The 215,104-nt window shown below is 38.7% G+C and overlaps 1 protein-coding gene and 1 long non-coding RNA gene across 11 annotated transcripts; one reads left to right on the forward strand and one right to left on the reverse strand.

Moving 5' to 3' along the window:
* Window positions 1–45,790: 45,790 nt before the first annotated feature.
* On the reverse strand, window positions 45,791–66,238 carry LOC104569616 (uncharacterized). Of its 2 annotated transcripts, none has more exons than XR_015913086.1 (3): window positions 65,969–66,238; window positions 65,506–65,567; window positions 45,791–45,960 (listed from the first exon to the last, which is right to left on the reverse strand). It is a non-coding gene; the product is annotated as an uncharacterized LOC104569616 (long non-coding RNA). The 2 variants fall into 2 exon arrangements; XR_015913087.1 differs by lacking the exon at window positions 45,791–45,960 and adding an exon at window positions 54,409–54,507.
* Window positions 66,239–79,867: 13,629 nt separating this feature from the next.
* Window positions 79,868–196,616, forward strand: LOC104577015 (myocyte-specific enhancer factor 2C). 9 transcript variants are annotated; one of them, XM_088519744.1, is made up of 12 exons: window positions 79,871–80,385; window positions 125,201–125,398; window positions 136,788–136,991; window positions 162,993–163,052; window positions 163,197–163,334; window positions 169,907–170,093; window positions 171,236–171,283; window positions 185,026–185,198; window positions 186,503–186,526; window positions 187,433–187,562; window positions 188,461–188,596; window positions 194,934–196,616. In XM_088519744.1, the coding sequence occupies exons 2-12, from the start codon at window positions 125,345–125,347 to the stop codon at window positions 195,253–195,255; spliced, it is 1,476 nt and encodes a 491-aa protein (XP_088375870.1). In that variant the 5' UTR covers window positions 79,871–80,385; window positions 125,201–125,344; the 3' UTR covers window positions 195,256–196,616. The 9 variants fall into 9 exon arrangements, with proteins under 9 accessions (XP_088375866.1, XP_088375870.1, XP_088375869.1 ...); XM_088519740.1 differs by lacking the exon at window positions 163,197–163,334 and having other exon boundaries at window positions 79,868–80,385; window positions 125,204–125,398; window positions 162,993–163,136; XM_010224439.2 differs by lacking the exon at window positions 163,197–163,334 and having other exon boundaries at window positions 79,875–80,385; window positions 162,993–163,136.
* Window positions 196,617–215,104: the final 18,488 nt, after the last annotated feature.

Here is a 215,104-nt window from a genome sequence, read left to right on the forward strand (position 1 = left end):
GTTGCTATCTGATTTAAATTGACCACTTAAAAGCGATGTTTAGGATGTGCTTTTCTAGAGGACTCATGAGAGCTCTGGGAAGAGAGGGGCAGATGCAAAGCAAAAACAAGCCTCTAGAAATATCTGTTGAACTAAAATCTTGCAGTCCAAATAAAATAGGATAATAGAAGGCTTGTTGGAAAAAAATGTATGTTATTTTGATCACCTCACAATCATACATCCCTTTTTAAGTACCCTCTCAAACTGGAAGAAAAGAAGCCATGATTCTTTATGCAGGATATTTTGTTCTCAACAGAGTTATGTTCTCATAAATTGACCTAATGCATCAATACCAAATCATATTGTTAAAAAGAAGTATTTTGATACAGCTTTTAGAAGTTTTCAAAAGCTAGTCAGATCAAAGTAAGTGTTTGGTCTGCTCCAGGAATTTGTTTTCATTGGGTGGATGTTTTTAGTCCTACTTACTATCTACAGTCATTGTTTGTTCTTTTCACTGTTCATTCTGAACTGTACCTGACCAATGCCCTGAAATTCCAAATGATTCTGTGAATGCTGCAGTAGGTCAAACTGCACAAAAAGGCGCTGGCAGGAAGCACATAATGCAGCACTGCAACTTCCCAAACTGCTCCTAATTGCTCAGTAGATAGACTGAAGCTATCTTTCAGTGCACACAAACGTATTTGAGCTCTAGCACATCTGATTTCTTCTTGCCTCTAGCCTCTGTCAGGGAGATTTGCTAACTATATCCCACGGGAAAAGTCACGTGGGTTTGACTCAACGCCAGCTCTGACAATTGGGATTCCCTGCAGTTGCAATTGCTGTCGCTCAAGTCCAGCACCATGTCTGCCCTTAAGAAAAGATTCACATCTTGAGGCAGAAGTAGGAAAAGTGCTGACTGATTAAGTCTGAACCTTAAATGGTATCCAGAGAGCTGGTTAGCAATGCAAAGTGAGTGATAATGCATACATCAGTTGCATATTTTAAGATGTACAACTAAAAGTAGAATGGAATCATACTTTCTCAGCACCAGAGAACCTGTAACTCCACATCTTAATTACCTTTTCTAGACAACTTTTTATTCTGGTACTTGTTTAGAATCCTTAATAAGACAGTTGTGTTGGGGAAACACGAGTAAAATCTGCTGAATTAAGACTAAAGGTTGGCATTCATCATGAAATTGTGCATTGGTCTAGTGTTGCACTTTGAGTGAAATGTAGGACTTAGGGGGTACAGTCCAGCTGGGGAGTATTGCTGGCTGTTCTCCATGGCCAGCATCCTCCACATAGCTGATGTCCCTCCATGCCCTTCATACTGGCGCATACGGCGCTAGCACAGAGATTGCCTGGTGCCTAATCAGTCCAAAAACAAGTCAGATACTGTTCCTATCACTGGAGTTTACGTGATGAAGAAAACTATATGCTAACAAGAATTGTATTGCCTGTGCTTCCTTCAGGTCCAGTAGTTACCATGATTTTCCTAACCTTTAAGTTTGTAAGCTTAATGATTTTTTTCATACATATTTTTGATAAGTCTTTTTCAAGTAACCAGGTAATGATATATGGCAAACAAGGCTTTTTTATTATATCTGATAGAACAATAGGTGGATACTAGTCTTCTGCCCTGGCTATAGCTTGATGCTTCTATTAACTGTGTTCCAAGTACTGATTCATGTAATACTTAGGGTTTCAGACCTTTTCAGGTTTCAGTTGTGTAACATCAGTCCTTAAATGACTCTACAGTAGTATGTCTGGTGCAGCTGTTAGGATCTTTGGGATTTCAAATATCTTTCCATATTAAAGTAAGGAAAAGATTTAAAGGAGAAAAAAATCCTTGGCCTAATTAAGAAGAGTGAACTAGATTTAACGATGAACAATTTATTGGCAGTTAATAGAGCTCAGACATGGTAGCCAGGAGCTAGATAATTTATCATTAAAAAGAATCTCCATTACATGTAAAATCCCTTTTCTCTTGATACAGTTAGCAAATGCATTTCACAATTATCATTTTTATAAGCCCCATTCACTGGCAAATGAAGCCATATTTTACAGAGTAACAGCAAAACCTGTAGATGCAGTAAATATTTAAACACTCAGGCTTTAAGTTTTTTGTCAATCCGTTTATGTACTGCTCTTTGCTTGACGCTTCTGTGTAATCATGACCTTCATTCTTAGGGTTTCATAGTTCAGCCTACAGTAACATTTTTATCCATCTCTCTTTAAAATGCTTTTGGTTAATAGAGTCAATAAAATACACAGTAGGAAAGAACTGTGTGAACACCCAAGTATGCCCCAGCTGTTTCAGCGTGCTGTGCTTTGCACAAGAGGCGAGCTTCTGCTCCCGGGATCAAAGTGTCAACCTCCAGTAAGTCAGTGGGAACAGAGCCTGTGTGATTCAGGGTTGGTTATGATAGAATTAATGTGATTTCTTAGGTTGCCTTTGTGAGTCAGGATTGGAGAAACTTGTTCTCCACGTGTTTTTTGTCAAGATACATGAATGCAGATGTGCCTGTGTAGGTCAGTCCTAACCTGCAAGGGTGCCTGCTGGCAACCATGCAGATCCAGACCTGCGTCATTCTTTTGGCAAGCAAGACCTAGGAATGTGATTTCAAGTCACCGCAGAGGACAGAGTCATGAAGACTTTTTGGTGATTCATTAGATGGCACTTTTCCCAGGGATCTCTACTTAGCTAATGCCCCAGCATGGTGTTTTGGCTGAATTCCAGTTCAAATGATTGTATTCATTTTAGTATACCTCCATAGTCTAGCTTCACCCTGTGCTTTTCTCCCACCCCAGTGGCTGCCTTTCAGTTGTCAAAAGGTTTTGATGAGTTTCGTGGAATGTTTTCAGTGTCAGAGAAATTATATATGTAAGAGCACAGGGGAGATTTCCCACTGAAAAGTCTACTACCACCGTGGAAACTGGTGGCAAAACCCTCACTGACAGCCCCCTGCCACCCAAAGGACAAGGACTGGATCATAAGCTGTGGCTTATGTGTTCATTTTCTCTTGTGAATTGAAGGCAAAGATTGTTGAAACTGGAAGACTGAAGCATTAGCTCACTGTGCTGTGCGTCTCATGCCGTACAAATGGAAAATGAGAATGTAAACAGTGAAGTTTCTCTTGGGAAAGAGAGTAGTTTTCTTGTCCTTCCTTAGAAGAGCAAGAGAAAACTGAAGTAATTCCCAACTGTCCTGTGTTCTGTCCCAGTGTCAGCCGTGGGGGATGAGAAAAAACTGACGAGGTTTCCTCTCACTTGGGAAAGATCTCTCGCAGAGGAAAGGAGTTGGCATCAGGTCACACTCGGTACTTGTGTTTTCCTCTTGGTGAGCTGTGTCCTTGGCAGAGGAGGAAAGATGGGAGATGAGTAGGGAATTATCTCCTGTATCTGCCAAACCTTTGCAGGGGATTGATGAGGCCAGAATTCATATCTCCCTTTGTGAAAACTCAAAGCTCCATTTCATTTTCCAGTGTGGATTCTGCACACTCTATTCTCCTCTGAGTGAGGAGCAGGACAGTTTCCCTCTGTGATCTATGTGAAACTCTACTGAGAGCATCAGGTCTATCTTATTTGGCCCTTGAGAGGCACTGCTGAGGATAGCGGTGTAGCCTTGAGCTGTTAGTGGCATTTTCTTATGCTCACAAAGAACTGGAGAAGTTACGATTTCCTCAAAGCTGCCAGTGCTAGTAAAGGCAGTCCAACTTCTGTTAGACTTTCTTCCAACCTGGGAGAGGTTTTCTAAAAGTATCCTTTTAAAATATTAAATCTTAGAGACAATGTCTGAAAAGGCAGCTTGATGGCAACTTGGCAAGAGCGGATTATCTGGTAGGACACACAAGATCTGTTCTCAGCTCTTTAAGCCATTTCTATGCATGGCTTTCTCCTAGGGCTTTCTTTCAACGAGGCCTTAAGTGCGCATGTGCAATGCCACTCTTCAGCACTCCTGCCCAATGGCATGAGAGGTGTAAAAGGACCTGAGATTCTAAAATCTAGAGTCAGATCAGAGTGGCGAGCTTTGTGACCCATTTTTAAGAGAGCTACAAAAATGAATCATAAGATCATGTGAAAATTTACCTGCTGCTAACTGCTAGACTGGAGAAGCCTGTCAGCTTCAGTCAAGCCTCAGTCAGTTCCAAGTTCCTTCAGCAAAGGCAGCCTTAATTTATGTTAATAATTTATGTTAATGTTTAATTAATGTTAATAAGACAATGGGAACATCTGCAGAAGTACATCAAGAAGTCTGACAGAAAGCAGAGAGGAAGATCTGGCTTCAAGAAGCAACCATGTTCTCCTCCACGGAGTTCTCCCAGGGCCATCTGCATTCCCTTTTTTTTTTTCTTTTTTTTCTTTTTTTTTAAATTAGGTAAGGACAAGAAGGCCTGAAGCTCCGTGGGCCATTTAAGTTTATAGGGAAACTCACAAAGTAGCACATTCTTCATGGTTTGTACAAACTCTACGTTAGTATCCACATAATGAAATTGTTCAACTGTTAAAGCTTAGAATGATGTTGTCTCTCTAAAGGACTATATCTCTGAGTTAAGGTCACATAGCTGCTGTCTGCATGCAGTAACAAATGTGAACCAGTGTTGCTATTTTTATAGAGTCCCAGTGTAGACATAGTCCTAGAATCGCTTTGCTGTTTGCTATCTCAGTTACAGAAGTGGCGTGGCTGTCATGGGCCTAATAGCCAGAATGAAATGAGGTCCTTCAGCCTGTCTTTATGGTCCAGCTCGGAAGCTCTTCTGACTCATAACTCGTCTCACAACTGCAGTACAAATAATAGATTTCTGAGATGAGAGCTTAGGTGTTTAGATTCCAAAGGTTTTGTAATGTCACTTTTTTACCACATCTATCAAGAGGATTGCAAGATTGAATTATGTATTAAAGCATGTTTTCCATAACATATACCTTGTTGAAGAAAGAAAAAAAAAACTTCTCTGCAGCTAAAAAATCTCATTTTTATTCATTTAAGGCTTATTCTTAAGACATGAGTATCTGTCAAGAGGCCTGTTTTCAATGAGTAACAATATCAGCTTCCTCTGTTTATACAACACTGGCAGAATATTCATTTTTAAACCATGATCATGAGATCATTAATCTCATCAAGGTAATCATGAGACAGACGGTTGCACTGATCTGTTCAGAAATGACTGAGATAACAAATGTGTCATGTGTCCATCACAAAAACAATCACCAACAGCAGTAGCCCATGAAAATCCAGATCTCAAAACATTTTTGGAATCTAAATTCCCTAACAGACTGAATTTTTTCCTTTCCTCTGCATTTAAGGATCCTACTCTTTTAATATATAATTTTACAATAATTTATGAAAATGGAAAGCAGTGTAGAATGCAATCAATCATTCATACTTCTGAATGAAAACCCAGAAATAGCAATGCTGTTCTGCAACTCTCTCAAGAACGGCTGCTGACATCAAGTTCGCCCCGCCATCCTGATGAACTTTTTGCCTCATCAGCAACTAAAATAAGCTTTTACTTCACAAAGTCTTTACATTTAATTGCAGGTTTCAGCCATTTATAGAAAGGGAGGGAGGAAATATGATTTGTAAAAATGTGACAAGTCTGTGTTAATTTTTCCCTTTGATCTAGCTCAACTTTCACTTCCCTGCTGCCAGGACGAGTCTAAAAAATGTAATAGTAATAAAAATATTAATTGACAAATAAAGAAAAATTGCCTCAAAATGTAGGTGTCCCTGTCAATAAAGAGATAAGATTAAAAATTAAACTTAAAAAAATATATAATTTTCAAAATGGAAAGATACTATTTGAAAAGGTTCCGAATATTTTATTCTGACATTTTTAAACAGGATAACCTACTGGGCTCATATTTAAATAATTCAAAGAGGTCTAAAAAGACTTATACGTAAAAATATTTCACTTTAAAATGAACTACCAATGAAGATAACTCATTTTTTTTTCAAAATTTTCACTGGAAAAAAAATCTCTCTTTTGACTCAGATTGTTCTTTGGTTTGTTGTGGGGTTTTTTAAATTGTTTTTATGACCATATGTTTTTATGAAATAGACAATTTATCTGCTTTTGTAATGAGTGGAGCAAGATAGCTGCCTTAATCCAACTGAATTCCCTAGCAAAAGGCATCTCTCTCTGAAAGAAATCCCAACAAATAAAAGGTTAGGAGCATCTTTAGTATCTACAGGAAGACATGCAGCTGTAGGAGTAAAGAAAACAAGAAATGCAAAAGGTACATTAATTCTATATAATATGATGATAAGATATAAGCTCATAATTGGCACCAAGAGGTTACAGCTACACTGCCTTTTGTGCATGGCAATGAAGCATATGCTTAAGAACAAACTTGCCATATGTTCACATTTCTTCATCAAATGTGTGACAAGTGTCTGTGGTAAGAGTGAGGTGAACCTCAAGCAGCAGCATAAAGGAGAAGGTGCTGTAGTGAAATCCTGCATATGTAAAACCTTTCCGAAACATAGGGTTACGAACCATCCAATGAAACATCACAAGGATAACAGGCCTTCATCTGGTCAACATCAAGAAGACAAGTCAAACCAGGGCATTTCCCGGGGCATGACACTTGCAAGGACTGTTGTATCTGCAGATAGTCTGGATTTAAATAGTGTGAATTTAAGTTCCCTTTCGTTCCTTTGGGCGAACTAGTAAAGCTAGAGATGCGTCTATCTGGTGTGAACAAATAGACCACATCTCAAAATAAAGCAACTTACTCTTTCCTTTTAAGACAGTTTTTGAGTCTGATCCTAATGAAGATAGAACATTGACAGTGAGGTATTTTGAGTCAGGGGCTGTGTGTGAGAGAGAAATTGAGGCAAAAGCAATCTGTCTGAAAAGTTGTGTGTGCACGTGGTGAGAAATCCTTTAATTCTTTCACAGTTTACTGGGATTCAAGCCATTTCATTTCGCTTAAGGAAATCTACCACTGGATAGAGGCACTATTATAAACAAAAGATTTTTGTTTTGTTTTCCTGCATATTAGTATTGATCTTTCTCATTCACAATTTTCAAATCCTTTTAGTCAAGTAAATTGCTTTGAACAGTCTAAATTTTCCTGATAACTCTTCTACTCTACAGAGATTTGGCAGATCAATGCTTCATAAGATCAACGTCGTGCTCTAACTGATTTCCAACTCTATATATTAGGTTAGTGAAAGACAGAAACTGTTTTGTTGGTGGTGTTGTTTTAGAAAGTTGATAGAATGAAGATCTGCTACAAACTTCCAATCTTATTCTATCCAAGTAAAGAATTGTATCTGCTTTTGATAAATGGTTTGATGATATGATTGCAAAGCAAATGTGATCTACATGAGAAAATGATTACGTAAATGGAGTCTTGTCTTATTGCAGATAAGGAAAATATGGCATTTTTGTAAAAGCATATTCAGTGTTAGCTAATAATTGTACCTGAAATACTGAGCCTAGGTACAGAAGACTTAGATTTTTTTTTCAATTAAAGATTCTATGACTGCTCAGTTTTCAAAGCTTTGATACATCTAAACATATGTGAAGTCAATAACAGAGTGAAGAAGTAAACAGTTGTATGGCCATGTCATTGGCAAATTATATTAAGGGAAATACTTATTTTGCCTGAGTTTGACAGGATTTTTTTTCTTACTAGACAAAAATGTGGTAATTTTCAGTTTTCCAAGGGAGGGAAATAACCTCCTGACCATTTCTAACTACTATAATATCTTGATGTTTATAGCTCCTGATCTCATGAGATAGGGAAGAACTAAAATGACTTGGAGGTGGGAGGGTATATTCACTTTCTTTTTTTAGAACAGGGTAACTGAAAAGGTTTTTCTGCTAGAGGCTTGAGCAACTGAAGCTGGGACAAAGTGCTAGTCATGTTTTCTTCTCTAGTGCTGATATTGATACTAGATATGTTACACGTGACACACTGGCCCCGGAGAAAATATATTTTGCAACTCTCCATGATCATGGATAAAGTCATGCTCTAAACTCGGAAAATCTATGAAGTCGATAGCTGTGAATATTCACCCCCAGATAAAAGTTATATTGGAGTTAGGGAGATACCAAAGCTGTCATATCCGAATGAGCATATGGTCTGCTTCCTTGAACCTCTTTGTGAGACTCTGGAAAATAAAACATACTGAGACAATAAACCCCTCAGCTTCTCTTAACTTCTGTATAGGAAAGCTGAAACCTTTCAGCATAAAGGAGAAGACTGAGCGGATCAAAGGGCGGCCTGTTAGGAACAGGATGGAAATACATGGCACATATCACACAGATGAATTCTCACTAAGTAAACTTTCACTGTACTTCAGTGTTGTGAACTGGTCTGCTGCGTAGAAGGAGTTGCGGAGGAAGCTTTCGATCTGAATCACTTCTCTGAGACTTAGGTACTCTGTCCGTCTGTAAGTAAAAGGAATTACGCTCCTTCATGCACATAGATCAAGAATCCCCCAAACTTTTGCTCAGCAAGCACCTATTCCTGTGTTCACCCAAATTGCTATGAGTAGGTTAGCAGACAGCTGCCTAAATCTTTTGCTGCTCATCGTTTTTTTCATGGGTAAGCCCTACCAGGATTCTCAAGCATCCTGTTTCGCATAAACCCTTAATTAATACTTTCAGTATTAGCTTATTGCACATTATTTTGCACAGAAAATGGCCAGGGTGAAACATCTATCTGGTCTGTATGAAGGTCATAACAAAGGAAGAATGGGCAACTGTGTTTGTTATCCAGCGATTGGATCATTCCTCAGAGGTGACACATAGTGTCACCAAGTTCTGCTCTCAGAGTCTTCAGCAGCACCTCATGTTAGTCTTATCAATGACTGAACATAAAGAATCATATATCTTGCTCAGTAGCCAAAAGGAGTCAATAAACCAATAGAACAAGTGTTGTCTTGCACTGCATTCTGTATAAGGAATGGATGTGAATAGTGCAGATGATACCCAACAAACTTTTCTCAAAGTTCTTTGTTAAGAAATAACTCAAAATAAGAGCCACAGAACCTTGAAGCACGAAGAAAGTATTTCTTGTGCAGGTTACTAGTAATCACTTCCTTTATGGAAGCCATTATCATATTCTGACAGGATATTTTAATGCCTAAAGAAGGCATTAAAATTCACTCTCAGTAATGACACCCACTTTCCTTTGTACGGATGGGACTAGCAGCTCGTAATTCATGACTCCCCCAGTCTTCCAGGGGTACCACAGGCAACACCACCTAACACTCATTTCTAGAAGCCTGCAGGAATAGCTCAGCTAGTGTGGAGGTGGACAGCTCCAAATGTTCATTCCCTGTGTATCTCAGAAACTCAAGGGAAGCAACATTATTAACTGTACTATTGTCTGTTTGTCTGTCTATTTATTCTATATTGATCCAGCTAGAGGAAAATGATCCATAGGGAATGTTCTTTTATGTGGTGTTAATAGCAGTTTTAGTGTCTTACCAGGAGCACCGCTGAAGTGTAGTGCAGCTTCGTCCCGCTCTCCCTCTGACTGCTGCCAGGACTGCTGAAACTCGTGGTGCTGTCAGAAGGCTGACCTTGAATTATTGGCGCCACTGAAAACTTTCACCAGATTTCTGCGGATCCCGGGGAAGTTTCTTTTGCCTGACATTCATTCAAATAGTGAATAACAAAGATATAATGTTTGCCTTGCTTTGTATCCTGTGGATACTCAAGATGTTCAGGTCATGATTGAATGAGATTGTACAGCTTCTTCCCCGTAACTCAGTAAGCCATCCTTCCAACAGAGACAAAACATACCACATCATAGCCATGACTCTTCATTTCAGCCGCATAGCCATATTGCTCCATTCTGCTTCTTATTTTTAATATAAATTGTGTGTTAGAAGAGGAGGAGAATATGTTCCTGAACTAACTCAGCTCTTGATTTGCAGTTTGGGCCTCTAACGCCTGACTGCTTTACTCTTTCTGAAGTTATCCATAAAAACATGCAAAATAACTCGAACTCCGACACTGCAATCCACATCTGCTTCCGCTAGAATGAAAACCTCTCTAGGAATCAATGAGGCACACATAGAGGGGCTAATTAAATCCCTATGCCATTTCCTTTGAAACTGTCAAACTGCAGTTCTTATCTCGTATTCATTCCCCCTGCGTGCTGGGGTGGTAATTTTAGCAGGGGTGTACTTAAGCAATAAGACAGGACAGCATGACAGTCATGCTGAGATTGCAGTGTACATTGAATTGTTAGTTTGAAAACTGAAGACCAGGGACATCAGACCGTCAATAAGTTCTCTTGCATATTTAAGAAATACTGAAGTGTCTAATGGAGATTATAAATTAATCCTGTTTGTCAATGATCTGGCAAAGAAGCTGCAGTCACAGAGAAGAACAAACTTGATCATGGTTAGAGTTTCCCTGAATGTTCCTTCAGTGTCCAACAGGTTGTGATCCAAAGATCTCCTGACTCAGAGATAATGTTCTGGCAATTATAGGTCTAGTCCTAACCCTCTGTGCAATACATGAATATAATATAAATGATTATAAACATCCATTTGTGATAAAAGATATCAACATTTTAAGATAATTCAGATATATTTTTACTTTTAATCTAGATAAAGCATTAGAATCATATATCCCCTTCTGTATTTGGCTTTTGGGGAACATAACTGTGTTCATTGCATTCCATGCCTTTGCCACCAATTTATATTCATTTTTTTTCTTTTTCATAAGGATTATGTATAGTTTTCCTGTGCAATATAAACACTAAGCCTGTGTCTTCTACTGTCTTCCACAAGTAAGCAGGCATGGATATAACTAATTTTTGATGCATTAGAAGCACATATGTGCCTGCTCTTTTACTTGTTTCTCATAAATCCATGCGCTTCTTCAGGACAGCCTGCTAATATTAATTGTCAGGTTCTGCATTGTTTGTTCTACAGTTTCAGCAAGGACTTTTGCAACATATACCTGTCTACATATACCTGTGAACTGGTTTCTTACAAGATCAAGAGGCCGTGAAACTGAAATGAAATGCTGTTCAAAGCCTCTTGTCAGCTACTGAGAATGTTCTTAGAGTACCATATAGAGTAACCAGTAAATTATCTAACCATTTGTGTGACCTGTAAAGGAATATATCATGGATTTTAAATTTTATTTTTGCCTGTTTTACTGACACAACAAAAACTAGGAACTTAGAGAGACACCCTATACTACAGAATTCCTGGGAATGGCAAGCCTGGACTTTTCTGTTCTGCTGTGCTTGTTCAGGTCATTTCATAATTTCTGCCTCAAATTCCTGCTGTGTAAAATGATGTCCACGTTACTTTTTACTTTTTACCAACCTTAAAAGAATGTTGTATGGATTCCTTATTGTATATATGATGCTTAGAAAGCCTGATTTAAAACTAAACAAATACTATTTAGCTAATATACAGATACAGCTAATACAGCAAAATAGATTTGTCTTAAAAAAACATAAGTAGATGTCCTGCAAAGTTCTGACAGAATAAAGAAAAGGAGGAAAAATGCCCCACTGTTTAGACAGAGAAACACAGTTTGTGTATGTATATACAGGCTTTTTAGAAGCATTAGACCATGAGGGTTGGAAGTTTTCAAAGTTTCATTCTGCTTCAGCTGTTTGAGTCACTAACTGATTTCAATGTGAACATAATACTGAGGATGTTTTTGGAGTTCAGCTTTGAAAAAATAGAAACTAATTAAAATCCTGATAAGGAGAAAATAATAAATCTGCAATTGTACAGTAATCTCACATAAAGATCAGAGTATAGTTCACTGCATCACGTGGAATCCCACTGCAAAGGGGCATTTACTAACAGATTCCACAGCGTAATGGCCCTTTTGGGGGTATTTTGCATTCCTGCCTTTACTCCCAAAGATTGCTGTATAAATGTGGAAACAAACTCACCTTCCACTGCTTTGCACTATTCCAAGGACTTAGCAGTCTGACTGCTGGCAAAGAGAGTATTAGTGATGTCTTAAAAATCAATGCCTTAAAAATCAATGTCTTAAAAATAATTAGTTATGCCGTTACTTTCTGCTTGCTTGAAATGCGTGTAAACTTTACACAGATCTCTTTTAGATTAGGTAACACCTGAATTATCTAGCATGAGAAAAAAAATAATGCCAAACTTGTTAAGAGCTCTGTTCTTTTCTTGAGAATGTGGTTGAGTCCTTAAATATTCTTGGTGTGCTACTTCTGGCAGAAAAATACAGTGTCTTGGCTGAATTCCCAAATATTAGGTTAGAAAACACTTGACATTGTGTGTGACTGGGCTCAATTACAGCACGTATAAAAGCATTCAAATACTTATTTTTAGATTTGCAGTATTAATAAAGTAGCAACTTTTCTCAGCATAGGCAGCAAATACCTGTGCAGTCTAGGACTTCTGTAGGAGTACCTAGACTTCCTGCAGAAAGCACAATTCCTTCTGATAAAGTGACAGTTCCAGTAAATAAAGTGAGTAATTACTAATTAAACTGTTTGGCACAGTTTCAAAAGGCCAAATACTGAGTTATGAGCATCCACGAGTGGATTTGATCTTCAGAATAATTATAAGCATTCCCAATATCCATTCAGTTAAAAATAAATTAAAGAAATATTCTACAAAAAAAGAGAACAGGAGCAACCAGTAATTACTGTGATGATTTTGTTATAGTTGATATCTCGTTCTTTAAGACGCCACCCTTTAACTTCAGTCACTGAATAACTTTACAAAGCAGCATCAAATACATTGCTATTTCGGATGTATGGCAAGGTGCAAAGCAAAGAGAAGCGAACACTGGTTCAGTTAAAGGCACTAAATTTAATTGCAGATGCTGCTGAAATTTCTCTTCAGTCTTTTCGCTCCTGGTGTCATAAGGGGCTGGAAACCTTGTGGAAGCAGCTGCCTAAGACCTGGAAGTTAGAAAGAGCTTCATGACATTCAACAGCAACATCTTGGGACAATTTAACAAAATTATGTTTAGTGTCCCTTCACTGAGAGTCAGTACCTATGCAAGACTGGGATGGAAGCAGTTTTCCTGTCTATGTGAGTCTTAAACTCTGTGAGCCAGAAGATGTGCTCAGGTCCCAGGGATGATGCCTAGAGTGAAAAAGTGTGCCTTGCCATAGAGTTTAGCACCATCTTTTCAAGTCAATTGTCACTATTTTCACTGTGTGTTGATTTAAAGTATAAATGTCTGTAAGGTCTGACCTCTTAGTCTGTAAGTGAATCAGTGTCTTGGAGAGTACAGGCTTCTTTCTTTCCGTATATACTGCCTTCTGTTACCTCACTTTGAATGGGTATAATGACCACAGGGCAAAGCATGAAATATTGAGCCATAGACACTTAAAGTATAGCTGTCTCTTCTCTCACAGGATAAGAAATATTTACCTCAGCTATACTGCCACACACCTGCCTGTTTTATGTCATCACTTCCAAATAACTCCTTTCAAACAAAATCAATTTCTAATCTGTGCCGCTGTTTACCAGTTACCTCCAGCTCTAACTATAGCAGTACTTGTGATGCTGAACATCCTACGGACGCTTTTTAGTTTTCACATCAAGCGATAACAACTCTTTAAAGGGAGGACTACGTAGGCTGTTCCTAAAAAGTAAATGATATATGTGACGGTGGTGGGGGGGACGCTGGTCTTGCTTTTAGATTTCTGTGGCCACTCACTTAGAATTCTTCTGCTTGTCAGTGAGAGTGTAGTATAAGAAAAGGAAACACATGTGCACACCTTGGAGAGAAAAATCTAGCCTGTGTGTCTGCTTACTGTGAGTACCTGGCAGTAGGGACCCTGAGAAGCCATTTCGTCTACTCATGCTTGGCCTGGCCAGCCATGAAGTCTGAATCGTGCTGCTTCGTGTGCGTCTTTACCCTGGTGTGAAGGATTTATGGACATGTCCTATTGTTTTCTTTGCTTCAGAAACATACTGAAAGAACAATGATGCTGCTTTTCAGATGTTTGGAGGAAATACTGCATGCTGGGCATCCGATTCCCCCGAGGATCGGATGTGCGTTTGGTTTAATGCTGCTAGTGTGTTCCTCATTATCTTAGATGCTCTCCACTGAAAGGAAAGGCTTGTTCCATGTCTTTCAGGGAAAGCATAAATCTTGCATCTCCAGGGAACATCATCCATTTAAAAGATGACGTTGAAGGGAGGAGAAAACAGCAGAATGGACAGGATGTGGAGGAGCAAACGTACCCCACTGCAAACCCATCTTGGGTTTGCATCCCCTTTGCTCACACAACTTCCAGAGAAAAAGCCCGTAGCTTGCACTTCTGCAAAGCAAGAACATGAAAACTTTCCCTTCCCCTTCTTCCTCAGTCTAGAAATGAGTCATTCTAAAATTTTTGAGGTGTTTGTCTGCTGGAAAAAAAAAAAAAAAGAAAAAAAAAGCCCTGCATCCCCAGCAGCAGCTCGCGGTCAGACGTCCTTGGCTGGAGGCCTGGAGTCTTGCCACGAGCTGACACATAAGGTTGCACGTGGAGCACAAAAGCCACTACTGCGTGCGGCAGCAGCTGGGCTGTAACATCCGCCTCTCATTGTAATAACACTTCATTAAAAAATGTAGAAAATGCTCAAAATATTTCCATGCCTCACATCCTGTATCTGGTAAACTGATTAGGAAATTAAATGTTCTATTTTCTTCATTTTTATTGGATTAAATTTTCATCATAAAGTGTGCAAGAGTCACTTGAGTGACATTCAGGTCTCAAATTCAGCGCATGAAACATAATTAAGTGTGATAGTTACGAGCAGCGACACTGCTGCATGCTGCAACCTATATTTGAACAGATAGGAAATAAAAAGAAAAATAAAGCCATATATTTTCTTTCTTTTAAAGACAAGTACCACACCAGATTGCATACTGCACAGCAACAGAAACTATGTGAGAGCCTTAAATCCCAGTCATTACTCAAGTCCACAGGATAAATATGCTCTTCTAATGAGCTGAAACTTATCTCCCCACCAGCTAAGAACACAGGGTAAAATATCAGTGTACTGTTACTTCATGTTACTGGCTGAAACCTTAACGTGGCTGAAGTTGGTGGCAAAGGTCTCCCTGATGCTGATGAAGCCCCCCTACTTTCTAATAAGCATTTTGCTGCAGATGAGGGGCCTCTGCCCTATATTCTCCCACCGCAGATGCTCTTAGAGCCTCGCAAGATACGGTCTAATACGGCAGATTGAACTGCCTAAATTAATTCCTTCAGCTCATTTTCTCCAACTGTTTAAAAGGTGGTTTAGACAAGAACGTTAGGAAATATTTTCAGTTGCTGTTTTTCCTAAGATGTAAAAAAACAAGCACATCTTTAACCCTCTGACAAAGACTAAAGAAAACGGTTGTGATAGGGGCAGATCTCTTAAAACGACTAAATCAAAAGTGACTCTAATGTACAGTACAGGTTGCCAAACAGAGTATAGCTGATCTTTCTAATTTAAATCAGAATCTTAGTTATTGCTGAGACCTGCACATAAAAGACATGCCATTTTCAGAGGGGAGGAAGAGACATGTACCTAAATATGTTGAAATAATGATAGTCTTGAAAGATAGAATCTTCTGTTTCTAATGATAGGCGGTTCCAGTTTGGGCCCGTGCTATCCTGTTTCTTGGGGGATGGCAGTCCCTGGGATGAGCAGCAATGCAAGCCCTGCACCAGCTCGCCACGCGCAGGATGAGGATGGCTCGCTTCCCGCTCGAGGAGCCTCCTTGCTCGCCAAGTGGGCAGGGGAGAAGCCTACAGCTTCTCCAGCTCCAAAGACGCTTGTGTAGTTGTCCATAATCACACTTCTGTTTGCTATCTGGGGTTGATTTAATATTATTCTAGTTGTAGGAATAGCAGTTGTTTAGATTAAAACAGAGTGCCCGGGACGTATTTTTCATTTTTCTCACAAAACGTGATGCAGTGTTGCAGGAGGAGAACACCAAAGCGCGCCCGCGCAGCAGCTCATCCGGCCCGTCCTGAGGCAGCGTCCAGCTGCAGGCTGCTCTCCCGTGGCAGAGGTTCCTCCGCCACACGCATGTCCCCACAGAGACACAGTGGAGACACAGGCAACTGACCTGAAGTCTGGTTGCTTTGGAGCCAGAGCTGCTTAGTGACCCCGGAGCCTTAACTGCCTACTGGAGATCCCCTTTTATCTGGGTTATTCTGGGGCACCTGTGTCACCCTTTGCATTCTGTCAAGTGGATTCCTATGCAAGGGCTTAGCCTCGTTAATTCAAAAATGCTTTAGAAAGAATTTTTGGATATTTCCATTTTTGAGCTTCATGAGTTCTATATAAGCAGAGCCCATAAGGTATACATTACAGTACCAGCTCTTTCTACAACCACACTGACTTCTTTTTAAGCATCATAGACAGAATATGACCAAAATACAGTGGGACTAACTGCAAGCTCCCTTGAAAAAGTTGTGTGCTATCAAGGTGTTACATCTGATTGATAGAGGGGGTAAACAAGTTCAGGATAGATCCCAGATCCTACATTCTATTTATGATAAATCTGTGTTGCATACAAATTGACGTAAGTACGAGGAAATATGAATATCTCAGCATCCTTCCGTGCCAAATGCAGACATGATGCAACATAGTCATTTTCTCAATTCAACGTAACATACAATATGCCACTCTCCATTATGCTACAGCAACTGAAGTGTGCTGCAGGCCAATGGAAAATATCCCTAAAAATAGCTATGCTGTTTCTGGGCAAAAGGAGAAGTATTCGACATTTCCTTGAAAATGTTCCCACCTGGGTTTGCTGGAACAGCAACACGATCGGTCGGGTGACAGGAAGCTCTCTGGTAAGGAGGTTCTCCTCAGCATTACCCTGCTTTCCTGAGAGCGCTGCAAACATGGTTTGTAGGGATTCTTTAAAATACTGTATTAAACTGGTTAAGTGCTCCATTGTGAAGCCCTGTATTAAGAGCTTTCTGCTGCTCAAGCAACTTTATATTGTAATGTATTATAGTAGTGTGCTATTCTCATAGAGATCGTTTTACAAATACAACACAAAAGATTGTCACATGAGAATCTTCTAAATCATATCAAGGAAAATAAACGCCCACTGCAGAAGGACTTGCTTATTTTGCTAAGACATTTCATAGTATATTAGCATAAAAATACTACTCCTTCCTTTCAGGTTCACCCACAGCACTGCTTAAGAGCATTAGATGTGTTTCAAATACAAATGACTTTGGCAGCATGGTAATTTGTTAATGCATATTTGCAAACTTTGTCTGCTGTTATTCAGCCCTGACATACGACCTGTATAACTTAAGGAATTTTGCATAATCGATTGAGGGAGGTGTGGGGGGGAAAGTCCCAATAGCTCTTCGCTTTGCATCCATGACACTGGCACACAGGCCCCAGACACACTTAATAGCAAAGCGTACCCTGCTTGGCCTGCCTCTCTCAGCACCAGCTGAGAGCCATATTTTACTGATGGATCTGCATAGGACTGCAGGGCTGATGATATCTGCATGCTCCAGCAACCCTGTTATCTGTCCTGGGACAGCCCTAACCCACACTCCTTCCTTCCTTTTCTTGTAATCACCCTTGCAGCCGTTCTGCTGAGAGCCAGTCTCCCCATTTCCCAGCCAGCAGTCTGAGATACAGAGGAAGGGATGTGCCCAGAGTTTCTCCAGAAACTGGCAGTAGGAGGTTGTAGGAAATACAACCTAGATTGCTTGAATTTTGATCTGCTGTCTTAAACCGTTGAGCTTTTCTTCCTGTCAGGCTCCTCTGTGCTGTTCACCCTCTGTCCTTTCCTTCAGTGTAAGGTCACCCTGTCCTGAACGCCTCTGCAGACTTTTTGGTAGGTCCTTGGATGGGGCAAAGTCTCCTGACAGGGACTAGGACCCAAGGCTGCAGCCTGCTCTGATGTGACAAACCGCAAGTGACAGCAGAGAGTCTTGGTTTTCAGGTGGATTCTCTTATAGGTTCAAATAGTTTGACTACAGAAAGTAAAAGACTTACATGAGATTAACGCAGAAAAATTCCATTTTTATGATATTTTTAGAGTATATTTCATTTTCCAGGCTGCAGTTGGCTTGAACCAGAGCCACAATGCTGATGACGCTCTAAACACAAAAAGGAATTGCAAAATGTGACAAGTCCTAAAATGTGTTTCTTGTTGTATAACAAATTCCCAGTGTTGTAGATTAAACTAGAGAGAACAGGAGCCGTAACATGGGGATTATGCAGAATTTCACTTTGTTCTTTGACAAAAAGTTAATGTATGCCTTGTTCCAGTCAGTAAGAATCAAAGATACTTTTTAATAGTGTAATGCATAGCTTAGCTGATTGGCGATTGCAGGCATATATTAATCAAAGATTTTATTACTCAGTTTAGCAAAAGCCAATTACCAAAAGCGTGAGGCACTCCCTTCCCTCATCTACTCCACAGAATTTAGTGCAGAATACCCTGCAGTTTTAGTAACTTCTTTCTTTTCTATTCAGCATCCCTCCAGCTAATTTATCCCAAGAAAGCTACTTACACACCTCAAAAAACACAATGGAAGCGCTTGATCATAAGCACATTTTCTGTGCCAGTTCCTTAAAACTACACCTTGCCTAAGTTCCTATGTGTGTTTTATATTCAAAAATCTGTTAACAAGAAATTGGGTAAAGAACTGGAAATCACACATTTTCTTATTACAAAACCAGCCATTTCTGTTTAATTGACAGAAGCATAAATAGGTAGGAAAGCTCCCATATAAAAGCACTCAGTGAAAGGAAGGAGACAAGGTACACTTAGGCTTTTGAAATCTTAGTGGAATTCACTTTAAAGCACTGGCTGCAATTGGACAATAGCTGGAAGGCTAGAACAGTGCCCTGTCCTGCTGTTTCTTTAAAAACATATCAGTTAAGAAACAGGAATCTGCGCTTGTTGTGTCCACGGTGCAAAATGTCATGAAACAATTTGTGCTGCGTGTGGTAATTTAATGCCCACCTGCTACTACCAACACAGAGCCCCTTTTTCTGGCTGCCACTCACCGCGTGGCTCAGAGCTGTCCTGCAGACTCAGTAAGTGCCTCTGTGCGGGAGAGCACACGGGTGGCCCTTCTGCCCGTTGAGACAGGCAGGAGATGCCCCATAAAACAGTCTGCTGAGTCTCAATCTATGCAGTCAAACCATTGAAATTTGTTTTAAGAGAATCTGAGTGCATCGTCTTTTGTCTTTGGCTTCAAGATCTTCAGGGCTAGGCCTGTCTTTTTTGTGCTTAGCAGTCGTATTGGCTCAAACTAATCTCCAGCTTGTGAATGTTTGCTTTCATAATAATCATATAGCTCACTACCTGCCAAAAGTACCTGGATTCTTAAGCTTATACCTGTGAAATGAAAGAAGGAAAAACAGAATGTGGTTGCAGTAGACAAATGTCAAAGACTAATGTTTTAGGTGCTTTTAATGTCCACTGAATGGTCAAGGACTCAATTAATAGAATACCAAATTGGCCAGTTTAGATAAGACGACAAACTGTTATGAACATTTTTAAACTTTTTCTCTTCGAGTCCAAAAAAACTCAGGCCGACGTGAAATGAGATGGAAGGCTTATTCCTGTTTTCCCATGGTAATTCAATCAAGAACATAGGTTTGATTTTAAAACATAGGTTGGATTTTCTTTTTCTTTTTTTTTTAAAGCCTTTAATTAGGTGACATATGTGTGCATTTTTGCTAGCAGATTGACTTCTCTGTCTGTATTTAAAGGCAATCCTCACCGAGGAAATTCCTTAAGCAGAAATATCTGGCTTCTCAGTGAATGCCACAGGACAGTATGAGCAATGCCGGAGTTGGTCTGACCTGTGGTTAGGCTGTTGATGGACTGTCTGGGATAAAGCTGGCCACCCATCTAGTTTTGGAGCTGAGTACTAGTTTTGCGGGTACCTCACTGCCCTTGTGTTTTTGAAGGTTTGTTTGATTTCCACTGCCCTCCTATCGTGCTGATCTCTGAAGTTAAAAGGCAGCTCCACCTCGCATGTGCAGCATGTGGTGATAGAAAAGTAAAGCAAGTAGAGGGAGGGAAGGGAAAAGCTGAAGCCTTTGAGGTGTCAGTGTAAACTGACCTAAGGGCAAAAAAGGAGATGCAGCCTCACAGGGACACAGAAATCTTAAAGCCTCCAAGGCAGGCACTCACCCTCAGTGCTCTCTTGCCGTCTAAGAAATTGCATCCAAAGTGTTTGTTTTTGCAAAAGGCACCCATGCAGTTTTCCCAAACGGAGAGCTGTATTGTATTTTCCTACAGACAGAATTGATCTATGTGGCCACTACAAAATAAAGAGATTTTAATTCGTTTATTCTTCAGAATCTCAAAACTGCGCTCTTTAAATATAGTCATGTATGTAGTGTATTATTTTAATAATACAGCCTATGATGCAAGTCATTGCATCTGAATAATATTTATGTAAGGTAAGAAGTAACACCTATTTGATAGAATTTTTACTTTTATATATTTATATATTTATATAAGATTGTATATATTGATGGTTTTGTTATTGTTCCCACTCTTAGTCTTCTACTTAGTCATCTACTCTCTTATTTTCCAACAAGACTAAAACAGCCCCAAAGCCAAATTTGGCCATATTTTTGAAAATAATTAAGGGTCTTAAGTCTGTCTGGTGTAAGTTACTGAGTTACCTCAGATATGTCTCAGCATATTGAAGAAGTGGCCCTGTAGGTGCGGTATCTGTCAACAATAGTAAGATTCGCCTGTGGTTCCTGTATGATGCCATCTGCATTTCTTCACTGCTAATTTTATTCGCTATCCCAAAATTTCACACACGGGAAAACAGGAGAACAGTCATGTTCTGCAGGATTTCTGGGAGGCCGAGATGTGAGGACGTGTGTGAGGGTGACGGCCCAGGCTGCCCTGTCGGGCAACTTGTGCTCTGCGTGCGGAGGGAATGAGGTCCCTGCTGGAGCGGATTTATTGCACCTGCACAAAGCATCTGCACAGAAACACATGCAGCAAAGTCTTCCTCTTCACAGCCCAGGCCTCTGTGTGCATTTACATTGTTTGTCATAGAGATACAGCCAAGCTTGCCTGTGTGCTTAGGTTTTATATATACCAAAAAAAAAGAGTAATTTCGACAGAGGACAAAACACCTAAATATTTTTCTCTCTGTCTTAGTTGGAGGGAAAGAAAAAGATTCCTGGTCCTTGATACAGGATTGTCACATGTGGCCCAAGAACAGCTATAATGGTCTGTAACATCAATTTTCAGGCATCCTGAAATGTCCCTTTGCTCTCGGAAGAGCTTCATGTATTTGTAGTTCAGAGTTAAGGGATGCTTGAACTTGGCCCAGAGATCAAATCTGGAGGTAAAATGCAACCTGGAAACAGAGTGAGACCATATTTTTACACTATTCGTTCTATAATCTCAAGAATATACATTTGTTTTACTTAAAATGGGCTTTATAATTGTGCATTGAATTGGTTACATATCTTTCTGCAGGTATTTCACTTGCCCGGATAGAGCAATTTCAGTTTCTAAAAGTTTAGTTAGTCTACAAAGCAAACTCAGGAAACCAGAGAATATGACATAAAGGAATTAAATTTGTGTTATACAGTTGTAGGATAACACAGATTATGCTATCCATGCGGGCACGTACTAGTACCTTGGTTTTTGAGTGACTTCAGTGCATTTTACAGTAAAGTTTCCAGAATGTTTTCCTAAATAGATGTAAAAATATCGAAAGTTTTAAGCAGATTTGACCAGGAAGTATTATTCATGTATGTCTATTCCACTTTGGCTAAAGTCTAGACTACTTTTTGCATTGCGTAATGAGAAGATATTTCTTCCAGAGAAAGACAAGTTCTTGTTTTATATTAGTTGGTTTTCCATTGCAGGATTTTTATGAATAATTACCATGCATGTAAAAGTCCTGGATAACAAAGTAGACTACCTTGCATTAGTAAAGTGTAGACCAGAACATGCTGACACTATCTTGTGATTTGTGTAGCACCTCCAGCCCCTAGCTGATTTACAGAATTCAAACAAGAACTACAGAAAATCATCCTTCCTCAGACAACCCAAGAGCTGCATAAATTCACCACTGTAGTGGCCAACACCGTGTAAATAATTTAGTTATTGGAATTGAGTCTACCAAAGCAAACCTAGTAAAAACACAATCAACCCAATGTTAAAGTAAATACTATTCCCTCACCTTAATGCCTTCAAACTTAACCGTCAGTGAGCTTCAGAGCAGCAGCTTCGTGTGCTAAATGCCTGCCAGCGTTCCTGGAGAAATCCATCCCCAAAATTAGTCCCTGTGACAAAAAAACAATTGTCCTTTTGTGGTTATTCTGTGGCCTGGTAGTGGAGGGCTACATTTTGTAAAAGTAGCCTGTACAATATGTTAGATGATTAGTTTTTAAAAGCTTGTGTTTTTCTGATCTGATTCTTGATAAAGGCTTTTGTAGAACTCTTTAAGAAAGGCATTTATCTGTTGTTATTTCTTAAATGAAATTGCCAAAGACCACCTAATTAAGTCCCTTTGCTTTTAACTAGATCTGTTAGGCTACCATCAGGTTCTCATTGAAATCAACTGAATTTAAGAGTTGTAAAAGCTAAGGGTTTAGATAATGAATCTCAGTGGACTGTCTTTAATATAGAATAACTTGATGTGTCATGTAGATCATTATGTTTTTCTCCATGAGATCTCCAGTCTGCTAATGTCTCCCTTGTCTTAAAGTTTGCTTTTGTTTGTGTTTGCTGATCTTTGGCTGGTCATTTGTTTTCAGGTTGCTTTTTATATTGCTCTTTGAGATGTATTGTTTTTTTCCTACTGTACTGTGTGCCGAGAGAGCTGGGATGAGAACAACAACAAGGGTGACTGTGCTGGAGTCGCTGAGCCTGTTCTGTTAACCTTAGTGCTCTTTGTGCTTGATATTTCTGATGGAAAACATGGGCATAATGCAAATCTGCAAAGCCCTGGATCCTGTAATTCACTAGAGTTTTAAATGGATCAGACCAATTTTCAGCTGTTTTCCAGTTTTTGAAGACGGAACACAAAAGCATCACTATTTCTTGTACCACAGACTGAGGAGAAAATATCATAAAAACACTGTTCATGTTACATAGGAACTCCACCATTGGACAGGGTCTCTTATTTGTACAAAATGGCCTGAAACTGAAAACTGATATATATATATATATCTTTAATGAAATACCGAGCTCTCTGGTGGAAATTTTCCTCACTAGTGTTTTGGAAAATCCTTGAATCTTGCCCAGTAACTTCTCACCGCCAGGCCTCCAGATCCAGTGGCTGTGCTGAGAGGACAGTGGCTTCTGTGTGGTCTTGTCCCACCTAGCCTGTGGTATCTAGACATTATTCAGAAAGGCAGCTGTCTATGATTACAGATCTTTCTAATGTCATGGGTCACATCAGCAGGAAAGTGGGAAGGTTCAGGATGACAAACTAAAAGTAGTCTGTCACTGTCAACCCCATAGGATCAAAGGGAAAAAAAACTTCTATCTGTTTTGGCAAATGGTGAAAGAAAGAGGAAAAGCACAGGCTGTTAGGTTAACATAGAAAGACAGGAGTGACCTCCACAATCTAGATTAGTTTATTTTGCTGTGGCATTTTGCATGCTGAAATCACTTTTGTCAGGGAGCCTCAAAGCACTCTACGAACTAAGTAATTACAAGTTGTAACACCTTGGTAAGATACAGGCATCCTGTAGCAGGGTGACTCACAGAAAGACGTTGGGTCGCTCAGGTGAGGCAGTGCTGCGTAGCTCGGAGTGCCGTGACTTTGGTGAGCACTACATGTACAGTCACAGCGGTGTGAGCAGCTCATGGTCACCGCGACAGCGCTGCCGACAGGAAGGGCTTGAGACCCAGGCCAGGGGATCCAAGTGCATGAGTCATAGAAAAAAGTCTGAAAATAAGAAAATTTAATACTGGTAAAGAAGTCTGGAATATGATGATCTCTGTCTAAGGCTTGAAAATATTTTCAGTTAGGGTGAGGTACTCCTGGAATTAGTTTTCAAGCAACTGAGAGAGTTTTAAAGTGGTGTTTGTGGCACTCTTGAAGAAATTAAATTGAATACTGAAGCAAATGTTTTCTTTTCTCTTCTAACCTGCACTAGCAATGTGCACACTACATCTGCTTCAGCAATCGCCAGCGTGCGATCACCACTGACTGCTGTGGCCCAGTGTTAATCAAGAGCAGGGAATTTAGCTTTCACAATACAATCAGTTCTTGTTCTCAACTTCTGAGAGTTCATAATTCAGTCTTACTGTCATTCCTTTCTTCTTCCATGCTCTTTCATGAAAGGTAAACCTGAAGGAAAGCAACCAGAGTCATTAACTGTTGGAAACTTTAATGTGCTACAAAACCAGAATTAGAAGTGATAATGAAATTTCCACTGCTGAAAGCAGACTCTGCTAACTGATGTATGTAGTGAGAAAGGTGGCCATATAACCAATAAAAATAAGAACCATGTTCATTTTTAATATGCCTCATTCATCTTTGCTTGAATTGGCAGAACACCAAATTAGAGTTTAAGTTAAGATGTTCCTTTTAATTTTCAGTAATTAAAATAAATATATGTTTAACCATTTCCATTAGACTCTGTTAAAATCAGTATTTTTGATGAAATATCTTCCAAGAAAAATCTGCCAAACTGAATAACATTTGTAAAACACTCTGGAGAAAATAAAATGAAAAAACAGGGTTCAATTTGTCAAAAGCAACTCCATGGTAAATAACTTTACTTCCATGAATAGACCCAGTTGTTACTAAATGAGCTTTTTCCCTAGGAGCTAAGTAATGATGAGCAGGGACAACCTAAGTTGGGAAGCTGATAAGATTAGCATTCCTGGCTCTCTCCCTTATCCCTGCTGTGCATAATCATCGGGGCTAGAAATCAAGTGGCTTTGGAAGTTCGCAAAGCGGTCTCAGTTCGCAGGCCAGCGACGCGGATTCTTGCAGCCGTGAACTCTTGCCATTCGTAAAAGGCTTAAGAGACCCCTGTACTGTTTCCCAGCTGTTTCCCAGGTCCTTCACAGTAGGCCCAACACTGCTTAATCAATGAGAGGTCAATAGTTGAATTGAGGGAAAACAGGAGTGAGCCCAGAAGGATTATTGCCACAGAGGTCTTCAGCTTAGCAACAAATGGTCTGTCATAACTTACCTTCTGACAAAGAAGAAGATTCTCTGTTTTGGTCCAATTTTTTTTTCATTGATAAAAAACTGTAGCTGAAAAAAAAAAAGTTTCATTTTGCTGAAGAAAACAGAATGGGCAGTATTGTTGTCTTTTCCAATTTCATTAGCAATTTGGGAAGTGCTTTCTAAAGCTGTAAGATGAGCAAGCACTTGAATAAATTTCATTTCAACATGGTTACCTGATGAAATCAAATGTTACAATGAAATTTTTTATGAAACATAAATTCTGCGTTTTGACCAAGTTGTGAACTTCAGTCACTTATGGCAGGCAGATGCTTGAAATATAAAAGTAAAGAGTAGTAATTGTAGCAGAAGAGTGTTTTTCTTAACAAACAAAATGTAGAATTGATCGAGGAGGAAAGGAAAATATCGAGGAGGAAAGGAAAAAAAACAAAAAAACAAAAAGAGAGTTTCATGTGAAGGATGAAAGCTTTCCAAAGAGCTGATATAGAAGCAAGGAATGACATTGTGAAAGGGAAGAAAAAAAAAAAAAAAGGAATTGAGGAAAGAGGAAGGAAAGCAGAACAAAGCGAAATAGATGGTAATAAAGCAGACTCATATTCTGAAGATGGTAAACTGAGAAAATGACTGGACTGTATAGAAATGAAGATATTTAATAGTCAAGTATATTAAGTATCTTGAAAAGGGAAAGGAACTGGCAAATAACACAAAAACTAGCAGATAAACGTAAATAGTGATATGAAATCAAAGAAATGAGGCATACACACAATTCTAGAAGAAAGAAAGCCAAACCACAGAGCTTTGCCAGGGGATCAAACCCTGGAATATTCATCTAGCCAAGAATTGTGAGGGCTTGTTTTATTTTTGCTTTCTTATTCCTGCCAGAAGATACAAACTATATCTATTTACTTAGGGAAAAAAAAAAAAAAAAAGTATTGCAATACAGCCAATTTCTCCTGGGGAAAAAAGAATGCTATAAAAAAAAAGTCATAACATTTTTTCACAGTATATCTAGAGATGCTGAAAGTGTTTGGTAAAATGATGAAGTCTACAAGGTCTCCCAAGGCTGATTGAAAGAGAAAGGATGGAATCATTATGGGCCATAATCTGATATGTTTAGTCCCACTGAAATGAATGAAACTGTTGTCAGTAATCAATTTGAGTCAGGAAGTAAAGATCTGGACCCAGGATAGACAAGCATACTGATAATGAAGTGCTTGCTTTTTCATAACTTTGTGAATAATGCCATTATCCAAACCCTCACAAAGAGGCACAAGAATGCACTTCCCAGTTTGGGGAGAAAAACATTGGGGGTTAAGGAAGTTGCATGTATGGTGATTGCATGCCAGCACCTAACCATGCACCATGAATCACTTTGTATAGTTGCTAGCTTTTACCAGATGCTGCAGAAATTCATCTATCTTTATAATTAAAAAAAATCTCCCCATATTTGCACACTGTTCTATACAAATAGGGGCTGTATCTGATCTGAGCTTTAAGTGCACAGAGTTTGGCAGGTCCAGCTGTCAGCTGTGCCGAATTTAGGCCAAATGGCACACGGAGCACAGCTCCTCTTTGAGCTCTGATTCCTCTGCAAGGTTCTGTCTGACAAGGTTTTCTCCTGCCCACACTTTCCCTTATATCCTCAAAGTGAAAGAGGAAGCGGGAGGTATTACACCAAATAAATTTCATACAAGCGAAGCTAAACATTGGCAGGTTACGGACTCTGTGCGTCAGTGCTTGGAGCGCAGTGGAAGTTTTTAAAACAGTCTCTTACTCTTTCCTCCTGTTTTGCCTTTTAAATGTTCAATGATCTTTGACTGGCCACAAGTCCTTTGAAACTGGCACAGGGCTTTTGCTTATGCCTTTATTTTGACTACTCAAATTTGTGAATACATCATTCCACTTAATCTACATGCATCAGAAAATAACTCCATTGGCAGAACTAAACCCTTCATTTGAGGTGGCTGTAGGTTTTCCAACAGCAAGAAATATTGTGTGTATCTCATTTCCCCTCTTTTCCTATCACTACAAAACATAGATGTGAGTTTTAGCTTTGGATCCTGCCATACAATACTGCCTGGTGCATGGAGATGGTCTCTCTCTAGGGTAGTGCTCTAATCGAGCTATATTTTTTTCAGTTATTCAGTGAATGATATTATTATTGTATTACTAATGGATCTTGACTAAAATAATGCCAAAGTATCTGGAACTACAGGCATTTGATGCCCCACCTGTAGGTAGACTATCTAGAAGTAAAAGCAAAATCTAAATATTTTCAAACTGCTTTTGTGAGCAGTTTTGTCAGAGAAATTGCTACATTATGATGAATAACTTCTTTTATCCACTTTAAAGGGATGAAAGGCCAAAGGAGATTGACCTTGACAGAGCACAGGCAGCTGAGAGGAGCAGGATGTTCTTAAATAAAAGCTGTCACTTAACCTTTGCATAGTCTCCTTTGCGCAGTAGAAGAGCTGCTCTTAGGGAAAGCAGAGGATCAGCTGCAGGTGAAGTTTGACCAGGAGTGATATGAGGTACCATATCAAGCACTATGCATATACTTACTGTATATAGATACATGTGTTGCCTGTTGCTTCTTTTAAGTGCACAAAGAGAGCATCACAATTTTACAGATATGGAAAACACGAAACTCTACCACACTGGTGGATTTCCTGAAGTCTCAAAGATAAATATGCACCCGAAGGTTATCCCTGGATTTTCATCCCTGCCACTCTCCAGCTTAATGTCGAGCATGACACTATAATTGCATGGGCATTTGATCAAACAGCAGCTCTGAGATTTGAATATCTCATGTCCATAGCTGTGCTATACGTGTCAGAGCTAATGCAGGAGGATACAGGAAAGGTAAATTCAGATGTAAAGGAGGCAGGTAAGAGAACAGTCTGTTCCTTTCTCAGACCTGGGAAACCAGCTCCTAGGAGAAATTAAAATTCATGTAAATTAAAGCTCTGCCAACATATGTTGGCATGTCAGAAATCAAGGACTGGGAAGTACCTGCACGATGGTGGCTTTAGGTAAGGAGCAAAATGGGGAGGAATGCAGTTGCTGCGTGCATGTGGACAGATATATGAGAGCTGTGAGCTGAATCTATTTCTGTGATCTATGCAATGGTTAAAGATTTCTGCCCCTGATAAGACCAGCCTTCATTGGCTCAGAAGCTTTGGATACACCCCAGTAATCCTGTAATCCCTGTAATTTTAAGGGGGAGGTATATGAGATTACTCACACAAGGTGAGAATGGATAAACCCCTTCATTTAGCAGAGCAGGGCTGATCCCTCATTTTCACTGTCATAGCACATCTTGTCTTTTATTTCGAGTTTGTAAAATGAATCAAATTATATCAGAGCAAGATGTTTTTTTCTCACAACAGCAAGTTGCCGGCTCAGTGAGGTTACAGCACAATATTACGTTACACAACACGTGTTTCTGTGGAATCCTAAGGGAAAACACAGTTATATCATCTGCTAGCAGTCAGCAGGCACATGTGGCACATAAGTCACTCTAATTGTATTAAGTAAGGACTGCAGGAGTGGCAAGAGTTGTGATTAACACATATGTGCAGCCCATGCAACTTGTATCCTTTTCCATGTAAAAGGTAGCCGTGAAGTACCTGGTGATACACAGGGGTCGGTTATGGTAGATTGACTGTAGAAGCTCGGTGCCTTGTAGGACCCTTGTTTAAACCTCCTCGGGTGTGAATGCTTCGTGTGACATGAGTGCCCTGCTTGGGGAGGCCCCGCTCCACTGCCAGTCCTGTGGCGCGCGCCAAAGGCCGCGCTAGCGCCCGGTGGCTGAGGGCAGGCGGGATGAGGGCTCCAGGGCTCCAGGGGAGGAGGGCAGGCAGTTGGGGCCCTCTCTGCAGTGGGCACCTTGGCGCCACTAAGTCTGGGCAGGTCTGACTGCTGGGCAAAGGGCTGTTGCTCTCCTGGGAGCTTTTGTGCGCGAAGGACAGAGATTCGGAGATCTCCAAAAGGAGAAGAGATGAGGCAGAATTCTAGAAGCATTTTGCCTTATTTAAAGAAGTTCACTTTTTTGTTTTTTTTTTTCCTCTAACTAAAGAAGGAAGTCAGTCTAAATTAGGGCATAGTTAACTTTAATATAAGATTGAGAGGCCAACTGTCATGTAACTAGTCATTCTTCCTGCAAAGGCAAAAGATAAAGGAGTAGCATATACAAACTACCTCCTTTAGCAAAGAGAGAGTGTTATACCCCAAGCCTGGTCACAGCATGGGAAGTCTCTAAAATTCTTCCTCAGGACACGTCATGTAATACATTCAGAAACACTGGGGCTTTGTCATCATCAGAAGGTTTGTGGGCTGTGTTTGTCCTACTGTCATGCTAATGATATCTGCTAACGACAATTACATCTGGTATTCCCCTCTGGGGTTCACTTTACTCATATTAGTCACATTGTAATAATGTAGAAGTAGTGTGAGAGATGAATCCATCCCATTCTCTTTAAAAATATATGAAAAGTAAAATCATAAAAGCATTTATCTTCCCCAAATTAGGCAACTGCTTCTCCAGAGCCATTACAGAGCCTCTGTTCAGGCCCACATCTCTGTGCCAGTGCTAAAGCTGCTAAGCGAGTCCTAGCAAACAAGAGCATAACCTGCTTCTGAATGCGTATGCCAAGATTCCCCCAAGTTGGGCTGGCACCGCATGAAAGAGGAACCCCATTTTACCTCATGACAAAACTATGAGGAAACATGCCTATCTTGTTCACAACAGGCCTCAGAAATGCCCAAAGACTCATTTCTCCCAGCATGATGAAATGTAGATGCAATACCAGTGAAAACTGACTGTGCATCAGCCCTGAAATATTCACACCTCATTGAAGAGCTAAATGGGGACAGCAAGCTAATCACTGTGACATGGCCTAGCTCGGTTTGGGGGGAAACTCTATGAAAAATAATAAGACAGGGTGGGGTCTCAAGGTTCACTTGCAGCTCGTGGCAAGCTTCATGTATGTCCCCTGGATGTATATATTTGCGGAGCTTTCTTTTCACATGTGACGTTTAATATGATTACAACTCAACACCTTTATTTAGAAGTCATTCGATAGATTCTACCCCCTAGCCATTTATACCACCCTTGTTCTGAGTGACGAGACATGTGCTGTGCAGTCCCATCAGACATGCAGCTGTGCAGTCACATTGGCTGCCCATGCAGCTCTGAGAAGTCTCTTGCTTTTTTGACCATTCCTTGGTTTACCTCACACAACACGTGTTCATTTGTGTATCTTTGTGCATCATCTGTGCATCTTTTTCTTTTGCAAAACAGAAAGAGCACATGACACTTTTCCCAGTGTTTGAGGACCTGAGGGTCTACCTCATCTACCTCATAAACAATTTCAGAGTAGAAATCCTGGCAGAACACCTGCCTGTAGGTGAGAATATAACCATTTCATAATGGTAAAAAAAGACTCAAACACCTGAAAACAATGACATGGTATTGAGAGACTCCAGGCAGCAGTGTTCAACTTAAGAAGAGATCTGCTGAATACAAATAAAAGAACATTTGACTAGAGCCTGGTGAGAAACCTGCCCCCCTCACTCAAAGACCGCTCAGCTTGCTCTGGGTGTACCTCTGCCCAGGACCATCTGCTCGAAACTTCCTTTTTCTCATAGGAATGCTGGGCCATAGCTGACTACTGCCAAACTTCCATATAATGATGAAGCCACGCTGAATTTTATGCTCTGTAGGCTTGCATCATGAAGACAGTCAATGTTGGCTTTTCCTTTCAAGACATTTTAAAACTGTGGGATGAGTTGGCAAATTGGCCCATTCCCATTCTCATTGGCACTAATGTTATTCATACTTCTAACCTAGAAAATGGGTGGAAAATTTCCTCTTTTTTTTCCAGAAAGCAAGGAAGAGTGCTTGTGTGGTTGCCACTCCCTTTGACTGATTCAGACATTTTCTCTGTCTGCTTAACAATGATGATTTTGTGGTGGCAGTGCTGACATCGTACTGTCATTGGTGAGGTTTATGCTGCCCAGAACTTACTAATTGCCTATGTACCACTCTGTAAAGTTGCACAGAGTACTTCATTGTATTTACTGAAGATTTGTCTCAAAAGCGCATTACTTAACCACCTCTCTAAGCTCATGTGAGGTCCTACAACACAGTATAGGGGACTGAAAATGGAACTAAGAGCAGTGAACAGTGACTTCATATTTCATTTTCCTCATATGGAACTTTTTTGTTTGACAGAAAGGGCTTCATTGTATCGCATCATTGTTATTTTGCTACAGAAATAACTATGCCATGGATCTTATTTGATTCAGCATTATATTTTATAAGACCAGGTATGGGAGGGGGCATAGTACCACACAGTACTGCAAATATTTTTTCTAGTAATATAGTCAGTCCCAGAGATTCCAGCACTTACTTTCTTGTCCCCAAAACATCTCTACGTTGTACTTCCCTTTCCCTACCCCAGCCCATGCTGATAGAAGTGTTACTTAAGCTATCCTGGAAATTATATAGGCTAAAAACACCTGGCTTGGTAAGGCCCATTGCCTTTACAAGGAGCCAGAGCCTGGCCACTTTACACAGCAGCAAGTCTGAAATGCATCCAGCTCTAGGATCTCTCAGGCTATACTGTTAAACCACGGCCTCAGGCCAGGGAGGGACATGGGCATTTTACATGCAGATACAGAGTCTGAAGCTAGTGATACTTTTAGTAACAAATGCATTTGGATTTCTTTGGGTTCGCTGCTCACCACTGGAAAATCCCACATTCTGTATTTCTCATTTCTTATTTCTCAGGTTGCTGTGCCCTCTTCTTAGCAGAGCTTTCTCCATACTGAGCTTCTGTGCCTTTGGTTACTCCAGTGCCAAGCTCCTACTAAAACACACTTCTTCAAAGACACTGTATTTAGTTCTCCTTCTAGATAGAACAGTTTAAAATGGTGAAGCAAAGACGAATTCTGAGAAAAATAAGAATCTGCCCTGAGAAGTGCCAGTGCTGCCTGTTAATTTGTATGTTCTTGATGGGACGTTTCTTATGCTAGGACACCTTGCATGCTATGTTTCTAAAATAGCAGCCTCAGAGCAGTACGCAGTCTGAGATGTGTGAAATCATTACCAAGCACCCATGTGCAACTTGTCTTTGTTAGTATTCAGCCTGGACTAAGTATCATGATTGTAGCACCTTGAAAGACTTCATCATAAAGCCAACAAAGCCTCTGAGTTAATGTTTTAGTTCCATAAAATATTTTTCCAGCACAGTTGAGCTCAGGTGTAGTGGTGCTAGCTACCAGAAATGCTATTCAGTGTGAGCTGTTTCCTAAAGGAAAAGTGCATGTGAGAATTTAGATTATTTTGTCTCGCACAGCTGCTGCTTGTTCTGCAAAATGAGAGCTACAGCTGATGACAAGGTAGTACGGAACTTGACACCTCCGCTGGCGCTCGGCCAAGCACACCGAATGTTTTAGCCGCTCTGTGGCATGTGATACATTTCTTAATTGTTGATAACATATAATTAGGGCAATCTAAGCCCAGTTTAATGAATGCAGTTAGTTAAACTGGAGCGCTCGCCTTCTCTTGGATATACTTTGTTAGTCTTGGAGCTTGTATCTGCAGAATAACATTTTATAAACAGTGCAAAATGGAATCTTCCCTTTACAAACCATCTGGCCAGAGTTATGGCTGACACCCTAAGCCACAGCATAAATTCTGCGTGCTGTATAAACGTCAGCTCATCTTCAGGGCATGGCACCGAAAATAAACTTCTATCCTTAAAGATTGTGAAGACAACTTTTATTTAGAGATTTCTGGCATGCAGGATGATTGTCTAATACATCTCTTTAACGTGTTTTATTTATTTTCATAACCTTCTGTCATTTTTTCTGGAAGGTAAATAATACAATTCCACTTCGCTTGCTGAACCTCGGCAATACATACTTGAGGTTACAAAGAAAATGTAAATCAGATGGATTTATTCAAATTACAAATGATTAGTAAAGATCTTCCTATCTTCATTATGTGACCTTTTCACATTCTATGCCGGTAAATGTTGTAAATACTTGCCATGCTCCGTAATTTAAATATTTGTGTATGACAGTTATCCTCAGAGCAAATGATCTCAGCCTTAGTTTTACAAAATCTACTGAAAGAATAAAAAGGTGCTAATATTTCCAACCCCAAAGTATTTGTTTACAGCACAATAAAGAAGAAAAAGAAGTGAAAAAGATTACACAGGGAATAAAGATCTATGTATTTATTCATCACATACTTTCTAGGGCTTTTTGCTCTTTAAATTTGTTCTAATATTATCAGAATTGATTTTTAGTCTCTCTGATCCCAGAGGAAATGTCTTCAGAGAAGCTCTCAGTGGATAACTGTAATGAAGAATCAGCTTGCAGAGCTGTTACTATGGTGCTCTTAAGTGTAGAGCTTCGAAAAAAAATTAACTGATAAGAAAATTCCAATGCACTATATTTAGAAGTATTTCATTTCCTAGCTTTTGACATAAAATAATGTAACAATTGAAAATGTACATGGAAATTATTTATTTTTTATTGCAGAATGGTATCATCTAAAATGTGTTTTATTGGCTTTTAAGTAAACCCTAAATTTAGAAAAAAATCTTAGTTGCAAAATTCCCCCAAATAATACTGGCAACCAGAATTGTACTGTTTCTTTTCTTCATTTTTGTCATTGTGAGAACTAAATCTCCTAGATTCTACTAGAAAATATTTACGTACAGAGGGCTCTACTTGAATGTTTACCTTTACTTTATATTCTAGAAAGGCATTTTAACAGGGGTGCTACTTTTTGACTCTCTTGGAAACAGCCCAGGTCTATTTTTAGATTTCAGCGTCCTAAATTGTGTACTATATCACACAGGGCAATGCATGCAAAAATGGCAAATTCAGCTTCCTATTATTTTTGAGAGAGAGCCAACATTGGCCCATTTCTGTAGGAGAGCCCAGCTTTAAGCTCTACATAACCACCAGTGAAATCATTATAAGGAATATGAAATGATTGCAGGCACAACTGTATTTTTACATATACAGTTTATACCACATGAAGAAGAGTGAGTTCAAAATAACTGAAAATAACATCAATATACACACGCACACACGTATACAGAAATTTCTGTACTGTTATTGCAAGTCAGTTTATACTAACACCTTCATTTGAATCACTTCTATTAAAAAAAAACCACCCCATTTCACACTCCTTGTAATGAATTGCCTGCCAGTGTACGATTCATTTCCTGGAAATCTGCTCAGTGGTGCTTCCCCTTCGCACCCCCTGCTCCCACCAGCAGCCCCCGCAGCCCTTGCACCTCTTCGAGGCAGCAAGGGCTGGAGTATTCGCTGCTTGAAGGGCTTTCTTGTACCACTTATAAATAAGGTAAATGCTTGATAATGACACTTTTTTGGTGTTGACCACCTGCACTTGTCTACAACCACTTGAAACTCTACTCACAGCTTTGACAACCAAATTCCAATTCCATCCTACAGATGTTTCCTAAATGACGGGTGCCAAGTCGTAGCTGTGGCCTGCATGCGGTACGAGGGGGCAAATAGAAAAGGAGCCACTTTTGATAGCAGAACATCAAAGATAATTTGAAAAATCCTGTCATCCAAGCGATGACACTCTTTGTAGCTTTGCAATACATGTGGCAGTAATTTTACCTGTGCTGGTTTCACAAAGAGGAAGGCTTGTAATAAATGATAATAAAATAAAAGCAATAAGCTTTTGCACTTCTGCAAAGGCTTTCTATTTTCCAAGTTCAAAGAAACAAAAATTAACTAACCTTCTTAACATCCAAGTGAGATAACACTAGCTCTGAGATAGGAACCTCCTGTAACTAACTCCTGAAAGGCATCTGATTATGAGGCTAATATAATATTACTTAGCTTCCTTGTACAGATCTAGAAAACTACTAATGAAAAGTCCTATATAGAAAATTGTTATCAATTTGCTATGTTATCATCACCATTATAATCTTACAGCAGGATAGCGATTAGTATAATAAAGTAGTAAAATCTTGCTATGAATTATTTTATTATATTGTTCCAGCACTAACTTTCCAACAGTACTGGCTGTGCTGCCGTTAGTTGCTGTGTTTGAGTAAAATTCAGCTGTTCTCCCCAACCAGAGACTCCCGGCCCTGGGGGTGAGGAACGGGGCTCACAAGCAGGGACACGTGGCCACGGGCCTATGTGTGTGAGTGTGTGTATGTGTGTGTGTGTGTGTGTGTGTGTACGCCCCGCTGTACTGCCTGCCGTGTTGGACATCTTCGGGCCTTATGTAAAGATCATACGACGCGTTACTCAAGTGCGCCTCCCACATCTACTCACAACCCGAAAATCTGGGGTCTTTGAAATAATAAGTTTGAGCAGGATTTTTTTTTTTTTTGCTTGCCTCCTTGCTTTTAGTCCTGTTTTGTTCCTGTCACTTTTATATAAAGAGAAGTAATTTGCAATAGTAATTTAAATATGGAGATTAGAGTGGGATCTTGGGGTGGTTGATACAGCTTCTTCCAAATTTACTCGCCTTTGCTTACATTGGATAATCCAACTGCGTTTTGTAGATCAACTTAAAATAAATAGCATTAAGACTGTGAGAAGAGCAGTCCTAGAAGTTAGAGGATGTTGCTGAGGGGCAAGAGTGCTGAACGCTGTTGCTGATTTCTTCCCTCAATTCTAAGTAAAGAGTTATGTCCTTCCATCTTTTGTGTGTCCCTATTTTCACATTTAAGAAAAAAGGACTATCAACGAAATTCTTTCAGAGGGATGTTGTGAAAACTGCAGGTCTAAGTTTTGGAATGTCTACAGAAGGGGAGAGGCATGCGATTGCTAAATGATTTTTATGAGTCTTACTGTAACTTGCAAGAAGCATGAAAATCCTCAATAAGGATTTTTTCTTCATTATTCTTCCACACTGTTTATTTATGGTAGAGAGTGCTGAGAGGTGGCTTTCTACACTGAGTTTGGAGATGGTGCTCTGAGCTGAGAGGAAAGCTGTAAGAAGTCATTTAGGTGACAAAGAAAAAGTAATTTTTCATTAGCCCAAGTTTTGTCTTTATTAAGCATAACTTTTGTCCCTTTAAATCTAAAGTGTGCTGTGCAGCATATATGCATATTGGCCATTCGCTCTTCTGTTAGCAGTGAAGAACTGGGACACTGAAAGCAAATGTACAGCTCGTAATATCTATTTTTATGAAGACTTTTTTTTTATTTATCCACCCAACGCATACTTACTCCATTACAAAAAAAGCTTGAAAGTTCTTTCTCTTAGAAAGCTCCTGCTGGGAACTGGAGGATGGTTTGCTCCTGCTGGTTTTGAGAAATAAAGATTTTGTGAAAGTCATTTTTGGATTAGTCCTGTGTTCAGAGTCAGAGCAAGAGACATTTTCCTTCCTTTTTTTTCTTTTTTTCTTTTTTTTTAATTTTTTTTTGGCTTTTTTGTTTTTTGGGGTGCACTTTTTTTCCCTCCGAGACCAACACCAGATCTGCAGGCCTGCAGGTGGGCAGTGGGTTGTACTGTCTAATTTTCCTCTGCCCAAGGAGCACAGTGATCCTGAAACTTATATCGTGCTGTCCCTCCTGCAGGTGTTTGTGTTCCTGCTAAGCTGGACGAAGGTATCTCAGGCCGCCGGCCGTTTCTGAGGCGTCTCTGCCATGTAAAGGCAGCTGCGCCCGCTCTGCTTCGCGGCGCTCGCTCCCTCGGCAGCGGCATCGCAGCTCCCATTGGCACTAATAGAAGCGCTGCACATTTAGAGAGAGAATAGACTCCCAAGTGTATAAATTCATTGTCTGCTTCCTTCTCTTTGAAATATTACATTTTTAGAACCTTGGGTTTAAACATGCACTATAAATCTGACAGCGAGCGTTACTGAAGTCTCAACTCTAAATAAATAGTTTTAAATAAAAGTTGTATAAATACCCTTCTGTGCCAACAATACAGTTTGAAAGCGAGCGCTGTAAACACAAAGTAAATTAAATGGGACCCACTTTTGTGGGTGAAACGGCTACTTAAACTGGTTATTATAGAGAAGATTTTGTTGTGTGGTGCGACAGCACGTACCCATGCGGCTAACCAAGAACTGGCTGGAGAACCAAACCCCACCCGTACCTAGGAGCAGTGCCATGACCAGACCACAATTCCTGTGAGGCACAAACTTAATTTGCTGCAAATGAAGCACAGGCACTGTCGCAGCTCATTAGCCAGCAACAGACATATTGCAAGAGAAGAAAGTGGAATTCGCTGGATGGTCCAACTTCTACATATGCTGCGAATAAAGCAGACTATTGTTTTTTGATAAAGGAGTATTGTTTTGAATGTGCCGGGTAACTAAGTAAAGCCAGCAGAATTTTTTGGCCAAATATAGTCTCTCGCTCTCTGCTAAAAATCCTAGGTTTTAAATTAGGAGCTGAAGTCATTGAAAAAAAAGTTTACATTCCTGCAGCCGGCTGCAGCAAAGCCAAACAAATGTTTGGCTTAATATTCATCTCTTTCATGAGCCTTTCTTAAACATCTAAGTCAAAAAATACCATTTCTATTATTTAGTAATTTGATGCTCAAAGCATTGGGTTTTTCTCTTTTTTTTTCATTTTTTTTTTCAAACTTGTTCAGAAAAGACACAGTAGGGTCACTGCCGTGGTATTAGACTATGTGAAGCATTTCGTAACTTAAAGAAATCATGGTTTCAACTTCTGGCATCAGCTCCAGTTGTAGGTCACAGTTACTAGCAGTGTGTTTTTTGTTATATTTATATACCAAACCGCTGAAAAAGAGGAAAAGAAGGCGTTGTTTTTCACAGTAGTTAGTTGCAGTTGTGACATGGGTCTAGAAAACGAGTAGCGTATTTAGCTTTGGGAGATCTGGCTGTAAAAACCAACTGGAAATGCCACATTTCTACAAGGCAATACTATATGAACAGCATGCCATAAAAATATTAAAATGAATACAGTAACCGCTGGAAGCCTGAATTGTCTTCCAAATCCTTTGATGTATCTGGTGCTTGCTGCTCTTAGCCCCTCCGGCAGGCCAGCGAGCTTTTCCAGTTCCACGGCTGGGGTTTGCAGCGCCGGGACGCAGAGCCAGCCCCTTCCTACGTGCGCCCGGTGCCAGCGCCGGCGCAGGGAGGCACCTCGCGCCTCCAGGAGTCACTGGAGCAGCTGGCCCCGGGCCCAGAGCTGCCGCAAGCGCTGCCCTGCGCTTCCCCCTTCCTTCCGTCCCTGTGAGGGTGTTGCCTAGGGGAAGTGAATTCCCCAGGCCGAGCTCAGCAGGCAGGTAATGGCTACATCCGCAGCCTAGTAAGAAAGCAAGCAAGGTCACGAGGGGACTGTTTCTTCTGGCAGTTTCCTCCAGAAACCTGCTTGGTTGGCAGGTACGGGTCTACCCAGCTGGGCTCATCAGGAAAAGCATGATGGCAAAAGGGAGCCAGTTCAGGGGGCATCCGCGTGGATGCCAGTGCATGGCTTCCCTCAACCGCCTGGGGTTGGACTGTAGTGCGAGGAAAGAAGTACTCTGACTTTGCTCCTTTTCAGTATTCTTGGAAGTACTATTAAGTCTAACACGTAATGTCCAAAAGCAGGACATTATGGAATATGAAGTGTGTCTTTGGAGGTCAGTTTTATTTCTGTGCATGCCCATTCTTACTTCTTGTCTGTGCTTAAAAGGTTTCATTTTCCAGCAGTGGGTATCTCTGAGCACAGAAATGGAGGAGGAAGGTGGGTGCGCACGAGCTGAGCTTTTCAACAGATGTCAGAGCCCAGCGCAGGGGGTCCAGCGGCATTGCCCATGGAGGATCAGCTCACAGCAGCCAGGCTTGTTTCCTAAGAATGACCAGGCAGGAGCGAGCGGAGCAGAGCGGTGTCCGCCTGGCCTACGGCCGCGCGCAGCGCTGCGGCCGCGAGCACCCCGGGCGAGCATCGAAAGGGTGTTTGCAGCCTCCTGCGAGCCAGGCAGAGCTCTCTGCATCCCAGCACGCTCACGTTGCAAGCTTTGAAACCACTCGTGTCTTCTCATGCTTCTCATCTACTAATTTGTTGATGGAATTGAATAAAATGTGCAAGAAGTATGAAGAGTTGTTACAGTGTTAATAATATGAGGCCTTCTTTGAACATGTGTTTTTGCCACATGTTTTGCCAGCTAGGAGATGTCCTCTCTAGGCAGGCATTTTATGTAGGGAAATCCTTGAAGAGGGTAAAGTTGGGACATCAACTGTCAGAACAAGCAATATTTAAACATGAATTTCCAAAGGCTGTACATTTGAATCACCTTTGTGTCCCTTCCTCCCACTTCATTTCCATTTTCAAGATGTAAGAAGCTAGGGACAAAAATAGCTGTCTGAAAATGTTTTTTTAAAGCCCATATTTTTAAACTTATGTCTTCCAAAGCAGTTTCAACCTCAATATTTGCATATATGCTGTGATTATAAATCTTGCCTTTCCTCATGTTCTTGATGGCCTGGTTTGAGGTCTTGAACCTCTTGTTTATAGCAGGACATACCTCAACATATTAATATTTATTTGGGTTTAATTTAAGATAAAAAAATAAGCATGCACATAAGACATTGCAAAATTGTAACTTTTACGCAGATGCAACATAAGAGATATCACACATGCTGAATAGTTTAATACCATTCTGCTGCAGAGAATGCAACTTTTTATTTTCTGTCTCCTTCACTACATCTCTAGAAAGTAAGATACATTTTTGCACTTAATCTTTCCTTAACCTTTCTTTTTCTTCAGTACTTGAATGCTACAAGAAGTTGCTAACAATTTTGGCTGAGATCCATGATGGGGAAGAAAAAATAGAATCATACAAAATACTATTCAAAGAAAACAGAACAGTATTTTTTTTTGAATTGTTTTTATTGAGATAATATAATAATAAGTTGATCCTAATAAGTATTGCCAGAATTTGCAATTTATCACCAGTCATGGGATATTTGGTGGTTTCCATAAAATCCACACTCCTTTTTTTAGGGAATTATACACAGTATTTTTAAAAGTTTCAGCCTTTTATAACTCTTTTTTTTAAAAAAAGCTCAAATTCATTGAATCTTAACAACTGAAAAGCCAGAAAGTAAATTAAAAAATTATGACCGTGTTGAATGCAGTACTGATATTTCTGTCTTTGATGAGCAAATGATACAAATTTTCTCCTTTCCCCTCCTCCCCCCCTTTTTTAAAAAAATTTGTTTAGGATGTTTTTGATTCTTAAGCCAATCTCAGGTTTGGCGACCTGGTTCTTGGTTTCATAAAAGAAATGGGGTTTCCATTACTGATAGTATTCCAAGCATTTGATGTATTATCCCTGGGTTCCAGGCATCTTTTCTTTTTCCTTTTTCTTTTTTTTTCCTTCCTCCCTCCTTCCCCCGCCTTCCCAGGAGCAGTGCTGCCGCTTCTGTGCTATTCGCGGAATGCCCAAGCGAAGCCCAAATGAAAGGCACCAGCATCTTAGGAGCTGAAGTCTTCTCAGATTTCAAGTAACACTAGGGTAACACCAAATGCTGGCTGTGCCACCCACGACCACTGTCATCTACAGCAAACTTTCACTGACAACAGCTGATCTCGAACAGACAATGGAAAATTTTGACAATTCAGAAATGTTAAAAAGAACGAACAAGTTGCTGGTGACACGCATCGCTCCTGCTGACTTAATAGAATGCCCTGATTCTTCACCCTGAGTGAATTTATAGCTGCTCTTAGCCCAGCATAACTATTACTGGTCATCTTGCTGTGCCAGCAGTGATGTTTGGAGAAAAGTAGTACTTTAGAAGGAAGTGTAGTGGAAATTTCCAAAATATAGGTAGCCTGTTTGGATAAAGACAGGCTTTTTAAATTTAATTGCTAGGCCTGGGAAGCTTGGCTGCCGTGATCACTGGGCCCTGTCTGGGTACCCTTGGATGCATTTCTCTCGGTGGACTCCTCAGTGAATGGGGAGCTCCCTTCCCCCAGGACCAATTACTTTCTTCTTCTGGCTGTGGAAGGATATGAAGGAGGCTTAGACCATTAAATAGGAAGACGATGGCCAGCAGCTTTGCTGTTAACATCTATACTTACTCTTGGTTTTCATAGAGCTGGGAGAGGAGTGCTCTTGCTGTGTTTGGTAAGGCTAGAACAAAAGAGACTATTTTCATTATTATTATTTTCTTATTAAGAAATGCTAGTATCAGTGGGAACATATGCTGTTGTACTAGTGCTGCAGTTTTTCAACATGACATGGCAACATGTGAATTAACTCTGGTGTCAATGGAAAGATTGCTATTAGCATCAACAGACATTGGATCTTGAACCCATGTGACATCTGAGAGGTTTCATCTTCAGCCATCTAACCGCTTGGATTCAGCCTGCTCTATTCCTGCAGTCACTAGGCTATTTAAGAGTGCTCATCTTCAGATACATGTCCGAGGCAGGTATAACAAATGGCCTGCTGCAAAGACCTCCCTCTCCCTCTTCCTTGACCGTATGGATAGCCTGGATAAGTAGTTTAAACTGGATGTCTGACTTTCACAGGGCTAATGCTCACAAAGATGCCTTCTACTTTCATGGTATTTTTGTATAATGTAGAGAGGATACCGAACTCAAAGCAGTTCCAACTGTCCCCAGATCAATATTTCTCCTGCTAGCTAAAATGAGCTATAGATACTCTTCAGTGTGGTCTGAAAAAATCGTTTCTGTGGTTTATAGAGGCTTTGTCTTAAAGGTTCTGCAAAGACAAAGGAACCTTCTTCCATTAGCAATTGGGCAGAGCAGGCAGACTCTTGAAGGCTGTGGGATATTTACATTTACAGCAGGTTTCCAAACCGTATTAAAATTAATTGTATATTTTCAAACATACCTGGCCTTTTTCATGATGACAACAGGGTAGTTAGCCTGGTTACAAGGTTCCAACATATAAGAACTCTAGGATATCTAAAGATAGACCATCAGCCTATTCTTAGAAATGCTGATATAAAGCTGGAGATACCCCAGTAACTTCAGAGTAGGTACCTTGGATTTACAGTAATTTAGAAGTAAAGATGTCAGATCACTCCCTAGCTTATTGCAGAACATTGCTAAATACAAATCTCAGGTTCTGTAAACAAAAGCTATACTAATGCACACAACTGGAAATGTCCATGTTAATTCTGTGTAGCAGTTACCAAGGGAGAGTTAATATTCTCAAGTAGAAAAAGGCTGTGAGTAGATTTTACTAGCAGTCTGTTTTAATACCAGCCTGTGGATTGGGACAGCTGAAACAGCAGTGGCTCAGAATGTTTTTAAACCATGATTTTTGGTTACCTCACTTATCACCATGTCAGAATATTTTCTTCAGCAAATTAGAAACTGACTTTTTCCTTATGTACGTTTCAGGGATTCCAAAGTTTCATTCACAATGCCAAGCTGCAATAAAATCCACCAGAATGTAAATCACTTTCTGATACAACTTCTCCTTTCCTTGGATAGAGTTATAAATGCAATGAAAAATAAATTATTTTGAATGGCAACAATAGAGAAATTGGTATCACTCATTCAGTTTAGAAGTCAGATCATCTTTCTAATAGCTAAAGAATATATTTCCTACCTTGGATTTTGGCTACGCATATTTCAATGTTTGAACATTTTTTATTTTAATAAGGAGAGAGTTTTAAAGTGCTGAAGCTGGGGATAATGTAATAGTATCTTCTTGGCACATTTAATAATATGTACTAATGCAGTCCTTATTTCTAGCCTCTTTTCCTTGTCTAGCTTTAAGGCTGCAAATTAATGTATTTTTCTGAGCAGCACATCCAAGCAGTAATGTGGTCATGGGAAACTGGAACAAATGACCACTTGCTCTGGAAAGCAGCACACTGCAAGTTTGAAGTCCTTCTTGTTTACATAGTGGCTTGACTCTCAGCAACAGGTCACAGCCACAGAAACAAGAGCTGCCTGAAATACCATGCAGGGCCTGTAAACCCAGGAATGTGCTGCGTGCTGCCAGCAGTGCCCTATATGATCTCCAGCAGCCTGTCTTCCTGAAACCTGGAGGATTTGAGATATTTCTGAGCAGACCTGTTGGGCTAAGGTGACTTTCACCAAGTCAACTGAATAAGCTAACTGTGAAGCTTGGCTTGAAGTGCTTCAACTGTTAAATTTTGTAATAACTTCAAGATAAACATGTTGCTCACTATAGTTATGCCTGAGAGTGCTTCCAGTATAAGAAGTAATTTGAAGTACATGCATTTTGCTTTGATGTCTTTTCTAGGAGGAAACAAAAAATCAAAATTGGTCTTTAAGCAACATGAGATAACCAGATCATCTTTTCTCTCCAAACATAAAGTCAAAAATCCACTGAGATTTTATGTAATGAGGTATTGTTTGCATACCTGATTCAATGACGGTAGCTTTTTCTCAGTAGCTTATACCCTAGGAATGAGTGTCCATGGCCCTTCTTTCCTGTTTAGAAAGCCAAAGAACAAGAGGCAACTCAGTACTGTCCTGGAAAGTCCTCCCTTGTGATAACTGGAGCCCCAATGCTGTAGGGCACATTTAGCTGTAGATTTAGCTGAATCCCTGCTGCTGCTGCTGCTGCTCTCCGAAAGCCCTACCAGAAACCTGTCAAAGGCCTTAAAACCAGGTTTGGATTGATTTTGAAAGCATCCTTTCTCATTCTGTACATGTTCTTCGGCATCTCAGTAGATCCAGTTTGCTTTTGATGGATGTTTCTACCTTCTTAACTCACACATAACTGTGAATTGTTATGGTTAGCTATCAACTGGCATTTCCAAAAGCACCCATCTCCACCCACCCACCAAGTAGTCCAGGATAGAAGAGCACCTATTACACAAGCCAAACTAGTCAATCTGTTCAAGGGTGTGAAATTCTGAGCTGGCACTGAGTAGTAGCAAAGAATTATTCAGAGGCACCACAGTATACACATTTTAAAATACATTTAACTTCTCAGTTCTTAGACTGCCTGTAAACTTCTTGATTTCCAGAGGCTACATTGGGATGTAATTAAATATAAAAGCTGCTGTCTAAAATCATAATGACTCGTTTAAAAGTTTTCTTTTAAAGATGTAAAGGTGGTGGCCTTAAAACAACTGGCAGTAGTTTGCCTTGATTTCAAATTCTATACTTACATGATCAGGGATCAGTAGAAATAAGGAGTATTACTATTCTTCTTGTGCTAGATGAAGACCATCCAATCTCATTTTCATAATTAAAATCAAAAAGGCACATTCCTTATTTCCCTTGTTTGGGATTGCAAGAACAAATTAAGTGCCATGGGCCAATCCCGAACCTGCTTATCTTCTATGGTAACCTAATTGAAGCAAGTAGAGCCCTGTAACCTACTTTTGCTTATATGAATGAAGAGTAAAGAAGTGGGCCATTAGGTTGTTCTTGCCTTTCCAAACTGTCCTTCATCCTTACAGAAAAAAGATTTTAACAAAGTACTTCCAAGTGGTTGATTATAGACCAGTTTTCTACCAAAGAACTGTTTGCTTTAAATGAAAATAAATAGCATTACCATGCAAAGTATATAGCTTTTATTATTGCTGCAGAATTTTTCCTTTCAAGTACCTACCACAGTTCAAGATATATTTTTTTAGACATAATGATAGACATGCTAAATTGTACTGTCATTAACAAAAATACATTAGGTACAGACTAATAAAACACCTTGCTTTAGATCAGCAAAGCTTCTATTAAAACTAAAGGATATTTGTTTTGTGGAGACATAAAATATCTACACAGGATTCCTTCAAACCAGTCTAGTGAAATGCATAGACATATTTCTAAAGGCTTTAGTAACTTTTATATCCAGCACTAAGATAGTGCCTGCATTACATCTTGTTGATGGAGATGTGCAGGGAGAGAAAATACAGATTTGTTATATACGAAGATGTTCTTAAAGGCTTTTTTTTACCTATGCTAAAAAAAAAACAGTGAGTGGAAAGTAGATTGTATATGACAAGTCTTTCTTTACCTTATCCAGATCAGCAGTTTAAGTCTGATTCTCTTTACTTTTGTTGAAAGCTCCTGAGGATTTCAGACCTTAACTGATGGTGCAAGGTCTTGAATTGCCAACAAAGGCGTATATGTAACACATAGATATATGTGTAACAATAGGTATTTTGCTCTAAAGCACTTCAAACAGTTAAAATGAAAATCATTTCCATCCTGATTAGTAATATACCACTTCTTTGTAATGTCGTATTTCATACTGCAAGTAGTTCATACTGTCTTTTGAAGGCAAGTTTCTAAGTGACCCTAGCATGTTAAGTTTCCCTCACAAAACTAGGGATACTGGAATTCACAATTCCTCTTGAGGGTCTGTGTATGATGGATCACACTACCAGCAGAATTGAGCAGAGAGCACATTCTCCTTTTCCATTCTTGTCCTCATCTGCTGTGCAGAAGTGTAACACTTCAGATAGGGCTTGCTGCATCTGAAAATGCCCTTTCCAACTTTTCCTCGGGGGAAAACAAGGGCTTAAACACATGTATAATAGCCCTTTTTAAGATCACAGGCAAATGACTTAAGCTTAGTGCTCCACTGTAATCCTTCTGGTACTTATTATCCACTCATCTATTAACTCATAAAAACACTGAGTTGGTGTTACTACTTCAGGCATGTGTAGGGCACCTCGCTGTTGGTGCGACAGATCAATTTACATAGTACCAAATGGCTCTGCATGAAGGGCAAAACAAGTGCTCTGTGACTACTGACCTCGGCTCAGTTTCCTTCGGAGGGGGCCGGTATCAGATGTAGCAATGACTCAAGAGATTCAGCGCAGGTCAACAGATTCAGTATTGCTTTTTCCTTCATCTTCCATCAGCTGGAAGTGAGCTAAATGACCTGCCTCAGGCCCTAAAATGGGCTGAATTCCGGCCTAGAAGTGTTTCCCTGAAACAAAGTATCCAAGCCAAGACAGTGTCATTAAAGTTATCCTCCACACCATCATTATGAGTAGCATTCCTGGGGCTGAAGCATTTTTTCCTAACAAAGCTGATACAGCAGGGCATAAGTGGTAGACAGCCTCTGAAAAAAGAGCTCAGGGGGATCAGATTGTGGTTGGGCTTGTGAGCTATAAATGCAGCCTCCTGTTGCTGCCAGCCTAAGGTCTGAGGGGAGTCACAACTTCCATGCAATCCCTGCTCAGGGATTAGCCACATTCAAAGAGGGCGGAAGGCTGGGGAGAGAAGAGCAAGTAACATTGCTCCATGTACATCAGCCAGCAGAACTGGGATGGTGCTGTGATAAATAGACTTCTTTCCCCCAAAGTGACAGGAACTGTTGTATGTTATACCCCTATAATTGAAACAGATGGCTATAAGTGTCCCTATATGGAATACAAAGTTACCCCAGCACTGATAAATGCCAGCATCATTAGGCATAATTAGGCAGCATTTTGTGTTGTGCAGCTCTGCCCTGAAAATGTCCTCCAATTACTCCCACCAGTTTGGAGGCTCTGTGCATCCTCGCTTTCCACTAAGACCAAGCCGCTCTCACAGAGAGAGACGGTCTCACATAACGACATGGTTTTGCCACCTCCCAGGAGATGCTTTGTAGATTAAAGCATAGTTAGCTTCAGTTCCAGTGCTCTCCCTCATTGCCTAATTGAAGCCAAGAGGTATCGTCTTTTTCTGAGTACAGTCAGGATATTTAGAGAACCTGGCACCAGCAAAGCCTACCCATTGTATTAGACGATGTAATAGGTTTGGAATCGCTTTATAAATCTGGAGAGTAGCATGTGAAAATGAGGATACTTGAGGAAGAAAGCTTCTAAAGACGTTCTTGTGAATAAGCTCCTGACTATTTCAAGCGCAATTAGATTCTGAGGCAGCACAGAGCCAATTAATTATGCAACCACATAAATAAACAGAGAGAAAATAAATATGCCCAAATTCACGCACACAAACACATGCACACGCACACGCACATATACTCACTCAGAGTTTTCTTAGGAATACTTAACATTTTACTTCTTCATCTCTGATTTCTAATTAATATATTTTTGCTTAATCCTAGCCACACATCTCCATGTGGACAGCACATACACTTTTTAAGGACTGAAATGGTGCTTTTCATAGTCAATCATTTTCAGACGTGAATCACAGTTGTCTCATTTCAAGATTGAAAGGATTCAATACAGAGAAATAAAATGTTGCATTTTTGCCTAAAACTCAAGGCAACATACAAGCTTCTAAAGTATTTAGAAAAAAAGAGGCTCACAATCAGCTTCCTCTTAAAAGACAAAAAAAAGTATTTTTTAACAGTTCTTACTCTTCCTTATATCCACTACCAGCACATGCACTGTCATGCTATTGTTTTGCAAACAGCATTTTGTCATTCCCTACCAAACAATACCCGGCAAGTACATCTGCCGTATCATCTGGTCCTCCAGAATTATTCTGAAAAGCTAATGTTTTGGTTTATTTTTTTCTGATAATTTTGAGAAAGAATAATGAGTACAGGGCTCATTTTATATATATATATATATATAATATGTATATATTTTATATATATTTTATATATATATATATGATATAACAGGTCTTCAAGACACTGATGTAGTGAACCCAAAATTCATTAATTTTTGACACTTAACAGGACTCTTTCTCACCAGTGTTCTAAACAGTTCTTGAATGTATTTCAGTGTACAAAAGAATATCCTCTCTTTTTTTTTCACTTTTTTAATCCAATTGGCAGTTGCAAAGTCTAAAAATGATCTTTCTCCATCATATTATTTTGTTTAATAGTCCTCAATGTTTATATTAGAGAAATTGGTACTTTATTAAGTGTATATTTTTCAGATATATGTGTGTAGATGGTTCTGTTCTGTAGAAGATGCTTATTCTGGCCTCTTTTGTTTAAACACGTTATCTTGGATGAGTACCAGTAAATAGAAACAGTCTTTTCCTGAGAATAGATTTACAAACATATCTAGATTAAGCCATATTGAATAACAGACAGATCTATATCTAATAAAAGATCCAAAACTGGTTGCCTATACATTTGTAGTAGGTAAAATAGTCATGTTGCAAGTTTTGAGACCAAGAGACTTCTCTGCTGGGTGTCTCATCATCTAGGTGAGCTATCTAGATGGCACCTGTGGAGCAGGATTCCTCCGTTCAAGCCGGCGTGGTGAAGAGACATGTCTGTGTCTTGCCACTGTCTGCAAGAGGAACTTAAAAGGATAACCTAGACTCAATTTTGTTAGATGGATTCATTGGGCTCAAAATGCCAGCAGCAGCTCGGGGCGCCTTTCTCACTAGCTTTCTCTCTCAGTGGGAATGAGCAGCAGAGGTGGAAGATCCGAACAAGCCTTGTGTAGTCAGTGCTGGGGACCTCTGCTTGCTGCCTACTGCAGCTATGGAAATGCAGTAAGAAAGAGCTTTGTCCTGAACTAAGAAAACCCAGTTTAGCCAATAAACAGAAAGTAGAAAATCAAAGGAAAGTTGGGCTTTTTTATTTATCTGCTGTGGATAAAAATTCTTGAATGTTTTGTCTTCCCCTATTTTCACACATAGCAAGAAAATAAATATTTCTTCTTCTTTGCACACTGTTTGCCCATTATCAAGTGCTATCAATATTATGTCTCCTAGCCACTTGGCCTTGAATATTTAGAATGTTAAATCTCTACTGAAATTGAAGAAAAAAGAACATAGACTCACTGTTGTAGAGCTCACTGGAGCTGTGCCTGGACAAGGCTGCTTCCAGGATCAGGGCCATATTTATTTTAATGCGTGTTTGTATCTACAGTTGCTATGTGTTGGTCTTCGGGGCTCACCTTCTCTGTGCTGTATAGGTGCCACATTTGTGAGAAGCCTTTGACCAGAGAACAAAACCAGCTCCTGAGCCAAAGCTAGTTTACCCACGTGGACTTCATGTCTCCTGAGCTGAGGCTATTTTCCCCCCTATCTTCTTGAGAGAATTCTGGCTCCAGCAAAAATTTTGTTTAGCGCTTCAGTTCTTTAACATGTTTAACTGACAATAGAAGGGAAACAATACATTTAAAGGTTATTGTAATTACATCTACTTACATTTTTGTTCCATAAACAACATTTTGTTAACTTTCCAAATTATGCAGTGTTGCTTTGACCTATGGTTTTTAGATGCCTGAAAGGATAATAAAGGATCTGAAAAGCAGTAATTTTGGACTTAAAGTTTGAATTTTGATTGCTTTTATTTTTAGTTCATAATGTGAAAAAAACTCGAAGGGGAAAAAAAGTAAAGGTAGGTCAGGAGTGAAAAAGTATTGTTTTGGGAAAGACAACAAGCTCTTTTGTTTTATTTTATTGCTTATCTTTTATTTTTCGTGCTACATTATTGCTTTTTTAAATGAACGATCATGCAATATCATTTACGGTCTGACCAACAAAAGCTGTCATTAGTGCTAGAATTAGTGGGATTTCATATTCACTTCAGATCTTGTGAATGTTTTAAGTGTAGCAATGAAAGTACATATGTAAAGATACCAAACTAACATAAAATGAAGTAATTACTTTTCTTACTTTCAGAGCCAATTTTCTTCTTGAAGCTTGTATTACAATTCTAAAGATTATCGGGATATTCTTTTGCTAGTCTCTTCAGAAATATTTGGGATTCAGGAGACACAAGACATGCTAAAGTTCTTGGAAACTATGTGTCAGCCTCTGTGGCTCGAAATGGAAAAAAGGGCTACAGAGAAATCTGACCAACATGAAGCAACTGCTCGAAAGAATGCAGCTTAAGATTTTCAAAGTGAAGTCAGCCTGCTAATGCTCGCAGCTGTATGACAAGAACACAAAAGGCAGAGTAACAGAGAGTATAGCAAGACTCACACATTTCTTTTTAATCAAATCTGCACGAGAGATTTGCTTTCGTAATACATTGAAATTGAAATGCTCTCGCGTCTAATTGACCTTAAAGAGTAATCACTGATGCAAAGATTTACTAGCTGATAATGACAGCCCTTCGTTTGGGAGATTCAGATCTTCAAACAGAGTCTGAGAATGAAAGAATGTGAATCAAATGACTGCTCTCTGAGTGCAGAGCATCTGGGAAGAAACCTCATGATCACTTGGAGGGAGGAAGAACGGTGTTGTTGCCTTGAGTTTCACACATAAATGATCATGGCCTCCACAATGTAGCTTTTATTATAGCAACTAATTTTACCCGACTGACGCAAAATGCAAAACTAATACTGGTTTCTGATGGGTTAAGAGCAAAGCCCTATTTGTTACACTTGCTATAAGTTTTATTTTAAACTTGGTAATTATAGGAGGCACAGGTGGTGCTGCCCACTGCTAAGGCTGTCCAGGATTTCCCGTAACAAGATTATTTTTTTCAATTGCTTGTAATTTCGCAAAAGTTCAGCTCCTGGCATTGAAATTCTCAGTGTCTGCCTAGAGTGGATGTAAGAGCGAACATAAAAACATGTTGTTGTTTTCCCTATTTCTTTTTTTTTCTTCAGGAAGAAATTTTATCCCATTTCTCTGAATAAGAAAATAATATTAATTTAATTAAATATTTAATTTATATCAAAAAGTAATCACAATGGTTTAGTTATGCACATTTCCACATGTGGAATCCAGTATGAAGGGGGAAACTTTTATATAGTTTACTAGAAAAAAGATTACAAAATTTAGCCAAATAATTAATCCTTTCTGGAATCACAGGTTGTGCACATTCTTGAGAGTATTTGTTTGGCAGGTAAGTATGCTGCAGAGAGTATGTTTATAGTCTTGACTGTAAATGCATTATCCTTATAGAATGACCATCGTGTTTCACCACAGGCCTCCAGAGGCAGTGGAACTGGATTTTGCAGCAGTCACTTTTCTTGGCATGGAGAAGTCTCTGATGTTAATCTAAAATTCTGACACTGCTGATGGATGTTATCAACATCGTAAGTGTTGGAATGAAAAAAAAATCACAAATAGAATTATTGTATAAATATGCCTAAATTACAGCATCAAGCCTTAAAACATAGGGAAATGCCAGAATGAAGGGTGATGGTGCATCTTTACATTTTCTACTTTCCCCTTTGTTTGCATGTGCTAAGTTATGCTCTTCAGTTACTTTGTAATTAAGCATCTTTTTCTGTGAGCCCCTTGTGTTATTCAGTGCCCAGACCGGATTATTTTCTGGGTTTGAAGTGGTTATTTAGCAAAAAAAGACTGTTGTTTGAAACATTTGTTACAGAGTTTGTTGGAACACGTCAGTGGATTGTAAGAAGAGAAAGGAGGGTTTCAGAATTAAAGGCTGAGTGTTGCCCTTAAGACTTCTTGTATATGTCACTGCATTCCCTTATAATGCTAACATGTTATTTTGACCAAGCTTGTCAGAAAGCCATTGATAAATAGCTTCAATTTAGCCTATTTTTTAAACTACATAATCTTTTAGAAGCACACACCTATGGTGTCCCAAGATGGGCAGCATCACACAGAAGCTTTCGGGCTATGTGAAGCTGCTCACTCTAAGCCAACCTGAAATCTCCCATCGGCCTCTTGTTACAAACCCGAGCTTTTCAAAGGAGTTTTTAGTAGACACAAAGTGGAAATCTACTGTATTTAAACTAATGAAGTCTATGCTAATTTATATGAGAAAATCCCTGTGAGTTTGTTTTAAGATTATGTTGTTGAAATTGGCTTCTTCCCACAATTTCCACACCCAGACATGACAACAAATCTGCTGGGTCCCATGGCTTTGACATCTTACACAAAGAATTCAGGGTCAATGGGATGGAGGATATGACTGTGTTAACTCAGATCCGTTTCCCTCGACAAAGTTTTGGCAAAAGAACGGAGTTTTCCACTCCTTTCATTTACTTGATAGAGAAAAAAAAAAAAGATGATTGATGTTCTAAGTAGGGTACAACCATTGATTTACAAATAAGAAATAATATCAGAAGACAATATAGATTGCTTGCATGAATTAAATTCAATGAAAGGTGGACATAAATTGTAGCAGTAAGTGGACTAGAGGAACAGTGATAATTCACTCCTGTACCACGTAACAAAAGTACATTCTCTGCTAGACTGCTGTCTAGATAAATCTCTTCTTAAGAAGATACTTGGTAATATCCTCTGAAGTGCATCATCTAAATTGAGTAATATCAATGTGAGTTACAAATATGAGTTGCTCCTATCTAGAACTTAAGGTCAGTAGCAGATGTTACAAATTCCTATAGAATGCATGCTCAGAGAGAAGGATTTTTTTTTTCTAATGGCAGAAATCTGCTAGCTATTCTTGCCTTATCTGCAACAGCTGAGCAATCTTTCAGTGCCATGAGGAGATTGAAAACTTGGCTCATATCTAGCATGGACAAGCTTGCCTTAATCACATTGCTCTTTTACATGTGCACAAGGACATCAACGTTGACAGTGCTACAGTAAAGCAGCCATTTGCTGAAAACAACTGTCAACATTGTCAAGTTTTTGGAACCTTTTATAATGTGATTTGTGTGACAAAGCTTGTATAATTCTGTTTATCATCTGTAGTAACAAATTTTCATAAAGGGGAGTGTATGGAGAAATACACCGGAACTGGATTTCCTGTTACCTGCTCCTACCTGACACTCCAAAGTGAATAATTTTTTAAAAAAAGAAAAAAAAAAGAATGAAGATAAATGCACTGCAACAGCCCAGTTTCCCATCACATTTAAAGAGTTTTCTCATAAGAGTTGCAAAAAAATGAATCAAAAGATTTCTTCCATTTAAAACACAGATTTTTTAAAAAGTTTTTATACATTTTTCTTCCTATGATAATCTTGCTATTGTGTAAATGGATACTCTTGGAAAATGAATCAGAATTAAATTATGTGTGATGCTAATTGATATATAGGAATTTTTACAGCCAACATGGAAGACTATACAAATATGATGTCAGTAAATGACATAGAGTACATGGTAAAATGCTGCAGAACAGAAACCTAGTTTTAGGATTAGATAAATTTAGACTAGGGATTATTACCTAACCCATGTGTGTAGCAGCGAGTGGTAATTCTCAGCTTCACAGACTCTGTGAGCTCCCCTCAAACACAGCCTTTCCCATCTCCCGCTATTCAAATCACAGTGCCACTAGTTTCCAGTTTATTACATTCTGATTCATCCTTTCCTAGGTGTAAGTATTTAGAAATCACAAAGTCTCCCAAGTAGGGCATACTCTAACTGTATTAAACGGTCAGTATTTTGTTAATAGCTAGGTAGCAGTGTATCTGGTGATCTCCAACTGAGTTTCATCTCACAGCTTTAGCACTGTTTGTGATTATCTGAATTCCCTCTCCCTGAAGCTTGTCTTACAAAAGTGTTTGATTGAAATGAAGAAAAACATTTTTATTAAACATCTATAAAATAAATTGTTGAGAAGAATTGGGATAGAAGAAGATATTGGGAGGAAAGTTTTTGATTTACTTCTGCAACTCTCTTCAATCTGTAAATTAATGTTATAAATGTTGCAGGAATTACCAGACACGTAAACTTCTGTAGTGTTTCAGTGGTTTACTAATGAGACAAGACTGGTGCTCTAAATGATGTATTTAAAAACAAACTTTCCCTATACCATCTTAATCAACAAACAATTAATCAAATCAAACAATTTCTAAAGATCCATTCTATATATCAGCTGTAGCCCTGTTGACTGCCTCAACTATTTCCATTGATTTTTCTAACACATCCTTGGAGTGACTGCGAGATATCTAGCACAACCTGTCCAATTACTGGTATTTATCTTGAATTAAAGAGGGAGAAGGGGAGGGAGGGAACAAGGGAGAGAAGGAATTGTGTGTAGTACATTTTGGGCCCAGTGAGTTTCATAACCCCCAAGAGAATCTAGCACCCATGGTCAAACTGAACAGTGTCTTACAGTAAATTTGGACAGGGGCAGCAAAAGATTCTCCTGTCAGTAGCCAAGGTTACTTAGCTCTAAAATAAGGAAGAAGCTCTTAACTTCTACAAAGACTCAGAATAATGGGCATAGTTTTGCCATGGATAACAGGAAAAGTATAACTGATATAGGATTGTATGGGTGCTGCTACGAGCTTACAATGCACTGAGTTTCTAAAGTTTAGGAAGAATGAAATGGTTAATCTTCATGATGACAAAAGGAAGCAGGAAAATAAAGTGACACACTTGAATGAACTGTGAGGAAATAAAGTGCACAACATGTGATAATGCCATGACTCTGTGTTATTGCACATTTCTGGGCTGAAAAGATACAGCTTGATGGGTAATTTGTCATGCTGTGCAATAGAGAACAACAGTAAAGAGACTTCAGACAGAAGAAAATTACACAAATAGTAGGGTGGAAAGGTATAATTGAAGATGGCAAAAGACTGAAAGAAAGACATTTAAAATTACTGTACTGACCTACTAAATGCACTTGGGCGTGGAATCGTGGCCTCACAAGCAGCAGCATTAAACGACTGCAGGCTGTGACACTACTGCAGGATAATGCCAATCTTACAGAGCTCTTAGAGGATGAAAAAATACCCATGGTAAGCTAAAAAAAAATCAGACCCTGTTTTTTTGCACACATACATAGTCTGAACAACTAATGAATTTACAGTAAGGGAAAGTTTACCTATCACCACACTGGTATTCTTCTTTACAGTACAACCCTCTTAGAGTAGCGGGACTTCCTATGGAGCACAGGGGAAGTGTCAGAATCTATTTTACAAATAATATCTTGATTTCACATTTTTTAATAATCCAAAACTTTGGCACATGTTCAGCAAGCCAAATACCTAGTATCTGGATTCATGGAATTTGAAACCTGGCTTTCTTTTTCATGAACTGCACAAGGCGTCATTCTCTGCTGTCGGGCTATGTGCTGCACAGTAAGTCTGCAGTTTGCACAGCGAGCTCCCTTTTTTTGCGGGGGGCATGTTGCTTAAGTTGATTTGGTCACTTGCCACTGAAGAGACAAACATACAAAGGTGTCATAAGATCTTTGTTCAGTTCAGAGAAGCTCGCACAGGCAGGGGCACCACGAAGGTGCCTTTCTCTGTTCAAGGTGCCCAGCGTTGCTCAAGCTCTTGGTTCTTTAGCAAAGGCTCTTGGCAAGGCACATTCTGACTTGCTGTGGTACTACTCTCAGACATGTACCCTCATGATATAGAGAGAAAACCAGGTGACTTCTGCAATATATTTGTCTTTCTTGTGCCTCTTGCATGCTCTCTTAGCACTTTAGTGAAAGTTGGCCAAAGGAAGTAGAAGGGAGGTATTATTTTTTCTGATTGCTTTACTATGTATTTACTAACATTAGAAAGATACTGTGAATTCATTAAAAAGATCTCAGTCCGTCATAAACATTATGGTGAGGATGGATACCGAAGATTGAGATATGATCTATTACTACCCCAAATCTTCATGAATATGAAATAACACTAACTTTTCCACAAACTCGTTGGTGCAGAGAAGAACATCATCAGTACATTAATAACTGTGTCCTTTTTCAGTTTTGGAGGTTTCTGATTTGGACCTTCATGTCTGTGGGCATATCTGTATTCAAGAGAACTTAAAGTTCATGTCTCTCTCTCCCCTCAGGGCTACCTAAACCATCAGAGAATGCAACAATGAGTTTCCAAAGTGTTTTTGTGATGGGTGCAATAAACTGGCACAACCAGGAAGGCAGTTCTGACTAGCACAAGATGATTTAACAGTTTGCCAGGTTCCTGAAGCACTCATTCTGCATGGAGCCTGAACTACAGAAAGCCAGAGCAGCTGCAAAATGAGGCACTATTCCATTGCACAGATACACCAAGCCATTTTGCTACTGTACAAGCATTCTGACCATAAAAATAAATGATCTAAATTGTGAAACTGTAGCTAGCCCGCTGTCAAGCTAAACAACGAAGCAATCCAGAGCCTCCAACAGCAATTGTTGTTTCATGACCTAAGCCTTTCAAAAAGCCACTTCTAGTGCATTTGAGTACTAAATGAAGAGAATATTTTAATAAAATAAGTTTCTGTGTTTGTTTATCACACACCATTTGGTTATAGTCAGGGCCCTGTCTGATTCTGTGGCAGTTAAATTGCCAGAGAATCCACCCACTGCTACAGACACACACTGCAGGATACAGACTCTCATTTTTAAAACTAGAATAGTGTTTTAGCCTTTAGTGGCAAAGAAAATCTTCCAGATGTGAACTGAATATGAAGTCAAGCTGAGACACATGCCCAAGTTTGCAGGCAGGCTAGCACAATGGCACTGATAGGCATGAGCTGCCCCCCTTGATTTTTATTGTAAATGAAACCAGAAAAGTTGATAGCTGTCATTTAAACGGTCAGTGATGCTCAGTGTTTCACTGAGCTGCTTTATATCTTAATCCCTGCATCGCAGACTATTTTCCTCTTCCTCATATGTTCAGTAAATTTCATTTTCCCTGTGTCTTCTCCCTAAAAATTCTGTTTTTCATGCTGAGAAGTCTTGGTGCCAATATTCATCCTGCAACTCACTCACAAATGAAAATCTAAGGCTGGCATAAAATCACGAAGGTGCAATATAAGGTCAAATGGCATGCAATCCTGATTTCATTGTAACATTTTAAGATTGCAACATTTTGGTAAAGAATTACTTATCTACCTGCTGCAATGCCTTAATTCTCCCTGCTGCAGAATTTAGGTCAAATGAGCCAATGCAAGTCCATATGCAAAAGAGTTTTTATATTGTGCTGTTGTGATCTTATCCCATTCAACGCTTTACTGACATATCACAGACTATAGTACGCAAGTACAAAGGTAGTGTAAGATCCAGGACCTCAGCTGGTGTAAATTAGTGCCTCCTCAGTGGGAGTGATGCCAGCTGGGTTGGCTGAGGATTGGTGCCTGGAAAATGACTGGGAAAATATAGATGTAATTGTGTATAATGTTTCCTATTAGTAATCTGACGTTCAAACATTCTTGAAAAGATGAGAGACTGTCTCCTTGTCCTCACAACAGACAAAAGAGAGAGAAGAACAAAAAGGGGTCCTTGAGTTTCATCAGTCAGCTATGAAAATCACGACTGTCCCATCAGGGGCACTGTCCTGTTCGTAGAAATTACTACCAACCATGCACAAGAAGTGAGGAAGGAGGAGAGGAGCTGATCTTTGCCAAGGTGCTGTCCTTCCCTTGGCAAGGGGAAGTTCCTGCACTATTTCCCTGGCACAGCTGTGTAAACAGGTATGCCTTAGTTCTGATTTATGCTGCCGTAGCTTTAGGAAGAAGTTTGGGAATGAAACGTTGGACCACTCTCAAAAGAAAAACTTCAGCTTAAAAAATGGTTTTAGCACTTAAGAGTAAAAACTTTATTCACTGTAAAGTAGTTCTTCGTGCTGGCTTTACTATCATAAAACAGATACAAATCATTGACACAAGTGTTAAAAACAATACTCTTCATAGAACACTATGAATATATCAGGAGCAGTGCTGGTTTCTGTTGAGAAATTTCAGCTTTTTTGCAGTTTTTTTTTTTTTTTTCAGAAGCACCATAACTTATGGTTACACAAATCATGCTATTAAAAAGAAAGAAATTAAGAAATTTTTTTTATATGTATTTAGCAAAACCTCATTCAAGGCAATCTAGAGAAAATACAGAACTTGGGCTTTTGCACACAGTTTTGAGTACATGTATGGGCTAAATGGTGTTACTTTATTACAATGGGGGAATTTTCAAGACTGTCAGTTTTCATTTGGAAATGGACAACAGATACACATGACTAGAAAGTTATAAATTGATCTCATGTTTTTATTGCACAAAGTAAGCTCACTTAAACTGGCAGCATGACCTAGAAAAGAACCGCTTTAAAAAAAGAATATTCACTGCATCAGAGAAAATCAGCCCTTTTTTACACTCCATCAAGCCAGTTTTCTTTTCCAAACGCAAAAGGGAACAGCAGCAGTCAATCTCCCAATATGCACTGTAGACCTGCCCTTCTGCCTTGGAAAACTTACCTACACCTTAACCAGTTCTTCAAATGCAGGACTAATTGTGTTAATAACTCCTCCAGATTCAGAGGATCCAGAAGATTCAGAGGAAAAAAAAAATCCTCCAAAATCAATCCCGGGCTCCTGTGCGGAGAATCCATGGTGGTGTGGTACATGCTGGCTGTGCTCTGCACGTCTCAATTTTTCATTCTGCCAGTGCCTCCGTCTTGTTGAAGAAGCTCTGTCTGGCCTATTGGAGATATGCAGCTAGAAGATCCCCACACATGTTGTTTTCTCTTGACTTTTATAATTTCAAAGTGAACCCATCAAAAAAGATGTTTTTCTCTGGAAAAACTCTCTTTCACTAGCAAAGATGATCTAAGCAAATGGATTTTAACTTGTATGACTGCCAGCATTGATAAGGGAAAGAGAAGGGAAGTCACAGTCCTTAATGGCCCTGAACAGCCTCACCTGGGGCATCCACACGTGCCCAGGCACATGCTGACTTGGGCCATGCTGTAAATGCTGCAGCCTGAGGTTCTGTCTCTGCCTTTTGAGTGGCCTCCTAGGCCTATGCTGTGAATAAGTCTTCTCCTGCATGTTGGTTGTAGTCTTGTTGTAGTCTCTTGTCTCTGGCCTTATCTCCTGAGGCTAGATCCATGTTGCAGCTTTGTCTCTACTCCTGTCTCTGGCCCCATCTCCTGCTACTTCTGACTGGGCTGCCTGGATGGGCTGCTGCTGTCCTAGACTTGACTGTTTTCAGTGGGCCCTGCTACCAGCCCCCTGCTCTGGCTGCTGTGCTTGGATGCTGTGAGGCTGTGCCCTGGTTGGTGAAGGTGCTGTCTGCACTGTGGTCATCCTTGGCTCCTGGCTTGTCCCCTGCCTTGTGGAGCAGCCATGCTGTGCTGCTCCCTGACAGAAGTGAATGTGCATGTGATAAAAACATTAACTGCTGTATAGTTCCTCTTCTGTCTTACAACTGGTTGCCAGGCTGAGAGTACAAAGATACATGAACTAGAGAAATGCCTCCCTAAGGAGATAGGAGCTGGTGTACCAAACATGCAGAATGCTAACCCTCTCTGCAGTGAAGCTGCCACTCCTAATGCTAACCTCAGGCTAAATTCATACGACCTATTACTAGAGATGCCCAGTAGTGATTACACTTTTCTCAAAAAATTCAGCTCCTTTCCTATCCAGTTTGGGATAACGCCTGGAGTAGCTGCTATATGTATGTATTGCTGTGTGCCTGTATCCCCCACTTGCAATGATTTCTGCTTCTCACAAGGTGCGCAAAGGAGCATTGTGAAATAGTTTACAAATATTATTAATTGTTAAATCATTCTGTGAGAGCAGAACTATTTAGAGTTACAAATTACAATTGTAAGGGGCTAAAAACCGGAACAGTCTTTGATTATGGGAGAAAAGGAGAAGGGCAGGCTTCCTTCTTTCATAACTAGTCATCTTATGACACATCTCAGCTGAAGTCCTCAGGCAGCTTCCTCCTAAGCGTTTTGTATGAAGTAAGAATCCATACAATTATAAAAGAATGTGCACCTTTAGATTTGTTTTTAACTTCTGCCTTTAAAAAACAAAAATATGCTAGTACTGCTTTACCAGACTAGAACAATGATAGTGAGCTAAGTAAAATGGAAAACCAACCATGTAATCCAAAAAATACGTACTGAGTTGCAGGGGAAAGGGAGGGAAAGGAACCAGGTCTCTTTCTAGCTAATAACAGTCTTCAACCTGGAGCATATGACATTCCTGTAAAGGCTAATTAGAGCAGATCATTATATACTTACTTCCTCGGAAGGCTGGAAGTGTTAATGACCGAGCAACACTAAAAATGCTTTTGCCCAAAGTAAAGACATCCAGTGACCATATAGGATGATCCTAATAAGCACTCCAAGTTTGCATTTTACACATGTCCTATTTAATACATTTAAACTGTTGTAAATAGTATTATAATCATTCCAGCTTCATGGCAGCTGATGTGCTATACATGTTTGAGAGGATGGTATCAATTAACTATGTTATCTATAATGCCATGCCTGCAATTACTACTACTTCACAGCTTGTCATTAATGCATTTGATGGGGCTTTTCCAAAGTAACATTTATTTAGAGGTTAATCAAAATCCCTAAGACTACCATTTATTATAATCTGATTTTGAATAATTGTCCAAATCAGTGGCTCTTAGAAACAGCAGTTTTGTCTCAGTTTCAGTGAATATATATTAATGCCAAAAAAATAGAGTTACATTTTGTGTACATACAAGTGGCTGTTGCACAACTCGGTTCTTCAGGATGCAGGAATTCTCTCAGAAATGTTTCTGTTACTTTGAAGATGGAGCAAGGCTTGCAGCAGCATTGAGAGTTGGGGCAAAGAGAAAGTCAGTGAGGGTTGTTCCCTCTAACATCCCAAGAAGCAGATTAAAAAAAAAAAAAAAAGTGAGAGGAGGAGAGGGGAGGAGTGAATAGAGAAAGAACCACCTGTACATTTATCTTTTTGTGTTAGAAATTGAGTAAGTATTGAGTAAGTATTGAGTAATTGAGTAAGGGAAGGAGCAGCAGTTGACCCATCTGTTCTCTATAGAGGGCAGAATATATGCAGTGCAGCATATGCCTTACTAAACCCTCAGATTCTATGAGAAAAGAATGCCCAGTGCTTAAAATACCAGGGATATCAAAATTAGTTCCCATGCAGCTATAATTTGGGTCTTGCAGACAGTCATGCCAACAGTTCTTAATCACTTCCTCCTTCTCTGTGGTGCCAGATTCCCAGCTGAAGTCTCAAACAAGCACACATGACCTGGTGTTTTCTGGGTGAATTTCTTTGGTAGACATGTTGCTTGGACAGACTTATGCCAGATACCGCCTAAGATCATCCCTGCTAAACCTTCTTCATTATTCCAAAATCTATAGATGGTAGAAATTATCAGCAAAACTATTATAATTTTTAGCTATAATAGGACTATTTCTCCTACTGTTAATTTCAAGTGATCAAGTGAACCATTCTACAAAATTTGGGATAAGACACTTATCTCAAAAGGAACACTTTCCAGCTTAGTGATTAAAGTGTGGCAACCTACAATTAAAAAAAAACTCAGTGAGTATCAGGCAACCTTATGCATAGCTGTGGTACCAGTCCACCTAAAATATATACTTCAAAATGACTGTTTATATAATACGAAAGGACATACTTAAAACAAGCAGGACATCTATTTATTTGTTTACTAATAAGTACCTTTTGTTGGAACACTAGGACAAAGGTAAAACAGATCTCATATTTAACAGAACATATTTATGAAAGTGGAACCTACAGAAGTTTGGGAGGCAATAGCAAAAGATGAAAAATGGTTTGCAAGTACAGGAGCTTAACATTCTCACATTCATGCAAAAAACAATTTAAGTGAAACCTTTTATTCCACTGAGCCTTTCCAATGTTTATTCTAAATATTTCTTTTAAAATAATTAATTTGACAATATACCATATTGCTGATTTGCACTATGCTGTAGTTTTAAAAACTTGTAACATTTTGATTTTTTTTCCTTTTAGACATACTATTTATGACTCACCCACTGTCATATTTATATTTTAATTCTTGGGCAACTCTACTGGCAACTAATATGTAAAACAGTTATAGAAAACAGCAGATCAGTTTGCAATAAATCATACTTTGGAATAGAAGGTCACTATTAATTTATTATTACTTTTAAATATCTTATTATTAGTGCAACTGTTCTGCTCTAAACATTATTGGCAGTTACCACCACTATCCTGGAGAGCATTTAAAATAAAGGCACATATATACCTGATTTCCCACAGAGCCACTTTTTAATATTACTTTATGTGTCTGTAGTCCCTGGAACAGACCGTGTCATTGAGTGGGTCTGTCCTCTGATGTTTGTGTGTGAAGTTCATGTGACAGAGGCCATGCTGGCTACGGCAGCGCGCTGCACAGAAGCTGCCGCGCGCGCAGGGTTGAGTGTGGGCCCTGCCCTGGCACTTCTTCCCTCCCTGCTTTTATGCTGCGCACATTGCACGCGCGTGCTGCCTACCTGATGTTATTGTGCATGTCAAAATTATTTCCTCTGCTCTGATTAGTAACTGCTTCACATAGCTCTCTTTAAAGAAAAACAAGAAATAGGAAGATTTAATATGCATGTATACATGCATTTTTAGGCACAGCCTTTCAGTAGCACTGGCAATTCACTGCAAGGTCTTTTTTTTTTCCTGTGTATCTGTGTACTTTCCCTGTCACTAGTTTAAACGCTCTTTTTTGAAAAGTCCTTTCTTTTTAGGACAATCAAAGTAGAAAAGTAGAGAAGTGCATCCCAAATGCCTATCTTTTCCCCATTCAGAGAAATCATCTCCTTCCATCCCTTCAGCTGCTTTTATCCCAAATGTGACTCTCTCCATTTTTCTAGCATTGCATGTACCTCCCTTTGGCTACCAGCCAGTGCCTCAAACAAAATTCTTCCCACATAAGCACTCTTTTCCTTCTCAATCCTCCCCTACCTCCTTCCTCCATCTGTATTAACTACTCCATTCTCTTTCCTCACTTACAGTCTCTCTAATCTCTTGATTTTTTTTATTTTATTTTCTTTCTCTCTTCACAAACACAATTCCAGCTCTTAGGAAAACCTGCCTAATGCTTGCCAAATGTAGGTTTACATTACTCCTGCTTTAAGATGGTATACAGGAAGAGAGGAAGGGACATATGCAACTTCGAACACGCATGTTGAGTGTGGGGATTGAAGTTAGTCACATACATGAGTGACTCTCTGAACCAAGGGTCTCATATTCCATTAAATTGCCACTGTAAGTGTCTTTCCTTGCAGGCATTTGTCCACTCCTGCTAAAGGAGGCAGGTTCCCAACTCTGCTTTCTCACTTCTACCTTTAGCTCTCTTCAAGCTCCATTCACAAATATGAGACATCATGATTGTACACAAGTTCCTCAAGTGCAGCTACTTTTCAGTCAGGTGGGCTTCTCATCTTGTCCTTCTCAGCTATGTTTGTCTCAAGCGGCAAAATTTTGGGCCCATTTTCTCCCTGATTGCTCAAAAATAGCAGGAGGTGCTACATGGAGAAGTCTTTGCCCACATTTTTGTATGCTTCTGATTCTTAAGAACATTCAAACAATCCAGCTCAGTTTTCTCTCCTATTCTTAAATATTCTTAATTATTCTAAAAATTAAAGATAAAAATAGGAAAAAAAAAGTATTTTCCACCTTCCCCCCCACAGTTATTTGTACTACCAAATTTGAATTGTAAATACAATAAGAATTCAATGAACCTTTATGCTTGTAAAGTGCTGTTTAAGTTGACAGTGCTATAAAATTGGTCTACAGCAAACTAAACTGGTAATAATAAGTTGGGCATATGAGGATGATCTGGAGTTGTATAATATGCCCATTATCATACGATCTGTGCAGTTTTGTCATAGCTTTTTAGCACCTGAAAAACTGAATTTAGGCCAAATGTTGTATCTCTATTTTACGTGATGGAGAAGGGAGACAGATTTTATCTGCAATATGCTCAGGCTGACTTTCTAGCATTTTGGAAGTGATTCTTTAACAAATGCTAGAAAAAAGACATCTTGGATAAAAAGCTAAAAATTATAAAGCTGAGAATATATTACTTAGATGAAGATTTATGTGCCCAAATGATACAATTATCTTTTTTCCTTATCCCCTCTTTTCACAAGATCTGTGGCTCAGACGACTGAGATGTTTTGCCCACTACATAGTGACAAAGGGGGCAAACTTTTCCCCTGATTTCAGTGTGGCAAGATCAAGCCCCGCATGTGTCCAGTGCATTTTTTGCAGCACACCTGAGCAACCTAACTGAAAGTTTATTTGTTCAGGATGATGGACAAGGTGAGAGCACCTTGTCTGTGTCAATGTGAACTCAGAGGGCTGAGCTGGAGCTAGAGTCTCTCAGGAACCTGGGCTACTTCCCAGCAACCTTGACCTTGCAGCAAGGATAACCACATGATGGAAGGGAACCGTACAAAATGATCATGCATTCTGCATCCTTCCCTGGAGGCTGGAAGCTTCACCTCTCTGTTATGCTCACTTGGCTCAGAGTACAAGTTCTTTAGAGCAATCCCAATCCCAGGTCTCACGTGGCAATCACCAGCAGCATTTGCAGGACGAATGCACCAGCCCCCAGGCAGATCACCCACCAGTGCTTTCACAGAAAGTTATACAGGTTCAGCCCACACCAAAATCACAGGACTTAAAGCCTTGGCACATTTGTATACGCAAACACAAACAGATGCATAGGACTGATGTGGAGAACCTAGCATGTGAAAAGGTAACAATTTTCATTAGGGAAGTTTTACATGCAGTGTCTGCAAATGCTGTTCCAGTCTAATCCGTGGAGAGATCATTTGTGCCATCTGCACTCAGCAGGGACTGGGTTGTTGAGACAAGGTAGCACATAAAAACAATAACAGGCGTAAATGAAAATAATATGCAGAGATATAAACCTAGCAAACCAAGACTCTAAACCAGTTGGATTTCAATGACAACTACTGGATTTTTCTAGACAGAAATGTGTTTTTCTGATAACAGCTGCAATTAAGAAGATATTTTAGCGCTACAACCTGGCCCAGGTGGAGAAAATGCATTTTCCATCAATAAAACTATGGTAGTACTAAATATATATATATTTTTAACTAAAGATAATGAATGGTGATCACTTATATTCATACTTAGTAATCAAACTATGTTAAATGAGCATTATTTATACCAGATAAAAGGCTAAATTCTTAAACAGTTTTGAAATTGAGCCAAGGCAACTTTCAAGTAACTACATTTGTTCCTCAGTAAATCTTCAGGATTATAACTTTGTGGGGCGAAAGTAGTAGTTTGTGTCTATGCTCCTTCCTCTGCATGGGAATATGGAGTAATAAAATCCCTTATTTCTGCCAGTTCTTTGGCTTGACTTTTAACTAAGCACTGAGGCAGGCATAGGAAAATTAAGGCAGGCATTAATAGGAAAAGCATTGTTTTCCATTTGAATTACTATTTCTGTGATAAACCATCTTTATTTTCACTCTTGGGTCAGGTTTCAAGCTGACTGTTAAACTGTTAACTTCTGTAACCTACTAAAAAGCCAGGTGGCTATACCTATTTCCAAAGGAAAATAGTCTCTTTTCTTACTAATTTTTTTTTCCTTTTTTATGTTCAAAAACAGTCCAGTTTATTGCAGTTAGAGCGGTAGTAAGTCTGAAGGGAACATGAACTATGATCATTATTTTCAGACCGCATGGATAATCAAAAGTTCAAAGTTCTCATTCATTAGGACTTGAAATGTTGTTTTTTCTCTAAGAATGAGAGCTGGCTGGACACTTGAAACATGCGATTTTATCAAATATGATGAAACCACAAGAGCTTTATTATGGCAGATACAAAACCCAAGAACCTGTTCCTCTTACCAAGCTTCCACAAAGTACCTCCCATATAATTATTAAATAAAAACACTTACTTATTCAGTACTCAGCTTTTAAATCCTGAATAAGAGAAGTACATGTTGAGAGAGGTACTTAACAAGGTTTCCATGGATACAGGATGATGCCAATCAGGTCCATGTTTTTATCTGAAAGGGTGCCCCTGCGGAGACATACAGCTTGGTGAGTGGTTGTTTATACATAGTAAGTAAATAGGAACCTTGTTTATTTTACAAAGCACTCCTGACCCAGACTTTTTCTCATCACTCTTTTTAAAATGAACGTTTTGCTCCCTTTAAGCAGCACACTCTACTAAAGGACATACTTTTGATTATTTTTTTTCTCCATAGATTTGTCTGGGTTTATGGCATACTTTCCGAGCAGAAATGGAGTATCTAGGTATGCTGCGCCTAAACCTGGCAAAGCTCTGTTGACAACTTTTTTTTTTAACTCTGTGATAGACATACTGATGCAAATTAGGTCTATTTCAATCACCAGAAGCCACTTCCAGGAAGAAGGTGGCAGGGGAAAGGCTGGGTGGGTATAAATGATAAATGCCCTTACCTGAATCCAGGAAGGACAAGAACACCCGGTTGAGTTTGTTTCCCTCCAAGAACGCTTTCCATTTATTTTAGCTTCCATTTTAAAAGTGATTGGTTCCTACATTCCCGGGGCATAAGTGCTATGAACATGTAATTTTGACATCCAGTCTCTCAACACTGCATGCTTTCTAATTTTGGGAATGAGATTAATACCTCCTATTTGAGAGGTTTTAGTCTTCTAATATTTCTTAGGATAAAAAAGCACAATGAGTTAGTGAAAAGAAAGGCAATCAACTTTAATACTTAACTCAGTTTAATAACCTGAATTGAAATATGTGTGTGCTGTATTTCCATTAAAAAAGTTTCCTTCCAGCCACAATTAATAGAACAAAAACTTGTCTTGTTCGGAGATTATTCTTGGAATGTAATTTTAGCGTCTACCTAAAGGAGGAAACTTTTCTCGCCATATGAAAGCAATTTTGCCCCTTCCCCTGCCGAAGAAGCGATTTTGGGATAAGGCAGCCAGCTCGCTGTTTTCCATGGGCACCCGGGGAGGGGGCCGGGACGCCTGTGTTCGCCTGCCAGCGCTGACAAAGGTCTGCCTGTCAGCGATACCTTTCACAGCTAAATTTACTCGGAGCGACGGTGGCAGGTGCTGCCCGGCCTGCCAGACACTTGCGCGGCCGCATCACGCAGGCCGTGGGTCAGCGGCCAAGGCAGAAAAAGCCTGGGGCTGCCGAGTCCGGGGTGAGTGAGGCAAACACAACCCAAACTGGGGGCTCCTCTTCAAAGCCAGCTGGTCTGGCTTTATTCTACAGGAATTTTTTTACCTGTCGGTTTGATCAACGAAGCCCTCAGCAGGTGCTGACGGGTACAACTTCCTGGAGAAGAAGGGCGCTGGTGAGTTTTGATAGAGAAAATGATTTTAAAAATGATTTAAGTCTTTAGAGTTGTTCTGCTCACCACAGCACTGGAGGATTCGGCTACAGCTCGCGGTGACAGTCATCGAGCTTTCTTCAGGAGAAAGCGGATAAGCTTTGTGACATGCTTTGCATTTATTTGCTATGGTGCTTTATTTTAGCTTCTGTAACCAAGAAAAGTTTCTTAAAAGTGAATTGATATTTATAGGCAGTTTCTTTCAAACTGTCTGAATCTGGATGGGAGGAACATCCAGGATTATGTATGAGGAAAGCAGCAGCTGCTAATATTGCTGTTGGATTCTTCGCTTCTTTCCCCTCAGTCTGCCTCCCTTCAAATAAATCCGTTATCCTGGTAATTTCCAAATAAAAAGAATGGATTTCTTGCCTGGAGAACGCTGCCTCTTTTGGGGACTTTAGCTGATGCTCCAGAGCCTTAGCAGCTCCTTTTGAACATTAGTGTGAGATGACTTTGTAACAAAAAAAAAAGGACCAAAATTAAAAATCTTTAGATCATCTTTTAAAACCCCGTTAGTAATCAAAAGGAGAATCATATGTTGCTATTTCATGAAAGAGAGAGGTAAATTATGAAACATAGGCTATGTGAGAGTACTTCTTGGCATGATGCTTCTTAAAGACACAGCTAATTTACACAATTTTACTTATTTTAAAACCGCAAACTATGGCTGTATTTGTGCTATTTCATTTGCGTAAGAGCTGGGAAATTAGAGGAAGGGAAAGAAATTTATTTTTTTCTAGAACAATAAGATTTCAATTAATGTGAAAATGTAAGAAACTGTGCCCATATGTTAAAATAAATATACTGGAGGGGAAAAAGGCATTTTTATTATGACTTCTATTTCAAGAAGTCATTTTTTAACTTTCATTACAAATTGTTTTATTAAACTAAAAACATTTACTTAAGCAAGTAAATAGAAAACTTGACCATATGAATCTTTAAAAAAAAAAAAAAAAAGATTCCATATTCCTATGCACATTATAGAACATGCTATTGGGAGAAAGAAAGGAATTATATGTCAAGTGCAGTTAGTGCAGTTCTGTAGTGGAAATTTCCCCATATATCAATAAATCATTTATCAGTAACAGACAGCCTAACCTCAGACTGAATGAGAATATCTAAGGCCTTTTTTAACAGACTTGTGAGTTTTTTAAGCTATGCTGCCTGGCATGGTACTAGTAAAGTTGACAGGAAACTCTGCCCTCTGTGGAGGTAGATCAGGCTTTTAGTTTGTGCCTATTTTGTTCATTTGGAGAGACAGGAAGAGAACAGCAAAGATTAGGTAGGTTTCTGGGATGTGCTATATGAAGATAATAACGATTTTGCTTGTTACAAAAATTTCCTGCTATATGCTAGAATAACAGACCAGTAGAATAAAAAATTGTTAGTCCAAAAAGTGTAGAGTAAATCTCTACATGTCAAGCTATTTTCTCAAAGTATGAAACAACAACAAAAAGTCCTGAAAGCAAAATTCTGGGGCTGCCTTTGAACTCCACAAAGTCTGTAAAGCATTGCTGTTTCATGCATAACATTTTAACGTATGGGAATCAAGTCTCCTAAACGTTCATTAAAACCAAGCTGTTAAATCAAAAGACAGTAAGTACTAAAAGCAATTCCCAGGATTAACTAGACTGTATATATCACAATAACCAAGAAATACATACAGCACTTGCTTTAGAGACATTATTTCATTAAGGTGTGATTTTGTAGGCATTTCACTGTATTCATTGCAGAGGCTGGGTAACAGCAATTAGGTGACAAAATCCTGGATAATTTTAAGAAATTCCTCTTAAAGTTAGTCTGTACCTTGCTTTATTTGGAGGAAGGATATTTTGTAAGACACAGCTTCAGTATAGACTGTTTTATTTTTATAGAAAAGAATTACTTAACATGGCCCAATGTGGAGACTTCACATTTAGGTAAATTATACAATCACATTTAAACTGGGGTTGTTCACTGGTCTTTCTGCTGCTTATTTTTCCAATTATCAGGCTTAAGCACATAAAATAGAATTTTTAAATAGGTTTTTTATTAATATAAAATGCTGAGAAATTTTAAAAAAATAGAGAACCTTATTTAATTCACTGAAGCTTTATCATTATTTCAGACAGGCATAGAATCATCCCCAAAATACCAGGTATAGTCACTTATTTATATACCAACTATTCCCTCTTATTTAAGAGATCAACATCCCTGCTGTTCCCTGGGTCTGCTTTCTTGTCTGTTTTGTAAACTACAGTGGTTTATTTTACAACTATCTTCTTTCTTTTTTCATTTTGAAAAGCTGTAGTCTAGCTCAGCTTTCAACCACATGTTTGTCTTTTCCAATAAATCCCAAACTTTAGTGTCAGGAAGACATCTATATTAGTTATTCCATAGTGCGTGTAAATATAAATGGGATCTAACCACAAAGCTTTGGCAAAAATTATAGTTTTGTAGCTATATATTATGTTCTTCAAAAGCTAATTTAAGGCTATTCATACAGTGTCGGGTTATATTTTTCAAAGTATTTTGTGCCTTGTTCTCTTTTCACTTAAACTGGTGAAAACTGGATACTTTCCACTGAAGACAATAAGGTTGGTTTTAAAATTTAATTTAAAAAAATAAATAATTAAAAATTGGGGGAGGCGGAAGTATAGTTGCCTGTATTCCTTATGTGCTTCATAAGCGAACATTTGAAACATGGAAATTCGCAAAATTTTAAGTATATTCTTTATTATATTGTGTATATATTTTGTGTATATATATGCATATATAAAAAATTGAAGTTTGTGTTTTTTTGGTACAGTAAACAACTCTACAATGCATTTTTTTTTCACGGGCCTTCAGGATTTTTTACTCCATAAATCATTTGTTTATTGGGCTGAAATCTTTCTCCCTTAAAGTCAAAGGACTAGCACGTGTTAGGAAGTGGTGGAGAAGGGAACTGCCTTCCTTGCCTGTCTGGTAGCAGTAACTGTAGCCCCTGCTTTGCCTGGCTGCTTCAGCCCCTCTAAACCACCCTGCAACTGATCTCCATACCACTGCAGCCCTGTCGTGGCTTTGGAGGATACCCCTACCTCTCTATACCACTGCCCAGGACTGCTCACAGCTCCTCCCTGCTGTCCCATTCTGAACTTGCTATCATGCTCTAGTTCACTATGTACAAGATGGTAACTCTTTGGATTTTCCTTGAAACATAACCCTTATCACAAGGAACCTGTAAAGGGACTGGTTTTACTTAACTGAATTGCCTTCCTATACCACAGTTAAATCAGGTTATTCCCCATAAAAGCAGCTACCATTATGAGGCAAGTCTTGAAAGTGGTATGTAAAAAAAAAAAAAAAAATCAAGAAAGATAAAAGCTCTGTGCATTCTATGCCTAACTGTAAATGCACTGGATTATAAATTCAATAGATGAACATTACAAAGGATAATCATATAGATTTAAGGTAGAGTATCCAATGAATTTGCAGGAATCATGTAAAGGAACTGTACAGAATGAATGAAATGGCCCTTACTGCTTTGTTCATACACACATAGTAATGCTAATTTTGCATTTATATTGCAAGTTATGCTGTTAATTTATGAAGCTTTATCTAATATTAATGTGCCTGATATACTGTACTCTAGATTGTGACAGCAAGGCAAAAGAAGTTGACCAATATGATACAAGCAGCTAAAAATTCAGTAAAACCTTTCTGTATCTGTTCTTTTTTAAAAAATAAGAAAGGTTCTCCCCAGTATTTTTTTTCTTCCTGCTCATTTTTCTAATGGTGAGCTGACAATGATATGAAAGTATACAAATCACAACATCCCATAGCTTTTTCTATAGCTGGCATGACATCTGCATTACTCATTATTTTTCCCTCTGCTGTCTGAAGTGGTGGCAGGACTGCGTGCTACCGCCTGTACTCCCACTCTGCAGCCCTAGCCATGTGTGCGAGTCACAGACACCTCGCAGCGCACTTCTTCAGCCGGCTGAGACTGCAAAGGGCAAGGGTGAAAAGCTGCTCTGCTATCAACTCGCTTTTTGCTGCCACATGGGAAGTACTTAGCACTACCAAGAGTTTAAGAATGCAGATGGCCATGACTTTGTTGATGGGTCAGCCTGAGAAGTTTCAGTTTTTGAGAACTTGACTTAAAAAGGAAGGTCCTTACCTGCCCAAATAAGATAAATACCCCTCAAAGTCCAAACCTTAGGTTCTCCATGTCACTAGCAGGGTTTCTCCTCAAACTGCCTTGCTATAGCTATCCAGAAAGACATCACTGAAATCAGATATTGCAAGCCTGATACTTTTTTTTTTTTTCTTGTAAATGGTGCAGACTTGCAGAAAGTAACAGTCCAGGAATGGGAACTTCAACCTGTCCATATCATAGAGGAGCTGTGCAAAGGTGCTCAAACTAGATCGTACGACAGCAACAATAACTTCAGATGAAATACATCTAAACCAAAGTACGTATCCAAACGTGACCTCTGAGGCTCAGTTTCCTTTTAACCTCAGTAATATCAACTTTTTAAAGTGCTTCCATGGGAAGAGTTATAACCAATGACATCACAGCTGGAAGCTCATGGAAGTTTTAATATAGACTAACATAAGTGGCACAAGCACATCTAAAAGCTGACCCAACTATTGTACAATTACGTTTTATGGCCGCAGAGGTTACAAGTTCTTCTTCACATATCAACAAGAGCTGTCAGCCTTCAAAGGGCTCCTCTAAAACAGCTAATAAAAGTTTTATATTAATTATTGTTTGTGATATCAGAATTATTACTGCAACACTCAGAAACGAAAGTTATGTAGTGCTTAGAGTTGCTGGAATGAAAAACAAAAACATGAACCTAGCACTGAAGAGTCTGCAGATTAAAATTAAGAACAGTTAATTTTTTTAAAAAAAAGACTAATCTATTGCCTCTGTGTATTATGGTGTACATAGTGTGCAAGCAGTACCTTTATTCCCTCCTTCCACAAACTAATCTATTGCTGTTGAATTCCATATGCAATTTTTGCTGCAAATCTCATATGGCATTTCCCATTATTACAGGAAGGATGATTGACCTTTTAAATTTGCATATCGTTTACTCCAACTTTACAGAAGTGGTAAGCAGCTTGAAATAGATGCAAATTGTCAGGAACATCCAAAGCTCTGAATGCTTCTCTGAAATATAATTCAAAGTCTGGCCAGGAAAATCCCTGTGAATTGGGTTTCTCAAAAGAAAAAAAGAAAAAAAAAAAAAAAGGAAGAAAAAGTAATTTCCTCTTTCAGCTAGGAATATGGTAGCAACAGCCTTTCTTGTGATGTGCTGGAATCTGTATCTGCAGCCAGGACAGGGAACCATAGTGGCCTTCAGAAATAGCAGAATGAGTTGACCAACGTTTTTCTGCCCCTAGAGCAGGTTTGATTTGAATTCTATTTGAACTGTGGCTAAGGGTCCATCCAAAACAAATTCTCACTTTGCTTGGCCCTCAGAATTATCATGAATTTCATTGTATACACAGATGCAGATGCTGATGTAATTCATAGCAGCTGCAGAATACTTAATTAAGCATTTTCTGGCCATCTATGGCTGTCTGCTTCTGTGTCACATCATCATGCAATGTAAGACAGACAAATGCTTCAGCTGACAATTGACAAGGAGGTTCAAGCATACTCTTTGGTTTTGGCAAAATATCTGAGAATTTCACAATACCTTAGTCCATTATTCCTTTTGGGAAGTGTGAGAGAATGCACACATAGAAAAAATTTCCCCATCTTTCCCAAAATTGAATAGTTATCAATTGGTTAGTCCATTTATTCAACTGGGGACAACTGCACAGACAACCAAATGTGGTGGCAGAAGTGAGAAAGATTGACATTTTTAACTGATTATACAACTATATAATATAATAACTAATATAATATAACTATAAACTGATAACATTATTTATTACAGATTAGTTATAACATTTCTTATAATGCTAATTCTGAAACTTTTTGGAAGCCTTTCTTTCAGTGGGACTTTTTTTGAAATGACTAGCTAACAGTGAAAAGACTTAAACCTTCTAAAATTGCCTAAATTTGAAAATGAATGAAAGATAGTTAGATGTTGTGCAAGATCCCAAAAGATAAATGAAGATGTATAAAGACAGGCATTCTCAGTGCTGTACATTGCAGTTGCCAGGAACCCACCTGATCCCTTCTGTAAATTCAAGCTGCGCTAATTTAGTCTCTGCTTAATCATAATCCATGTAGAACAAAGGGCCACCAAAGCACAGCACGTCCTGCAGTATCTTTGCTTGCCTTTCCTCTCATCCGGCAGGCCCTTCTTCACTAGTCACTGAGAAGAAAAGTAAAGGCACTGTGTTTCAGATGAACGCTGCTTACTAATCTAGATAGACTTCACTCACAATTCTATTAAAACTTATATTAGTGTGCTACTAAATATCTTGTTAAAAAAAATGCTTTGGAGGCATACTAAGATGCCGAATAATCAGATTGGTGAGCAGCAGTTGAAGAAAAATCATATTTCCGAAATTATTCTACAAATCCATTGCTGTAGTTAAACCCTATTAAGATGGGGAGATGATTCCAAGCCTCCACTCTAAGATCATATTTGATCTTTTTTTTTTTTGCATAGGAAAAAAGAAGACCCATTTAGTTTGAAATTACACCTAATTAACTTTATGCCACAAAAGATTTTTGAAGAAAAATTGGAAAACAGTTGCTGAAGTTTTCAATTTGTGAGACAAAAGATTTACTTCTCAGTTTCTGTCTGACACTGAAGGACTTCAGAACTGTCCGTACATTTCTTCCATACAGGTCTACACTCAACAAACATGAAGAGGGGAAGGATTAGTAGGTTAAATTCTTCCTTTAGTTGTACTTAAGTAAGCTCATTGACTACAAGTGTTGTCCCCTGAAAATATATGTGTCTGTATATATATACATATATATATAACTTCATACATTTGGTGGAATGTTGTCATAGAATGATGAGGACATTTAAATACCGTAGGGAGAGACAGTGCCTGGTACAGAAACTGGAGTTCCAGCATGCTCCAAGATTAAGTCTGGAGCAGGAATAGGATCTGGGAGACCACTCGGGTAGGCCTCGGCTTCCATTTTAGGGTCTGCACTAAAACGTAGGGAAGTGCATTAGATTTCAGCAGACTTCAGCAGGCTTTGGATTTGGTGCCTGATCTCCCCAGCACCCCTGTTTCACACCAGCCATTTAATTCAGCATTTCTGTAGATGTTGACTCCTTCAAAGGCAAATTAAGCCTCATTTTCAGTAACAGGGCAGACCTTAAGCATTAGTTTATTTCTAAAAAAGCACATGTGCAGCAAACAAAAAAGGGTTATCACTAGCTCCAGGATCTGACTCTAATATTAGTCTGTGTTGTGATTCACAAAATAATAAATACTATTTTTACACTTGGAGGACAACTTCACTAATATCTAATCTTTTTGCTGGAAAAAAACATATTTGTCTATGAAAAAAGGTTCCTTCTATCTCTTGTTTTAAAATACCATTGAAAAAGAAACAAAACAAAACCATGGGAAAGAAATTCTTAGACAAGAATGTCTTGGACAACTTTTTATAAGATATTTAAAGGACAATAGCAACTTGAAAACTATATTTTCAGAAATTGCCTTTTGTAACAATGAAAAACTTGGTATTACTAGAACTGGAAAGATACAGCAAAACAAACCAACCTCCTTTTTCTTGTTGACCATGTGCATTGCGCAGAGGCCCTTGAAAATAACTGTAGAGAAGGAGGAAAAAAAAATAAAGGACCATTAAAAAAGCAACCTTTTGAAGGTTTGAAAAGTAAGGGATAATGCCCCAGATCAGTCTACTTTCAAGATCCCCATCTAGAGCAGCAGATGTAGATAGACCACTGTCTACACAAGCACTGCCAAGGACAGGCTCCTGCCACGGTTGCGTGCTGCCTGCGAGCCCCTGCACACATCTCCACAGCCCCTCTCCCAGACGAGGCTGGTGGCCACGCTCTGCTGCCCCGGCGATGGGCACTGGGCATCCCCGGCCCGCTCACTAACCCGCGTTTTGGTGTCACGCGCCTCCCCGCTGTCGCTCCCGCCCTGTGCGAGCCCGCGTGCCCCGCAGGCAGCAGCACACTCGTGCCATGGCGGCCGCAGCTGCCCACGCCGCAGTGCCCCGCTCGCACTGATGGAGCCAGGGCCGTGCTCCAGCCACCCAAATGGCCTCATTCATCTCAAAGGTCAGGGAAGAACAGGCTAGAACCTCCGAGAGGCTCCAAGGGGCCCCGCCACGGGCAGCGTGTGGGTGAGCGAGCCAGCAATGCGGCACCACGCGGGGCTAAGGTTGCAGATCGCTTCCAGATCTTCAGGGCCAATCTTCAGCCGGGACTTCCTCCCCTTGTCTATTCCTGTCCTGGCCGTTTTAAATAGCAGCAGTGAGGCTCCAGGAGGCTTTTCCAGAAGCGCTGCCTGCGCCTCACAACAGAGCTTCTCTTTCGGGGGTCCACCTCGGCTGGGGCTTATAGCCAGCCCAGGCAGCCGACGGCTCCTAACACGAAAAATAATAATAGTAATCGTAGCAGTAATAGTAATAACGGTGATGATGATGATGATGATGATGATGACGGGCTGCTGAGAGGCACCCGTTTTTCCCCGCACGACGCCGGTAACTGCGAAGCGCCCGGTGCCGCCAACGGGGATTTAGGGGGAGGGGCGCCGCTGTGTTCCCCCCCGCCGCCCCAGGCGGCTTCTGTTGGTGCCGAGCGGCGGGCAGTGGCGGCCGCTCCGGGCTCGTCTCGCCCCGCCGGCCGCGCACACACGTGGCACCCACCTCGCTGCCTGCCCCGCCGCCGCCGCCGCTCGCCCACTCTCCTCCCTGCCGGGCCCCGCCGCCGCCTCCCTCCCCACCCCAGGGCCGCGCGGGCGGGGCGCGGCGGGGGGCGCGCGGCGACCGTTGGGGCCGTTTGCGCCGTTAGGGCGGCGGCGGGTGAGGGCGTTTGGGGGGAGCTCTGCGCGCCGAGACCGCGGCCGGTGACTTGGCGGCGCCTTTGCCCGGTCGCCCCCAGAGGCAGTGCTGCTGCAGGCTGTTTTCCCAGAATTAAAAAAAAAAAAAAAAAAAAGGATAGCGGATGACCAGGTTTTCGGGCTCAAGGCAGAAACTGCGCGGGTCGCTCCTTTAAGCGACTGCGGTCAGTGCTGGGTCTCGTTCGCTTGGGCACCCTTGTCACCAACATCACTGTGAAGGGAGGAAAAGTGGGCATTTCAATCAAAAAAAAAAAAAATCCCCCAGCGGTGCTGGGTGCTGTGTGCCTCAAAGCCCCATGGGAGCCTTCCCCGAGTGGCTGCGGTGTGGACACGAGTTTTTAAATGAAGGAAGGAATTAATATGCCAAGCTCTGACAACCTCGTGTTTGGCCCAGTCCTTTAAATTGACATCTGTTAAAAAAAATAAGCAACAACTTTTTTTTTAAGCCCATAAAAGCAGAAATAATTTTCTGAGTTCTTGTTGGAGAATTAGCACCATCCAAAAATCAGTAGTTTCATATTTTTACTGATAGTGCAGCATCCCTCAAGTCAGTTTATTACAGCTCTGGAAAACTTGAAGCTACTTACAAGCAATATTTTTTCGAGGCCTAAGTGCATACCAGTAAGGAGTCATTTTCTTTTTATAGAAATTGTTCCATAAATCTCTTTAAATATATTTAAGTACTATAGGTTTGCATTTAAATAATATGCTACTTTTGTGCTTTTAAACATCTAAGGTGCCGAACAAGAATTGTAAACTGTGAAGTAACTACTATGGAAAGGATAAAGTAAAGCATTGGAGGCGGATGATTTTGACAATAAAGAGGGTGTATGTGGTGAGTGTTTAATATTTATTGTATTTAATATTACAAAGTACTATTTATTGTTTTCAGATTTAATGCTAAAAGCAAAGCCTGGAGAGCAAACTCTACTGTATTATGTGCTTACAGGTACACCTGTGACAAAGGCTTTCTATAATCATTGCTTGATATATATAATACCGTTTTAGTAATGGCATGCCATTTTATTTAAAGTTCATGTGTCAGCTGTGCCTATCTTGCAAATTTTTTTTTTGCAATTAAATGATTTTGCAAGGAATCTTGTACATTTGAGATCTCTGCCGTAGTTTACAAAACATTTAAACTGTGTTCTTGGAATATACATACTCTTTGAAATTACTTGAATGTATAGCTTTTGTTCATTATAAAAGCCTATGGATTGGGGGAATATTCTGAATGAATGAAGAACAAATACAGTACTGTTGAATAATCTTCTGGGGTAGATTAATCTATAGCCTCGATTTCTCTCAGGGTGGGTTGCTGTGGCAACCGCCCCAGCTCACTTTAAAATAATTTTGTAAAGCTCACTTCAAGCGCTGCACCCAGCGTGGGCCAAGTTTAAAAGCAGCCAGACATGGAAAGAAGTGTTATACTGTGTTGCTCTTGCAAGATAGGGAGGTGGTGGAAGGGAGCGAGGCGTGGAGTGGGGTTGAGCAGAACTTTAAACAGAAAATAGAAACTAAGCCCCCTGGGTTAAGATGCAAAGGAGGTTGGTCATTGCATAGTACCCCAAGTGCTTTTCGGTTTAAATGTCACTAAATGATATAAGCTGGCAATATCATTAGTCCTAAGGAAAAGGTATGTTCAGCATGTGCCAAGGAATAAAACTGGACTTTATCATCTTTGAAGGAATGGTCTAGAAACCCACCTTGTGGTAAATTGCACTTGTAAGGGAAAGAGGTAGTTGGACACTCTTCAGTCATCAATAAACCTTTGGGGAACTGTTTTTGTAACTATTACATTGTCATTTTCATTGTTTAATACAGTGGATGCATTAGGTGGTGAATTAATAATAAAAAAAAAATGTTAGCACAGGACCTGCACAGGACCTGGAAATAGGGAAAGAAGCAGAGCATGACTGTCTTGCAAGAAAATCAGAAAGGGTCCATTTGTGGAGCGTTAGTCTAAGTTCGGATACTGGAATGAAGCTGTTTGAAATTATTCCAGGTTTTAAAATTAAATGCAGCAAAAGATAAAAATCCTAAATCCTTCCAAAGATACTGCACATTTTCAAGTCTTATCTAACAACCCTCAGATGCACGAGGAAGCATGATTCCTCCCCTCACATCTGCCTGTCTATCTAGTATCCGAACCTTGTTTTAAAAACTGAGGTGTCCTTTACATGGATTTGATGAATCATGCTCATGACAAAAAGTTGGCATGGTTTGAAGATACTCTCATATGTGAAGGTCACGACTATTTAAAGATTAGGCCACAAGAGCCTACACGGAGATGTAGTAGATGTGTTAAGCTGCAGTGTATGTTATTTTCTGAGATATTTGCCTACTTTACTAATTGCTTTTAAGCTAAAATTGCTCTCAAGTTCTGTCTTGTCCATTGAAGGGCTGTGTTATCAGCTAGCCAGACAGTCATTTTCAAGAGGAGCACAAAAGTGCAAAGGGTTAACACAGTTTTCTATTTATTACTTCTCAGAAAATATTACTGGAAAGTGGAAGACAAAATTGTCTGCATCAGAGGCATAGCGAGGGCAGGGCCTGTGTAGCTGCTCTGCATCCCTGTCCTGCTGTGCTTCACACGAAGCCTGGACCCGAGCAAGTGCTGGTGCTGCCGAGCGCAGGCATCTCTCGCCACCCTTTGCAGCGTGCTTGGCTCCTGGTGACCCTGGGCATGTCAACGTGGCCGGTGTTGCAGGCATATTTTACAGAATGAGGCACTCTGTCCATTAGGGGTTGTCTCTTCTCTGCTCTTCATGGAGCAGTGCGGGGCGTGAGGGGACTCAGGGCTGGTGAAAGGTGTTTTCCGAGGCTTGGAGGCAGGAGCTGTGTTGTGCAACTCCATTAGCTGCTTTCTGCTCTGGCTGTGCTTGGAGTGCCCGTGTTTTGCGGCGCACCGTAGAACTTAGCGGCACTTGCTCATTGACAACCCTGGAGCTTCAGAAGTAGGTCAACGGCCCAGCGGGATGCGTATGGGGGAAAGGAGTGCAGGGCCAAGAGCTTATATTAAAATCAACCAAATATATATTTATCCCTGCTGTTTGAATTCAGGCTTTGGGTCTCATCACATGTGCGCTTCCCATTCCCAGTAGCTTAACCTATCACAAAACCAACGCTTTGCGCCTCAGTGAAGTCTCCTGCTGCTCTCAGGGGATTATAAAAGTTGGTTATCTGCATACAAATTAAAACTAGTATCTGCGAGGTCCAGTTTCACTCACGAATTACCACACGTGCGTAATTTGGACTCGAGCCCCCAGGCAGCATGCTCCTCTCGCTCTGGGTATGAAAGCATGTGAGCAGGCATGGAAGGCACTTTGCGTTTCGGCTGCCGGGAGAGCGGCCCCGACTTCGCCGGTCGCTGCTCGGCGGCGGAGCCGGGGCCGCCGGCCCGCAGGAAATGCGAGGGCGCGGGCTGAAACCGCGGCGCTCGGGAAGCGCTTCCGAAGCGGGGAGGAGGCTGCGGGCCTGGGCGAGGGGTCGCGGGCGCCGCCGGGCGCAGCGCCCCCGCCCGCGGAGCTCGTGTAGCGCAGCCGCCCCCGCGCTCCCGGGAGCCGCGCGGCGGCGCTTGCGGCGGCGGCGCGGGAGGACGCGGAGCCCCGCGGCCCCGGGCTGCTCCGCGCGCCGCCTCCTCCCGCGCTCTCTGCGCGCCGCGCCAAGAGGGACTGTCGTGGGGTCTGCGTGTGACATGTGCCATTGCCCCCACCGTAAAACTAAAATTAGCGAAATGTCAGGAATGGAGAGATTGATTCGCCCAAGATGCAATTATCATTTAAAAAGTGCTTGATTGAGGTGCTGATGTTCAGTGATTTATTCTGCATACCATATACATAATTAAAGTAGTGTAGTGGAGTAATTTATCAATCTAGTTTAGACGAGAGGGGCAAGGAAAGGAGCTGCTGCCGCGGCTCTATGTTTGTTTTATTAAAACGCTTTCGGGCTCTGATCCCGCCCCCTTTTTGCAAGAGTGAAACTGATTATTTCTCCAGCTCGGGAGGAGAGAGTCACTCGTTTGGGATTGTGGGAGCGAGAGAAAGAGAGACGCAGAGAAGGAGAAGGGAAGGGAGGAAGAGAGAGAGGAGCAGAAAAGGACACCTCATCAGGCGTGTAGTTCGAATCCCTTCCTTGCCTCCCCCTTTCCCTCCGCGATGTTACAAAGGCTCTGAGCTGCTCTCCTTTTCCCATTCGCCTGCTGTCACTTCCTTCCTGGACGCTCTCAGGACGAGTCCGGTTACTTTTAATCCGACGAGCAGCTCCGGCACTTTCTCCTCCTCCGCGCTGCACACACCCGCACAGCACGCACACCCGCACACACACCCCAGGCATCTCCCGGCTGCTTATTGGATTGACTTTGAAGCTTGTGCGTGTGCTTCAAGGAGGCTGCATGGTGAACCAGGTGGTGAATATTTAAAGGCTGCAAGAAGTAAAGGGATTTTTGCTTTTTCCTGAGAAAGGAAAATATCTCAAGGACTAGCCTGATCATCTAAACAGCTAAATGTTTATAATGTAAGTACACGTGGAATTTAGCGTTGCAATGAAATATCGTGGGCATTGTACAGAAGCCCCATATATGTTTTCTGTTACATTTGGAGAATATATCAGTTGATGTATGTGGACTGGGATGGAGGCTGCTTGCAGACTTTTGAAGTGGTTGACTGCACTGTCAATTGCTTTAAAGTAACTTTTCAGACAAATAACATTGTTAAATCACTGTCTAGTCAAATTACTGCAGGCTTGCCCCTATCGGTGTCATAAGTTTAAACTTTGAAGAAGTTAGTTCATGTCATTTGTATGCTTGATATTGCAAAGTGCTTGGGGCTTATTTGGTTTTAATAGTTCACCAAATGCTATGACCTTGTAGTGCTTGCACCCTGATTTCTCTGACTACGCAAACAGTTCAGTTTGAGTGAAACGCTCTTAAACTTAATTATATCATAGCTCTTCAGTTCTTGAGCTTAGGGAATGCATGCTCCTAAGTGTTTAACTTTGTGCATCTCTCACTTGAATGCTTAAGGTTGGGATGGGGAGACTGCTTATATTGTTGTCGAGATTTAAGATATGCTTCATACCTCTATGGAAATAGTATGCTTTGGTCTTTACATAGTACAGTAAGTAATCTGTACTTTTTTAGCGTGCAGAAGTAGGACTATTCAGCCTAATAGAACTGTTTAGTTTGAATTGCAGTACAGATGCTTCGGGTGTAAGATAAAGTTTAATATAAATGAGGCACTTATAAGACTATTGGTGCAATATGTAACTGTAATATGTGTATGTTGCATAAAACTTTTGTCAGCTTGAAAAACAAATATAAAGATAAAATAATAAATCATTTTCTCCAAAAATATATATAAAATAATAATAAAAAAGCATAGTGCAAATCAAACTCAGTGAATCACCGTAGGAACTTAAACATTATCTTTTGTAGAAGAGTTCTATTTTCTTTTATTGTATACAGCAACTATTATTAGCAAAACCTGTATCCTAAAATCAAATACTGTAATTCAGAGCTTCAGACTAAAGATTTAAGGGAATTAAGCAGAGAAAGGCACTTTGCCAATATTTCACTGGTGATCAGAAGAAAATTGTCTTGACACAAAATCAATTTTCTTAGCACATATTTAATGATGAGCTTAATGGCACATGTCCTTGTTTCATATCTTTACTTTAAAAGTACTGCAAGATGAATGGTAAACCAATTAGATGAAAATATGACTAGTTTGCTTTTTACTGGCACTTTCCAGGGTATTGTGGTTGAAGAGTAAAGATGTTTATATGGAGCATAATAACTCTAATCCCTGGAGGCTTGGCAGGGCATGGAAATATAACCACCTGTGAACCAATTTTAACCTCTGTATTACATCTGATTCCCAATTCAAACATTTCAGGCATTTAATCACTTTGGGGATTTGTTCTTTTGTATGTTTTTTTTTTTTTTAATGTGATGCTAGGAGCCTAATAAGAAATTAAAAAAAGAAAAAAAAAGAGGTTTCTTATTTTATCAGTTTTATTAAAATACATGTGTTATTTACGTTTTTTATGTATTACTCTGTCTACATTCATGAACTCGTAATTCGTATGGAGTCTGATAGCAAAGTGTCTGCTCACTCTTAAGAACTTAAGGAACTGGCCCTTAGTTCCGTGCATCTGCATTCCTCAAGGTACAAATCCTTTTATTTTTAAATCTTGATATGTTTTCTTTTTTAACTAATATAACTTACATAAATAGATAGATAGTATCAGAAGAAAATTCTAGGGCTTGAATGCGAAGACCCTCTTTCACACAACGCAGGACTTACACAGCTGATGCTACTTGTGTGAAGAGGGACAGGTCACATGAATAGTGGGCTGCTGGATCAGGCTCATAGAAGACCTAGACATAATGCTTTGTCCCACAGTTTTCTTAGGATAGAGATGGAATGAATATCGCTTTTGATTTCCTTATGAATGAAGGTAGGAGTCAGATATTCTTGTATACTGTTAAGATTACTTGAACAAGGAAAAAGGAAACAGGCTTAAAAAAAAGTCTTGTGAGACTTGGTACTAAATGATGAATAATGCGTCTTTAGAAACACGTTCCTGAGATGCTAATTTCAGAGGGTCATATGGATTATCATTCTCATACTTACTCTCAATGAAGTTTCTTTCATTATAGCAGTCAGGTATTTTTTTTAAAAAAACTTTATATATAGATATTTTCCTAAACTCCCTTTATTTGTGACCCTGAAACGTATGTATTCAAAATAGAGAGACACCTATATTAAACAATGCTGTTTTTAAAAATATCTAATACATGTAAGACAAAGAGAATGAACCTTTCTGACACTTTTTTGAAAAGTTTATCTCTGAAAGATTTTGCTACTGAGTTGAGTAACTCCCTGTTTAGTAAGTAAATATAACTGCATAGAAACTTGGGAACTAAGTAGGAGTTGTGGACTGAATACTTTTGTCAGTTTTGTTTCTTTTTATTTTACTTTTCTTTGTAGTAGGTAATTTACTGTAATAGGTTGATTTACTCTTCAGCAAAATAGTTCAGCTCATCTTCACAGAGAGCTAAGGAGTATTTCTATGACTGATTAGGCAAGAAGTCATGAAGTGATATTAGATGCTTGAAACAAGATCACTTGTTTTATGATACGTTGAGTCCAGTTTACCTGTTGGGCATAGTTATTCTAAATTACATGATAATATAATAAATCAAAAAAAATCAGACAATATATAATGAAATTCTTTTGAAAACTGATTCTGAAGATGAACATAAATAAGGTGCTGTGTAATTTCAAAAAGTTTTTAGTCTCTGCTCCAGCATTTTGACATATAAGCGTAGTGGTTAGTTTTGGGACGTAATTTAAGCTTTTTAAGTTTAGCTGAATAATATTAACAGAGTTTTTTTTTTTACATCCTCATTCAGACTCTGTAGTAAAAACATTTGAAAAAAATACATAATTTAAAACAGCTATGACACTTCAGGTTTAGGAATAGGGTTTGTATTCTGGTATATTGAAAGGTTGGAAATACGTTTTTTTGCACCTTATTTCAAAAGCAAAATGGGCATAGAAGAACTCCGGTTAGAAAGCACCACTGGTGGTGCAAGTGAAAAATTGTGGGTGGGAGAGGGAGAGAAAAGAATTTCTTAATTTTCTAGTATTTAAAATAGTTGAATTGCCTGACTCTTCTGACAGCTTTAAGGTAATTTTCTCAGGCCAATTTTACATTTGGACAGGTGATTTAAAGCTGGTGTCTTCAGTCCTCTATGTTAATCTCACTGTCTCAGTGACTGCAGAGCTTATCTGTTCAGTGGGATCTGTCATCTTTAGGAAATCAGACCAGCTTGTAGAGGCGATTCACAAAACCAACAGTGACAACAAAGTCTTATGTGCCTTACAAAAGAAGGATTAGGCAGTTCACATGTCATTTTGATTGGGGAGAGATAAAAGCTGATTGCTGCAGCATGGCAAGGCACACTTCAATTTCAATTGATTATTTTATAAGGCAACTATAACTCCATTGCTTAGTCAGTATTAAATGCAATTTAAACAATGAGGATTCAATTTTGCAATTGCTAGGTCTGTATGACTTGATACTAAAAGGAAGAGCCACTTGTAGCATTGGATACAGTTTTTCAAAAGCACTGTTTATTCACCATTCTGGAAAATTTAGTGGGTGATTATCCTGCGATTTTTAAGAATGTTTTTGGTTAGATGATATACTGCAATAGCAATTAAAAATTCGTGAAAGACTGTGCTAAATTCACCGTGCTTACCCTATTAAGATGATACGTGCAGAAAAGAGTGCATAAATGCATAAATGGAATTCATTTTTTTTTCTGGAATTCTATCAAAAAGTATTATACTGAGGAGTAAGTTGTCTTAGTTTAGAACTATTCTCTTATATTTAAAAATATTTAAAAATATAAGAGAATATACTTTGTGTTGCATCTGTGAACGTGGAACTCTGACCTGAAAATAGTTAGCAAATTAAATATTGCCCTTTATTTTTGTTGATGAGAATATAAATTTTTAGCTAATTGTATAATTTAGTTATAAGACATACCCTTTAAGTTTTGGGAGTATTAAACTTCCATGATGATTACTTACCCTTACATACTAATTTCTTACCTCTTTTTTTAAAAAAAAAAAAAAAAAAAACTTTTTTTTTACCCAACTGATGCCTCCTAGTGTTTCACATAATAAAACACTAATGAGTCACCCATAAATGTAGACATTGTTTTTTCATTGCCTTCATCTTATATGATACATAAAATTAATATTTATGTATTTAATTTTGTGTGCATTACTATAATTAGAAAGGAAACTTATAAATTGAGATATTTCATCTTAAAGGACACTATAAAGCACATTTCACTTTTCCTTGCTTCTAGGTTTGTCTAGCTGTACTTGGAAAAGTCGGTATCATGCATAGCGTACATTCTCCTCTTCTTTTTCCCTTTTGTTTCCCTTGTTCATTAGACTAACTTTTCAACAACGTATTGTGGGTCTCAAATGGGAATTTAGGAAGTTTCAGTAGGATAGTGTTTCCAAAAGCTAGCTCTTGAAAGTAGGCAATAAATTCAGCCATACAAGTGTTTGAAATAACTTGAAGTACCTCACAGCCAAGTAAAATGAAAAAGACCATTCTGAGACACGCTTGCTTACTATAGTCCTTAAATAATAGTTAAATTGTTATATTCTGTAAATATTCTTGGTTATTTAAAGGCCATATAAACAAAAAATAACTGTATTAGACAAGTTTTCAATTGTGCAAAACATGCACCTTGCCATTTTGACGCTAGAGGTGGAGGTCCAGTACCTCTGAAAATGAATCTGTATGTGTAAATTATTGAAGGAGAGCTTGGGGTGCTAAAGATTGAAATATAGTGTCCTTTTCTTAAAAGTTCACTTTGGCCATAGAACTCATCAATACCTGAAAAAGCATTCATTTTTTTTAGATTTATATCATGTAACATGTAGCAGATTTTTTTTTTTTTTTTTTTTTAGGAGTAAACGTAATTGTCAAAAAGTTATCAGGCATCAGTGTGACAAAATATAACTTACGGGCCTGGGCTGTGTATTTGAGCTGTCTGTACAGTCCTACTGAGATGAAGAAGCACGAAGGCTGAGAAGGCTTTTGCACAGTTCAATTTCACACATTAATGACATATAACCTATTATTCTAAGACTTTCAAGAAAAGCAATAGATTTCCTAGATACTTGCTCCATTGAGCAAGTTTTGAAGAGAAATTAAGTGATTTTACACTCAGAAAATGGTAAGATTACCAGTTAATATAAGTGATGGAATTTTTCAGCTTCTTCCCAAAGAATATATGGTAAATTTAAATGCTTACACTTAGATACATACAAATTTTTTTTTTTTCTTTTCCGCACTGAATACAGAGAGGTCAATCTACACATTCAGATCTCGATTGTGAATTGATGCACGGTTATAAATAGATAAAAAACTGAAGGTTTTAGGATTGTGCCATCACTCGTGCTTGTAACACATTTTTCCCCCATTAATTTTAAACAGCTTGGGGATGTGCCACTTATTTAAGCCACTAAGTATCAGTTTGTATCCTAGCCTGTAAACTTTCTTGCATCTTGAGAGCATTTCAGAGTATGCAAATGGCCTTCATTGTTCAGCCAGGAACGCTAACAGGCACAAGCAATAGGATTTTCTCATGACTTAGTTACATTGCTTCTTCTCTTGAAAGAGAAAGTAGAAGAATCTTTAAGGCAATTCACATATAGGGTCATTAGTTAAACAGACCTCTGCTAAACTTTTTTTTTTTTCTTTCCAAACACATTTAGACTGTAGAAAAAATATCCTTAGAACCTCCTCCAGTATATTGTCTGACTGAGGTCTGAAACAAGTATTTGAGAACTGTTTATTGGAATATTGTCTGGAATAATTTTTTTTTTTGTAAAATGGATTCAGTAATCCAACCTTACAGGCCACTAGCCTGGGTCCCTCTGTAATTCCCCAAGCAGGTGAGCTAACAGTCCACTGCTTCAGCAGGGTGGACGCGCTTATCTCTGCCTTCTTCACCTTCCCTGGCATTAGAAGGCTCTGAGAGTTTCAGCAGAGAGATTCTGGATCTCTGAATCTCTGGAGAGATTTCATACATGCTCTGGAGAGCTCTGCCAAGGAGAAGTCAAAAGCTACTGCCTTAAATTAACCGTAGGGGAGTCTGCAGATTAGGGATAGAATTGAACAGATGGTGCAAAAATCCTGTTTCCCGTTCCCAGGTTGTAAAGCACTACTCATCTGAAACTTAGAATTCAACCCAATAGGTCTTTTCTGACTCTTGTTTTTTCAACCGTATAATTGATTAAATAAAGTATATCATGAAAATTATTATTAACCACATACATGCGTTTCTGTAAGGAACTCATGTAGGGCATTACTGCCTTTATTTATCATTCCATAATCACAAGAGGCACAGTTAAGCAAACACAATTAGAAATAACATAATTTATTTTTGCTTTTATAGATACAGCACTCATGTCATTTTATGGAACCCATGCTCAGTTAAATAGCAGTATTTACTTTTAAGCAGTCAATCAATAGCCGCTAGCAAAATATGTACAAAGGACAAGAAGAGAAGATTGTGAAATTGTTTATAAAACACATCTGCAAAAGCAAACATAATGCAGAGCAGTGTCCACGTGAAGTGTTACTTTAGCAAGAGAAATAACAAGTAACATAGTAGCACATGCTATTTAATTTCTAATAAATTCTTCCTCCTCAGACAAGGGCATTATAGTGTGTCATTTCCATTTGGAATAACGGTGCATTATTTTAATCCAAATAACTCTCACTTGTTGAATGATCAGCTTAGAAATGACGCTTGAGGAGGGCACTTCTCATTTAAATAATTCATATGGAATTCCCAGGGAAAATTATTTTATATCATTCCATTGGGTTCAAAAGCTGTCCCGAATGGGATCTCTGGGAAACGGCAGGAAACGGGTTCTGGCAGTACTGGCCGTGCGACCCTTATGCGCTGGCAGCTCGGCCTTGGGCACGTGCTGCCAGGAGCTCCCCTCTGTTTGCAGAAAGGTTGGCACCCTTTAAGGAGAAACTCCCAGGAGAAGGCATATTCCATTGTCTCATGCTCGGGCCTGTTTTTGTCTCCATCCACCTGTGATTCAAGTGCTGCTCCTGCCTGTACCATGTTTGAGGAGCGGGAGGATGAATGAAGGAGGAAAGCCCTAAGGAAGATGGGAACAGATGTGGCTTTGCAGTGGTTGTAAAGGCAGTATCCAAATGGAGGACAAGGGGCAATAAACTGTGGTTAAACATGAAATCTTAAATCTTGCAGACTTTCTTTAAACATACTTCCTATTGAAGTGTATAGAGTTTGGCTTGCTAGGAATAAGCCTTAAATATAGCGGATGTAGGGCATCAGTTTTAACAAAATAATAACAATGATTATTTAAGTGTGTTTTGTACATATAAGGAACTGATCTTCGAAGCTATGTATGATGAAATCCCGTTTTGCCCACAGACTGCTGGAAAAGCGGCCAGTTTTTCTTTTATCATGTGCATAAGATGTGATAAAGGACTGGTCAAGCAGTATAATGGAGAAAAGCCAGTTTGTTACCCTGCCGCAATATATGGAAAAATGTGTGAAACCGCACACTTATCTAAACCTCCACACAACATATTTTATATGCTAGAGTACTGAGCCGGAGACTGCTTGCTTGCAGTGGCACACAAAAAGTACAGCTTTATGCAAAAAATACATGCATAAATTTTAGAGATCAGAAATACAACCCCAAATATTAGTAAGAGTCTACAGACTGGTAGACACATTTGAAACTAAATAGAATGAAACAGAATTTCATTCTGTTCTTAGAATAAGCACTAAAAAATGTAACCTAGGACAGATGAATTACTAGTGCTTTTGTTTACACATGGCACGTTGTTAGCAATTGTAAATGATTCAAAATTGTATTTCAAAATTAATTAGAAAATAATATTCCAGGTTTTTCTTAAAAGGAAGCATGATAGAATGATTGGCAAGCTACTTAATTAAAGCAGAACTGCCTGTGATTTTATATACAGACAGGGAGAATGCCTACCTTTATCCTTGGTAGGCAGAAATCTGCATATCTTTACTTATTCCAGCTATGTATCTGGTGCTTCTCTTGTGCTTTTATGCTATGATTAAAAAAAAAAATTACAGGACAGAAAAAGAAGAATATTTCTCTGTAATCTTTTTAATATTTCTGGGTATACACGTTGAAAAGTGTGGTAAAATTCTTGTGCTTTTTGTTTTCTGAAACTTGATATTGACATGGTAAAATAAAAATCTAGATTCAGTGCAAGTTCCAGTACTTAAATCCTCATCCCCCAAAAAAAAATATATGGTTAGTTCAGTTATGCTTCTAGTAGTTATTTGTCATGGGCTTAATATACATTGTTTGATGATGAGCAGAATAGTCCATCGTGATTGACTGGCTTACTGAGTGTTACCTTTCTCAAAATTTCATATTGGAAAAAAATGTAAAAATGTATCAGGAATAAGATAGAGTGGCAATAGTTGTAATGTGATTCCTCACAACAGAAGCAGAAACTGTAATAGAAGAAATGGTCTTTTTGCATGGAGTTTTTTTACTGTGAGGCCTTTTTCCTTCTTCTAGTCCTGCAGAAGAATACTTCTCTGAGTCCACCTGGATGTCTCAATGGAGCCAGAGTGTTTTCTCTGTTTATTTTTCTGTCACATAATAACAATATGAAACAATTCACAATGCAGCAAAGACGCGTGACACAAAGTAAAGATATTCTGGTCTGTTTTGATGAGCAGAACTTGTCATGTATCTGGACAAGTGGTGATTTTCTGGTGCTGCCGTCTGTTACAAAGTCACTAAATGTTGTCTGTAAAGCAGTAGCGTTATGTTCTACCACGTTTTTTCTGTATAAGATTAAAGACAAACCTGTCATGAGACCATCAGTTCTTTGACTACCACAGACAGGACATGGTATAGCAGTTCTCCAGATTTCTGATTAAAAGTAATTTTGAGAATGGTCAGGAAGAAAGTGTTTGTTCTCTCCTTTCACTCTGCTGTTTTCCAGATGTGATTGGAAAGAGGAAGCTGTTCCACTAATGCATCAGAAGATTGCTGTATAATTTAAATATCATCCTAAAAATAGTTTCCATGTTTGGTAGATATTAGTTCAAAATACAATGTAGATATTTCAGAGATCTCTTTAAAATCACAAAGAAAAGTGTAGCAGAATGGTTTTGTAATGATTTCTCTGAAGATACTTGCAAAAAAGAGACTTGCAGCAACATTCCGTTTTTATATGTTGATCTAAATCCTAATCTTAAATGCAGAATGATTAAACAAGAATCTACTACCAGGCATGCACACAGGGTGTGTTTTAAATATACAGTGATCTCAGCTAGATATCTGAGATTAAAATACGGCTTTTTATTGACAAAGTAAAGATTCTGTAAATTCTGTTCTGAAAATGTACTCCAAATTTTAACCAATGTTCTTAAATGTGATAGTACTCTTTGCCACATGCAACTCATCAGTGATGATAATTTCCAGAAAGGCTTGGAAGAGGCATCCTTTAATATGAGTTACCAAACTTAATAGTAAAAGGCAATTTATTTTATGTATCTTGAACTGAATTCGCTGTCATCCCTGAAAAGATTCATCTTCTAAATTTGAGGCAGTAGAAACAAGCTGAAAAAATGTGCAAATAAAATGCAGAAGATGCACAATAGTCCAAAGCATTGCAAGACCAAGACTCAAGAACTTTACATTTAATTTTAAATTTAGCTACAAGCTTATTTTATCCAAGTCTGTTATGCAGTGAAGCTCAGTTCTGCACAGCCAAAACAGGGATGAGAGCTAGCAGCTTCACTGAGGTACTGTAGGAGCTAAAATCCACTAAGCATTCTAGGATGTACCTACACAGTTTAGAAAGGACTTAGGGCTAGATGAAAAAATAATTGAATTTAGGTTTTACTTTTCTGCCTGTTCTCTTATCTGCTGGAATCCATGTCTGCAGACTAAGTGCATAAATTCTTATTAACAACTCATTTAGCTTCTACAAAACAAATCCAGGATTAGAGGAACCTGATGTGAAACCCTTCCTACTCTCAATTTGGAGTAGTTCACAGAAAATAGAATTCTCTCTTTCTGGAATCTTAACCCTTTGGCTATAGCAAGTTCTGGAAGAAAGCTACTCTTCCCTTCCCATTTTGAGACCATCTCATTTTCACACAGCTAATTAAGTACTCAGCAAATGGAGTGCAGTAATTGGATCATGTTCCACTGGAATGCCATAGCTCCTTAACTAGCAAGTTAGCCTCTTGTCATCTTTTCTCTCTCATGCTCAAAAAATACTAATCCTTCTGTCTTTCTAGTCTGTAATATAGCTTTAAAAAAGTTTAAACAGCTGATTTCCATGCAATAATTCCTGTTACATTATCTGAAAAGTCTGATTTTTCTTTGTAAAACACAATGCATAAAGAAGAATGTGCCTTTTGTTTTATCTTTACATTTAGGCATGTACTCATCTAAATATATGAAACTACTACTTTTACATATGAGCGTGCTGTAAATGACTGAAAGATTGATTATAGGTTTTTTGAGACAGCAGCACATCTTCAAGGTGAGATAAATTTCTCAGAGTACCCAAGAATGTTAAATAAATCTTTATGAGCACATACAGTTCAAAAATAGCTGTTACATGGCTGATTTCGGTCATCTGCAGTGAAGCTTGGGTGGTCCTTTAGGAAAGACCTTGTGGTCCAGCACACGTGGCTCTTCAGCCATTTTCTTGGATAGTTAATGTTACAGTATTGAATATATGTGTATGAATCCAAACCTGACTTCCTGACTGCGTTATTTAGCTTGAATAAGTAAAGAAGAATAACAACTCTGGTTAAAAAGTTGTGCAGATATTCATTCTTGCCTACTATTTATGTAAGAGCTACACGATCTTGAAATAGCTTGCTGGAGGTAAAATTGTGCTGCCTTTCCTTTTTCTTTCCGCTATAACAGTGCAATTCTGGTTTCACAGGTACAAAGAGAACTTAAATACACACATATCGATATGTTTATTTAACAGTATTCCAGATGTAATTGAATACATGAAACTACATCCTTTGCTCATATATTCTGATTTGATGTGATGACCTACTAAAAACTGCTTTTTACACAGAATTATCATTTGTTCTGTTAATTAATATCCACCTCTCTCTCTCGGTTTCACTCCGACTCCATTTCCAAACTCATTAGCAATAGAAGTACCACTTGAATAGAACTTTTCAAAAGAAGATCTCTTTATCTATCTTCTCTTCCAGACCACACTTATGGTACTGAAGAGAATATGCAGAGGCCTACTTTTTCTTTGATCAAGAGCATTATAAGGAGACTTAGGAAGTTTATAAAGTTCACATTTGGGGATTGTAGCCTGGACATGTGTGGTTGCCATTCACACATCCCGAAACAAGCTGGAACCTCAAGGTGCTGCTCCTCTCTCAGGCTAGAGACGTATAGACTGCTCTTACCTGGATGGTAATTTTACTATATAATATCAAATCATTCTATTTTGCTAATGTGATTCTGAAATACCTTGAGAATATTAGGCAATCACTGCATATGGAATACATAACAGTCTGAAACTGTCAGCCTCATGAGGCATCCAGATGCTCTGAATAGATGATTTTTGCTGTTCAGACTGTTAGGTGCTATACTAATCTTCACTCAGCTGACAGTCACATTTTATTGCAGCTATGGAAGGCGAAAGTGGGTATCAGTGTACAATCAGAAATGTTCATGTGTCCTTGTAATTAGAACACAATTTTCTTTTTTTTTAAAAAAAAAAAAAAAAAAAAACTTCTGTGCTGTTTTATTCTATCTTCAAAGGCCTTACCAAAGGGAAATGACTTGCCCATAACACCTAGAATAAAAGATTTGTTTTGGAAATTCAGCAGAATTCCTACATTCATCCCTGAGTATAAGCCATTCTGCTGACGTGATGAGTCAATATCTGGAATTGGTTTTTAACCATTACCATTCACTTTAACCATTCACTTCATTAGTGAAGAGCAGATTCTGCTTTTATGTGAGCTTATGCAGTTATTGTTATTTGTAATGGAAGTTCTGCACTGAAGACTGTAACTCATTGATCCATTTTAGCACCATCTCAGGCTCTCAATCCATATATTCAAAAGTAAAATTTGAGAAGCTATAAGCAGGAACAGCAAAGCTGACTCAGTCAGCATTTGCGTTAATTTAATTTGATTTGTCAGACTCACTAGTTCTTTAATGCTAGAGTACTAGGAGGGAATTTGTTTAATGTCAGTTTTAACTATAACAACATTTTTGGCTGAAAGCATAACCAAGCGCAGGAAGGATATTCTAGCATGTAGGATGGCAGCCTGGTTTTGGGCAGTGTGGATTTAACTCCTTCTCCCAGCACATATTTTACATGACTATGAGGAGCTCACTTTGTGCATGCGTCAGTCTCTTGCCTGTTAAATGAGGGTGATACTTCTCTGAAGCAAATTCCACGGCACCCAGACAGTATGGGATGGTGGCCATATGAGTACTGCAGGGAGTAAACAAGGCAATGTAGAGTATAAATATGTAGTTCCTTTTGCAAAGTTACACTACAAACTAAAGCCTGCAGCCTGCAACAGACTCTTAGATAACTTCACTCTTGTTAGAGAGACTATTTTAATTGAAGTGTAGCACTTTCTGCCTCTTTCTGTCCATTTTTCTTCTTCTTTAGTTGTTGTGCCAAGGTATCCACGTGTATTTCTTCCACTGTCATCTGGCTCCTTCCCAGCAGATGCACACAATCTGTTTTGCTGTCACTGACAGGGCTCAGTTTATGGAAAGAATGTGACAGAACATGCTGCTGTAGTCACTTGTACAGGATTCTCTTTTAGAAAAAGTAATCGAGAATAAATGCATTCTTTTTTTATTTTTTACATATGTTACAGTCATAGGGTTTTATCCAGGCTACTCTGCATCGAGTTAAGCTCGGTATTTGTTAAATGTGATAGCTTCTATAAATGCCTACTTTATGAATTGTAGATTGCTGATAATGTATGTAGAAAATCATCACACTAGAGTTGATGAACCTCTCTGTTTCAAGTGGTGGCAGTTACCCCCAGCCATTCTAGAATAAATGTTGTAATAGTCCCAATATTTATTTAGAAAATACTGCACTTTTATTTTTTACATTCCAATTTATAAGTATTGCTGATGACCAAAAATATGGAAATAACACATGAATTATACAAAAGGATGTTGTATATGAGTATAGTCCTCCAAGTAAAAAGTACTTGTCCAATAAGAGATTAAGTGGACTAAAATAGCAATATGAAGTGTGGCCATTTTAGACTTCGTCTAAAAAAAAATCTTTTAAAACTACTATTGTTGCCCTGTACTGTCGTATTGTAGTAACAGGTCCTAACAGAGATCAGGGCCTCTAGTTTATCGTGCCGTGTAAATACACATTAAAGGACTGCTTCTGCCTTAAAGGTAAAACAAGGTAAAGAAAGTGGAAGAAAAAAAATTCTGCCTTGAAGAATTAAACAAACAAGGTAAACAAAGAAGGTGGAAGAAAAAGAAATACAGATAGTTCTGCTATTCAGAATGTCCTGCTATTAAGTTTGCTATTAAGAATTGTTCTCATTGTTCAGTAGCAAGAGTTAGTGCGTTAGTTAAACTTTATGAAAGGTGTCTAAGAGGAATAATAGTGTTTATGATCAGATGGGATGCTCCCATTATGTCTTTGCCAGTGGAAAATAAATCAGCAGCTCGAATGTGGTAAACCTAACTTCGACTTACTGCTTTGCTGCTTTCTGTCTCTATCACTATAAGAACATGGATGACAGGAGTAAATTTCACATTGGGCTGCTAAGATTACAGCCCCAGCTGTTAAAGTAACTGTTGACATTAAATATGTATGGGCATACTAGATGTTTATTAAAGAACAGAATTTTGTTCACAAGTTGATGTTGTCTATAATCCTATTATTTTCATCCTTAATGATCTGACTCCCATCTTTGAATTATACTTTGTTCAGAGAGATTGATGTCTGTGGGGTTTTTTTTGATAACTAAAAAATTAATTCTTCAACAGTGGAAATCTCCATTAATTCCCAAAATCAAAGACCGTTTTAATGAGCTTAGTGACTTGGCTGCATCTGAAGTAGCTGCGTATATACATTAACATAAATTAAATGTATCTAAAGAATTTTTATCTCTATTTTTAGAAGGTATTTTAGAAGGTATTCTTCTACACTATTTCTTTTGAGGAAGTGCCATTATATTCTTTTGTACACTTAAAACACTAAATTCTGAGTATGGCATTTCAGATTTTGTGTCCTTGGTGAGATCTGAGTGAGATGTTGAAAAGGCTATACAGAAATATGCAGTCGTAGGGCATGTTAATTCCTATGAGCTTGCATATGTATGTGTACATATGAACAGATATATAGATATGCGCTTCATATACATGTATGTGTGTATATGTGTTTGTGTATATATGGTTTTCAAACTGTGCTTGCATGCCTCTGGGCATGCCTTTAACTGTAAATAAAACTGTCAAAATGTCTCTCCACAGTTAGACCTCATAAAAATAGTCAGTCCATAAACACGTGGTGCTCTTTGTTCACATGTATACAGTTACTTTATAAAATGAAAGTCTTTTTTCTGTTGATCTAGATGTCCTTCTATATTGTGGCATAGAAATATAATTCATGATTTCAGTATTTTTGTATGTAATTTTGCATTTGGTATGTGTCTGTGGAGATGTTGTATATAAATATCCCAAATGTTTTTTTTCTTAGTTTTATAGACAGGTTGGACTAGAAGGATGGCTGTAAGTTGCTATTGAAGATATTCTTAATACTATTTTTTTTTCACAAGCTGCAACTTTCTACAGTTTCTGCAAATAATTCTGACTTTTTAAATTACTCCTAAAATTTTGGAGGGATCAAAATCATTAATATAATTTTCTCCGTGAGACTTAAATATTTTCAGTGTGTCAGTTACCACACATAAAGTAGAAAAGAGTTAAGGAGAAGTTGGTTGCTTGGAAGGTTGCTTATGCTCGTCTTTGCCTTGATTACTAGATTGTTCGCTCAGTTCCACAAATGTTAGTAGTTACCCCGTAGCTATTACACTTTTAAGACCAAGATTACAGCAGGTTTAGCACATGTATTAGTAGGTTGCTCTATGTGAAATGAATGTTAGAATTTAATAGCTTACTAAAATCATAGATTTTTATATATGAGTATATACTATGAGAGTTGACATTTCTTTACAAAGTTTCAGGAGAAAGGCCAAAATCTAAATGAAAGACTGTGAAAAATAACCCCCTGTCCTTATGCCAAAACTTATTTATCTTGTTTTCTTCTAAAGCACTTTCTTTTAAACTTACACATATTAATTATATTTTGATGTTAAAAAAATCTGTAAGCTAACTACAGTTCAGCATAGCAATACTTTCCTTTTGGATCCAAATGCTAAGTACCAGAATCTCAAATCTGTTTGCCTAGAACTTCATGATCCTACTTGGAACCTGATATGGTAAAAAAGATGAAATTTATGCACCTCCAGATTGGACAAACCAGATGACAAATTCTAAAGATGAAGTTTTATTTTATAGCGCTCCCTTCCATAAGTTTACTGGTTTCAGAATCTGTTTCAGACATCACTGCTGAACTCAGTTGTTGATGTATCATGAGGAAGAAAATATAAAGTCAAGATTCTTTTCTTCCTCATTTTGTATGTAGTTAATAACTTTCATCTTAAAAAAACAATCCATTGGAAAGCTGATGAAATGATTACGAGGAATAAATAGGTTGGGAGCTGCTTTTCGATAGATGCTATCAGTTTTCAGCTCAGCTTTCCATTCCTTACTTTTATCTATATAGAACAGGGAATAATATTTTCAGTCTCCCAAGTGATGTTTTGGGTATAAATATTGAGAGTCCCTTAAGTGGTAGAATGAAGATATTTGTATAAACATACAATACATGGATAGATACCTATCTCGAGTATAAGCAAAATATGTACATGTTTATATAGTTTATGCTTTCTTGCACAGTTAAGAGTAGCCTCAAAAGAGCTAAAAAAATCATAAAAGGGATTAGTTTGTTGTAAGATTATGCTTTAGAAAATTAAGGTAGATGCAACTCTGAAAAACGAAATTTCCGTGTGGCTCACAGCGTGAATGTGAGCTTTCTCATTTAAAAATATGTTCTGATGGCTTGACGGTAGCCTCGGTCTCTGATTTGGGGGACTAACGTCCATAGTATGAGGCATTTCTCCTCTATATCATCTTAGATGTGTCTCTTTCCTGAACAGAGGCAGTGTATTTTGTGCTACGTGCTGTGCCCCAAAATGTATTAGCCATGACTAATGTGCTTCAAAGAGACTTGATGATAACTTGTATTTTCTATGCTAGTACTGCCCCTAGTGAAGGCACTGTTCATTTGGGACTTTTTCTGTCTTTAAAAACGCCTGTATTCTATCTCATCTGAGTGCTCCATTATGCTTTACCTATATGTCACTCTGGAAGTGCTTATACTCATCCATAAACAAGGACTCAGAATTGATCACTGAGTCTTAACATTATTTTATAATATATTTTTCATAGTATTCAGAAAAAAAAAGATTGTATTAACTGTGTTAAGATGGCTATGAATGAAGTAGCCTTTTGGCACGAGGGCTTCTAAGTTATCTTTAAAACTGCATAAATGACAGAGACTTTTTGAGCTATCCAATATCATGTTGACATTTTTTGAAATTGGCAGTGTTATTAAGCTTAAAAATACTCTGTCTCAATAGCTGTTCCAATTTTTGATTTGTTAGCTAAAAAATGTGAAAATAAGAACAGACAGATAGCTTTGTTGTTTCCAAAGTCTTATAACTCTGTTTTAAATTGTTTGAAAACTTAACTGTTGAAAATCAAATGTTAGCATTTGTAGTGCGCACTGTAACTCTCTGTACAGATTCCCACTATTAATTCCCACTGTAAAACAACACCGCTCTCTTCAGTATTTTGTATTGGAATTAGCGATATGAATTGCAGTTCTTCCTATAATTTAATTTATGTTTCTATGAAAAGGTAGGGGAGGGAACAGGACTCCAATTCTAGGGGAAAAAAAAAAAAAAAGTGCATAAAACTCTTACTCAAATGAGCAGTTCCATAATTTGCATCCCAATTAAGGTGATGCCTAGACGAGACCCAGTGGGCAACTCGACCACAAAAGGATCTTATCATTATGATGAACCAGAAGAACCAAGGCATTTCTGGAGCTGAGAATAGAAACATTTCATTACAAGGAGGGAATACAGAAGCTAAGGAAACCTTCCCGTTTATCTCTTGGCAACAAGACCACCTTCAAATCTTCAATATTTGCTCAGATTTTATGGTGTGTATCTAGGGCATGCAAGGCAAAGTTTTTCTTCTCTTGTGCTTAGAGCACACTTCCTATGAACAGAAGCTGGCTCATAGGCAGAAGGATTATGTGCTATTTATATTAAAAAATTGCAAAGCAGCAAGGCGATCCTTTGGTCTGTATCATCAAAAAGATTTTGCCCACTACTGCTTTCAGTCAGAAGTGCTACACGCAGTAGCTTCTCTGTAAATCAGGAAATAGCCACGTGCATAGTTATTTCAGCATTATATTAAGCTAATGTTTTCCTTCCCTAATTACATACTGTTACATACTCCTCTGAGGAGTTTTTTCACTATCTTTAAGTTACAAGGCCTGACAGTGGAGGAAGGTCTCTCTGAGTGACTGATTAGAGTTTGGCCGAGTGTTGATTGTGCTGCCCCCTTTGTGTAACACAGGTTCAGTGCGTTTGCGGTAGCGTTTGTTGTTCCGTTTTTCTTCTGAACTGCTGAAGTCCAAGAAACATCCCTGTGAAGGTCATTTCTGCACCTAAGCTGGACTGATACTGGTATTGTTGCAATGTCATTAGTGAAGCTTGTGCCTAAATCTCCTTAAGATTTTCTTCTCTTTTGCTGAGACCTTGTTAGCTCAAGGGAAAATCCGTTCCATGTCAGAGAATCCACAGAACACGTTCTGTGAATTTCCTGACATCCTGAAATGCCAGATTTTCAGTATGAAGTAGAGAACCTTACGGAAAATATCTAATTCTGTACAACCTCAGACCAGAAAGTTTCTTCCTGTTTATGTCAAACCAGCATGAAGATCAATGTTAGGAAAGTGCATGTTTGTAGCTTTTATGCACAAAGCAAAAAATTCTTTGTGAGTTTTTGGGGGTCACACTAATCTGGGTGAGTTATGTGGTTTTGCTAGGTTCTTTTGAAGTCAAAGCACTATATCCTTAGAGCAGGACCTCAATTCCTTTCCCAGAGGATTCGGTATACTTCCTGCCTAACACATACAAGTCATTCAGAAAACTCCTGCTTTTGCTCTCAAACTTCACTAGTTACGGTAAGTCAGAAGCAAGAAGTGAAAAGCAGGGGTGAAAAAAATTATTGTATATGTAATTTTATCATCAGTATACTATTTTCAGAAGCTTCTGAAAAAAAAATAACACTTGTCATTCGAGAGCTGCAGCTGTTAGTCTGTTGAGACATAGAGGGAATGGGGCATATATTGAATAATTCATGAAGGCAACTGCTATAGTTGACAGAAGTTCATCAGCTAATTCCCCTACTCCGTTCTGAACTTTCTTTCAAAATCAGTCAGGCTGTAGGGGTACAAGCTGTTACTTTTAATAATTATGCTACAAGAGGTTTCTTGCAATGTGTACATCACATAAAGTTTCTCTTTAAAGAAAGTGATTTACTGTGCATTGGAGGCCAATAAATGAGCAAGTCTGAATACTTTATTTCATTGATAATGAGAATAATTTGATATGCTTTCAAGGTGTGACTGTTTCAAGTACCAGAAAAATTATGTAACGATAGAATTTTAATATTTTTGTGAGGTAAGATTGCAAGCAGTTTTGGTATGTTATTACTTACAATACATTTTTCAGCTTATAGTCCAATTCAACATGCACAAATGCAAGGAAATCTGTGCTTGCATATGTGCAGGGAGATCAAATACATTATAGCACAAATGCCAAGCCTCATGCCTGCATTAGCCAACTATTTTGCTATGCAGAATATCAGATTAATGGTAAAAATATTTTATGGCTCTTCAGAACGGTGCTGAAGTTCAAGGCTAGCTCAGCAGACACCAGAATCACGGCTTGCGGTGGGAACTGGAGGAATGCTAAGTATCGAAGCCTTGGGCACTCTTGTAGTGATAAGGAAGTGTGTGTCTCCACTCACACAATTCTGCAGGCTTCCAGCTGCCGTTCAGTGCAGGCAGCACTGCCAGCTCCCTCTTCTCGTGGCCCCAGCAAAAGCCAAGGTCTTACTGGTGAGTACTGGGCAGCCTCAGCGTGCTCGCTTTTCACGTGTCGCTGCTCACTGGGGGATTTGAGTGCAGTAGGGAGTTGTGCTAAAAACTGGGATGTCCAGTTCATTCCCCTCTCCTCTGGGGAGATCGGTGTAGGGAACGAAGAGTGAAAGCTGTTGTTTTAGCTGGGTGTTTGATGCAGACAGTACCCTTATTTGTCCTGTGAGGCCCTCATAACAGCAGCACATGCCCTCTTGATAGAGAGGATTATTATAATTCCCTCCTAGAAAGGCTTCCAGCAGCTCAGCTCTGCCATTTGCAGTCTGCTCAGAATGCACTCATGCACTCCCTTCCTGTATGGAGCAAATGTGCTCAGCCCCCTCGCCCCTGCCTCTTGCACGCGGGCTGCTATGAGGGAGCTATTTGATTTTAAAGTTTGCTCTTTTAGTTTGGAAAACCTTAATGGTTTGGATCCTGGCTATTTTCAAGAACTCCTCCACAAATATCATCTTGACAGATATCACCACCCCCATAGCACATTTTAGGAATCTCAGCATCACATCTTAGGTTGGCAAGTTATGTCCTTTGCTGTGATAGGCCTTCAGCTAAGGAACTCCCCCAAGAAATCTGTCTTGAAACATATCTCCCTATTGGAAAATATTAAAATTAATTTTTTGGCTACTTATTTTTCTTCTTTGCTATTATTTTTCAGCATAATTCCTATTAGGGCCATAGTTATTACAATTGGCCAAAGTAATCTGGGGGGATTTAATTCCACAGATTTTTCATTTCCTTATTTGTAGAGGAACCTAAGCACATTAGTGGTGTTGTGTGGGAAGACTTAAAAAAAAAAACACACTATGAATATTATTGCTGGTGACTTCTTAATGATGAGTTTCATGTTGCATAATAAGGGTACAAATTTTTCCATGTTAAGACACGCAGTAAGTAAATACAATCACTAACCTAAATAGGACATATCAGCCTTTATTAAATCTAATATCAAAAAAAAAGAGAGTTTGAATGTTTATTCCTTTTCTGTACAAATGTTTGTCCCTTTCACGCTTCCATTGTGCCTTGTAAGTCATTACGGCTTGAGCTGTACTAAGCTCTGAGTGGAAAGGAATCCTCCTCTCTGCTCGTCTTGCTACTTCCATTGTAGTCAGTGTAATTTTGGCGAGATGTCTACAGTTATGTCTATACGGTGCCTAATTTTGTCCACTGATGATAAAGGATTACATTTGAGGAAACTTAGACTGGATGCGCAACATAGATGGTTACAATGAGGTCAGATAGATCGTACTGTTGTGGGCATTTATACAGTACTTTGTACAAGTTAGGGCTTTTTTCTTCAGTATTGTGTCTACATTTTCAGTGTAATGATTGCATTTTGTCCCCCTAAATTCCACAGTGAGGTCAACTGGTATATTTTTTTGACTATATTGCTCTAAAAGCTGTTTCATGCTCTGATAATCACCGTAGTAGCGCCTGTATTTCGGTTGTCTGAAACTTGTGCCCCTCAAAGGTTTATGAACTACATCAAAACATTTATCTTGCATCTCTAATGCACTTATTGATTTCGGATTCTTGTTGTCTTACTTCACTCATTGGGATACAATAATAATCTCTGTGATTTCATTCATATTAACCGTTACATGTGTATTTAATTTTAGATACATGAACAGTTCTGCAGCCTTCAGTGAACTACTCAAATGTTTTAAATTAAGCACATGCATTTATGTTTGTGGGTTTGGGGCAACAAGCCATAATACTGCAAAGGCTTACGCATTTGTCCAACTCAACTATTTTTGGAAGCTCTATCGATGTCAGATTTATTTGCATCAAGAAAAAGCCCCCCCTTCCCCCATAGATCTTCACATGATTGAGAGGTGGGATGGTGTTTTTATAAAGCATCTGAAATCCTTTCAGGTTAAAGGTTCTCTGTAGATGCAAGTAATTTAAATAGTTTGCTTACAATTATCAGAATTCAGAAAATTTTCTGTACTGTACATATTAATGCAAAGTGCAAGCTATTCTTGAGAGAAAAAAAAAAACACTTTTCTTTTTTAACTCGATTTTTACAAATGAGTTATTTCCGGAAAAAAATAAGGAAATGGAGGATGTTGACATGGGTACCTGCAGCTAATTTCATTATATTTAGATGTTTCTAATTTTAACTTCAATGCAGCCTTCTTGTCCAGCTCGGTCAGCTGAATAGAAGATTTTTTTTACATGTTTTTTTTTGTCCTGTTATTCTTAGTAGTGTTCTGAAGTATTACAGTCGGGGAGAATACCAGGAAGCTTTTTAGCCCAAATAATTCGTAAAACATTCCAAAAGTTTGCACTTTATTAATCTGGGAATTTACAATTCCTCATTATTGAATGGTCTTTAGGGTACCTTGCTCTTAATCATTAGGCCTTGAACCTTGGTCCCAACAGAATGTGATGTTTTTAATAGCACAGGTTCCTACGAGCAATTTTTTTTTGTCACGTCATGTCATATCATGTATTCTTTTGCTTTATCATTTATTCTCCCTAGATACAAAACTGTAAAAGAGTTATGTTAATCTTTTTTTACTTAAGTTACATAAATAGCTCTGTTGCAATTTAAGGACTGAATAACCAATACAACACTACTCATTATCAGTCGTGCTGTATCTGATGCTCACAGTGAAGGATATTGATAAATTACAGATACAGATGTGCAGCATAATTTACAGAACATTTCTAAATAATACATTATTCTGCCTTTCTGTTTTTCCAAAACGCTGTTGTAAGTAAACGCATAAAATTGCTGCATTAAATAATGGATAATATGCTCCAATGTCATTGTTTGTAAATAGATACTAGAAAAACACAGCAAGCTAACTCAAAAATATTTTTTAAAATGACAATATTGTATATTATTTTTTCCTCTCGATTGAATACTGGGGACACTGTTCTTCAGGGATTTATGCCCTACATATGTCTGAATTTATACAACTGAAAATAAGTGTGTCAGGCTTATACCTAAATTCTGGGAAATTGTTATTCACTCACCTGTGTTTTTTCAGCACACAATTAGCAATTGGCTGTTGTGCAGCATAGAAAGGGGAATGAAGGCAGCTTAACTTGCTTGTCCAGCACTTAATAGTCCATGTCTGATAACCCAAGCTGACCCTGACCTTGGTAGCATTACATGAGTAATCTTTGTGTAAGGATGAACTGTTCTTGAACAATTTCTGTAATACATTAGACACGAAAAGGTTTTCCCCTTAACAACAGCATGAATGTTTTCTTGTTTCTTTTCCTTCTTATCTTGAACAAATGTATTCAAACAAACAATTGCTCGGGACCTTCAATTCTCTGCTTGTCTTTTGATCTCTCTCAGTGCTTTTTGTAGTACCATGGGATTTGATGGAGTGCGTAAGTGAAGGTTACTTACAGAGCCTTTTTCTATCATTATTTTTGACAAGTTCACATGGTGGTGGTTAGTGACCTAAATCTGCAGTGTTACATGTGAATGGGGGCGGGGGGGGGGCTTTTTGTGGACTGGCATAAGGAGAATTAAAAAGGTGAATTTTGCCCATCATCAAAGGAGACGCACTACCATAAACACAGAGGTAGACATAAAAGGAATGATGTCAAGGGCATAGCCATGAATTCATATACTAAATTGGAGGGCGCTTGATGTTGCAGAGGGTTTAAATGGGTTAGATGACTGACCAAGTTGCAACTCTCCCTCTGTTATTTAATTTATTAAAATTTTAATTTAAAAATAACAGAAGAAGTTATTTCTGTGTGTTTGGTTCTAAGGGAAGCTTCATCTCCTTAGGGTATTACATATAATATTTAATTACATTGCAATGTTCCTTAAATTTATATATGCAAACAGTGGGAACATTGTTACACATTTTCAAAGTGTTGTCCTCTCCTATCATTTTTATGTAACTAATACATTTACCTTTCCCAGACAGTGAGAGGGAAATATGTGCATGCATGCAAAAAGTCAGAGCAGAGACTTCAGGCTATAATTCAGTCAAGGGAATCTGCTCATAACCTCATATTGGATCATTGATGAGAGCAAGAGACTGAAAGTGAACTGAGGTTGTGCCATGTATCATTGCTGATCACTATTGCCTGAAGAGGGAAGAATTCAAAGGAATCACAGCATAGTGCAACAAGTATGCGGCAGGGCTGAGATTAGCCACCATTTCTACACAACGTGCATGTTTCTCCTTCAGTTCTTGGTTTTGTAATGTGCATGACATGTCGTCCTGCTGTGCAGATACAAACTCCACAGCCACAACAGCAGGCTTATTTTCTTTCGTAAAAAGTAAAAAGAGATGCAGTTAGTGAAAAGCTACATGACGGTTTGCATCAATATTCAGCCTGTCTTTTGTAAAGGACTCAAATTTACAATGCTTATATATTAAGAAAAAGCAAATCTCAGAATAGATATTGATAAAAGGCATGTAATGGCTTGCTAGTGGTATTAATGTACTGGGTATACTGCATCAATTTTTTCTATGGGTGTGCTTTTTTTCTAAGGATGTGTTTCCTTTCCAGTCAGAGTAGGCCCCAGTTATGCACTGTTTACCCCTAGTTTTAGGTCTCACTACATTCTGCAATTACCTTATCTACCTTATCATAGGAAAATCAGGATGCGTTCCAGAATATGATCAAAAAATCGGGGGGAAAAAAGATTAAAAATATAAATATTTGAGATGTAGTGCCTTATACTACTGTGAAAATTTAACATCGCAAACTGGAATCAAAAGTATTCTTCCTAAATGTAATGACACATTATTTTATATGAGTGAGTATTGCAGCATTAGAATATCTAAGATTAATCTTTAATTTAAGCTGTAATTTCAGGCTTAACATCTCCTAGTGCTGGCAGTAAATATTAAATAATCTACTCCAAGTCAGTGTTGGCATTTGGCAAAAGTAGATTGAGACTCGGCCTTGAAAAGAGGATTTGCCCTTGGAATTGTTGTAAATAGACAGTTAAGAAATTGAAGCTTGTGAGGAAGCACCATCTTTATCTTGTTTAACTGCTTTTTTTTTTTTAAATGCATTTACAGTTGAATCCAATCAACCAGAGAAAAGTAACCTACTAAAATAGTGTGATTTAAAATGTGAAGTTTATTTTTTGTGTTTCTAAAGAAATTAAATTGGTTAAGTGTGCTATAATTGTTCTTCAGATTAGTTACAATTTCATTCACAACCCAGCAGAAGTTAGTATTTCTGACTCAATGTGTCTGTCCCAGAACTGCAGTTGCAGCTATAGCCTAAGGAATTTTTGAGGTCCTTCTATCCTTTTATTTTAATTATAAACAAAATTGCAGCACACCCAAGGCTGGTGGCCTCAGATTTTTTTTTCTTTTTTCTTTTTTGTGACAGACATTTAAAATGAGATCTGCAGGTTCAGCTGGAAGCAGGGCATCAACTTGTTAATAAACAAGTAGTATGTTTGCCATGAAATGTAAACCTCTTCCCTTTTTTTCCAAAACGCAAGAGTTGATCTTATTAAAAAATGAATATGTATATGAAGAAGGATCCCCACACTAGAGGCATGATGTCATCATTTATTCTTTGGGCTGCTTAAGCCTGAATTACATCCGTCAATTTGATCTGTACCAGTCTCTAGGCAAAGCCATACAAGGGGGAATGTCGGGTAATATAGCAACTTTACGGGAATGTTTTTTTTGCTGTCTTTATGATGGAGAGAGCTGAACAGAGAGGAATGAAGCTGTTCTTCCTCTGATCTATTAGATATGTCCACATGAAAAGTATTGTTGTTAAGAAAAAAATATCAGGTAGGTTTGATTTATTCAGAGAGCACTCAAGGATTGAGTGCAAGAATGCTCTCAGGTTTATTACATTGTTTTCTGTCATGACATTGCTGTAGTTCTTCCCTAAAATATTATTTCCAAATGCTCTATGTTGCAATTAATTGTATTTAAAAAGAGGAAATACGGATATTAATTTCATTGGGTTTTTGGGGGGGCTCTTTTTTTTGATGTGAAATGTTCTTGTCTTCATTAATCTTCTTTAATTTGAAAGGAGATCCTTATAAATATTTTATTCTCTCTGTATTACTTGTCTGGAAAAGGTGATGAGAAAGGCTTTGCTCACTTCAGACAGGATGAAATTCCTATTAATAAAAATGTTTTCTAATGAAAGCAAAGGAGGTAATTATTTTACCTGGATCTGAAAGAGAAGCCACAGTGAAATGCCACCACTTGTAGGAGTACAAAACAACACCAAATATGTCTAAAACAGAAAGCAAAGAATGCCTTGTTGAGCTGCATTAGAACTTATATGGGCAGGATCATGATTCAAGATGGAATTTAGCCAGGACTTTAAACATAAATCATTTTATAAAGATTGCCACGAAATCTTTAACATTCACAGTGATCAGGGCCTTGGTTTTCCAGTTAATTTGAAACATGCTCTTTTTCTTTTAGCAGAGTGTTTTCTGACATCAATTGAGAACTGTCCCAATTCATACCTTCATTGTCTGTACTTTCTTGAAGGTCTCTTGTTCAGTTACTGGTAAACAGTATATGAATGAATGCTAAAGTATCCAGATGTGCCAGTTATGATTGAGGGCACATTATTTTATGTGCCAGAGGCATTTGTAGGAAGAGCCTGTCTGAGACCTAAAGAACTTAAAGTGCATAAGTCTGACCCAGTCTGACCCTGATTAGCTTGTGAGCATTGACAGGATCACCGCACATGCTGGTTTGACTGCAGAGACCTAGGAAAGTGTATCTTTCATTAAGCAGGGTGACCATATGTCACACAGGTTAAGAGTAGTTGACACCTATTTAATTGAGGCTGACAGGTCTTTACGAAGATGAATATCTAATCCTTCTTACGTGGCAGGAGAGCCATGGTCTGACTTATGGTCTGAGGAAACAGGAGTAGATATTTCTGCCCTTCTCTGTATGTATCTGCCTTGATATGGACTATGTTTTGTGTGTGGCAGGTTCAAAGTCTGCTTTGTTTTGTTGGAGCGCTTCGAGACTGCTCAGATGGTGTCAGGCCATCTCCTTTGCTGCTTTTTGTCCAGCAGGTTGAGCAGAGTGGCCTGCGGCCTAGCACTAAACTTCAATTCCCTCCGACATCTGCCCACCATGGGCATCATGCTACATGTCACGGACACCGCGCTTTGGACTGGTGAAGGGAACGGACCCAAATCATTAAATCAATCCAAGTTTTTGACCTTCTGTGCTTTTCTTTTTAGTCTGGCAAGACATTATACCATTAAATTGCCAAGCACCAATCTGTACATACGTGAATTCAGACCACAGGCACTTTCTCGCGTGTGTCTTTATCAGTGGTTATTTCTGCAGAACATGAAACAGGGAGGTTTCCAGAAACAAACTCATGTGGATTTGCAACAGGCTCTGTTTATCCCTGCAAGAGGTTTCAGCAGGAGTTACAGACTCACTAACGCATGGCTCTCATCTGAAAAAACTGCTCTGGGAACTGGAACAAATTATTTGGGAATCTAACTTCAAAAGAGCAACAGACAACAAAATAAATATAAAAATAAAGATTTTGGCCTAAAAAGCAGCCCAAAAACCGCACTAAACTTAAAACTCAGCGAGAAAGTTGCTTCCATCTACTGGAGCCAAGAAACAAATGACAACTGAGCAGCAAGCTCCTCTAACATAGACTATAAATCAGTTTATTCTTGTCTTAAGCTGCTGGTGTTGAAAAGTAAATCCATGAGCTGGTATAGGAGAATGTAGGGTGATTAAAATGACTTAAAAGTATCCCTTTAATTTTCAGTAACTTAGAATTTTAACACTAAAAATTGTAGTTGTAGGTAAAATTTCAAATTTATCCTTGAATATTTTCAGTGTATTCCGTAGCCGTCTCGTGCAAAACTGCAGCATGGAGCCCTCAGTTCTCTGTGCTCTGTAGCTAATATGCTGGACTAATATTTCTTTATTTCTATGGCTAGTAAAGACTTTTTTTAATCATAAGAAGCACTTTGAATGATTTCCTCTTCATTTTTATGATGCTTTGTGCATTGTTACCACGCAGCATTGCCGTAGCCAGTGCCATGAGGATGTAGAGCCCTCTAGGCCATAGTAACACACCTTTCTTCTGCAGAGCTGCCTAACATACTCAAAAAAGAAGTTTAGAAGCATTAGCAGAATTTTCTGTTCTTGAAAAAGGATAATGCCATAGAGATGTGTGGGAGAAACGGAATAGAGTCAGCAGCCTTGGAGAGCCAGAGTGGTCTTGGGCATTTGGAAGTCTATTGTCATCCAAAGCCTCAGCAATGCTATTGTTAAAAGTAAACTAAAAAATGCTGCTAAATTAAATGTGCACAGAATGAATCAGCAAGTGTCATACTCCATTTCGTATCTTCAGGAACTGTGTTTCCGAGTTCAACAATCAGATATTTAAAATAGTTGGAAAAAAAAAACCTGCAATGTCTTCTTGAAACCATTACTGACACAGATGGTTTTCACTTAATTATTTGTAGCACAACGTGGTTAGATAGGAAGGTGAATGTTTTAAAAGTATTTCATTATACAGAATTTGTTAAATCTGAAGTTAAAAAAAAAAAAGTGCCAGAAATTTCTTAGCTAGAGGTATTGCGATAAGTAAACAACATATCAATTTGATATTCATGCTTGGAAAACATTGCTCAGGAGAAATGGACTGATACTTTCTTTTCATTTTTGTTTAATCCAATTGTAAACTTATCTGATTTTAGCTATGCAGAAAGGAAATTCAGATTTGCAGAATAGGAAATCACTCTGACACAATATTTCCTTACAATGAGGAACTTACTTTTTATTATTCCGCTGTTACTATTGGCAGCAAGTTTGTAAAGCATTTTTATTGTGAGGAGAAAACGAAAAATTCGAAGCTGGCTTCTTTAAAGTGTGTACTGTTGCTCTACAAAAAATTACAAAAAAAATACAATTCTTGTCTAACTCTTGTTTATTGTATTAATTACAAAGTATGATTGATTTGCAGCTTAAATTTTATTCTTTCCACCTCAAAATCTTTCCAAGGCCAAAGCATTATTTTCTTTATTAGCTGTAACAATGTTCTTGATATTGAAATGAATTTTGTCCAGTCTTTTTATCTATTCATTGCTGAATGGAAATTAATCTCTTTAGCTTGAGGCTGCATAGTTTACTGTCATTAGCTTAGGACAGTCAAAGATATATGAATGTTTCAACAGCAGAGAAGCTTTGGGATTTTCAGCTATTTCTGAGATCTTAATCAAAAATATTGCTGATTGCTTGGGTATCAATGAACACACTCCTGAGGAAAAAAAAGGCAGCATAATCTTAACATTATTCACACTGTTTTGTTAAAAAGCACAGTGGTTCATAATCTTTGTTGTACCTTAATATATTGTAGTGTAGAATGTTAAAGAATATTAAGGAATTTTGTATAATGTAAATAAATCTAAAATGTGGAGTCTTTTTCTTTTTTCAGATAGTCTTGAGCGTAAGAGCAGCTTTAAACACCTCTGAATTATCTTACTGACCTCTCAGGGCCTTAAGTTTTAGCGTATAAAAACTCTCAGTGCCTATTCAGAATTTTTAGTGCCTATTTGAAGCTATAGCATTAAAATCAACAGATGTAGTAAGTGATGTTTTACCTTTGTCACGATGACACATCCTGTAGCCTGTAGCGTTAGTGGAAAAAGCATTTCTGAAAACATGAAAGGGATTTAGAGGTTAAGAAAGACTCTTAAAAATCATCACATTCTCCACTTACAGAAAGTTGTACCTCCAGTATATTATTCTCTACTCGCATTGATAAAATTTTTTCCCTGATTTTATTCATCAACATGAGATTTATTGGTGACTGAATGAGTTAAAGTATTTTTTAAAATAAATTGACTGATGTCCAGTCAAACTACTGAGTTTCAAAACTTTGTTTTTGTTGGGGCTCTTTCAAATAGAAAAGAGGAAGCACTTCCTTTTACAACACGATGTCAAGATAAGGACACACATGTACACACATACAACAAAGTATTAGTCAAATAATTTCAGAGTTACTGACTGAATGCAAAGGATGTAAATGCTTGCAGGAAAAAAAGGATGATATAGCCTTATTAGGCAGTGTTTCGATAATTAAAATATTGCTGTGCAAAATATAAGAACCAAAGATTAATGTTCAGAATAGATAGCAGTTAGCATCTCAGAGTTATGTGTTAATTAGGTAACAGGCTTCAGTTTCCATCCACACATATACAAAACTATATTTGATTGATATATTTACTCAAAGAATGGCTACGGGCTAGATTTTATTTTCACCAATGTGAATGCCAACTACTGCAACTGGCTGCAGTGTATTTTGCTCATGCTTGCGCATTTGAGTAACTGCAATCCCAGTGCTGGCCCTGGGGCTACAGTGCACAGTTTTACAGTACTGTATTTTCTGCAGAGATAAGGGCATGCTGTGTTTGCAGAGGCATGTCTTGACAACAAAGTGTATCAATGAAGGCCACCTCACTCACAATGAAGGTCTGTCTTCTAAAATAGCACTAGAACAAAACAACCGCTGTGTTTTAGTGAGGGTCTTATCTATTTACAGCACAACAGTCAGAAAGTAAATAGTGCTTTGGGACCCGGATCTCCCTAAGTCATAACCCCAAACCTTGAGGAAATGCTATAATTAGGGTGTGTTCTTTTTCTCCCATAGATTTTTAAAACATAGTATCCATTATCAATGTAAACATTCAGAAACACAGGCTGATACTTCTTCTTAAAATGCAGAATTTTGATTTGTGACAGCTGCATTGGATCTTTAATCATATATTATCTTTATGGGAGCCTTTTTCTAACATATGTTAATTGGCTGTTTTCTGTGACAAATTATGAGCTCTTACTTTGATGAGGTTCAATTGCAATCATGTTGGAGCTGAGTACGTAGAGTTTCCAGCCCCCGCTGGCTCCTTAAACCACTACAAACATCTGCACGTCACTGCAGTGCTGAGTAATGGCAGGATTTGGGTTGATCTGATTTCTGTACAGACTGTTTTTCTGCAGGATATTTTCAGCTCTTTGCACTAAATCTGTTTCAGAGTTTTCTGTTTTTAGCAAGAGAATGATCTAAAATTTACATCTTTTATGGGATATTCAGAATACAATGAGAAGTAATTTACAGCACAGTATACTCAAAATCTCTTAGTTTTCTGTTATTTGATTGCAGTATCATAAATTCTGTGTCGGTTGTTATTGTACATTGCAGTTAAAAAATTATTGTAGTCCAATAGAATTTACTAAATTTTTTTTTTTGTAATTTTCCTAAATGTTAGATTATGCAATTATGTGATTATTTATGAAGAAATTTATATCACTCACTTTTATTTCTTAAATTTTTGCAAAGGAAAGTGTGTTTCCTTGCTGGACAGGAAGCATGTCTAATTTTGTTTTACATAAACTAGCACATCTTCCTGCCAGCAAAGGAAATATTGCACTGAAATTTAGTGTCTATCCATCTCCTTTGTGTTTAAGGAATATCATGATTACATTTGGAAAGCATGTGAATGAAAGAAATATGTAGAAAATATTTTCCATAGTGTTTAATGACTTAAAAGCAGTATTGCTTTGAGTCTTCTTACTTTTTACATGTTTTCCTGATGATGACTATGTGTGTGATCTTGTCTTTTATAGCAATTAATTACAAATATTGAAAGAGGAAAGGTATGCTGCATTTCAATAAGCTGTTTAGGGTGAATGTGCAGAAAGAAGAAATCTTGTGCATTTTAATATGGAAAGCAGCCTGGTCATAAAGCAGCTAGAGCATCATCTTCTTGAAAACTGTGTCAAACAATATCAATTACGCCGCAATTAATTTAGCAGAACATCACACGGCTCAGCTTTGACCTAAACCAAATGGCAGTAGATAAATCTGTCCCATTTGTTCTTCAGAGAAATGATGGGGGTTAAATTTCCAGGCAGGTGTTAGAGTTTAGAATAAGGAGAGCCAGATGTGTATGGAAACTCCTTGATTCTCGTGAGGCTGCTTTTAATTCAGCTATTTCCCTGGAGTACCACACAATCAATGAGCTCCAAATCCTGGGGCTACCTGCCTTTGCGGGAAATCATGGGAACATTTCTTCCCGGCCTACTGCTGAATGCACGTGCAAAAACTAGAGCAGAAATTAACGGTGGTTTCAGGAAAAAAAAAGGTTGGCTTCAGGAGTTACCCATGCTTGTCACATCCCTGTGAAGCTCTGCAGGGATGATGCTTGAAGCCCTTGAAGAAAAGTGATGTTGTAAGGAGAAGTGTAAGCAGTGTAAAACTTGCATGGGGTATTTGATGTCTCTCTCACCACTGCCCCTCGGACGTGGCGTTCTCAAAGGCGGCATATGTAGGTCATGCGCAGTGCCGTGCAGGCAACGCGGCGTGCTCCTTGCTAGCAGCTGGGGAGCCGGGGAAGGGAGGCAGCTCTGAAGATGGCAGCAGAATATCCCCCCTCCTCGCCCTCCTCTCCAGCGCTGCTACGGCGCCTTGTATCTGGAATTAGACGGCGCAAGCATTCGCTTCCACTTGCTAAGATGAGCTTAATTGGCATTAACGAAATAAAGCAAGGTAAAGGAAGATGTACAAATGAAAGAGAGGGTTTGGCACTTTATTGGATTTCGAGGCCTGTGAGCCATGTGTCTTAATTGGGGCCAGTTGGGATCATTTAATAATTGCTGTCAGAAGATCAAATTTAATTCTCTTTATAAAAAGACCACAGTGGGATAGAGTTAAACAAATTGTCATCTGAGGTTTCAAATGAACGAAGCTTTAATTAGGTTGATTAGGATGCTCTAAGAGAGAGAGAGAGTAAGAAACAGGAAATTGATGAATCTGCTGTGTACCATGTTGGACTTTGTATGACAGTACTGTCAAATATCTTTATTTCAAGGAGATATACATTAGCATAAAGGGCTACAGTGCTAGAACAACATGTGCATAGAAATGCTTTATATGTATAAGATAATTATAACTTTCTAAAACTGGTGATTTAAAACACAGGCACTAAGATTTTTATGATCATCATCTTGCGTTGACATTACTTTCCTGTGTTTAAAACCTACTAAATGATCTTCTATAATTGTTTGCTTATTCACTGCCTATGGCAGAGGAGAGTTACAGTATATTTACTAACAGGACTCAGAATTTCAGCATTATGTAACAGATACTCACCTTAATTACTTCTCTGAACATTTGCATGAGCAAATTCCCAGGCTTCTTATCTCTAGGTTTCCGGCAGAAAAACATTCAAAAACTGGCATGAAATATAATTGGTGGAGAAGGGAGCAGATCCCAGCCATGTTTCCCTGTTCCCCATGCTGGGAAGCCATGGATTCCATTCTTTACAGTGCATAGCCTACTAATTCTGCCACAGTTTTCTGCTTCTAAGAATTTTTGTCAGAAATCTCCTTGCATATCAATAGAGCTGAAAAGGAGTCATTTCTGAGAAAACCTAGTGTACATTCAAGGCCACAGAAAAGATTTAGCTACTGTATCTTTGTATTGATTGTGTTTTGGGTTTTTTTTTTCCACATGCTTCTAGGACAATAATAAAGTGAGTAATGTTGGCAATGATCCGTTTAGAAAAAAAAAAAAGCTCACCCAAGACAGAACAAAGACTGTCAAGCAAATTTTACAGTATTCCCCTGTGCACATTTTGTATGTGTATTTTCTACTGATATTTGTCAGGGGTGCTGACTTTTTGCTTTGGTACTGCCGAATGCAATGTGTTTTGTATGAGTAAGAAATAAAATAAATAAATCCAGCTGCATGGGCTAATGGAGTGGTTACAGCTGGGGTTCGGTAGGCAGGCTGTAATGCTCACTTGTGGCTTTTGTAGTTCCAAACAGTGCTGGGTTTACCTCTGGGGTAAACACCTCCTGTTTCAGAAGAATATTTGCTTCTGCAGGGCTTAAGGTTAGATCCATTAGGCTCCCATGCTGTGAAAAAAATAGAAGCAAAAATCCTCCCGTGAAAAAATATTAGGACTAGTTACCTAACATAATTTTCAAAAAGGGAATGTGAATTATGCTGTGGTTGAACAACACGCTAAAATAGGTGGCATTTTTTATGCTTTTCTAAGTGATTCAAGATGTGTCTTTCGTATCTACAGCACAGTTCTTTAACATCTTTAACATATCAAAGCATAAATCATCAGTGTGTTATATATCTTATTTTTTCCAGTTCTCTCTCTTTCTCGTGAATACTGTTAGCACAAATATATTTATTGCTTGCCGCTTCCTCTACTGCCAAGGACAAAGAAATCCGTGGAACGTCCCACTAGGCCACAACAACCGAAAACCTCTGCCTCAACAGACAAAAACAGCCAGTTGTTTCAGGCACCTTGCCCATTTCTTCTTCCACAAGGCATCTTTGTCCTTTTTTTCCCTCCCATAGAAATGTCGATGTTATCTTTTCTTTCTTGTAGCATTGTCTGCTTGAGTGTCTTTTCCAGTTCCAAAGCAGTGGGGAGTTATTTGGATCTCGGAGCACACAGTGATACCTCTTGTCAAGATCTAGCTTGGAGGGAGAAGTAAGCAGTTTTGGCAAGCGAGCAATGGTGCAAACATGGCACCAGCAAATGTGGAAGGGCACTTTGTGGTCCTGTAGCCTGGACCTTGTGATGGATACCTCATCCTGAATGTGCAAAATGATACACCTGACACATACTATACATGCAAGGAATACCTTCTATCCTGTGGCTTAAAAGGGGTATCAAAACTTTGTAATCACAATATTGCTTTATATGTGGAGATATATGCATATACATATATACATATACATGCCAGTATCCTTTTATTTTTGTTTTTGTTTTTTTTTTGAATAGATAAATTCTGAGTGCATGCATTGCTATTTAAAGTGTGTATAAACTGTATATTTAAAAGCAGCAACCTGTCCTAATTTCTGAGCTTTGTCATTAGAAAAAGACATGTTTCACAGAGAAAGGCAGTTCCTCACCCCTATTTAGCGAAATGCAGGTGTTTTCGTTTTTTTTATTAGCCTTATTATGTACCTGACATAGATTTCATCTCCTTTTGTCCTTGGGAAAAAAATGCCTAAATGGGAATAGAAGCATTAATGTAGACTTTTCAGCTGTCATGGTCATTGGAAAGATTGATATATTTCCCTTGCCCCTCCGCTTTTTTTTCTTTTTTCTTTTTTTTTTTTTTTTTTTTTTTTCATTTTAAGCCTGCAGCTCTCTCCGGGCAAGCAGTGAGTTCAGGGAGAGCCATAGTTTTTATACTCATATTTATCATATTAACATTTACACTGAATGAACGAACAGTTAATGGCTCGGCAGCTCTCCGCCATGTTGTGCCGTCTCCATTTCCGAGCGACTATATTTAACTCTTGGCATTTCTGGGAAGGTCAGGAATTAAAAGGAAAAGAGTATGAATCTAGATTTGGGTATTCAAGAGAAGAGAGAAGCAGAACATCTTGGTATATGATCATTCCTCTCTATGAACTGATTGCCAGGAGAAGGATGTATTCGTGGTTTGTTTTAGAAAGCTAATATATATACTTATATGAAAGTTAGGCATTTAGGTGGTAAATGCTGTGGTAAAGCCAGAGTCCTTTTCTGTCATAGTATTGGTGTAGCTGAAATGGTCTAGTGGCATAAACACAAAAAGGTTTCTGGGGAGAGGTGATATAATTTATTAGACTAGCCTCTGTAGCTGGGAAAAAAAAAAAAAAAAAAGATTTTGGGTACACTTTGGATCCAGAGAAGGGCTTGTGCACCCAAAAGACCATTTATTTCTTCCAGCTCACTTAATCTATATTCAATATTCCCTCTGCCCTCAAAGCTTGTCTGACTTCTCTTTCAGTGCTAGTGATGGATCTGTTCTCAGGTTTGCATTAGTATGAAGGAGTATGTTCATAGAAATCAGTGGCATTATCTGAATTTAAAATTATATCTAGCTGAGAGTCAGTCCATCTTTGACATGTCAGTGATTGCTGTGGATGTCTGGATGAGTCATATAGAATAAAGGGTATTGCTGCAAAAAAGTAAACACTAAAACAAAATAAATAAAGGCCTGACACATTAATAATAATTGATTCATTCTGAATCAAATTTTTCAAGTCTGGAAAGGATAATACAACTATTTGCTATTAAACATGACAAAATGGTACCTTGCAGGTTTCACGATCTCCATGGATTTCCAAAGATTTGGTCATATTTTGAGGAATTTCTATGTCTCCAAAATATCTGTTGGAAGGCTTTCACATTTGTTTGCTTTAGTTTCCGGACTTGATGCTGAACTGTGCAGCCAGCACCTGTGTCAGGTCAGATTCTTAAGAACTATTGCCCCCTTTTGGCTTTAAGGGCTAGCCAAATTAAGGGTGCTGCAACTTGTTTCTCAGGGTAGGAGAACAGGCTAGAGACACTGATACATTTTTAATACCATTTTTTGTACAAAAATGTTTTTTTCTCTGAATATAATAAGACACAAGCATTAATTCATGTGCAATACTAAGTATTAACATAGAGGTCCCAATCTGAGTCCCCCTCTTTATGAGCTCAAAAACTGTTTTTCTCTTCTAGCTTTACTTCAGGGCTCTCTTCCCAGTATTATTTTTAGTCAAGCACTCTCACAATTTCTATCAATTTTACACTTCTTTTTCATGGTCACAAATGACAAACCTCCATAATGCAGTACCCCAAAAAGTTCTGGGCTACCTTTTATTCAAACATCCGTGCCAGCATAGAAGTTATGCTCATCAGAAGTAACCTGACCTCCTGTATCTTATTTTCTCTTCCAGCCATTACTCCAGCAGACCTTAGAATGGCAACACCATAAGCAACATTGGCAGTCAGAAAAAATAAATCATACAATTTTAGACATACAGTTTTTATGTCAATATGTATTTCCATCACCAATCCCCAACAATTTTATTTGCATCCAAGTTTTTCCTTGACAATTTTTGTCATTTTCAGTTTGATCACATTGGAAGGGCTTACTTTTGTCAGCTCTCATCATGATGTCTCTGTTGAACCTGCCCGCACATTTTTTTTAATGAGGCACTCAGATGTTCTGTTTCTTAATTTCTATGTTTATGTTCCCAATTTTAAGGTTGTTCCATCCTGAATTCTGTCCCTATCCTACTTCCTTGGACATTCCTTTCTAATTTTCAGCTTAGTCCTTGAACCAAACACAGTGCACAGGCACTTACCTGCTCAGTATTTTGGAGACTTGGGTTTGTTTTTATGCTTGGTCCTGCTGAATTACGCCACAAAAATTCCTAAAATTTTAAATTCTAAAATCTTCCTGAAATATGTAATTTGCAAATGTGTTTGGTATTTTTTAAAAAAAGATTACTGAGTTCCTACAATATAAATCTATTTCTTCCTTACAAAGACGAAGTAATAATATAACATAATCTTACAATAGTAGAACTCAGTATTTGTTACTACACATAGTGTGTTTCCCACCAAGACATGAGTATGGTGCCCAGCGAGTGAGAAAAGGGAGGGTCCTGGGGATACCATTGCCTTGGAATACGCTGCATGAATCATAAGGACACATAGTCTGTGTAGAACTGATTGGCAGCATTACCTGCTTTCCCCCAAATTAATTTCTCTTCTCCAGCTATGTCTGTCTTTTGCTCTAGGATTGATTGTTTTGAGACTGCCATCTCAAGCTTTCATGTCTAATTGGAAATGCAAGTTTACTTGCACTCCAGTAAATTATAAGAGGAAGGTAATCAAGCCTCTTTCATGATAAAAAGGAATCATTTTGATCAACAATCTCTATTTACTTGAATAGAATAGAATCTAAAGCTGTCAGCCACTGGTATCAGCATTACCAGACATTGTGCCCAGGTTCAAACTGTGATTTTAATTTCCATTGCAGCATTTTTTTCTAGTCACACTTGGAATTCCCCCCTCAGGATTCCTGAGTTTTAAAAGCCGTTGTGGGGATTCATGATCCTGACCACAGACTTCCTTACATATGAGTGCTAGTAACACATCTGCAAGCCTAGATTTAACCACTGCCAGAAGCTGCTTTCAGGTGGTGCAATGACTTAACTCTAGACATCTTAGACATTTCCCATAATAAGCCAACAGTTTCCAAAGTCCTCTGTATCTGTGTGCAACACCACTTGCAGGCTACAAGCACTAGTATCTTACCATGTCTGAAATACGTTTTTAAATATAGCTAGGCCAAGACCAAAGTCATTCCAAAAGTCTTTCTGAGCAGAATAAATGCTAAATCATACTCTGTTGACCATTGAGATGGTTCCCTTTCTCCTCCAGCCCATTAAATGACAGACTGAATTTGTAAAATGCCTTTCCTGACATTTATTACACAGCTATTAGCTATAATGAAATCTAATCCAATTATTAGCTCAAAACTACCCAGACTCCTAGCTGAAATTCCAGCGGTCCAGTTTCCCTACTCCATTTTCAGATAGGTTCACATTCCTAGTCACTGTCTCCATTTCAGACCAATTAGGTGATTCAGTTTTCAATCCCTTATTCCCTTGTATTATTAGCTTGTCTGATTCAATGAAGTGTTTTGCTTGAGCCAGTCTCCCAGGCATTTCAAGTATCCTATTCCATATTTATTTGTCAGACTCCCCTTATGTCTGTCTAACTACCATAGGTGCAGCACAAGCCTAAGCCTGAGCCCGTAAACTGTGTCGCCCAGGCTATTTGCTTTCTATTTTTTAAAGCAGGTGATGGGTATACCTGTTCATTGTGCTAGATTTAAAGTCGACTTTTCATGGGCACATTTTTTTAGTATACTAACATTTCACTCCATTGTTTCCCCTAAAAGATGTTTTACTGCTTGACTTCTTTGCTTAGAGAATCAAATACCCTTCTTCATCTAAATCTTCAGAAATGTTCTAAACTAGCCAAGTCTTCCTTTCTTCATCAAGCATAGCAGGCACATATCTGACCTTACTGGGCTCTAGGCAATCAGTTTCTATCGAGATTTCTAGAGGTTGCTTCCTCTTTTGGTGCACCACTGCAAGGAATGACTCACCAACTGTGGCAAATTCCACAGTCCCTCCGAAGGCCTTTGGCCTCTTTTAATGGATCTTTATCAGCAAAGCCAGAGTTAGTATAATATCTCTGTGGGGTCTGAAAGCCCTTCGTGATTGGCCTGATAGACAACTCCCATCAGCTGGAAGGTAAGCTGAACTTGCTCCTTTTCTTTTAGTCAGGGATCAGCTCAAACTGGTTAAGCGCATGCAGCAGCTTAAATTGCTAAGCGCCTGCAGGCTATAAATTCCTAGTGTGTGTGTGTGTGGGGGGGGGGGGGGGGGAGCGTGCGAATTGGGGGGCAATCCCTCTTTTCAGAAGCTGGTGTATGATGATAGTAAGGCTGCTATTTGGAAGTAGCAGCGACGTTGGAAATGGTGTTCTGTTTGTGCAAACAAACTTCAGAGGAAAGCATTGCAAAGCAGCAGCAAGTGAAACAGCCTTGCTTGGCTTAGGTCCTTGCTTTGACATAATTTGGTACTGTACTTTACTTGTCTGATTCTCAGGAGGTGAAAATATCCTTCCCATTAGTTTTAGAAGTTCAAATAACACCAATTTCACAATGCTAGATCTTCTCATGCCTCTTCCTCTTAATCCGTACAAATAACAGTATTGATTAAGAAAACAGTGAATTGGTCCTCTTCTCGTCTGGAAAAAAGAAAACAAAAAGGAGAAAAAAAACACATCTGAGATAAAGAAAGACAGGAATTTTCTGAAATTTATTGCTACATTATAAACATAGTAGGGATGCAGTCAATGAGAAAAACAAGTAAACTGTATCTGCTTAAGCTGAGTGTTAAAAATACAGACATTCTGCTCTCCCTTACCAAAAAAAAAAAAAAAGCCAGGATATACCAGTTTGGGGGCAGAATCTTACAAATTCACAGATATTTTGAAAACCAGTAGTAAAATTGGTGAAATAATAATTCAGATCAAATTATTAAAATTTTCTTTAAAACATTAAACAAATGATTTAAATGCAGAGACTTTTTTGTAGGTTGTGCATGAATTCTCTTAGCTTAATGCTCAGTTTTATTGCCGTTGAATTTATCTCTCTGTTATAAATTAAATGAGCTCTGCAAATAAGCAGGTACAGAATGTTACTTTTCCAAAATAAGTTTTACTGGAGTTTGTTTAAAATTAATAAAATTCAGTACCTAAAGATTACAAATGCTTTCTTGATATTCAGCCTTTTCCAGTTTGACAAATTCTGTTAGTCTGTGGTAGTCCATCTGTTATATTATAATGCTGATGGGTTAAATTTTTGTTTTATACTTCCTGTAGCAAAATGCATGAAACCTTGAGAGTTAAATTAAAGACAATAAAATGAGCTCTTATCCACATCTTTTACTATGGCTGCCTGGCCATAAAATCAAAACACATACATGTAGGTTATGTTTAATTTTTAAATCAGAGCGTTGCAGACAGATGTTCGAACCCCTGTGCTGACTCAGATTCATTCGTTGCATGGCTTTCTGCCTGCATAGCTATCCTGTATGTTGTGCCCTTTTTGCATTACTCATGTATTGCTGTGGCGGTGACATACATAATTTTCCCATAAAATCTCTGTTAATGGTCTAAGCTGCGTCCTGTATAGTGACCAAGCAGCGAAACCGAGTTGAAGGCAAAGGACCACTTTTATCTTGAATGTAATGTCAGCTGTTTCAGGGTGATAATAGCAGAGATGAATGTTACTTTCACCTTTTTCTGTGTTTATTGCAACTTTATCTAGCCTCGACTGGCAGACCTGAACTGATGGATCTTTATTTGATGCAGGTTGCCTGTTTCTCTCTTTACTGTGGCCATTTTTGTCTCTGTATGGCACATCATCAGCTAGGGCTTTTGCAGGTAATGTTTCAGTGACAATTTTACTTGAAAGCATATGACCTAGTGTAGATTTTCATGGCCCTGTTACAGATTTTTGTGGCCATTTTTCCATTGAACTGATTTAGTGTTTTGTACATTTGTTTTTTCCTTTAGAATCAGATGCAAAATCCTTTGGAGTGAGCAGAAAGGCTTGCACTGATTTTGGTGATCTTTGGAATGAGTTTTCTTTTTCAAGATAAGATTGATAAGAGAATTGGGACTTCATTTTTTGTTTCGTCCCTTAAATTTCAAAATTAAAAAGGGTCGATTTGATTCTTTAATTTGGATCCACCTAATTCACTTAGAGTACAAGCTGCCTAATGGGACAGAGACATCTTTATGGTGAGTTTGTTTCTTTTGTAAAGCAACCACGAACACACTAATCCTCAGCACATTTTAACTTCATTTAGCTCTGGTCACCTTCTTGTTTAGAAATAAAATATTTAGGCTCTTCTGTTTTGCTACTCCTTCTTGCCCCTGGTGTGACTCGTTCAAAGAGCTCTCTGTCTGGGCCGTTGGAGCAGAGCAGCTTCAGACGGTTCTGCTTAGAGAAGGAAGTGGAGAGTTTTGGTTCCCATTTTGCACTTCTGGAACAGTTTAGGGAAGGAAGCACCTTTACACCTTTTATTGTTCGCGGTTGCTGACATCATGTCCTTCCCCGAGCGCTCCGTGCGTGTTTCCGGCCATTCTGTGGAGAGTCTTGTGTGCTGCAGAGGGAGCGTGTGTGCGCGCACACGGGTGTGTGTGCATGCGTGGGGGCCAGGGTCTCGCGCACACGCATGTGTGTGCGCCTGTGGGAGCAGGGCAGGAGCCCTGGGCTGGCTGCGGCCCTCGCACATTTGTCTGTCCCTTCCTCTAGGTCTGTGTCCTGTCAGCTTGCTCTGCCTCTGCCAAATCATATAGTGCACAGAAGCCCGCCAAAAGTGAGGTTCCTCTTTTTGTAAGCAGCTTGACTCTTTTTTTTTTTTTTTTTTCCTCTTTTCTTTTTGGACGGATGGTTGTTTTTGCAATGTTTGGGTTTGTAAAAAAAAAAAAAATGCTGAAGATGGTAACATCAGAGCATGTAACTATGTATTTCTTTAAATGCAAATTGTTTACATGTAACCATGTCATTATGTTGGAAGGTCTCTTTCATGTGGAAAGCTTTTCAACAAAGCTTCTGGAATTATTTTAAGTTCCTTTTTAGCTTCTCTTGCATAATGAAAGCCTGCAGTATTATTTAAGTTTTGTAGCACTTTCAACTTTTCTAGCTAGGGTGCTTTATTTGTGTTTTTGCACTACAGATCAAACAGTTAACAGGAACACTAAATGCTTAATCTTGTAATCTTTAATCCTGCAAGAACTTTCAGAAGTACTGGGAGCAGTGCTGAAGACCTAAAGCAGCCATGGAGATTTGCCCATGACTCTTTACAATCTGGTTGACTCTGAAGTTGTGCGTCCCCAAGGGTTATCACCCTTGAATCAGATGTCATGATTCACCCCTCCAAACCCCATTGATTTGAGATCAGTTGGACTCTACATTTCTATGTATGAACATGGGTGTCTCTCCCCGATAGTGACATGAGCAGAATGTAAACAAACACATATGAAGTAAGGACACAAAGCCGCCTGTGGTGCTCTGAGTATACATGTATAAATAGTAAGACAGATATAGAGTGCTACAGCATTTCCACTTTGTTTCTAGAGGCAGTAAAAATAGCAGAAATTATAAAAAAGGAAATAAATTTGCTTGACAAACGGAATTGTTTTTATTTGAAGTTAAGAGTAGTAAGCCAAAACCAAATGAGAGCGCTATTTTTTTATCAATGAATTCAAGAAAAGGTAACTTGCTGCCTCTCAAAAGTAGAATTACGTTTCTTCACAAACTATATGTTGGGATTTTTTTCTCATTCATTTTTTTCTCTTTCAGCTTTTCTCAGGTTGTACGATAACATTCAATGACAAAATAATCATTGCTCTCTCACCTTTATTTTCCTGCTCCTCCATTTTCCTACTTAGGGTAAAATTAGTGTACTTAATGCATTGCTGCAGGTAATGAAGAATAAAATTCAGCTCATCAAGGGTTGCATGGCTTAGTTTACTATAATTTTGTATACAGCATAGGAATTAAGTGTTCTGACTCTGAACTGCCTATAAAAGTTTTTGTTGCTTGAAGCCTGGAATGTAGAAACCGCTGTGTGTGTCTTAAACGTGGAAGTGAATAACTGTGTGGGAGGGACTCACCATATTGCTGCTCCACTAACATTTGCGTGTGCCCTTCCTGAAAGTTTTTTTTTCTCAGTATTCAGTGATTTTTTTTTTCTGTACTCATTCAGCAGCACAATCGTGATCTGCAAAGCAGCTCTCATCCGTGCTAACCCTGTCACCACTGCTCTAATCTGCCCACCCTGACCTTCCACCTTCAAGTGAATAAGAGCTTAGGCAGGCATAGTGCTGTAAGCCGATAGTGCCATGGGCTCCAGCTCAATGAAAGGAAAGGAAATTGTTCTATACGCGTTTTCTGTGGATTAGCTATTGGCTTACTGTTACAGAGAAAGCCTGTTAGGCTCCTTGGGGTCCTGCATGTGCATGGGAAACACTGTTCTAACTTGCTCTCTGTAGCAGAGGTAAGACTATAGAAAAAACAGGAAAGAGACACAGTTCAGAGGAATTTAAGACTGCTTCTAAAAATAGCCTGGGTTTTGTTTGTCAACACGGAATATAAGATAAGACTGTCTCCTAGCACTGTTTGGGGAAAAAAAAAAAAAAAAAACTTTACATAAACTTTGAAATAAATTAAGAAGAATAAAAAGAATAAAAGAATAAACATATTTATACAACATTGTGCACTTTTATTTTTATGATAAATATGGACAAGAGCTGTTCAATTCTGGCTTATTAAGCAGTGAAAACTTGCCGAACTGTTTTCAAATGGTGGAAAAGCAGCAAAAAAAATTGCAATCTTTACACTTTATAATGCTTACAATACAAATTGCTCCCCGTTGTATGCCCTATCCTGCAGCACAGTAAGGGGGTATAAAGAGACATTCATGTACAGAAAGGTAGGGCATATTATACCTTTTACCTATTATCTTTTACCTAAAAATTGAATTGTATCATGCTGGCTGGCTCTAAAATTCTCCAGCCAATTGTTTATTTGTTAACTCATTTTTTCTTAGGTGATAACACACTGAGCATCTTGAAGTTTGATATATGCAAAGAAAATCAAGAGACAATTGAAGAGCAGAATGAGTGAAGCCCAGCTTTTCTACCTCAGTAGCTTTGAATCAGAGCCAAATAATGGATTAAATGGCCAGGACATCAGCTTAGTGTTACATAACATATTGTGGGAATTGAGCAGGTTGTTTGCGAGACTATGAGCTTAAATAAGGAAACGCCAGCGTCTGCTTTAAAATTATTAAATTCTGGTTACCGAATAAGTATTTTTAAATGCAACATAGAGCCAAAAATTAAGATCATCTGAAGCGATTTTCAGATTGGTTTTCTCTTCTGTATTTAAAAAAGCTCTATCCTGTTATGTTCAAAACATGTAAATGTAAAAATATGTCAAACAGTTAAAAACAGAAAAGTGTAAGCATCTTTTAGTATAATTGAACATCATTTATGTATTTTCATGTATTTTATACAGTCTTTCTTGTCTTCAAATTATTTTGCACATGTTTAAAATTGTGATATATGGCATTTTGTGAACTAGGGAGGGCTTAGTGCATCTGTTGTTCTGTGTTGTGTCTAACTGTCCTTAGTTTTGCAGTTCAACTATTATTATAAGGCTGAGGAAGCTAGTATCAGTTCACTGCTAAAACTACAACAATATTTGTTCAAAGCATTCTTCACTTATGATCTGTCCTTATTACTTTGCACTGTGTAGCCTGGTTTCTTGTGCAAAAAAATTCTTATAAGGAAAGATACATGTGTTTGCTAGTTATAAATCACCAACCAGAACGACTCAGAACTCACTCGGAAATGAAATGAGGGAAAATGCACAACTTTTTTTTTTCTTGAAGTACCTTGAATATGTGGGTAGTTTATATAAAGAATAAGTTTATGTGGGTATGTGGGAATAAGTATGTGGGAATAAAGAATAAGTTTAAAGGTTGGCGATTTCAAGTCACAGATGTTTTTCATACATCAAATACCACTTTCATAAAGGTCCATCCTATTTGCATAATGAGGGGCATTGTCACCTCTGCTGTCAAAACACAAGATTGTTTTCCCTTCAGAAATGAATTAGCTGGCCTACTTAGCATACATAGGTATGGAAAGGTTCATTAGCTCTCTGATTTAAGTAATTTTTCATACAAGTGCAGTGAGCGATACTTTAAACTAGAGATACCTAAATCTGTTAAAGTGCAATGTGCATTTCAGTACTTTTACTCATTTCTTGAAAGATTTGAAAGGGTGGCTGTTCATAAAAAGAAAGCTTTGAATAACATTGTACATATTTTCCTATGCAGTACTCTACAGAATGAGTAAATATTTATTATAGTTAACTTGTACACTACGTTAAAATTAGGATACTTGGTCAACTCCCTATAGTAACTTTCATCTGGTTATCAATTTTGTGGTAACGTTTGATTTCCTTTGTGTGTTTAGCAGGGACGGATGCAGAGGACAGTGAACTGAGTAGTGCAAGTGCTGAAGAAGGAGACTTGTTTTGAGGAAACAGGAAAGAGGAAGAAAAGAGAAGGGAAAAATACATAATTTTAAGGAAGAAGGAGAGACAAAAAAACGGGGACTATGGGGAGAAAAAAGATTCAGATTACAAGGATTATGGATGAACGTAACAGACAGGTAAGTAGCAAAAATTACGTTTTTGAACATCATCCTATATTTCTAGGGTGATGCTATTAGAAATGATTAAAAGGGTGGTGAGTTGGTATATGTACACATATATGCATGTATATGTACACATGTGTATACATACACACAATATGTGGAAGACTATCAAAGAATAGGTACTTTGGAAACAACCAGAAACTTCACATATAGCTATTTCAAGTCTAGTAAAATGAGTAGCTAAGAATATGTCAGTGTAAACCTTGATTCTATAAAGACTGATGCATATGTTTTGCTTGGGTCCTTTTGGTAGTCCCTTTGACTTCAGAGTGCGATATATATGGTTAAGCACATCTGAAAACTGTTACAGGTTTAGGACTTACAGTACTGTATTTTGTGAACAGATCTATTCTGACTTTATTTGCATCAGGAGTTTCTTTTAAATTCATAGATTCAAATAACTCAAGTTTTAACACATTTGCAATATTTTTATTTTTATAATTGCATATCAAAATGTCACTACTTCATAAAAAATTGTTTTTTGATGGCACATGGTATTTAAAAAGAATTAGTGCATTATAATACATTCTAAAATCAACATTCAATAATACTGGCATGTTGCAGTGATGAGACAAAGTTTCCCCTATGCATGCTATGGCTAAATAAGTCTGCCAGGGTTGGTTAATTATTCTAACTATTTTAAACGAAATGGCTGAGTAGCTCAATGTCACATATTAGCAACACTAGCTCTGTTAGTTAAAATAGAATCATAAATTAGAGATATTTTTTCTGAAAGTAGAAAAGCAATCTTCAAAAAAAATCCTTGAAAAGGTATGTTGTTAAGATTCACCAGTGTGAGAGATTGTCCTTATAAATATTTAACCCAATGATGTCCAGTGTTCTGCTTACATGTGGTTGCAATTTAGGAGTAATTTCTGTGGTTGTTTTGGAAGCACCTGATACTGAGTTAATATTATATTCATTTGACTTCTTCATATAGTCAAGTTGTTTTCTAAGAAATTACATTTTTCTTAGGGTTCAAGAATTTTGAAATGTCAGAGTAAATTCAGTTTAACTTAACAATAAATTGCAACTTTAAAGTGTGCATTCCTAGAATTCATAAATTCTCCAATGTGCAGAGTAACTTGTATTCATTCTGGCAGAAAAACAAGTATGAAGGAAACAATATACAAGAATTTGTGGGGGACACAGTTTGTACTCTCTAAAAGTTGCTTTTTGCCGTGGACCAATCCAAAAAAACAATACCTTTGTCAATATAAACCTACCAGCGTTTGTTTTAATTGGTTTATAGCCTGGAACTGAAATTAACCATTAACTATTAAGACACTTTTTAAAATTATTTTGTAAATAAAGCTATAAAATTTTACTACAAGTACTACTAGTTTATACAATAGCTTCAATGTTGATGTGTTTACTCAAATATTAGACCTATGGAGAACTTAAGCCCCCAGTTCTATGGATCAGAAATCTTTTAAGACAAATAACTTTACTTTTAAAAATGCAAGCACTTAAGTCATTCACTGTAGAATTCCAAAATTTCAGAATGAATAATTATCAATAAAAGTGCAACACTGGACTATGAATAACGGAAGCATTAATGCAGAAAGCCCCGTTAGTGTTTGATAATTTCTCTCGTTTTGGTTAGCCAGATATGCTGAGAAGCTGAAGGTACCGTTTGCTGTGCTTTAGTCTCCACATAACATAATTGACTTTGTTGTACTTGCCATTTCTATTATTTAGAAACATGATTTAGAAAGTGTTTGTACTAGGATGGTCTTCTCTATAGTTAGCACCCTTACTTAAAGCACAGGGAAGTCAGTGAAAAGATTTTCATTGATTCAGTTGGACTTAGCCACTATAGATGGCCACAAAGCAACTGGTTTTTCACTGGTAGTTGATTGCCCTTTGAACAGTTCATGAGACATGCTCTTTACAAGCGTTACTGTTTCTTGCTACGTAGTATACTCCGTTAGCTTTGGCTGCTTCTGTGGGAAGCTGCATCATTTGATTAGTTTTCTAATTTATATACTTAGAGTTTAAGTTTGTTATCTTTAAATAATAACTGGCTTATATTCCTATGTTATTTTTCATATTTGATGTTATGAGTCAATTTGAGTATTTAGACTAGATTAAAAAGTTACATAGGAAAAAATGTTAATAGTTTTTGATTAATAAAATCAAGACTCCCGTAGCAGCAGTTCTGCAAAGCTTATTCATGGCTTCATTTACCAGACCATGCAAAGAAAACTATTTAGTTTATAAGACTGTTTTATTTTTCTTCTTCTTACTAGCTAACCAAAAAGAACTGGCAGCAAATCTGTTGACTTGAAAGTGCCTTATTGTTATTTATATTCAAACACAGTATGGTTTTACAGTACAAGGCATGTTAGGTGGGAATATGATCTACAGGGTTCATGTATCCTCAGCTTTTTCAAGCACATAAATTCTTGACGGGGCAGCATATGCAAGGAGAAAATAGATGGAGCATGATTCAGAAGCAAGGGATAGAGCAATAGCTGAATTCTCCTGCCTTCTCCCATTGCAAGGATGCAGCTGTTCGGGTAAGAGAGTTTCTGCAAAAGAGTTGAAATCGTTACGAAGCCCATGGAAGGTGATTTCTACCCTTGCGCTTCTCATTTGCCCCATGTCCTGACTAACGTTAAGGTTAACCGTTGCACAGAGTATTATTCCTATCAGTAAACAACTATTTTCTTCTGCATCACTGTCTGCCATGGTAGGAGACACCCCTCTTGTTCAAAGTGCTTGTGGGAGCAGATCGGGAGAGAGGGGAATAGGGTTGCCCTCCTTAGAAGAGTATTTCTCCTGAGCAATCTAGCTCATTGGATTTGAGCAACTTACCATCCTGATATAAAAAATTAAGTGAAAACAGTCCAAGAGTCATACGTTTCTGGCTGCAGATCTCACTGAAATGTCCAGAAGGTTTCAGGAAAATCTGTACTTTTCCTGGAACTATTGAAGCTTTGAAATTTTTGGATATGTGAAAGGAAAACTACTACAGCCTAGGTGTTAGAGACTCAGGCCTGTTCCCTTGGAGCACGTGAGAGCTCTGTTAAAGGCTTCAGCGAGTTCAAACCCCAGGTTTTGGCCAAAGAGGTGCCATTCATGTAATGCTGGTTCCCGTTGGCTGCCAGCCGGCTAGGTTTTTCTGGCACCACAATTACTGTATGGTGGCAAAGGGGGTAAGGATGTTTGACTCTTCTGTGCGTGATGCCAAATTCTCTTCAGGTGTTAAACTTTCAGAAATGCCCATAGCCATGTGAAAAAAACAAATCCTTTTCACTCTGCTTTAGGCCACAGGGAGAAGGAATATAAACAACTGTCAGGGTTAGACTAAATGTGTATTTTGATTACCATCATGGTATTAAATATCAATTAAAACTTTCAAGAGAATCCTGTTATAAGCAGCCAATGTGACTAGAGACTTTCCTTTTATTATTGTGACACTGGATAACATAATCTTGGTAAGTGCAGGCTGAATAAGGCATTTTTGGTAGTGCTGCTCAAGCTCATGAGAGTGGTAGCCTGGCCAGCAGCCCCTCGGAGGAGGCTACACGCTTGATACTAGTGGCACCAGCAATGGAACTAGTAGCCAAAAATGTTAGCACTGGCATCCGATGTTAGGAGCCCCTAACAGCTACAAGGTCCTTATGCAGGAATTGCCGTCAGATTGGTGAACACTGCTGGGCTGAGAATCCTGGGTTGCATGAAAAAAAAAAAAAAAAAGGAAGGTGTTTCTAAAACTATGACTGAAAATAATTTTCATGTTTTTTTTCTTTAAATTCACAGAGCTTTCAGCTAGCTCTGCTATTATCAACACACAAAGGAAATTTTGCATTCATTGCCCTCAGAAGAGTCCTTGTAATTTCTCCTGTATTTTTCATTAGTTTGAAACATTTCTATTGGTTTTGTACTGTTCTGTTAGTTTTTAATGAGGGCCTTTTGTGGTCTACCGTAGACGGAGATCATCTGGAACTGTGTTTATACCAAGCAGGGTTGCCCATGCTTAAAATAAATACATGTAATGACATAATGATATTGTATTACTGTTATATAAGGTCACTTTAAAAATGTCTCATTAAATCTGTGGTCAGTGAGCTAAATTCAGAGGCACATTGACCCAGGATAGAGGATATATTGACCCAGAAGCATTCTGGAAGAAGGTCTGAAACATTCTCATCCTTTTAATACGCTGATTTTTCTAGCTAAAATCAGGAAAGATTTGGTCTCATGCAGTGATCCACCACTTAGCCCTCTGATCATTGCTTTTTTTCTTTTTTTCTTTTTCATGCTTGTGAAGCACACTGTTGTCAGTCTCCCAGTTTAAACTCAGCTGACCTAGCTAATGATTCCACATACTTTGTCTGAAACATCTTTTTCAATTTGTAATGAGCTGCTGGAGACTTGCATATTATTAAATACAATAGGAAATGTGTGCTTCAGTATTAAGACACGTAAATATTAAGACATCCTTTCAAAAGTAGCCTCTCTAATTCTGTCAGATATTAGAGTAATAAACACTCGCTGCTTAACTTTTTCATGTGTAGAACTTCTTATCATTCTGTGATTCCTGCAAATCTGTAGAGCTATAAAGCAGGACTCACTGCTGTTATCAGCTCACCAGAGAACAAATTAAAGCAGATGAGTGAACTGAGGTTACGGGGCAGGGGAAGAATATCCTGGAGGGAAATGACCGTTTGCAGGAAGACCTAGATTTGTTCTACTGACTTCGATACCAAGTGCTGCTAGTTTCAAAACTAATTTCAGACTTACATGCATCTATTTTTATCTGTGCTTCAGCGCTATTTAAAAGGAAAAAGACTGTTGGCTCAGTCAGAACCTTCCCTGCAAAAACAGAGATGAGCCTTGCATATTAGTGCTAATGCAAGATACAAGAAATCTTTTTTTCAACCAATATCCTGATATTTTCAGTCTTTCTTTATGAGGTCTCTTGATTTTATCAGATCTGAGATTTTAGTGTTTTTTTTTATATACAGGATTTTTTTCAAATGAAAATCTAAATGCTTAACTATGCAGCTAAGCATCATTCTCTTCAAAGAACCTTTGTTTTAAACATAATATTCTCATTATCTTTTACATATTCCTTAACATTCTTTACATATTCCTTTACGTATGCTTAACATTCAGCTGCATATGATGAGCCGTCTCCTTGAAATACATCTTTGCAATTGACCCTGGTCAGAAGGGAAGTAGGCAAAAATATACACCAGGTTTTCACGCCTCTCAAGCAGTAGTGATCTGTACAGCTGTGATAGCATTATTCATGTTGCATGAGACTCCCCGAAAGCTTGAGTTTTAAAATACATGCTGAACTGAATGGTGAATTTCTAGAATGTATTATATTTAAGGTTAAGTGTGCTCATATTACAAATGTATGTTTTGAGCATAATTTAGAGTGAATTAGCGTAAGGTAAATATTTAGGTCAAATTACTTTTAATTTGAAGTGTGAGCAAGAAGCCTAAGTGCAGAGAGTGTGATGGTAAACAAGGCATCTGATAGCTACTGCAGACACAGGCACAGCCTGGCTGTCTTGTAAGGAATGCTTTGGAAAACCCTGGGGGAGAAAGAGCTGGAGGTGGGAAGCAGAACTGAAGCCACTGTGGAAAGGAAGAAGTTGCACTCTTCCTGTTATGACAGGAAATGCAGACAAATGTGCTTCCTGACCATTTGCTCAGCAGGGAGTGAAATATTCTTTGACCTTTACCTTGCGAACATTGTAGCTGCACAGAACTAGTAAACATGTTTTTTTTTTTTTTTTTACCCTAAGCATCTATTTGTACCTGCCAGACCTGGTGATAGGATACAAAACAAAAAAGTCAGCGTTCTTGTATGTTGTACTAGTTAGTGTGTATCTGAGAGATATGAGTTTTCTCATTTATAGCCTAGAACATATATATATATATATATATATGCGTGTGTGTATGTGTATGCATCAGTATACAGGGGATTTAATCCTATCTGTGAGCAAAGGAAATAGCAGAGATTGACCATTATTGTTCTTGCATCCCTATCGGTTCTTAAGATCTTAAGTTATAATTTAAAGTGTGAAGCATACTTGATACTGCCTAACCTACTAATTTCTGAGTTGCTGTATTATCTGTTAATTAACACATCTTCAAATTATCCCTCCTCCCTTGACTCATGAAAAAAAAAAATCCACTATCATGTTAAAGACTTGGGTAGACTGAATAATATCACTATTTTAAGTTTTTGATCTCTAATTTATGTAGTAATACACTAAAAATAGGCTGTAACAAAGAAGTACAAACCCTTCTTTTTAATCCTGATTAATCATGAGCATTTTATTTGTTATAGCTATAATTTTAGGGCATGCTGCTCAGAGCTCCTCTTTAGCAGGACTGTTCAGCAAGTCATGCTCAGTGTGCTTGAGGCTTTCCAGGACAATAGCTCTTTTACAACATCAATCAGTGCTGTCTCACTGCTGCGAGTTATGCTGGAGGGCTGCGAGAACATGGAAGCAGGCTGCTTGAGAGCCCTTCACTGCACTTTAAAGGGCCTTTCATTTCCCCCAACGTGCCCGGCCGCTGCATAAAGGAAGGTTTGTCCTGCGCGGCGTCTGCGTGCCTGCTCTGCTGTGGCTCGCTGTAAGGACGCTTGCAGGCAAGCCTCTTCACATGACAAACAGAGCTCCACAAAATCAAACAGGATGAAGCAGAAGAGAGACTAGGGCAGGAGCTGCTGCCACTGTAATAGTTATTGGGGTTTCAGCAAATGGAAGGATGAGGTGTCTGGCAATCGTGTTTCAATCTTTGCTTGTCCCTTGTTTGTGCATGGACAGCTTCATTATATTGTGTCTAAAGGTGCTTCCTTCTGTGGTACCTCCTATTTGCTGGAAACCTTATCTGCCTATGCCTGCTCTGGTCCCTGTGTCTGAAATCCAGGCATTTCAGGTGGACAAACAGAATAATACTTCTTGTTGACAGGCAGCATGCATAAGTGGGTCCTGTTTTCCCTAGCCACTCACACATGTTTAATGGCAGGAAACATATATGGGGATTATGTGCAAATTCACTGTTTCTCTCATTTTCCTATGTCAGCAACTACATTTCTTTATAATTATGATAGGAAGAAGTAAGAGGAACCCTGGTATTTTGCCACTGACACAGAACTGCTACTTTAAAGACAAAATATACACTGTAACTATAGTGACAAATACAGTTTCCTCATAATGGCACTAATATTACAGCTCAGTCACCCAAAATTAACCTGTGAGTCTGTGAGATTTTATATTGTATCTGGTCTGTTCCTCTGCTGATGTGTTAACATCTACACTGAGCACAACGTTTCTGTTAGAAATTTAGCTAAAGAAGGACTGCTGCCAGTGGCTGCTCTCTCTATTTACTATTAGTGTATCTGAGTTGAAAAACTGGCTGGATTTACTCGCATATGTATATACCAACACGTATTTAAATTTCAGCCTGTCAAAGAATCTACACTCAAAATCAAGAAACATTATCTCCTAATGTATTTAGTTTAAATAAGCATTGCTTACTGCAGATTAAACAAGAAGGCCTGGCTCTGGGGCAGATTAACCTCTAAATGAAGTGTATAGCAGTGTGTGCTCATGTATACTTGCTCGCTGGCTGTCTAAGCCCCAGTCATAGATACTGCAAGGGCAAGTCCATAAAGCGCCCCTCGGGAAGAGCAGCTGTGCACATGGAAAGCTAGCTGAGTGGTCTTGCCATGGTAGTGAAGAAAAATATCTTTCTGACCAGCCTCATTTGTCAGTCCTTCTGCTAGCACACCCAAGGGGGTTCACCTTTTGCCAGAATTTCATTCAAAATGCTCAAAAATCTGACCTTGGGGAAGGCTTGGTTTCTGAATTCTTGAAGGAAGCATGTGATTTATTCAGCCCCTATAGTCCTCAGCCTTTAAGTATCCTATAAGTATCCATTAAAAAAATGCAGCAGCCTTTAGGTATCTGATCTTCTACTTACCACCATTCCCATTGTGAGTGCAGTGTGGCTTGAAAGTTTTGAAAAGTAAAAAAAGTTAAAAGGAAAAAGTAGGTGTAGAAAAATTAAAATGTTAATTAAAAGAACAGGGCTGCTTAGTCAAATAGTAATAGACTAGTTTGTTTGTTTGATTTTGACTAGGTGTAATACACAGCGACAGGATTAGAATTTTTTTGGTATTTTCAGAGATAAATGTGGTACTCCCTGGAGGTTTTTTTTTGGATTCTGGCCTCTTATCTCTTCTACTTCCTTCTCCACTTTAATTCTTCCCGGTTCTCACCCTATCATTCTAAAATATTGTCCTAGCCTGGGAGAGAGGGACCTCATAAATTGCCTACCTTTCTCCAGAAAAGCAGAAAATTTGTAAACTGAGAGGGACCTACAAAGTGGAGGTGAATTACATCTTCTGAATCTGACTTAGAGAGCAGGCATAATTAATCCTTTCTTGACTCAAGTTTGCAGGGAAGAATATGTATTGATTTGATTCTTGCTGCTGAAAAAGTCAAATATTAGACAAATTCATTTGAAATGCGTGCACTTTTTTGCGCATCATCCTTTCTAAAGTATGTTGATGAATTGGCTTACTGTCCTTATGTTTTCTTCCAGTGTCTGAAGTGCTTTTCTGTTATTAGGAATTTTTCTCCCAAAAACACCATCCTAACAAAATAGCAGGTTGTATGTTGATATATGATGCTATCACAACTGAGCAATTCAAATACAGAATACGACAGCAAGATTGTGTGATTACCGGGATGTAGCTGCAGCTACTGCGAAGTTTGTATTTGGTGGGTTGTGCATATGGTGTTCTCTCCCAGAGCTTTCCCAGTCAGAGGTTCTTCAGTGGAGCTTTCAGGCTCCCTTACACCTACTCAGAGGAGGAAAATTGTTTTTAATAATTTATGCTAATCTTTGCTGCTCAGCAAAATTTCTGCAATACTAGAATATTCACTATTACCTTAGATGATATTTGTTACATACACTTAGTTTAGGTGAAGATGACTAACATAACAAATTGTGATGAAAAAATAAGTAATAAAGATGCTGTTTACTTATATTGCTCACTTAAATGTTTTGGAGTATATTCATATTCCTAGTGAAGCCAGAAAAAAAGAAATTATTCATAGCAATCATTTGTTTTTAAATGGCTTGAAAGGTAATTTTAATCTTTCTTGAGGATACTGAACTTACAACCCTAACTATAAACTATTGTAGAAGTGTGATACATTATATATATGGTTTTACATATATATATACATACACACGCTCACTATTATCTTTAAATGTAAATGCTCTAAAGTATAAGCTGTCAATGAGTCTATTTAAAAAGAATAGCAATATTCCAGGTCGCTGCAGAAACAGTAATAGTTACAATTGTCTTCATGCATTTATGAACAGTGGCAGAATGCATTATCTAATAGATTTGGAAAATGTAAGAAAGATCAAGGAGCTATTAGCAAACTGAATTCACAGAAATTAAGGTTATGCTTGAAAGAAAGAAAGAAAGATGTTATCTCTTGTCCTTTCTTTCAGTTTCCACAAAAAGGAACTCTAACCAGTATCATTTTGGTGATAAGTGTTATGAAATAAGTATGTGCTATGTAGCACAGCTGTGTGGTTACTCTAAATATTCAGAAGCACCTAACAGCAAACACAAATAGTAGCTTTAAAGATATTTCTGTACTAGGGTGTACTTTGATGGAAAGAAGCTGTAACATGCTAAATTCTGAGGTTTCTGTGCAACAGAAACCATACTGTATAGAGACACTCCACCTACAGCACTGTGGTCAAAAAGTTGATTAAAAAGAGTTTTAGATGCAGAAAAATATGTTGAGTTAGTGTTTTTTATTTTCTGTGCGTTTATCTTTTTCTAAAACATGATGTATATATTGAGATTTATATATTATATGTTTCTGAACAAATGCATCACAATTTTCTGCAGTCAGGGAAAATATTAATGATGTATTTGAAGTAATAATATATTTATCAGAATTTGAATGAAATTTGCTACCTGTCCACTCATTATCCACTCCGAGTGCCAAAAACCATTGACAGAGACCATTTATTTTCAAAAGAACTTAATATCAAATATATAGAGAAAGCAGTGCTGTGGAAAGTGTTTTTTTAAAAGCTTGAATAATTACTTTTAATGTACTCTAACTGTAATTTAATGTAATCCATCTTTTCTTAATCGTAAGTTGACAGAGAGGCTAAAGAGCAACGGCAATAATGGTAGTAAGAGCGAAACAACTTTGTAGACATTTGGGAGAATAAATGTATGGAGTATTGGCACAGAGCCTCATCTTTTTGAGATGCGCTAGTAAACAGGACTTAGCATTAGGTCACGTTTTCCAAGGCTTGGCCGGTGGGATACAAAGGTAGACTGGGGTTGCTGTTAGCATTAACTTGCGTTAGGAAAGCAACAAGAGAAAAGAGCAGCTAAATTTACCCTGTGCAGAGGAATCTTCCTGCCTCAGCCTTAAACCTATTGCAGAGCTACTACTTCCTTACTACCGATCAGTAGTAAGGAACCAGTTGCAGCAAGTGTGGCCTTAGGCAAACCTGTAAACTTGGCTGGCTGTAAACTTCACTAGATGTTAAATTTGATTCATAATAAATAAGCTTAGCAAAGCCATATTTTTATCTTAAGCATTCGTATTACTAAAAATTGCTACAGAAGCAAATGGATGTAAAAAATCCATGAACAGTCATTATGCACACTTAACATCTATAGGAAGAGACAGGAAAGATTCTCACATGAGAATGTGAAAGCAAAATAAAATGTTTGATTCTTTTAAACTAGACAGTTCTTCCAAACTATCGTGAGTTTCTTTATATAAACTCCGCATGTCTTTTACTCTGCTTAAAATTCTGTATGAAAATTTCCCCTGCTAAAAATCTAGTTATCCAGGATTGGGCAACAGGAAGAAATCAGTCAGTCTCTATCAAAAATAAGAACTGACTGCACCTTCTGTTCAAACTTCTTACAATCGCAAATCTGAGATACAGTTTTAAAATACTGATGGGAAAAATGCATGCAGTGTAAGTGTAGTGTCTAAGAAGGGCAAAACTTAAGAATTAAAAAGTTAGAGAGAAAGATGCAACATTAAAAGTAGATAGGGCTACTTAATGAAAATGTACCTTTTACTTGTAGCTTGACTTTTGTGCGATGAGAATTGCATACATTTCCTCAATTACATAACACACAGATGGATATGTATATTCTATTCTGGAACAAAATTTACGTTTATGGACTTCCCTTCTAAACTTGCTCTAGTCAGAGACTGCAGCGGTCATATTATATTTCTGAGAAAAGAGAAAGGGCTACAAAGACTGACTTAGGAATTTTTGATGGATTTTTTTTTTCCAGGTGACATTTACGAAGAGGAAGTTTGGTTTAATGAAGAAGGCTTATGAGCTGAGTGTGCTATGCGACTGTGAGATTGCTCTGATCATCTTCAACAGCACCAACAAACTGTTCCAGTATGCCAGCACTGACATGGACAAAGTGTTGCTGAAGTACACAGAGTACAATGAGCCGCATGAGAGTCGAACGAATTCCGATATTGTTGAGGTGAGTCTTGGTGAGAACTCTGTTTTCACCTGGCCCTGGGGTGGAGATGCTCAACGTGAGAAGCCTGCCTGAGCTTTTTCCAGGGTCTCAGAACATACCCAAGAGGTGACCTGATGGCAGGAGAACAGAATGGGGAGGAAAAGATACAATCTGGGAGGCTGGAGTTTGTGGGGATGTGAGGAAGAGGTTGGAGGCAATTCATGTATTTTGTGAGCTGTAAATTTTGTCCCGCTGAGTCTCACGTGCTCTGCAGGAACTTCTGCAGTGGGATCGATGGCTCCCTGCCGTCCAGCTTTGTGTACTGCTTTGTCCCTGAGTCCTCTCCCTGGCCACCTCCTACCGGCTGAATCTCGCCCTTGTCTCTGCGTAGCTGCTCCCGATGTGCTCTCCAGAGTACACTGCAGACACTGTCCCCTCACTGCGAAAGTCAGCATGTTCTCACACTGTGAGGAACTGACACACACAGGCTAAAAGGTGTGGAAGAAAAAGATTTAGAATCACCACTCCAAGGCATTTGGTTACTTTTTGTTTGTTTGTTTTGTTTTGTTTTCTTGCAGAGATAGTAGGTTACAGTTAAAAGAACAGAACTTCAGAACTACTTAAGTAAGAAGAGAACTTAAATACTGCACCATCTAACAAATGCTTTAACTCCCTCTCATACAAAATGCTGCTGCTAGTAGTATAACTACAGTATTATCAGAATGTTAGAAATACCTTATAATTATAAAAATATATGTGCACTACTAAATACAGCAAGTTGTATTTACAGTTAGTGGAAAAAAAAAACAGCTTCTAATATTTACGGAAAAGTCGGTTTAATATGTGATCATATTAAGACTCAGGCCATGCAAAATAAATAAAGCTTTTAAGGATTTGCTGCAATAGGAAAACACTCAGTAAATTTAAAAAAAGAACACTTGCATGATTTATGCAAGTAAGCCTCATTTTCAAAACATCTAGATTAGGCATCTAATTATAATATTTTAAAAAGCATTAGAAGAATGAGGTCCTGTGTTAAAGATATAGAAATCAATGTAAATTTGGTACTGAATTCTTCTAAACAACTTGGCCTGTACATTTAAAAGTGTTAGTTTCAGATTTTTAAATAATCTGGATATTGCTGAATATGAGAATGCTGCTTTTGAAATCTTCCTCTGGGCTAGTCATGTACTTGAATCTTGCAATGGAAGAAATTAAGTGTATAAGTTACAAGTAAAATACTTCTGGTGGAGAAAATGTACTATTTGATAGGCACCGGACGTCACAGGCACAACACAATACATCAGCAAGACTGTAGTCCATGTATACGTATATATCACTTTTCTATCTATGCTTATGTCAACATATAGCATGATACCATTTTGTTTCCATCACAATCTCCAGCAGATATCCTTCAGCATGAGGAGAGGGTGTACTGACAGTAGTACAAAAATTTTTCTGAGTGAGGACCAAGAAGAAAGAATACAGTCTCTTCTTCCTCTCCATCATCATTTTTTTCTCTCTCACTTCAAATCCTCTTAAAAAGAGCAAAGCTTTACCCTCACCCAAGGGATTTAACCCTGTTACCTCTGGTCAACCCGTGTCCTGTTCTGTAGAACACCAGTTCTATCCCCTAAACAATCCCCTACCTGCCTTTAGTGGCACAAAGCCAGAATACTCTTAACAGGAAAAGCTTCCTGTGATATCTTCACTCTTACCTGCGAGCTTTCTTGCGGGAATGGGTAATTAGGCCACACGTTAGGGATTTCTAACATGCTCAGAGTGAAAGAAGACATAAGATCAGAAGAACTCTGATTGAAGGAAAACATAAAATTGTAAATGTCTATTTTTTTTGTAACTTTGAGATTTTCAGAAAGAACATTCTTTGCACCTGCAAAATCCTTTTTCTGCAGGAATAGCGGCCTATCTAGATGAGGTTGACAGGCAATTTTGCATGTGAATGTGTAATTTTGTAGTTGCGCTCAAAATTCAGTGGGCATCTTTTTTCACTGCTCTAGAGGCAGCCAAATAAAAGTAGGTAGCTGAAATGCATGTTACTTAAAGGTAATAATCTAGTGAACAGCAGAAAAGACCAAACAAAGTGCAATTTTTTTTGTTTCTTCCGTATGTCGGATTTTGTCATCTCTGAATTAAATCATTTAATTGTTTTGATGTAATGGTCTTTGGTGTTCTGCTTGTGAGGCAAAATACTTAGGCCAGTAGGCCAGCTCTACCAGTACCATTTCAGGATCTTGTGTAGGGTCTAGGTTTTGAACAAGAATCTCATATTAGCAAAAAAGGACATGTAATTATCATGCCTTTACTTGACAGTTAACATGACAATAGAGGAAGAGAGCCCATGAAAGTACGTGATCTGTAAGATGGCTTGGTTCTTAGTGTAGTTTGGATGTATTTTTAGGTACAGGATGTAAATCTGCCACATTTAAATATTTAAGTCGATCAGTTAAACTGACTACATTACACATATTTGCCTTGTAAGAAGTCCATTTTTTTCACTTTTAGACAACTAGACTTCATATTTACAAGGTTTTAATCTTGTTCTTCCAGAGCAATCAACAGCAGCTGAAGCTCAGACATTATTATTAAATCTGATCGTTTTCAATTAAATGACTGTTCAATAACTGTATTTCATCAGAAGAAAAGGACATAATTGTGCTTACAGACTTCTGTACAGAATCACAGAAAAGTTTTTTAGGTAGCTTTATGAAATCTTGAAAGACAGCTGTCAGCCATATAAAGGTCTTAGCCTTCAATTTAGAATCCAATTTCTGTTCACATTCTGCATAATATTAACTATTCAGTTACTTGTTTGGCTGTTGTAGAACTGAGTTATCGGTCACTAAAATATGGCATAACTTCTTTGAACAATCTCTATTCAGAGAATCAAAAGTTTAGATGCCTAATATCTGTTTAATTAATCCCCTGACACTCAAACCTAAAGATTACATGAATTTTCCTGGAAGTTCTGGTTTAACTTGCTAAGTTTATTAATCAGAGATTTTCAATTGTTTTTACTGGATTATGCTTAGCATTTCTGAAGAAATGAATCTTGAGGCAACAACTTATTTGAAAGAGCAGAAAACACAGTGTTACACATCTAATACACATTACACTGTTTTTCAAGGGAAAAATGTCTTGAGATTAATACCTGTGTGAATGAAAATTGAGCAAAGCTATCTTGATCCTGATTATTGTAGCAGATGTAAATGGGCTAGTTAATATAAAGAGAAATTTAAAGCTCTTTGAGTTCACTTAATGTTATTCTTTGAGCTCTTTGTTTAATGATCTAAACAGGTAACTTAGGACTTTTTTGCATATGTAGTCATTTTATTCACAGATAGTATGTATCACTGAAATTGTCTTTTCCAGTTCTCTCATTCACAGTGGAATCGCTCAACATGTAATTTGACATATCAGAGTTCTTCAGATCATAAATATCAAAAATATCTACCAGCTGAATGTATTTCAGATTTTACCCAGTAAATACACTTATCAGTGTCCACTGGTAAGTCATGAAGGACGAAAAAAAATATATTCAACACTCAGGTTTGTTCATTCTCAGCAAACGTGTCAATTATTTTAAATCTCACTGAAATCTTTGTAGAGGTTAAATTCTATGTAGTAGTTCTGCAAACAAAGGCTCATTCTGAGCCTTCGGTTTAGGGTTAATTGTGTTCCTAAAACTGAAGCCTTTATGTCCTTACCCACCAAACCACTCACCCCACAATCTTTCCTTCAACCTCGCTTCAGTTAAAGAGCACATGGTCGTTGCTGGGTTATAGTAACTTATTTTAAGAAACAGCAGAATCTGTGTAAGGTGTACTTGCTGTACCCATGGACACTGAGAGAGAAAAGAAATAAATCACGTTCATGCTGATTTCCCAGTTCCATATGGATATGTGGAAAACCATATACCTTTTGAGCAGCAGTTATTTAAAATTCCGCCACTAGAAGAGATCTAATTATTTACTTTAAGATGGGAATAGATCTTCTCTCTTTAGAAACTCCTGTAGCATTAGTACATTGCTCTTAGTACAGAAGTAGTGTTTTTAAAACTGCAGTTCTGTCTTTAGTAGTTTGTCAGTAGCTCCATTTACTATTTGCTTTCATAGAAAAAGGTTATCTTATAGATCTCCCACTTAACATTGTCAGTGCATTTGCATAGAGCTACGCAAGAATTTTCTTACTACAGTGAGGAAAAGATGAGCAAGAATAAATGCTTGAGTTCTCTGACTGACTTAAAGTGCATTATGCTTTTTTTGCAGTCATTTAAAATAATGAGGCCAGATTCTCCCCTTGTTTCTGTAAAAGAGAAGTAGATCTAATATGATTTATTTCAGTGAAATTTCACAGTTACACCGCTGTAAGTGAGAATAGAATCAGATCTTGGGAGTTTGAACTGTTCTTGAAACGCGTTACTTTACTACTTTATGTAGTGAAGCTTTTAGTAAAGATTTCTTTTACTAAGGGTTTAACAAAAAGATTTTAACAAACATTTTATCAACTATTACCAGAGATCTAAATTCAACATTGCAGATTTCAAAACATAATAATATCTTAAGATTTTAATCTGATTACATGGGAAAATTAAAATGCACAGTCCTACTTCATTTGCTTGATTTCCTTCTCTCAATATCCAATCTTTTCATCTGTAGTGAAAAATAGTGTTTAGATGGTCTTTCTCCTCAGGTAGAATTGGATTCTCAATCAGAAATGCCAGCTTTGAGGCTGGGTGTTACATTTTAATATGGTTTTCCTTTCCTTTTTCTTTCTTTCTTTCTTTCTTTTTTTTTTTTCCAGTATATCACCATACCTAGGAAAACTTGCATTGTTCTGCTACCCAACTGCACAGGGCTTGGTGTCTTCCAGAATTCTTAACAATTCATCTCATTTACCATTTTTCACTCTTATGCTAACTAAATACAATACTTGCTACCTTCTGAGGCATGCTGGGAGGAGGTTGTCGCCATTTCACCATTTACAAAGGTTCATATTTCATGATAGACACCAGCTTACCTGTGGCTGCTCTAATTTATCTGGTCTAATGATTTTGTCCTCATTTACTTAGCTGGGTTGAACTCCTACTACTTACATGGTCTGTAGTCTGAGTAAGTATATGAGACCTAGTAGATTCAGCTCAGCTAGTAGTGCCGAAGCACTGTAAGTCTGCCAAAAGGAGCTCAGCAAGGACATTGCCCTTTGGTTGTAGGGAGGCATGTTTTAGACGGATCTTCAGCTAATCCATTAAGTTTTTGCCAATTTAAGGCCAAATTTCCTGCTTGTTTTCTCTGTTGCTGCCCTTTGTTCCAGTCACTTTTTTTCACAGCACCAACTACTTCTTCCTTTAGCAGATCTCTCATGAGATTTTAATAAACCCTGATTTTGATTTTGTTTCTTAGACACTCCAATCCTTGCTCATGCAAGAAAATCATTCCCCTATAACTCACTAAACACTTCATCTCTCAGCTCTTTTTAGGCTTCCAATCCATCAATTTGTTTGACCTTGCTGTCCTTATTCTCCCCCTTTCTCCAACTGGCTTCTCTCCCTCTGCTGATTCAGTGGTCACTACATTTAACTCGAGTTCTCCTATTAGGTCAGCCCTTTCAAATTCATCACATCCACCCTCTCTTCTGTTTTCTGGTGCACACACATCCAGCTCCTCAGTTCCTCTCTGCCAAACCACTAATAACTTATATAGAGAAAAAAGGAACAACGGAAACTTCCTCCCCTTTTCTCTTTCCTAACGGAGTTTCATTATACATATAAACCTATGGTTCAACGGTGATCACCCTGCAGATCTTCTCCAAATTTTAGTTCATTCCTTAAAACTGCTACTTAGCATGCATACACACACATGTGTCTATGATCTTTGTAGCTGTCTTCCATCTCATAAGAACTGCTCCATGACCACAGTGCCTTTACCTTTGCTGAAAGGTCTCTTTTGCTATCTGCCTTTGACTCTTATCTTTTCCTGGCATCTAACTCCACCTATTCTGCTATTTTTCTAAATCATTTTTTTACCTAGAAAACAATCAAGGTCCCTCATATAGTCTTTTACATGGAGAAAGGTGTCAGTACACTGTTTCAACAAAACCTCACACTCATTTGGCTTCTTAAGTATTCTGTGTTGTTTTACTCTGTTTTTTGAACCTGAGTATTTGTCACATATAGCATGCCCTTTCACCCACCTCACCACCCATCTTCTCAGAACTAACTGTATTTTGCTGTATTCTAACACATAATGAACAAATGCAGGTCATGTCTTGAAGTATTTTCAGCCCTTCTTCAGCCATGGAGCAATAAAAACAGGTTATGTTGGGACTGTAGCATGATTCTCCATGTGAAGCACATAGGATCATTTTCATTCCCAGTCAGTCCATTTTCAGTCCTTGTCCATCAAGTAATATATCACCTCCTCTTACTGAGGAACATCTTTTAACCAGTTTGGAGGGTCTTTTCAACTTCACTTTTTCAGTCTCATCCTTCCTAATGCTGTTTGCACTGCAGCACATACTTCTTTCTTCTATCTTTCTGTTGCAAAGTGTCAAAATATTGTTCTCTGTCTGCCCAGCTGCTGCTTTAACTTGTCTGATAGGCACCATTGGTTACAGTTGATGTCGTCCATCATGTTTCCCCCTTTCCTTTTGGAATCTCACTTTGGGTGATCACTTGCCCTTAGTGATATCAAGAATTGCACCAAGTATTAGCAAGAGCTGCCCCAGGAGACTAATTATCCTAGGGTCCTTGTGATACTGCTGCTAGTCGGAAATTGGGGAAAAATGGTAGTGCTAATTTGCAACCATAAGTCCCAATTTTAAATTATGGAACAGGCTGCCCAGAGAGGTCCTTCTCAGGAGATCTTCAAAACCTGCTTGGACACAGCCCTGTGTCTCATGCTCCAGGTGACCCTGCATGAGCAGGGGGGTTGGACTGGGTGATCTCTAGAGGTCCCTTTCAACCTTAATGATTCCATGATTCTACGATAATTGCAAATTATAGATTTTTTTTTGAAAATTAATCAGCATTTAGCTTGTCTTTTAAATTTGCTTTCCAAAGGCCTATACATCTAGCTCTACTAGCTCTAGTAACTGCTGATTTATTTACCTATTGCAGAGTGTTTCCTCTTCCCTGGTGACCTCCTGTAGTTGGTGAGGAAGAGTAAATTGAACATTGATGGAGAGACGAGTGCTAATTGCAGCAGTGTTTTCCACCAGGAGAAAGAACTGAGTTTGTGGAAATGCAAAATTCTTCCCGTATATTTCACATCATCTGTGTTTTGCAGCACACAGAGCTACCTTTGCATGCTTTAAGATTAAGATGCTGGGAAATAAAGTAATACCGAGTCATGGAGGATGCAGCATGTTATTCCATCAGTTTTTACAGGTGTGCTATGGGTTCTGTAGCCCTTGTAGGATTAGACATTTGGTGGGGAAGTTCTGAATGAGATGAAGGGGAAAACATCCCTTCTGTCAATTATTTCCAAAGGTCACAGAGCTAATAACTAGCTGGGAGGTTAATTAGATTCTGAAAGCCTCTTCATATCAATTAAGACTCTTATCTGTATATTTGTCATAAATAAGCCCATATAACTATCTAAATATACTCCTTTTAGAAAAAAGGGAACTGTTGTAGTTTGTTTAATGTATTTTCTCCTCTTGTCATCATAACATAATACTGCATGTAAACAAGCTGTGAAACACATATCAAGCCAGCTCTTCAGCTGTTGAAATCAGCAGAATTCTGAAAGCTACCATGTGCTGAAGATCTGGGACATTATAGAAAAGTAAGCCTATATGTAAGAAAGGTTATTCAGGGTGATCTAAAGACAGTACAGTCTATTGGATAGTGCCTTGGACGAGGACTCATGAGACTTGGATTTTATTAATAGCTTTGCCAAATACTGTTACATGACCTTGGAAAAGTCACATCTCCTCCTAGCTTAAGTTTCCTTGTCTGTAAAATGGGGATAACAATATTGATTTCCTTCATAATTTGGTTGAGGAGCAACTGGTTAAAAAAAAGGCTACTGTTATCGCTTTCCATAGGCCAGGAGATGACTGGCCAGGGTCAATTGGCCACAGGATTTTGTTTTAATGATGATTTAGGCTTTTTAAATGTTTGCTTCTTGTTTCACTTTTAGTAAACAGGAGCCAAACCATTATTCCTCACCTCATATATGACAAAATCATGGGACTGGCTTCAAGGACTTGAACATTTTTGTAATATTCCCTTGGTCTTTCCTTGGTTACCTTCTGGGTTTCCAAACTTTGGAAGATGTGTTTGTAACCCAGTGTCCTCAGTGAGGCTTTTTCTATATTTTTCCAGACCATGGTTAGTAGAAAAAGGTCTTGGAGAGGGGGATAAAATCCAATTTTTAGAAATATATTTTAAATTCTGCCTTTTATCAATTTTTCATCCCTTTAAACAAAAGGACTTATATAATCTCGTTATCCAGACTTTTGGCCTTTAAGTAAATAATAGCTATTAGAAGACCTCAAGAAAAACTTCAAATCTGAAAAACTATGTGAGGCAATTTTTTTCTGCCCAAAGTTGGCCCCAATGAGTGGGACTGCCCAAATTACTCCCTTTACTACATCCAGCAGATAACAATTTATTCTCTTCTTCCTGCTTATCCACAGAAGATTTTGACTCCCTATATTTCCAGCTGCAGAAAGTTGTGTAAGCTCTCCTTGCTAACTGCAGAGCACCCAGTTGCTGTGCACCTCACTGGTAGCCTTTTGATGCTTTACAGGCTACAAGATGAAAAGTAGTGGGTCTGATTTTGATACTATGTATTTATTTTGAATATATTTCAAACTGATCCAGTATGTGAAAAATAACACATAAGGGCAAGTTGTATAATGCATTGTTTTATCTTGTTTTCACTCCAGAAAAAAATGGCCATTCTTTTTACTATGATTTATCCTTAGTAAGGATTTGGCAGTCATGAAACGTATTTTGTAATTGTAAAGTATCTCAAATGAAAATGAAGCAACTCACTTAATAGATTATTTTTCCATGATCCGGAAAAAGAGAATAGGGACAGAAAAAAGCAGAATAGATGTATCTTCAGTTGGAGTTAAGCACTTAGAAGAACAAAAGCTGCTTTGGGGTAAATTTTGAGGAAACTCTAGGATTCTTGATTTAGACTGATTGAGGATCAGTCCTTAGCATTTGTTAGTGCTCCACTTTTTTTATTCCCCCTTTTATTTTTCTGTTCTTGCTAATCAGTTAAAAATATTTTAATAACTTAGGATTTGGAAGGAGGGGGCTATGGCTGTAAAAATGCAATGAGAACAAAAAGGAAAAAAAAGGTGCAAATATAAAAGTGTTGCAAACTCATCCACGATTCCTTTCTTTGTCAAACTGGGGGCTTAGGTCTGTATTTCTTAGAGCTAACACTGTTTCACAGATGACTGTTTCTTTCTCCAAAACATGATATATCTGGCGGAGAAGCTGGAAAAATCTTACATGTCTGTGTAACATTCTTATAACTTAATAGCTCCAAAGTTTTATCCCAATCTAGTCATTGGAGAATGTTCTTTGTTTTTGTAGTCACTGTTTCACATAGTAACAGCTTGTTGTATTTTGGTCTGTTTGCCAGAGGGTAGGTTTATTTTTAAATCCCTGAACTCTGAATTTTCTTTATTTTTCCAAGATTGGAAGCAGCTGAAATGCCTGGAGATACAGGTTGAAGGGCTTGCTTCATAATACAAGATGGGAAGCCTCATCCCCTCCCCCTTTTGTGTTTTTCTTTTTTTAATTTTTTCCTAACAAATGTCTCTGAACTGATATCTGTCTAAAAATAGAAAACTGCTCAGCTAAAAATAGGTTGGCTCTCAATCTTGCCAAGGAAAATGGAGAGGAATAGGCGTGGAGTAGAAGGCTGAGTAATCCCGCTCTATTCATTCACAGATCCCTTTGAGAATGCAGGCGATGATAAAGTGCCCTCAAAAAACCACAAGCCTGACTTGCTCTCTTCAGACTTCTAGGTGCCAATAAACATTTTAGCCCAAGGATATATATTTTTTTTCTCAGAGATCGTAAACACTTTCTGAAAGACAAGGCTTTGTTTCACAGAAGCTGACATACTGTCAAAAATAGCCGACTTTCCTGAGGTCCTTTTTTTAAAAAAAAAAAAAAAAACCTTTCCACGTGTTTTTAAACTTATTTTCAGATGAGCAATGACTGCAATGTCCTGTTAAGAAATACCATGAAATGTTACATATCTGGTGTGAATGAATGAAGAAATAGATGCTTTTCATTGACTGCATCCTCAAAATTTCCTGTGTCACTAAGGCAAACTTAGTACTCTAATTCTGTGTAGTAAAAGTGAATGAATAGACAGTAGATTTATTTTGCTGAGAAACCAAACTATTTAGCTGCAGAGGACTTCTTGAAAAGCATGTTGGGTTGGGTTTCTTAAGTTGGGTTTCTTCCTTGTAATTCTTCGTTTATCCAAAGCTCACAATTGGGCAAGGGGCTAGGGAACGGAAAAGGGAAGGATCTAATTAACTTAAAAAAAAAAAAGTTGAACTGTGGAGATCAAAGGTGGAGTGGAAAGCACCACGTTTTCACCTAGAAAGCTGCCATGTCAATCTGGTGCAGCGCTACGTTTTTTATATCGCATGTGGTATTTTAGGGTGAGCTATGGATAATTGTAGAAGGCAGAAAAGACACCAGGAAGGGCTGAGCTTGTTATTTAAGAGAGGACTGTTTGTTGTTGTTCCACGTGGAGTTTTTTGTTTTTTAAAAATATGAATAACCTGGTCAAACACAGCGACAGGGTGTGGAAATGTCAGCACAGTTCACAGGGTTATTAGGTCCTGCATATTGTTTTGCTCAGTTCCTGTAATGCTGCTTGTGATAAGGCTCTGGAGACAAAGGACGGTAATTGATGGAAGGGGACTTAAATCACTCCTAAAAAGAATCAAGGTCCTTGTATTTGGGTACATTGACTCTTCTGGGCTTCTTCCTCCTTGTAAAGCATTTTGTCTTCTTGCATGTTGGCCCCTCTACTGCTCATTGTAACAGAGGCAGCTCACAAGTGATTCCTTTATGCAGCACACAGGGTGTAATTGTGTCTGTGTGGTGTATTAGTAATTACCAAGGCTGAATTCTCATATTGTAGCCTCACTGCAAGCATGGAAAAATAGGACACAGTACCCTGCCTTACCATTTTCAACCTAGATAGTGAGCTACTTATAGCTAAGTTCCAGAGACAAAGGCTTTTGGAAGCAAACACATTTTTCATTTTCATCATTAAGACATCCCTGTTTCATAAGGTAAATACAAAATGTGATTATTCACCTGAATTCTTGCATGGGAGTATTAATCAGAAGAGTAGAGATACCCTATCTTGTGCTACCGCACAGCTATCTCTAATGCAAACTGCTCAACTTGCCCTCCTTTGCCCCAAGGACTTCTTTTTATCCTGGGATCCCATAGCCTGTCAACTTCTCTCAATCAAACGAGTTTTGAAAATTATACAACACTGAGTTTCTTGTAAAATCAGCAAGTGATGCACAGTTCATACAGTCACACATGAATAAAATTTTTTTAGTGTTTAAGTGCTTCCAAATGTGGGCCCTTAGCCACTGCTCATAGTTTTATTAGGTAGAAGAGTCCTGTGCTGTTAAAATGCTAAAAAGTGCCAATATGTAAAGTCAAAAGCCTTTATTTTTAATTAGAGCTCTGCTTTGAAGCCCAGAGTGGGCAAAGAGAGCTTGTGATGGACTTCAGATTCACCTGGTTAGGATTCCTTGAACCAGCATCAGTCCTACAGGGTGTACCATCTTCGTGGACTAAGCACCAGCATGCAGCATTCCTTTTGCGCAGAAACAAAAACTGTAAGAAAGACACTGCATCTGCATGGTGCTGCAGTGAGAAACACCAGGGAGGACGGGGAACAGAAAGTCAGGCCAGCCCTGGCATTTTGCCTCCATAGCTCCTTCTGCTAGGGAGCTGGCACTTGAAATGCTCCAAGCGCCTTGCACTTCCATCTGGCATGAAGGAACACACCTCCAGCCTTTCTTTTCCTTCCCTGCATTGCACACAGACATTACTGGCTGTTCTTGAGATGCCTTCCCACAGTGTTTACAGTTCTGGCAAAAGTTCTGTTAAACTTCAAAATATGCTGACTTTTTTTTTCCTTGTTACAGTAAGCAGATATAAATTAATTATTTATTTGTGTACTATAAGATTTGCATCCATCCTTTATATATTATGTAGCTGATATTGATTCAACTCCATTTGTCCTGAATTCAGACAGACCTCTAGATATTCATTTGTATAAAAGACCAAAAGAGAAATTAATGTAAGTTACCAAATTTGCAGGGCTATTTTTTACATGTTTAATAATCACAGTGTAGTGGTCAGTTGTGAATTAATGTCCATAGCCCAGAACTGATGAGCATCCATGCTAGCTAGAACTTAAATATCGAGTGTTTTATTTGCTAGAAAAGCAGCCTTTAAAGAAGGCTTAAGTCAATATTTTCTTTAGGTTATGTTTTATAAACACCGCAACTTGAGATCGTTTTGCTTTCTTAACTTTGTTATGGGTGTTTTAATATACAGTTACCAGTTAACAAAGGAGGAAATATACTATTAAAATAAATTGCATCATCTTTATTCAAAATAGTTCATTAATGCTTTTGTATGATAGAGACCGGTGTTAAACAGAAAAATCTTTGATATATTGGATAGGCTTGCATTTAAAAAGTCTCAAACCCATTTATTTATATCATCCTGTGTGATCTATAGACAACTATAATTACATTTTATAGTGCACTGTTATAAAAATGTGCATGCACTTTACTTTGGGTTGTTAAAGTATACGTTTATTTCTTTGATGAAATGTTACAGCATGCAGGCTGTTCAAAGAAGGCAAATTATAGAAGAGTCAATAAGAGTATTTTAAACAACACACAGCTGCTACAGATTGATTCAAAAGAGATCAAAATCTTGACAAAGAAGCAGTTCCTAATGGAGTGTATGGCATTTAAAGTATATTTAGATTACTACAATAGAATCATGGCTAAAACATGACCAAACATAAAAACACATAATTTATACTTTTCACATATACTTATAATCCAAGGCTTGGTTATTACATATCTAGCATGTTCAAACACATATCAATAAAATGGAAGTTTTGCACTTGTGTCACCAGGAGTTTTAAGTTAGTGCTTTAGCATTTAGCTGTATTTTTGTAGCCTATATGAAAAGGCAAAGCAGCTTGCCTTCTTAGATGTAATTTTTCCCTCATCCCACATATACTGTTTAACTTCTGAATAAAAACTCATAATTATACTCAGTACTTTTCATCCTCTATGTGAAAGTGTTTTACATAGGTGACTAAACAAAAGCTTTAGGGTCATTTAACCAAAAATCCAATCTGGAGGCACAAGATTGGTGAGAGACCTTGCTATTTGATCTTAAAGACTTCTAGGTGCCTATAGTCCTGTGCTTTTGCAGGACTAACTCAATCTGGCTGTAAATGGAGAGTCTTTTCTCTGTTTAAACCTCCAGAGACCTGGGAACTCCAGTCCTCCGTGAACAAGATACCCCTGGCGAGTAAACTGAGTATGCTAAATGCAATGCATGAAGACAGCATAATTTGTGGGCTATGAAAGGTGCAGAGACCTCAGCTTTATTCTTTTCTTAGAGATGTCTGGTTTTCTTCTGTATTGATTTATTGGAGCCTTTTTAGTGGACCCTGTCATGTAGTACCAACCTCTTCCTGCCCCCTGTTCAGAAAGCCTCAGGTCCTAACACATTGTGAATTCCATACTGGAGTCAGGTACCTATTAAGTATTGCCAAATATACCTTTCTAGGAGCCTAAATCCTATAGCGGACCTATTCCATACTCCTTTCCTGTCACAAGATCCCTCCTTGCAAGGAGGAAAATGCAGCACAGCACAGGCTGTACTTTTATGCAGCAAAGCAGCATAGCTAGGAGAAGATACTCCTTGTTGACCATTTTCCTATGCTTTCTTTAAAGAATTGCTTCTGTTTCCAGTGTGGTTTAAAAGAATAATCAGGTGTGCTATTATTTCTCTGTCCCCATTTGTCTTCATTTACAGCTTTCAGATGTTGGCAGGTGTGGGGGATTCTGCCTAATTGACTTCATTAGCCCAACCCTTGAACTCTTAGGACCTTTGCAGATAACACAACTTGACAATTATGGCTTGACCTTCATCATTAGTAAGGAGTGTGTTTGGTAGAAGTAAACTCACCTTCGTAATGCAATAAATCCCATGAGGATTTACTAAGCTACTTCCCCCCGGGCTTCTTCTGCTCCAGCCTGCACACAGCCAAGATGCTTCTGGCCTGGAGGTAAACACTAAATCTTTGAGGGCTTATGAGATGTTTCTCATCTATCCTACAGACTAAACTCTATATATCCTTCCCTTGGATGAGTCTGGGAAATCCTCCTACTCCTTTTTTTATAGCTTTTTTAGGAGGGAAAAGTTCTTAATTCCACCTCTTCCTGTACTGACAGTGATGGAGCAAAAGAGCTAACTGTTCTGCAAAGTGCTTCCTGCTGCTCTCCATGTGTGTAAAAGAAACACACATCCTTTCCTACCACTGCTAGTTAATTCAGCGGTTGTGTGTACCCCCAGGCAGAAACAGGAATCTTGCCAGCCTTTGGTAAAGAAGCTGTCCTGGGCTTTGCTGGGCAGCTTCTCATGGTGGAGAAATTCAGACACACTTCAGGACTATGAGCCTGTCTGCACAGACTTGACCCCACAGAACTTTGTTGTTTAGACCCAGAGAATTTCTTATACACCTACTGGGCTCTTCACAAAATGGGGTTTGTAGGATACTGATTTTTATTGACGTTTTAGTTATTTGGGGCATTGCTATTCTTTTCTGCTACTATAAGTGTTGGGTTAAAGCATGGATTCATTGAAATCGGTTAAAATTTTGTATCTGTTTGCCAGTCTTTGATTTTAAATTTTGGTATAATTAGAAGTAAGGCCACATGTGCCTTTGGATCAGCTCAACCAGCATATTGTTGCAGTGTCTGATTTCTATTTCACGCTAAGCTTGTCACTGATTTTAAAAATGAATGTTCATATTCAAATGTAAACCAAATAATAGATTTCCTCTAATATTCCTGTATTTGGTACTCCTTAGCTGTCTTCTAGGTGTTGTTATACAGTAAATATTCTGTAAAAACTAGGAAAAAAGGCTTCAAGTACCATGGCAGCAGGAAAGTTTTAGAGAATAGCCAGGATAATGGCATAAGTAAAATAGTTTGGTTTTCTTACCACTGTTACATTGATGGGAAATCATTACTGCTCCATCTCTCAGGTGTTTCAGGCTGGTTGAAGACACCAGCATGGGTTACTAGTTCAGTCTATAGTTAGCTCTGATTTAAGGCATCCCTAGCTTTTGAGATGAGTTGCTGTGAAAGTTGCGTGGCAACTCTGTCCAGCACTGCAGTGCAAAGGGCTGAGGTCACTGCAAGTAGGGCTTGGGGACCTGTAGATTTCAGCTCTTTATGAAGTAAGAATTCTTTGCAGTGCTTTCTCGTAAACAAGTTGAGCATGTTAGAGAAAAGGTGAGAGTGTTAGGGGCTTCTGAGCACTTTTCTCAGCTAGCCTCAAGCTGGTAAAGATTTACGTTTTTTTCCCCCCTACCCCCCACCCCCTTGGCAAAAGCAGTCTCCAAAATGCTTCCCATGTCTATGACCCAAAACACTGTCATAAGATAAATCAGAAAAGAGGTCGGTTCTTAAACCCAATGTAATCCTTAGCTGCTCTGCATTTGAGGCTCCTAGTTAAAAAGCTCCTGTTCTCATATGTAACATGGCTCTCCAAGAGCAACTTAGGCTTTCTGAGGAAGCAGCTGCTATAGTTTAAGCTGTTCTTACCCCCCAGCTGCTGCTGCCTGTGCTGAGCTGGAGGTTACCGCCTCTGGAGGTGTGAGAGGAATAAATGGGCACCCACCCTGAACTGCTCCACCCTGCTGTCAGTGCGCTGGGTGAGCGCAGGTGACAGGGCTGAGCAAATGGCCCAGGGCAGCCGGGTGCGCTGCAGCGGCCACGTTCATCAGAGCTCGTCTGTCACAGCCCCCAGCTCAGTCTCCACCAAGTGATGTGGTGCAAGTCACGCACGTGCTCGTGGTGTCTCCAGGGCACTTCATCTCCACCTTTGCCATGCCACAGAAGAAATGAAATGGGCTGCAATCTTGCTCTGTTTGCCCAGATCCCTTGCAACATCAGAGGACTTGAATAGGAATATCTTTATAAGCCCAAAGTATTTGATGGGAGCCATGTTATGATTAAAGGCTTGAAGATTTGGGCAATAATGCTGTGGCAGGCCAGTTGTACAGTTCTTAACAAAACTATAACTTCATCTCCAAAAGATACCCAGTTTTACAGTGAACAACCCCATAACACTGAAGAGAAAAACAGTTTTAGCTGGCTGTAGAGGCAGTTGAAATGTCAGGAAAAACTATGTTCAGCTTTTCAGTGCAGGTGTGTGTATATATATATTCTTTTCTCTTATATTTTACCCTCTCACCCATGATTTTCCTAGCATCTCAATAAACTCTGCCTTCAGACCGTCTGCTATGGTCAAATTTATCTGAAGAAATCTTGGATCTGTCTTTGCCACTACTGACAATAACTAGAAGTCACTCCATTTCTCTGGTTTTCTTCCTTCTACAGTACAGAAATGAGTACTGTGCTATTGAGCAGACAGTAAGGTAACAATTTTTGCTCCAGCTGTAATTTAGCAAATTTGTAGTTAGTATTTGGGGTCTGTCTGTCTCTAGTAAATTAGAGTTCTTAATGGTTACACTGCAGTTTTTGCAAACAAACACTGATGGGTTTTGGTTACGGATTCCTGAGAGCACCTCAATCTCTCATTCAGCTTGTAGGAGTCAAACAGCTGGGTAAAAGTGAATTAACACAGTCCCTGCTGCAAGTCAGTGAGAGGCAGAAGTAAACTGCAGCCCGTTGGGGTCTGCTGAGTAGCTTAGCCCTTGGATAGCTCTGTGTGAAGGCACTTACCGCTTACCTTCATGATGTCTGGCCTCTTTAAGAAGGGGTAACGTAAATTTAAAATTCCTTTGCCCACAAAAGCTTCCTAAGGCTTCCAAGAGGATTTTTCGAACTCTGCCCAAGTTTTTGTGAATTCTGTCACTTAAAATTTCTTCTTCTGGGAGAAGGCTAGGCTTCCCTCCAGGCAGGTGCATGGGAACAGGAGCACCATCCCTTTTGAAGAAGTTGTACTTCAGGAGAAAGAGCAAGTGCTTGAAGGACTGGTTTTCCAGAGCAATTGTGCAGTTAGGAAGTTTGATCCAGCTCCTCTGACTTTCTCACTCTTTGGTTAATACTTTGAGTGATCCAGAAGCTTCCAATTCTTCTATCTGAATCTTGCCACTCTTGGAGGAGAAGAGCCTGCTTTTTTGATAGCCTTTGGATATTCTGATAGCTTTTTTGATAGCCATTTGATAGCCTGCTTCCCTGTTTCAGTAGGAGGAAGCATGTATATGTATCATAGTCTAGAGATTTTAGCAGCTGTTTAAAGATGGATACACTTTGCACAAATGTTTCTGGTAAATAACAGAACTCACATATATTGTTGAATTAACAGAAACAAAACAAAACTGTCTTAAATATGAAAGCCTGCACTGAGTCATCTATTTTCATAGCTAAAACTGTGGGCCAATTTTTCCTTTCAAATATTGCATGCTTACTCTAAACTTAGTGGAGATGCTTCCTTGTGTTTCTCCTTGGTCAAAACTTGACTGTATCAGCAGAACAGTTAGTTGATGGTTATTGTTTTGTTGCTATTTAAGACTGCCATCCTGCAATGGAACAGGAGGCTACAGTTTCAGGGATCTAACTTCTCATTTATTATAATTCATCATTTTTCAAATGTGTCGATTTGGCATTTTTTTTACCAGTGGATAAAACAACTATACTTTTATAAAAATAAACCTGAGTATTCTGCCTCTAAAAGGAGTAGCTATTCAGCAACATTTTCTCATTGTCATACAGGTAGGTGGGTTTTTTTTGTTTTTTGTTTTGTTTTGCTTTTTCCAATAGCCTGTAATTTGATAAGCTGTAAAGTAAATGTTCTAATTCTTCAAAAGAAAAGTCTGTTTGTAACATTGATACATGCAAGATTTTTATGGGAGGCCTCCAAAAAAAAAAAAAAAAAAAAAAAAAACCCAGGTGCTGAAGGAAGTGGTGTTCTCATCTCAGTGGGTGGCATTTGCCATGCTGAGTCAGTACTGCACCAATTCAGTGTTGCTAGAGATGCTCCATTTCAAACAAAAGGCAAAAGCAAAATGTGGTCATCATGGATTCCCTGGGCCTGTGGTTAGGGAAGAGGGAGTCTGCCCCATGGTCTAGGAAAAATTCCATTCCAAGGAACTTGCATCCTGTCTTAAAAGCAATCCTTAAATAAAATTTCAGGATGTCTTTGGGATCTTTTAAAACATAGATAGGAATTATATGTGGCAGACACTTTGAACACTATTAGCTGGCATTCTTTAATAATTTTGTGACCCCAAAAAATAATCTGTAAAATACTTGTTACCCTGTATGTTACGCTTCTCAAGTATTTTGAATATGGCACTTAGTTCCCATTTATACCATGGAAAATCACCAGCTGCCTTTGAAATGGATGATTGTTTCTGCAGCCATTTATATTACGCCTTACATATTTCAGATGCTGTATGTTTGAAGAGATAGTAACACTGATGTAACAGACTTGGTAACATCACTGTACATCTAGAATAACTCCACTGGTGTCTTTACAGCTGTTCTAGATCCAGCTACAGATTTACACTAGTGTAAGCAAGATCCGACTTCAGCCTTGTATTTGTGTATATGTCTGACTAAATTAGACCCAAATGAAAATGTTGAGGGCAGTGTTTCATCTAGAAGGCCTGGGGTCAGCAGAGAGGGATTATAGTTAGACCAACTTAAAAAGAGGAAGGGAAGTAGTAAACAACTTGTTGGTGATCACAGCGTATATTTTTAAATGGCCTCATATTCCCTGAAGAAGGAGAAATGATTCTCCTAAACTACTGCAAAGTTTATTTTTTATTTTTATTTTTTAATTCATGTATTTTCTGTGTCTGGCAGCAAAACCTAATACTAGTCAAATATACTATGCCTCACCAACATCATCTTCTATTTTAAATATAGCTCATCACAATTTTCTCTACAGTGTGTGTGAAAGCCAAGTCAGTCAATATAGTTTACAGAAAATCTGGCCTTTTAAATATTTTCTGTACTGTAAGTTTCTTGGGAACTTGGTAAACAAGAAGGTGGCACTGTGCTCTGGTCAAGGGGCAAGGCTGCAGAGCAAGGACCTGACTAAGGGACTTGGCACCTCCCGGTGGACTGCGCCTGCGCTGGCTCCCGAGGTAAAGAAGCTGCTTCCTCATGGAGCTGCCCTGCAAGTGCTGAGCTTGCTGAAACGGGGTGTCCATTTTCTCTAAGTCCAGGTTTGAAATGATGGGAGTTGGGCTAAGTGTTTGGCCTGAAACAGGTTATGTCCCTGGCATAGTCTGAAGATCAGGTGCTTGACTTGCAGTCGTTTTACTTGCAGAGATAAATATTGCATCTTTAAAACATACACTCGAGAGAATAGCTCTGCTCTAAGTAAACAACCTGCTGATCTTTTGCATGAGGTTCCTGACAGCTCATTTCTGTAAAGTCATTGGGGATTTTAGCACAACAGCGCAGAACTTCAGCTATTTTGAAAAGTATTTCCAGGTTTTAACAACAGCTGCATGCAAAATTTATTTTTATAGGCAAAAGACTGTACTTGATAGTTATTTTTAACTAATATTCTGAAGGAAATTTAAAAGAAAAATCTTAATGTGTCTATAAATTTTGCTCTATTAGGGTGGTAATGACCCAACAAAACTGCAGTTAGAAGTAGGCCAGTGTTGTGCCTCTTCCACTCGATATTAAGGCAAGCTCTCAATTTTGGGAATATTGCGCGCAAGAAGCACATAGCCGCTTTGCTTGCTGCTAATCGGGCACCGCAGTGCGGGGAGGCTGCTCACCCTCCAGCCTGCGGGGGAATGAGGAAGGAACCCGCCCCGCTCCCGGCCCCCGGGCCGGGAGGAGGCCGAGGAGCCGCAGCGCCCGCGGGCGGGACACGGGCAGCCGCGCGCGGCGGCGCCGCCGGGGGCGGGTCATGGCGGCCGCGGCGCGCGGCCATGTATGGACATGCTGCGGCCGCGCCGCGCCATTGGCTGCGCCGCCGCCGCCCGCGCGCGACAGGTGCCCGTGCGCTGACAGGTGCGGCCTCGGGCCGCGCAGCCGTTGGGGACGTTAGAGGTTTTGTTCTGCCGCGAGGCAGGAAAGTGGGCTCCCAGGGTAAGGAAAAACCCTTAGGTGACATCTCGGCGGCTATTCTAGTTTAAGTTTATTAAAATAGAGATATTTGCACGTTCACTGGGGGAGAAGAGGAGTATTTTGCAGGTCCTTTTAAATAATCATGAGCGTATGTCCATGTAGTTTTTACTTAGGTGCTTTCTCAGAAATACTCTGCAGGCCACTGCCAGCACACTGGGCTTGGCTGTTTGGCTCAGGAGGTACCCCGGAAAGGGCTTAAGTTGGCTGCTATATGATCTCTGAATCTCCCAGATCCCTTTCCTGTTCATGCAGTTTTACAGAGTTGCTCTTCTGAATTTAGGCCAGTGCTAAACTTAAAGCCTCATCAAGTGGGAAGAGCAGTTAGCAAGGAAAGGGGTGCCTGGCCTGTCTCAGGGCCCTGTGGGTGCCTGGGGTGCTTGGGGCCAGGTGCCCCTGTGCCCATCCAGCTGCATAGCTTCCTTGATCAATACAGAGGCTTCACACAGCTTTGGGGGGAAAAAGAAACACAACTCAGGACCAGAGTATTTTCAAAACCATGAGGGTTAATTTGGGTTTACAGATGTATTGCAAAATGCTACAGATGTATGTCCTGGCACCTGGCTAGAGCCCAAGTGGAGAAGAGTAGTCTGAACTTTGCAAGTGAGTTGAAACCTCCTGTCCTGAGGAGCTGGCAGGATGTATCCATATATAAACATTCCCAATGCACTAACTGATCACTGGAAAGCAAGGAGAGGCAGATGTTGCTGGCAAAGGGTGCCGGCATTATTTGGTTTCATAAGAGGTGTGATTAGAGGAGGCACTCGAAGGAGGAGAGAGTAATAGCTTGGCACGCAAAAGTGCAGGGCAAATCCAAGCAGAGGATTTGGGGTGTTGTTGTGAAAAGCACACTTATCTCTGTGCATGCGAAGGAGACCAGCGTACGGGACCAGGCAATGGAAATTTTTTTTGGTTGAAACTTCACTGGAGATAAAATAGTAACAGAAAGGTTAACATGTGGTTGTAGATGTACAGCTATTATATAAGCCTTGTAGCTTTTTTCAAAGAGAGTCTAAACCACAAAAGTGTTTTATAATACAATGGAGGTAAGAAAGGCTCCATTTTTCAGTGTTACTGGTATATATCTTTTTTGTGTGGGGCTTGTTAAATAACAGTAAGTGTAATAATGTTTTATCTGATTCTCTCAAACATGCAATTAAAGTACATTAGTACCAGCATACTGGTTTATGTTCATTATTAAATGTAAAAATCTAAGAAGCCTGCATTAATGGAACATAAAATTGGAGATTTTTTAGTTACACAGAAGTCAGAGAATTCAGATGGATGGTTCCCATAGCAACCTATCTCTTCCTCTTTGTGTTTTTCATTTCACTAGAGTCTTTCATTATTTGGTTGCACCATACATCGTATAGTGCAATTTCATCATAAAATTTCGTCATTATATAACTGTGCAAGAGAAGAAAGTGAACGTTGTCTTCTCTCAACATTTCCTAACTTCAATGTTTCTGTTGCACAGAAGGCAAATTGATGCTTAAAGGAATTGGGTGTGTGATTTAAACGTGTTTTCCAGTTTTTGGAGGGTCTTCATAAATTTGAATGGGTGCTTTGGAATGACTATAACCAATAAAGCAGTTGAACAGAACCGCAGGGCATACCTTTCTTTATAGTTAGGTATTGTCTGCTTTGCCACACAGATAACATGGCTCCAAGGAGCAGGAGAGACCAAAGCATTTTTTGCTAACTGGAAAATTTTTCCCATCGAGATACTGAAAAGAAAGTGATAGTGGAAAATGGAGGGCAGTTGAATTTCTGGCAAATCACAACTGTGGTGGCGGGGGCAGGCGGGGTAAGCCATGACTAATAGGATTTTCAGTTAGAGATCATTTTGGTGGCTTCTGTCAACATGACAGACTTGAGAATTAGCAAAGCAGACTTGCAGTTTAAATTTTTCCATATTGGAAATTTTGATTCTGTGAAGGCTTAGATTTTTACAGGTGAAGAACCGATGAGATGGTACTTGTCATAATATCAATAGAAGTAGTAATAACCCTTGGTAATGATGAGGTCTTTGGTTTGGGGAACAAAAAGTGGCCCAGAGACAACTGACTTGTAAAACTTTCTGAAACTTTCTTGACTGAGTTGGTCTTTATGAATTGGTGGTTAATGTGAGCATTTTTAAGCCTAAATATCTGTGTACTGTCAAGCCCTAGAGTGCTATGGAGATCAGCTCCACAACAGATGAACCTGTTCAGAAGAAAAGACATTCCCTTGCCGATGTGAGGAAACTGAAAAGTGTGACAGAAATAAGTTATGGAGCTTCCCACCATGAATTTTCTCTTCTCTAGGCTGCTGGCTAAAGTAATGCTAAAAAGAGAAGATAATGCTGTAGCAAAAGAGGATGGCCCAGGAAAATGAAAGGCTTTTGCTTTTTATAAGCTTTCAAGATGTGTTAATTTTCATTGCCTTGGTAAAATCAGACCTGGCTGGTAGTACCATATTTTTGCTTTTGTAGTAGTGATAAATTTTGCATGAAATGCAGGTAAATAGTTGTGTTTGCTTCATTTTTCAGCAGCCAGTATGTCACGAAGTCAGCATTTCTCTGCAGAGATTTATAGAGCAGGATTTAGGCTAAATTGCTGGCATATGAGATTTCAGCCAAAGGTTGTTTTCCTTTAACCATTTTGTTTTTTAAATGCCTTGGTTGATTTTAGGTTATTGGAGTCCAATGTAATTACTTGTTTAATTGCTTGGAAAAAGTAGAGCTTCCATAGTACAAAAATGACTTATTTTCTTCAAAAATAGCTGAAATCTGGCTTGAAGTTCTCTAGAATGCAGTACACTACACAGTTGGGTAATTTCATCCTCTTAAAAATCCCTGAATAGTCATTAAAGCTTTGGAAACCAGCTAATCTCCAGGAAGATGTTTTAGGTCTGGCTATTCTCCAGAGTTTGGAAGAGACTCTGGCTGTTTAACGTGGTAAGAAGAATGGCTTCTAAGTCCCTGCAATACTGGGTCAAAGATTGTAGCCTGCTGAAACCCCCTTGCCCTTCTTAATGAGTCTGCTCTTCTCCAAAATCCAGGGTCAGCCTCCATAAGCTTGAGGTGATCCTAAGGAAAAACTGGTGCTGGGTCCAGAGACCTCATAGATGAGGTTTGATCAGTTGGATGTTGGTCAGGGCCCCTGCTAGTTGCATTGTACAAGCAAGTAATGTGTATTGTTCTTAAACATAGCACTTGCAGGAATAAGAAGGCTCTCGTGGAAGAGAGTAAAGAATGAAATAATGCATTAGGACAGGCAAAATTGTTGTCTGTGTGTTGAGCATGAGATAATAGTGGAGATGCTTAGGATCACTGTATTTATACTGAATTCCACAAGTACTCCAGTTCTTGTTGCAGAGTAAGTACCTCACTTTCAACCTGCTCTCCTCAGGACAGGAGGACTGTTGATGTGCATGTGCATCTATTAGTCTTTCTGTTGCCTAACCTTATCCCAACACACTGGAGCAGAGCAGCAGCAGGAAAGGAGGTTGGGCTAGCGAGCAAGAGTAGTTGTGTCCATCAGTGCATGTGCCAAACCCTGGGCTGGTGGGGTTTTGTTACTAGTAAGGCTGAAGTTCATTTTGAATAGTCTATCAGCATGATTTCGTTAAATCTGTTTTTCTGGTGAAAATAGAGCTGGCTTACTACTGGTCAGGTGTGGCAACAACTCTAGATGGTTCATTGTACCTGATTAAGAAGGTTATCACAGTAGTATATAGGAACATAAAAACATGAAATTTTCTGAATATGATTCAAAAGAATTTGTAATTTTTGTCTGTGTGTCAGGAGTAGCTCATGGGATTAAATACGAAATTTGTGTAGGTGCAAAGTTTGAAAAGATGTATGTTGAGATGAAGTCAGTATTGCAAAACTGCCTGCTTTTTGTGCAGAGGTTCGTGAGTTGAGAAGGTTCAGGTCTCCCAGGACAGATTCGTGTCCCTTCTCTGGCTTGACAAAAATGGGAGATTCACAGGGAGTAGCAGTTGCAGGAATAAGAGGGCTCTCTTTTGATGTCTTAGGTAGAATACAGAAAGAAAAATACAAACTTAACAGAAACAAAGAATAAAACTGTAATACTTGAGGGATTTAAGAGTGGTAACTTGGGCGTTGCAATGATTATAGTATTTAAGAATGATATTATTAAGAATGAATTACTAAGAATTAAGAAAGATATGATTAAGAAATAGTAGTATTTAAGAAAATTTAAGTATTTAAGATTAAGAAATGCACTCTTTGAAATGGAACAAAAAGCTCAAATGAAATAATACAGCCATTCTCAGAAGCCAAAACGAAAGCAGCTAGTGCTGCACAGAGCATCCCACAGCAATCGCATGTCACAAACGCAGCCCTTGGCAACAAAAGCAGCTCTGCAGTGTGGAGTAACTGAGACCACTCTTGGGGTTAGGCTCGGAATTAGCTTAGGGCTGCAGACTGTGTGGAAAGGCTTGTAGGCAACCAAGGGGATTCTTTGAAGACTTCACCTAGGAACTCCTAGAGTTAATTTGAGGAAACGTACTACCAATACTGGCTCTGAGCACTGTTGCTTGTATTTGGACAATCCACCAAGAATTACTTCTCAAATTCTTTTGCCTTAATGCTGCAGATGATTGTACTTTGAAAATGTGTCTGGGTGATCAGTTAAAACATAGTTGAGGCCAGGCAACCATTCTGATTCTTAGCTGCTGGCTTAATTATGTAGGTGTATGTGTGTGTGTGTGTGTGTGTGTATATATATATATATATATATATATACACGTATATATATATTTTTCCTATTATTTATCTTGGTGATGATGTTCATGGTTCTGAGGGTTGTTTTGAGTTGCCGAACCTGAAACCCATCTGTTTTGACTTTTCGCTAAGCATCTGTTTTAGCGGTATGTTTTCCTGTACTATGAAACTTCAGCGCTGTACATTTGTGGCACTGTAACTGGAGTCAATAAAACGCAAACGCCATGTCTAGAAAGCTCTTAATCAGTATTTCACAGCCACATTAGCTGCTCTCTCCTCCCCCTTGTCCTATCAAGAGCCTACCCTTAGGAGTGACAGGGCCCTGTTAGTGTCATCCTTTATGTCAAATTCAAAAGAAGAAATCAGTTCAGACACTCCCCCTTCTTTCAAGAGCATACATTCCTAAATCTGTTTGTGTTTTTTTTTTTTTTATTGTTGTTATTTCTTCCTCCTGTGTCTTCAGAGTAAAGGAAAACATTGCGATAATCATCCTTAAACAGTGTGCATCTCTTGCTCTTTACATGCCATAATTTGAAATGCATAAATATATTGAACTAAGCCACACTCTGAAACCCTTAACCCTTTAATGCTGTTGGATGTGGTGGGAGGTACCTGTGCTAGCAAAGGGGCATTGCAGATAGCTAGCCCTGTTATTCTCTGCTTCCAGTTTCACAAGAAAGGTCTGAACGGTTCTCTCTTTGCTACTGGTAATTGGAGCCATGTAACAGCCTTGTCGTGGATCTGCATCAGTTCCTCTTCCTAAAGGACAATGTAAAACCTGCCGCTGCTGGGCAGTTTGTGCTACTGTAACACTGCTGAGTCTTTCTTGCAGCTTGTGTCAAGGATTGAACTTTCAAAATTATGTATTTCAGACATTGAGAAAGAAAGGACTTAATGGCTGTGACAGTCCAGACCCTGATGCAGACGATTCAGTAGGTCACAGCCCTGAGTCTGAGGACAAGTACAGGAAAATTAATGAAGATATTGATCTAATGATCAGCAGGCAAAGATTATGTGTAAGTACTCTGAACTCCCTTTCGTTCTTTTACGTTTTGATATTTCTCTGAACCTGGCAGGCATTGAACAAGAAAGAAAACAAAGGTTGTGAAAGCCCCGATCCTGACTCCTCTTACGCTCTCACCCCACGCACTGAAGAAAAATACAAAAAAATTAATGAAGAGTTTGATAATATGATCAAGAGCCATAAAATACCTGTAAGTACCAAAGGTTAGATGGCTGTCTGCTGATAACTGCTGCAGTAACAAACCATAACCCTTTCAGTTCTGGCTTCTTAAGGAAAACAGTTCAGCTGGAAAGAGGCTTTAGTAGCCCAATATACAACTAGGTACTGTGGTCAGAAAACTTCACACAACACATTTTTCTTCCAAGACTGCCTCTGACACATAGACAAAGACCTCGATAGCTGAAATTTAGAGAAGGAAGTGAAATATACATATATACATTATATCCACTTGATTTACAGAACTGTTTTACCACACCACTTGCCCAAATTGTATCTTAAAAAATAATGATGGAGATCTTTCTTTGTGGATGGGCTGGCAAACCCACAGAATACTTTCTGTGGTGATATAGGAGAAAAAAAAAAGATGTAGAACTGAAATTCCTTTATATATAGTAATTAGTGCATTCTGTATGTGTCACTTCAGTTCTAAAGTGTCTCTGCCAAACTCAGTTGCAGCACTGAAGGGTTACAGCTACTTGCTCGCTGCAGAGAAACAGACTGCATGAGAGCCTAATGGTAGGATTCAGACATGTTTGTGTGTTGGGGTGATTTTACAGCTTTATCAAAGAATTTGCTTTGACATCATCAGCATTTTTTAATGCTTTAACATGAGCTAAATTTTGTTTTAACCAAGTCAAAATTTCTAACCGTCAGTCATATGCCTTGCCAGATATCTAAGAGAAATAACTCTGCATGTGCTATTTTGTTTGCAGAAGACATATGGGGGGAAATATTTTGTAATTATGATTAATACCAAATTTATAAACCTGACAAAAGTGTGGGAATTGTGATGGTCCCTTCTTCTGTGCGTGCAAGGAAGAGTAGCAAACCTGAGGACTCACCCAGGTCAAAAGAAGCTTATGAATTTGCCTATATAAATGCTTGCATCCAAAAGAGAGAGTGAAATCATCTAGATAAGTTCATTTCATGTTCCCACAAGTAGGTTGTGGGAATCGGAGTGTCTGCATACTCAGGATAAGCAAAGTCTCTTCTGTAGTCCTGGCCAATTGCACGTACAAAATCTGATACCTAAACTGAAGGTACTTCAGGATGTTCTCATGCCATTCTCTCAGTGTGAGTGCTCTCTATGTTAACTCTCGGAACAACAATTTTTACAAGGTAACGAAAATTTGAAGGAATTTTCACATCTATGGTTAATGTGTTTGTGCAGAAACTGGAATAGGTATTTTCACAGAGGCCAAAATAGCACCAAATTTGACAAACGAGCACGTGGAATGCCTTGTTAAGAATGTTCAACATAGAAACCGTCAGGGAAGTATACATATATATTCCATCTTTCTTACCTCCCTTTTACTTGCTCCTTTTGCATAGCTGCTTTCTCTGAACAAAAACATTCTGAAGCTGTCAGCATGAGTTTGTTTTTTCAGGATGGAACTCGGTTCAGTAAAGTAACAGGTAGGACACTTAAGACAGCAGTTAGATGCTGAAATGCTTAACGCTTTGTTAAGTCAAAACTTAGCAATCAGCATTCCTTTCCATTTTCAAGGATGACCTTTGGCTTGTTCAAATCAAGGTGACAGAATCTTCAATCAGATAGGATTTTGTCTAGTTATTTTTTCACCCTCAGAAATTGGGTTTTAGTTGGTTCTTCGGAGCCTCTGTTGTATGTCGTGTGGCTTGCTTCTGTTCCAAAAGAGCAGCACATGTTCATAACAATGTAGTCTTAAAGCAGGGAGAAAAAGAAAAAAGGAAGCCCTTATTCCTGATTAATACTGAGTCTCTCACCTCCATTATCACTACAAGCATTCAGAAAAAAAAAATGCATTTTCTGTAAAAATGCATTTTCTATGAAAGATGTGGGAATTGGAAACAACACAGCTTTTCAAAACACGATCCATTGTTTTAGTCCTCTCTCAAATTAATGAACTTTCTCTCCAATGACTTTCATTAGAATTTAACTTTTGACAACAAAACTCTCTATTCTTGATTCATCTCCACTATTTTCTTTAGCTTTATGGGTATAATGTAGCTTTCTAGTTTGCAGGGATGATAACAAAATACAATTTATTATCTCTTTATGAAATTTTCAGAGACACGCTATAGAATTGTCAGTGTTAGTGATGGTTTTTACATAATAGAGGATATACCTCCTTTGCATACTTCACACGCTGAACTCGAGGTGTGTGCGTGCACATCAGCAAGCTGCTTACCACAAAAGGAAGAATCAGTAGGTGAACGTCCCTCATGCAACAGGAGCTCCTTCTCCTAGTGTAAGCCTAATCATAGTGGGCAAGATGGAGCTCAAAGCTAGTACATACCAAAAAGTTATAAATGCACGAGATGATCTCTAGCTGCACAAATTGGTATAGCTTTAGGGAGGTTTAGGAAACTATACTTATTTTCTTGTGATGGTCAAAAAAAGTAGCCAAAAAAGTTGGGGGAAAGAAAGCAAAACTGAGCAAAAAGTCACATGTCACCCATTAAATCACTACTTACAAAAATGTATAAAACAATGCAGTGCCTGGACTTGTAAGAGAGCAAATGAATGCTGCCAAATGAAAATAAAATTGGCTTTTCCTCTTAACAGATGAAGCCAATAATGTTTCCTCAGATAATTTTCTAGGGGTAAGTATTTATATTGTTCTAGAACATCTGATAATAATTACACATTTATTTGTGATTTTCATAAGAGTGATGAAAGCAGAAGAGACAGAAATAGTTCACTGGAAGGCAGCTCTAAGTATTTCTGTCTGCAAATAGATGAAGGCCTGGCTGAATATGGGAGGCAAAAAAAAAAGTACTTGGCACAAAGTTTGGTGCCTTTGTTTTAGAGGGTTTTGAATCCCCAACGTTTTGCTTCCCACAGCATTCTACAACTTGTAGTATTCACATCTAATGTTGTGTACACTGGACATTTCCTTTAAATGGGCAGTCTGTTGCATTTGGCAGTTTTGCTAGTTGCGTCCCTGTTAAAGCTACAACTAGGGTCACAAATTATAGAATGACAAAGCAGATTGAGGCACTCGAAGGCCTTCATTTCTGCAGTTGATAGTGTGAGCAGGCTGTGGCACACTTTTGGCATGAGCCAAATTGCATTTTCTTAAGCAGTTCCTGAGTGATGTTTGCTAGTTAAGCCAGGAACAATTCCTAGTAGTCAGTTTATACACAGCTGTGCTTTCCCCCCCCCCGCCTTTCTCTCTCTCTCTCTCTCTCTCTTTTTTTTTTTTTTTTTTTTTTTTTTTTTTTTTTTTGTCTTTGTGTGTGTGTGTTAGAGAAGTTTACTAGTATGAACTGCCTTGTGGCCTCAGATGGCCTCAGTTCCTGGCCATGTTTAACTTACTAGTACCAATTACACAAGTGCATCATAAGCTTTAATGTTCATCAGGCCTAGTTGGGCTAGAACTGCCACATGACTTACCACCAAGAATGGACAGGGGATCTCTAGGAGGTTACAGTTCGTCATAAAGAACATCAAAGACAGTAGCAGAAATTTTGGTTTACCAGAAGCAAAACTGTAGACAGGCACTGTTTTAACTTCGGTAATTATTCAAACAACCTTCTCCTCTGGACCTTACTGCATACAAAAGTGTTAATGAAATCTTTGATGTTTCTGTGAAGAAACAAAAACTACTGTGTTCCAGAGAATCATATGTACTGCACTGAAAAGCAGAGAGTAAAAGTGATTTTATTTTGTTCTCTGATAAAATTTCCTGTAAAATACTATGTAAACTAGTCTAAGTATAGGCTTGCCAGACTACAGGCAAGGGGATGCAGAGGATGCCATTAGATGTGCAAAAAAAAAAAAAAAAAAAAAAAGATGATAAGCTTTTAACTAGCTTTAAAATTACTGTGCAGAATGACAAAAGAAACTGAAGTTGTATCTGCAGTGATGATCAGTCTCCACTAAAGAGTGATAAGAGTAACCAAAACCGGGGCTTTTCTGTGCAGTAGCATAGGAACATGAGAGCTTATTCATGGCCCCAGGCAGGATGTGGAGCTAAGCTTAGGCATTTGTCATGTGAATCCTTTGGCTAAAGCTTTTTCAAAAGACAGCGACCATCAACAGCAGCTGGCTCTGAACTTCAGAACCAGCCTGTACACTGAGGGCCAAAGTACATCCCCTACCTTACACAGAGTGTAGGAAACTGCTAAATACTTTTGTGGGCAGTGAAGAAAATGGCTTGCTTCAAAGCATGCTTACAGAGTGATAAACATTTCAAATTACGCTACATGTGCTTATTTCCAAGGATTTTAGCCTTCAGTCATGACATGCATGGGACCTCCTCCTGTGCGCATGGTGAATTCTTTGAAAGACAAGCCACACGTGCAGCCAGAAAACTAGTCCTTAACTGTCAAAATGTTTGCTTGCAAAAGTGTTGTGCCTGTAAGAAGTGAAGAAGAGCTGGGACAGAAGCATAGTTCAGCAGTTACTTTTAGAACCATAGAATACTTAAGGTTGGAAGGGACCTCTAGAGGTCATCTAGTCCAACCCCCCTGCTCCAACAGAGACCTGGAGCACGTGGCACAGGACTGCGTCCAAGCAGGTTTTGAAGATCTCCAGAGAAGGAGACTCCATAACCTCTTTGGGCAGCCTGTTCCAGTGCTCTGTCACTCTCACTGTTAAGAATTTTTTTTTGTCACTATATAGTCATTTGTTCTCTTTTATTCCTGATTTCTGAAACGCAAACCTTAGATGATGCTTCAGGATCTCAACATGGATGATAAGAATGCGTGCAGTTTTGCCTCTTACTGAGCATTTCCAGAGTACCTCTCCCCCACCCAACCCTTCTTAAACCAGCTCTTCTAACAGAAATTAGCCAGTTAGCATCTTTGCTAAAAGGACAAGAGCTCCAGAGATGGAGTCCTGCCCAAGAAGCTCTGTCAGCAGTTTGTAGGTGTTTACACTGAGGTCGGTTAGCTTGAGTGTGTTAGCTGATCTCCGCCATCATACTAGCGTGGAGATGCATGTTTTTCTCAGAAAACCAAGCCATGGAGTGAGTTATAGAGTAAAATTAACACCTTGAAAAAATCCTGAGGCATTCACATAGGCTACTCTTCACAGGGTGCGCTGAATCTTGCTGTGCCTTATTATTTGTTTGCTATGTTTCAGTGGTTAAGCAAAATGATTCCCGTATATTTAGAGCTGAATTATGTCTGTCCCTGGAAAGAGGGTTAGGACAAAAAAACTTCAGGGATAACCATAATTTGATAGCCTGTGCTGTAATATGTAGGGCACAGCCAACAGATGTGACTAGTCAGAGAAGATGCATGTGGGTGGCACAAGGTCAGGCAGCCTCTGCGGCCTGACACAGCAGATGATGCGTCCAGTTCTCAGCACACTCCCTCTGGCTCCTGGGAGACCTATCATACAATCATCTGTTAACAATAAAATTGAAATCTGTGAGTTCCTCCCTCTGAAGATGTCACCACAAGGCTGGTTTAAAGATTTTTTTTTCTAAAAAAAAGAGAGTTAAGAGCTTTAAAGTGCTTAAAAATTTAAGTACTAAATTAAAGGGTATTTGGTTTGCATTTGGATTTTTGAACACTTAAAATACTGTCAGGTAACTGAAAAGCTTTTCTAGCCTTTCACAAGAGCGGGAAGCTGATTATTAAAAATACAAGTAAATTAAATATGAAATTCTCATGTATTTGAATGATGCAAGAACTATGGATTTTAATGAAATTCAGACAAGCCTTGCCCCCAAAAACCTCATCCAACAAACCAACAGACTTGAGTTGGGAATATTGTATTGTGGTTTCTGTAATCAGGGACTGAATCTCCTCACGCTCCCTGTCAGACCTAGAGTCAAGTGGCATAATGGTCAAGCTTGCAAAACTGCTTATTGAAAGGGCTTCTCGCAAAGGAAAGGCTCTATTAGATGCTTCTTTTGACTGATGATAACAGTATCTTGAAAAAGCATTAAAGAGAGCCCCCTTCCAAAACCAAGAACCAGCAGAGAGTCATATATAGAAAGTTCTTATCTTTGTTATATGTCGATGAGTAGGACTAACTTTCTTTTAAGCCCTTCCAAAGCTAAGCTAGAAACTTTAAAAAGTCATTTACTGTGTTGATGCGTTTAACATGATTTGGGATCATTCTGGTTGCTAAAGCAACGTATGCTGAAATTAATTATTCCTTTTGCATTCCACCCCTTCGAATTTTTCTCCATGCAGTGAAGTCATCATGATCATGCACCTTTGATCTTGCAGTCATCTGTGACACTAGATTAAGATATCACAAGTGAACAATTACGGCTTCACTGAATGAAAGAGAAAACGAAGCCTTCACGAAGCGTGGTTTTGTTTTAAACAAAAAGAAAAAGGAAGAAAATCTTTATAGTTTTTATGAAATAAATGTGCAAACTGCAGTGGAGGAAGATGGCATCATGATTTCAAAAATGTTATTTAAAAGCCTGGTTAACTCTGTTTAAAACTCTTCTCTTGACCCCTTAGTAGAGGGGGAGCTTAAATATTTTAACCACCAACTACAGCATATTGGAACTAAATATAGAGTAACTGTACTTGAAGACTGTTGTGCTTCTGTACTATTCTTGTCTTTGTTTCCCTTTTTTGCCTGTACAGGCTGTTCCACCACCAAACTTCGAGATGCCAGTTTCTATCCCAGTGTCCAGCCACAACAGTTTGGTGTACAGTAACCCAGTCAGCTCACTGGGGAACCCCAACCTTTTGCCACTGGCCCATCCTTCTTTGCAAAGAAATAGCATGTCTCCTGGCGTGACACATCGGCCTCCGAGTGCAGGTAACACAGGTACGTGCTGCTCACTCTCAGCCTTTTAAATGTCTGCTTGTATGGGTTAGTAACTTTAAACTCTGAAGGGGAATAAAAAAGAAAAAGAGCTCTGTTTTTACTAGTCACAACAGTTTATCCAAAATTGCTGTGTCGAAAAATCGAAGGAAGAGCCAAAGACGTTTCTATTTCCAATTTAGAAAATAAAAAAAAAAAGTCCTAGAAAAAGCCAAGTATTGACTAAGATAAAAGGAAATCAATAAAGGATAAAAGGGCAGACAATTTGCTGTTTCATAAAGGCAGCTTGTCTGCTTAATACATGCAAGAACTCACTGCACTGTAAAACTTAAGTGGGGAGGAGAGAATATGTGTCCAAAGTAAACAAGTTAAAGCAGGTAAAATAGACCACTAGTTACTTTAAGCAGCAATCTAGAGGCTAAATGCAGAAGTTGTTATTTCAAGGAATTATTGTTGCATTCACAAGTTCCGCCATGGTCTACAGTAGCTGAGCGCTGAGCTCAGTGCTTGGGAGCCTGGTATAGCAAGAGGTTGTGTCCTGTGCTGCTCCTGATGAGGGGTCACCTCTGAGCAGGATAAGTCGGGATTAGGTTCATTGAATCTGTCTGCCTGAAGCAGTATCAACATCCTTAAGTGTACAGGGTTCAGAGAACCCTCTGAGATCTGTGAGCACAGAGAGAGACGTTAAAAATACTTGGAATGAATGTCTATGAAAGACTGAGAAAATTAAAATGAAAAGTTATGCAAATATGTGTTACAGTTAGGTTCTCATCCTCCCAGTCCTCTGTGGAGGACTTCCATTTCAGGCTAATACTGAAACAATTACAGTTTTCAGATGCTGCTGTGCAAAACACAATTTTAATATATATTTTGTAGTTTATGTGCTGTGGAAGTATGAAAATAAGATAATAAAAAATTGGGGACCTCATTTTTAGTTTGTCCTTGAAAGCCAAATACTTTGTATGTGTAACATCAAGTATTACAATTGCTGTGACTTAATCTGATTCCTGTAGGAGTCAGAAGGAAGACAATAGTAGCACTTGGATGAGACCATTTGAAAGTTGGGAAAATGTTGGGACTGTTTGGAGTGTTTGCCTGTTACGCTTTGTTGTGCTCACTTACAGTATTTCATGTCAATCCCTTAGGTGGCCTGATGAGTGGGGACCTCACAACCGGTGCAGGCACCAGTGCAGGTAAAGAGCAGCAACTTTCTGTTCAGCGTTCGTGGTGAACAGCAGCCCTTCTCCAGATGCCGAGGCCTAAACTCTGTGTTGGTGTCAGGCTGTCAAAAGAGCTCAGTATTGGCTGGGGACTAAGGTTCCCCCAGCTCGTGGGAGGGAAGGGGCTGTTATCAGTGCTTCATGTGAGGTAGTAAGAGACTGGGTTTTGGCACTGTTGCAAATCTTGTGCTTCACCAAATCCTGTGTATATAAATGCCTGGTTTCCTTCACATTAGCTTGTCCATAAAAACTTTTGGTTCCTGTACAGAGCCCTGTTCAATTGAAACCCTACTGAGGTCAGTGGCTGAAATCCTGATCCTTTGAAGTCAAAGGGAGTTATTCCATTGACCTTAGTGGAATCAGGGGTTTATTTTATGAATTCAAGCTTCAGTAAAGACGGCAACATTGAGTTACCCGTTAAGACTTTCAGTTACTGAGCACAGATTTCATTTCAGGCTTAAGCCCACTGATAGTCATCAAAATCTGGTAGTGTTTACCTAAATAATCAGTAATTAACCTAAGCTTAGTTTTAATCATTTACTTAAGTGCTTTGGGACTCAGTGGAGAAGGATTTTCAAACTATCCAGGCAGAGCAAAAGTTTAGCCTCTTTAGGCTTATTCCCTTAGAGCTAATGAGAACTGTACTTGCTAAGGCCTGTGCTACAGAAGCAGTGTTGCCGAATTGGTCCCCTTTGCTCAGTAAACGCAGTGGTTTGTTAGCAATGTCAACAATATTACATTATAACAAATACGGATTACAAAAGACAATGGCAAGATTACTGTTTCAGTTTGAGAAGTAAACACATATGTTGGAAGAAAACAAGTAGTGAAACGTGGAGCACACCCAGTTTTACTGGATTAAGTGCTCTGGGAAAGAGCGATACAGAAAATAGTTGAAAGATCCATTTTGTGCATGATAAACCAGAGTTGAGACATATGCTGATTTTGACACTGTAGCATGAAATGACTTACAAAGAAATCCTGGGTGTAATGATCTTTTCTTTCTTGGCTCTTTGCAGCCTCCTTTAGCGTCCCCCTCCCCTTTTATCTTCACGCATAGATGAGTCACAGATGTTTGTGAGCTGCATCTTTAGCAAAATTGAGGCTGCACCACATTGTATCAAAAAGGCACTCTAACCTCGTGCTGAAGCTGCGAGAGGTTGTTATGTGTTAACTTAGGGGTAGGGTAAGCAGACTGCAGGAATGTAGCTGCCGGTCTCCTTTATTCTGGAAAAAAAATAAAGATAGAAGATTAGTTTTGTTAATCGTCTTTTGTTAGTCCCTGCAATACAGCTAAAGAAAGATGAATTTTGGTGATGTTTGCATTTCATCTTTTTTTTGTTTGGTTGGTTGGTTTTTTGGGATTTTTTTTTTTGTTTTTTTAATTGCGTGTATAGTCGAAACTCCAAGTATAGCAATGGAGAACTCGGGTAAGAAGATCATTGCCCTGTGAAGGGGCTCCCTCTACTGCCTTGCTAGGAAATAGCACTGTCGGGTTCCTGCTTCCCCCGTTCTTTAAATTGAAAAGCAATTAGTAAAGAAGACAATATTTGCTCTTAGAAGGGGCACATGGTAAAATAAAAGCTCTTCTGCACATGCATTTGGCTTAATTCCTTGTGCTTAATAAAAAATACATATCAATATGCTAGGTTAGAAGTTTAAAATATAACTTTTAAAATGTAACTTTTTTCTTGAGACTATATTAAAAGCATTTATAAGCACATGATAAGAAGGACAGCTTGATAACTTGCTTGCAAATAAAGAATTTGTATTTCCTGTGTGCAATATTATACATTAAGCAATGTAACTTTGTAGCAGGCAATTGATTTGACAAGCATATGTATGTGGGGCATTGCTAGGAATAAATATTTAATTGTATGAATAGTCTTTGTTCTTTATCTGGCAATAAGAGCTTTAAACACCATTAAAGATGTGTTTTCTAAATGTCTTAAATGCAAAGCAGTAGCAAGAATTTGATATAGCAAGAATTTGATACAGGGCTGAAGGAAGATGAAAGGTCACTATGAGGTTGAATCTTCTGTCTTAGTTGCATCATTCCACAATGCCACTATTTTGGACAGTCTTTGCTCTCCAGGGTGCAGACAAATAAACAAATAAAAAGTTTTCTTTGTTCATCATTCTACATAAGAAACAGAGACCTCTGTGTTTTTTTTCTAACTGGCAACTTAGAAGCTGGTAGCATGATCATGTGGTTTAATCTGTTGGGGTTCATATTTCTTGCCAAATTAGAACATTATGAATTTGCATTTCTCTGCAGCGTCCAAAAATAGCATATATTCAAAATAACACACTCCAAAGAAGAAAAATCTAAAGAGTTTCATTTCTGTCACAACAAAATAGAACTACTTTTGATTGCTGACGCCAAGCCTCAGTTTCTGCATTTCTTCAACAGATTACCTTATAACTTCAGTGTAGGAAAGGGAAAAAGATACTTAGGTTTGTTAAGCCTCTAAGTTTTGAAAACTGTGTTAATTTGTTAGTTTGGATTATTCCCAGTAATAACCCTGACATTTTCTGCAATTTACCTTAGGAGTTAGCCCAAGGCATAAATAGAACTTAAGAAAGCTGACGGCTTTATTATTGTACACAGCTAAATACCAGCAGCGGTATTTTTAACTTAAACCAAGGTTATCTCAGGTTTGTTAAAGTAAATTTGTTCTTAGACAGATACTGATTGGACAGTTTATAACATGTGATAATAGCAAAGTCCAACAAGACTGGAGTGAATTTACCATTTAGTGTAGTTGCCAAATTACAAATACCACAATGTCTTTGGCACCATTCTCTCAAATCAGAGATTTTTAATTAGAGACAAGAAATACTTGGCCTCAAATTGGTACACTCTAAAACCACTTAGAGTTACTAATTTCAGCTTGCCTCATAACTAACATGAAAATTAAGTGACTTATAACCTAACTCTAATTAATATAAGAAAGGGTGTGAAGTTGTCTTAATTTTTAACGTGCCTATTTATTCTTAAACAAAAACAGTTAAGTCAGTACTAACCTGATCAGAAACAAGTAATGTTTATGAAATGGAAGTTTCAGTTGTATAAATGATCCAAACTCTGTTTGTTTTGTATGGTAGTTCAATACTTATGTTGTAAGCCTGATGAAAGATTGAGACTTTAAAAATATATCAGTAGTTTAAAAATTAAAATGCAATTGTTTTGAGGAAATCTTTAATAGACTTTGAAAACCACCAGTTGAGTTATAACCTTCATTTTGTTTCTCTGTGGTTTTCAGATTATGACCTTTTTTATTTATGAATTAAGTTTTGTTTTGAATGGAATAAGCCCATCTAGATCAACAGAATTTTGTGAAATTTTTATTATAAATTATAAAATAGAAAAATTCATTCTTAAGTTTAAATCTAGGAAGAGTATGTTAAAAATACTGGTTTTGCCTTATTTTTTTTTTCTGTAATTTATCTGGAGCTAGTTTCTGCACTGGCTCCTCCTTGACATTAGTATTAAGCTAAAAGAGCAAGTTATTCAAAACTTGGGGCTCTAAAAATGCTGTCAAAGGAGCTAAGGGTGTGTTCTCTTTAAATAAAGCATCCTTAAAGCTGCTCTCTAAAGTTACTAGATATTGAAAAGATCAGGAGTTCCTTTTGAAAAATTGATCCCCTTTTTTTTTTTTTTTAATAGCTGAATCCCATATTTACCTCTGGATCAGCAGCTAGTCATTTCCTTTTGGAAGTAAAGCACAACTTAGCAGTGGTCTTCTCATCTTCTCAAAGCTTGGGTTCTGGATCTCTCAGCCAATATTACAATTTGCCAGCACTTTACTGCTATTTTTTCTTTTCATGGTTATGTGCTGGCAGTGGGTGAAGGTGTTACAGGTTCTTTTTGTATTTCAAGCCAACAGATATACGTGTAATAGTCATTTTTTAATATATAAGGTAGAGGCATTCCAGGTGGTATCTTCTCAGAAAAGAAGAATTTACTAAAAGGAAGCAATCTGTCCAAAAATGCCTGTGAGTATGTCCTTACTTAAAAAAGTAAGCAAGCACATGAAAGGCACCTAGCTCTATTAGCCTCTTTTGCACCTCCAAATATAAACAAATAGTAAACAGCAGAAACATAAAAGATTACATACTCTCTGTTGTACCCTGCAATCGTGCTTGGCAAGTCAAGAGAAGTTAATTCTGAGGCAGCAGGTGTGGAATATGTTAAATAAACGAATGTGCCTAGAGTAATGATTCCTAAAGCGACATTTATGGGCAACCTGTTAGGACTGGACTCCCAGAGAGAGCATAACAAGCCTTGGCCTTCCCTCAGTATTTGATCAGTGCAGTTGTCCACAGACCTATGATCTAAAGATCAGCAAGATGCTCTAGAGAAGTGCAGTAACCAACAGTTTCTGCCCAAGGAAGCTCAGCAATCCAAAAGCAAGAACATAAAGTCATTCATAACAGAGTTGGTGATGCAAGAGGGCCAAACCCAAACAATAAGAAATCACAGAACATTAAGCTGGCTGAAAAAAACAAGAAGAGTCATGAGAAAGGAGCAACACAATAGCACTCAGATTCATTTTCTTTTCCGTTTTTCTGCAGGCTTTGTGCCATTAAGTGCTGCTTTTCCAAGCTTTCCTCTGTAAAAGGAGATTATGTACTTTTTTTTTTTTTTCCAGTCCTGTGACAATCCAGGAGTTGGTGCTTTAAGGAAAGTATCTACCAGTGGGAGATTCGTGATAAAGCAATAACAACACTAGGACTTGTTTGACAGCTCTAATATATAGTATGAAGGAGATTGTCTATCTAACAGTACTTGAAATTCATGTCTGTGTAGGCAGCCAACACAGGTCTTTCCAAAATTAAGTCCTGTTTCTGCTTGAGACAGGTGATCTCTTGTAGGGAGCTAAATAAGAATCTTTTCATGCAGGTAAATATCACATCAGCAGATCTTTAAGAATAGATTTGAAAGGGTGGAGGCTGCTGTCCATGCAAAAGTCAAAAAATGCCACATTGACTTTGTGTGCCATTCAGAAAGCTTGGGTGTGCATATTTTTAGTTAACTCAAGTGGCCTCTGATCGGTAAAGAGATTCCTGTAAGCTCAGTGTGGATAGACCTCTGTGAGAATCTGTGGAAATTTGGCATTTATTAGGTTTCCATCAGTTGTGTAAGTGTTGACTTAGTTATTTAGTTATTCTCCATCTCATCATCTCTCTTATCGGCAATGTCTCAATATTTATATTTATAAAAAGACAGCTTGAAAGCCTTGAAAGGAAGAGAGCCCTAGGTTCACGTGTAATGAACAATTAGAGAGTCATACAAACTTACTTTTTGTGAGTAGGATTTTAAAGACAGCCATGATTGACTACTACTTTTCCTTTATGACAAGCAAGTGCGAGTATTCTTCTAGAATAACTTGGATTCTTTGGATAAAATCCTTTTCCCAGTAAGGTTTGTGAGAATTGTATGCTTTACTTCAGTGACCCAGAGATTTCGCTCTGGGCCGTTCCTTCCTGTTTGCCAGGACTGTAAAGATGAAGAAAAGAAAAAAAAAAAAAAAGCACTGCAGATCAGCAAACATTTGGATCTCATGCCTGCCTTGGCTATGGAAAGAGATAGTTGGTACCCCCTTGATCAGGAATGCAGCAAGCAAGGACTTTGCTCTGGGAAGAAAAGCAAGAAATGCTTTTAACCTCTTGAAGCTGGGCTTGCAGCTACAGCTGGAAGCCCCTGGCAATATTGAACAAATTTGACCCCTGCCCTTCAACTTCTAAGACGATTCCCTAATTAAGGTATTCAAGCCATAGATCAAATCTCTTGCAGCTGATTTTCCCTTAGTAATAGCTGGAATGATCTCCCAGAGCACTGGGGATAGAAAAGATACAGGGAAGAGATTCTTCCTGAGTCTTCTCTTTGTCTTCTAAGTAGTACTTAACTATGTGTGAAACACTTATCTTTGGTGTGTGAGTCTTTTTCCGATAGTATAGGCAGGGGAGAAATACAAGGACGTATGTTTTGTGTTTAAAATACCTAGTTTTGAAGTTTTTCTGAGGTTGAATTTTAAACTACATGCTCCTTTTTTTCTGTAGTTGTGAATGTACCAAAAATAGCAATTTAGTGTTATTTCTGAAATTTGAAGGGGGAAGCAAAATTGTTTTCCGCTTTCCTCTTGTTTTGTCTTTCTTCCGACTCTATTACAACTTGTATAAAAGAAGAAAAGAATACTCATTTTTTTTGCGTAGAAAGAACTAGAATGAAGTATATTTCCAACTAACATACAAAATGAAAGGAGATAATACCTCATGTTCATAATGTGCACTGTTTAATTGCTTTACTGGAATAAGAACTGAATTGTAATCATAAGCGAGCAGCTAAGTCCTGAAAAAGTATTGGGTAGGGGCAAATCTCAGACAGATGAGGTCCAGATATAATTTGCTACATGCTGTGCAGATCAGGTCTGGGCCACTTACTGCAGGATTTTCAGAAAAGATGTCATGCAGGCTAAATTTCAGAGGAGCACTTTTGAAAACTGTCCTTGATTTTTGTTGTTGACCTCTCCTGATAGCTGGGAGTAGTGTAAAAGAGTTCTGCATTCCTAGTGCAGAGAGCAGCACTAACCTGTGCAAGCATGGGCAGGAAGGAATGTGGTAGGAGGCTTTACGCTCTGTCTGTTAGGAACATCTGTAGGTCTAATGGCAGGTTAGGCAAGTTATTTCACATTTAAGTGGCTCTCTGGCCCCTGACACTCGCTATGGACCTGAAAAAGTGCCAGAGAGCTGGTAATGCACAGGAATACTGTTCCAATGCTCGTGGTGCAGTGCCCATATTTTTAAACTATAAAAGGTAATCCTAATAAAGCACAAAACAAACTATTGCGCAATTATCTTCTGATTAGTTACAGCTTAGTTACTGTGCTGCAAACCAGCACCGGGGCTTGGATTGTCTGTTGCTGTTTGAGTTGGGCAGAAGGGAGGGGAATAAAAGTGTTGGCTTTCAGTAGGTAGGATGCTGCTCCTTCTCCCTATGCCTAGTGAATTGGAGACACACTGTTCCTGCCAATGTGTTGAACCCCTATTCCAAAGGTTAGGAGGACAGAGTCCAGAGGTGTTTGGAAATGAAATGTCTACCTGGAGCTTGGGAAACTGAATTGCAATAAGAAATGTTTTGAACAGTTGCTTGCAGTTCCTTGTGCGGGCTACCACAGGCTAATTCTGTAGATACACAGGTACCATCTTTACGTTTATTTTATTAAGGTGTGAACTTTGAAAATAGTCTAAGATGGGAGAACGCTCAGAGTAAGAACTAATTAAAAATGCATTTACATATGTGTCTTATTATAGCAGCACAACATAAACCACAGTGTTGGTGATCAGGTTAGTTTGCCATATACTTAGTCATGCACTTGATTCAGTGGTGAAGGGATTGCGTGACATGTTAACGGTCTGTGGTATGCAGCCCCGATTTTGTTCTTGTGGTCTTTCACGCTGCCTGCAAAAAAAAACTCGTGGGTATCTGTTTGAAAATGTCTCTGATTTCTAGTCTCCTAGATCATTAGTACTGCCTTAGTTTTCCAGAAGTGTTTACCAGTGCTCAGAGTTTTTGAGAGGCCAGAGAGTTATTCTTTGCCTGGAGCTTCTGCCTGAATACTTTCTATCTTCAAGGGACTTGGACTTAGTGAGTGCAGCACTGGGCACACATGCCCCTTTTCAGCAGCCAGTGTGTGCACCTGTAAGTACTCGACACGTAGCTAGCTCCAAGGATGTTCCACATTGCAGGTGGCACCAGCTCCAGGATTAGATGGAATGCTGACTGCTTCCTGCATGTGAACAGGTTGTTAAGGCAACACGTGAATGGAGGTATGATGGGGCAGAGGGACTCCTGAGTTCTGCTGTGGCTGGAACAGGCTGCCTGAGCACTGCGGCACCTGCAGGAGCTCTACTGGGGCAGGGCTGCTGCTTAGCTCAGGCTGGCCTCGACTGGAGACTGGAGCCTGAACAGGGGGAGGCCGTGGGGAGGCTGCACAGGGTTTTTAGAGGACTGGTAATGAGAATAAATATGACATTGAGCAGTAAATATGACACTGAACAGCCTTTCAAGGTCTGTCAGATCTCAACCTAAAGCTTTAGCCAGCCCAAGGACATAGCAAAACTGGAAAATGATAGCCTAGGGAAGTCTGTTTTTTGACAATACAATTTTTTTTTTGACAATTTGACAAGACGGTTTTTCTCTACTGCATTGGGACCAGTGGAGATTTGCTCAGCTCCCAAAATGAGATGTTCTCAGTAAGTCCATAATCCTGAAATGGGCTGCAGCAGCATATCCTTTTCTTCTGTACATTCTCAGTGCAGGTGGCCCTCACATACACCAGAACTGCTTTCTGTTAACATGATTTTAGTGATCCCCAAGTACTGCCCTTTTTCCCAGTATGGGACAACTGCAGTGCCGTCAGAACCCTTTGCATGCCTAGACTTAAAGAGCAAGAATTTCCCATTTAAAATACTACCATTAACAGTTGTAGTATCTTAGATAGTATCACAAAAACAAGTTAGAAGGAATCTCAGCAGCAGATAGCAGCTGAGTCTTTTATTGTTGCAGGAATCTCTAATTTTATATTTGCATTAAGTGATAACAGGAGCCAAGAGTTGCTGGGATAGTTTTCTCCTCTTTCGCCCCCTGGCCATCCAAACGTCTGTACATTCACAGCATTTTAGTTCTATTTCAGTCCTTTTGGTCTGGGCAGCTGATATTTCACAAGATGCCTGTGAATTCTTTCATGCAAAGTCAGTAGCTTTTATATAGCATGTCTGTCTCAGGTGACTGCCAGTAATTGAGTAAAGAAGGTCCATCAGGGAAATGTGGAAATGGACAGGTACTTTAATGTAAACATTGTCTTTCTGTGGGGGAGTGTGTTTCCAGATTGGTTTTCATCTGCTGTTCACAGTTAGTAAAGATCATGTACTGTGAAATGACTAACATACAAAATGTGAATAAGAACTTTCAGTTACCTCTTTCAAAAATTCGATTTAGACGAACACAAGTACAACTTGCTGACATTATTGCATTATTGTCTATTAGTTGGTGTCTATTTTGTTTGGGTCTTGAACAGTAAAACCTAACCATATAAATGACGTCAGAGAAAAGGCACCTAATAGCTACTAGTAGGCACAATTGACATTCTTTTAGGTGGTGGGGGGGGGACTGAATCAAGTGAAGACTATAAAACTGAGTATAAATGTGGCAAAATTCTATCGTTGCATTCATTATATTTCCTTTCTTTTTGTATATTTTAAAGACAAGGGTAAATTATAATATAGTTGGGTCTCAATTCATGTAGACTCGTTCTAATTCTAACATCCCTCTTAAGAGGCTTAGTGGTCAGTCATCATGTCATAGGTACAGGATGCGTATTGAACATACTCTTCTTGGAAGGATTATGATAATTTCCACAAGTAAGAGCATATGCTTGTTTAAAGAGCTTGAAATGACCACTAGTATTTACCAAAACTCCTTAAAGAATTTGAAAGTTCTTATTAAAATTACTGGCAAGTATACGTCCTTAGTTCCTGAAGATCTTCTAAATTCTCAACCTATATGGTCAGTGAGAGAAAACCATTAAACTGAAGAAAAAGAGCAAAAACAGGAAATATTTAGTGTGTGTCTCACTCTTAATTTTTCTAGGACTAAAATGTTTTATTTATTCAATGAATTTCTATTTCTTTATCATGATAAAAGGATCAAGTAGATTCCAGAAATCAAAATACAAAATTTGTCCAATATTTTGAACTTTCAAACTTTGAATTTGTGATAATACCCTTCAAGAATATTGAGGGATGTGTAAATAAATTATTCGCTCCTCCCTCATTTGTGTTACCTTGACATGTGGAAATGTTCCAGGCTTAAATGCTCAGGAGAGCAGCTCAGTGCTGCTTCAGAGAATCTCAAGAACTGCAGTCATTTTGCAACAACTGCCATGAGAATGACTAAAACGGTGTAAGGTGCAGGTGCTGCTGATGGGCAATGAAAGAAGAGAAATAAACTTTGCTGTTTCTCCTCTTCTCTTTAAACTTACGCCCTATTGCTGTTGTTGCATTTTTACAGCACAGAAGTGAATATTTAAGATAGTAGTATTTGAATTTGCAGCATAGTTCATATAGTAGCTTTCCATGAGCAGATTAGTATTTTGTATTAATTCTTATCAACTGACTAGCTACTGGTGCATAAAAATAGCTTTTCTGGGTGTGAGTTTTATAAGTGATATCATAGAGATTAATCATGCAATCTGTACTTGGACAAAACTCCTGTAAAGTCAATGGCACTTGTGCCTAATTGCAGAATATGGGAACATGCCCAAGAAGAGCATTCTGTGCTCAGAAAGCGTTTGTCTTTATATTGTGCTATTAGTCCAAATACAAAGTCTGGCACTGCATTTCATGACGCATGCTGCTCCACTAGTTCTGTCTAGAAACAAGTTATTTTATGCGTAAAATATTTTTATTCTCTTAAATCATTTTAACAAACAACACTAGGAAAAATCATTTTCTCTGAAAACTTTTAAATACAGATTCTGACATACGCCCTTTAAAACTTGTGCATCCACTGTTTTTATTTTCATTACGCATTACAAGTTATATCTGTAATGTTTTAAAATGTTCTATTCTAGCAAAAAAATGACTTTTAACCAAATAAAGATGTAAAGCCAACTTGCTCTAAAATCCATCTGGTCTTCATTTTCTCATAATCTATAATCAGGAAATCCATTCATACATGACATATAATTTTTGCGCTTTCAAGTGGATAGTGGAATGCGATTTTCTTCATAGAGTCACATCTAAATTGATAATTGTCCAGGCAGAGTGTAATTTTAAAGTATAGGATGAAGAAATGTTTAATCTGTATATTAGAAGTCTTATACTTTTTTTTTTTTTGCCTCTGAATGTAAATGAGACCATTCTCTTTGGTGGATTTATCTAAAGGTGGGAGAGCTGCCCCAGAGCAGCCACAGCTTTCTGAGTAAGGAGGATACAATTTAAAGAGCTGGTTTAAATTCAGACTCTTCTTAGCTGTAAACCACATGCATGTATTCATCCCTGATTTTCAAATGAGGGGTTTCTATATCATCGGTTTAAGGTCCACAGTCTTGCATTCCTGAATCCACATTATACCAAAAGAATAACAATTTGGTGGCTGGAAGGAGGAATAGTTATTATATGGCTCCAAAATGCTAGCTGGCATAATATGCCATGAACAGCAGAAATCTATTGGTGGAAGGAGGGTTGCAGTAGTTCTTAAAAATAATTTGATGTTCTAAAAATATAAATGGAGGAAAGGTTGTCACTGTTCAAAATATTTTACATCAGAGCGTAAATAATACTGAAGGTCTGGCTAATGTTTCTGAGTGCTATAACTTGGTTGGGATGCATTATTATTTCTCTCAATTCTTAATAGAAAATTGCATTAAATAAATCTCCTGTGGAAAACAGGAGAGCTTTCTTGTAAAGATTTCTTTTTTTCCAAAAATCACAAGCTTAAAAACATAGATGAAGACCTCAAAGCATGATGTCTTTAAATTCTTTAGGTCATATATTGCAAAATGGAAAAAAATACACTGTTTCTTCAAACAGGTTCATTTTCACACTCTTAGAAAATGCTTGTCATGCAACAGATTTCACAAGGCAGTTTTACTTCCTTTTGGTGAAATAGCTCCTGTACGAAGCCAGCACCAGAGAAACAACTTCTGCTTCAGTTTCTTCTGTTTACCGCTTCACCACATAATAACTGTTCTTTCAGTATTTAGTGTTTTTGGTGTTCAGTTTTTCAAGGCACTGTTCAGCTTTTAAAAGGCACTGTAGTTTCTAGAAAAAAAAGTACATATTTAAAATGCCCCTGTATTGCAATAACACGTAGAATTAATTAGAGCTTAAAATATAGCAAATCCATATGGAAGGCAATTGTTCATTTAAAAAATAGCCTACTGAAATGAAATGGAAACTTCTTGTCTTGTGCTGAGTTATTTCAGCTTCTAGATGTAAAATACACTTTATTTTAATTAACACATTTCATCTCACTGACTGTAAGATAATAATTAGATTAACTGCAAAGAATAGTTTTGTTTAATATCTGAGCAATCCGAGTGTTTTTAAGTTTTCATCTTAATTCTTTTTGGAAATAGTCGAAAGATCATTATAATTAAAAGCATAGGAATAAAAAAGCCAGAAGAAACCAGTGGCTAAATAGTAGGTGCACAAACATTATGGAAGTCAAGCACATGATGATACCCTGTGTCCCAACCTTAGTTTTCACAGGTCAGGGTTTTCCAGAGCTTAAGCTGGTATTTTTGAATACAGTAGCCCTTGGTCAATTCTCTTCTCCATAAATTTGCTGATTTAATACATACAATTAGTCTATGTGCTTGCAAATTAAAATTCAGATTTAATGTCATGCTTGGGCACACTTCATTATCCAAAGCAGAAAACAGATTCACTCTCATTTACTGTTACTTTTAGGGCTAGCTCCTAGACTTCCATCAAATTTGGCTCCATAATACATTTATGTGCATTAGGTCTGTAGCCCCGTTTCACATGTGAAAACCATGAGTTACTGAGTGCTTCACTGACTTTGGGACGACAAAGGGAATCCTGCAGGTCCAGGACTTGTAATTCCAAGGTCTGCTCTGTGCTCACTAGCCCCTCTCCCCACACTACTTTTAGGTTATGTCGCAGCTTGCTAGCTGTGAGCCAAAGTTCCAAAGAACCAAAGTGAACAGAATGTCTTTTCTAAGATTCATTTCCTTGATACTTACACATGAAATTTTTCTCTTTCTGTATAAGTGTTTATACTCTTTCCTCACTATGAGCAGGCAGTTTCTGTGTCACTTCTCACCCTGTATAGAAGGAATTTCAAGCAAGCAGTAAAAGATCACCTCTTTTCCCAGACTTGTATGGGTAGGAGATGAAATTGGATGAAAAAAAAGGAGGTCTTGGTAGGATGGCAGATCACTGTCAGTACTGATAGACAATTGTCAGGATTGCTTAGTGACTATAGGAAATCTGTTTCTGGAAAAAAAAATGCATGAAGCACGTGTCTGACTGAACTGGAGCTTGTAAAAGTGGCAGAGGAAGGAAGATGAAAGGTACGGAGGCATTTTCCAAAAAAGGACATGCTCTTGCTCTCTTGCTCCCATTGACTTTGCTGTTGACAGAGTCAAGTCCAAAAAGTGTGGGGAAAGAGAGCCAAAAACATTTAAGAATCTTTTTATTCCTCCTCCTGCCTTTTCTGGAAATTATAGCTTTGTTGTACTCATCCTTTGTTTAAAAACAAAACAAAATTATGGACGGGAAAGGGCTGAGTCAGGCAAGTCAGAATCCTCTGTAGTTGTCAAGAAAACACAGCACAGCTTTGAGTTATTTTTATTTTAAAGACATATGATTGTCTGACTTTTGAAATTTTCTTGTAAGGCAAAAGTTAGAGCTTACCTGCTCTGAATGCCATAACATTATGTTATGGTATATACCATAGTGCTATAAATGGAGTTAAACTTCTGCACATCCTTAAAATGCCTGCTGCCATGGAGGAGAGAATTTTAAAACCAATTGTTTTAAATACGGTACGATTTTTTTTTCTCCTGTGTAGAGACATTGTGTGGCACAAGTCTTTAATTTTTTTTATTTGAAGTTTTCAATGTTTGCGCTCACAACCCTTCTCTCTCTCTTTTTCGTACCTTGTTTTCCTTTTTAAACAGGAAATGGGTATGGCAACCCTCGCAACTCACCAGGTCTGCTGGTCTCACCTGGCAACTTGAACAAGAATATGCAAGCAAAATCTCCGCCCCCGATGAATTTGGGAATGAACAACCGTAAACCAGATCTCCGTGTGCTTATCCCACCTGGCAGCAAGAATACAATGCCATCAGTGGTAATGCATTTTCAAAGCTTTTTTTTTTTTTTTTCCTGTCGTTCAGATCACAGGTATTTTAAGATTCTCAGGGCTTGGTAAGCCCACTAAAATTGGTGGGAAACATTCCGTGTTCTTCCTTGCTTGGTCTGTCTAGCCTTTAGGCCTTATATTGTGCTGAGGATGTAGGCAGACAGTGTTTGGTTGGTTTTATGAAGTCATTTTTATTTCCTCCTTTTTTTTTCTATTGAGTTGCAAAATGAGAACTGAGCCCTGCACAGTCTAAGCTTCTGTACTCTTTTTTCTTAGTAGCTGGGAGATCCTTTCCTGGGCTTGTTACAAAGACTGATTCCTGGACTTGTTATAAAGACTGTGCCTTCCTAATACACTGTATTTTTCCTAAATATGTAGCCATTGAGATGCTCAGCCAATGGCTAGTTAACTACAAATAAATGAATTTAAATTCCGTCCCCCTGAACTCCAAAGGCAAAATTTTATAATGATGGCAATAAAGAGGCAGTAAACAGGTAGAGCAGGATAAACTAGAGCATCAAACAGTGTATTGCCTGCCAGGATTAACAACATTTAAGCAGAGTATTATGATAGAAGGTGGAATCATTAGAGTGTCATGTGAGTACATTTCAGTTCCCTACTGAAAGTGGTTTGGTGGTTGCAAGTAAGTCTTCCATGAATGATTTAGCATTAAAAATGGGCTTGAGAGAAAAAGGATCTTGATGGTGAATTTCAGTGACGCTATAAACACGTTTTTCCATTATGTAACAGACAAGCTATTAAAACAATTTCCAAGTCGGCTGCTATAGGTTGATGCATTATAAATTAACTTTGAATATCAAACTAAACCCCCATAAACGCACTGCTGTTTTCTGAGAGGATGAGAAATAAAATAGTCTCCTACAGGACTATACTCAAAGTCAACCAAGGCAGTGACAGACTGTCTCCATCAAATGATTTATTCCAAGGTCCTTAAAACTGATACTTTCCAAGGGAGTCTGTGAATGGTCAGATCTCTTTAAAACCAGGTATAGCAACATAACCTGCAGCCACTGGGGCTGTGGAAAATATAATGAATTCTAAGCCAATGACTTGTGCTGAAAACTGGATGGATTGTCATCACAGTTGAGACACATATCTCATCAGAAGGACAAAGATCACAACTAGAAACTGCTCTTTTTCTGAGCTAAGCTCAGAAAGTATTTAATTTGCCCCTCCTATCAGGTGAAGCTCTTCGTTTTGCTATGCTATGTCTGCATCCTGGTACATGCTTCCGCTCACTTATTTTTAATGCTCCTTTCCTATGCTCTCAGTCTGAGGATGTTGATCTGCTTTTGGTAAGTGGTAGTGATGTTTTGTCTTAATAATGAAAAAAAATTCTTCTGTCTCTGTAGATGACGTTGTGGTAAAACAAAAAGGGAAAACTTTACCATTACTGTATTATGAACAAGAGTGCCAATCACCACTCCTGAAATCTAGCAGTACATACAGAGGAAAAACATGCACTTGTTGCACATATGCGTGTTAAAACAGAGCTTTCCTGTCCTAGATGCTTTGCTAGCGTATAAACTTATGCTCTTGAGGATGACACTGCCTTATTATGTTGTTTTGGTGGCTGCCCAGATGTTTTAGCCTGAAACTGACAGAATTAATAGTTTTCTAGAGCAATTTGTACAGCACAGCATCTACTGCGTTGAAGATAAATGCGTAAATGTTTTGCTACCTCTCAATTCTTGTAAGTTGCGCCTGTCGTTAGAAAACTGGAGTAGTGAGAGCACCATCTGCTGGTCAGAGTCCAGCATTCAGCTCTGCCACAGGGCTCCTGCGTGAAGCAGAAAATCCAGGAGTGGGGTTTGCAGTTTGGGGGTGTTTTTTTTTTTATTATTTGTTTTGTTGCTGCTGTTGATTTTTTGCATTTGAATGGAAAGCAAAACCATGGGAGTAGAGTTTACATATTCCATCAGTTTGTCAACCAGTCTGTTTTTCTGCCCGCAATAAAAGCAGTCCTGCTTGTTACTAGCTCAGTTACCTAGGAGATACTGATGTAATGGGTTACTATGGTGACAACTGATCTCTTGAAGGATTGTAAATGATAGGGTTGGCAGAGTTCATAAAAGCCACATGCTAAATGATTGATTTCTAGAAATCTGTATCAGCTTGTATTCCTCTTGTGCAAAACATACCCAGAAAACTACTACACCAAAACCCGGTCGATAATATGTTTATTTTACTTATTTTAAAAGAATCAGAGGATAAATAACTCGCAGTCTGCTCAGTCACTGGCTACTCCCGTGGTTTCCGTAGCAACTCCTACTCTCCCAGGGCAAGGGATGGGAGGATACCCATCAGCCATTTCTACAACATATGGTACTGGTGAGTATGGGGCAAGAGGAAACGTGGAGCGGGGAGGGAGCAAGATGCGGGCAAATGTCTGTCTCGGTGACAGTGAAGTAGCTAATATTAGTTGGGCTGTGCTGAAAACTGCAGCGCCGATGCTTCTCTCAGCTGGTCTGAATATGTCACTGGCTGGAGTCAGAGCTAGTTGAGAAATGATAGTTTTGTTCAAAGGGAAAAGTGCCTTGATAGCTTTCCTGCAGTGGCTTTTATATGAAATGTGACTTAAGTCAAACTACTCGATCCTCTTAATACAACAGATAATTTCATCTAGTTCTTGAACGCGTCTTCCTAAAACTATAAGGGCAGTGGGAGCAAGTGGTTTTTCTGGTTTAAAACTGGAGTGCAGGAAGTTTGGGACCTATCATACAGTTACCTGGAGAGTACTAAAAATGAAGGCCCCAGAGATGCTTTCCAGTTCCCGTTGCACATTGGCACCATATGATACGTAGGCCTGATGCTTCTAGAGGAGCAACACGCGTTGTTCAGATGCAGGGTTCTGCACAGGAAACCTTAACTGAGATACCATGGTGTTTTGGAAGTCTTTGGCTCTATGCAAAACCATGCAGGGCTATGGTGCATGTGTAGGGTAAGAATGTTTTGGACTTTGCAGATGCAAAAAAAGCTCTGGTAAATTACAGAGTGATTATTAGTGCATTATTTACTTCCAAATTAATGAATTGACTGAAGAGGAGAGTCTACTTTTCTAGCTTAGTCTAGCTTTTTCTAGCTTTCATAACTTAATATGAAGGGTGTAATTAAAATTAAAATTGAAAGGCTTATAAAGTGACATATGAGAATTATGATGTTAGTTATTGTTTAATTGCTTCCTCCTTAATTCTCTTTTAATTGTTGTCTTTTCTATTTTCAAATCTAGAATACTCTCTGAGTAGTGCAGATATATCATCTCTCTCTGGGTTTAATACAGCCAGTGCTCTTCATCTTGGTTCTGTGACTGGCTGGCAACAGCAACACCTACATAATATGCCACCATCTGCCCTCAGTCAATTGGGGTAAGCAGTGCTTTCTTTAAAATACCATTACAGTGACTTTGGTATCTCCAAGTAATCCCAAATATGCAATACATCATGGTAACATATTAGCACATATTTACTGCATGTAACAGCTCAATTTCCAAAATTTGAAACTACATATTTCATTAAAAGCCTGTCAGGTAGCTAAAACAAAATAGTCTGTTTCTCCGGCATTTTCTCAGTAGTATAGTAAAGATTATTTCTCATGTTTCACTGTTTATTTCTTTAAATAGCACTTAATTTCTTCACTAAAGCCATAATTAAATACTTTATTGTGCTGCTGTTTTATTTTGCCCATTATACTTTTTATTTCCAGTTACTATAGCGTAAACTTTAACAAAAAAAAAAAAAGATTTTTTTAAAAATATTTTTAATTAGACTGACATAATGATTTGATCTGAGATTAAGCCTTACCCTTCCTTACATAATAATCACATACTCCCATCTGCTCAGCTGTGACATGGGAGTTTCATTTCTTTGGACGTGTCTTATACAAGCAAATAACAATTAGGCCTCACAGCCTGGCAGCCCTAGAAGACTCCCTGTCATTTGCCTGTGTGGAGGAGGAGGAGGATAGGTATTTACACCCTCTAGTGGCTAACTGCAAGATTTTTTTTTTCAAAGTTGGTTAAGTACATTGTTAAGTTATTTCATTTTTTTAAAAAGTGTGAAATTTCATGGAAATCACATTGGAAAAGCAACCTATTGGCTAATTCAAGTAAACTTTAAAAGTATAATTTTCAAAAATCCTGTCATATCCCATTTTATTGAGTAAGATCCTAACTGTTCACTAACACTCCACTCTCAGCCTAAGGTTTAGTCTAACATATTTGAATTAAGAAAGTTTTCATTGTAAAAGGGTAAACTGAAAATGTATATTCATGAGTAGAATTTTAATTCAAAATCATTTGGAAATTAAACTTTTTTTTTTCCTTTCAGAAAGAGGTGTTTTGCCTATGTGCACTGATATTTATAGGGTAGTTGCCATAATCTGAAAGCATTTAGTACTATGATTGTGGCTCAGACTTCAAAATTCTCCTTCTAATTTATCTGATCACATTTTGTAATTTACTGTAATTTCCTTACCATGTACAAACAGCTTGAATTTTTAAACCTAGAGATGTTTTAGAGGAAAACCCACATATATATAAGTAAGTCTGTACAGATACTAACTGCGTAAATACATGCAACTGAAGTAGTTGCTGCATCAAAAAAAAAGATTTAGTATTTTCCCATTATGTTTCTTCTATTTTCTTCTTGAGATTTGTGCTCTTCCTGGGGCACCAGACTAACTGTACAATTAAAGACATAAAGTCTCAAATAAATCAAAAACTCACATGTTATACATCAAGGTATTACTTTACAATAAGCTGATTGTTTTCAGCAGTGTACCAAAAAATGTAATAAGACTATTTGGTTAACCCAAGAAAGCTTAAGTTTTATCCTAAACTAACTACATACCTTTTCAGATATGTCACACATCATCATCTGCTTCTAATTCATATCACAAAAAGCTGAAATGCAGTGATGGTGGCTGCTGGAATGCTTTTGGAGTGGCTACTCTTAATTGTTACAATTCAGCTATGAAAGCTGCTTCACTGATGATTCTGGAGAAGTCTTCTGTTCACACAGAAAATAACAAGCATTTCTTGATTTTATTTTAGTTTTTGAGTTGCAAAACTCTAGTTTGTAGTTTTTGATCATGCAAAACTCTGTAGTTACCCTAGACATATGATAAAACAGACTCCCCAGATCCCTGCAGTGTGGGAGGAGTAGCTGAGTGAGGTCACAGACCAGAAGGTGGTGGAAGCTGCAAGACGTTTGCCCATCAGCAGTAGGTGTATACACCCAAAATGTAAGAGGTTTTTGCCTGAATATTGTTGTAATGTCTCCTATGGAGAGGAGAGGCTTTCTGCTTATTTAACATGGACCAGTGAGGAAAACAGAAATTAATCACTCAACCAGGAGGGGATTCCCTTCCTAGTTCTTGAATTAATAGTTTATGTACTTCTGGTACAAGTCTATTTCATGCAAAACACTCTTTTCATTCATACCTCTCACTCTAAGAGAGAATCTTTTTTGCCTTAAGTGTCATCTACAGGTGAAAGTTTGGCTTTCATCAAATATCAGGGCAAACACAGAAACCCCATCAGAGTATTTCATCAAAAGCATCTTCAGTATAGGGAACTTCATACACAAGGGAAATATCTCCAAAACACCACCCAAAAGAACAAAAGGCTTGCCCAAATCCATGCGCACTATTGATTTGTTCTGTGAGTCTTATCAAAAAGCAGACTAATCAGTAATGATTAATTTTGATTAGCTAGTAATCATAATTTGTTTGGGGCAAATATTTTCCACTGAGCCCATTTTTAGTGAAGAATTTAGAGTCAGTGACATTATGTGAATTTGTATTAGTTTTGCCAACCTCCTCGTTCTAAATAAGACCCTAAAATATTTCCGATTAAGCCAAGGTCTTTACATCACCATTGTAAATGAAATGTTCAGTTTTAAATTGTTCTTTAAGGGTAAAATTAAAAGTGTGAAAGCTAATCAAAGTGTGTCCTGACACAGAAATTCTTATTCTGTTTTTTTACATTCATCAAAAAATCTGAAAGAAAAGAAGACCAAAAAAACACATTTTGCTTTTACCTGGGAGAAAAACAGGGAGGGGATATTCTTGCAAATTATTCAGAAGTCAAAAATATCTAGTGTTCTGTAAGGTATAGACAAAACTAAAGTTTATTGTAAATATCCAGTGTTGCTTCTGTCATTCTGTATGGACATTTAAGAACAAAAACAAAATAATATTGAAAGTGATGAGGTAAGCTAAGTTGGAGAAACAAATGAGAAAGTGCAAAAATATATGTGATACTTTTTCTTCTTTCAGTAGAGGTCCTTTTCCTTCTATAAAAATCCATTTGATGCATTTCATGTCATCACTGTCCATCTAGTCAGACCTGCCCTTCTATCTGTGCATACTGAGCTTCAGAACCAGTTGGAGATTTTAATCCCAAGCAGATCTGATTTCAGGGGCATCAAGAACTAAACCCACTTGTGGCTTGTTGCATCCTGACTTGCATTGCACTTGTTAGACAGCAGAGCCAGGCAGATGCATAATGTTGAATCCATTGAATCCATCCAACCAGCATTCCTCCCCTGTGGTTGCTCTGTTCTAAATAATAGGGAGATTTTCACTCATACTGATCTGAATATGAACTGCTGTGTAAAATTAAAACTTTACTATTCCCCACTGTCCCCATAAAATGCAATGTTTCTGTACAATGTATGAGGAAAAGTGATCACATTAATGTGAACAGCCTCTGTGGCACTTACTGAGTGTTTATCTGCAAGTAATTTGCTTTATTTTCTCCATGGGCTTACCATATTCAAAACCCATCTGGCTTTCAATGAACTTACAGATGATAAAATGCCTCAACAAAAATTACATATTTATATGAAGCAACTTTGTAAAAAATATGCAGAACCAGCTGTATCCACACTCAAACACACACACGTAGAATTGAGTAGCAAAAAGATATCTGCGTTTTTTACTATATAGAAAGCTTCCATTCTAAATAGAGATCAATCTTCTATTTAGAATACAAGACTAAAGACTGCAGCTGAGTAAGTATTCTTTTACCATTCGCACTGATGTGTAACAGTAGGTTTATTAGCCTTACCATTAGCCTTATCAGCTTACATGAAATTTGGTAAATTGTTTCAGAAATTTTAACCAAATAATGTAAATTACAGTCACCAAACCTTATTTTGGAACTCATTTTGGAAATAATTCTAGCACAAATGGATTTTTGAAAAATCAGCTTAAATGAAAATTTTGAATTATAATTCGTATCAGTTGCTTTAATATTTATACTGTTTTAAACTTCAAAAATGTAGTCCTGTCCGAAATTATTTTTTCAGTTTACAAAAAAATACGTTCCAATTGCAGGCCAACCACTATTTCTTAAGACTGCAAATTCGTATGCGAGTTATGTAGGTAATCTCAGTAATAAATCTCAAAGAATCCAAAGAAAAATCTGTAGAGATGCATTTTCATACTCACTTCTGAAACACATTTTAAAATGTATCATTGCAATGTAACAATACTGGCTGTGTTTCTTGGAAAAAGCAGCTTGTCGCTCTAGATTTGTTCCTGTGGCGACTGTAACAGAATAGACTGCATGTAAAGTCAAGTATGTTCCATACGAGCAAATTTGACTGATCTGGTTGTTTTAACTAGCATGGGTTTGTAAGTTTCTTAGATGTTGCTAAGTGGCATGTCACAAACTCATATGAAACACCTGGAAACCAAATCCTCAAGTTCCACCATGCTGTATTAGGGACTTTCAGGTTCAGCTGCAGGCTTTGCACCTTAAGTCATGCATCCTATCATATATGCTAAATGGGCAGCTTTTTTTTTTTTTTTTCACAGGTGCAGTCCTAGTATCTCTCAAGTAAATGAAAAATAAATTCACTGGAAATGAAAAGCAAAAGAAAACCCAGGGTTGTATTTTTATTCTTGTTGGATTTGTTTCAACAAGTTTTCAAGAAAAGAATAGAATGTTTCGCTAGATTGGAATGACTGAGTTTGATATTACAGTTTCTTATGTGTACTTACTTAATACCTAGAAAAGCAAAAAAAAAAAAAAAAAGTCCTGCTTGCAAAGGACTTTGCTTGCATTTTCTGTGATGAGGGCTGTTACTCTCTGTTACTCTCTAATCCTGACCTGTGAAAAGGATCACTGCAAATTTTGACAAACTGTTCTGTATTCAAAAGCAGGGTAGGTAAAAGCAATTGGAGGTATTTTCTCTGTTGTCTGACAAGATCCATCCATTATTGAACATTGCAACAATCAATGATAAAAGCAGTTGGTATCATTCAATAGTGAAGCCATATAATTTCAAGTATAAATTTGTCAAAATGAAACAATATTTTGCCTTTTTGCAAAGTAATTGTAGTAGATTTTTGTAGTAGTAGATTTTGTAGTCAAGACTTTTACTCAACGACTGACGACTTAATCAATGGGATATCAAAAAAGTGTAATATTTTAGTAAATGGAAATGACCATGTCCGAACTTAACCATTTATTCTACAAGCTCAAACATACTTCCAAATCCCCAAATGTCTTCTGCTTGCTGTAAAAATGTCTGCACACCCCTTTGGTTTTAAAGTCTTTGGTAGCAGAGTGGCCTGTTGCCCCTACTAACTTCAGTCTCTCCCTGTGTAAAACCCTACTGTTAGAAAACTTGAAACTGTGTCTTAGACACAAATTAGACTGAAACTTCAGCCTCCTAAGTGGTCCCAGCACTAAAACATCTAAGAACAGAATGGGAATTGCATATTGAGAACTGTATTTTAATACTAAAAAGTCAGGTTTTACCAGTAGGTGGTGCCTTTGTGCAAAACATTCTTCAGATGCTAGTGATCACATTTTTCTCCTCAAGATAATGTGTACTCTCAGTCCTCTCTCTCCTCTCTGTCTTCAGCTTTCTTCTGTCACTGCCTGCTTACAAAAGCTCACAAAAACTCACATAAAGAACATGAATTTAGAATAGGTGCATAGTGTGCCATTTGAAAAGCTGCAGAGTGACACTTTCTCTTGATGTCCGAAATACTCCCTGAGTTGGGCAAATCAGCATATTCCTCTGACACTTTCCACAACTCATAGTCCTTTCTGGAAGTTTATTCATTTAAAAAAAAAAAAAAAGTAGTTTTCATTTAGGAATTCATCCATTTATACCACAAAATCATATCTAAATCCTTACTCTTCTGTAGTATTGTATTAACATTGATCCAAGGACCTCTATTCCAAAAGGTCTGAAATAGAGGGAGCCCAAATTCAATTGCAACCAGTGACGTGTCCAAATGCACAATGAGGAAGGTGCTTTGGCACATTTGAAGTAATAGGCTCAGTCCCAGCAGAAAGGCGGGGCCTCCCCTGTGCACTCACACACACACACACACATGCACACACGAACAGTAGTTTATGGAAACCTACAGTGATTCCAGCAGTGCAAAGGCTCACCTTCCAAAATCAATTATGAAACTTAGGAAAAGAAAACAAATAAAAAAGAGTATGAAAGAGAGAGACTTTGTTGACTTTCTTTAAATCCTGAGGCATAGCAGAGGTGTCCATTGACGTGCTTTCATCTCTCCAAATTTTTTCTCCATACTCCCAGCAAACAGTGCTCATATTCGTCGTATGCACTGTACTGAGTGAGCCTTTCCACTGATGTTTTGTATGAGTGTTTGTGCATTTCTGGGGGCTCCATGCCTCCTCAGTCTGTAACTGGGTTTCCTTTCCTCCTACAGAGCTTGCACTAGCACTCATTTATCTCAGAGTACAAATCTCTCCCTGCCTTCTACTCAAAGCCTCAACATCAAGTCAGAACCTGTTTCTCCTCCTAGAGACCGTACCACCACCCCCTCGAGATACCCACAGCACACGCGCCACGAGGCGGGGAGATCTCCCGTTGACAGTCTGAGCAGCTGTAGCAGTTCGTATGACGGAAGCGACCGAGAAGATCACCGCAACGAATTCCACTCCCCCATTGGACTCACCAGACCTTCGCCGGACGAAAGGGAAAGCCCCTCTGTCAAGCGCATGCGGCTCTCTGAAGGATGGGCGACATGATAACATTATTACCTATTAGTTTTTTTTCTTGCAGTGTGTGTGTGCTATACCTTAATGGGGGAGGGGGGGTCGATATGCATTATATGTGCCGTGTGTGGAAAAAAAAAAAAAAAGTCAGGTACTCTGTTTTGTAAAAGTACTTTTAAATTGCCTCAGTGATACAGTATAAGGATAACCAGAAATGCTGAGATAAGCTTAGCACTTGAGTTGTACAACAGAACATTTGTACAAAATAGATTTTAAGGCTAACTTCTTTTCACTGTTGTGCTCCCTTGCAAAATGTATGTTACAATAGATAGTGTCATGTTGCAGGTTCAACGTATTTACATGTAAATAGACAAAATGAAAACATTTGCCAGAAGTGGCAGATCTTTACTGAGAGAGAAAGCAGCTGTTATGCAACATATAGAAAAATGTACAGATGTTTTGACAGACCCAACCGTTGGGTGGCCGTGAATCAATGCTAGCAAGAGACTGGGTCACCTAACATACCTAAAATGCTCACAAACACACAGGCATATCAGTAGAGTATGGCACTCACCTAAAAGAATCAAAGACATGTAAAGAGGACCATACTTGCAAAATGTTGAGTTTGAGGGCTAACATATTTAATTAAAAAAAAAATGTGGGTCTGCATCACTTATTAAATAAAAAATATAAAAATATGTACATTACATTTTGCTTATTTTCATATTAAAAAATAAGACAGAGTTTGCAAAGCATTTGTGGCTTTTGTAGTTTCCTTAAGCCAAAATGTGTTCTTTTTTTCCTTGATAGCTTCGCTGATCTTCTAAACAGTCCTGAAGAAAACAATCAGAGAGGACTTTTTGTATAGAAAGCACTACCCTAAGCCATGAAGAACTCCATGCTTTGCTAACTAAGATAACTGTTTTCTCTTTGCAGAAGTTTTGTTTTTGAAATGTGTATTTCTAATTATATAAAATATTAAGAATCTTTTAAAAAATCTGTGAAATTAACATGCTTGTGTATAGCTTTCTAATATATATAATAATTATGGTAATAGCAAAAGTTTTTGTTATCTTAATAGTGGGGGATTATATTTGTGCAGTTGCACATTTAACTATTTTCTTTCAGTTTTCTTTTACTGGGCATACGTTTTACAGATCCGAGTCAGCTGTTGAAAGACTGATCTGTAAAAGCTTAGAATTTACCCATGGTGTAACAACCTGAATCCTTTTAATACAACATTTTACAATCAGTTGGGTGAACTGCCATCCATTGTATATACTGATTAGTTCTTTCATGCTGTTTTGTGCATTGTAACAAGTTAAGGGCCTTTCTATTACTTGCGTCCTGCGTATCTTGTAGTTTTTCACGGGTTAAATGACAGAGCAGAATCCTTTAGCTCTTTCTCATTAGTGAAGCTGGTATTCTGCCTGTTAGAAGGGGATATATATATAGCTCTTATAGCTGTTAGGCAGGTGAATATTTCCAGAAGTGGAAGAAAGAGTAAAAAGTGAGGGATCGGCACCAACATACCTACTATAAAGATGACTCCCTACTCTCACAGATTTGAAAATTTTAGAGATTATCCAGGGCCATTCAGAAGTAGATTTACTTTACCCAGCCAACACTGGCCATCACATCACCCTTTTTTCCCGGACCTTGGTGGTCGTGTTAGCCCACAGGGGAACACTGTTGAACAGCGATCCCTGTGTGTAACAGCCCAGCAAGGTCTGCGTCAGCATCTGCCATCCACATTCTCTCCTGCCTCATATTGCTCCTTTGAATAAAATCGCCTAAGCAGGAGGAATAGATCATTTGTTTTAAGTTCCTCTTTGTCCCTGTTGCTTATTAGAAGAAAATGGTATATTCAGTTTAATCTTTTTTTGTTGGAGGAAAAACAATGTTCCAACAAAACATTAGTGCCATAGTAAACCTGATAATATTTCTCCTTTTCCAAGAGGCGTTCTAACTCTCACCTACATACTTTGACACTATGATGAAGGATAGAGCTGCAAGAGCTAAACAGCAACACCCACAGAAGATGCTGTTACGGGAAATACACCCTCTATTTCCCACTTCCACCTGCAGCTGCTGCGCAGTGCTCAGTGGCAGAGTCTACCTCTCTGTAGTGGCCGCCGCCGAACAGGCTACAGTGTGCATTATAACCTCTGCTTTTCCCTTACTGCCCCTCACATGCACCTGCCCACCAGGAAACTCTCAGCCATGCAGGGGCGACTGCATCATTTGGGAACTCTTTAAGCAGAATACTGTGTTCCTCATGCTTCCATCTTCTCTCACGTAGCGATCCACAGGGCAAAGAAACAGATATGCATGGGTTGTTTTTTTTTAATTGAAAATGGAGCCTATGCTTAATATTAAAACACAAAACTGTTTTTTCAAAACCACTTTCTTCACCTTCAGATAAACGTATATTCTCGTTCTGAGAATTTTAAACTTTGGTGTGTCAAAAATATGCAACTATATCACAAATGTACCTTGTCATTTCAACAAAAAGAAAGTACAACTTTATCAGTATTGTAGTAGAAACTTGTCAGTGGAGGTAGGGGAGTCAGTCTATTGAAATATGAAGAATAGCCATATTAATAGTTTACCTTGCAATTTGCCTCAGCAACACATGAGAAAGGAAAAATAGCATTTTTAAGGGAGATGTGGTGTAATGCATTATTGCAAGTAACTAACCAGAGAGTAGTTTTGCCTGGGCAATTTGTATTAATTCTGACAGTGGTTTTTATACAAACACAAGAAGAATCACACGAAAATGGATGCCAGTCATCCCTCTTGTTCCTGCTACTGAGGGCAACTTACATATGATGGCAAGAGAGTGGGAGATAATGCATATTTGTAAACTGATCTAGTGAAAAGAAGCACAACTTTGATTGTGAAGTCACTTTCTGTAAACTATAAGTGTCTATCTTTCTCTGTTCTTTTATCTGTACCTTACCATGTATTGTATTTGCAAAGCTAATTTGGGTTTATTGTGTGATTCCTTTGTATTTAAGGAGTTTGGGGCAGAGCCCTGAAAGAGTATTAACATTTACTTTATCTTAACCCATGCTATATAATGTTTTAGGCAACATTCTTAATTGCAAGTTCAAACACCAGAAGTGGCATTCGAGACATCTCCAAGCATTGTTACAGCTACATTAATCCTTTGTTAAAAGATGTTGTCAGTTAGTGTCTAATTGCTGGTGACAATTACATGATATACCCAATCTGCACAATCTGTATGTTGTTTGCATTGAGCCATTCACAGGAAAGCTTTTATCATTTCCATGTTTTTCAAAAGTTGTGTTTTATAATGAAATGGCTTATATTTTTCCCAAAAGAAGAATTTAGCAATTTTTAATGAATAATATAAGAATATCTGTTGTCCTCAGATCTTTTTCAGGTAAAGCTAACATAAGAATTAACGATCTCCTAGACTGTTTTCAGGATGTCAACCCTTTTGTATTGTATGTGTTATCCTATATACTCCCTTTTATCTATAGTCCTAACAAAGCTGTTTTGTTGTCCTTTTTCCTTCGCCTTGAAGGTAAATGCTTTGTAATTTTTTAAAAGCCACTTTAAACCTCAATAAAGGCTGTTGCCTAAACATGGCATACTTCATCTGTTGCTGTTTGTGCCATCTGCTGTGATGTCGTCAGTTATATGGCATTAATTTCCTGCCACTACAGGTCTCTTGAAGGACTGATGGAACATTGGTATCTGTTAGAATGCTTCAGACTGTAGATGTAATAAAAGGCTTTTGTTAATATATTTTAACCAAAGATGTGGAGCAATCCAAGCTTTGAGCCACAGACATTCTGCATGAAAAGTATCCATTTGATTATTTGCATAATCAGATGTTGTATTTTTACCTTCCCTGCTCATACCTCAGATTGATCCATACCTCAGTTTGATTCAAAGAGGTCAGTTAGTAACTAATTAAAAAATTTAAAAAAAAAGAAGTACCAGAATCTTTTGTGGAGTGACTAATGGCAGACCTGGGTTACCACAGGCATTACACTTGGATTGCTTCAGATGGTTTGTTGTATCCTGTTTTCTTTTTTCTTTTCCTTTTTTTTCCTCGGAATTTGTTTCCGTAAAACAATCGTAATTACGAAATAGCTTGTAAATGGGGGCTTACAAGCATTTGCAACAAATATTAAAATAGAGGCTCACAGCGGCATAAGCTGGACTTTGTCGCCACTAGATGACAAGATGTTATAACTAAGTTAAACCACATCTGTGTATCTCAAGGGACTTAATTCAGCTGTCTGTAGTGAACACAAAAGGGAAAATTTCAAGATTCTCCTGCTGGAAATAAGGTATAATTTGTATTTTGCAGACAAATCAGTAAAGTTACTGGCTTTCTTAGTGATACGGTGTCTGTGGTGCATTTTTTATTAATTAATGCTCCTTTTTTTTTCATTTTTTGCCTCTATAATAGATGAAAGAATCAGCACTTTAACAAAGAGCAGTTGACTCAAGGTCTCTACCTTGCTTTTAAGGTAGGAAGTTAAGTACCTGCCTTTCACAGCACTCTCGGTGCTGCACCGATGTTAATGTCCCACCACACATCAACCCACGGAGCCAGAGAAATTCCATTACTCTCACTTTGCAGGCACGACTGCGAACAAAAGAGGTTAATAGCCAGATACCCTTACTTATTTAAAATTGAAATCCTGTCTCATTAACTTCAGGGAAGCCTGGACGTTAATCACTGAGTGAAGTTCCCTTCCTCAGGAAACGCGGTGGTGCCGTTCGCGCTGCTGCGGGCAGTGGTGCTGGACGTTCGGAGCGGGGCTGGCTCAGGCTGCCCCTCAGTTCTGCCTGGTGGAGGCAGGGGAGACGCTGCCTGGCTTGCCGGCACCCTGACTTTCATCCAGGCTCCTGTAGAGCCATATCCGCCACCTTCTAATACAGAGAACCATGCACAAAAAAAAGCATACAAAAAAAACACGTTGTCAAAAGTCACACATCTTCGAGTTTACACTTTAGATATTCTCCAGTGTGATGACTTTATAGGAACTGTGTGAGAATTAATCTAGTTGCTTTGGTGTACTTTTTGAGGTTTGATTTTTTTTCCCCACTACACTTACATTTTGGGACTGTAAGAATACAAAGATCACTATTTCAGCATGACATTTTTTAATGAAAGAGACAGGCTATTAATAGTTTAAGACCTAGTTTATATATATATATGTATATATTTGTGAAAGAAAACAGCTCTGCTGTTATTTACTTGTTATATTTAACAACTTTTTAAACAGAAATGTTTTCTAATACTGAAAAGCTGAGCACAGCATAATAATTAGTTACTAAAACTGAGATTAAATATCATTGCTTTTATTACATAATAAGTTTTTCTCAAGTAAAACACTTTTTGTCATCATTGGTAAGGATGAGCAAAAGATTTCTGGAAATGCAATAGAACTGTAACACCATCTGAAATCTTAATTGTGAGTGCTTGTTCGGTATGCAGTCATCTGTTTGATGAATAGTGATAATGTTATGTCTGTTTTGAGAAAGGAAATATTCAGCAAATAGAACACACTCTGTGCTTTGCTTTGTTACTTTTTTCTCCAAGAAAATAACCATATATACATATGCATTAATTACTTTGCCTTCGATTCTGTGAGCCAAGGCTTTGCCTGTTCCGTTGTTCCCATGTATGCATATAAATGGAATTCCACTTTTCTGAGGTTTGGGAAAGGTCAGGCTATTTAGCCATGGCAAATGAACTGTTTCTATTTTGGAGTTATCTGTGAGCTGTGCTTGACCCTTTGTACTGAGTATTCAGAGCTCCTGCCCTAGGTATTAAACATGCCCAAGATATTTTTAATTGTTACTAGCAGGGATTACAGGTAGCAAGAGATGCAGAGTAGCATGGTGTTCTCTATTAGCAAACTTGCAGAGTATTTCTTGCACTTCCAGAAGATTTTGGAGCATGCACTGAGTTCAGTTCTCATTGCTAGAGATAGTTCAGAGCTAACATGGGGATGCCTGGATGAGTGGTGAATTTGACATGAGTACATTGCTTCTAAAACTGTGAGGCATTTTTTTAATTCTCTTTGCTACCATGGTCTCCCTTTGTGTTTCTGTCAGTGATTCTTTCATATCCTGTCTAGGGCTTTCAGCTCCAAGTATGTGTTCTTTCTTGTCTGGACAACAGTCTGTAAGTTGTTTTAGGCTAGAATATATATTGTGTCATTCTGGGGGTGGGGAGGAAGGTTTTGTTGTTGTTTGGTTTTTGGTTTTGATCACTGGTAGCTATGAAGGTGTCACTTTTTTGCCGAGGAACAACAGGTGATATAATAGTGCATTTCAGTGTAAGAGACAGACTTAAAGGTAACACATTTGCAAGAAAAACCCGATTGATGCAAAACAGCCCTACCGTGGCAGTACCTTGCGTAGCCTGTGTTCTGTGTTTGCCTGAGCTGCTCAGGATGGGAGATGCAGTCTCACAGCAAAACACAGCATCCTGTGAATGTTGTGGAAGCCAAAGTCTCAAAAGTGGAAACAAGGAAAAAACATCTAGTATCTAAATACAAGAGCTGACAAGCCAAGGTTCAGCAATCAGACCACCAAAATGGCAAAAAGAAATGCCTTCACTTGGGTGTCTTCTGAAAAAAAAAATCTGTAAGGTCGAGTCACAGAAAACAGAACACAGAGAAAGGAAGGAATTTCATATTACCATGATATTCCTAAATTTCTATCTTCCTTTGGCTAAATATCTGAATATATATCACAAGGGTGGTATTTGCAGCCTTTTTATTTTCCTTTGATATTTTTCTGTGAAGAAAAACTGAGATACTTGCTCATCAAAGAAATTATCACTCTCTGTCATTTACTAAATTGCATGTGAGTTATCTCAGGAAAGTTCCTGGCCTACATCCTTAGGCTCAAGTATGCTTAAAATTTAGGCTAGGTCAAGAAAGGTAGCCTAGTTTTAGCAGTGCTGTGAGGCTGTGGGTACTGAGCCCTTATTCAGCAAAGCTGAAGGTGTAAACGTGGTAGAAATTGCACTGTGGCCGTTGCCTCACAGCAAGCACTCTCTTCCTCCGTAGATAAGCCTGTGAAAGGATAATACATTTGGCTCTCATCTGAAGTAAATTTGTCTCTGCTTAGGGAAGCCTAAGTCACTATTTTGCGGGTTTTTTATGCTACATTAGGATTTTTTTTGAAAGAAATTGAGAACTAAATTAAAAAATACCATTACGATGTCCTTTGTAGATGTGCTCTTACAGAGAGAAAAGCAGATCTAATATAAGTTACCTCAAGATAAGCCACCTTTTAAAGAGACATTACATTCAGTAATGTCAGTTGAGGATGTCCTCAACTCCCAAAAAAAAATAAATGAAGGAGTTTATATATATGTGAATGGAATGGTGAGGGCAGATGTGCAGAAAAAACTGTTGGCTCTTTCTCAAAATGCAGGAGCCAAAGGATGTCTAAAGAACTCATCAGGTTCATAAGGAAGTATTGCTTCCACATTATACATAATTATGTGTGGAAGTCACTGCTATACAACGTTGTGGAAGCCAAAGGCACGGGTGAGTTCCTAAAGGATTAGGTAAATTCGCAGGAGATAGCTCTCTTTTTCACGTCAAACATCACAGTGCAGATATTACTCCCAGCTAATGGAGGAAAGGAACATTTTCCATTACTTACGGCTGGAAAACGAGAGTTATTTTAGGGAGGAGGTCTGCACAATCCCCCTCCAAATGCCCCCTGTAGATACTGCCGGGAACAAGATAACAAACGAATTTTGATCTGATCCCGCCTGGCAGTTCTTAGGTCTAGATACCACATACTATAACTTTTTTTTTTCCTTGTAAATTCTCTTTTTCAGATGGTGCATATTGATTTTGTAGCAACAGAAATGAATACAATACAAATAAAGCAGCATGCATAATAAGCCAAGAGCTAAGACTGTCAGGCTTTTCCATTTAGTGTGGCTTTGCTTTTTCAATATTGTGGGCACACCCAGTTGATTTAAGTGTAAACATGCACCTGTTTATTTATTCCACAGCAGCCTGGGAAAATGAATAACTGCATAAATTACAGATGCATGAGTACATTTAAGGATGAGTGATTGATAGAATTAATGGGCATGTACAGGAATGAGACAATATCAGTGTGTAAGTATGGGGGTGGAAAATGAAAATGGAGAGCTGACACAAATACAGACCTAGACCTGTAATTTCAAATACCTACTGTTCAACTAAGCACCAGGACTTTTCTCAAAAGACAAATTTGTAGGTATCTTGTAATGCGCTAACTCATGCACTGGGATTACTCCCAGCATACATGAAGTTACTCCCATATGTACTTATGCCAGTATTAGGTGTCAAGCTTTAATTAATAAAAGACACACGTGCAGAGGATACCACATTAAATTTTTGCGCACTGTCATAGTACCCAAATACATAGAAAATACTCTATGTATGTACCCTACCCTACCTTATAAATACCCTACTTATAAAGCAAACATATTCCATATGTGCATGTCAGGGTGTTAAGATTACTTCTACAGCAAGTCCATTGGACCAGTTTACAAGTGAATGTGCTAGGTTAGTCATCCCTACACAGCCTTTCTCTTCTATATCTGGGTTAACTGCCTTAATTAAAGATATGCTGTAATTTAATCAAAATTACTGGGCTAAGTGCAAAAATTCCTGAGTGAAATTCCATAGGATATGTTACATAGATCAGAACCAAGAGTTTCCAGACAGTGGTTCCATTGGTTCTAATATCTTGGACTAAGGCATTTTAGGAGTTTCTTAATATGTAGTTAGTTACAATGAAACTTTAATCAACTTTATAAATAGTCTAGCCATTAAATCATTTAGTGAGAGTAATCTGAAAACTCAAGAAAAATGAGCATAAATATAATATTTTTTAAAAAGCCTAGGTTGCATTAGGATGTAAAGATAGATGTTGAGCCCTTGGTCAGACACAATTCCTACAATGACTTCCTCTCTATCTTTACTATATGAATAAGCTATTAACAACTCAGAGTGTGTGAAGTTGTAAGAATCTTGCAGAACGACAGACTTTGTACTGAGGCAGGATAGAAGACAACAAATAGCACACAAGAAGCACAAACACTTTGCAAGCATAATTTCATTTATTTTAACGTGTTGCAGATCTAAATTGTTCTTGAGTGATTAAAATATAACAGTAACCTTTAACGAGCTGTAGAGCATCTAGTTCCACATCCAGTTCGTTACCTGGCCTTTATCTCTGCTATGTGGTAGCAGCTCACCTGGCCATCTAGCAGTTGGGTTCAGAGCGTCCAGGCTGGAATCAACCTACAGAGCAAGCAAAGGAAAGCATCAATGGAACAACTTCTAAACACTTTTTAAAGATAAAGGACCTTGAAAAAGAGTAACAACAGTGAGACTGCAATCCAGTAAAAAAGGAAAAAAGACTGATCAATACAAGGAATACAATACAGGTAAGGACATCTGAAGCATTAGGCTACTTTTTTATTAACTTTTAAATTTAGCAGAGGAAGCTAACAACCTGCTTCCAGAAACAAAAGATTTTTCTGATGCAGGATTGATATCATTTTTCCTGCAGGATGAAATGAGGCTATACATGAGGTGTACACTGGTTTGGAAAGATTTAGGGTCTTCAGATTGCCTGAATTTATCATTTACACTTCTCTGTTGCTGGCACTGCTGAGCCTCTTGCCTGTTAAATATTAGCTACATTTTGCAATGTAGCTGCGTTTCTGAGCCAGTGTGTTGCATATATAACTTTAACATTCCTGTCTTTAGCCCTTACTATACTAAGGTGCTTTCAGGATGCTGGGAGAATGCGTATGAAACCTCACCGGTGTGCCAGTGTGGCTCTGAGAAAACAAAATTCTCTCTTACTCAGAAAACTGTGAAGTTAACAGCAGATTTACAATGCCAGCCAATGTGCTGCTTTGGGGAAAGTCAGAGCAATCATCGCAGAAAATGGGCGCTCCGATGGCCTGCACAGTCGGAAAAGGGAGAGCCGCAAGAAGCATTCAGCTGCCCCCCTCCCCTGGCTGACGGGTAGCCAGAAAGGGAGAAGAAACTGGGTTCTTCTCTCGGCTCCTTCTGCCGTGTTGCACTGCTGATGTTCTAGCGAGAAGGCAGGCTCTGAAGCAGTCAAGCCCACGTTTCTTTTATGCTGGACCTCAGGGGTTGCTTATCTCCTTCTAACACATTTTAAGATGGGGGACAGAAGAGAGAGATGACTTAATGGAACAGCCTGTCTGTATGGATTTATTTTTCAGAAGATTTCCTTATGCAAAGTGATATCCTAAAATTTTGCCTGACTTGTCATGATTCTTTTTTAATATCCCGTGTATACAAGGTGCCCACTTTCCCCTCTTTATTTTTTCTGGTGATATTTTTACATAACTTAGCAGAATGTAGGGCAGAATGCTAGCATATTAGAGAGGGAGAGCTAATCATACATTTTCAGTGCAAAATCGTTTTAATCAGAAAAATTTAAGCTGAGAATTAGTGGTCAATCTACAGGATGCTTTTTAAATGTGTGTCTACATATGCAAGAACACTTCACCATGAAGAAAAGCTTTGCGAAAACATACCCTAATTCAAGGAGATCTTTGCATAAATGAGGTTTTTGACTGCTCCTCTACGAAACTGCTCAGCAGCACTTGGATTATATTTTTTTTGTGCTGAACATTTTTGGCTTGTCCATTCCAGAGTGATTAATTCTTACTTGGGCACTTGCTCACAGCATCGAGCTCTGACAGAGTGAAACTACCTCAGCAGCTCTTCCAACACATAAAAATGAATTCACTTGTTAAGTCTAAGCAAGAGCCCACAGCACGATACATAACCAAAAGGGAATATGTGGGGAGTGCTTAATGTCGCCTTCCATGGCCTACAGTCACGGAAACACCTCTCCAGTGGCAGGGGATTGTCTGCATGGGACGGGCCCTCCAGGGCCCCTCGCGCACAGCGGCAGTTTCAGCGCCCACAGGGACGCGTGACGCGCAGCAGCGCAGCATGGCCTGAGCAGAGGGGCTCCCCCGCGGAGAAGCTGCAGCCCTTGCGCCCAGCTGCTCCTGGGTAACTTTTATTGCAGCTAATCCTCTCCAGGCCTCTGCCCGCTGCTTGTTCATGCTGGGGAGTACTGGGCAGGTGAGCGGTTTCTCCCCTCCTTACGGGCGATCAAGGCTCCTTCTTTGAGCAGGGATAATGAGGGAAGTGTTCCACCTCCTCCGGGCTAACAAGTTGTCTGATTTTACTTACCCTCTGTGTAAGAAGCCTCTAACTGAAAATCACAGTCTGAGTAAAAGCAGAATGAGGGTCTTGAAGGAAGAAATACGGAAACTATAATCATGTGCTTACAATTCTGTAGACTTTACAAGTTTTTATTTAATGAAGTCATTTTCTTGAATGAGATGATTTATTTGACTTAGCTCTCTCTATTCTGCTACTGCATAGAATATTCTGCGAGTGAAACACCCTACCAAGGGAGCATTTTATCTGCTTACAGTTTATTGTGCACATGTGATAGGGTTTGGGGATTTGTTTTGTTTTGTTTTTTGAAGGGCTGCATCCAAGGAGGAAGGCAACCAATTTGCCTATCGGGGGCTAGTAATCTCACACAGGTGATGACCTCCATAAAAAGGGGGTTGCTGCAGCTTCTCTTGAGAGGTTATGGTGTTGTGTGAGTACAGATAGAGTCATGCAGGGTGAGCTGGGTCCTGACTGTAGCAAGAAGTTCTCCCTACAAAGCTGATCAAGAGGCACAGGAGAAGAAATATTTTTCTAGGAACTGAAGTGGAACTGGTTGTTCAGTGCAAGTGGCCATCAAAGATTGCTAGGCTGGAAAGCAAGGCTAGTAAGGAAGGCTGCAAGGTACAGGGAGAGAGGGGAGGGCTTGGGCACGCAGCTTTAAGGCCTAAGCTTAAGGTTTGCATACAGGCAGGCATTAGTTACACTCTACCAAAAGGTTCACTCTGTGGTAAATTGTAGAAAGAAACCTATGCTAACTAAGACTTAAAGTACTTTTCCCAAGTCAGAAGCTAGAAGAAAGAATGTGTTCATGTGTTTATTCTGTGGGGGACCAACTTGTCTGTCAGTTGTTTGATTTGCCAAGCATAGAAAGACAGGTAAAAGATAAACCTTCCTTAAGCTAGGGCTAATGTCTCATTAAACAGTATAACCCCCTCTCCTTCCTCTTCTTGAATTTAGTCTCTTACCATAGAAGTTTTCATAGCATGAGAGCATGAGCTGCTCTCCCTGATTGCCACTGACAAGGCTAAACAGTCTGACTGCTGCTTCTAAGAAACTTCTGCAATTTCAAGGCCCGCTAGGGTCAGATCATGTATCTAAGCTCAGATAGCTTTGCGCCAAGAATAGCTGCTGAAAGGAGAGTTTTAACCAGACCTTTCTCCTCCCATCTCCTGAAGGGGCAGCAGATTTCTCCAGCCTACTAGATTATAAGGAACCTAATTTTACCATTATTAAGAAGAACCAGATTTGCCTGAATAGTTTTCCTATTCTTTTTTTTTTTTTTTTTTTGGCAGCATAAAGTATTAGACTTACACATGCTTTGGGAAAACTCACTCAGGCATTTGGCTATTTTCTCTGACTTTCCCTCTTGAATAGCCAGTGGTCTTAAGCAGTTACCTGAGTTGCTTAAAGTACCTACGACATTTTGATCCACACAAAGGCTTAGTGCTCTGGTCTCTGTACTGTCAGACCAGCCTCTCAGTGAATAGCCATAACCTCATTTTTTTAAAAAAACACTAGGCAAGTGTGTGCTTTGGGTCTCAGTTTTGTACCATATACCTGCTTGTATGGTGCAGAAGAAAATCTGTCTACCATAGTCTTGGCTTTCTTCTTTTTAACCCCTTGAAAGCCTTCCTATCACCAATCTTAAGATCAAAGAACTTTTCAATGCTTATAAAGAAATAAATTATTTTTTTGCCACTCACTTCTAATACCCTGTTTCCCTTTAATTCCAAGATAGCTTTTTCTTTATAAATGCTAGGAGATTATAATTTTAATTATAATAGCAGAGTTAGTGAATAGACAGACAACTAGACAGAAATATTTTAAAAGTCTTCATTAAAAGACTAGAATGTTACAGAGGCATGCAAAACTGGGGTATAGCGAGTGTTATGTTGAAGTTAAGGCTGCACAGGTAATCTTAACTTCCTCTCTTGCATATGATATATAATTTAGGGCAGTTGCTCTTCTGGGCGTGCTGCAGAAGACATCTGTTCAATAGGGTTTTGCAGAGCAATGGGAATATTTCCTGGAATGATGAAGGGCTAGAACAGAGCTTTTTTACCTGGCTAGCCAAGTTCCTGCTTGAAATCAGCTTTTTTTTTTACTGCTTGGCCCTTATGTGTTAGATGCTTAAAACCTTGTCAAGGCAATATTTTTCTTAATATTTAAATTTTAATGAAAAAAAAAATCCCATGATTCCTCCCAGGCAAGTTATTCTCACTCCCTCTGTCTCCATTTCTTCCTGTGTCAAAGATACTGATCCACTCGGGACCTTTTCTTCTGTAAATGTCTGAATATTCAAAAGATGAATGTACGCATATGCTATTTTGGAGAAGAAGGATATCACACTTGTTGTATTTGCACGCTGGGGCGCAGAAACAGGCCTGTTGGTAGAATTAGTTCCTTACATCTTCACAAAGGGACTCAGAGAGACTCACAGTTAACGTCACGTGTGTGACGTTCAATCCAGCCTCACAGGCCACGAGTGTGTGGCGCCGCGCGGCGCCGTGCCGTGCCGTGCCAGCCGGAGGAGAGGGAGGGCCGTCCTGCCCGCAGTGCTGCGCCACCACACGGATCCAGGGCTCCTGGGAAACCCTGCGGAGCCGCTGGGGGCTGACCAGGCCTCTTCGGGGTGACCCGCTCCTGAGCCTCGCCACGAGCAGCGCAGCGCTCCAGTGAGCCCGTCTGTGCCACCCGCTGCCTCATGCATGATCTCTGCGGAAGCACGAGCGCTGCTCGGGTGCGAGCCCCCAGGACGCCGCCTTTCCCTGCCGCCCCGCACAGCGCTGCTGTCGCTCTGCTCGAGCTACGTGCGTGGCAGCCGGGGAGCGCCGCGCTGCTCCTCACGCTCCCAGAGCTGCTGTGGAGACCCCGCTGGCATCAGCGGGCCTGGAGCAGGACGTTCAAAGAAACACCTTTCATTCCCTGGGTGAACGGCCCTGCCCTGGGCTGCATGCAGAGGCTTTGGGAGCTGTTGAACCTCTACTGCACACAGCTAAAATGTGCCCTGCAAAGCAGTGCCCACACATTTCCCTTGGGCTTCAGCAGGTTTTGCTCTGTAGCAATGCGACTGCGCCGGCCCCTTCCATATAAGCTCTGCCACAAAAGTGTAGTCTGCCCCTTAGTTTACTAATCCTTGCTCCTGACACATGGGTTTCACAAAGGAGAAATGACAAAGCAATTTAAGAGCGATTTTAAAGCTCCTTGCCCCTGGTGGGAGCTTAGCATTGCTTCCCTCTTTAGCATTCCCATTTCCAACTCTTGGATGAGCAGCAGGAACTTCTTTTCTTCTTCAGAAGTAGGTATCTGTCAAAGTGGGGGAAGAGAGGATATGTGTTGTGACACTATCCTACTGTTTGTATGATCTAGGCTTCCTAAGTTTAGCATTGCTGGAAGCACTATGCCAGTTCCCAATGCTTTTCTCTCTGTGTGCGGTTACATTAATAACCACATGTTTTGATAGATCTGCAAGTAAAACCCTGGCTTAGTAATAGTCTCTGTGGGCCCAACCCTGCCCTCCGATGCGCAACAGCAGCTCCTCTTGGGAGGAAGAGCTATAGAAACTGCCTGTACAGCTGCCTTGCCACTTTCATCTGACAAGTTTATAGCCAAGAACTTGCTCGCTGTCTCCTCATGGATGAAATTAGGGATATCTGACCAGGGACTCTGTGTGGCCCTTTCTGACCTTAAAAGTTCTGTACACATGGCTGTACAGTTGCAAACACTGTGTTATTTCTTTTATGACTTAACCTTATTTTCTCTTTTCAGAAATGCCTCTTGTATATTTTGAAAATACTTTGAGGATGACTAGTAATTATTATCTGGTTTTGCAATTAAAGACTATAAAGCTAATAGCTTAAGTAATAGACAAGGCATGAGTAAGACAAATATATAGTTATATTATAGTTAAATATACAGTTCATGATACACAATAAATATAACCCATAAATATAAAAGTTTAGAAGCATGTATAAGCTTAATATAAAAGTTCTACTTTTGTGTGAAATCAGTAGGCCATAAAAGTTTATTATCAGTGTCTGCACTTTTATCATACCAGTGTTATCAGTGGCACGCTTTTATGCCAACATATTCCTATTTAAAAGCTGGCCACAGAGAGAACTATTTTCATGATGTTCACCTGCTTTTATTATTTTATGCCATGAAGTAAAATAGTCAATTAATGATTTCAATTACCATCTCGGTAAACAGAATGCAAGAACTTATAGCTGGGTGCATTTCTTAGAGCCTACTGAGGGTAGCTAAGGCAGGGGCCTTCAGTCATGTCACGGCAATCGCTGGGGTTGCAGGCACTGCAGTGGCAGTTCCTCACTGTCCTCAAGAGGAGCGAGAAGTGACAGGACTTGACAAGCTCCTCCATGAGAAGGAAAAATGATGGACTGATGGAAAAAAAAAAATTGAGAGACCTGAATGACCTAGAAGGTGTCAGTAAAGGTAAAGAAAAATAGACGGTCTTAAAAGAAGAAGACAAGACTCTCCTTTGCAAGTATGTTGAATTTTAAAAGCTGTAGCATATATTCAAGAGTGATCTTGAAGGCAATGGGTCAGAGGAAGTCGTAAGTAGAAACTTCTTTACATCTTCTTTTAGTGTTTTCATTTTGTGGCCCCCTGACAAAAACCAGGACCTGAGCTGTGGATCTTGGGCAGAACTGGATGGAAGATGGGATTACAGGATTGCTTATTTGCTGCACAGCTGGCCACCTCCAGAGTAGCCACAGAAAGTGTTTCTAAGAGGCAGCCCTTTTTAAATGATGTGGGTAATTTTTTTCCATGAGTATATTCACATTTTAGTTTCTCTTGTTCTATAGAGGAAAATACGGTTGTGCAGCTGGACTTTGCTTTTAGCAGAACACTATTAACTTATTTATTTTTCCCCTGCCCCCACACACACAGAAAAGCTGGTGTGTTGCCAGGCTCTGTTGTCGCCTCCCTTTGCCTCCTGGTCCCAGTGATTTGTGCTGTGGCATTGGCATCCAAACAACCAGGCAAGTGGTTCTTACTGATATCTGCATCCAGAGCAGTGCTTAGCCCTTTAATTATCCCACTTTCAGCCGCTGCAGCACAGGTACCCTGCCTGAAACACTGCCTTGCTCTTGGAGAGCAGATCCCTGCTTCCCCAGGACACCACAGCGAAGGCTCCGCTGCTGGGGAGCTGCTCTCCCTGCCTGCCCGGAGGAGAACCGTGTCCACGGGCCGCTGCGGACAGCGAGGAGCACCAGGACAAGCGCCTAGAAATGCCAGTGCTGATGCCGTGTCTGTGCCCTTTGAGAACCACCCACGCTAAATTATTCCTTCTAGACTCCCCTTACAGTGAAGACTTCCCTGGAGATGGTCCCTAAATGATTTTGTCTCCCTCCAGTGACTGTGGAGTCCCTACAGGAAATTGCCTCCAAAATTTAGCTTTTAAAGTTAGGTGGTTTAAGTGATGCCCACGGATTACAAAATCAGATTGAACCCATGATAATTTCAGCTGATTTCTTGTGTGTTGTGGGTCACAGGTTTTCCCATGAATCCCTACACTGAGCTACCCTACTAAATACTACTGAGCTACTACTAATACTCTATTAAAATACTTCTAGGCAGGACAGAAAGAGTCCTTCCCCTGGCCATTTGTACAGATGAATAATCTCTGTTAAAACCATGTGCTTATTTTTAACACACACAGCCTTTCATCCATTTGCATTGATTTTTTGCTAATACAATGAAAACTCAGTAAGTACATTTCTCCCTCTGAAGCTTGCTTCTTTTCTTTTATTTTTTTGGTAGGCAGTTTGTGTCCCTGACACTTAGGCTGTTGTTTTCCCCAGCATTCAAATAATTTTCAGGCACACTCTCAAGTTTCTCTGCTTCTATTTTAGAAGTTGGACATAACAACATGAGACTGTACCCAGATTCTGATATGTCATTCTTGAGATCTGCAGAAAGGTAAAATGTTCTTTCTCTACATCATGTCGAATTCCTCATCACTCATCCAAGAATAGTCTTTTTTTCACCACAGTCTCAAACTGAGAATTAATGTGGGCTGCTTGGACCTTTTGAAACACAGCAGGCTTATTACTTTCTCAAATAACCACCTTTCTGGAAGTGTAATGTACAATATTTGTCCCTACATGCATGACTTTGCATTTGGGTTTTATATATTGGAAATCTTTTAACTGACCCACGTTAGCTACAAATCTACATTACACAGTATAACTGCCCTATAGCCGTCATTATTTCCCTCTTGTCAAAAGCCTGTATCTTCAGCAAATATTATCAATTGTAATTTTATATTTACTTTCAGGGAGGTTAAAATATTGAAGAGAATAGAGTCATCTCAAGAAATGATCTATGGGAATTCTGTTAGAAACACATTTATTTGATAGCTCTTCTGCTATCAAAACTTTTTTTTTGAGGTCTACCAGTTTGCCAGTTCCTAATCCATAATAATGTGTGTTTTATTGGTATCCTGTTAAGCATTTAGCAAGAATGTCAAGCATTGCAGCATCAAACAACACTTTACAGAGCTGTGCAGTTTCTCTTACCAGTCAACCCATTTATCTCGTAAAAGCTAATGTCACATTTGTTTGATTAAAATTACTTTCCATAAAGCTATGTGAATTGGCACTAATTGCACTGCCATCCTTCAATTTGCTATTGATTAACCATATATCAGTTTCATTATGCTGTCTCACATTGATGTTAAATTTGTTGTCTGATTAGTCATGAGTAATGTCATATTCTAAAGAAATTTAGGACTGCATGGAAAGAAACAAACTATCATAGGCACTTCAGAACTATTCTCAGTAGTTTCTTCAGCATGAGGAAGGTGGTTATTGGAAGGAAAGTATGGCTTTTGAGAAATCAAAATTGATTGTGGTTCACAAAAATTCAAGATCTCTGTGAAAAATAGGCCTAAATAGCTTCAATCATGCTCTGGATGTACTTTCAGAAAAACAATTACCCCAGGAAGAACGCTGACCTTTCTGGCAGCTGCTCTTCTTCATAGTTAGCATCTTCCTTGTCCTGAGACTGAGAAGAACTGAAAGATCTTCTATAAACTTGGACAGATTTCACGGCAAGGCATCAATTTTTGGTCAAAAAAAGTAGAATGCTGTCTTACAAAATTACTCATTTCGAAATATATCACGTGGGGGATTTTTTGTGTGTTTGTTGACATGAGAGAAAATAAGTTATGGTCCCAAATGCATAGTGCACAAGAAAAACTGTTCAAAATTGGCTACATTGTTCCATAAATAACTAATCAAATGTGTCAACAGTTCAGATTTTGTGCAAGACAGGAAAGTAAGCAACAGACAGAGGTGAAAAGAAAGGAACAAATTACCCTCTTCTAAGAGTGCCTCCACAATGGGACCATCAAAAGTATTTTCTTCAGTCTACAGCAATCGGTAATAATACAAAGATAACAAATGATGCACTGGTCCAAGTATAGATCTCCAAAATTGGTTTTGTCAGGCACAAAATATGAGCTTTTGAAGGAATTACTACAAAAAAAGTAAAAGATTTTTCTAAAGAAGGTTTTAGGTAAGGCATTGGTTGACTTGGATGCATTATGCATCTCACGCAAATTCCTATCTGAAATTTGTGGTTAGTAAACCTATGGAGAACCTTGACTGCACACTCATGACTATTGCAATTCCTAGGTGGAGGAACTGCAATGTTCATTAGCAAATCACCTGAAAAGATGAAGATTGGAACATCATATTAAGAGAGCCTCTGGAGAGCTGACAGGCGGGTGGCTTCTCGCATTGCCTAGCACTCAGAGGTGGTAGTCATGATGCTGCCACTATTCTCCACCAGCTCTAGGACATACTAGGAAAGCCATATATTCTTCCCATTAGCTGAGGCCCTTGTGCATGGCCTCAGCTAATGTTCAGGAATCACACTTTTCCTTGGGAAAACAGCAGTATCATGGGACTTCAAGGAATAGTAAATAGTTTTTAGTATCCAGCAGACACACTGAATTTGACAAGTTCTTCAGAAAATACTTTGGTATTTCTGCGCCAGAATAGCAATTTGACCACTCGGTACATATCCTTCCTATGCTTCCTTTTACAAAGAAGTAAGTGGAGTTGCAGGAAGTGGGTCTCCTCTGTGCCTCTCTGATCTCTGGATCCAAAGATCTGATTGTGCATCCTCATTTAGTAGCATGAATGTAAAAGATGGCAAGAAAACCAACGATACTGTTTCTATTACTCCTGTCTGCACAATTCAGTAAGATTTCCTGTCATGTTCCTGACACGTCACTTAAGAAATTTTCAATTTTTCTTATCTTTGCAACTAATGGGGAACAGAGTTTTTACTTGCATTGTTGGAAAAAATAGGTACATCAAGGAAAATATGTAGTTTATGCTGCTAAAGATGCTGCTAATGTCTTAGCAATAACTTTATGTGATCTGTTTACCTAGTAGTTTTTTATATTATTATGATGGCTGTTTTCCCCTTACATCCTATGTTACCTACCATAGTGAGAGGTAGTTATGGTAAAAGAAGATGAGCTCATCTGGGTGGGCACAGCCAAGAAATAGGGAATAAAGGTCCTTGGAGCCAGAAGGAACCGGAGTGCAGCACCCTCAGCGCCCTGCTCCAGAAAGCAGGCAGGCCACAGG

This window comes from Tinamus guttatus, unplaced genomic scaffold, assembly GCF_059628265.1.
Source record: "Tinamus guttatus ecotype Peru unplaced genomic scaffold, ASM5962826v1 Tinamus_guttatus_pri_ptg000069l, whole genome shotgun sequence".
Taxonomy (NCBI): domain Eukaryota; kingdom Metazoa; phylum Chordata; class Aves; order Tinamiformes; family Tinamidae; genus Tinamus; species Tinamus guttatus.

Excerpts from the sequence above, each read along its gene's own strand:
- LOC104577015 (XM_088519744.1), top strand. The coding sequence starts at position 125,345 with ATGGGGAGAAAAAAGATTCAGATTACAAGGATTATGGATGAACGTAAC. Across the intron at positions 136,992-162,992 it reads CGAATTCCGATATTGTTGAG|ACATTGAGAAAGAAAGGACT; the intron begins GTGAGTCTTGGT and ends TATGTATTTCAG. Across the intron at positions 170,094-171,235 it reads TCCGAGTGCAGGTAACACAG|GTGGCCTGATGAGTGGGGAC; the intron begins GTACGTGCTGCT and ends TCAATCCCTTAG.